Genomic DNA, 253,619 nt, shown 5'->3' with positions numbered 1-253,619 from the left:
TTAGATTACATACGGGCGACGTACGTTGAGAACGTGACACATGAAACAAAAACAGCAATGCAAAAATAAACATTATGTATTTAAAAAACTCAAAAAAAATTGTGAGTTATAATAAATGATTAAAAAACAAAGGTATAGATGTTAATAGTCACTGTATGTGTGAGGATGTCCGTGGAAAGTTTCAATCAGATTGGCCCACCTGTTGCAAACATACACACATATGCTGTGATGATTAAAGCCAGATAACAGTTTTAGACATTTGATTTGTCTAACCAAATGTCAAACTTTATTAACAGATGGCAAAACAAATGCTATTAGGATCAAACTTAATCTCTGAGCCGACACGGCATGAACAGGGTTCCCCTCTGATGCTTTTTGTGTCATCGTTACTTCCGCACAAAATTCTTGCCACTCAGTTTATTTTCACCGACCTAGAAGAGAAGTTAATGCTCTTTGAGGAGATCTGTCACAGCCCCTATTCACTTTGACTCTGGGTGGAGATGGGAGGAAGGGGTGAGAGAGTTCTTAGAGGCCTATAAGCTCCCTGATTTAACTACACACAGGGAATAATGAGCTACTACGCTGTTGTCTCAGCCCAACTGCAGACTTAAGTCCTCCCCCAACAAACCCTCATTCAGAAATGCGAGTGTTTTGCATTTACATATACATACAATTTAAAGGAATCCTTTAGGTCCTGGATTAGTCCACTCCCCCCTCGCTTTAAGGTTTCTATTGGTCTTTTCCGCATCAGTGATGCTGCATGATGAGCTTTCTCTGGAACCAACCAAGTTGCAAGAAGTCTTTCACCCCAGAGCTGAAGGTTGCTCAATAACTAAACATAATTCTTTTTTTCTTTTAAGTCGACCTGAAGTTACAGAGAAGGACAGATTACACTTGTGACATCATCAAATTGTGGCTCAACAAGTGCAAGCCTGTTAATGTCAGCGAAAACAACTCCTCCACATCTCCCCCTCCCATGTGAACGTCAGCAGTATTGCGCAGGAAATAATCCCGTTTTTTATGAATCAGTGTGACACTTCAGTCAAATTTCCTTCCTTCCTGTAAACGATTCCTGATATCCCTCGTACCACCGTCATCAGATGTATGGGGTGGACACATCTGTGTGAGTCAGAGCTCCACAGGAGACCAGAAGATGGATTGAAATGTATCAGCGACGAATAAATACACCCAACAGCTTGCCTTCATCCATCCCTCCCTCACTGCAACAGATGTTACAGCTTTCCCCTCGTGCAATGTGGTTCCACTTTTGTTTATTTGCGCTCCGATTCCCGTCCTTGTCTTGAGTGGATGCGGAAACACCACGCGAAACCGCGTGTTAGTTTGCGTCGGCGGAGCTTCTCGCTAAAAGAGATTACCCAAGTTCTGTCATGCACACGATGGGGTTGCGTGACCCACATTGTAAACCTGAAGGACGACCTCTGACCTTTTGAGATGCGATGAAATGGAGGGAAACCTCCCATTTCCCTCCACCAGAGTTGGAGGCTCTTCTGGGGTAGAGGAAGCATTGTTAATGAGCTCTAGAATTGATTTTTAATGAAACCACCACTTTGTTTGACGAGTAAAAGAGCAGAGCCAAAAGAGCATGTGAGAGCAGAAACAGGTGTTGACTGGAGAGCCAGTAAATTAAGAGGATGATTTTATATGTTTTGTGATTTATTTATATTTTTTTAATTTTTCCTTTTAAAAGGCTTAGCAAGGGGTCACATAATGGCTTATTTCTGTCCCACTTCAGCTGCTTTTTCTTCAAAAATTCTCTGTTTCTCTGGATTTTAGAATTATTAGAGACCCTAATATTAAAACACTTTCACATGGTTACGGAAAAATACTTTCAGGCTTCATCTACTTTGATATATAGCTCTTTGTAAACTTCTGACAGAGAAATATACATTTACCGCGTTCCAATGATGATTGTCCACACAGATGTTTTGGTTTTTTTGCTTGCTTTCCCATACACTGCTACATGCTCAGGCAAATGCTTAATTGTGACATAGCATTCGCGCAACTGGTGGTGACATATAAAGGGATTTTCCTTTTTCACAACAAAATGTGTGTGATGGAAAGGCACGCAGTTGCAAAGTAATCAGTCTTAACTTACTCTTTCCTTCTCCTTCCCTTTGCAGTAAATACTGTCATGATTACTATAGCTGATATTTTACAGTTTCCTTTCTCAACTTGTCAAGTTACTGTATCTTTTAAGGTGTTACACGATCACCTCTTTCCTGCCCGTCCCACGCACATATGTGCGTATATGAAAAACACCACACTGACCTTAGTATCCTTCTTTTGCTTGCCAAATAAGCAACATTAGGCCCTTGGTTAGCTGTTCTCCAACACACGCACGCAAGGAGATGCCGCTCTCATAACTCCCACGACATACTACTGTTCTTCCTCTATCCTTCCTCCTATCTATCCTGACCTTTTCCTCTCATTTCCTGGATATGCCATTTGCTGAGTAAGGGGCTGCTGTGTGACCTTTGTTAACATAGAGTGGGTGTGGGTGTTTGGGAATAGGAAGTGAACAAGAAGAGGAACCCCGGCAGTATCAAGGAAATGATGGCTGGCCGTACCTTGAACTTGAAATGTCATTTATCGGGACAGCGAGGAGTTTTGCGGTGTTGCTCCCAGTGGCAATGGCCTCAGGAACTTGGGGTCAGTTAGGATATGAGCAGGAAGGTTTTAGGTGTGTGCTAAAGAAGAGAAGAGGTCAGAGGGCGGTGTGCGCGAAGTACTGGGTGGGACATTTCCGATGTTCTCTTTAAAACAGACATCTGGCATCATCTTACCATAATCATTTTCTCTAACGCGCACACAAGGCATTAACAGCGGTTTCCATACCGCCGGATGAAGATACACCGTCATATCAGTAACAGCACATTGACACTCGCCGCACACACAGACCCGCCTGACGCCGCTCTCCTATCTGCTGTGTCCTCATAAGCAGGGTGTCTCGTGTCCTCTTCTATTTTTACCGTCAGGCGCTGAAAGCCTGTGGAAGCTCCTTGTCAATGGGCATCTCATTCTGCCGCCAACGGCGTGTCACCATTTATTAAGCCGTCATTACTCAGGGCCGCTCCGGCTGCCGGCGTGCCAGGGGGGTGTCGCAAATAGATCCGCAACGATAGGTCAGACTGTTGCTGCACTCCCTAAAGGGCAACCCATAAAGGCGTCACTCCAGGGGTGAGGATCGATGCAGGTAGCTGCGCCGCTATTAGTTTGCCTAATGCAGATAAATGGAAGGAAGGTGGCGGATCGGGGCAGAGGAGAGAGGCCGAGGTCGATGGAGACTGGCTGAGTGAGACGGGAGAGGGTACTTTCACGTGTCTGTCCACACATCTTTTTGTTGTGGGTAAACAGCTAAAAAGGCTGTTTGGACTAAAGGGGTGATGAGATACGAAGCCAGGGACACCACGATGGTGGAAGTGAATGCATAATGGAACAAGGATGCGCATCAAGATTCAGTTACACCCACTAAGACAGAAATAAGGACTGTAAATGTACAAAAAATAAATAACTTTATAATTTAAATCAACAGGTCAGTTCTCTGAGCATCATAAAAGGGGAGGGGTTTTAAGGAAAACTGCTTATCGCCATAGCTTTAATTAATTAAACTGTTAAAGTTGTGGTAATATTGGAGCTTGAAGAAGACCAATAACCCCGAGGTTTAAATATCAGACAGGTCAGAGGATCAAGATTATCATTAAGCCTGATTTTGTAAAACATTTTATGTTATGTTATTAAGATTTGAATTGTTCTTAATAGCCCACCTGACACGGCACACCATCTATCATAGTTCAACAGTTTTCCTCCATCTCCTCTTCTAGAAAACTTAACTAAGCCTCAACTAGGTTTTATTTAAACTCTTATATGCTGCTGCATTTCTTGACCTCTGTAGCTAACCTTTTGATGACAGAGCTATTTGCTTTACAAAAACCTTTTTCACCTGTGGAGCATGCGGTGTCATATTTGAGTTTATATTGCCACAAAGGTACAAGATGTGTTTTGAACTTTTTCTACCCAGTCTGTTTATGTTAAAACACTCCTCAGCGAGGGGTTTTTGGCTCCACCTTCAGAACCACTCGCTTAAAGAATACTTTAGTAAATAGAAGATGTTTGAAACTCCAAAAATGTAATACAAGTTGTAATAAACTGGAAATAACCTTCTTGAAAGAGGCAGATATCACAAACAAAACTTTTTGTTTGGAGGGGGGCAACTGATATCAAAGCTTATGCTAAAATCTTCCAGACAAACAGATACACAGATCAGATATGCTGTATGATACAGCAACAAAAGCCTCAAAACACAAACACACTGGTGGGAGCGCTGGCGTATAGGGGTGCCCTCATACTACAACACACTCACCGGCCCAGTTCTCAGGTTGTTTTCCTTTAGTGTCTTGAGGTGTGTGAGTTGACACATCAGCACTCCTGTTTATCAAAGCTTTTATCACCTCACCACTGCTATGTCACCCCTCAGAGGAAACAGGAGGTGCCCCCTCTTTCTTACACACACCAGCACCTCCAGGGGCCGGCGGGGGTTAAGAGGAGGGGGGTGTTGTTGACCTGCCTCGCTGATGTGAATGACTTTAGCAGAGACAGGATCCCTCTCAGACTATACAGGTTAACTACCAGCATGTGTTCCCTTTAACAATGAGGTTTCATCTGGATAAGTCGAAAACACACTGGAGCGCTACATTCTCCGTGTGCATGGAAACATTTATTTAAAATATTGCAATTCAAAATTCAAAGAAGTATATCAGACAGAAATCACATTTTAGGCCAAGCATGAATATAATATTGTTATTAAGGAATTGAGACTCACATGTCGGTACTTTTTCTAGCACCACCATCTTCATACTGAAAGTTTCAAATTAAAAAAAATGATAAAATAAATAAAAACCTAAAAAAAAAAAGTCAAAAGTTTCACCTTGAATAAAATAATGCAAGACTTTTTATCAGACTTTCTCCTTTTATGTATTTAATTCCACCCATATTATTGGTTAGGTTCTGCTTGTTCTTATTCTGCTTGTCCATTTCAGGGTTGCATAAGTGCTACCGTAGGCTAAGAAGCAGGATACAGCCTGGACAGGTCAAAGGGCTAACATTTACACCTGCGGCCAATTTAGAATCGCCAACCCCATCCATGGCTTTGGACTGTGGAGGAGGCTGGAGTACCCGGAGAAAATCCACACAGCCGTGGGGTGAAGAACATGCAAACTCCACCAAGACAGTCCCCAGTCGACCGGTGGATTTGAACCCAGGACCTCCTTGCTGCGAGGAAACAGTGCTAACCAAAAAAAGAACAGGAAAACGGTGTGTTTTGGGGATTTTTATTGGGCGTATAATCACACATCCTGACGGCACCCTGAAACAGCTGCAATAAAAGATATAAAATGTGTTAGAAGATCGCAAAAAATCATAAACATGTGTATGATGTCTGTCAGCCTAAAAAACAAACAAAATAAATCACACATTACGTAAACAATAATTTAATAAAAGGTGCCTTTTTTCACTGTTTCACTTAAAAATTGAGCCAATGATTAACTTTTTAAATTATTATTATAATTACAATTTCCAGATTTCAACCGAGAACATAAACACGTAGACAATAATGTATTTCATGTCTAAGACCTTTATGTAAAGTATTCTTTTAAAAAAAAATTTTTAATTAATAAGTAAATTAATGTATTCATTTAAAAAAATGTCGGCTCTGTCAGTTGTATTTATTTGGAGTTTTTAAATTAAAGTCAAGCTGTTTTGTGTGCAAGTATTTACTCTCCTTGTTAATCGTTACAACCTGAGATCAAGCTGTGAGTTACTGTACGTGGCCAGAGAGAAAGACTGGGTGAAAAACTGAAAGCGTATGAGTTTTAAAATAAGTCGTTAGAATAGCATTAGAGAGGAACTGATGACGAATGATAAAACAAAAGGAAAAAAACAGGAAATGGGGAGGGATGACTGGAAACTATAAAAACCTAACCATTCACAATAGTTCTATCCACTACACTGGCTTCATCATTTCTTTCAAGTCATAGCGCCCTCCTCTCTCTCTCTCTCCTCTCTCTCCCTGTCGCTCTCTTTCTCGCCGCTCTCCTTCCCCTCCCCTCCCCTCCCCTTCTGTGGATGGTGTAGCTCTCTCTCTCTTTCTCTCTCTCTCTCTCTCTCGCAGTCTGGTGGAGCTGCACACAAGGATTAGAGGGTTGCTGTGAGTGTCTGCTCAAAGAGAAGAAGGCAGAAAGAGATATCTATTTTTTTTTTTTAATCTCTAGGACAGGATAGCCTTACTGTTGTGGATAAGTGTTCTGATTTACCTTTGCACAGCATCTACCTCTCCTCTAAATCGCACCAAGCTGAAGCGCTGCTGCGCCTTCACCTGGGGGAGGACAGATCACCCCGGGGGACTATCTTGCCTGGACCTCCACACGGGGAGCCATGTGAGCAGCACCCCACCACCACTACCGACTTCACACTACAGAAGTCCCCCTCCACAGTCTGCACTCTGAGCTGGGGAGCGCAACCAGGATTTTTCACCCCTCTCCCTGGAATCTCTACTTTCAGGGCTTGAGTGTAGGGACTCTCCAAGCTTGGTGTACCCCAGTGGAAGGCACTCTTCTCAGGGCACTGGTCGGGCTGTGAGTGCCCCCCTGGTCTGGAGGCCAGCCAGCAGCACTCCAGCACCATGGAATACCTTCTTGGGATTGTAGTGCTGCTGTGTGGGGCGGTGCAGCCGGGAAGAGGAGTTAATCCAAAGCACAACGTACCCAGACTAAAGCTGTCATACAAGGGTAAGCCCATTCTCCATTCTCCCCTGGCTCCAGGTTATATAGGCTCACCGTAGTAGCTGGCGCTTTTAGCCAACACTAGCCTGTCCAGTTTATTTTTCTTGCCCATGGGTTCTCTTTTATGCTTTGCTTTTCATCTATTCTTCCTCATGTTGAGTATGGCTTTTTCCTCCTCTATTTCTGTGGATCTATTTCTGCCTCTGTGTCTGTCTCATTCACTCTTTCTCCCTCTTGGTCAGCATACATGATCTGACTCTCTCCTTAACCTACTGTCTTCCTCACTCCCATTAACTCACCCCTTCTTTCTGGCCGGTTCTGTCTGTCACTATCCCACTTACAAATAGTCAAATTGGTTCCATATGCTGCGAACGGCTCTTGCCTGAAGTTAAATGTATATATTGGCCCCTGTACCAATTTTCCCTTGTGCTGTCCCCTTGTGCTAGTACTGTACAGCCCTGTTAAGTGCTCTGCACGGGCAGTAGAGCCTCTGTTTTAATGGCTTCTGTCCCAAAAACTCCTGAAAAAAAGGAGGAGATCTGCTTTGGTTGTGACACAGAGCCCCTCTTTATGGGGCCAGGTAGATTTCTCTACTTCACATTACTGTATCCTGTACGGATCCAACAGTTGGAGTGTGTGTGTGTGTGTGTGTATTAAATCACCTTTTGCACTAGAGCATACATTAATGGTAAAAGAGACATTTATTAGTGTTCTCCTTTTTTTCATCTTCCTTTTTTTGTTTGTTTTACATCGTGCACGTGTAAGTTTTTGACGTATATAGCAAACATGTTATTCTCTCTCCTTGTGTGTTATTTTGAGGGGAGACTGCGGAGCGCCGGTTCTTCCTCTCCTCCTCCCTCTTTCTCTCTCTCTCTTTCTGTGTCTCGTCTCCTCTCTCACACCCTACACTAAATCAGGCTCTTTGTAATAGCAGACTTTTCATCGCAGCTAGAAATAACTGGCAACATTTTTGGCATTTTTTTTTTCTTTTGCTTTTTAATGTCAGTGAGGGAAGGCTATTGTGGTTCTTTGTCCTAAAACATGACCGAAAGTATATGCCTGGGAGTGTGGTCTCTCAATTCTTTATTTTCGTCCCGTTTCCCTCGTAAGACGTGCCCTCTGAAAATTTACGAACAGGCTGATTTGCCGTCGGGTTGCAGCCGAAAACACGAGCGTGCGGTTGAAAAGTACGCGACTGTCACCCAGAGCTTTTGCTCCTCACATGATTTCAGTCCAAGTTGAGGGAAAATCACATTTCGGGCTTGAGGAGGGTGAATATGATGTTTGTCACAAATTCATTCTCTATCTTTAGACAAAACCTTTACTATAACTTATGTTTAGAGGCCTGCCGTATGACATGCACGTTGTAATTTGGGAGTAGTATATTTTCATTTATCACCCTTTCAACTTCCAAATGTGTATGATTGTATGTGTTTTGAATCCAAAATAAAATCTGTGTGAAATAGTATTTAAAATTCTAAAAAAGAAAAATAAAGCCATCATCATACGGGAATTCAAAGGGTGATGACATGCATTTTCCACATGAGCTGAATAAATCTGGAAAGCATCATTCTTGAACTCACCTGCTGCAAGTCATGTATCCCCTGGGCTCCATCTCTTCAGTTCACACGAAGCCAAGCCTCTAGGCATGATGAGACGATGTCATCCCTTCTTTACCCAGCCATCTGTTTAAAGAATGTGAATATAGTTCCCTCCTGCCCCCTTTTTGTGATCCTCTTCACTGTTCAGTCTGACAAGTGAACATGTTTCTGACAACAGCACTAGACAAGAGATATGTCATCAACCATCAAAGTCTGTATTGACTGACTGTGTGAGTGATGGACGAGTGAGAGCAGGTCTGCTCGGGAAGCCTGTCACGCTAGACGTACTTTTATGGATTTCTTTCTTTTTTCTTTGTTGCGCTAAAAGTGCATCAAAGCTTTGTTGTTTATGTATGTGTGCGAATGTTCTTGCCACATCTTGGTGTGAGAACTCAACACCCTCTCTTGTGATTTCCTCCCCTTAGACTGTAAGTGGTGTCTCTGCATGCGAGTATGTGTGTGTGGCGCAAATGTGTCAGGTCTTGCGTGTCCCCATATAATTAGACACCTGGTTGTGTGCATGTGCATGTGCCCGCGCGCATATGCATGAGCTCACAGATAAGTTTCTTTTATTGTGCCGTTGCATCAGTGTTTCTATAATTATGCGTGATTGCATTCTGCTGTTGGCTTGCGCCGTTGTGCATGTCACAGCGCGAGCGGGCGTGGGGTGTAAAGGCATGAGAGCGTATCGTGCGCCGCTCTCTTTGTGTGTCACCGCTCGCCAGCATCTGCGCCTGTGTCTCGGGCCCACAGGTGTTTGATGGCTCTCTTGATGTCTGTCAGGAGACAATTCGCAGTTCACACCCACATTGTGACGGATGGAGGGAGGAAAGGGAGGACGCTGGTAGAAATGGTGGAGGAGATGAGATTCGCGTTTAATGAAGGAAGAGCTGGCAGGCGTACAGTTGATGACGCAAAAGGATGGGAGGCCGGGCTTCGAGTGAGGTGTCGCTCATCCCTTCTCCCCATGCAAATCCAGCTTCGTAATTAAGTCAAATAAACAGCAAGGAGGAAAGCTCCCGGGAAGGACACTCGGGCAAGCACCGAGCAAAAAGTCCAGCACGAGAGCCGAGAGTGAAGGAGAGACTCCCAGGCATAGGACGGCCACAAGAACTAGCAAGGTTTGTTATTTGTGGCAGTCATATAAACACAGAGCATGTGAGCAGGGGCCCATGAAATCATTCTCAAATGAGCACTGATGACACGCCTCCAGGGGCCGATAGTCACACAAGACGGAGCGATTTTCTTCTTCTGGAAAGGACGGGCGGAAGATTGCAGAGTGAGCAGTTTGTGACGGAGAGCGACTGAGAAATGGGAGACAGGTAGATAAAATGACCTCTCATGGGACGGCTGGCAGGGCAAGCACGGAGTAAATGATTTCCCTGTGGGGTCAGTTAGACGTTCAGCAAAAAAGGGATCGTGCTCTGCGGGGACGGGACGCTGATCAAAAGAGTTAATGATTTTCTAGTCTCCTTGAGACTGAAATAGCGCTTACTTACGTCGCCTTGAAGTAGTAACACAAGCAAGGAAGGCGTAAGGTGAAACTCAAGTCCAAGTTCAAATGATCTTGCTTAAATTTGTGGCACGTGTTGATACCATCTCATCACAGTTCTGCTTGCGTGAAGAAGAATTTAACGCTGTGTGTGTAATGTTTTAAAGCAAAAGGCCGACTTGTTACTCAAAGTGAGTCATTACCACCTTGAGTTTTTGAGCAACACATGTGGAAATCATCACTTTAGAGTGAACTGCGACTGCTCCACAGTCCTGTTGCACCACTGCAATACGTCATGCATGCGAATTACAAGGAGAAAACACGGGTACACTCCCATGGATCAATGCATACCTGCACACACATTCCTGAACAATCGATGTACAGCACTCTCCCTTACTGTGCCATCAGGAGGAAGACTGACCCCTAAAGGTCATCTGAGGTGCATGCAGCATGAGGGGCCTTTCTGTGAAACTCCCACCAAGACCCAGTGTGTCGGTCTTATAATGAAATGAAAAGCGAGACTTAAAAACTTTAAAATGTCCCATCAAACAACCTGATAAATACTTTCAGTGTGTTTGATTATGGAGCCTAGGTATGACCTCTCAGCGCCGTCGCAGACGCCCCACGCTGGCTCGATGGGTGGAGCTGATGAGGAGCCGGGGAATCTGGAGTTGGCTCACAACCCTTCAAAATAGACACTTGGTGTGGAACCGCACTCGACGCAGTCAGTCTGGACTCAGCCCCCATAATAAGCCTGTCTGTGCGTCCATGTGTGCTTGTGTGTGGGCGTGCCTGCTCGCCTGTGAAAATATGTGCCTGTTTGTATGTTTGCGGGTGTTTGCATGTGCGTTGGGTTCGTCACTGTGTGTTTTTTCTATTTATTCTTTGATATGTGAATGAGCATCTGGGTGTCTCGCTCTCAGCTTCTCTCTGCTGTATCTGTCCGTTCTTGCGGGCTGGGGCTGACAGAGCGGATGTAGATAATTATAAGGTGTTCGTACAACGCGGCAACTTTGGAGATGCCTGCCTTCGTCTCTCTCTTTCTCTCTTTTTCATCGTCCTTTTCTCCCTAACCCTCCTCCCTCTCCTGCGGCTCAGTCGCTTCAGTTGAGGAACCACAACACCGCAGACCTTAAGTACAATCTTCAAGCAAGCTCTGTGTGTGTGTTTATAATATTTTTTTTTATGTTCGTCTCCTTTTCCCGTCTCTTTGATTGCAGCTCACTTGATACATATCTTTTGGCTATCCTTCTTTTCAACTCTTTTTGGACACACACACACCCACACACACTGAACTGCCCTCATCTTTTCTCCCACACAGCCACATTCCAATAGTATAAACCAATGTTTTGCACTGGTTTGGTTTTCAACTATGCCCCTGTGTTACATCGGAATATATTACTTTTCCTTCCCCTGACTCACAAACCTGACCACAGAGTTTGGTGAGCTCCCACCACCCCGAGTCCACAAGTTTAAAGATGGCAGAATGAATTTGTGCATATGTGTGTATTTATGTGACACTCATTGCCCCACAGATACCCAGCTCCACTTGGGAAACAAAAACAAAAATCCATTCATCAAATCCATGAAAAAAAAGCAAATCTGTTTTCACTGAGCTTTTATACCGCACCAGCTGATCTCATGCTGTGGCATATAAGAATATAATGCAGGAGGAAGACAGTAGAACCCTTTGTGTAATTTGCAACTTCTATGAGCATCCGTTGCATGTGTCTTCTTCCCATCGCTTCCATTTTTAATCAGCTATTTTCTTTTTTAAATTGTCATAATAAAATAATCTGCATGTGCACTCAAATGTCACAATAGAAGGGAGCGTCAGCGCAGTTGGTGTTTGCCGGGAGATGAATATGTGTGCGCACTGCAATTGTGTATGTTCGCTGTGCATTTTTTGTGCCTGCGCGCGCATAAACACAGTACGGGCATGCACGCGGGAAAAATATCCCGTGTCTTTGCATCTGTGTTTGGGATGTAGGCTTAGGTTACAGCATGGTGCAGATTGCTGAACCGTGGGTATGAATGGGTCCCGCCACCTGCTAAGGCTTGTCAGTCAGATGGAGAAAGGGTGCACCGTTCAATCTGAGCAGAGTCGCGTTACAAATGAGGGGGACATCTCTGCAGAAAGACAGACCGAGGGACCGACAACAGACGAATAAAAGGGGAGCGGCTAACAAGAAAATGTTAAGAGAAAGTAGAGTGTGTAATGATTTTTTGCACAGGCTGATATTACTAAGCATTAGTGGCTATTTATAAAAATTATAGACACTGTTAACGATTTTAATCTGACTCTACCAATTTTAGTGTTATACTGTCAAAATCAGAGGTCAACTTGAAATAACAGCGCCTTAAAAATCACTTTAATTTAAGACTCAATTTAATGTGAGGTCATTTTTTCCCCGTTTCCTCAGACTTGCTGTTTTATTCCTGTCATAAATAACAGGAACAGCATAAGACATAATGAGGAGGGGTTGAAAACATATTGCTTCATTATGACAATATTAGTCTTGACAGTTTAAATTGCTGTCATTATCATTTTCCAGTGGAACTGCCTTTAACAAAGTGCACACAGCAATAATTCTTTTTTTTTGTTTTTGACATGAAACCTAATTTGTTTGCACAACACCCCCCCCCCCAAAAAAAAAAAATGCTGCACAGAGCTGAAATGTGCATCCTCGCCCGTGGATTTGTGTCGCATCAGTGTGTTTGCTGTCACGTTCAGATTCCTGGCCCTGCCTCATTAATTTGTAATAAAATGGCAGAGCTGACATTCAGCTACACTGTACAGCTGACAGGCTGCACTAACAGGCAGTGGCTCCAGACATGACCACCATAACCACAGCCTGGTTCCTCTCAAAGTCCATCCATCAAACTGTCAAACTGCCTGGTGATAGCACCAGTGGCTTTGCAAGAGGAGCGATTTTTTTTCTTTTTTTTCTTTGCGTCTACGCGTACGTGTGCTTGGATAGACACGACCATTTCTGCCAGTTTGTTCATACTCCGAGAAGTTTGGATGGCTGACTGCTTACGTACAAAAGTCAGTGTTTAGATTCCCTTGTGTGTCTGTGTTTTCCTTAAAAGTAATAAGAACCAGGGCAGGCCTCATTATACCGTGAACATTTAGTGGTGTGTGAGTGCGGTAGGCACGGCCAGGCCTCGAGCCGTCTGTGGTCGTAGCCCTGGTCTGTGGTCCAGCCGTCCAATGACAGGAGGAGACACACGCTAATGAAACGGTTCCATATTTGACCGCTTTTGTTGTACGCAAGCTTTTTACGGGTTTCTGCCTCTGTTTTGTCATTATCCTTGATTTGAAGGAGGTTTCTGTCTGTTGCTCTTTCTCTCAGTCTCTCTGTTTTTTCCTCCCGTCAGATTTTCTAGTATACCGTCCTCTTGTATGCTGTATTCCTCCTCGCTCTGTCTTTTTCTCTCTCCCTCTCTCTCTCGAGGGAAAACAGGCATGGCATACGGTGACAAGGAAGTCTAGCATTTGGGTTGAAAAAGATGAATGAGCTGTGTGGTGAAATTCAACACATACTTAAACTATTCATATAGATTCGGTGCGGTTTGGGTTGTGGTCACGTTTTCCTTATTAGGGCCTCTGATGCATATTCTGTTTTCACATGCACTGAGTCATATTCACAGGACAGAATATGGTATTAAAATGTCCCATAAGATACGGTACTTGACTATGAGTTATGGCTGTGAGTCACTTTTGGTTAAAAAAATAGAAAATTATTATTGAAACTGTGTAGAAATCAAAGGAAACTTGCTCATTCTTCCTGCAAAGCACCATCACTGTGGCTTCAAAAGCAAATTTGTGACATATTTAGAGTGGCTGTAGTAAATAGTCCATCAACACGGGCTTCATTCACACACAACCACACATACACACACACACGTGCTCCGTTCTTCTAGAGTAAAACACTCATGGGAGTTCCTCTTAATTGTAGAGTTCGGGGCACCGTGTGTAAGGAAGCACATTTCCTGTCAGAGCTGTCACTCAGCTGCACCTGAATGAGAAATCCAACAGTCCAGGTTGTGTTATACAGACAGTCGCCATGGAAACCAACCCACACCTGCTACTGTGCTTAGAAAGAGAGCGAAAAGGGAGGGAGGAACACCGAGAGGGGAGGTGAACTTTTAAGGCATGTGTGGATATCCTTGAGCTTAGGATAATGTTTGAGCACTTTGTTAAGCAAAGCTCTCTGCAAATTTCCATGCGGCGGCTGTCTCCTCTTTTTCTGCCTCACACCTGCGTTTTGTGGCCGAGGCCATCACGAGAGAGGCAAAATGTACACTGCACCACACACAGAGAGAAAGGAAAGCATTCAAGAGCTGAGATGCCAAACCAAACCGCTGGAGATATTATAGTACTGTTCGCCTTTGCTTCTGCAAAGCTAAGCTTGATAAACACGTGCCATTTTTTCCCCCCGCGTGCATGTGAATGGAGTAGGTCTTTCGTAATACTTAGATTTACACACTCGTTGAATCCACAGAAACGGCACCTATGAGGTCTAAATCACACACCGTGCAAGAAAAAAGAGGATATAAACAAGACGTGGTCGAATAAAACGAGCATTCACTTGGACGTATGAACAAGGGGGGAAAAAAGACTTTAAAAAAGAGCGACATTGTTTTAGTGGAATATTATCCATCTGTTGATTCCCAGTCAAGTGTTTTCCTCTGTCGGGCTTTTATGTTTCGTGTCACTCGCACAGCACACACATCCTCACATACACGCATTCAGATAAACATAATTTAATGCCTCGTCGCCTTTCTTTCATGTGGTTTCATTATTCTGCTATTGCGTGGCATGTAGGCGTCTAAAACGCCTGGCTGTTTGGAGAATGGGGGAGTGAAGAGTACTCCATAGACAATTGCACTTGAATTTTGAATGTAGCTTTTTTTCCCCTCTAGCTTTTTAAGACAAGAGCCAGGTTATTTTCCATAATGGAGTATGACGGTGAGCAAATGGTAATTTATTTGAATGAATTGCTTGTATTTGCCTGTTTCAAGCTGCGTCCTTGAATATTTGTTTGCAGTTATTGAATATGAAAACAAAGACGTATAACGGCTGTCGAGTAGCCTACACGTGTCATAATGTAGATCAGCATATATGGCCATTCACTCTTGTGTTAATGTCAAAGGGAAAAGAATACACTGATGGCACGGAATTTCCGGTGTGGTTGCATATTTGCATCTGCGTGTGTAGGTGTGCCTTTGGCATATTTGTCTGAAGCCGTCCGCATCGGCCGTTGTGCCTTTTGCAAAAGGAAACTGTGCGAGAGAAAGACAGCAGACAGAGGATGTGTGTAACAAGAGACAGTGAGGAACAGACACAGAGTTGTGTGTGTGCATGTGTGAAATGTATAAGCATGCACCAGTATGTGTTCAAACGTCTCCGTGTTCAATGGCTAGTGTAAGCAGACGAGGGGGCATGTGGCTTTGTATGAACACATACGTGAGCAAGAGTGTGTTTCTGTGTGTGTGTCTGTGTGTGTGTGTTGGGGGTCCGGGCAAGGGAAGAGCGCTGGAGGTGGAAGCTGCTGAGTGCGCTCACTGTTCCACGAGTTCGTGCTGCATAAGCACAAATTCTGATTGGATTACAACTTGGACTATGTGCATGTGTGTGTATATATATATGTATATACATGTGTGTGAGTGTGTGTGTGTTTGTGTTCAGAGAGAACTAATGTGGTGTATACATTTAGGTCAATATCTGCATGTAAGTTCAAGGGTGTGGCAGGCATTTTAAAAACTAGAGCGCCGTGAATTCATGTCAGACCTGCTTTTCTTTTGTGTGTTTTTCTGTGTGTGTGTGTGTGTGTGTGTGTGTGTGTGTGTGTGTGTGTGTGTGTGTGTGTGTGTGTGTTCGTTCTATATGCTTGTTCCCTTTTCCAAACGAGTGTGTCTGTGTTTAGGTTGGAGGTCCTTAGGTGCTTACGCCCCAGTTCCTCCGATTTTCCAAACCGCAGTAGATCCCGGCCCCAGATAAAGGCTCTCTGTGTGTTTTTGTGCGCACAGGCCACCTTGTCTTTGTCAGAGATTACCACGTGTTGAAATATGTGTGCGGTGATTTTTTTTTTTTGATTTTTTTGGCCCATTTGGAGGAAACTTTTCATGAAGGATCTCAGATACTGACAACTGGACCGCAATTCGAACTCAACTCATATTCACACGATGATGAAACTGAAATGTGTCCTGTGGTTTGTTATTTTGCTGTTTTTGAAATCGTCCAGTCTTCCTCTCTTCCTTTGTTTTTCATCTTCTATTTTTTTTTTTTCCATTTCATTCTCATTTTTTATGCCCAGCTTGGCTTTCTGCCACGTCCATCACTTTTTCCGTTACGCCATAGCGAAAACACGAGAAGACCTCTTCTGGCGTCCTGTCGGCTGGAAACAGCATTTCCTGACTTCCCTTCTCAAACTCATTTCCTGACCCTGCTATGTCATGTCTTATTGGTAAACTGAAAAAAGTGGGTCCCGACTGGTTAGCATATGATAACAAAATGTTTATGAAAATTGCTCTTAAGTTAAACCATGACTTCCTTGAGCACTGTGGATTTATTTTCCCGTGGCAGCCGAGTGTGTGCAAATGTGAATGCCAGCATGTCAGTGTGCAGGGAATGGCCCGCGTAGGAAAAGATACCTACACGCACTGAAACCCCCACACATGCGCTCAACCCATGTGTGGTACAGTACAAAATTTCACACAAATTCACTCCCACTCCCCTCCAGGTTCCTTAACCTCAAAGGTAGCCTCAAACAGAAATCCAACTGACACAGATGAGCTGCCAGCGTCTTTATTAGGTGATGACCGCTCCTTCTCACAGCCCTCATCCACCCGGCTAGCCCTCGATCCACAGAGCTGGTTGACACACCACTTCCTCCGTATCCCCTTTCCATCAATCCACTTTTTATGTGGACACAGATGTCTAAGATCTTACACATTGTGAGCGGGCACAGATGGCTCCTATAGCAGCCCGTCAATCAGAGCTTTGTCGGGAGAGCACGGAGATCACAATCCACTGGACTGTATACTCTTGTGCGTGTTTCCAGATAGATGGATAGATAGATAGTTATTGGAGCAGTATACAGTGAAAAGCGAAAATGATGGTTGACATATTGGATATTCATTTTTGTTGCCATGTAATGATGTTACAGAGTTTTATTCACAATGATAATTAAATATAATTTAATGGGTTTGGTCAACGTATTCTCTCCACAACAGAAATATGTAATAAATAAAAACATCACATGAATGGCCGTACTAAAGTGTTTTTATACACAGTAAAGGATTTTCTTTCATATTTAATTAGGACTGCAAACAACAATCTTTTGATACATATTTTCTTTCTTATTCTTGTGATAATTATTATATTATTATAATTTAGTTCACGTACTAAGCAGTTAATCTAATATCCATGTCAGGTCATGTCATGCTGTAGATTTTTTTTTTTTTTTTTTTATGAAATTCCCTTTTGACTTTGCATAATTGAAAAAATTGGTTTTCTTGGTTGTTTCGGGCAAGTAGGTTCACGAGCATAAACGATTAGATAATCCGGGGTGGGAGTGCTGTTCTTTGTTAATATAATACTGTTGCTCTTGTGATAGCTGACCCTGCAGAGTCTTTGCTGATTAAACTTTAACTGACTGGCTAGACTTCAGCCAATATGCCAGGTCTTTGGTTTTCATTCAGGTTGACCACATATTATAAGTTTATGCATGATAGCTTCGCACACATGTGCTGTAGTATACGTGCAGCCGCAAACTCGTTTATGTAACATAGTAACCCGTTTAAAGATACATGGACACCTCCGCACATACTTGCTTACACAAAGTGTCTCCCCTGGCCTTTACTCCATATGAATTATTCAGCCAATCACACGGCTGAGCAGTCTGAACCGCGTCCCTGATTGGGACATGCTGTGTTCACTTAAAATGTCTCACGCTATACTTGACTGACAAGTGTCCGTGCCAGTGTTTGTGTGGAAACACAATTAAGGAAACATGAAATCTCCTTAATATCCTATAACATTATCATAGATAGGGAAGAACTCTTTGTTTGTTCTTTTTTTTCCTGCCATTGAAACTTGGCTTTGATTAAAAAGCATTCACTGGTACCGATATGAATAATTGTGATTTCATGCAATATTTAATCCAAAAGATACTGTGTGTTGCAAATGCATTTTTTACACTAGTCTTTTGTGGTTACTCCAAACTTGGTGGAAGTGCGTTGGATAAATATAGACTTGTTTTTGTCATTTAAAAAAGCTTTTCTTCTGTCGTATAGCCTTTTATTCACCCTTTCTGTGCATCTAAGAATCACCGTGTTTTTCTTTTTTCCTTCCAGAGATGTTAGAGTCTAGTAACCTCATCACCTTCAATGGCTTGGCAAACAGCTCGAGCTACGACAGTTTCCTATTGGACGAGGAGCGAGGGAGACTGCTGGTTGGAGCTGAGGACCACATTTTCTCATTTGATCTCGTTAATATCAACAGGGACAACAAACAGGTAAAACTCTCGTTTCAGGTTTGTCTAAAAGTCGTCTCTCTCTTTCCATCTTTCCCTGCCTGCTGCTCCCTCTGGAGTCCATTACTCCATCACTTTCTCCCCTCCCCTCATCCCTCCCACTGTCTGTCTCGGTCCAGACGAGGCTGTCCATAATTCCATTACTCCACCTGGACTAGGTTAACAGTCTCTTTTATCTGATTCGGGCTTCTATCACAGACACACAAGACTGACACAGACTTGCCTGCAGGCTGCAGAGAGCTGAAAAAGGGAATGAAAGTGCTGAAAAATACATAGTCAATGCGGAAAGGGGAAAGTGCGTCTTTTAAATCTTTTGCCCTTGGCTCGGATGTATATTTTTTCCCCCCGCCTTTCCTTTTCGTTCTTTTGTTCTAATCTTCGCATCATTACGAGATAAAGGCCAAAAAAGCAGTGATTAAGCAAATCTAATGTAACTATCCTAAAAAATGTGCAATGCAGAATCCCATGAGGGGAACAGTCAGCTGATCTAGAGAGGAGATAAATCTAGGAATAGAGTGAGCAGTGCGTGTGTCTATTGTAAGCACATAACAGTGTGGATATGTGTACGTGCATACATTTGGACATGGAGATATGCATACATTTCCATTGTCTGCAGACATCTGTGTGGCCAGGAGCAAAAAGTTCAGCTCTGTCGCACCCATTTTTGCGGTATAATTAAGTATAATCTTTCCCGTACTTATTACAGCTCACACATGCATGCTCATACACTTCATATGCCCCATGTGTGTTTAATTCATGTGACACCAGAGGCCACAGATGGATGACAATGAGACCTATCTCTTCCAAAGCAAAGTAGCAAAACCCTGGTTTCTTTTCATATTTGAAGTGAAAAGTACAACCTTATGGCGAGGATTTCAAGCGTAGACACGCTGTAATTTAAACCAGAACCCCTGTTTAGACTGTATAAAATGCCTGTATTGACACAGCAAATGTCAGAGAGGGCAATAAAACGTATATTAGTCAATTTCAATAAAACATCAGATTTTTTTATTTTTTTCATTTTCATGTCTGTCAATGAAACTCTTCTTTACTTCCCTTTGCAGTCAATCTTGCGCTGTTCTACAATCCTTATATTTATTATATGTGCACATATGTTTCTGATGGAATTGCCAAAGATATGGAGCGAAATAAAGAACTGGGTAATCCAGGAAATATCTTTCTTAATCATGTCCTGGAATTACACGAGGCTTGCTTCTTTCCTCTGATTCACTCTATCGACTCACTGCCTTCCAGTTTAGTGTTTCATGAAATGACTTTTAAATGTTCCTCTCAACCTCCAGCATGATATGACTTTGCTTTTCTTCTTCTTTTTTTTTTTGTTCATTTGCACAGATTGCGTGGCCCGCCACCCCCTCTAAGAGGGATGAATGCAAGTGGGCAGGGAAAGACCTAGGGGTAAGTCCACATTTAGAACAGCGTCATGATTAGAGCTGTTCCGTGTAATGTTTGCTTTTTGTCACGGAAATGACATGTCTGCTCTGTCTTCAAATTTCCCTTTTTTGTTTTTTTTAACATCCTAATAACAATATAAGACAGAAATAATTTCAGGGACCAGCAGCCGTTAAAGAAACACTAGCACGAAGAGGTATTAAATTAGCTCAGATAAAAGTCGTGGTGCAGCACTCGTGTTCCATTTCACCTCTGGCACGCTGTACTCTCTATAGGCTGTCCCACAATGACACCTACATCTAAACACACTGTACAGCAGATGTTCAGTCACACGATAGTGTACACAGCGTGTCGGGGGCACAAGGACAATGAGCTTATTTGCTTCTGCGATGTACAGTTTAATTTTGGGAGCATGTTTATCTATGTGCCTCAGAGTGCGCGTTTGTGTGCATATTTATGTGGGAGTGTATTGTTTGAGTTCTCGTTATCTGACGCGATGTGTTAGCTCACATGTCGCAAGTTTGCTGAACGCACTCTATGCTGCTGACTTTGTAAGCACAATGGTGTTAGTGTGCTTTATTTGTATGTGTGTGTGTGTTTCTGTTTGGAAAGGCCCTGGCTGCATTGTATCTGATCCTAATTTCATAGCTGGATGAGTCTCGAGTGCGGTGCTGCTGGGTTTTTTAGGATTATCAGGAATTGCGCAGTCTTTTTAAATCATAGTGGTTCCGCTGGGATCTAACTCACTAGCGACTTTTTGGGTTTCGCACAACCACGTAGGCAATACTTCACCTTCACTCCCTCGTGCAGTGGAAAGAGTGTGCTCTGGCAGCACAACATCACACAAAATGCAATGATGAGGTATTTGCCTGCTGTGAAAATGTTTACCCTTGAAAATGAGGCGGTGAGAGCAGAGACAGAGTACAGCACGGAGAGGCCTTGATTAGGACATTACTAAAGCATTCAGAGCTCCCATAGTGATGCATTTCCCCAAACCACAGTTTACAGCGGCAGAACAAATGTAACAGCTGCCCCCTAAAAAATGCCTGATGGCTGTATCACTATCCGTGGTAGAATGGCTGTGTAACATGGTCCAAGTTGTTGCATTTGATTCACCGAACAAAGCGTTCAGAATGTGGATTTACGATTTCGTAGAAGTGCCTGATGTCATTTCGGATTTGCTGTCCAGCTATTGTAGACATTAATGGGAAAATAATACTCTCGAGTTATCCCACATTTCCAGTGCATTTTCTTTATTGAACTAGAGAACTCAGCATTATCTCAAAATTCATTCAAGTCATTTAAATGTTTACAAATCTGTCCACCTATTTTCCCCATGGGAGGTCAGCATTAACAACCAATCCAACGAGAGCCATTAATATCATCCGGTAATGACTCATTTATCCTCTGCGGGTGTTGCGGTTTTCACATAATGACATGGTTTGTGATCAGGGAAGTCATTTTTCTCCACAGAATAAGAAAGAGCCGCAATTTTGAGTGACCATAACGACCGTCTCTCAGTGTTTAGGTGTGACCTACCTACCACATAGCTAATGATTCTAGCTGAGACAGCCGTGTAAAATCCCAAACAGAGCTGACCCTGGAGGGGATTATAGAAGCTGATGAAATGTATATAACGAGGGCCGTGAGAATGATGTGGGGGGACATGCGCGCTCGCTGTTCAGCAGTACACAGAGGGAAAAACCATTAGACCCACAGACACACAAAAACTTGCAGGGTTAAGGTCAGTCACAGGGCTTCAAGTTAAGTTAATGATAACACACATAGTTAAAAGGTGTTTAAATACATGGAAAACCCCAGTCTGTTAGCATGTCACAGATTTTATATTAAGAGAACAGTTAGACTTAAAGGAGATAGAGTTATTTGCTTTCTTCCAAAAGTTAGACAAGAATATTGATATTACAGTCTGTAAGATAAATTTTAAGATGCTGTAACAGCAAACAGACAGGAAACAGGAAATTAACCAGTCTGCCCATTTCAACAGGTAACAAAATCTGCCTGCCAACACCTCTAACACTCACTGATTAACATCGATCTAGTTTGTTCAATCAATGAAATATAAGTGGAAAGGACTTAATGGAGTCTCCACCACAGACGGATAGATGCACAGTACTGCGCAAAAGTGTTGGTACACCCCTTGTTTTTTTTTATTTTTTATTGGAAAATGTAAATAGGTGCAGAGATTTACTGAAACATCTATAAATATACATTATATATACAGTATTATAGGGTAAAGCTGAGTTTTTACAATTCTAATGAGCTTGAAAATCAATATTTGATATGACCAAAGCTTAAACTCTCCTGAGCCTTGATTTAACTTGGTTGCACACACGGGCATGGATAACTGGAGATACAACAGCCCAGACATTCCCGTTATAGTTATTTGAAGTCCACTCGAAGTCCGCGGCCTGGGGCACATGCATAGTTAAGGCATTGAATTAATTCATCAACTATGCATGTGCCCCAAGGACGGCGAGACCACATGCTCACAAAACACAGGCAGGCAAGTGGAGTCCAGTGGACTTGTGGATACAAAAAGTTTTCATGTAATTTCTTGAAATAATCTTAAGGAAAAGTTCTCCAGACTTTCTCTTGAAAAGCATTCAAAGGCTGTCTTTATTTCCATCCTCTGTCAAGGTGACTCCTTCAATAATATTGAGGTTCAGGCTCCAGGGAGAAAAGCAAATGACTGATAGTGTTCCCTTGTGTGTTTTTCTATCAAGATATGCTTTGCATTGGCAGTGTGTTTGTAATCATTGTCATGCTGCAGGATCAAGCCGTTTCCAATCAAATGCTTTCCAGATGGTACTGAATTGTCTATCAAAATCTCATGGTATTATTAATAATTCCATCAATTTTGATAAGATCCGCAGCACCACTGGCTGAAATGCAGCTCCAAACCATGACAGAGCTTCCATCATGTTTTACAGATGGCCGTAGACACTCACTGTTGTTCCTCCCTCCTGACCTCCTCCTTGACGACTTGAGCCGAACATTTAAACTTCGCATTTATCGCTTAATAAACGCTGCTGCTTTTCTTTCCACTTCTTGAGAAGTATAGCATACCACAGTCTTTTCTCCATATTTGCCTTCCATAAGAATGGCTTCATGACAGCTACCCTTCCCCTCAAAGCATTCCTAATGATGTTTTGATGAACAGTAGATTGATCGACTGATGGGTCAGATGCATCATTCAGATCCTGTGTCAGGTCAGCTGGAGTTTTTCTCATTTCTCATTAAGCAAATGATTCCCAGATACTGCTGTAGGTAGTTTTTAGGCCTTAAACTTTTTTGATATCTTCAAATTATCCAAGAGCATATGAAGGGTGGCTCAAACCTTTTGCACAGTACTGTGGTCAGTATATGGTTTTGAACCTCATATTTTGAAGCTCATTAGCAGTTTGGCTAATGCCATGCTAGTTTGTTTGAAATTACCATATTTATCAGCTAACACTAGCAATCCCTGCTAATTAAGGCAATGTACCAGAAATACTAGAATTTAGCTCAGCAGAACTGGAGCCTCATCTTCTTGGATGGGCTGTACCTCACAGTAGGTCATATTATTGATAATTTCATGTTTCAGAAAAACTAACAGCATAGATATTCAGTACAGTTTGTTTTTCTACCTTATGCTGTAGCGTCTTTTTTCAGCTATCGTTACAACCATGAGAAAATCAATGAAGTAGCCTCCTGTAAAACCACAAACTCTATTTTTTTTTTACACTTTTTACAATACAAACAAATGCATGGACAAGCTCATTTTTTTAACCTTCAAACAGACCTCCAGCTAACAACCTTGCTAAGCTATTTAACTCTCGGGCACAAAGATATGTGAGTGGTATTCATGCCTTTAAAAACAAAAAGTCAGTGGTTTTCCCAAAATGTCAAACTTTCTCTTCGTGCAGGTTACTGCTGAGGAGAAACAGTTAGAGCTAAAACAACAGTTTTTACCTTTTAGAATAATTACAGAAAATTCTGCTTTTTTTTGAGGGGGGGAGGCGGCTTTGCAGTGAGTGATCCCAGAGTTTATTTTGAGCAGCACTGGAAAGTGTCAGCATCCATTTACGGCTCATCAAATCATCAAAGCGAAATGTCTGCGAGCTTGAAAAGACTGAACAGATACATGTGTTTTAGGGAGGGAAGAAGAAGGATAATTTGGCTGCCTGTGTGACGAGGGCTGTATTTGCAAATCCCTGAGCAAATGTGTACTTATTTGTTAGGTAGATATCCAGCATGTATTTATAATTAGGCAAACCCCAGCCTAATCTCTTAAACACATGTGGCCAAATCAGCTCCTCAAGGCTGCTAATAGGCCTCCTACATTAACCAATCCCGTTGATTAGCACTCTAATAAACAGTCTCACACCACTGGGACTTTCAACACGCACTGCAGCGCCAACCCAAATATCCTCAGTAAATTCAAACATATGGGTCGTTAAAGATCTGTGGTAGATTTGCCTGATTTTCCTTACAGGTGGGATTTCCTTAAAAGAGACTCAATTTCACACACCAACTGGAAAGTCCCTGTTTAAAATTAAATTCCAGCAAATCTTTGCTATATTATATTCTGCTTTCTATTAGTCTCTATTTTCAGTTTTTCTCTAATAAAAACGTCAAGTTTATTTTCACAAAGCATACCAGTTAATTTAAACTTTATGATATGAAGGTGGCAATTGGCAGAATGAGGTTACTGTTAACATATTGGATCTTTCATGAAGACCAAAGGTCACAAAGTTGCATGTGGCTGTATAATATCCTACCCTGGTAACATTACAGCATAAACAAAGATAGGTATCACATTAACAAAAATGTATTCAAAACAGTTTTCCAGCCTTATATCTCACGGTATCCTGTAAGCCACAGCCTTATAGCCAAAAACTTCACATTTCTGGCCAAAATTTAGGTCTGTTTTATGCTAGTTTTTATGATTGTTTAACTTTATTGTCATGTGAAATGTGGTGTAAAACTTTATGCATGCTGTACAAAACTCCACCAGCCTGTAACAAAATTTAACCTTATGCCTGCAGCATAACTGCAGCATATTATAACCTTAGGATATATAAAAGTTATAAATAATTCAGTCTTTTAAAGTAATAGTTTAGCCATGCAACAGTAACTATAAAGTTATGCACTTCACACATATTGACATATAAACATATTAATATGAAGACGAATTATTATAGTCAAGCGATCTTCATGCATGCTGTAAATATAATATTCATATAATAAAAATATATTCTCAGTAATTGCAAGTTAAAAAAGTATTTTTATTATATTTAGGATTTGTGAAAAATTGTTTGCTTGCCACACTCCAGTCTCCAAAATAAAGAAAGGTTCTTATTTTTTACTTTTTACGGTCATAAAAATGCTTAAATTTCTAGCAAACTGCTATTAGAAGAAATGCAAATTTTACGTCATAATTTGGTAAAAAGTATTTGCATTAATATATCAAAAAAAACAACTATTTACATTTGACAATTACCACTGAAACCTGTGTGAACTTCATCACTAGAACAAACTTTATATCACCAACACCAGCTTGTGTAAAATTGGATTATTCACTGGAAAATCATGTTTTTTTCCACAGATAAACACAGTTTTTTCATTTGAATATGCCTGATCCGTATTAAGTTATTATAATAGCGGAGGCTTTATGTTCCTGTGTCTCATTTCTTTTTTTAGAAGGAGTGTTCTAACTTCATCCGTGTCCTTCAACCATACAACCAGACCCATCTGTACATCTGTGGCACAGGAGCCTTCCACCCCATCTGCGCTTATCTGGAAATGGGCAAGAAGGCAGAGGTAATTCATTCGGGGCTTTTATTGTAACCAAATGTTTTGGGGTTTTAATCAGTTATATATATGCAAAGGGTCATTTAAATCTTAAACTGACCATTCATTAAGAAGGCATGAAATGTGACAACAGCGCTATAGTAAATTCATGTGAGAGAAAGTCTGAGTATTGTCTGAAGTACAGCCGTGTTCATTCTCTCTGACGATTATCTTCTCATCAGTGTTGTCTTTTGTGCGAAGCAGTGGAAAAAAGCGGTCACTACATGGTTCAATTACAGCTGTCGAATATTTAACAGCCTTCCATCCTGCATTAAAGTTTAATCAGTCATCTTGAGAAACTTCTACAGGTTAATCAATGTACTAGCATGGATCCTGCCGTCCAGCAGTAGGGAGGGGTAGACCATAGAGGCGTTCACTTCAGTTTAAAGTAGTGCTGACAGTCTGTAACTGATTGAATAAATTAAAAGCCACCAAAAACTCACTCGCTTTTCTTTAAAAGACTCAGAGGTCGTGTCTGTTTTTACTTAATTTTACTGCTTATATTCCCTTTTTTGGTGCATTTGGTAACCAAGGGCAGCAGTGTAATAAAACATTTCTTGTTTCTCCTGTGTGGAGGAAGTGTTTTTTTGCATCCCACTCCCCCAAAGTAGCGCGCTATAATGAGAATGTATGGTAACTTGAAACACGTGCTATAAATGTACCTTTAACCATGCTCGTTGTGGCTTTCACTGCCCTCATTTCGATCTTTGACCTTTTCCCACCGCAGGACAACATCTTCCGACTGGCCTCACAATTTGAGAACGGCCGCGGGAAAAGCCCCTACGACCCCAAAATGCTCTCAGCCTCACTTCTCCTTGGTAAGTTTGATGTGTGCTTTTATTACTTCCAGGGAGGACGCAGTCACTTCAGAGCTGGTCATGTGTTCCTAACTATCCTTTCTCGCTGGCAGATGGAGAGCTGTACTCGGGCACATCTGCTGACTTCATGGGAAGGGACTTTGCCATTTTCCGTACGCTGGGAGATCATCATCCAATCAGAACAGAGCAGCATGATTCAAGATGGCTGAATGGTAAAAAAAAAATAAAATAAAATCGTAGAAGATGAGCTAAGAGTGAATTCTTTTGTTTCTCATGTTCAATTCAGCAGTTGAATTTTTCATCATGGTGTATTCTGCTGAACACTTCTCAATTATATTTATTCCTAGTAGCAACAGTTAAGTATAAACCACTTGAGACTGCAAAAACTAGATAACATGACTCAAAATACTTTGCTATTAAGGTAAAATTAGACCATTGTGGTCTCTATAGACCTCAACCTTTCCCTAAAAGCTGCATGGAAATCCCTGTCATTGGCCATTATTTGGAAAAGTATACCATTGAGCTTTTCAGCAGACTTTGAGACATTAAATTCTCTCGCAAGCCTCAAGTCTCCAATCATTTCCATTCATGTGCAGACATCAGATATCAGAGCCCATTCACAAAGTCAGTGGATTTGCCTGTGCTAGCAAGATTAGCGCTGCAGTGAGGGTTATTGACTGCTCAGTCTGTCTGGCTATCTTTCGGCACCGCAGAGGACTTAGGGAGCCACAAAAGGTCAGTTTGAACCTTTCCCTCAAGCTGTGCCATCCCCCCCCCCCCCCCCCCCCCCCCCCTCTTTCCCACAGAACTAATCCGCTCTTAGCTGTTTTCCTCCTGTAGTGGAGTCGAATTCCTCCCAGTCCCCCTCAACCGCCCACGTCCCCCTCCCCAGGCACCATCAAAAATCACAAACACTGGTCTCGCCAGTGCTGATTACTGTGACATATTAATAAAGAGCAGTATAAACCGAGGAAGTCATTGTTATAGCGTTAATCCTCATCGATCTTTCACCTTGTTCAAACAAATACGCTGGGGATTGTATCCATTCAGCTCGGCAGAATCCAGCGTCTTCTGCACAATGAGGGGATTGTAATTGCATGGATTACCGGGGTGGAGATATTCTATTGAGGCTTTATCAACAAGGTTATATGGTACTCAAATGTATCAAGAGAGAAACCAGGGAATGAATCCCTAATAGCAGCTGATTCTAAAAGGATTTGGGGTTAAACTGTAGTTTGGTAGTCCAGATTCATTTACGCATTCCTTCACATTTTAATGACCTCTTGCTTATATGGATGGTTGGATTTCCTTTGAATAAAGCAGCTTTTTGTTTGGATTATAGGTAATCAGTGGTATGACTTCAGTGGTCAGCAGCTTGGTTTTGTTTTATCTGTGGTGTGCGCACACAAATTTATGGTGGTCTGCATATAAGGGCAAACATTCATGATGGAAGTATGAAGTGTGTGCAGGTTGGGGGTACACACAATTCACAGCAGAGGTCTCGCACCTGCGCAACCCTTATAAATCTGCCTCCCACTTTGGCCACATGCTCCTTTTTCACAGCTACTCTATATCTGAAACGCCCATGGAGGTGTAACATGGCACTGCTTGTTTCTCTCCGCTTAAACCCCCGAGCTTTTGGACGTAGGCTCACTGCGGCGACTTTTCCTCGATTCCTACGCCCCCTTTATGCCAAAAGATCCCAGCCCTAAGGCCTTGGCTCCTACGTTTAGCTTTGATTTCCTCTTGCGCTTAAAGTCGGGATAAATTTATTCAAGTGTTACCCGGGACAATCAGAGCCATGTGTGTTTGCGAGGATGTGGTCTAGAGACAGGGTTTATGTGGGATTTGGATTTGGAGCGCTCACTTGAGGTAAAGTCACATACTATAACACCATGGTGTAAAGTGACGGGCTGCTATTACCGAGCCGTGACTGGAGAATATCGTGGGGGGGGGATTGGTTACAGAGGTGTAAAATAGGGGTGAAATGATTGTCACCGGGGCAGAGGTTGGATTGTAAAATTGTATTTGTGTGTCTGCTGGGGTGAGTTTATGAGTGTGAACAAAGTTTATGTGCTTTATTTGTTTATTTTTCCTCTATTTTCTTTCTTGTAGATCCCAGATTCGTAGGCATACACCTGATCCCTGAGAGTGACAACCCCGAAGATGACAAGATCTTCCTGTTTTTCAAAGAGAACGCCATGGACGGGGAGCACACTGGGAAAGCTACTATTGCCAGAATAGGACAACTGTGTAAGGTAACATCACACACAACCCCACAAAACTGTTATAACAGTGTGATGTGGTGTCAATACGATTCTGTTACACAAAAAAGTAGCATACTTCTTATAATGTGCCTTAGTTATCAGTTTATAAGCCCTTAAAAAGCCAGTTATTAACATGTACGTGTCCTAATGAGAAAATCAAAGTAATAATGAACAGCCAGAGTCATAGTTGCTGAAAAAAAGTTAACGATCATATGCCCATAGTTAACCTTTACCTTCCTTATAAATGCCTTATATAGTATAAGTTAGAGGTGGGAATCTTCAGACACAACGCCCCACAATACGATATTATCACAAAACTTCACACATGATACAATATAGAAGGAGACTGCAGTCCTATTTTTATTACTGCAATATGTTTTATAATCAGAAACTTAATACTTCTGTAACATTTTTAATAAATGTGATATTTGCAAGGACCTTACTAACAAAAGTGCATACGGAGGTTTGAGCTGACAGCACTTCAAATGTTGTTGCAGAATGACATGGGAGGTCACAGGAGCCTGGTCAACAAATGGACCACTTTTCTCAAAGCGCGGCTAATATGCGCGGTTCCTGGCGTCAATGGCATTGACACACATTTCGACGAACTGCGTAAGTGCGTTTTTATTTTATTTATTTGTGTCTTTGTTCGATGTGACCTCACCTCAGAGCTTCACCTTCACACATTATTCTTCTCGCTGTTTAGAGGACGTGTTTCTCATGAGCTCCAAGGACCCAAAGAATCCAGTTATCTACGCCGTATTCACCACATCCAGGTACAGTCTTTTGCCCTTGACCTCCAAAGTGAGCATGCAAGGGTTTCAAATGTTCAAACTGCGTGACAGATGCTGGTAGTATCAGAATTGTTTTGTTGATGTGTTGCTAAGAGATCAGAAAGACTCGATTATTTCAACGGTCAGCCTTCCTGTATAGGTTTCATCCTCTGCATTTGAAAAACACGCGCCTCGTATTTCTTTTCAAGAAGCCTTTCTTTTCTCCTCCTTTATCCTGCCCCTTTATCTGTAATTTCCTAACCATTTTAAATGGCACGGCACGATGCAAGCGACCAAGTGCGCCTCTGTCAAATTCCCAGACGGCGCTCTCGTAATCCACTTACAGGTGTCTCACGGATGCTTTTCTCTCCGAGGGTAGCCCTCCCCTCGTCTCAGATTTGGAGATTGCTTTTATCCGATTCCCCAATTCCTCACTACCTGTCCTGTTTTTCACTGAAACCTTGGCAGGCTTGTAGGAAAATCAGATTATGGAGCAGGAGGGAGCGAGAGAAACATGATATTCACTTAACAGAAATCCACGGGGGGTTTTTGTTGTTGTTGTTTTTTTTCCTCCCACCCCCCTCGGCCACCGCCCCAGCTTCGAATGGGGTTTTCAGAAGCCGGGTGTGTCTCTACTGAAGCATGTGGAGAGGTGAAGGCATGGGGCAGGGCAGATAAGTGAGTTGAAATGGCACAGATGGTGGCACTTATCGTGATGATGAAGATGGTGTGTGTGTGTGTGTGTGTGTGTGTGTGTGTGTGTGTGTGTGTGTGTGTGTGTGTGTGTGTGTGTGTGTGTGTCCGGTACTGTTTCTGCACTGCTTCATCAATCACTGCTAATGATAAGACGAGCTGAATAGAGGAGCGGTGCAGGCTAACGCATGGTGACAGGCGCCTTGCTTTACCAGACCTGTTTGGCTTTTCACTGCTTTCAGGGATGTATTAAAACCCAGAGGTTGGTGGGCGCTGGTGGGCGTACACCCACGTATCCACGTCTGCCCACACACGCACGCACACACACGCGTACACTTTAAAATTCAATTATGGGGCATTGAGGAATTAGAGTGGTTTAATTGGTTTTCTAAGTGGCCGGTTTTCAGAGATGAATAGAGCAGAGATTCAGAGGGACCGGCTTTTAATATCACTGCTTAATGAGGCACAAAGAAGCTGCCACTGACAGATCAGTGTCTGATTGTGTACCTCTGTGTGTGTGTGTGTGTGTGTGTGTGTGTGTGTGTGTGTGTGTGTGTGCGTGTGCATTCTAGGGGTGAATTTGCATGCCTCTTTCTGTGTGTCTGTGTGTATCTGCACAAACACATTTTCACCCTTCTTCATAAGCACAGATATTGGAGCGTCTTTTTTTTGCCCCTGGAGTTAATTGAATTTCTCTGTAATTAACATTTTCAAATGCTAATCCATTCATCTTCCATGCTTTGTGGAGTACTGTCGGCTGTGTGTTTGCCAGCCACATCCCTAATTAGGCTGATACAACTTCCCATTGCAGTCAGCAAGACAAAGGACATCTCGAATCATTTTGAAGCATTCGGTTCCTGCAAGTGAAGGAGATTTGCTGTCCAAAAGAAAATCTGTAATTGTAAAATGTGACACCTGGAAAGTAAATGAATGATTATTTGGGGGGCATTTATCCTCATAAAGTAAATAATTCTAAATCTATAAAACTGTGAAATAGATGAATAGATATGACGGAAGGTTTATAGACTTCACGCTCTCCAAAGACTGCAAGCATCGTGCTTATTCTGTCATAATCTCCACAAGAATATTTAATAACTCTTGTGGAGTATGCATGTTGGAATATTCATGTGAAACTCCCCGATTCTCCCATTTAATGACTCACGACTCAAACTGCTGTCTTCTGGATGACCCGCGAAAGAGCTTAAATTGAAAAAATAAAATCCACATCACTTCCCTTTTTTTTTAGCATGATTGATCGACCTTGCCTGCTTTCCTTGTGAAAGCAAAATCCACCCATCTGGCTCAAACAAATGCTCACAAAATATTGGAGGGGATTTCAAATATGCTCTGAACCAGGTCTCCTGGTTTGTTGGTGGTGTGCCCAAATTCCTGTCTGTTCTCAAGAGGCTGGAAGCAATCAGAGAGACGTTCCAATCTGTCATTGCTGTACTCAAGTAATGACAACTTTGCTCCGCTCTGTCTTTGTGCGATGATGGGTCATTTTGTTGTCTTTCTTCAGTTTTTAACAAGCTCCTAATCCCTGTCTTGTGACCGATCATTTATGAATCCCCTTTGTTTGTCTCTGTCATCTCTTTTATTTCACCACCCTCTTGCTTCCTACCCCTCTTGATCCTTAAACTCACCCCTTCTGGATTTATTTCTTTTTCTCTCCTTCCACAGTAACATATTTAAAGGCTCAGCGGTGTGTATGTACAACATGGCAGACATCAGGAGGGTTTTCCTGGGTCCCTATGCCCACAGAGATGGACCCAACTACCAGTGGGTGCCCTTCCAAGGGAGGGTGCCCTACCCTCGCCCTGGAACTGTAAGGCAATTTAGCAAAAATGTTGTAAATTTTTAAGTAATAATGAGACATTATAAGACGATATTAGAAGAAACAAACATATCACGTCTTGATCTCAGTGCCCCAGCAAGACATTTGGAGGTTTCGATTCTACGAAGGACCTTCCGGATGATGTCATCACCTTCGCCAGGGGTCACCCTGCCATGTACAACCCGGTGCACCCAATAGGGGGACGACCCATAATGGTACGCACAGACGTGGACTACCAGTTTACCCAGCTGGTGGTGGACAAAGTGGAGGCAGAGGATGGGCAATATGATGTCATGTTCATTGGCACAGGTATGCAACAGATGACACTGCAATAAATATACTGCTTCTATATGTTTATTTCAGGGTGGTCCGCCATAGGTACTTTTGGCATATACTGCAAACAAAATCTGTTCAAATAAAATCCAGTGTATTGTTTTAAAATTAAAGACATTTTTAACCACAGATAGATTTTTACAGATATTTCCACTCAAAAACAGACACTGAAAATTACAATAATATTTTTCTTTTTTTTTAACTGACTTTTAATTAATTTTTCAATTTTATTTTTATTTACAGTGTACTGGCATCAGTATCTAATACTCTTAAAAAGCTTGATCTCACTAACAAATGTCTATGTTGAAATAGGGGGAGCTTGGGTGAAGATGGGTTTCAAAGCAGCTTGCAGAATCCAAATTTCACTTTTTGAGATTGCAACCCGAGTGTGTAAAAGGATATCATCATGAGCCATCACATGGCATTAGTATCAGTTGATGTACCAGTTGATTCCAATTAACTTCTTGGCCTGAACCACTGAGCTCAATTTGTTTTTAATTAAAATGGGATTAAAATAATCAGAAATTTGGGGAAAGACAACTAACGACTAACAGGACCGTTAGTCATAAATTATTAGGGATTTTTAATGGAATATCTGTCTAGGCACACAAAGACCCCTCCTGTGTTCCAGTGGTTCTTTGTGGTACTTAATTCCAGTTTATCAACTTTATAAAGCTGACTGATCGGTGGGAAACCCCTTTCTCAGTGATGTTAGCACATCTGAAAACTGTTGTACTGATTAAAGGAGCAAAATGTTTGGATAGTTGAGCATCTGGATTATTGTAATGGACAAAGAAAAGACATTTCTTTGAAACTCACAGAGTATCATTGTTCCAGGAAATAAGAATAGAGAGAGAAGTGGGAGGCCTCTTTGTGCACATCTGAGAAAGAGCACATCAGAATCTATAGTTTGACAAACAGATGCCTCGCAGTGCCTTTACCTGGCAGCTTCATTAAATGGCAACTGAAAAACACCAGTCTCAGTGTCAACAATGAAGAGAGTCCTGGATGCTGGCTTTTCTCTGCAGAGTTATAAAGAACAAGCTGTGTTTTAGACTGGGCAATAAAATAGAAAGATTAGGATGAGTAAAAGAACACGGACGTTGAACAGAGAAAGACTGGAAAAAAAACCAAACAGAAAGAAAAGTGACTGAACAAAGGAAAATATGCTGGAAAGCTTAATGCACTTGTCCGGCATGTCGAAGATTCCAGAGAATCTATTTTAATCATTTTTAATTTTTTGATCTATTTCCATGTTTCTTCTTGCACTTAACATGTATTTTGAAGAAGGCACACACACGTATTTCTAATCTATTACTTAAACCGTACATACATGCACCACGGATGTTAATCTATGACCAGCACAGGCCTGCATGTACACTAACTGTATGCTGTCTTTTGCATTTCAGATACAGGAACAGTGCTGAAGGTGGTTACGATCCCCAGAGAAAGCTGGCATGACCTCGAGGAAGTTGTATTGGAAGAGATGACTGTCTTTAGGGTATGACGTTTTGTAATTGCGTGCTAATAGCCTTCCTATAAAAACACATATTGTCCGTAGAAGTGGTGTTAAATGGGGTTTATTTGCTTTGTACAGGAGCCTACTCCCATCACTGCTATGGAGCTGTCCACCAAGCAGGTAAAAACTTGCTTTCTCACTTTGTAATTAATCCAAAAGCTGTTGACAAGGGTAAAGGTCCACGTGAAACAAAAAAGCGAGAAATTCTCGGTCTTTAAACATACACTGTTACCCATAAGCAAAGAATGTGCCCACTGAGAACTAAACCCACAAGCACCTTCTTTTTTGCAAGAACCCTTCCAACTGAGGCGCACAGGAACATTTAATTTTTACATCCTTGCTCTCTCTCTGACTCCCACAGCAACAGCTGTACCTTGGCTCAGCCCTGGGTGTATCACAGATGTCTTTACACCGTTGCGAAGTGTATGGGAAAGCTTGCGCTGAGTGCTGCCTGGCCAGAGACCCTTACTGCGCCTGGGACGGTGCTGAGTGCTCGAGATACTTTCCTACTGCCAAGAGGTAGGAGCCGGCAATCGCTAAACACCCTTCTTTAACCTTTATGTATCCTCGGAGGGTTTGCTGAGCATGCACGCTGCTTTTCAACAACATCCTGTATTAATGTCGTCACATGCAGTCACACCTGGGACTTATCAGTACACCTGCATTCTGCTGTTTTGGTTGGCTTTAAAACAATTGGTTTTAAATGTTATGCTCAAGGGCATCCTGATGTGCAGCCTCATTTCTCTAGCGTCAGACCTCCACTGGCTTATTAGTAAGTGTGGCGACTCCCAAAAAACAGACACAGATAGCCATTGTATGCCAAAACTTCTAAACATGGAAGTAATCTGAATATTACACCAGCACGAAATTGAGTCATTAAACACACATACGCACTAATTATGCGTTCCAAGAAAGTACAATCCAGCAACTTAGCCAGTAACAGTTGTTCTGAGTTGTGCTTCAATCATCCTACCAACCAAGACGCATTAAGAAATATGCACAAATATCCAAAGACAAGCAAACACACAATAAATTATAGCCACCAGGAGCTGCCTGACCACTTCACCCTTCAGCCAGGAGGAACATACACTCCCTCAAATTACCCTCTGTTGTACCCAGCAGGATTAAGCTGACCACTACACCACTACTACCCTCCCATACACACACATGGCGCGACACCCCCACGTTGTCTCATTCATCTAGAACTTCTCACACCAACAGAAGTAGGCCAGTGGGTATACTCCAGCTTGGCAAGATTACAGACGAGGTGGCACACCCCATGTTTAAAGTGGGGACAGGCTTCTCTCAGCTCTCCACTGCACTGCAAATATTTTCGCTACCAGAATGAGAACCAGACACCCAACCTTGCACGTGCTCAGATGGCCAAAAAAGACAGGAATGTTAGCCCAGGAAATGTACAGACGAGGGACACGTGTGAAAAAAGTGGGATGTAAGTGGTCATAATTTTGTGTGGAGAATTCACACAAACATGCTGAGCATTTTTTATCTTGTTTTTTTTGTTTGTTTGTTTGTTTGTTTAGTCTTTTTTTTAAACCTTCAGTGGTTCTACTTTTTATCCCTACCTTGGTTCTTTCTCTTCTTTCCAGCCCTTGCCTCATGTTTGGCTCGCACCCAATTTGAATTTTGCAGCCGCCATCAGCGTTTTTTGAACCATGACAACTAGGAACTAGGGAGCCATTCACAGCTAGTCAGTAAAGCCAGACTTTGAAAACGCCTTGCCATCGCATTAAAAAGCCAAATCACACAGTAGACTTTTTCATATGGAGAGGACAAAGACTGGGCCTGCTTTTACAAGGCGTTTCAAGGGCAAAACAATGCTGTATGTGTTTCATAATAACGGCTCGTCGGAAGGCAATGAAGCGCACTGTTTCACTGCTCAGCAGGTTTATGTTTCTTACATTCTGCTGTTTTGTTTTTTCATCCATGTGATTTAACAGTGGAGTTAAAGGTTGAGTTAGTGCCTGTTTTCTTGGGAATTGGGTAAACATTGCCCCCAAGTGGTGAGAATAAAAAAGTACATAAGAAATAACTTGTCATGTACAGCAATGATTCCCAACCAGGTTACCAGTGTTGGGTAAGTTACTTTAAAATAGTAACTTAGTTACATTACTAGTTACTTCTCTCAAAAGTAACTCAGTTACTTCAAGTTACTCGTTACTTTCAAAGTAACTAGTTACTAGGGAAAGTAACTTTGGTTTTACTCATAATTCTCTTGTTAATGTATTGCTTCCATAACTTTGCCAGTCTTCTAGCTTGCTTACTTGCCACAAGTGCACTGTGCCACCTACCAATAGAAAGGAAAGGATAATGTGCATATTTCCACTAGAGAAATCCCACGCCTGGACCGTCATTGACTGCTGCCATGATTCTAGCCTACGTCACAGTGTCATGTGCGCCTTTTACATCAACACAAAAACTGCAGTCGTGGTGCTTTGATTGTACTCAGAACTCGGAAATTCTGCCTTCTGAATAGGAAGATGTAGGTAACACCAGACTGCAGATGAGCTGCATACAGGGCTGGACTGGGACAGAAAATTGTCCCGGGCATTTTGACTAGAGACCGGCCCACCATTATAGGAAAAATCATAAAGCCTTTGAATGAAAATAAACACTGTTGTGACAGTGATGTACACTGTTTTGATGGTATATATGCATCAATCTATCAATCGTTTGTTGTAAGATTCAGATTATTATTTTTTAAAAGCTAGACATTTTAAATGAGAATAAGAAAGAAAAGTATTTCTTTGTGCCCCCCTCTCCCTGTTAATGCCCTACCTGGCCCCCTGGCAACACTTTGCTAGACCCGCCCCTGCACAGTTACCAGCTGTCAGCTACGTAGAAAAGGATCCTGGTGTTATTTGTCTCTCAGAAACAGTTCATAACTTCAACTCATTCATGTCACCTAAAAGGTAAACCTGTTTCTCCATCACCTGTTCAGCTCTGATGATTCAGTAAGGACATCTCCTGGTTTCATCTTCATGTTTCCCTCTCACCAGATAACCAAACCATATCATGACCAGCATCTTTTTTACAGCTGTGGCTCCAGCAAACATCAGCTGATACTAGAAATTAATATTAAATAAATTCTAACAACAGCTGATCAAGCAGGTGTCGCATTTATGTGACTGCGTTCATTCAGACTTGGCGCATGCTTAAAGTGATATATTAATGTTGCAGTGTTTGGTAAGATTTTATGGATGGGTTGTATGGAAGCCCCAAACGCAATTTCATTGTTCTTGACAATGACAATAAATAAATAAATACTAAATACTAAATACTAAAAGTGTTGCTGTTGTTTAGCGCGACATCCGCTGGTTTCCTCTTTCGGCGCAAAGTGAGCGATAAACAAACAAGAGAGCCGATCAGCTGATCACTGATCAGTTTTCATGATTGAAGTAGAAACGGGAGAGGGAGGGGGAGAATGAGAGAAGAAGAGGCAGCTGTGCAGCAAAGACACAGAATAAATCCAGCTTTGTGCCTTTTCCATTGTAGCTGAATTACGGGACAAACTGTTCCTTTTCACCTCAATAAGAAACGCGTAATATTTTCTCTGAATACCAGACGGGATGGTTGGCAACTCTAATAACTTATGAACAAAATAAAGTTCAACATCATTAACGTCATAGCACCATCCAGCTGTATAGAAACTCCGTCATGCTAGCTAGCACGCAGTACGGAAAAAGTCAGCACAACGAAAATAAACTACACCTAAACTCGGTTTATATCTGACCCAGAGAGACTGCAGGTCATAACTTCTTACCTGAAGTTCAGTTCACACTTGGACCGGCGGCCGCCTCGGGTCTCTTTTCCTTCTGCGTCCCTTTTCCTTCATCCACCTGCTGCCTCCACCACTTTCTAATGTTACTGAATCTGTGGAAGCTCCGCGATAGCCACTACATGAAGTAACGAGTAACGAGCCAATCTAAATCCCAGTAACGAGTAACGCGTTCCTGATTTTGGCATAATAACTAGTTACCGTGCTCGTTACCACAATAATAACGTAGTTACTGTAACGCGTTACTTAATAACGCGTTAGTCCCAACACTGCAGGTTACAAATATACCACTGGATACTTGCAAAGCTAATCTTAGATAAGTTAAGTAAAAGTATAATTTACTAAGTAGTAGCAGCCAAAAGAAATTCATAGAAGATATAAATAAAAAAGCAATGGAAACAAAGTGAATAAACGGTTAAGATCTCTCACTTACTGTAAAACAGTTGAACAGTTTTTACCTGATAGCATGGGTAATGATTTTCAATAAAATTTTATTTATATAGCCCCAAATAACAACAACAGTGGCCTCAATGTGCTTTATATTGTAAGGTAATAACCCTGCAATAAAGAAAACTGAGAAATTAAACAGAAATCTAATGACATGGGTCAACAAATGAAACAGTTGCAACACATTCAGTAACTAAAAAGATGTTTTTGTTGGGGGTTTTTTGCTAAATGTACAACTAACTATTAGCTAATGTTGTATGTTAAAGGCTAAATAGCATTTGGATAAAAAGTGATTTGTTGAATTTGTTAGCTAACAGTGTCGGCTAACTCTTAGCTAAACGTTATGGAGAAGCAGGTCAAATCTGTTCACTGTTTGTGTAATTATATAGCTATGAAATCAAGTATTAGCTTACAGCAATGGAATTGGAAGCTAATAGTTACATGTGGTTAAAAGAGTTAACTGACAGTAATTGAAACATTTTAGGATTGTCCAGATCCACTTTAATTAGTACAGTTAAACTCATTTATGTACAAAAAAGAGTTGGGTTCCACATAATTCCACAATCTTCCAGCAAATTCACCCCAAGGTCAGACCTCGCAAGGCTCAGATAAACTGTAAAAACTTTAAGGGCAACATCTCCAACCCTAACATTTAGCATGCCAACTGAGAGTAAAGATGATAACAGTACAATTGAAAAAGGACTCAAATATGTATGCCTTGTGTGGTGTGATCACCTGGAGAAAGTTTCTTCACTCTAAAAAGAACATGACAGCATAGCTTAGGTTTGCAAAATTGCATGTGAACAAACCACTAGACTTCTGGAATTGGCCATAATGCACAGTACCATGTTTGGAGAAAACCAAACACAGCATATCAGTGCAAACACCATAAACCAACAGCCAGCACGGTGGTGGGGTATTAATTTGGGTTTGCTATACAGCCCCAGGACTTAAGCAGCTTGCAGTCACTGAGTCCCCCATGAACTCCTCTGTGTACTAAGGTATGCTAACGTGCGGTCATCTGTCCGACAGCTGAAGCTTGGCCGAGACAAGATCACCCAACAGGTCAATGACTCCAAGCATAGCAACAAATCTGTAACAGAATGGGTGAAAAAGAAAAGAGAAAAGTGTTGCAGTGATTCAGTCTAAGTCCAGCCCTCAACCTGATTGAAATTGATCTCAAGAGAGCTGGACCTAAATGAATGCTAACAAATCTGAATGAACTGCAACAGTGCTGTAAATAAGAGTGGGCCAAAATTCCTCCACAATGATGTGACAGACTGATGAAGTCATACAGAAAACTAGTTATTGCTGCTAAAGGTAGTGCTGCAAGCTACTGAATCATGCAGTTTACTTAGTTTTCCACAGGTCCTCATAGCTGTCTGTTTCCACCACTTCCATTCAGTTTCACTGTCGTTTTTTCACAGGCGAACCAGACGGCAAGACATCAGAAATGGAGATCCTCTTTCCCAGTGTTCAGACCTTCAGCATCACGGTACCTTAATAATTTCATACAAGCACATACACACTGTCTCCTCCTCATGCCATTTGCGTCTCATTAGTCTGTCTGCATGTGCTTTGCATTGAGCAGATGACATGGATGGCTTAGGGGACAGCGTGGAGGACAGGAGTGTGTTTGGTGTGGAGAACAGCAGTATGTTTCTAGAGTGCAGCCCCAAGTCTCAAAGAGCGCTCATCTACTGGCAACTGCAGAAGCCCAACGACGAGCGCAAGCTTGAGGTGTGTATGCCTAAGATGACTTGCTAATATACTGCTAGATGATTATAAAATATATTACACATAGTTAGATTTCTTCAGACAAAATATCTCCATCCAGGGCTCCACCTTTCCTGCTCCATCATGTAGTGACTTATGACACTTCTAATCTTTAACCTCAGAGACCCAAAAGGGTGAAAACCACTGGGTGTGGGTGTTTAGATTAACTTTTGTACTGCGGCTGTATTTTTATAGCTGGCCTTTCTAGGCGTGGTATTTTAGGTACCAATAAGCAAAGAGAAATACGATACAAAAAAGTCCAGCTGTGTAATAGATCCACAAGTCAGAGGGTGTATTAAATGTGAAACACAGCCGTTAATAATTTTATATGGAAGGATATTACTGTTTCAGCAAAAAATAGTGTTCAGCTAAGAAATTAACCTAATAAGAATTTGCTGTGCCCACCCACACTTGCTGCATGATTTGCTGCTAAGTTTAAGCCAGCTTCTACTTTTTCTGGACAACATCACTCTGTGCTGACAGCCCAGGTGATTGATGTAGCTGCAGTTTTTCCAGTGTGAAGCAGCGTTAGCTTGAAAGGAACCTTTGGAGTTTGCTTCAATCTTTCTTACCAATACTCATGTATTCAGTGAGACCTGAAACAAGGCATTTCCTTTGAACCCTTGTTCATTGTTCTTCTTCTTTCCTGACCAAATTTGACATTATAATGTAAAACGTGTTTTCTTTTTCTGATGTGACTTTCCTCGGTTAAGTGATACCAGCTGTAGAGATATATCCCTTCCCCTGAATGTAAGGGGGGTAAATGGCAGTATCTCCTTCCAGAAATCCTGATCTGATTATTAGAAATTGGTTTGGGGGTGTAATTTAATAGAAGGAATATTGTATAGTTCTGTCACAAAACTTCTCACATCAAACTTTATGGATTTTTCTGAGTAACTGGGTCATGATTTCTGGAAAGAGTTTTTCTAATGGGTTATTTTTGGGTAGTTTTGAGCAGTGCAAGACAAGTGTGAATTAATTGAGTCAGACATCTCTGATATAGATTATCGAATATGTACGTTTAAAAACTCTGGTTCATTCTCATGTTCCATCTTTATTTTTTTCAGTATTTTCACCCATTGTGTTCTTTGTCTTCCTCTTTGTTTCATTTCAGATAAAGCTAGATGACCGAGTGCTGCGTACAGACCAAGGTCTGCTGATACGCAGCCTCACTCAGTTTGACACCGGGGTCTACCATTGCCAGGCTGTGGAACACGGCTTTATCCAGCCTCTTCTACGCCTCAACCTCCAGGTCATCCCCACCCAGAGATTGGGTGACATCCTGCCTGGAATTCCTGGCGCGGGAGGTGGCGCAGGTCACTCGGCCAAGCACAGGATGTGGTACCGAGATTTCCTGTCTCTCTTGGACCACCCAGAGCTAAACAGCGTGGAGGAGTTTTGTGACAGAGTGTGGAAGAAAGAGCGCAAACAGAAGAGGGTGAAGACACCTAACGGCAACAGTCAGGGCAAGCCTGACAGCGCAGGCGGGTCCAACTCTGCATTACAGCCTAGAGCTTTAGCCCCCACTGCTCAGAAACAGCAAGCCAGTCCACCTCTCAGTCGGCCATGGCATCAGGCTGGAGCTCTAACAGTAGAAGAGCCAACACTCAGTCAGAATACCCAAAAGGGTATATTGAGCAGTGAGGCACCTAAGAACAACCAGAAAACCCAAAATGGCCAGAAGGGGCAGGCCAGGCTAGCTGGTTCTCAGCTCGCAGGGGGATCTCGGGCGAGCAGCCAACATGCAACCAAGTGGAGACGGATGCAGGAAAATAAGAAGGGACGCAACAGGAGGACCCATGAGCTTCAAAGACCTCCACGCAGCGTTTGAAAAAAAAGAAAAGAAAAAAAAAGGACACATTATACCAGACCGACACACATGCAAGCACAAACCCACGCATCCACACAAAAACACACAAATACGTTCTATAGATGCAATGTGTGATTCAGTGACCTCTCCATAACAGCAGAAAAAGCAAAACATCTGAAACACTTTTTAGGTAGAAACATGAACTCCACACATGTAACGTCAGTGAAGCTCTCATTCAGACACAAAAGCACACAACCTGTGAAAAGGACAAAGATGAGAAGAGGACTGAAAAACTGGAATGCATACTGTAAATGTGTGAGGATATGCTGGTTGCCTGGGATACTGGCTGGCAGACACTTCAACCTCCTGTACATAAGCTACTAAAATAAGACCGGGACAAAAAAAATGTTTAGTGAGGTGTTTGTTGGTAAGCAAATGGACATAGCATGCTGGGAGGACAGCCGTGGAGACGTTGAAAGAAGCGGGAATTCAGTGCGAGCCGCTGGCCCGTTTGACCTGAGCATAGAACTGCTAAAAGAAAAGGATTCAAAACTCTTATTTTGAAGAACTGCTTGAGAGGAGAATAGAACCTCTCATGTCGTCTTTCAATTCAAGACGAGCAGCACGCTCACAGGAGGGCACAGAGGGGCTGCGGTTCGCCTCGACATGTGCACAGATGGCACCGGTGTTTTTCGCAGGACAGAAGCATTATTAGATGGAGAAATGAAAAAAACACTGCAAAGTCATGCAACTGTGCAAAAGTGCTTCATCATAACCCTCTCCAACTGAGGCTCGGAAAGCATCGTGCATGTTGTTGTTATGTTTTAATAATAAGCTAATTATTTTAAGAGGCTCTTTTTTTTTACACCCTTCCTAAAAAGCAAAAAGTTACTACTTTTTTTAAAATTTGCTTTCCTTTCGAAACCAGTGCTTCTACTTTTGGGGGGCAAAAATTGCAGGCGACATAGTAGTCTTCAGCGTGCGTAACCCCTTCTGCTCCCAAGGATTCTGTGTATAAGTTATTTTGTTGTTGCTTTTTCTGGGATTTATAGGGCACAAATCCCAGTTGTCCGCTATGCTAAAAGCCCAGTCTGAAACAAGACTGCCAGTTGTTTGTGTACATATATACGACAAACGTAACTCTCTGTGTATATACAGTACATATACAGTACAAGAACACCACTTGATTATTATTTATTTGCTCATTGTTTTGTGAAAGGGTTGCATTTATTTTTGATATTATGGTATTTTTGGCTCATCGGTATATTGGAGAAACAATGGCAACAGCAGCAAAAAAACAAAACAATTTTGATGGACCAAGTGGCCGGATGTCTGTGTGTCAAGAAGGAATCCCCCTTTTTGAGGGAGCTGAACATGAATTAGAAGCATGAGTGCAGGGGTTTGCGTGTTCATTAAACAAAACGTCTGACAGAGATTCCACCAACAATAAGCACAATTTTGTCTCTTTTTGCCTTTCATACCAGATCATCTCACTGTTTTCCTCTTCTTTTATTTTCTCCCGATCCCATCAACATTTTTCATCCAGTAGCTATTATGTGTAAGATAATTTCCCCAAACTGAAAAACATTAGCTGTGAATTTCTGTAAGAAATAGTGGAGAAAAATGTTAAATCTAGTCTGAGGAGAAGACACATTATACTGCATGTGAATGCTACCTACAGTAAGTGCATCTTTTTTATTGTCTTTTTACGTGTTTTGTGTGAGAGGTTAAAAAAAAAAAAGAAAGGGAAAAAAAAAATTCCTCAACGCAATGTGTGAATTAATTTTGCTAAACAGTGATATTAACAACTCATGATATCCTAGCCAAAGCTGTTTTAAGGTCCAAGCTCCTTAATCTTTGATTCAACAATGGTACCTCCTGTCTCCCCGCGCCCTCTGAGTTCATGACAAGAGTAATGTGTCAATGCAATAAATTAGGGCAAGATAGTGTTCCCTACCAACGCTCAAAAGTTTGTTGTGTCCCTAATCTGGTCTTTCCCTCAGAGTTAGAAATGTGAGAGAGCTGAAAGTTACCACTGCTGTAACACAGTTCTTTTTGGCATGCATTCAGTTGTCTAAATAAACATCTCTGTTACAAGAACAAGCGTCTTTGTTCTCATTCATGCCAAAAAAAACCTTTCGATCCACCCTCACCCTCCTACAATTAAAGGTCCCAAGGGCACCCTTCTGACCCTGGAATGTGTCTCTCAGGTTTCTGCTCATAACACCATGTAGATTCATTCTTTCATGTGTGTATACACCTGTTTTGTTGTTGTTGTTTGTTTGTTTGTTTTCAAGTTATGCTCTAAAATTGATATTCCTAATGTCTGTTGCGTTACACTCCGCCATTCCAGAGCTGGACTTTCCTGAGGAGAGGTGACTGGCCATGCCTTTCAAGACATCACAGTAGGCTGCCAACCAAAACAGCTCATTCAGGCACTTTATTACTGATATAAGGAAAAAAGCATGGCCTTTTCTCTGATTTTGAGAGCCTATAGAAGAAGTGACTCTTGCATAATGGAACCCTTTTTACAATTGAGACAGTTGTGTGTTAGTTTGAGAAAACACAGCTATGTCATTCTGATTAAATAATTACATTTTTGTAATTTTGGATTCTGACTGCATTTAAAGTCATGTTGGAAGTCTAGACCCACCAGCATTGGATTCATCTTCGGGGAACGTCCACACAGAAAATGAATTTCTGGAGAAGAGTCACTGTTTATTTATGCTCAACTTCATTAGGTAAACTGGCTGAACTAGGTGGTTCGCATTGCACCATCAGCCTGAACTTCTGCTACATGGCAGAAAGGATCCATGCTTTCACGTTGTTAATGCCAAATTCCGACCCTACCATCCAAATGTTGCAGCAGAAATAAAGAATCAGCAGACCATACAATATTTTTCCAATCTCCCGTTGCCCAATTTTGGCGAGCCTGTATGAATTGTAGCCTCAGCTTCCTGTTCTTAGCTGAAAAGAGTGGTGCCCAGTGTGTTTTCTGCTGCTGAAGCCCATCTTCTTCAAGGTCTGACATTCAGAAATTCTCTTCTGTATACCTTAGTAGTGGTTATTTGGGTTATTTGTTGCCTTCCTTTCAGTTGGGAGCAGTCTGGCCCTTCTCTGGATTCAGCAAGGCATTTTTTGCCCAGAGAGCTGCCTTTCAATGGATATTTTCTTTCTTTCTTTTTTCCCTCAACATTCTTTGTAAAGCCGAGAGATGATTGTGTGGAAAAAACATTCAGATCAGCAGTTGGTGAAATATTTTAATACTCTATTTGAACTTCAACAGGTAGTCTTCACCATACTGAAATGCATCGAGCTGCTGCCAGAAATTGGCATTAACATACAGTTGGACAGGTATCTCTAATGAAGTGGCCAGTAAGTGTATTTTAGACAGATGAAAGCTCTACTGGTGATGGTAAGGGAGCATAGCTAACATTTCCACAGCAGTGTATTAAACTCTGCTTATTAACTTCGCAGAAAACACTTTCCATCGGGACTATTTCTTGGAATAAAAGTTTAGCATAATAAGCTTCTGGTTTTAAAGAGTCATTACAGACATTCTGGCAAACCACAGTTGGAATATCCCTGGCACAGCACATAATGAGTTAGGTGAATTAGTTTGCAAGGTTCTGTGCATGTCGGCTCACTGGCACTGTTTACTGAGGCATCGATACCAAAATATTGTCCCTTGTGCGTGCCCGGCTATGACAAGTGTCCAAATGTCTGCCTGTTCTGGAAAGCTGGAATGTCTTGGTGTTACATTTTTAAAGTGCAATCTGCATAGTGCTTTAATAATGAATGCGCCTTTATTGTGTTGTGATGCTGCCAAAAATCTCAGGGGCAACTTGTGCAATAGAAACTGACTGCAAGGCTCGATGCCACTTGAGATAAGTGAGATTTTTATTTCTGGAATTTGACTGAACTAGCTCTTCACTGCTAGCAAACATCTACACCCACATTTGAAGCTTTCTGGGGAGTTAACTCGAGTTTTGATGACTTGCAAAACTGACCTTTTTACTTGCCAGAGTGGATGCATTGTTGATGTTTATTATAATATCAGCAATCTTCCTGTTCTATATCCTGAAACTGCAACGCTCGTCTTTCTTTAAAAATATTGTTAATTATGTGTTTTCTAGTGATCACGTGCCATCTATAGACAGCCTTAAACTCAGACCCAAATATGCTTCTCATGAAGATCCACCAGAGGTCGCTGCTGGCCCACCACCTTATACCCTTATAACGCTATAACAGATAGATAGATAGATAGATAGATAGATAGATAGATAGATAGATAGATAGATAGATAGATAGATAGAAATAGAAATAGCTTCCATTCAAATCCAGGTGCAATGACTTCAAAGGTAACATGTGGATGTGTAAGTGCATGCATGTTGTATGTCAGCTGAAGTGATTAGACTGGTGCAAACAGTTTCCCTGCCCCTCAAGTTTTATGCACATTGTGAATTTACTGCTCCTGTTACCATGACTACTGTCCTTGAATGTCCTGTGTGTCAGTCTGAGTTCTTAAGATACTCACTTTCAGCTGTAGAAACAGGATGTCTTGACCATTATGTTTGGTGATTTTATTCCTCTTTCCTTTGCTTCAAGGGGGCTTCTCACTGTCTGAAGGGCTTTCCTCTAAACGTCTCCTATCATATCCGTGCCTCAAAGCTACATTTCTATTTGAAACCATATTATTTCTTTAGGGGGTGGTACTGATAATCCACAGTTTTTTTAAACTGTGGATTATTAAACTGTGGACTGCTTACGAAAGTGTAAGAGCAACATAATGTGTGAAAAGTTTTTGAAATGTATTACTAAAAGTCTACACACAAATGTATTATAGTAGTATCTCAGACTGTGTTTTACAGTAGGTACTGGTAGAGTCAAAACATCCAGATTCAGATTTCTTCTAGCTAACTGTACTTTATTTAAATAAAGTACATGATATATGCTAGTGCATTTGCAATATATGTGTATTCACATCCAAAGCGCCTCACGACTTTTAGAAAGTAGGCTCTGCACTGCTCAGAAGCTCTGACTCATTCCTTCTTGCCCAGGAGCTAGCCCAAGGGATTGTGGGAAATAAAGTCTGTGGGCAAGGAGAGAGGAGGAGATTTAGGTCAATGGCAGGACATGATAGCGGCAAAATGCTGAGCTCACTGCTAGTCCCCTCTCTCTGCTACTTTAGTATATTTCAAAGATACAGAAGATACAGTGCAGCTTCCCCCCCCCAATTTATAATTTTTCATTCTCTTTGAACTCAGTTTTACCTCAAGGGGTGCTGCTCAACTCTTACTATACCCTGGATGTAGTCCTGCATGCTTCAGCCATTAAATACAACTGTCATTTACTTGTAAAAAGCTGCAGTGAGAAGAACTGGCACACATATGTGCAGTGGCGTGTCTAGAAAATTTTTGTTGGGGGGGCCAGGTAGGGGCACAGATTTGGAGAAGGGTGGCAGATTTAATTGGCAGATAATGTTTTAAAAAAAAAAATTCTACCAACCCTTAACCATAATTCAATAATCTTATAAACCTAATAACCAAATGCACTTTTAACTCTTATTAGAATGAGATTTTAACCACTACGGTGCAAAGTTTTTAGATACTGCGTTGATAAAGTACAAGAGATACAATCAGTGCTTTGTCAGTGTTTACTCAGCATTCAAGGACATCAATATTTGCATAGTATTTTTACTGACATATAGTGCACATATGTTTTGGGCAAAAACATTTTTGAATATTAAAATACGAACATTTGTAACAAACAATTGACAAATTAGCCAGTTCCAATGTAAAACTTTCTCTGCCTGTTAAAAAAAGAAGATAATCTTCTCACAAACTGGTGTTTGATTTTGAAACAGGAAAAAAGTGGAGAAACAACTGAAAAGACTAATATTTGAATAAAACCTGAAAGCAAGTAAATACTTTCTATGCTGCCTTATGGTAAACTTTGGTAATATTGATAAAGAACAGCACTGGCTGATGATGAAATACAGTCAGCTGGCATGGTGACACTGCCAGTATAACCTGCAGGGCTGGACTGGGACAGAAATTCGGGCATTTTGACTAGAGACCGGCCCACCAGGTAGTAAAGCCATAAAGACTTTGAATGAAAACAAACGCTGTGGTGACAGTGATGTACAGTCTTTTTGGTATATGTATGATTTCTATACATTTTACGTCAGATAAAAACTTTGGTTGTAAGATTTAGATAATTATTTAATAAAAGCTAGATATTTAAATTGAGAATAAGAAAGAAAAGTATGTCTTTGTGCCCCCTTTCCCTGTTAATGCCCTACCTGGCCCCCTGGCAAAACTTTGCTAGACCCGCCCCTGCACAGTTACCAGCTGTCAGCTACTTAGAAAAGGATCCTGGTGTTATTTGTCTCTCAGAAACAGTTCATAACTTCCCTTCAACTCATTCATGTCACCTAAAAGGTAAACCTGTTTCTCCATCACCTGTTCAGCTCTGATGATTCAGTAAGGACATCTCCTGGTTTCATGTTTCCCTCTCACCACATATACAAACAGACATCATGACCAGCAGCTTTACAGCTGTGGCTCCAGCAAACATCAGCTGATACTAGAAATTAATATTAAATACATTCTAACAACAGCTGATCAAGCTTAAACGTGCTGCTGTTGTTTAGCGCAACATCTGCTGGTTTCCTGTTTCTGGCGCAAAGTGGGCGATAAATAAACAAGAGAGAAAAGCTGATCAGCTGATCATTGATCAGTTTCATGATTGAAGTAGCAACAGGAGAGGCAGGAGAGGCAGGATGAGAGAAGAGGCAGCTGTGCAGCATAAAGACAGAATAAATCCAGCTTTGTGTCTTTTTCCATCCTAGCTGAAGTTCGGGACAAACTGCGTCTCTTCTCAGCTCAATACGAAACGTGTAATATTTTCTCTGAATGAGGGACCATTCCATTTTTTTAAGGAGCCGTTGGCAACTCTACTAACTAACCTTATGAATAAAATAAAGTTCACTATCAGTAACATCATAGCAACCGAACAGCTGTATAAAAACTCCGTCAAGCTGGCTAGAACGCAGTATGAGTTATTGCAACTGACAGTAAAAAGTCAGCACAACGAAAATAAACTCCACCTAAACTTAGTTTATATCTGACCCAGATAGACTGCAGGTCATAACTTCTTACCTGAAGTTCAGTTCACCTGACACTCGGACTGGTGGCTGCCTCGGGGCTCTCCTCCTGCCTCCCCTTCCCTCATCCACCTGCTGCCTCTGTGGAAGCCCCGCCATAGCCACCACCAAACAACGGAGTTATTTCTACACATCGACCTGCATCTGGCCAATCCACCACCTCTCATTGTTCATGCCGTTACAAAAAAAATAAAAAATAAGTCAAATAAGCCCGATGGCCAGTCCAGCTATGTTAACCTGCAACCAAATCTGCAGCTCCATACAGCAATGTTACGACTTAGATTACATCTTATAACTCATAACTCTTATGTTAGCTCCCCTCAGTAGCATACTGTCTGAAATATTCCACGGCTGCAATAATTCTTTAAGTGTTATTTTTTTCCTTGGTATTCTAATTTCACCGAAGTTTACTAAACTCAACAAACTTAATATTACTTACCGGGACATTTATTCTGTCCTCATTTTCTTTCACCGAAAAATTGTTTCCTGTAGTGCCGTCTTTCGTGCTTGGCTCTCCTACCTTTGCTAACGTGATGCACATAGCGCAGAAGCCGATGCTGCATTCACTTACACTCGGATATCTGAGCGTCACCGTGAAAACATAATCGGACATTTGATATTTGATTGAATTTTATTGTTTTGCCTTTGGGGTGGCACCTGGGGTGGCCAGTCTGGTTGGGGGGGTGGCCTGTGCCCCCCCAGGCCACCCCGCTGGACACGCCATTGCATATGTGGTCAAGCAGCATCTCAAAAAAGAAGGCAAATTTCAAAAATTGCAGTTCCTGCACCGACCACTTGGGGCCGTTTCAAAAAGCAACACATGCCATGTTAAAGTGTTTAGCTATGAAGCATGAATGAACATGTATACAGTCTGGTGCAAAAGACATTTTGTTTTCTACAGCTAATTTAATTCTTCAGTACGACTGTGTGGAGGTATTTATTTTATAACTTTCCGATGTAAATGTTATTAAGGCTTAAAATGAGCTTTTTGGGGGGCATCGCTGCTTTGACTGACGGGTAGCCATTAGCTCTGTCCTTTAGCTGTCCACTAGGCTAAAACTGAGCTCATTTGAGTATTGACTTTGAATTATGAACAACTAAACCATGTTGATAGTGTCAGTACTGTTTGGAACATTTCAAGGCAACTATCAGACAAATATTTTATTACTATGTTACACTGTCTGTGGGTGTATGATGCATTTTGCCACACTGAGCAAGAAGAGAGAAGAAGCGAGCAACATCAGGTGAAAGAAGAAATATGCTGGTCTCTGAGGTCATCTTCTGAGGTTTGGTTAAGGTTATCTGAGCTGCTATTGGTCTGTACACCCAAATATTTGTTCAAAGAATTTAACTCTCACATATTTTCTGCAAAAACAGGACATAATAATGTTACATTTTAGAAACATTTTAGGCTTATAGACATATTAATCATTTTGTAGCATTTCAACATTTTGTTCAATTAAGCAAATGCAGTTTTGTCAGCTTCTGGTTATGGCAGAGACATGGTGCGATGTGCCAAAGATCATCCAACAGATGTCTGTGTTTGTGTGTCCGTCTGTGTGAGAGCGATAGATAGATGTCGTTAGGCGTTAGGATGTTATGGCGAACTGTGGAAATGACAACAGAAGGTTCTCGTGCACGTTCATTAACTGTCCACTCCTGCACATGCTCGTGCATCAAAAAAATTTCTTAAAGCATAGACACACAGTCTATAATGTTCCTTAGCTGCAGTATACTTCATGCAACTGATGCATGTTGCAGTAATCTTCTTCTTCTTCTTTTTTTTTTTTGACCTGTCCCATTTGGCTCTTTTGCCATCAGAATTATTGTCTAAAGGCAAAGAAAGATGCCCAACGGATTTACTTTACCAAATCGACCAACCCAGCCTTGCCGTATTGGTCTATTTGATTCGCCTTTTATTGTTTATTTTATTTTAACCTGCTAAATACGGGACAGACTTGACTGGGGAAAAGAAAGGGGAGAAAGAAGGAGGGAAAGAAAAACAGCGGGGAAGAGGAATGGTGATAAAGGGCTAAAAAAACAAAAACCAACAAAATAAGCAGACAAAAAATACATGTTGCAGTAATCTTCAAGAGATCCCATAATTAGGAACCCTGCAGCTGAGTGGCAGCTGGAAACCATGGCAACTGGGGGAGGGATGTAATACAAAGCAGCTCTTCTTGATGATAGATGACATTTCCCATCAAGACTGAACCCTACTGTGTTCTCCAGGTGCAGCTTTCTTTTCTTGGCTACACACTGATTTAATTTACCGGATTTGGCACAGTGCTGAAAATTTTCTAAATCTTCCAAGATCTAGAAAGGTTTATGGAAAATAGATTTAAATGAATATATATTTCCCCACTGCTCAGTCTAATATGTATTTAAAGTATACTAATTGATCTGGCTCTATAATTCAAATTAAAATTAGGAGTTCTTTAATATAAAGTCCTATGATTCTGCTCTTAACAAATAGCGGTTTTATTCCATTAAAATTCTATTCTATTAGTTTAGTATTTTACGTACAGGTTGGATAAGATTCAGGAGTAATAATAATAATAATAATGAAGCATATCTATGGTCTGTACATAGGATGGTTGTAGATTTGGGGTATGAAAAGTGAAGTGAGTGAAATCTTTAAACCTGCATTCTTTCTAATGACCAGCAAGAGGCGACTCCTCTTCTCCTTGTATGGTCTGTGATAAATCATCCTTACTTTTCCTTTGATCTGTACCCTCGGTATACACTTGCCATGTCCAGTTTCAAAATGGCAATGTGGTTTGTGAAAACACTCAGCTCGATTTTTTAACAGTGATTTTTTTTTAATCTTTTACACACAGTCAGAAACCAGACCTTTCATGTTTTTACCGTCTAATATCATCAAATCCAAAACAGTGGATTTGAGCCCACATTTCCCATCATGCATCTCAAGAATCACTAGAATTATTGCTTTATAAAATCCACATCTTTCAAAATAGTTACATCTTTTTTGTACTGTTTCTGCCCATGGTGCTTGTTTTGTTAAGTATGTGGATTTTAGGGATTTCTTTATTTACTTATAACATGCAAATGAGTCACAATTATGTCTCTTAACCAGTGTTGGTCAAGTTACTTGAAAAAAGTAATCAGTAACTAATTACTGATTAACACCCCAAAAAAGTAATCCCGTTACTTTACTGATTACTTATTTTCAAAAGTTCATTGTCATGAGACATTCTCGCAAAAAACTCACGGTTTTAGTAACGCAGTAACGCAGCGTTCCTACAGGAAAGTAACGGTAATCTAATTACCGTTTTTGCGATAGTAATCCCTTACTTTACTCATTACTTTAAAAAGTAATCAGATTGCAGTAACGCGTTACTTGTAATGCGTTACCCATCTCTGCTCTTAACATACTCGACTTTAAAGATACCTTAATTTGGATTGAACTAAAAGCCATTCAGTCATGCATGACTTCCATATTCTTCTCAAACACCAAGTTAATTTGCCTATGAGGGTGCTGTTTGTTGGTCTCTCTTGTGGAATTATGATTTATTATTTTGATCCGTCCTCCTTATTGCGTTGGTACAGATATAAACTGATACGCACTCACCAGTTTGACCTCAGCCACGTACCACTCGCTGATTGCTTGTGATTGATGAGGTGATCAATGACCTATTCCTGACCATCGCTGGAGAGAATACTGAATCAGAGGAGATTGCAGAGTTACACTCAAGGATTGGGTAAATCTTCAAGGGCTGCCAAAGCTCTCTGGTCCAAGCAGCTTTACAAGCCAAGGAAAATACTACATGAAAAATACGGTAGCATGTAGAGAATGACCCCAAGTCCTGTGGAGTATTTTATGTAACCCCCTTCTTAGCTCCAAAATATGATGTGTTTGAATGGACATGCTCAGTTGAATTTGCCCTCACTATGACTCATCTGTGTTTAGTTTAGCTCAACACAAGGGACTTACTCCCCTGTGGCAAAATGACGATGCCACGATCTGTGACGCACTGCCCTGACAACAGGTGTGTGTTGTTAATGATTCATAAACCACGGGGGTGTGCATGACTTGATTGGCATTTAAAGCCACATTACTTTGACATTAACCCTTTCACCTCTCTTTCCAAAATGAGCACTCTACCTCCCCCTCTCCCCCAACAAAGGGCTACTCCCAGTCCTGTACCACTACTGATGAATCAGCTCATTAGATCCTGGAGTAGCATTATTTAAGATGTCAACTTCTGTCAATTCACTGCAATGAATAAAAGAGGAATGTGGAGTGAGAGTGGGAGAGGGGCACAACACAAATCCATTATAGCCGTGAGTCGTGCTTTAGGAGAGTGCTCTCAAACTGAATATTTACCCTGAGAAAATGAAATATGGAAGGAAATGTAAGATTGATATCTATTATCTGACTCACGGAGATATTTTTGATAAAGTAACAGCGATTAGAATTGCAAATACATAGTACATATTTTGATGCGCAGCAGCGCAGATGAGTTGCTGATGTAAAGAGTGACGTGATCATTTTCAAATTGAAGAATAGTTTGGGGCGGTGCTGTGGTGGCAATCTTGATCTAGATCCTGGATTTGGTTCCAGTCTGAGCCTTTTCTGTGTGCGGTTTATGTGGGTTGTTTCCAGGAATTCCAGCTTCCTCTCACAGTCCAAACATGTGCACGTGATTTGGTATTGAAAATGTATTTAAATTTATAAATCCAGCAACATGCAATGATTAGCTAAACTTTCAGATTCTTTGACTTTATGTGGGTCCTTTATTTTTTTCAATCTTTTCTATTTAAAAGCTGTTGGTAGTTGAATTTTGTTAGTTTGGGAGACTTTTGGCTGTTTCCCATATGATTCTAGTTGTCTCCTGTGCAAGGATAGCATGCTTCCATGTCATGGCACAGGAGAGAAGAACAATAAGGGAGGAATAAGGCTAAAGCAGCAAATGCACCAGGAATCACAACGAATAATTAAATAAACAAAACTTAAAAGTCCAATAAAACTCAACCCATGACCATGACAGCCATGACCAGCCTCATCATCTCCACGCTCCTCTTGTCCATGACTCTTAAATTCATCCCAGTGTACCATCTTGAAGGGTATCTCGAATCCTAAAATGCATGTGGCGAAAAGAAGAGCAATGAGATCGGACGCCTGCTGGAGGAGATGTGAGAAGGATGCACAGGTATATCCTTAACATTAGTCTTTTGGATCCGTGAAGTATAAAAGAGGTATGACACAGAAGAGGAATAAAATAAATAAATACATTTTTTAAAAAACATGGTGGAAACAGGACAAATAAATGTTCTTTTTCTATTCGTGAGTTATATTAGCTGTAAAGATAATCAGCTCTGCGTGAATTTCAAAGCCCTTCACTGTTTGTGGCTGTTTGTATGACTTTAATAGATTCTTGTCTCACTAGACCTCGTTGTGAGTTCAATTAAAAGTAAAGAAGTTGTCACGAACACTGTCATGCTCAGAGATCATAAAATATAGCAGCAGGCTTTGCGACTGTGCCATACGCCATAATTAATTGACATCACTTTAAAATGACAGCTCCGAAGCAGGGATGTCTCATTTGCTTAAATGCCTGTTGAGGCGACTCCCCCCTCCCCATATCTCTTCTATGACTTCTCAGGAAACAGAAAGAAATTCTAAGAAGCCTTTTTAAGGTAATAATCTATTTATTTACATTAAAATTAATGCTAAATCACAGGAGCTCACCGCTGTTTTAAAAACCCAGTTTTTAGGCAGTTTCCCCCCTGAAAGATCCTTGCGCTGTGTTTTCACTCGACTGCAGCTTCTGTGGAATGCGCTGCAGAAAGTTTCTCTTAATTAGCACGGCCTGCCGCCTCCATTGAGCAGACTTCGCAATGACTGGTATGCTCACAGGAATTCAAACTTCCGAGGAACACAACATCAGAGTGCTGTCACGCTGACTGATCACTGGGAACAAGTGCCTCTCACCAGCTGAGCCTAAAGAGGAAACTGTGGCTACTTGTGCTATAATTACCCGCTTTCCCTGCAGTTTTTCCATATCCAGACCCCGCTGTAACCACTTCACCTTTATTTAGCAAGAAGTGTACGCTGCTGTTACATCAGTCAGCTACTGGAAAATTGGCTTGGAGATTGGCTCCCAGACAATGACCTGCAAATCTTATTAACAGTTCTGTTACCAGTTAAAGTCTCCTTCCCACGCCCTTCACCCTAGCACCATAACAACCTCCGGGAAGCAAATCCGACACACATCGATTTTAGATTTTTTTTTTTCCTGCAATTTTTTTAAAACTGGAAGCCTGAAGTCTTTTGAGCTGACCACTGTGATACTGCAGCGAGTCTGTGATCCTTTTGTATATCGAGGAGAAGATGCAGATGAGGACAGGTGTTGTGAGACTCCATCTCCTCCTCCGTGCAGTTGAAGCAAAGAAAAAGTCTTATTTGGTTTTCATCATATTTCAAGCCACATTTCATACATGATTTCAGGCTTTTCAACAGTTCATCGCTCATATATACGTCGACATTCTCAGCTCTTTGTGTTTGTGCTGCTGTGTGTTTGTATGAAACAAAGGGATTTATATAACTTGTGTTGAGTCTCTGAATCTGACGCCTTTGTGTGTCTTCAGGGAGCGAGGAACACTATTCACAGAGAATTTAGCTCCAAGGAAACGGCCTCAGCAATACTCTGAGAAAGAAGAGCGTCCTATTTCTTAAATACCATAGAGTAATCCTATGTTTTCTGTAATGCTGCTATCATGTCATCCACTGCTACCCACTCCCCTTGTTTGTGTTAACTGGGTTCAACAGATGGTGGTGTCGAGGCCTCTCGGTGCAGTTTTGGAGGCCAAAGAAATGAGGGGAAAAATGAAGTCTGGCAAGAGATGAATAATTGATGATGGATCCTTTTTTTTCTTGCTTGTTTGTTTTGTTTTTGTTTGGGTGTTTTTTTTTCCCCCACTGGGCTAACTTGACCCTCAAGTTTGGCACCAAGCCACAGCAGAGATGTGCTCAGATGAAGTCTGTGTACAAGAAAACAGCTTACAGTGCAGAGCAGTGTCTGATTGGCCTATCTTTCAGAGGGAAAGCGGATTAGAGTGGCCGCTTATGTCTGCGCATGAGTGTGTCTTTGTCTGTTAGTGTGTGTGTGTTGGCAGCAGGTGTACTCAAGCACACCTACCACGCGCTCCCGCTCCTGTGCATAAGGTTAGTAAGATTGAGAAACGAAAGGAAGGGAAGGCGCCTCTGTGACTTTAAAAATATTTTTAGTCCATCGTGCCTCAGTGGTCAGGAAAAAATTGGCACTGAAGGCGGAATTAGGCTTGTGCCAGGACGCTAATAAGGTTAAGGAAAGCTCAGTCCTAATGTACCAGAAATTAAACGTCACTTGCAAGTACACCGTCACCTGGGAGCTGCTTCACCTCATCGCACACAGACTTTGGAGAGAGAAGGCGGCGCATATTTGTGCACGGTAACACAGGTATGTAGCTCTTGCTTGCTCTTCTTAGAATAAGGACAGCAATTTGGAGGAAGTTGGGAAATTTCTAGCAGGTTTTTTTTTTAATTTCAGACAAGAATATAAGAAAGGAAAAACAGGTGTTGCACTGTATTCACAAAGGAATAAATCTACAAGGCCGTGTTTGGGCGTATTTGGTTCATTTTCTGACAGTGTAAGCCTATTCTTGTGCTTTGGAAGTTGTAGTTTAAACTTGAGTTTTGCAGTGGTGTGCAAGAGCAAAATACATATATATGTACATATCGCATTTGTTAGCTTCTTTGCTTCATACCCCAGCTGACTATTCAAATTTAATGAACACAGCCCAGTGTGTGTTATCTGGTTACCAGACTCAAGTTACACTTATGAGGCTACACAGCACGAACAAACATACCTCTCGGAGTGTCCAGAAGAGCACCTGATTCAGTGTTGAAGAGTACCTAAAGTACTACTAAAGTTTAGTTTTATTGTACTTTTAAGCTACACTTTAAGGAACTTCTACTCTAATACAGAAGGAAGTATTGTACATTTCTAGTCCAGAAAGCTGTGGTTGCATTTTTGATTTAAGGTACTTCATAAAACATAAAAAAACAAAAACAAATATATGTCTCCTTAAAGGCTAAATCAATGCTTTAGTGTATGTTTGCCTCGTGAGTGTGAACATGTCCAGTGAAGTGGTGTATTGAAATTACTTTTCATGGTCCTGGGAGTGTTGGATTTCTACTTGTAATGCAGCGCTTTCAGATTGTTTTGTATTGATTCATTCTCTTAATTAACAAGATGATCTGAATACTCATTTCACTCCTCTGCAGTTTTGCTTTTTATAACAGAAGCATGCCTAAAGGGCCCTGGTAGCACTGTACTAATAAGTGTATGTGTACACTGTATGCAGGTGTGTATGTGTCTGTATAAATTGCTGGGTTTGCACATGCCTCAGAGAGTGCTTGTCCCTAGGCCTGTGTTTGATGTTGCGCCTGTACGCTGGTTTGTGTTTGTGTGTGTGACTGTCTGCCCGTCCGTCTGTCTGGGTGAATGCTTTTGCTTTGCATCACTGAATACTTCAGTCAGTGTGTTTATGTGACTATGTGGATGAGACATACACACACACACACACGCCAGAGACGGAGGCGCATGTATGGACTGCTTCCGCCTCACAGCGTAGAGACAATCAGGGCATGCTTCGGCAGTCAGTGGAAAGAAGGGGAGGAACCGAGCAATCGCTACACCACCATCATTTATCACCGAAGACAGACACCGAAACTCACCTCTGCCTACACGTACACATTCGTTTAGGTGAGGAGGAGGGTGAGGAGGAGGAGAGGAAGCAGGAAGAAAGCAGAAAGAGGGAGACAACTATAAAAATATCCACATCTGTGAAAGCCAAAGAGGTGAAGTTAGGGTGAAGAAAGCATGTTTTTGCAGAAAGAGGTACTAAAGGCTAAGAGAAAAAGCAAAGCATTACAGGAAACAGTGAAAGTGATGGAGTAAAGCGTGGATTTGAATGCTGTAGCCAAACCAATTATGGTTAACATTTTCCTACTCTAAAATATAAGAAACAAAGAATGTGACATTTGGCCTTTTTTCCCTTCTTCTGCAACTAAATGAGATGCCTAACACACATCTTCACTTAAATGTGAAGCTACAACCAGGAGACGGTTAGCTTGGGTGTCAATAAAAACTGGAAACTGGAGGGGGGGGGCAGGCTATTATAGCTCACCTGGTTGTGTGGGGGAGCCATCTTTACTATCTTGCCAAAAAATAATAGCTAAACACACACCCCAAAAATAACCTTACACACTCATTGTTTTAAGAATAAGAATAAGAATAACTTTATTTATCCCGAGGGAAATTCTTTTGTCACGTACATGCTCAAAGCAGCAGAAGAGACAGAGGAACAGATGAATAAGATATACAATATATACAATAAGAATAGTAGTATACAGTAATATACAGTAGGATAGTGCAAGACATAGTATCAAATAACTCTAACGAAGTAATATATATAACTATATCCTGGAGAATAAATAACTATCAGTGCAGGCGATTCTAGAAAGTGACATAGTATTGTGCAATAGAATAAAGGGAGTAGCAGCGTATTATGGGGGGATGAAACAAATATTCAATAAGGTACTGTTGGGTACTGTTGGTGCTGTTTCTTTAATCAGCACTGAAAAAACACATTGTACAAATCATGTGCTGGACTGTTTCTTGACCTATGTTTTGAGTAACTTTCTGGAATCCTTGCTGGTTTTTAACTCTGATGAAATAACTTTTTTTCTCCATAATTTGTGTACATGTTAATATAAAAAAAACGCTAATTAAAAACTCTAAATTTGAGAGGGTGGGGGGGCTGTTTGCCCCAAATTTTGGTCTTAGACACAAGAGTGATCATCTGATCTAAAATGTCATCTATACCAAACTTTAATTAAATAATCTCTCTGAATAGATTGTATGGCAGATTTTTATCAAATATTTTTATCTAATTATTTCTATTCCAACATATTTATAGCAAAAAATCAAAAGACTGTACTCTCGTGTGTAGGCTTATGGCTTTCAATGCCTAAAAACAAAGATATCTGAAGGACAAACAAATATCATCCCACTTGCAGGGGCTGTCATGACATGTAAACAGTGGTAAAATGATGATTTGTAGTGCCACATGCTCTTATTCCTATCAATTCTATTATTAATAGAACAGGAAGAAATAGACACAAGCACTAAAGCTCTGGTCTTTGTTGTTTCTACCGCACTGTCTAGTTACCCAGTTTTTCCCTTTACCAAGCTAGTCCAGGTACTAAGGGCTTTGAACTGGGTAAAGTGAGGACACATTTCCCCCCTCAGAGCTCCACATGCAAAACAGCAAATGAGCACTTGCTGTCATATCGTGACATATCTCCTTGATGTACAGCGGAGACGACATATTTTAATATCCTACTTGCCAAATCTTGTGGCCTGCTGTGCATGTTCTCAAGACAATAGAGCTAAATACACTGTAGGTTTAATTTGCAACATGTGGGCAGGTTTAATGTAATTCTGTTTACAGCTTTGGACTGTTGTGTGTGTGTTGCTGTGGTGGTGTTATGGTGTAAAGATGCAACATACTGCTGCCTCTGCGTTGTCTTTTCATTACCCTCCTTTTATATTACGCTCATTTGATCCTGTGCTGTGTTCTTCATGATAACAACAGCAATTAAATCTTCACAAGGAGAGAGGAGATAAAGAATTCATTGCAACTTATCTGGCTTCAGTCAGTGAAACCTGATTTTCCCAGCCAGCCTTCAAATGCACATTATCATATCTGACAATATAATGTATTTTGGATTTTTTTTAAAAAACTGAGAAAGAGAGGTGTACAGCTGCCAACTGAGAAGGCATATGAATTACTCTTCTTGTTAGGAGTCATCTGTGGACTACTGCAGATGTCCGTTACATACTTTGTGATTGTTTTCCTCCTTATATTAGATCTATATAATTTAACTATAACTGAATGGTTAGTCCAGGTGTGGGCATTATACAGCAACATCAACAAACACTTCCAAGGAGCTCCAAATGCGTTCAGCTGTCTGATCTGTTTTACCTGCTTTAACTTGTGAGAAGCTGAACATACGACTCAAAATGAAGGCATCAGTGAACCCGCCTGTTCCATACATTATGACGAATAGGTCTCCTTTAAATCCATATTTTCCCCCGCTGGTGTCTTCGGATCACCTGTCAGAGGAGGAACATGCGCGGTGGGCATCAGAGCTGAGAGGCTGGTGGAAAACCTGCGTGAAAACGTCAAGTATCACAAAGCGGAAGTCGAATTCCGCTTCACTATAAAGGCATCCAAATGTCATAATTGAAGATGAAACGTTTAAGGATCAATTGGTTTCTTTTTTTCTTTCATTTTCATTTACGAGCCTTAATAATCCGTTTTTAACCTTCACTAGTCCAAATACGTCGTTGTGTGCTCAGTGTACGTTTTAAATGCTCAGTAAAAAACGCTTTCCTTTCCTCTTCATTTTGATTTTATTTTGTAAGACTGTACCGGAAACCAGCTTTTGTGGCTGTGAGCGGTTGTAAAAACGGAGACCCCTTTTACGGAAAACTGTGGTTAACTGTGCTGTAGCTACAGCTGCAGAGATGCGAGGGACAGAAAAACGTCGAGAAAGGAAACAGAGGGCAACACCGAAGCTGAACGTAAAGTAACCGCCGTCACAAATCATCTGAGATGTTTCGAGAAACCGAGGAGCAGCATCTTCGCAGCGCTTTCTCCCGCTGGAGATAAAAAACCGAGAAGAGGATCGCGCATTGATCCGAGAACAGGGGGACGGGAGGGGCCGATCATGGGGAACGAAGCGAGCCTTGAAGGAGGCGAGGGGCCGCCGTCTGGGCTACCCGAGGGGCTGGCACCTGACGGGAAGGGGGGCTTTTACCGGGTCTCAGACGGGACACCGGTCAACCTGAGTGAACTCAGCGAGGAGCAGAGGCGGCAGCTCTCCGCGGCGATGTCAAGGGCGCAAGGCAGGCAGCCCGGAGGCGCGGCGGCTGGACGAAGGCAGGGAATTTAAACCGCATTTATGATGCACTTCAAATACCCACACTAACCAGGCCATTTTATACGACACGGAGAGAGGATGGGCACGAGTGGATGTGTTGTGGTTGTGTGAAGCATCGTTTGGGAATCTCTGAGATGCTCTAAAGGAGGCAGAGAGCCCGATCACGCCCATTAAAAAAAAAATAAATAAATCATGTCAACCGCTCCAGAAATGATTCCCTTCTTAGAGCTCGCTCTTATGGATAATCACCGAGATCTGATGATCTGCATGGCTGAGAGTGATGTCTCTGTTGGCAATTAAGTCGTACAGCCATTCGCGCTTCTAACGCAGACATGCAAGTCTCATTTTAACCCAGCAAACGATTTGAGTGTATGTGTGTGTGTTCCGTATTAAGAAATATACAGTATTGGTCACTGTTTATGTGTGGTATGTGCGTAAGAGACACACCTCCAGTATTTATGCGAAATTTTCGAAATGCCTGCTGGGTAAGAAAATCTGTCGTGCCCAGTGTGTTTTTCTCCGATCGAACGATGCCTTAACACCCAGCTAAAAACAAACCCGACACCGTCAGCCGTGAATGCGCGCCCCGGTGTCGCCACTTAAACGTTTCCCCCTGAATTTCACCGAATTGGATTTTAACCGATGGTGTCGTGGAGGAGGAGTGGGGGGGGGGATGCTTGGTTGTGAAACTGGGGTGTAGAAACCTGCCGACGAAAACAATATGTAGATTTGGGTTTTACGTCATGTTTATCACGGTGAAAGGTTTGTGAATAAGTGTGGGATAAAATGCCAAGATTTGCCTTACTAATTGGCTCCAGCGGGAGGGGGGGGGGTATTTATATCTGAGCAGAGGCTGAGAGTGGGGGGAGGGGGCACGTCAATATTAATATGACTATAAATAGAACAGAACAGGCGTTAATGTCATCACTCATATATGTCTTCGCAGCTGAACGTTTAACTAAGTCGGGTTTCATCCTCTGTTGTGGACACATCTGCCCTGGAATGAGGCTGATCGCTGTCCGTGGTCCTGAAATCCACGATCCAGCGGGCTGGCTCACAGCAAGCATTGCGCCGCCACTACTTTTCACTGTTTGCTCTGCTCTTAAAGTACCCCCACATAGCCTGTGCTCACTATAAAATAATCACATGTATTCATTACTGCATTAAACTTTATTGCCTGAGGATGTAATTTAATAATGGCCAAAGCCTCAGAGACTTTAAAACAGCAGAACCAATATATCTCGGCTGTATGTTGCATACACACACGGTGATACAATAACAAACAGTATCCAGTCGGTCCATTAGCACATTGATGCATTTCTCTAAATATCCTGCAGTCCTTTGGCTAGGCTTGTGCTTACTGCATGTTGCCTCTCAGTCTGAGCTAACAAACGCGTCTCAGCTTACCCCTGTGGAGCCAAGCGTCTCCCCTCTCTATCTCAACAATCTACACTCCCATGTCATTCAACGGTATTCACTTTCCTGTCAGCTTTACCCCAGGGCTACTCACTACACATTTTGTGCTCACTGATGTGTTGAATAGGCCTGAGAGCTACGGGCTTAGCTTGTGTTATTAGCAGAGGGATGCTACAGGTTTTGTTGTTGAAAGGATTAATAGCATAGCATGCAAACAGTCCAAGAAAAAAAGGAGATGATAAATGTTCCTATCCTCTGTAATTCACAATATTATTGGAAAAAGGAAGCTTTATTAAGCATTAATGTACGCGTAACTAAGACAAAAGGCTCAGGTAGATGTTAAAGCGTGTGATGCTGATGCGATTGGGTTTTTTTTAGCGTTTGTTCAGAAAATGTGTTGGAGTGTCAAAGTGAATATGAATGATTCAAGCAGAAACAATAACACAAATGAGTTGTTTTTCAGGGACATTGCACATTTATCTGAAGCTCTATAAATGTGTTAATTTCAGCCAAAAGAAAATTTTCAACTGTCGCCAGATGTTGGTTTGTTCTCTAAAAATACAAAGATTAATGGATGAAGGTGGAGTTGAAGTGGATTTTGGAACTATCCAGATATTAAAGTCTTCGTTTCCAGTTAGGTGTTATTATCTATCTGTCTAACAGATAAACCTATCTGTGTCTGTTTTCTTTCTTCCAGACCATCAGAATCTGACGCACAGCAGCGTTCCCAGCAGGTAGGAGCCTCCAGGGGCCCAACAGGTCTTAGCAAAAGCCGAACTGTTGACGCCTTCAACCAGGGTCCACTCGGAAAGCCCACACCAGGCCGCAGCCCTTCGTCTCTCAGCCTTTTTGAATCAAGATTCCGGCAGGAGCCAAAAGACCCTGAGACCAAGTCATCCGGCATGTTTGGCTCCAGTTTTCTCAGCGGGGCCAACCCCCTCAGCGCTGTATCTTCTATGACTTCGTCTGTCTCCTCCTCCATATCCTCCATGGGTGATACCGTCAACATTCCCAAATTTGGACTGTTTGGGGATGAAGAGGAGGAAGGCTTGCCTGCAGCTTCTGAGTCCAAGCAGGGAGGGAAGCCACAAGGGAAAGGCCCACAGCAAGGGCCAGGTCCGAAGGGACCACAGCAGGGAGGACCCCAGAAACAGAGTCAGGGCCCTCCTGGACAGGGAGCAAAGCCAGGACAAGGACCCCCTGGTCAAGGACCCAGACAAGTTCAGGGACCACCAGGCCAAGGGCCAAAAGCAGGCCAACGTCCTCCTGGCCAAGCACCACCAGGGCATCAGGCCCCCAGACCAGGTCAGGGACCACCGGGTCAAGGAACCAAACAGGGAGCCCCTCTCCAACAAAAAGGTGGTCTGCCACCACAGCAACAACAACAACAAGGACCTGGGAAACCTGGACCCAAACAGCAAGTGCCACAAGGGCCTGGTGCACATCCTGAAGCCCCAGGAAAGACTGCTGGGCCCCCTATTAAGCAGGGAACTGGAAAGCCTGCAGCTGGGATCTGCCCACTATGTAAAACCACCCAGCTGAACGTTGGATCTAAGGATCCACCTAATTACAATAACTGCACTGAGTGTAAGAACCAGGTCTGCAGCCTGTGTGGATTCAGCCCCCCAGACTCAGCGGTAAGACACGACTGTTCATTCTTTTCTTTTTTTTATTAATTTTTTTTCCTCGAACCCCTTTCTTGTCATGAAGACTTTAAAAGCGTTATCACACCTTGTATAACATCCCAAATGATTCATTTCATGTCAGCACCCACAGATCTGTGCTTTCCAGACATCTAAAGGTAAAAAAAACATGTATAATTCCTATGTTAGTATACTGGCATTTAACTAATATTACACAATCTAGTTTATGTTATGATGACAGTGTGTGGAAAAGGCCAAGTATCATTCGATTTTATGTCAGTGAAACATCAGTTTTTCTGGGGTTTTTATATATAATCTGCCAGTAGGAAGACTTCTTGGCTCTGCATTTAAATCACCATAAAATGACTAGTCAAACCGATTTGTAAACAATGGAAGTTAGCGTCCTCATCCTAAATAGACCAACAAAGAAAAAATGATTGCAGCATAAAAAAGAAGTCAAGATAACTAGCCAAGGTGCACATCTTTGCGCTGAAGCTGAATTCAGCGCTCGCCTGTTAACAGCATATCGCTGTTCCGTGAGCCTGGCAGAAGGAGCGCATTTAATAAGAGTTGCAGACGATTTGAGGAACAGAGGGACCATATGGACCCAGGGAATGTTGATCAAGGTGACTCATGTCATGGCCACAGGAAGATACTGTGCCAGCCGTGAGGACACTCAGTCACACATGGACTGTAAACGCTAGTAGGCCATGATTATAGCAGAGCAGAATGGCTGGTTCCGTCTGCTCGAGTTTCTTCTTGGGATCGGCTGATGTGCGTAATAACACTGGGGATAGTTCAGAAGGCACATTTTTAAAACAAGAGGCTTTGATTTTTGGGTGCATGTTTAGACAGACACTAGGCCTTTAAAATATCCCCAAATATGCAAAGGGGGAAGTCCACCAAGGGTGTATACAACTCTTAGAGCGTGCTTCTATCGCTGCAAGTGGCAGCTGATACAATAATATATCAGCACCTACGTTTATTACTCTTATCTGCAACAGACTCTACACAGCTTTGCCATTTATACTTGGGTTGTTCTTCGAAAGCCAGCGTATTTGCATATGTTGGACGGATTGATCTGTTTACATTTACGCAATAAATAGGCGACCATTACACACAAAAATACGCACACTGCTCTACGCTACAAATACAAATACACATTCTTCTAGATAGCGATCAGCCTGTCAGCACTGACCCTTTTGAACACTGTACTTTGCACACAGTGGAAACCAAGGAGATAGCCAAACACTGAACAAAGAGCTCTCTGCTGTAAACCCAGCTTTTTTAAGAACAGGTGTTGATAACTCCTGTATGGTGTAAACAAAGGCAACAAAAGACAGCCAGTTATCATCAACATATAGACCACCTGTAATAAAGCTACTATAACCTGGCATTGATGCATGAATAGTATTTGCTTTTTTTGACTGATTAGTATTTGTGTAAATGTTGTTGATGAAAAAACAGGAATTAGCATCATTTGAGATGCAAATTATTTGGTTGTGTCTTTTATTTGCGATTAAAGTTAGTTATTGGGCATATACTGTACTTACTCTTGTCACTGGTGCATCTAACTAATGCTTTGTTTGTATCTTTTCTTTCATGCACAGGGTAAAGAGTGGCTGTGTCTGAACTGTCAGATGCAGCGAGCCATGGGAGGAATGGATCCCCCTGGTGTGACGAAGCCCAAGCAAGGCTCCGCCCCACCCTCTCCTCAGAGACAGGCATCGGGAAAACCTGGAAAGCTCCTGATAAAACAGCAAAGCACCTCCGACCAAGGGTTAACACCACCAACCACACCAAGGCAGAAATCCCCAGGTCCTACCTCTCCAGGACCACTTTCACCAGGCTCCTCAGTCGCGGGATCCCCCAAAATCGACCCCAAGACAGGTCGCCCCATTATTCAGAAGTCCAGTCCTCAGCAGTCCCCAGCTAAACCCAAGCAGGAATCAAGCTTCTTTGGAGGGTTGGGAGGTATCAGTTTAGGGGGGCTCACAGATGCAGCTAAGCCACCAGCAGCTGCTTCACACGCTGCTGAGTCAGTCACGGGAAAACTGTTTAGTGGGTTTGGTGGGTTGATGGAGTCGTCGAAGCCTCAGGCCCAGGCTGCTCCAAAACAGGAGGAATCTGTTGCTGGGAAGTTGTTTGGAGGTTTTGGAGGCTTGACAGAGTCCACTAAACCTCCTGCAGCCACATCTCAAATGTTTAGCTTTGGATCATCCCTCTTGAGCTCAGCCACCAGTCTTGTCACGGGAGAGGAAGATAAAGCAAAGGGTTCACCTCCTGGGTCACCACCTGACTCCCCTGCAGACTCTGGTCCCGGTTCACCACCTGACTCCCCCCTCTCTGGCCCTGGCTCTCCCCCTGATTCAGACTCTGCTCCTGAAACACCGCCCCCTAAGACCAAGAAACCCCCCAGAACCATTTCTGTGGAGCGGGAAGAGAAAGCCCCGGAAACCAAACCCGTGCCCACTTCAGCTCCAGCGACGAAGGAAAACTGCCCTCTGTGTAATGTGGAGCTAAACGTTGGCTCGACAGACACGCCCAACTACAGCCTCTGCACCGAGTGCAAGAAGACAGTGTGCAATCTGTGTGGATTCAATCCTACTCCTCACTTAGGAGAGGTAAGAAACCCTTATCATTGTTGCTGTTTTCTTACGCCCCTACAGCTTCCTGCGCTCTCAGCACCGTGCACCTACTGCTAATTTATGCATTCTGGTGTATATAAATAGAACACAAACATCCTCTAGATGTTTCGTTGAAATAGGTCACAGTAGAAATACAATTAGGACTATTCAGTTGAACGTTTTCCCCACTAGCATCTCGCAAAAATACCCTTTATTTCTTCTTTTAAGTCTATTAGTTTGACTCAGATAGACAGTGTAATGGCATCTGCACATATTTGACTGCTGAATTAATGGATGTGGTCAATTATGCAGCGTTTAAAAAAATCTGTAAGCCTCATTACTGTCAATCTTTCTTTAGCTGAGAGCGCGGCCAGACACGTGAAGATAAATAGCTTTTTTGGAGGACTCATCATCAAAGAGCACTTGACTGAACACTGTGTGTCTGTATATGTGTGTATTTGGCTGTGTGCGCTTGTGTGGTCATGTGTAGCGAATGCACGCTTTCCTTTATATAGAGCAGTCTTTAATTGTGAAACTGGATACATGCGACTTGGTAAATCTGTAAATGCCAATGCTTATTTGTCTGCTTTTCTGCATGTGAAAGCATCTCCAACCAGTCACTTCCAGCCTGGTTATCTATCAAGGTGCAGGGACAGGTTTGCTGGTGTTTTCCATGTGTTGTTCCATGTGGAAGCAGCACTGTGAGACCGTGCTTTGAGTTCCACACAGCAGATGGTACTCTGTGGTGTTGAATCAGTATATAATGGGAACAGAGGCCAAAAAGTGCTTTTGGTTGAGCAGTTTCCCAGCATGCAGGCAAAGCATAGTCACATATGCTGCACCCACGTGAACATGTGAATTGTCCCAATTTTGTTTATAGCGTATCTGAGTCACATCTCACAATTAGATCAAACATCCATTGAGAACTAAAGTATAACATAACTAAAGCTAGTGGTCACTTGGGATGGCTAATATCCTCTTGACATGGTCATGCCACTCAGAGCGCAAACACGCGTTTGCCAGGCCGAAGCCGTATCCTGGTTTCACGTGATAACTGCTTTGTTAGGTCAAGGTTTGGTAATCTGCTGTGTATTTCTGGCTCTAAGCTGAGAATGAGCTTGTGAACGCTGCCAGTTCAGAGGCAGTTTGACATTATGAAAAATATCCTTATTCCCATTTTCCCATTCCGCTTTCATATATGTCTGTTAAAGAAAATGCTACAGCCAGCAATCCCAGGAGTCTCCTGGAGTTTGGCACACAAACAACCTTTAAACAGGGAGTTTCTGTGTTTACACTCAAGTTTTTGCACCCACCCCTCACTCCCATGTCTGGCAGTCCAGTGACGAGAGTCCACAAGCAGGTCACGGTCACATCTACACTCCCCTTTTATATATGACCACTATTAGTTTACAGTGGTGACAGGACTATTAAAGTTTTTGTACTGTTGTCGTCTTCTGAAGCTCGGATTTTTTTTAATTGCACATGCTTGCTGGGAGACTGAGGAGCTGAATCACTTAATTGAGGCCAAGCATGGAGGGGGAAATGTAATTACAAAGGCGAGATGGGCATTCAAGCCACTGATGCTCTAATTGGACATAGATTAGTCCTCTTAACATCCTCTTTTCTTGAAGCCTGACTCCGTTTTGTTTTTAGGACAGGCGTAGCTAGAAATTCTTACGGGAAGGGATGACTATTTCTTTCTCTTGCAGGGCTGAATAAGACACATACGTTGAATAAAAATGAAAGGTTCTGACTGAAGTTGTGACCAAGCTTTTGAAGGTTTGGCATAAAAGACACGCACACACACATACACACACACGGCACCTAGGTTGAGTCATCTGCCCCCTACGTAGTACGCCTCACTTGTGTGTCATTCGCTGCCATAATGTCGGCTGTCAGCGAGGGTTTAGTTGCTGACGTGAGTGGTGCAGAGTGTGTGGCGAGTGTGTGTACGTGTGTGTGGGAGGGGACAGTTTGTTTAATTTGTGAGAATGTCGAGCTATTGACATTTGGCTGAGTAGGCTCAGGTGAGCCTTCACACTTCAGGAGAGTTGCTTCTTTTAGTGTGTTTTTGTTCTCACGGTGTGCATGTGCAAGGATTAGAAATAAGGCATTTCAGGGTCTGTTTGCTAAAAATGTGTCATTTTGTTGAAATATTGAAGGGTGAGCGTCCATCTGACTGTAATGTGTCAGCATGTGTAGCCATAATCTCTGTGTCCTGAAAGGATTTAAAGGGCAACAGGAAGTCTGCCATTTCTGTTGAGGCGTGAGCCCCGACTCAGGTGTTTCTGCTTAATCCCATCAATATGAGTTGTGAAAATAGCCACCCTGGAAGGAAAGGCACTCACCTTAATGTGTTTTCTCTGTTGCTTGCTTTCTTTCAAACGCAGCTCCCTTCCTTGCATTTTTGTCCTATTTTCTCTGTCTTTTTTGTATTTCCCACTCTTTTGTATTCTTGGTCTTATCCTTATAAGACAAAGAACGACTTTCCTAATACCTGCATTTTTAAAGACAGTGTATTCTCTATGAGAACCCTCCCTGAACAGTGCTATCCCCCTGCTTTTACCAATGGGGCCCCCTTTGAAGTAGGGAAAGTAGACAAAATGGCGCCGGTGAGGTCGGCTGCCGTGCTGGATGCTCTGCCCTAACTTCTCCACTTTTTCGTCACTTTTTGCTATATCTGCGATAATCTTGCATGGGCATCATGCAAAACACACAAATCCGCTACAGTAGAGACACTTTGGTTTCTATTGGTCTGCAGTACACGAACATTTCACCATGTTTAACTCCGGACCCAACCTGGCCAAAGGAGATCCTGAGAGAGAACAAAGGACGCGACCCTAAGCGACGGCCTCGAGGTAAAAGAGCCGGCATCAGGAACAGGCTACGGGCTCGCGCACACCGCGCACCCATGCCCAGTATCCTGCTAGCCAATGTTCAATCCATCGAGAACAAGCTTGATGACCTCAGAGCCAGAATCAAGTTCCAGAGAGACATTCGGGACTGCAACCTCCTCTGCTTCACCGAGACTTGGCTGAACCCAGCGATACCAGACCACGCCGTGCAGCCGACGGGGTTCTTTTCGGTTTACCGCATGGATAGGACAATGGAGTCGGGGAAGAAAAGAGGTGGTGGAGTGTGTTTGATGGTGAACAACAGATGGTGCGACAGCACAAACATCTCCCCACTCACACGCTCTTGCTCGCCCAATCTGGAGCTTTTGATCGTTAAGTGTCGCCCTTTCTATCTCCCTCGGGAATTCACTGCGGTCATTGCCTGCACTGTTTACATTCCGCCTCACGCGGACTCGGACACTGCCTTATGTGAGCTACATGAGGCTCTCACACATCAACAAACACTTCACCGAGATGCCGCACTCATTGTTATGGGAGATTTTAACAGAGTGAATCTCAAACGGACATTTCACAACCTTCACCAGCACATCAACTGCCCCACCCGGGGCACGAGGACATTAGACCACTGCTACACCCCGTTCAAGAACTGTTACAAGGCTCAACCCCTGCCGGCATTTGGAAAATCGGACCATTCCGCCATCTTCCTCATACCTGCTTACAAACAAAGGCTAAAGCAGCAACCACCAATCAGGAGGGAGGTCGCTCGCTGGACGGACCAATCGGTGGCCGCGCTGCAGGACGCACTGGATGACGCAGACTGGGACATGTTTCGGCGCAGCTCTGATGACATCAACATGTTTACGGAAGCGGTTGTGGGATTTATCGGGAAACTAGCGGACGACACAGCAGAAAGAACTATCATCCGAACGTTTCCCAACCAGAAGCCGTGGGTGGATAAAAACATCCGCGACGCTCTGAGATCACGCACCGCTGCCTACAATGAAGGGCTTGTCTCCGGTAATATGGACCTATACAAGGCTGCGTCCTACAACGTGCGCAGCGCGGTCCGAAAGGCAAAGCGGAGCTACGGGGAAAAACTAGAGTCACAGCTACGACAGACTCTAGGAGCCTGTGGAAAGGACTGCGGACTATAACGGACTATAAACGACCAGCTTCTTCAATGATGAATGCCGATGCTTCACTGGCTGATGAGCTGAACACGTTTTATGCTCGCTTCGACGCCGCAGCAATTAAAACAACAAACGGCTGCGCGCGCTCGGAGTGCACCAGTGAAGAAAATGCATTCGTCATCACAGAGCATGCCGTGAGGAACACCTTCAGGAGGGTGAACACCAGGAAGGCAGCAGGACCAGATGCAATCCCTGGCCGGGTCCTTAGAGCCTGCGCTGATCAACTAGCACCGGTGTTCACGGAGATCTTCAACCTCTCCCTGGCCCAAGCTGTGGTTCCCACGTGCTTCAAACGGTCCATTATTGTCCCTGTTCCAAAGAAACAACAGCCCGCTTGCCACAATGACTACCGTCCAGTAGCACTGACTTCAATTGTGATGAAGTGTTTTGAAAGACTGATGAGAGATCACATCACTTCTTCACTTCCTCCCACCATCGACTCACTTCAGTTTGCTTACCGGACTAATCGTTCCACAGACGATGCCATATCTCACCTGCTCCACACATCCCTGAGTCACCTGGACACTGGCAGAGGGAATTATGTTAGGATGCTGTTCGTGGACTACAGTTCAGCATTCAACACAATAATTCCCTCTAAGCTTTTCACCAAGTTGACGGATCTAGGACTCAGCTCATCACTGTGTCAGTGGATCCTCAACTTCCTCACAGACAGACCCCAATCAGTGAGGGTAGGAAAACAAGTCTCCCCCTCCATCTCACTCAGCACTGGAGTGCCTCAGGGCTGTGTTTTAAGCCCCCTGCTGTACTCACTGTACACTTATGACTGTGTAGCCACATCCGACACCACCTCCATTGTCAAGTTTGCTGACGACACTGCTGTTGTGGGCCTGATCTCCGACAACATCGAGACGGCCTACCTGGAGGAGATTAGGAACCTGGAGACCTGGTGCCAGGAGAATAACCTCCTCCTAAACATCAGCAAGACTAAGGAGCTGATCGTGGACTTCACTACAAAGCAGGCGAGGAATTACAAACCCCTCATCATCAGTGGCACGCCAGTGGAGAGACTGGACAGTTTCCGATACCTGGGTGTCCACATCACTCAGGACCTGTCATGGTCCTGTCACATCAACACCCTGGTTAAGAAAGCCCGTCAGCGTCTCTTCTTCCTCAGAAGACTTAGAGACTTCCATCTGCCACTGAAGGTGCTCAAGAACTTCTACTCCTGCACCATCGAGAGCGTCCTGACGTCAAACATCTGCACCTGGTTTGGGAACAGCACCAAGCAGGACAGACGAGATCTGCAAAGGGTGGTGCGCTCGGCAGAACGCATCATTCAATCAGAGCTCCCTGACCTGCTGTCCATCTACACCAAGCGGTGCAAGTCCAAAGCTAGGAAGATTATGATGGACCTCTCCCATCCCAACAATGGACTCTTCTCACTGTTGAGGTCTGGGAAGCGCTTCCGCTCCCTTAAGGCCAAAACAGAGAGAATGAGGAGGAGCTTCTTCCCCCAGGCTATTCGGGCCCTGAACCAGGTGTAGGACTGGACTCTCCCAAACACGTCACTATAAGACTGGACTCTCACACACGTCACCACACGCACCACCACACATTTCCTATAATCCTATAATTCCTATAATTTATAATCCTTATCTTTATAATCTCTTCTGCTATTTGCACATTCTTTACTGTAAATTCCCAAGTTAATTTGTAAATTTTTGTAGTAAATTGTAAATATTGTAAAACTTTTCTTCTGTCATTTAATGGTCGGGCATTGTACAGCTACAAGCATTTCACCCCCATGTCATACTGTGTATGGTTGTGTGTGTGTGACAAATAAAATTTGAATTTGAATTTGAATTTGAAAGTGTGTAAATGTGTGTCTGCTGCTCAGCAGTGTTACTTTAGCTCAGGCTCCATGTCATATTGTCCTTATCAGTAATGAGTGTGCTTTTTGAAGGAGCCTTACGTAAAATGGGAAGTGCAAATCAGAGAGTCAGAGCTAAGAGTAGAGTTGTGAGTTACACTCTGTGTCACCTCCACCTCCATAAACCAGCGAGATTTCCACCTTTTTTATTTAAATTCTGCAGAAGGTAATCTGTGGTTTTGAAATCGAGCATATTAATGTAATGTTCATACTAGGGTTGGGCGATATGTAAAAAATTTTCCAACCGACACTCGTCAGTCCAATAATCGACGATGGGCGATATATTCGCGCATGGGCAGACATTTTGATGGGTGGAGCAATGTAATCATGCATGGACTGATTTGCGCCTTTACAACTCAGAAGTCCAAACATGGACAAACTAATTTCCACCCCCCCTAGAAAAAAAAAAATAGGACTGTCAGCGTTAACAGGTCATCATAGTTAACGCGATTAAAATTTTTAACACACTCAACCCATCTGGAGCGCAGAATAAACAAACTTTGGACAAAGTGCCCGAATAGCTCCATCATTATTAGCAAACTTACTCATGGGCAAATGAATAAATAAATCGCCTTTGTAAAAACGATCGCCGATGGGCTCAGCCTATCATCGATTGTCGATATATTTGTTCAATCGCCCAACCCTAATTCATACTCTTAATGCATTTGGACTATGTCAATACAAGCTCAAGTTCAAACCAGGAATCAGAATGGCGAAGAAAGGAGATTTAAGTGACTTCAAACATGGTGCTTTGAAGTCCAGTAGATCAGCTGAGTATTTCAGCTGATCTACTGGGATTTGATCAAACAACCGTCTGTAGGGTTTACAGAGAATGGTCCAAAAAGGAGAAAATATATAGTGAGCATAACGCCTCTGGGTGTAAATGCTTTGTTGATGTCAGAAGTCAGTGAAGAATGGCAGACTGGTTCAAGTTGATAGGAAGGCAACAGCGATTCGAATATTCACTCATTAGATCCAAAGTATGCAGAAGAGCATCTTTGAATGTGGAACACATCAAATGCTCCAGCAGCAGGAGACCACGCCATGTACCACTCCTATCGGCTAAAAACAGGAAACTAAGGGTTCAGTTCTCACGAGCTCATCAAAATTGGACAACAGAAGGAAAAATGTTGCCTGGACCGATGAGTCTCGATGTGTACTTCAACATTCAGATAGTAGAGCCAGAATTTGGTGTCAACAACATGAAAGCATGCTGCTTTATATCAACTGCTGTGGCTGGATCCTGGAGGTGTGATGGTGTGGGGTATATTTTATTTGCACACTTTGGATCCATTAACAGCAAATGAATATCATGTAAACACTACAGCCTGCCCGAGTATTGTTGTTGACAACGTCCATTCCTTTACGACCACAGAGAGGATCATCCGCTGGTGGATGCTTCCAGCAGGATAATGCACCATGTCACAAAATCACCTTAAGCTGGTTTCTTGATCTCAACTGGCCACAGTACACTCTACCAGCGAGCCTTGTTTAGATAAATTAAATATGAAAAGATGTATAAAAACATATAAACGAGAGTTATGAAGATGCATGGTGTTTCCTCTTTTTTTTGCTTTTTCCCCCCACTTGACATTGGCCAACATCTACAAGATTATGCTTTGCTATCCTGTATCAACTGCTCTCCCTAACTTAATTATTAAATACTTTCTGGCTGTTGGTTAATGTATCCTAGAAACTGAACTGCTTTATTCCAGTTTGCCATTTTTGTATTTAGTCACAACTACAAGATCTTAAAAAGTCGTCATCCTGGAAAATGAATAAGCAATGATCATAAAGTGTTGAGTACACCTATTTTTGTGGAATTGTGGAAAGAAATAGTTTAGGATTTTGGTAAGTAGGTCACCCTTGTCTGCTGTCAAACTGACATTCGGGTTAGGAGGCTAGCATCACTTTCTTCTCAAGATTTGTTTAGCCTCAAAGAGAGTAAGCAGAGCAAAATGCAAATGCTAGGCTAGTGGTTTCTTGGCGCAAAAGTAAACACTTCCTTATTTATGACATAAAGATGTCATGAATCTGCTCCTCTGGGTCAGACAGGAAAGGATCATTTCAGATTGTTTCGTTAACTTCACCTCTCTTAATATCTGCTTAAGTTAAGCCGTTAGTTTAGGCTTGTAAAGTTTCGGTTAAAACCAAAAAGCCACTTGAGCGCTAGGTCCCCGTGTTGGGCATCCTCATGTTTCTAAAACCTTAGCCTGCATTTATTGCAATGTGTTTCCCGTGTCCTCCTTCCTCATTGTTATTCTGCAATCGTGCCCACGCCTCCGCCCACAGTCTGAATCCTCTTGAGTCTGCACAGCCAGATAAAGGCTCGCTCCGTGGTCATACATACACTTATGCACATGCTTGAATATGCTTCTGTGTAGCGCTTGGTATCTCTGAACCCCCCCCGCTCCAAACTTCTGCCTTATTTAAGTCACACGTCATTGCAGAATCCAGATATTAGATGATTCTGTTGTTTACAGTACTTAGAAACTAACCACAGTTATATATCACAGTTATAAAGCTTTCAATCCGCTCCATACAGTCCAGTTGTTCTCACAGCTCTCCCATCAGTTGGTCAGGAGGCTGAAACATACAAAAATAGCCACAGCCACCAAAGAGAGCCACAAAGAGGAGAGGGAGAGAGAGAGAGAGGGGAGAACACAAGGAACTGCAGGGCAGCCCCCCCCCACCCCACCCCCTCCTCAACACTCCCTTTTGTAGCTCTTTGTGTTCCCTCTTTCATATTCACTCCTTTAACTGTGTATTTTCTTCTGCCGCACCAGGCAACCCACAGAGACCCGCACATGGCCACATTGGAAGGCTGTGAGGGTATTTTTAGACATTAAGGTGAATGTGTGTGTCTGTGTGTGTGTTTGCGGATGTGTTTTGGTTGATTTTGTTGGCACCTGAATAAGAATATATCTCACAAGTTAAACTGATTTTATTTATTTATTTTTACTGAGAAATGCATCTAGCAAGTTGCTGTCTCAGTTGCCATATTAACAGATCTTACACCTTGGTTAGGCTATGAATGGTAGATCCTTCCTTTTTATATAGAACCCTTCATGCTCTATTCTAGAAGAAATTCTAATGATCTCCTTTCGAATTTGCAGTTTTCAAAATTTATTTTAAATGCTTAGCAAGACTTAAATTTTCACCACCAAGCGAATACGTCAAGTGTGCCAGCAGTGGGGCCTCATCACACTGAGAGCAAAGGACAGGCAAGCAGAGACACATGAAGACACAGATTCTGGCACTTGCCCCTTGTTGTCAGCGCTGCAACACGTGCTTTTACTTCACCAGCAGGGAAGGGTCTAATTTGAATAAAGCAGAAAGTTGGTTTTGTGGATTTTGGACTATCTCAGTCTGACTATTAAATGACCTTAAGTGGGTGAGGGGAAACAGCTTAGCTTCACCTGTGAAAAAATCATTTTCATGCATTTTTTGGGAAAAAAAAAAAAAAGGCAAGAGGATTAACTTTTATCCCACGTTTAAAGTGGTCCCTTTCATCTTTATTGGAGAATATAGGTATTGGTAAAGGAAGAGCAGTTGGAGGGAGCTACCTTGACTGACAAGTTATAAGAAATAGACCAGAAACTTCACAAGCGTCTTTTTATGATTTTGTTTTTTAATTAAAATGTCAAATATTAAAACCACAGTCTTCTTTTTAAGCATGAAATGAAAGTAAGAGAGCACTGAGATGAAAAAACACGCAGACAGATAACATTTCATTGCAGAATGGAGGAGGACAGGCCCAAAGCAGAGGCGAGAGGAGACAAGAGATATGGTTGTGACAGAAAGAGGAATCCCATGGGGGGGTGGAGGAGGAAAGGGGTGTCACAAAGGATATGGGTGCCAGCCCATGCTGCCCTAAGCAGTGCAGACCATGACAACCTGACTGTTGCGGTTTGTTTTAGCACTCGTGACTCACGCCTGCGAGTCACATGAACAGCACCTGTGGGCAGAATTGACTGTCAGGCAGAAAATATGATAATGCAAGAATCCTAACATAATATAAGATTTTATTAATGTATAGGAAACAGCCAGCCCTAGTTATGCCAACATAAAAATGGTTGTGCACTATATTGTCGTGCTAATAGATTCTGGAGGTCAAATTGTGCCTCTTTCTTTTTGCATTGCCTGAAAAAAAAATCTGTCATATGCTGAGACATCGGTGTAATATGCAGGCATTTCTGGCTTTTGTCTTGAATTGTGTCTCTGTCGTGAGTAATGTTTGTTAGAATACACACTTTTCTTTTTGCAAGTTTGAAGGAAACATGTAATTGGAGTATAACCAATATTGCACTTGTGACTTAAAGGTGATTGTGTGGTTTGCTTTAAAAAAAGAGAGTTGAGTATGTGGGTTGTGGGTATGTGGGCTACCAAATAACTTATTTTGCTATTGATTGTTGTTTGTTGTCGTTTATTGCATTGGATGATTGAAGTCTGAAGAAACAAGACAAATTGCCAACTTAACAATTTATTCATTTAACAAACAGGGGCGTCAGTAGAATGTAGAAAAAACCTTACACAGCCCCAACAGCAAGGCACCTCATCCTCGTGGTGGTCACCAGCATGGTAACACACTGTTAGTCAAAAGCTCCAAGCTCAAGCTAATCCCATAAGTGTTAAGTGGCCTTGACCCTCTGATCAACTGCAAGAGGCAAAATCTGGACTCATTGCTGGACATAAAGTTTCTCTACATATTCAGGTTCCACTAGAGTTTGGCTGTCTGCAGTCTATCCCAGATTGTCTGGGTAGAGAACAGTCGGCTATAACATCCTCCAAACCTGTACTGTAGAAGACTGCCTATGGTTCTTGACTGCCGACAGGGTGAGGGAACTGTCTTCTTGTGTTGTCGTCTTCTTGGGACGTCCACTTCACGGCCTGTCTCTGACATCCTGATTATATGGGATTTGGGCTTTAATTTGGAGATGGTAGCAGGGCTCACTCCAAATAATGCTGCAACTTGGGTTTGCAGAACACCAGCTTGCAGTTGCCCCATGGCACAGGTCCTATTCAGATCAGTCAAACATGGCATTCTTGGAGCAGACACCAAGTGACCTCTGTAGAAGTGTCCATGCTCACAGGTACTGCTAACCAGGAACCTGGGGTACCAGAAGCTCAAAACAACAGTCAATGGCAGAATAAGCTGTTTGGCATAGGCAGAGAATATTTGGCAAGTTTTCATGGGTGTTACCCACATACTCAATCTTTGCTGCTTTGGGATGTGATGGAATAGGAAATTGGCTTCATGAATGTAAAGCCACAAATCTACCCGTGTGATGCTGTCATGTCAATATGGACCAAAATATCTGACAATCCAACAGTCAGCTATAGCGACTATATCAATGTTTTGAACTATAAAATCAAAATAATGACCTTGAAGAAACCAAAAACTCTTTATATAGCCGAGGGGATGTGCAGAGTAAAAACTTCTCTATAAAGATTCTTTCTTTGTTTTGAAATGTAATTCATAACTGCTGAAAGGAGCGAAACACTTGATTTAAAATTTGAACAAAGCCCTGTCACTTTTTTGATTTCGATAAGAAGCTGACTCATGCAGACAGTTTATGAGATAAACTAGATAAACAAACACAGATGCACACAGAATATGCACTGAAACTTCTCCCTGTCCTTAATCCCTAGGCTAGAAGTGTATATATATTGTGTCAAACCCACTTTAAAAACAGACTTTTTACACATCAACAAACACTTTGTCCTTCTCTCTTCCTTCTTCTTTCTTCATTCACCTTCCACAGTGGAATGAAATATTCTGACAGTATCGTCATGACAGAATTGAAACACTGAGGCTCTTTTCTGTCAACTGTCAGGTTTGATTTGAGTAAAAGATTTGTATTTATAATGGGATAATTGACCTGTTAAACCTTCATTTATCCAGGGAATATTCCTCAGTAGGCTTATACTTTGTCCTGCAACATTCTGCTTCACTAACATTTTGCTAAATGCATTCCCAGAGGATGGTAGCAGGATGGGACTTATTCAAATTCCCCACTCAGGTTTTGCTTCTTATTTTGTCATTAAAGGCTACAATCTCCTCGTCTCGAGCCCAGTTCTCAAACCTTAAGGCGATTACCACTCATGTAACGTTTACTTTCATGATTCATTTGAGAATTACATAAACATTTGTGCATGTAAGTGTGAATACAACACATTGAGACCACGATGTTAACATCCTTAACGCGGAGACATCGATTAGAACAAAGATCTTTTTTGGCTCGCAAAGGAGCTGATGCTGTGATATGCTGCTTGCGGTCTAGTGAATTGTAATTAAGTTGGCCACTGAGCATGCTCATCAATGGGAAAAGGGCAGAGACTTCCAGATTTTAATTTGAGCTAGAGCTTTATGACAGAAACATGCACGAGCGGTGCTGCAAAAAGAGCATTAGCCTCTTGCCTTTTAACCTTATCATTCATATAGTGGATTATATTGTGTTTTCGCTAATTATCTGGTCATATACATCCAGATATCACCATTGCCAAGACATGTCATTCATTTGTGGGCTTAAATGTAAAATAACATTAATATTAAAATATTAAATGAATAGACCCATAAATGTCCTTTTATTCCCCTTTCTTGCCAGTACTTGACTGGAATAGGTAACCCCAGCAGGTGGGTATTGGCTTAAGCATAAAGAATAGAAAGGGTGTGAAACAGCTAATCTGGCTCTTTCTGAAGGTGGCAAATTTAACTTGCTAGCACCCAGAAACATCATCATGAGTAGGGATGGGTATCGTTTAGGTTTTATCCGATACCGGTGCCAAATCGGTACTTTTGAAACGGTGCCGGTGCTCAAACGGTGCTTAAAGAATGGAGAACACAAAATTGGTCCAAAAACCTCTCATGTTCAGCTGGTTTTTGTAAAAAGATAACAATGTTAGCCTTTTCTGCAGCTATGGGGCATATATGGTATCACTCTTGGCTGGAAGCAGTGCTTAAACAATGGAAAAAACACAAACTTTATCCAAAAACCTCTCATGTTTAGCCGTTTCCCTCTTTTTCTTTGGTCATTTTAGCCTTTTTGGCCAGGGTGAAGGGAGTATCTGCCATCAAACAAGAAGACAGCCGCATGTAGCTATGATGATGTTTGCTAGTTCACCTTACATGCATTAATGTAATAACGTGGTTAGCCTACTCAACGTAAATTCCACACGAACAACATTAAGCTACTCACACAGAGAAGATCGGCTGCTGCTGCCATCATCATCCGTCATCATTTCTGCTACACTGGCAGGGCTAGGGGCCAGGACTCTCCTCTTCGTGTTTTTGGGGATGTTGCTAACTCCGGGTCTGATAACAGGCACCACACCCGCAGTAGATGCGCTCGGTGTGAGGTCTCGCAGCAAGCTATCAAATACAGCGCATTTCTTGGCTTTTAAAAAAAACGCTATGCGTCGCCAGGTGTTTGATCGGATTCGAGGTGTTACCTCCTTTGACAGTATCACAGTATCAGCTTAAAGCACTTGTTGCAGGCTGCTGAGTTTGCATATTTTGCTGTGAAATACAGCCAGACTTTTGACCGCTTCGCCTTGGGCATTTTTAATCTGTAGCTCTGCTCTAAAAGAACGTACGTACCTGGACCCGCCTACTATCCTCGGAAACGTAAAATGATTGGCTAGAAGTGTATCACAGCTCAGGAAAAAAAAAGCACCGAAATAAAGCATCGAAATGTGCGCTGCTTTTCGGTCTGGTTACTACCGTTTATGTCAGAACGGACACCAGTACCCATCCCTAATCATGAGCACCTTTTAATTCGCATGCTTAAGGAAAAATTACAGTGGTGGAAACAACTCCGATGCATCTTATTTTTTAGAGAAATAGAGGGTGTTTTAGCGCATTTTACTTTTTAAAATCAGCTAACCAAGATGATGAGAGCAATGAGAGTAACCAGGATGAAAATGATCATCTACTTGACATAAAGACATGAGGCAAGTTAACTGCAATATGGAACTATCTCTACAGTCTGCATATGATAAAGGAAAACCTAATTAATGAAAAGACACTACAAAAAAAAAGCTGATGAAGAGGCGTTAACCTGGAAGAATGGCAGGAACTTTTGCCAATGTATGTACAAATGACGTCAAAAGCATTCACAATCTCTAGTGTAACATTTTAAAGTCATTCTGGGCAGTCACAAACTGCAGCTTGTCCTGTCCTCTTGGCAGTTGATTTGCAGATATACAGGGTGATAACGTTAAGCTTGTTGGCAGTAGCTGATGTTGAGTCATTTCCAATGGTCATTAAGCTCCTTCCCTTTACTGTTCAGCTTGTCCTTCAGTGTGCTCTATTATGTTCATTTTCTCCTTCTGCCTATAGCCTTGACTGTTATTCTCCCTACTTATCATCTTCCCCTCATTCTTTCATCCTGTCTTGCATCTAACCCAACATTATCAGTCTTTTTTCCACTGCCTCCCTTTCATCTGTTTTATCCATCTGTCCCATCTTCCTCTAAATCATCTGTTTAAAACGACGCTTCTGAAGTTCAGAGGAAAAGTCATAGAAAGAAATCTCATCAAAATACACGAAAAGTATATGTATGTGTGGATATGTCCAAGAATGTGTAAAGTGCAGGCAGTGGTAAGAGGAAGCGACTTCACCAAGTCTGTGGGCCAAGCGCTGTCTAAATTTAGATGAGCCAAACCCTCATAGGATCCTTCGTGTTAATCAAAGAGCTGCGCCGACCTTCACAACACTCCTACTCCCAGTTGGAGACAATAACCTAACATGGGTATGGTCAGCCTCGTCCCAGCATCTGATTCCTGTCTGCGGTTTTCAGTTTGTCTTCTTTCTCCGTCCTTGGAGGAAGCCTGACGGAGATGGAAAATTTCTGAGTCTGTCATGATTCATTCATGTTTGAGCTCGTGCTTGTTTGAGAGCTTCATGTAGGAAGAGAGAGGGAGTTTGTATTTATTTTCCAAGGTTTTTTATGCTTTTTATCTGAGTATATGCATTTCAACAACATTGCCACAAATTCATCTTTGTGGGTGTTAGTGTTTGTCAGCTCTTTGGTGCCCACGTGATATCAGAAAATCCTTGACGGTGATGTGCGTGAGTGACTCCCTAGGTTACATGAATCATCCATGATGCGATTTGCAGAAGCCATCACAGCTATCTTACAGAGGCATGTCATATTTATTTGAAAGCTGATGTAGAAAAGATCATTATGTAAAAAATTCAGATTTTTTGGTTTTGTTTTTGTGGATAGATAAAGTACTGTGCAAAACTCTTCAGCCATCTTTCCTTTCTCTATATTTAGTAAGGAAAATAGAAAGTAGGTCCAGCAGTCTATTGAAACATGACAACACACATGGAAGTAAAGGATAAAAGGCAGTTATAATGAAATAATGAAAGTCAATATTTGGTATGACCACCTTTATTTTTGTCTGTGAAGGTTCTCAGTCATCCAGGTCATCGTAGTCAAAGGAGCTTGCAAAGAAAAGCGTCTGGACTTCTTTAAGTTACTTGAAGACGTTTCACCTCTCATCTGAGAAGCTTCTTCAGTTCTAAGGTCAAATGGTGGAGAGTCCCAGATATGAACCTAGTGGGAGTATCCCCCCACAGAGGGACAAAAGGACCCCCTGATGATCCTCTAATCGCCTGAGCCAAGGTGTGAAACTGGGTGTGGGTCCCAATCAGCCAGAGTTTCGGGTGAGTTCATTGTGAAACCTGGCCCCACCTTATCATGCGAATTCCTGAGATCAGATGGCCCAGGATGTGAGTGGGCGTTAAGGCGTCTGGGAAGGGATCTCAAAACTGGATTATAGATGGCAGAGAGTTGGTGTCGTAAACCACCACCTCTGTTCAAAGATGGTCGCTCACAGTGGACATAGATGGCTTCTTTCACTCCTCTTTCAAACCATCTGTCCTCTCTGTCCAAAATGTGAACATTGGCATCCTCGAAAGAGTGTCCTTTATCCTTAAGATGCAGATGGACTGCTGAGTCTTGTCCTGTGGAGGTGGCTCTTCTGTGTTGTGCCATGCGCTTGTGAAGTGGCTGTTTGGTCTCTCCAATGTAGAGGTCTGAGCATTCCTCGCTGCACTGTACAGCATACACCACATTGTTAAGTCTGTGTTTTGGCGTTTTGTCTTTCGGGTGAACCAGTTTTTGTCTGAGCGTGTTGCTGGGTCTGAAATACACTGGGATGTCGTGCTTGGAGAAAACTCTCCTGAGTTTTTCTGATACACCGGCTACATAAGGGATGACAATGTTGTTGCGCCTGTCTTTCTTATCCTCCCTCGCTGGTGTCTGATCTTCTTTTCTGTGCCTCTTTGCTGACTTTAAGAACGCCCATTTAGGATAGCCGCACGTTTTGAGTGCTTCCTTTACATGTGTGTGTTCCTTCTTTTTTCCTTCAGGCTTAGAGGGAACATGTTCTGCCCGGTGGTGTAGGGTCCTAATTACTCCAAGTTTGTGTTCCAGAGGGTGATGGGAGTCGAACAGGAGGTACTGGTCCGTGTGTGTGGGCTTCCGGTAAACTTCGATGTTGAGTTTGCCATTCTCTTCAATGTGCACAGCGCAGTCCAGGAAAGGCAAACAGTTGTCCTTTGTGTCTTCCCTGGTGAACTTGATGTTTTTATCCACAGAGTTAATGTGCGCAGTGAAGGATTCCACTTCTTGTGTCTTGATTTTGACCCAGGTGTCGTCTACATATCTGTACCAGTGGCTGGTTACTCTTCCTTTGAAAGAGCCAAGAGCCTTCCTTTCCACTTCCTCCATGTAAAGGTTGGCTACAATAGGTGACACGGGGGAGCCCATGGCACAGCCATGTTTTTGTCTGTAGAAGCCTTCGTTGTACTTGAAATATGTAGTGGTGAGGCAGAGGTCTAACAAGAAGACAGCTCCTTGGAGGACAGGACCAACTTCACACCCGATCAGATTTGCAAACTGTTAGACCTCTATTTGTCCACCTTTATTTTTCCACACTTTTACCTGAACTCTCTTAGGTAAGATTCCTTTCGATTTCAAGTAGGTTTCAGGAATAGTTCTCCAGGCTCCTTGAAAGACATTTAAAGCTCTTCCTTGGATGTTGGCTGGTTTTTGTGTTGTTCTCTGTGAAAATAATTCCACACGGTTCAATAATTTTGAGGTCCGGGCCCGAGGAGGCCAATCCATGACTGACAGTGTTCCATTGTAGGCTTTTCTATCCTGGTATGCTTTTACTTCATTGGCAGTGTTTGGCATCATTGTCATACTGCTGCCAATCAGACCCTTTCCAGATGATCTTATATGGTGAATCAAATTGTCATGGCATGATCCCCAACAACCTCAAACCATGACATGACCATGGACCTCCACCATTTTTTCCAAATTGCTATAGGGTTTCACTGTTGTACCTCTGTCCTGGCCTTCTCCATACATGTTGATGGCACTTTGAATCAAAATGTTCAAATTTGGATTAATCACTCAGTAAAACCTTTTGCCTCTTGTTTTGTGACAGGCTGCAAGTAAAAGAATGCCTAAAGATAGATTTTGAAATTGATTCTTCGCCAACTTGCTTGCAGACGGAATACTGTTTTTTTTCCTTGAGTGAGGTACCTTTTTATGCTTGAATGACTCAGCAGTCAGCATTAAGTGGTTTGGCAAACAAGGGAATAAAAAAGAAAAAAAATCAAGAAAAAAAGGTCAGGTACAAGACTGGACTGACAATGGGTGAAAAAACACCCAGTATCCAAAGAAAAGCACTGCAAGACCTTCACTATTTCTCAAGACCACTTTAAAAAAAATTCTAATAAAATAAGAAATCAGCGGTAGCTCAGTAGTTTTGCACTGTAAACGGAGACCCCGAACTTTCTTCTTGGTTCTCGTGACATCACAAATTCCTGATGTAGTTTGAACTTCCCTAGTGTGTTCAACTCATTGGATTTGTGCTGATGTAGAAATAGTACAGGTAATATTCCCACTGAATTCCCAACAAGTAAGAAGTTCTCACCTGTTCTGCGTCATGCACACTCTAATCTGAAATAAGAAAGCAGCTAATGCCAACTACTTCCTGCTGTGAAACAGATTCTGGCCCTTTGTGATTTAGTCAGAGAATGGAAGCTGTCGATTGATGTTCATCATTTTTCATGTACATGGATATACAGTTGTCATACAGTCTGAGGCCAGTTTGTCCATTACACACAAGTCTAAATGCACTAGTACACAAAGACTGCTTTCGTGACTAATTCAGGTTTCACCATGAGATGAGATGGCTTGATTACGTGGTGAGTCTCAGAGAGTAGTGTAAGATTCTTGCTAATTTAGATGCTGTTTCATCACCCTGTAAATAGAATTTGTGATGACTTTGCTGAGACCCGTGAGAAATCTTTCCTGATGGTAGAAATAGATGATGACTGTGAATGAAGTATTACAGTCTGACTTCTAGTTTTCTTTTGCTAAATAAGTTTGAGAATACTCTGTCCCTTGTTACTTACCAGAGCCCAAGTTGCTCATTTTGTCAGGCATATGCTAAGCCAAAACTCAGATACCGAAGTTACTTATTCACTACATATTTTCTGGGGCCAAAGGACATCCGGGATGTGTGTTAAGGTTCTGACATCTGCAGTGACAAAGTTGCCTTGTCTAGTTTTGTATAAAGCTAGAGGTACAATTTATTGACTGCTTTTCAGAGGGATAACTGTAAGATCGGAACTGCATTTGAGATTGCCAGTGAGTTGTATTGTAGATAAAATTAGCACATTTAATTCAATGGGGCAGTGATTCAAGGCTTAAAAGGCTTGGTTTGGTTTATCTCACTAGCTATAAGAGACACAATGATTACAGTAAGTGTATTAAAAGGAGCAGTAATAGCTGTAGGTGTTCCAGCTCTGATGTCTTGATAACGTTGGTGATGACTGGCTGTGAAGTGGCTGAGGCTGACCGACAGTCTGAGTTGATTTCCTGCATTTCCTATCGGCGGCCATCACTCCAGCTATCAGAGCCTGCCCTCTCTGGTTTAACTGATGCAGCCCTCAAGCCGGAGGAGCTCCTGTCTCAAGTTGTTTGAGCAGGGACCCACAGAAGAGGTCAAATGGATAATACTTGGACATACACACATGCAGTAATATCATTTTTGAGTTGCTATTTCATATATACTAAAATATTGTTCCTTCGTGAGTTACAATACCCAACTGTCATTTCGGGTAAAGTGTACAGTACGGTACAAGAGTAAGGTTTATTTTATAGGCAAGGTCTAAAACATGGCATATCATGTCTTATTTAATCTGACTGTGCTGCTGCAACATTCCCTCTGTCATCTTCTCTCCTCCCCTCCCATCTCCTTGTTTCTTTCTCTCTGTCTGCGCTTGGACAGAGGTGGCTTGTCTGCTGCATGGCTTAGCATACAGCCTGTGATCTTTTATGAATTTAGCATAAACCCTGCTGCTAAGCCAGGCGAAGACATTCACAAGAGAGGTTCACAGAAGAATATCAGTGCACTTGGCAAAATGTGAAATGAGGTGTTTTGTGGTTTGTTTGTTTGTTTTTTGCTTTTCCAGACTACTTGTTCTGGTCTTGTGTCCCTACATTAAATAGTTCCTTGCTCCCCAAGTGTCCTCTGTTTACATGAGTGCCCAGGACAACCCAGCCATAATAGGATTGGCATTCCAGCAGAGCTTTATTGGAGCTCAGAGACAACACATTAGAAGTTAGAGTTATGTCAGCACGTGTCGTCTTCCAGAATTACATCCCATGCAATTTTAAGCAGGAAGTTATTGCGAAAATATTGCAAAAAAATATTCTTTACAGTTTTTTGTGTATCACAATCATATTAGAGATGTAATGAAGGTAAATGACATATTTAAGAAGCTGAGGATCTTTGGAAAACGTGCTAGCTAAGTAGGAAGGGGGGGTGAGGAGGGAGCTTTTTTGCAATAGGACAGTGGAGAGAAGACAGGAAAGCTGGGGGAAAGATATGTAGTAAATAGGGCTGGGCGATATATCGAGTTTTTTAAAAATATCGATATATTTTCATACGAGATATAAGATGTGACAATATCCTTTATATCGATATAGTCTATGTTACGTTATAATTATACTTGTGGAGCCGCAGGTTTGCCTCTCTTTCGTCCACTTTTGTCTCTACGCAACGTTACTCGGCCTCGCCTCTCCTTCACTGAACACAACTCCCCCTCCCCCATAGCTTCACCTGCAGGCAATGACAAGATGAAAGAGGAAAATCTCTGTTAGCGAGTTACCGTGCGTGGGGCTGGACGGCGTCAACGTGTTAGCGAGCTAACCGCGCTAACGACATGCAGCCCGGAGGGGCTGCACGGCCTAAAATCCTTTCATTTTCTCAAAAATCGCGCCTTATGTATGAATTCTGGTTGTGCTCACTGACCGCGAACCGATTTTATGTGGTACACAGCGCTCAGCAATCTGTCAAAAAATTTTTTAGTATGACTTTGCTAAGCTACGGAGCTGCACTGCTTGATGGATTGTCGGAGGATTACGGCTACCGGGGAGGAGCCTCGCGGAGTGATACGTACTGTGTGTGTATAAGGACCACAAATGGCACCTGTTCAGAGACGTGGTGCAGCTGTGAAATCTGTCTCTTTGTTATTATGCTCAGCGTCTATTAGTTTACATTTTGACTGCACAATTGTGAGCTTTTTGTTATGCACAAAAACAACATTGTTTTCTTTTATTTATGGACCATGATTATTTAACCCTTGTATGGTGTTCGGGTCTGTGAGACCCGTGTTCAGTTTTTTTCAAAAGAAAAATTAAACAATTAATTATTTTTTCACGTGTAAATGTGTTGTGTCTTTCCACTCACTCCACTTGATTATAACTGATTTATTTATAACATTTTATATAAAAGAAAAACGAGAAGCACATTAATTCATAAATGTGATCTAACAAAGGTAAAGGGAAAAAATTAACCATGTTTGCTGTTCATATGTCTTGTAATTGGGATGAAGTAAACATCTGTTGAGTAATTTAACATAAAATTGTTTGATAGTGTTAATTTGGAAAGCCAAAACTCTAGCGGGTCCACCAGACCCATGAACACTGGCTGAGTAACAAAAATACGAACACCACACAAGGGTTAATAAATGCTGATAATTTATTTTTGAGTAATTTCTTCATGTACATCTACGCTGTATGTAAATAAAAGTGCCCGTGTGACATCTGGGACACAGTGTGACTAGGAACTCTCTTTTTGTTCTTAACTTATGGCTTTAAAAAAAAAATCGAGATATATATCTTATATCGCCATCCAGCTAAAAAATATCGAGATATGAATTTTGGGTCATATCGCCCAGCCCCAGTAGTAAATAGTAACAGGGTGGATTCAAACTTGGACCTCCATGTTAGGTAACTGGTAAACTAAACCAGTACCCCTGAAATTGCTAATGTTTGAAGTGTTTAATTAACATTTTGCTGATGACAACAGATGCAAAAATTCTGCTGATACAGATGCACTGTTTATGTTCATATATACTTGTACACATACACAGCAAAACCTATAATAATGCAGTCTCTGTGCTTAGTTTGCCTCATAAATGTCTGCATTGGCCACCCAACCCTTTCTGACATGCCTTGGTAAACCCCTGGTCCCATTACTATGCATTATGCATGGACCTGTCTCTTAAGTCCCACAAAAGTAAAAGCTCCCCTTGAAAATAGAAGTTATACTGTCACAGGGTAACTTGTCACAGTGACATTTTAAATGTGCAGAAACATTTTGTTTCACAGTGTTAGAATTATAATGATAAAAAGAGCATCTTTTGGGCAGAGTCTCACCAACCTGCAAAACAGTTTCTAAATTGTAGAACAATTAATAATAAGGATACTGTTCCTCAAAATTGTAAAGACTTTGAATAGCTTACAGTATACAAATCTATGTGGGCAAGGAACAAGGCACAACATTAAAAACAAGCCTGACTCTGTCATGGAAATCCCTGCATGGGCTCAGGAACACATCCAGAAATCTCCGTCTGAGAACGTGGTTCACTGTGTCATCCGCAACTGTAGGTTAAAGCTCTGTCATGCAAAAAAGAAGCCATATGTGAGCATGATCCAGAAACACTGCTGTCTTCTCTGTGCCAGAACTCATTTAAAATGAACTGATGTAAAATGGAAAAATATTCTGTGGTCAGGTCAGATTAATCGAATTTTAAAAGTCTCTTTGGACGCTGTGTTCTCTAAGAGGACTAAAGAGGACAGATCAGTTCTCAAGCTTGCATCTGATGCCAGCCATCAATGCTGAAAGGTATATATATTGGTTTTAGAGCCGCATATTGTCTCTTCCCTCACAAGAAGAGGGGATGCTACACAGTTGGACTTTGGGTTGTAAAAACATTCAGGCAAAATTACTAACAGTGTTTTTTTAATGTTTGTCTTACAGAAAGAATGGCTTTGCCTCACCTGTCAAACTCAAAGAGCGATGTCAGGCCAGCTGGGAGATGTTTCACCATCATCCATGGCTTCCCCGAAGAAGCAGCCTCCTGGTCCTGTTCCCTCCTCCACACCTCCCCCTGCTGCTGTAGATAGCAAACCTGTAGTAGAACCAGCAGAGCCAACCCCACCAGCTTCTGAGACCAAGGTAGTGCCCACAACCCCCTCTGAATCAACACCTGATAGTGCACTAATTTCACCTAATCATAGTATTCCTCCTCCTGAAAACAGTTCACAATCAAAAGAACAAAACCAAACACTAGCAAATGAGAATATTATTCTTTCTGAGAAAGACGTTCCTGTAGTAGAACCAGCAAACCTAACCCCACAAGCTTCTGAAACCAAAGTAGTGACCACAACCCCTACTGACTCCATGCCTGAGAGTGCACTGATTTCGCCTAATCATAGTATTCCTTCTCCTGAGAATGGTTTACACTCAAAAGAACAAAATCAAACACTAGCAGATGAGCATACTATTCACCCTGAGAAAGAGGTTCCAGTAGTAGAACCAGCAAACCTAACCCCACCAACTTCTGAGACCAAATTAGCACCCCCTGAGGCTGAGCTTGATAGTGCGGTAATTTCACCTAATCATAGCACTCCTCCTCCTGAGAACAGTTCGCATGACCCACCACAGACAACAGAACAACAAGAAGAAGATGAGAATGCCATCTACCCTGAGAAAGAAGTTCCTGTTTCAGAGAGTTTAGCTGATAGTACCCATGTAGCCCCACCAGCTGAGGAACAGCAAAACAGCTCTGAGAGAATAGCAGAGGATCCCCCTCAGCCAGGGAAAGAGCCATTTGATTCTGATCAACAAACTGTCAGTGAACTCCCAGCAGCTGAGCAACAACAGAGTAGCTCTGAGAAAGAATCAGAGGACCATCCTCATCCCTGTACAGAGATAGCTAATGATGAGCAACAAGCACAGAGTGCAACTGTCAGTGAAATCCCAGCAGTTGTGCAACATCAGAGTAGTTCTGAGAAACCCACAGAGGACCTTTCTCTCCCTGTGGAAGGTGAGACACAAAATCCATTGAGTAATGCAGGTTTAGAAAAGACAACAGACCCTGCTGGGGCAGAAACTGAGCCAAATCCCGAGATTACGCAAAGTGAGGCTGCCGCTCCCCTGGCAGATAGTAAGAAAGTGGAACCCAGTCAAGAAAAGCATCCAGAAGTGACAACAAATGCAGCTGAGCCAAAGCCTGCTTTGATCCCTGAAGCAGTTAGACAGGAAACAGCTCCTGCTCAACCTGATACTACGGCTGCAAGTGTGAAAGAGGAGAAAACAACAGAGGTTTTAGCCGAGAAACCCCTGATAGGTGAACCACAAGTTACTCCAGCAGATCACACTCCACCTGACAGTGGAACAACACCTAATGTCAAGAGTGATGTTAGTGCAGAAGTAGAACCGAAAAACTCTGCGTCCCCTGTTGAACAAGTTGATGTCCCTGAACCTGATAAAGCTGATGAAGAATTAAAACAAAAACAGGCAGCAAGTGCAGAACCTGAAATTTCTTCTGCAGTATCAGAAAACCATCCTGTCTCAGCTTCAGAGGGAAAAGGTCAGGCAAACGAAGTGAAAAATGAACAGTCAGAAAAAGATCAGGAGCCCACATTACTTGATCTGGCAAATAAATCCTCTCCTGTTGCTCAGTTTGAAGGAGAAACGAAAGCTGTGGAGAAATCAAATGAGGAGAACATCGCTGAAAATAAAGTTTCTCAGGAACTTAATAATGAGGTAGACACAACAGCGCAGAAAGCACCTGAGGGAGCTGATGAGGGAACAGTTGAGATTAAAACAAATGCATGTGTACCGATAACTACTGAGGTAAAACCTGATGACGAGGAAGCTGCTGAAGAAAAAGAAAATGAGGAGAATACAGTTCATAATGAAACTAACCAGAAACCTCTGGAACAGAATGTTACTAATACAGAAAATTCGTCTCCTCTTCTCGACAAGAAGGAATCTGCAACGGGATTAGAGCCGGCTGCAACTGTTCCAGAGGAAATGCCAAAAGAAGAAATAGATATACAGAACAAGATAAAAGCAGGAACAAAGAATGAGCCAGCTGAGGAGAGCATTATTGAAACAGCATGCTGTTTGTCAGAGAAGTCACAGGAGAAAGGAAAGACTGTGGTCGAAGAAGAGTGCACACCCGAAGCCACGGTGTTAAAATCAGATAATAAATCTGACAATGCAACGGTTATCTCTGTTCCACCACCCCCTGACTTCGAAGAGCCACAAATGGTCAATGAGGTGCCAGTGCAAAGTGTAGACAGCGCGTTATCCTCAGCTGTTACCAGTAAGACAAATGTCAGCGATCAAGCCAGTGAGGGGAACCTTTTCCAAGATGAGTCAGAGATGGGCTCACAAAAGACAAAGAGTATTGCTGAAAATCAACACGAAGCAGAGGAAGATACATCAGCTGTGACAGGCGGCGATGAGCAATTGTCAATCAAAGAGAAGAACGAAGCAGAATGTGACAAAAAAGACGATGAGTCACAACCTGTTGCTGGCAACATGCAGACAACTATTTCAGTATCAGAGGCAAACGCAGTGTGCGACAAAGAAGGCACTGCAGAGTTTGATGTAGGCGAGGATGCAATATCAAAGAAGGATGAAGTATCAGAGACAGCTTTTGAAAATGGAGGTGTGCCTCTATCAGTATCTTCAGCTCCTGTCACAGAACCTGAAATCCCAGTTTCTGTAGTAAGTGAGCAGGACAGCAACCCGAAGGAGGAAAACACTAACGTGGAGGAGGAAAAGGAGCCCCTTGAAAAACTCAATGATGAAGCCGAACTTTCTGAGGTGACCATAGTATTTAGCAGATGTAGAGGTAGATTAGAAAAAATGATCTTTCAGAACTGCTTGACCATTGCAAAAACAAAAAAACTTAAATAACTTAAATACAAAACAAGAATTTACAGTTGGAGGAAATGAAAAATTGTTCATTCCAGATGGGTTTTACTAGAGGTTGAATGAAGTATTGGTAGAACAATATATCCTACTGCTTCACCTTGCAATAAAATTATTGATAATCTTGGACCAACTATTAATATTTCTTTAAAAACATGCTGCTACACTAAATAGATTCCTCCTCAGCTAATTTGATGTATCAGAGTTGCTTTTAATGACTTCTTGTTGTGCCAAATGAATGACAGATAGTGAAAGCAATATTACTCACATGTTAAAATAGAAGAAGCACAAATGAGGGAAATACAGTAGTAGACACTTCCAAAGAGCTAGTTAAATGAGCTGACATGTTATTACACACACATTGAAACACAATGAGTCATTACATTACAATACCATGATTATCTACTTCAAGTACACAAAGATATTAATTATAATAAAAATGCTCACTTAATTTTGTGCCAAATTAAACAATGTGTGTCTAAATTGTTAAATATACAGTTTAATGTTTGGATTACTCATTAAGCATATGACATTCCTGAAAAGTGGAATAGTAAGAGCTGGATAATAGTTCAAGGTTTTGCTCTCATATGGTCATTGTCGAAAATACCCCACACTAGTCATTCCTATTAACTCCTGAAATATATTTTAAATCTTCATTTTTCATTCCTGTCATTCCTAAATTCATATGAACTTGCATGTTGTGCTTATTTAAAACAACTGTCTTCGTAATTGTCAGAAATTAAGCATATATACTGAAAAAGTTTGTTTTTTTTATTCATCAGGTGAAAACAGTGGAGACCTTGAAAGAGCCTGGAATTAAAGAAGCAGCTGTCAAGGAAGGCAGCCCAACCAGCCCATCAGACCTAGCAAAGCTAGAAAGCACTGTCCTGCCCATCCTTGAGGCCCAGGCAACCACACAAGAAGAGGAGAAAAAAACAGACACTCTAAAGGCCAGGCGTAAATTAGAAGTGCTTCCTCTCTCACCTGACTCTCCTAGCTCAGAAGAGGACAGAGTGGTTTCTGATAAGAACGGCAATGGTACCACAAAGAAAAAGCTCCTTGTGCCCATGGATGTCAAGGCAGATTCCCTGGACGATAGCAGTGAAAGCTTTGGAAAAGAAAGCCCTATGTCAGGAGATGATGAAGAATTTATCCGAAAACAGATAATGGAAATGAGTGAGAATGAAGATGCTTCACAATCTGATGAGGAAAACCTAGTTCGGCGAAAGATCAGAGAGGACGAGAAGAAACAAAAGGAACAAAAGAAAACAGAAACTGTAGAGAAGGGCACGACAGGGAAAGTCAGACGGCTTACCAAGAAAAGCACCATAAGCCCAGATGATGAAGATAAGGAATTTGGTACTTTAGTGGATAAACCTGATATAAACAAAGATATGGAAGCAGAAACAAAAGAAGGGAAGCAACAAAGTGGTACTGCAGTTCGCAAATTCCAAACTATGGAGCTGAATACAACTAGCAGCCCTGTGTCTATACCCAATGATGATGGAGAGCCTGAAATGGAAAGCCTGACAGATTCTCCAGATGATCGGTCTAGAGGTGAGGGGTCTTCCAGTCTACATGCGTCCAGCTTCACTCCTGGAACTTCCCCAACATCCCTCTCATCACTGGATGAAGACAGTGATAGCAGTAGTCCGAGCCATATCCGCAGTGGTGAAGGTAAACAGCACAGGAAAGCCAAACACAGACAACCTGGTCAAATGCTGCCAACTATCGAAGACTCTTCTGAGGAAGAAGAGTTACGGGAAGAGGAGGAGCTGCTCAGGGAGCAAGAAAAACAGAAGGGCTCAGGGAAAAAATCCAAAAAAGATAAAGATGAGATTCGAGCCCAGAGGAGGCGAGAGCATCAAAAGACACCGCCAAGCAACCTTTCCCCTATTGAAGATGCCTCACCAACTGAAGAGCAGAGGCAGGAAGCTGAAATGGAGGAGATTAGACGATCATCTTGCTCAGACTTTTCACCCAGTATTGAATCAGATCCTGAAGGATTGGAAATCCATGCTGCAAAGATTGCGGCAGTCCAGAAAACCTATCAGCTGCCCATGTCTGTATCTCTTCACTCCCCAACAGATGATCAAAATATTGATAAACCACAGAAAAAACCTCTCAGATCTGCTGATGAAGCCTATGAGGAGATAATGCTGAGGGCCAAGTCTCCAACAGCTGACAAAGGTGAAATTCAGCCAGAAAAAGAGTCCCTATATGGAGGCATGCTCATCGAAGATTATGCATATGCATCTCTTATTGACAATTCGACAGCTGATCTCGAGGACACAGAGAAGATTACTGTTCCCACTCAGCCCAAAAAGCTGCGATCGCCAGATGAAGTTTATGAAGACATGATAAAGAAAAGAAAGGAATTCATGCAGCTGGAGCAGGAATACCAAAATATGCAGGCAAAAAAGGAAAGCACTAACCCAGAAATTGTGCTACAACCTGCTGATATTACTGTTTCCAAAAGCAGTACAATAACATTAGACATGGATGGGAAGCCATTGTTGGATGCTGAAACTGCCTATGAAGAGCTAATGAAAAGAGTCCTGACTCCTGGAACAAGTCCAACTCAGCATGAGCCAAAAGTAGAAGCCACTGCATCTAGAAAGGCACTCCACCCTATTCCAGACTTAAAAGTAACGCAGTGCTCTTCAGGAGAGTTATCTTCTGATGATGAAATTATACCTAAAAAGGAAGTGGAGAAAAATCCTGTATCAGATGTCTCATCAGCAATGGAAACTGAGCCTGTGAAAGAAACGTTTCCATCACCCACATCAGATCAGCAACCTGAAACCACAATCAAAGCAACCCAAGGTGATATTGTGGACTTGACTAGTGCATCTACAAAAACATCAGCTCCTGTGATTGCCAGTGTATCACCCTTGCCTACAGTCCCCCAGTATACACCTGGTATACCAAGTGTAGTATCAACTGCCCCACCTGTGCCCCCGAAGCCAACTGTCCTGCGTAGGGCTAATTCTCAGGAAAAAACAGAAGAACCTGTTGCACCGCCGCTCCCTCCTCCTACTCCTCCAAAACCTACTGTGTTTCCCAGGAAAGCTCCAGTTCCACTTCCACCTCAGGCTTCAGCAGCTCCAGTAAGGCAAGAGACAGTGACTATGACTACAGCTCAAGCATCACCTACAAGACAAGTAGTTACTCCAACATACAAACCTCATGTTCCCCCTCCTGTACCCCCAAAGCCATCCATCCCCGTTGGAATTGGGGATAGCCACAAACCAGGACATGGTGTTAAACCACCAATTGCACCAAAGCCTGGCTCACAGCCTTCATCACCTGCCCATGCCCCACATCCACAAAGACCCTCTGTACTTCCCACAGGTCCTAGTGACATAGCCCTTAATCTAAGCCCCACTTCTGAAAGCAAAATGTTTCAACCATCACCAAAGTCTCCTTCTTCTCCAAGATATGCCAGCAATCTTCGTGACACATATGTGGTCATCACTCTGCCATCTCAGCCTAGCTCTCCTGTAGATAGTGTTACCACTCATGCTCCCTCTAGCCCTGGTCCAGCATCTCCTTCATGGCAAGCTCAGCCTGAGACATACCACCATCAGCAGCCTCAACCTCAACCATATTCACAGCAGCAGCAGCAGCAACAAACACCTCCTCAAACAACCAGGGTGCCTCTGGCATATACACGAGTCACAGAATCCATTGAAAGTCAAGAAATTTGTGGGCCTGAAAAACATGTATCTAGCTCTTGTCATATAATTGAGGCTATATCAGCCTCAGCACAGCCACCTGTGGTGATGCCCAACCTCATCTCTCAAGTGGTTACCACAGAAGTCCAAAGGACCACTGTCTCTGTTGTTCATGAAAGGACACCACCACCAGTGCCAGCTCCAAGGGCAAATGGTCTCCCAATATCAATGCAGAAGCCTATGCCCCAGTTGCCAGCACAGAATGGACAGGCTATTCAACCTTCTGAGGTGGTAGATCTTAGGACTATGAAAGTGGATCCAGAATCAACCACACGTGGTGTGGATCTGTCTGCTGGTCCAGACTCAAGACATCAGTCCCTTACGACTGATGTCAGTCGTCACAGCAGTGCAGTGCAGTCCCCTGTGGTCAACCTCAGTGCTGAATCATCTACAGTTTCTATAGTAACTGATAGCATTACCATCGTGACCTGTGCTGCCACAATCCAGCGACGCGACAACTTGGACACCTCTTTGACCTCTTCAGTACCCCTTCAGCTAACAAAAAACAAATCATTTGAACCCGTTTCTCAAATTATTTATCGACCAATTGCTGAGATCCCTATTAATCTCTCAGTTGGATCTAGTACGAGTGGAGGAACACTCCAGGCCACCCCTGTAACAATTGCACCCGCTTCTGTTGCAAGTTGTATTGCTAATGGATTAACTAATGGCACAACCACAGTGTCAGGAGCTGTTGACCTTAGCACAAATAAACCATTCAACACTGTGGTTTCAGTGGATACTGCGTCTACCGAAGTGGTTACAGCTGTAATCACAGACGATGGCAAACCAGTGGATCTGACTGCAGGGAAAAGAGCTGTATGTTGTGATGTTGTGTACAAGCTTCCATTTGCAGGAAGTTGTGCAACTCACCAACCTACCACACCCTTGCCTGAAGATCGCTTTGGATATCGTGACGACCACTATCAGTATGACAGGTCGCCTTATGGCATGAGAGGGTTTGGTGGAATTAAACCTTCTATGTCAGATACTAACCTAGCAGAGGCTGGTCTCTTCATTTACAAGAGTAAAAACAGCTATAATTTCAGTGGCACAACTGAAGGTGCAGTAGATCTTACCTCAGCAAAGATTTCTGATGCAGGTCAGTGCAGTGACATTGCAGACCTGTCACTTAAATGTCACTTTGAACTGCTTCCACTTATTCATGGCTAATGTGGAAATAATGGCTACTTTTTGTTTTTATTTTGTTTTGCATGGACATTTTTTCTTTTTTTTTTAATCATTTTTTTTGTTTTACCATGTACCTGCATGCTGTTACTTTGTTGAACCTCATTGGAGTTTTTTTTGGTCTTCCACCTTTTTTCATTATTTGAACAAGGCATGGCTTGCTGCAACAATTAATAATTCTGTAATACTGGGACTGAAATGATATCTTTGACTTTTGACAGGTGAAGCTGTTGACTACTCCAAGAAAGGAACTTACGCTGGAATGACAATTCCTCCCTATTCTCAAGATAGAGTCACAAGTGCTGTTGGCACACTCTTTGGTACAAGCAGTGTTTTGAGATCATCAAATGGAGTGGTTTATTCCTCTGTTGCAGCCCCAGTCCCATCTACATATGCCATTACCACCCAGCCAGGGTCCATATTTAGTACAGCATACAACACCTTGTCAGGTATGCATACCAGCGACACCATGCCTTCTCTTTCCAACCTCCAGAACCTACCACTTACTCGATCCCACAGTTTTCTATCCACCATCTCTACTACTGCAGCAGAAGAACAAGCAGATGCTCCACTCAATCTAGAGATATCTAGAGGAGGCACTACTGCTGGTGATTCTGCAACTACTGCAGCAACTTCTTTATCTCTTGACACCTATACTGATGCATCTCTGGAGGCTATAGCTGCTTCACTGGAAGCGCTTTCTTCACCCATGGTTCCTGGAGACAGCCAGTATCAGGCAGAGCGCGAGAGACTAGAAATGGAAAAACTCAAGCAACAGCGCCTGGCTGAGGAATTAGAATGGGAACGGCAGGAAATTCAGCGGTTCCGAGAACACGAACAACTCATGGTGCAAAAGGAACTGGAGGAGCTGCAGGCCATGAAACAGCAGATACTTGCCCAGCAAGAAGAGGAAAGACAGGCTCACCTTATAATGCAGAAAGAAACTTACGCTCAGCAGCAGCAGCAGCTTGAGCAGATTCAGAGACTCCAAGAGCAGCTCCGTCTGCAACTGGAAGAGCAAAAGCTTCGTCAGATGTACCCAGGTGGGGACATACAAGAGGCAGTTGTCTTAGGACCTGATGGCACTGTACTGGCCCGAAAGATCACAGATAGTGGGTGCCAGACAGATGAAGAGGATGAAGCAGTCAGCAAAGCTTACACAGCAGGTAGAAAAAAGAGAACTGCTAAAAAGAGCGTTGACAGTTGTGTGCAGACTGATGATGAGGATCAAGATGAATGGGAGGCTCAGAACAGAAGCAGACAAAGCCGTCCACGTACTGCCAGAGGTGATAGGGGTGGGCAGTCTGAGATGTCTCTTCAAGCCCACACTGAGATTTCTATACAAACTGATACAGATGGGAACATTAGAATGGATACCAGAATGGAGCTTTCAGATTCTGAAAGGACCTCACCAAAGAAACGACCTACCCCCTTAGAAATAGGGCAGTCTGCTAACCTCAAAGCTGATTCTTCTACTCTTCAGGCCCCTCCTAAATCCCCCAAAGTGCTCTATTCCCCTGTATCCCCTTGTATCTCACCAAGCAAATCCCTTGAGTTTGTGTCTTATGATAAATCCCTTGGTGATACAAGCCCACAAAACCTAAGAGGAAGTCCTGATCCATCAAAAGCCTCTCCAGCAAGTCCCAGAGGACAGAAATCCATGCAGAGATCTATGTCTGATCCTAAGCCCATGAGTCCAACAGGAGAAGAAAGAGCAACATCTGGAACCCAGTATGGTGAAGGCTATACTGTAAGTACTACCATCGTAATTGACATAAATCCAGGAAGCAAAACCACAAGCCAAAAATATGAATTTATTTTAACTTTCAGATGGTGTGATCTGTGTTTAAACTTTTCTTTTGGTTGATTAAGTTTGACATTTCTGGAGAGTTATCTTCAGCTTAATCCCATTTCTAGGTAAAATATCATGGAGTATTGTAGTCAGTTTTCTGCCTGGGCAATTCACCACTGAGAATCTCATACATACATAAACAGTTGGAAATAAGCTGAGGTTGCAGGAAACACTAAGCTGTCAGAGATCCATCAAGGGTTTGTGAATAAATTATTTCTTGTGCAACAGTAGTGTGGAATATTTATGGGCAGAAATACATATGTTACTGTTACCTAGAAAAAAGATAATCAACAATTTGTCTTTCAATCACTCTACTACAATACATCCTTATAGAGGAAGACTATCAAACAACTTAAATTTATACAGTTTGCTCTGTTTTAATTACTCATAAAATGCAGCAGTTATCACTAATTAATTTATCTGAGTAACATATTGTTTATGAAGCTGAAGGCTCCTTAAACAATTATTTTGGGAACTAAACTACTTTTACAACACTTTTTTTCCTACAGGGCATAGGCTCAGGTGGTACACCAACAGGGACTCAAAAGAAGGTGAAGAGGACTCTCCCAAATCCTCCATCAGAGGATGAGTCAACAACCACTGGACAGACAGCATATAGCACTGGCTCAGCCCGTCGAAGAATGTGCCGTAATTCCAACATGGCACGCGCCAAGATCCTACAAGACATTGATCGAGAGCTAGATCTGGTGGAGCGCGAGTCTTCCAAGCTCCGCAAAAGACAAGCAGAATTAGATGAGGAGGAGAAAGAGATAGATGCAAAGCTAAGATACTTGGAGATGGGCATTAATCGTAGAAAGGACGCACTGCTTAAAGAAAGAGAGAAGAGGGAAAGGGCCTACTTGCAGAGTGTTGCAGAGGACAGAGACTACATGTCAGACAGTGAGGTTAGCAACATCCGAGAGACTAGAGGAGGTGGTGAGGATGAGGAGATTGAAAGTCATGGTCTTGAACGTCCCAGGACAGCTCCTCAGTCAGAATTGGATGACTTTGTCCCACCGCAAACCAAGCACGAGTATGGAAAATACTCTCAGTACCAATACGCTCAAAGTCAATTTCAGCAGTCTCTCTACCAGACACCTCAGTCCTACCAGTCTCATTCAATCTACTCCTCTGTCCCTTCGCTCACTACCTCCCAGCAGCAGAGTTACCACCAAATGCTTTTGTTGCAGCAGAAAGCTGCGAGACAAGCAGCCCTACTCTCAGAGCTCGATGCAACGAAATATGATGTCATTAGCCGTCAGCCTGATCCCACTTCATCAGCTTACCTTGGTGTTAAGTATGACAAATATGGGAATCATCTTGATCTCAGAGCCTTAGAAGTGGGAAGTATAGCAGGTAGCCCAATGTCAGCTGTCTCTGATTCCTACTACACAGATGTAGATCACCACACACCTCGGAGTTACATGCTGCTGGAAGATGCTGCAGAACTAGCTAAAGGCTCCACAGGTCTGTCCTCATCTTATAGTCTGGCTGAGAGGGAGCTGGCAAAGGCAGAGAAACTGCTTCGTAGGAGTGCTGCTGATCTGGGGTCTACTGACTATTTGGGATCCACGTCCAGACTTCATACCTTTGGAAAGACCCCTGACGAAGAGGATACCATGGAGGAACCCTATGAACTGAAACTTTTAAAGCAGCAGCTTAAGCAAGAGTTTAGGAGAAGTACAGGTGGGACTGAAAACTTAGAACAATTGACAGGTCTCTCACAGCACTACTATACACCAAGCTCTAGCATCTCTGGTTACTCTCAGAGACACTATCCAAAGTCAGAAAAGTATAGCATCAGTCGACTTACTCTTGAGAAGCAGGCAGCTAAACAACTCCCAGCATCTATGTTGTACCAAAAACATAAGACACCACTACTAGATCCTAAAATCTCCTCCAAGTATTCCTCTATTACAGACAGTAGAGGTTTAGAGACTGACTATACTAGCTATTTGGGGTCCACCAGTGCATCCCCAAGATCCAGCCGTCTCTTGCAAGATGAGATTACCTTTGGTCTTCGGAAGAATATTGCAGAGCAGCAAAAGTATTTAGGATCCACCCTGGGTGCTAACTTGGCTGGGTCACTTAACTTGAGTCAGAGCTTGGGTTTGGATTCTGCCTATCCTAGTGGTAGTCGTTCAAGACCATCCTCCAGGCCCACATCTTGCTATGGCCTGGACTTGTCTATCAAAAGAGACCCATCAAGCTCTTCACTCAGGCTGAAAGGAGATGGTGAAGCATCTGGAGACGGCCCAAATTATCAAACCCCATCTGGTCGCACCAAACCTACTAGCCTTCCCATTGTCCAAAGTGGGCGCGGCAGAATACCCATAGTGGCCCAGAATTCAGAAGAAGAGAGTCCACTGAGCCCTGTTGGGCAGCCTATGGGTATGGCCCGTGCATCAGCGGGACCTCTGCCTCCCATCTCAGCCGATTCAAGGGACCAATTTGGTTCTTGCCTTTCATTGCAAGACTCCCAGCAGCAGCAACATATCAGGGAAGAGCCAACAAGGGGTAGGAGTTATGTGCTGCTGGATGATCTTCAGGGCACCATGTCAGATAGCGAAGGTAAAAAACAGACTTGTTACACTGCCACTTCATTCCTAATTAGCGTTTCATCATTAACACTTTTTGGTTATGGTTTGTCTTGCATGAATTTATTACTAAAGTGGGTAAAATATAGCTTGTGTTTCTTCATTCAGACTCAGCATGTCTTTTGAGGTGTTTTTGTTTTTCCTTTGCATTCTGTTGAATGTGTCTTCTTATTCCTTTCTAGTGCAAGTACATTTAATATTGAGTTCCTTTGTGCATGCAAATCATTTGTAAACTTTTCTGTTTCCTATAGACTTGAATGTATCTTTATGTATACACTGTTTTCTATTTTCTGTTCTATTCTCATCCCAATTATTGTGTAACATCTTCCTATATGAGTTCACTGCACTGTACAGTCTGACATCCTGTTTCAGATACATGAAAGGCGTCCCCCAAGAAATACAACTTTAAAACTCAACATGATGTCACACGTAGCTGTTGAAATGCTTGAAGTATTTTAAATCCTTCTAATTAAGCATTTAGACGACAGTAGTATATTGATCCTTTAAAATAGATCACATAGAGAAAATGTTTTCACTGTAAATGATGCAATGAAAAAAGTGCCTTTGCCACTCAAAAAGTTAGAGTTCTGTCAGTTTCAGTCAATTTCTCTTAAGCATAATAGTGTCCTGTCTGCATTTTCATAGACAGTAATATACAAATATATATTTTTGGATTATTGATGTGCAATGTGAATACAGGATATTTACTTAGTTATTCCATGATTGCATTTAACTTTCTACTAGTACCCAGTAAGACTAAACTATAGGAAGATTTAAAATGTTTTTTTTGTTTTGTTTTGTTTCATTTTGTTTGAAATGCATGATATTTCTTTGCAATACTTCTGTGTTAATAAATATAAAACTTTTACATGCATGTCTTGTCTTAAATATCTGCTTTTGTGCACTGTGATACATGAGTGATTTTATGCTGCATGAAATGCATGCATGCCTCCTTCATGTAAGAAGATCACCGAAAGTCTGATCATTTGATTAACTTCTGTTAAGCAAACATAGTTCATTATTTTTGCTGCAGCTTCTATAGCTGAAAGCAAATGAGCTGTCATACATATGAGGACAGTGTTTTTTTCCAAAACAGTGGTTCAAAAGCACTATTACAACAGGAAAGGGGAAAAAACATTATTGTTGCCAGCACTTGCTGTCGTGATAGCAGTGGTTCGCAATAAATCATGTGTTTCAAAAACGACTTCTATAAAGCAGCTCTAGAACTTCTAAACTTTAAGCTGAGGACAATGTATTACTAAAACAGGATGCAAAATGGGCTGTCATTAAGTGCAAACTACATTCATAGTAACATTTCCTATCTTTTTGTTTCATATGCTTAAAGATGCCATGTCTGAGTTGTCTTGAATGCAGTTTAATTATTTACCTATTGATTCATATGGATCCCAATATTTTATTCATACTTTATAATACATTAAACCCGTTTGCCTTGATTGCAGCCCTAAGTGATTCCCTGATGGCTTTGAACAGAGACGATGCAACCAATGGTAGAGTATTAGTTCAGTTCTCTACGCTAATATATTAACTTGCACCACAAATAAAATGCATATCAACAAAATGGTGTCTAAATGTTGGGGAGGTTTAAGACATTTCAAATTTGGTAATACAAACAATACTTATATTGGAAATTTAAAACAAATTTAAATGATTTTACATTTTTTACAGTTTTCATAAGATTCATCACACACTTGTTGGGGAGGAGACTCATTCACCTTCCTAACAACTGGAGAAAAATTATAGAAATATACCCAACATTTACATCTATCGACAAGTATGGCAAGATAGATTTAGTTTATGCTACTGTGTTGTACTAATAGTGCTTTAATCGTTCTCAATCTGCCTTATTTTCTGTGCATACATATGGAATTGTTTTGGTTTTTGGCATCATTTTCCTACTTTGCAAAAAGTGTAACAGATTAAACTTCTGTTTGGCTCATATTTTTTCCTCATATTTTTTGCAACCTAACAACTAATATGTAGACGTTTTTTCAATGGCATGTAATCACCTTTAAATGACCTGATAACCATCCTCTGTAAGTGGATGGAAAAGTCCAGATTCTCAGATTGGTTTTGAAGCTGTGCTTGTTTTTATCCCTGAAGCCTACCACCTTAGACGGGAAGAGACAGATTGGTTTGACAAACCGAGAGATGGGTGGTCGGAGAACGGACAGGAGAAGAGACAGGTGAAAGAGGAAAAAACACATACACTGTAGTAAAGTTCTCAAAGTGTCATCTATGAAACACCAAGCTGCATGCATTCACATGGAATCATCTTGATATATATAAATATATATATAAATATGTTGCATGAATGGTGTATGGTTTTTGTATAGTAGCACAAGGCACTTAACGTCTTACCATTGTGTATGGGCCATAGGGAAAAGGTCCATACTACCCCTTCCCTCACCTCAGGGTCAAACTGCAGAGGGATCCTAAAGACCGCAGTGTCTCAGGTAAAGTAACACAGTTTACAGGAGCATCATGTTAATGGTAGAGTGACTGACTATACAGTCAGAAAGGCATGTATGTTCATGTGTTATTGACTGTTGTACAGTCAGTTAGGACTGCATCAAATATAATTAGGAATAAGAATGTTATAAAATAAACGAAATAAAAATATTTACAAAGGATAGACAACAAAATATGCATAACAAAATATAGACATTAATCTAGATCTTTTTGGGTTTACAGAGCATGACTAGTTAGCTTAATGCATATTACTTAATATTCAAGCCAAATCTCAGCAAACTAGCAGGTCACTTTGCTAGCCTATATGTTGCATCACACAACTCTTCCAGGCTCAAAGCAGCCCAGCATTTCATTTCCTGGCTTCCTTTTCGATTTGGCTCTCCTCCATGCTCATCAGTCATTGCCATGCTCAAAATGGCGTATCCCTCACACTCAGGATTATCTTATGCAATTAACAAGCAGCCCAGAAAGGAAGCGTTTTGTTTACTAGCGCCCAGTGCTGAACTGAGTCATTTTGCTGCAATGTTTTTGTTCTGGCTTCAATAACCATAAAAAATGGTTTCATGGTTCAAAATTAGTAAGGTTTCTGTTTTTGCGTAATTGAAAGCCTCTTTATGTAGGCTGAGAAAATCAATACAAGGGTAGTGGTTTAATCTAGTTAACAGTGTACTGTGTGTAGACAGTGTGCTGCCTACATATGACCTAAACTGCTGCTGGACACAGAAAATCTGCAAACAAAATGATGCACACATTTCTTTAAGACTGTGATTTAAATTAACATATCAATTTAAGCTATTAAGCTTTACCTGGAGTTTAGCTGGGTTTTCTCATCAGTTTTGGATTAAGCATCTAGTAATTTAAGTTTCAGAGACTGCATCAAAGTGTATATATTTCAGTCAAAAGTTTACAGCTAGCCAAAACCAGCAAGTATGCTATAATGAGCTTTAGCTTTAGCTATGGCTAGTTCTGGCTAGCTCCCTAGCTCCCACGATATCTAAACCCATAACTTTTAGCTACATTTTACCTGCTTATCTCTGAAAAATTATTGTATTTTTAGTAAATAACTTACATGTTTAATTTGATACAAAATATCAAATTACAGGCTTAATTCTATTTTGACCATAGATAGTATAAAAGATGGCCACAGCTACGTCACCTCTTGGTTTGTGAAGTCTCCTTAGGAGCCTCAAGATGAGGATTTTCACCATGTTGGTCTCAAAACTTAGAGGTTTTGAGAAAGGGGCACGTCTGGCTGTGAAACTGCATGCTCATTGGGCGTTGACTCGTGAATCACAAGTAGTTAGCCAATGAGCTTATTTCTAATAATCCTCAGTTCTGGACCATGGTATGACAAGGGTTTAGAAAATGGACCTAATGCTTTATTAAATATGGTCTAAAACAGCGATCCCCAACTTTTTTGCACCACGGACCGGTTTGTGCCCGACAATATTTTCATGGACCGGCCTTTAAGGTGTCGCGGATAAATACAACAAAATAAAACTAGTACCGGTACCGAAAAAAGAAGATTTATTCATAACACACGTGACAAGACCCAGGAAAACCGAGTTAACGAAAAAAAAAACCGATAACAAAATAACACTAAAAACTGATAAAAACCCTGAAAATCATACATTTCACACCCGAGTCTCACTCTCACGGCCCGGTACCAAATGACTCACGTACCGGTCCGTGGCCCGGGGGTTGGGGACCGCTGGTCTAAAACAAGTGACTGAGACTCAAAACTGACTCAAACTCAAAAGCACTTTTCCCTTTTTTGAAACCATAGGCATTGCCCCCTTGTGGCCATTAAAAAGAATTCAGGTCATGTCTTTTATACAGTCTTTATTTTGTCTGACTCTGTAGTCAGTGTATTTGGCTTTCTACATAATAGTCACACTTTTATGTTATTTGACGAGGTTTTTTTTGTGTACAGTCATACAAAAGAAATCATATATTGAATTATAAATGTTGTAGACTGTGGGCTACTTCTACCATAAACACTCACCAGTCTTTCTTTTGGGGCATTAACAGGAAATGGTCTGGGTATTCGAGTGGTCGGAGGAAAAGAGGTCCCTGGTAGTAATGGAGACATTGGAGCATATGTTGCCAAAGTGTTACCTGGTGGAGCGGCAGAACAAACAGGAAAGATTCTTGAAGGTAAGCTCTTTCATCTAATTAAATCTCTTATTGTGAAAATTAAGTAGAGTAAATGGAGTGTAACTACAATGTGACTGATAACTCACTAGTCTTCTGCCATACAGTTAAGGGGTGCCATAAGGTATTGTGCGATACAAAATTAAGATACAAAATGTTTCAGTCTTCTCATATAAAATTCAACAAGCATGCCAAACAAACCTTTTCTTCACGCGTGTAATTTGGGTGCATTTACATCTTTGGTCGTTCGCAGCTGACAGACTGAAAGAATCGAACATGTAGTTGGAGTGAGAGAAACAGGGAGATTACAAAAATAGGTCTTCATTTGAATTTAGTTTTATCACCTGCAGGCGACGGGCCATGACTCACATTTGGTCATGAGAGATGAGAACCAAAAACAAGAAGCTTATGGGTGTTGAGTGTTTAAACCAGCAGTTATATTTGTATCATTTTATTATCATTTTTCACCTTTTGACTAATTGGAATGGAGATAGAACCTAATGGCTGTGTCATGATAGCAGAGTTATTTTCTTAACAAATCTATTGTATTATTTGATGACTGTTCTAAAATACCAATCATTATATTATAGTTCTTAACCCACAGATATGGCCTTTTTTTAAACAATAAATTGCTTGTTTTGTGTGTAACAGGAACACATTATATTGATTTTTACATAGGGGAGTATGAGATCAGTGAACTCCTAGTCATACTCACATGAAGGGTGTCACACAATCAGTAAAGCTAGAGGTTGGACAGTTTAGACGTGTATAATCCATCTGCCTGTACTCTGAGGATGTGTTTATGTGCACTTGAGCATGACCACTTGCTGCTCTTGTTTACCTCTCCTCCTGTTTCCTTTTTATTGTAGTACATGGCTGCTTTACTTTGCTTTAACGCTCTCCACTTTTTTGTAAGCACGCTATAAAGGGTTCCAGAGAGAACAGTGCCATGAAAAGATAGAAATATGATACTGAAAGTTGTTCTTTAAGTCAAAGGCCAGAGGATTCAACAACATCCTACAGAGCAATTGTGTCATGCATTTTATTCTAACACAGAGAAAAAACTAAAACTGTTAGCGGCTGCTGTAGTCCAAGAGTCAAGGTACATCTGTGGTGCCATTAGCCAGACACCTCAACCATAATAACACCCGTAACCCTGTCATCAACACCGAGCAGAATGGCTGCAAATTACTTCGGTTCTGCCAGTGGGAACACGATGCCTCACTCTGTCTGGTGCGAATATGGAGAAACGTTGTCAGATTCAACAGGGGTAGAGGCTCTGTGTCTCAGAAGGAGTGTGTGTGTATGAATGGGTGCTTGTTTGATCGCTGGAATTCAGCCTCCAAAAGCTACTATATACAGTTCAAGGGTGTTGATGAATAATACCAGAGTGGGAATACAGTGTACTCTAGCTTTCCTGTCACATATGCACGCAGCTCGAGAGTACCGTCGAAAACAGAGGACCTTCCTGATGAGCTGTTTCAATCCGTGTAAGTCCTGCCAGCGTGCAGGGTGTGTTTTGGAGCATGCGGTGGGTTTGCTGTGCTGAGTGGAATATCACTGCGCTATTTTATATATAGAAATGATCAGCCTGTCCTGGGAAACATCTGTCACTGCTAAAGCAGGTTGGAGAAAAGTGTATTTGATTGTAAATGATATATTTTTAAGATTAAAGAGACCCTTTTACTCTGCTTGCTCTTAACTAATAACTAATGACTAAAATGAATGGACTGATTTTTTTAATCATTTGATTGTTTTATGAGATAGGTTTTGATTCCTTTTTTTATTTAGAGGGATGTGTCTGTACAGCACTGGATGTGGGAAAATACAGGATCAATATTGATTGCTCTTCTGGGTGTGCAAAACGTATATAGGAATGCAGGTCCTGGAGTGGAATGGTGTTCTTTTGACGGGGAAAACCTATGAAGAGGTACAAGGGCTCGTTGGACAGCCGTGTAATGAGGCAGAAGTGTGTGTCAGACTGTGAGTATAACCTGTGTCACTTGCAATCTTTCTCTTGTGCACTCTGTTCAACCCGCCATAATGTCATTCTTGTCTTTTCTTTTCTTTATATTTAAGATGGATCATTTTAACCTCTTCATGACTTTAATGTCTAATATTTAAAAGCTAGTCTTAATCACTAGCTTTGCTGTCCTGTTTTTTAATTAACTATTGTCACATCATTTTTTTCTCCATTTCTGTGATGTTTTTGTGGCTTTTCTGGTACCTTTTTTTTGTCTTTTTTCCTTGTCATTTAATTCCTTTAGTTTCACTTTTCAGAAATGTATGAAATGTAATTTTTCCAACAGGGATCTCAACATGTTGGCAGAGTCTGAGGGTTCCCAGCACCTAGATTTCCAGGAGCACAGCAAAGGTAAGTTGTTACCTAATTATTTTTATTATAATTTCAACTGGAACTGATTCCACTGATTCCTCCTCACTCCTGTTCCTCTGTCCTCAATTTTTCCCTATTAACTTTTGTCTCTTGTTATTTTCAGATGCTCTTCTCATATTCTTCTTCTTTTTATCTTCAGCTCTCTTTTTTCTCTCAAGTTGAGCCATGTTTTTTTTTTCTGTGGCCTAGTTCCTCAGTCTGTTACACAGAACAGTTCTGGAAACATGCGATTGTTTTCACAGAGCTGTCTCTATTGTGGCACTTTAATATTCACTTTTCTTTTCCATTGAATTTGACTTGGAAGTGAATTGGGTTAAGAGCCATAGTGATGATTCATTTGGTCCCTAGACAGATCATTGTCAAGATCCTTTGGTTTGTTATGTGCAGCGATGATGATCTGTACTCATAGTTAACTCATGTTAACTTTCTAGGTGACAGACCTCCCAGATCTCCAGGTGTTGATCCCAAACAGCTAGCGGCCGAGCTGCAGAAAGTGTCACAGCAGCAGGCTCCACTGTCCACCTCCTCCTCCAGCCTGCCTGCCACCACTTCAGCAACCTCCAGCCCCGGTCAGCCAGGATCCCCCTCAGTCAGCAAGAAACGTCACAGCAGCAAGGCGAGTTTAGAGGCACGCTATCAATCACATTCTTTACGTTTTAGGCAGCCAAGCAAACATGTCAACCCCAGCCACAATCCACAGATACCGTAGAACATGCTATTCACACAGGCTTTTTTAGCTTACCCACAGTTGCTGCAAAGCTGCAAGCTGCTTTGCAACCAACCTTCGCCCCAGCTCCTCCTTTTCTCCTTTGCTGTTTCTGACTCTGTGTCACAACCTTTGATATTGATGCTTGCTCTACTCATGTAAATCCATGGAGATGGAAGTACATGGTCTTCTTTTGACTATAGCAGTCCTGGCTGCACTGTAAGCACCATTAAGATTGCAATATTGAGTTTCTGGGAAAGTTTATTTTGAAGCTATGCCTCTGTCTGCAGAGAGTTTCTGAAGAGCTCTTCTAAACTTTGTTTTAACGTTTGCTAGTAGTTGTCTTTGATTTCATAAGAGATATATCTACCTCTAACTCAATATGAATTTAAGATGTGTATAATATAATTATTTATTAGTTAAAATTAGGTAACAGTATATGTCTTTTTTAAAGGATGTCAATTATCTGAAGGGATCCCTGAAACAGATGCACAGATTCTATGATTTGGAGACTTCACAGTTTAGCCTAAAGTGCAGCATAAAGTACTGTACACCACCTTATAATCAGCTACCAGTACACACAAAAGTTCCACCTACACTTTTGTCTGTTTCACCATGTTGTTTTCATCTTTTACAGATTGCAGAGGGAACAAAGAGCCAACCCCACCCTGTATCTGGAGAGATACAGGTTTGTGACACAAAACTATTACTGTAAATCTGTAATCTGTGTAGATTTAATTCTAAGAGTATAGAATCTGAGTAGATGGATGTTATTTTTGCTAAAATTAGATAGATGCAAGACTAAAATGCAGCCGAATCTATTGTAATTCAGTTGTGTTTCTTTTTGCAGCTTCAAATCCACTATGACAAGCAGCTTGGCAACTTGATAGTTCACGTCCTGCAGGCCAGAAACCTTGCCCCGCGGGATAACAATGGCTACTCCGATCCATTCGTTAAAGTGTATCTCCTGCCAGGGAGAGGGTGAGTTAGTAGTGTTTAGACTGAAAGCACATGTTAAGGATTTCAGAGCTAGAACAAGTAATTAAGTATACAGATTTTCAGAAGCAGTAGCAGCATTCTAGCTAAGATCTTTTTTCCCATCTAGGCTACACAGACAGCCAGTCTGTTAAGCAGTAACTTAGTTTCCATTCATTTTAAAATCGATGTACAATTGATTTTGGCTTATCATGACATCATTCAATGTGCAACACATGGATGTTTCTGATATGAACTCCATGTGCTACTATGCATAAGGTCGTCTTTTATTTTGACATAGTATAAGTCCAAAACTCAGCAGCCCATTTCTTTTGCTCCCGAATGGCATAAACATTATGTAAATATAATGAGGCACTTGAGTTGCCCCTGTTGATGTGTGTTCCACTGTAGGTGTGAGTGCAGTCAAAATCAATAGCTCTCATATTTACTTGCAATACAATCCAGACTCCTGCTTAAGTCTACTGCTCCCTTTCCCGCTGTGATTGCACTGTAATGCAATTGACTCTCCCACCTTCTCTTCGGCATGAGATGAGGTCCCTCGAGAGAGTGTTTTTTGTTTTTTTCCAGGGATCATTTCAGATAAAAGTAATAATATACTGTATAGCTGTGGGGTTTTTAGCTGCCACTCTCACACGCCTTCGGGTTGACTCATGCACCGATGCCACTGTGAGTTATGAACGGGTTTGGGGCTATGCTAAAGAAACTGAGAGAATGGCAGCCACAAGCCCTACGGCCACTTTAAAGTGGTTATGGAAACATGCACACTTAAAGGCATGTGTGCACATACTCGTGTATACCCTGTGTGTGTATACATGGAATCTCACAGCTATCAATGCCAGCTGCAATCCATAGAGAGGCTTTTCAGTTGCATCGCAGGTCTTCTGGCAACTACGTGGGACAGCGTCTCAATACTGAGAAGCCAGAAAAAAAACAGTGGGTTTTATTTTGTTTTACGTAAAACAAATGTTGAGCCTTCAGCTCTTGCAGCAGAAACTTTAAGAAATAAATCAGACTGCGCGATCTGGCTCATGAGTGACAGATCTCCACTCCGGTTGCCACAAGATCTGTCACGTGACCTGGGAGTCCTCTCAGCACACATACATGCAGTCATGTACACACTATAGCAAAATTTCTATCCACCACTGCAGCAGACCGCAGCTTCCTGTTCATGCCCCTTTCTAAAAGGCACACTTGACAAATCACACGCTAAACCTAAGCTAAGTGTAGACTCAATCTCCCCTCACAGTCCACAGACACTTTTTGACCCGCCCCCCACCCTCCCTCTGACTATTGTTTCTGTATGTTGTTCTCTATATTTAATGCATGCTGGACCCCCTCAGTCAGGTCATGGTTGTCCAGAATGCCAGGTATGTGACTTGCCCACTTTGGCACTTTGGTTCTGTTTTGGTTGATAATTAGTTGTCACTTTGGTTAAGGCAAAAAAAGAGCAAGGTTAATTTCTCTCTGGAAGTTTATTGATAAAAGTCACTTAGTTCAGTCCTACTAACTCCCTTCAACCTGAATATATTTCCCTTAGTATCCATTATTTCATGATACTCTCTTTGGATGCCCCAGATATTATTATTTTACCATCTGTTTTCCTTACTACATATAAACTAGTAGTCCCCTGTGTTGTTTTCAGAGTTAACTGTTGTCTTTTTCTGGTAGATGGTCTGTTTTTCCTTTCTAACCATCGTAATTTGAAACCCTAACATCGGCCCCAATACCCTAGATTTTGACCCTGTTTTGTTATTAAAATCCCTCAGTAATATCCTACATTGTGCCCTGACATCATAATGTACCCTCAGTGCCCTGCATCCACATCCAGTGTACACTATTATTTTGCCCTACGGCCAATTCATACCATTGTTGTCCAGTATAGAGTAGATTGTCCCTGTCTTTTCCAACCTAACTCTTCCAAACTTACTCATATGCTACAGTCTGAACTCAAACCCTACACACTGCAAAAATATCCATGTCAACAAGTCATTTATTGATGCCCAGCATAACTTTTTCATGTGAAATATCTTAACTCAGAATAGGTAAAAAAAAAACATTTGGTATACGGTCATTACATTTGTTTTTGTCATTGGGACTATTGGTGCTTTTCTTCTTACTGGAGACCTGAAACATTTGTTCTTTCAATGCATAAAAATTCTGTGAAACTAAATGACTTGATGGGCATTGAAATGGACTTTTTTGCAGCACACCCTGACATCATACCCTGCTATCCATGCACATAGGCCCATACATTGTTACCATCCAAACAATGTGCATCACATTCATTCTTTTCCCTCTACTGTGACATTGTGCCCTACTCCAGTATCTTCTGCTCCCTGCAATGCGTAGGTTCACTGACACGCATGTTATTTGCATACATGTCGTTGACCAAGTGTGTGTTGCTGTGATGTGTTCCCCCCAGTGCTGAAAACAAGAGGAAGACCAAACACGCAGGCAAGACTATCAACCCTGAGTGGAACCAAACTGTCATCTATAAGAACATCCACCTGGAACAGGTACTGTGTGGTCAGAGACACTTGATTACACTAAAACAGTTTGAGCCTAGTTTGAGCCACTGAGCTGGGCCTCACTGTACTGTGGTGTTGGTGCTTTTTGGAGAATTATTAATTTAATTATCTGACAAATACAGTAATATGACTCACTTTGTGTAATTGGGATTAATCATACCAACAATGTTTCCAAAACTTTTGTCTCCCAGCTTTGATTCTGTGTCTTTGCAGTGCACATATACAGTATCTGTACCATTTTTTTTAACTGTATGCAACCTGCTAACCAAGCTTGCTAACATTAGCTGATAACTTTGCTCTTTACTCTCACATCCAGATATAATTAGAAAGAAAATACAATCAACATATATTGCTTCCTTACATGCTGCTCTTTATACTCTAAATGGTTGGGTGGCGGTGCCTCTTTTATATACAGTCTATTATTCACGCATGGTATTGATATTACTGTCTTAATGCTAATATTTTGCTTTGTTTAAATGTTTTAGGGTTTTTTCTAAGCAAACACAATTGCATCAGCATGATAACATCATAAGCTGGAGGTGTCTTCATCATGAGCTTGTTAGCATGCCCTGCCAAAGTACAGAGTAACAAAACCACTAGTATAGCTATAGACTCAAGCAACATGTGAACCGACACTATGAGCTCAGACACTCAAAAATGTTATTGTTATCTTACGCTGTTTTTTTTTAATGGCATTTTTCTATAACTCTGTAATAGTTCATATATGAATGGACAAATAAGAAAGCCCTCAACTGATTAATTTCCAGATTGAAAATAACAAAAAACTGCAGCACAATATATTGCTTTTTTTTTTACTGCTTCTGTGCCAACCTGTCATCGTTGCCACTGGTTTTCAGCGGAGCAGATGGATGTATCGCTGAGATTTATTATATCTGTTTAGATCCCATTTTAGATTCAGTGAGCCTGTATCAATCACAGCAAAACTGCCAACTTCTGTCGCCGTTTCTATTCGTTTTTCGGCTGCTTGAAGGCGTGAAACTGCTTTAACTTTAGCTTTAAACTTGAAACTTTTTTATGAACTCTTCAACTGTGTGTACATTTTAGCTTAAGAAGAAGACTTTGGAGGTGAGCGTGTGGGACTATGACAAGGGCTCCTCTAATGATTTCTTGGGGGAGGTAAGCTCCTTTGATATTATATTTTATACATATATGAATCCATAAAGGTTTTCTATAACTTCTATTTGCTTGTAGGTGCTTATTGATCTGTCCAACACTGCCCAGCTGGACAACATCCCGCGGTGGCTCCCTCTCAAGGAGCAGAGCGAGGGGGACCACCACAGACGCTCGCACTCAGGCCAGGGTCGTCACAGTTCTTCTAAACCCTCCTCACAGCACTCCTCCCCTAAAACCACTGGTTCCTCGCATGATAATCAGGATTCCCCAAAATCATCTGTCATCAAGAGTCGAAGCCATGGGATCTTTCCAGATCCGGCCAAGGGTAGGACACGATGTATTCCCCTCACCTCGAATTAATCACCATCTTCCCCTAACAACACTCTGCTGCTTCTCTGCTGTTTCCTCGTCTCTGTAGTCTGTTCTTCTTTATCCCTTTCTTTCTCTTTTTTGCTTTCTTCCTGTCACTGCTCTCTCTATTTCTACCTCTACCTCTGTCCATTTTCTCTTTACAGTCTTGTCTCCTTTATTACCGCCACCTTCCTCTAGTCATTTTTGCACCCATTCTAGCTTTTGCTTCATGCTTTTTGCTTTCTCGTGGTCTGTTTTCTTGGTTGCCATGATGTCACCCTGCTTAGAGGCCTTGCCTTAGCTTCCCTCTATCTTTCTCCTAACACAGAGGGCAACATGGCCGTGGAAGGCTTTGAATGCTAGTTAAAAAATAACCTCAAAGTAACATCAAATTTAATGAGCACGATAGACTATAAGACACACTGGCTAGATTCAGTATCTCACTAGCCAGCAACTCAGCTCGTTGTGAGTGGTGCGCAACAGGTGACAACCACTAAGAAAAGCAAAAGGTAGCCTTTTTTTTGGTAATTTGGTGAATCTGGTTGTTTTAGACACACAGGTGCCCTCTATCGAGAAATCTCACAGTAGCCCTGGCACATCGAAGCCTTCCCCGTCCGAGGGCCAGAGCCAAAGCCACAGCCACGGACACAGCCAACACTCTCGCTCACACGGCGCTTCACGCTCCAGCAAAAGCGCAGCACGACAGCACCATCAGGAAAGCCTCAATGGAAGCAGAGGAGGCGCTGCCGTAGCAACGGGCGATGCCCAACAGCAGTCACAGCAGCAGCCGCCACAACGCCTCCAACCAAGTAAACCAAGACGCAAATAAAGCCTACGCAGCATGGCCTCCTCGCACTCATCTGTTCTACCTTTTGTTGAGTTTTTTTTTTTTCCCGTTCCTTTATTTCCTTTTCCTTACTTAGTTTCCCCTCACTCCTCACACTCTCTGGTTCTCTTCAGCATTGTATCCACAGTGTGTCAACCTTTCATGGCTTCTCTTCTGTATGTATTCACAAGTGTCAGCAGCCAGCACCTCACCTGTAAGGTAGCACACTGTCTTTGACCCTTACTTATTTTGACCTCCTTCCAAATACGCATAATGCTAGCTAATAAGTATCCAGTTCTAACTATTTAAAATCCTATTAGTGTTAAAAAATATGTAATAAAGAGGCTTAAATGTACTTTAATGGAGTTAAACTTAAATATTAGCTTTCGTTTTGACTGACATTAGCTTTTAATTTTAAGATGACAGTGTAAACAGTAGTAAATAAATGAAACAGAAAAAAGCAGATTTGCACAAGATGTTCAAACGAGCTTGGCGATAATGTCAGAGCAGCTCGCTCTAATGATGAAAGATTACTGATAAAACAGTTTCGTAACAGAGGACAGTTCATCAGGAAAATAATTCTTCAGAATTCAGAAAATGACTTTTGCTGCCTGCTAGAACTTAAATCATTTCATTTAACTGATCCGACTTTAAAACCGAAGACAGTTGCAGTCCCCTCCCTTATATCATTTACCTATTTGGATTTTTACTTTGATTTTATTATTATTATTATTTATTTTTATTTTTTGAGTTCTGTATAATTTCCTTTTTTGTTAACAAACAACGACCAGCTTTTCTGAAGCTCCTCCACCGAGATGGCTGTGCATGCAGTCCGCTACACCCACCCTCCCAACCCTTTTTTTTCTGTTTAAACAACTACCGGACCCACGATGCACCTCAGTAGATGCTGCACGCCCCACCCAATAGTGATGTGGGAGGGGCACTGCACACTGTGGCTGCATGTGATTGACAGTCAAGCTGGTTGCCATGATGAAGATAAACCGCTCTCTGAATCTCCATCTCGCTCCTCCCTCCTTCTAATTTGAATTCCAACACCATGACCTTTGTTTCCCGGCGTTGACCCCTTGACATCGTGCCTGTGAAACTAAACTCATCCAGGCCAAAGAGGCCGCCTCTCACTGAGGCACCAGAGACACAGCGTAGTGGGCGTGCTCACCATTCAGAGAGCCCAGTCTGACTGGCTGCCTGCCCTGCCATCGATTGTGTCGGCCAAAGGGAGCAGAGCAGACGGCAGACACCTGACCCTCAGGAAAGCCGTGTCAGAAGAGAGGCCGCAGAGCACCGGAGGTGAGAGTTTGCCCAAGAGTCTCCTCTCTGTCGTGTGACTGAAGCACAGATGGAGCAAGGAGAGAAAGAGAGAGTGAGAGAAAGAGAGGATGCAGTACTACTAACGCACACCTGCAGAAAGAAAGAGGGGAATATTCATAAAAGAGACAGGAAGATAGAGAGAAAGTTGCACTCAGCCACATCACCACAGATTCATGCACACACGGCACACACTTTTCTTGAAGGCCACCGACACAGTTCACTAATACCAGGAAGTCAATATCCAAAACTGTGAGATGAGTCATTGAATGTTAACACTTTGCCACTGCCACATCTGCTGCATCATTAAACTGTTATTAGTGAGCTTTTTCGCAATCCGGCATTGATGCCGTGTCGAGTGGCTTGAAAGAAAAACGTGTCGGCATGGATCCTCTCGTGCACCGCATCCACGCATCTTACTTCATTCATACTCTTATCACACTGCCTGATCAGCAGTTTGAGAGCAAAAAAGCTAAAACATTGAAAATCATCTAAAATATCCTGCATTAAACAGTTAAAAAGATTATAAAGAGACAGTCGTAAACATTCTTTAAAGTCCCGAAAATATGAAACTGAAGCACACTGAGGCAGTTTCACTTAAACTTGAGGAATCGGAACGCGATTCTTATTTCATGTAGACGACTAACGATGTCAGTGGAGTCTTCGTGTCTCTTGTTTAGTCTGCATAAACATATACATGTGATATCGCTCTGGTTCTATGTGTGCGTTTTAAGTTTTAAATTTTAAATGTGACTTTTTACTGTCTTGTCTTTGCCGAGAGAAAGATGTCTGTCCATGTGCTTTCAGTGTTTGTGTGCTATTCATTGCGATCCAGTCCTGTGTGCTTTAAAGTAGCTTTCTCTTTGACTTTAGCAAAAACTTTTCAAGTTTTATAGCAGATTTCCACTGCTGCAAATAAGTAATGCTACCTGGCCCATGTTTTTTTTTTCTTTTTTTAATTATTGGAACCAACCGAGGAGGGGAAGGGGCAATTTTTCTTTCTTTGTCTTTGTCGTGATGGGTGTGGTGATATCTATGCACAGCTCGGTCAACCTACAAATCAGGAGATGCCCCGGTCACAGCAGCCTCGTTAGATAGTGGCTTGAGCGGCAGCGCCTACAGCCTACTGGACAAGGAAGCAGAGGCAAACGAGGTGGACAGTGCTATCTTCCAAGTGCCCCGATTGTGAGTCAATTTATTTATCCCACAAAGAGCGGCATTTTAGCATTTTAAACATGTTAATTTGCTTAACTATTCCTCGCTGTACTAAAGATATACTGTACTACATTGTAATATGCTATGCACTTAAATAATTTATATATTTTTTTCTCTTCCTCAGTGGAAAGATCCCAAATGGCACAGATGTGATAAAATCATCACTGGGACACAGTGACACTGAAGGTTGGGCATGTATCTGTTATACAGTAAATGTTTTTTGTGTGTGTTTTTGGTGTATTCATTACAACATTCATGACAGGATTATCTAAGAGTGCAATTAGCAAATGGCTCCTAAAGTTTGCATGACCAACATTTAAACTAGTCCCTTGATGTTATGTGCCATAAAGGGGTTGGACATGGTAGGCAGCTACTGACAGGTAGCATTTAAATAAGACTCACCTGGTATTAAATGGGCTCAAACGGTATCAAGAAAAGTGCCCTATGCCATTTCACCACATCAGCCTGAACCATTGATATAAGCACACACTACATCGATACGTTTATCTTGATTCTGACCCTGCGGTCTAAATGTTGCGCCAGATATCAAGACACACCAGTCAAATTAGGCAATATTTTTCCAATCTTTTGTCCAATTGTGTGCAAATTGTAGCCTCAGCTTCCGGTTCTTAGCAGGCAGCTGAGTGGCAGTCGGTGTGGTCTTCTGATGCTGTAACCCATCTCCTTCAAGGTTGGATGTTTTGTGCTTTCACACAAACGTCCAACCTTGGAGAAGATGCTCTTCTGCATACCTTGGTTGTCACAAGTCGTTGTTTGAGTTATTGGTGCCCTAACTATCACCTTAAAGCAGTCTGGTTATTGTCCTCTGAACTCTGGAATCAACAAGCTTTTTTTCCCAAAGAATTGCTGCTCACTGGATATTTTTGTCCTTTTCTGGCCATTTTCTATAAATCCTAGAGATGTTTGTGTTTGAAAATCCCAGTAGATCTAAACTACTCAGACCAGACTGTCTGGCACCAACAACGCCACATTCAGAGACACATAAATCCCCTTTCTTCTCCATTCTTGATGCTCAGTTTCAACTTCAGTGGGTTGCCCTTTACCATGTTTGCCATGTGGCTAAATGCACTGAGTTGATGCCATGTGATTGGCTAATTAGATATTTATATGAGCGAGCAGCTGAACAGGTGTACCTAACAAAGTTGCTGGGGAGTGTATATATTTTATAACTGCTCACAATAGTTACTCATCCAATTTTAAGTCAGCTCTATTGGTCTATTATATGATTTCTTACTCCTTCTTATGTTGTAATTTGGCTTACGACATACCACACTGTAATTATGACACTGTAATTTTAAATGGACTTATTTTATCTTTTTATCGTTTCACCATCTGCGCTCTGTCTTTTTGTGTCACTGGATTTCTCACTTTTCATCACTTCAGAAGACATTACATCCACTGATTTAACCAAATCCCTGCCTGTATATGACTATATAGTCAACCTTAAACCCCAGACTTCATCCTAAATTGTAAAGATTTATGTTATTGTCCTGAGAAAGGAGCTGCTTCCCCACAATGTAACTGTGTAAACAGATTTATGTCCCCACAACATGGGTAATAAAAGTGCACTTACACACAGCCTACATTTGCCAGGGACTTGTTGACCCAGCTTTCACAACTGCCACTTCCATTCAGTTGCCAAGGCAACTAGAGGCCAGGCAAGGCTCATCATAACTTCTCCTTGTCCTTGTTAAATCAATAAATGTGATTGCTCGCAGACCATGTCAGATATTAGTCATCGCATTCACACACTTTGTGCTCTGTAGAGTACGTCCACTTTGAAAGATGCCACATTTAAAATAATTGTAATAATCGAGCTTATACCCATCCTTATTTTCTTAAATTAGCTCTAAAGCCCTTCCTATTTTCAGTAGCTTTTAACTTGAGGTCTAATAGTTTGCTGAAGTTCACTGTAAATACATCCTATTGCTCTTTTATTTGACTTTTTTCTTTTTTACCCATTTAGAAGGTGCCTGGAAAGCACCTCTGTTGTTTTAAAATGTGCCATATAAATAAGGTTAACTTGACTAGTGCATATTTAGCTTCATGTGTGTATGCATTTAGGTAAGACTCAGGTAATGGGAGAGATAAAGATCGCTTTGAAGAAGGAAATGAAGACGGAAGGTGAACACCTGGTCCTTGAGATTCTTCAGTGTCGTAACATCACCTACAAGTTCAAGACTCCAGATCACCTGCCTGGTAACTGAAAATACCTGATCTATGCACATGACCGAACCAATGCCAAGCTAAAGTACACCAACTGAGTAAGCTGTTGTGACATATCACTTATTGTCATCCATTCTGTCAAGAATCGTGTTTTAGGAAGAGGAAGGTGAAAGAGAGGAAAAGTATATTTACAGAGAGTTTCCATGATACGCATAATTTATATCGCATTTAACAGCTGGGAAGCCCACACAAATATGCGTTCTGGCATCTAGCTTCCCTTCAAATGTTTGCCAGTTTTATAGCAGTAGAACAACTGGTGTTGCAATAAAGTGTTTCCCAGCTCACGTAGAGCATTTAACCCTTAAGTAATGTAAGGCTAAAAAAGAGACTGTAAAGGCTCACTAATGACACATAAGCCTGGGCAAATAAGATGTGGGATGTGCCATTTATGAGTTATATTTGACAGAAACTGTGTAGTTCGAGTAGTAGCATACATTACAGTATGTAACTCCCTTTAATTGAAAATTAATTAAAGTGTTAAAAAAATACAAATAGCTTCATTAGAGTACAATCGTATGCTATTTAGCCTTTAAAGATTGCTCTGTGCATTATTATTTAGAAACATTGGATAAATGCGTTGGGAGTTATATAGCACAATTACATGAATCTTTCTGCTGATATAATGCAGATTGTTGCCCACACTGCCTCTGCTTGTAGTATTTACTTCCTTAATACCCAAGCTGCCGGCCACTTGCTTGATTTGCATTTGCTACCAGATGGGACCTGCACAAAAGGCTTTATTTCAGCTGAGAATACACTGTCACTCTGCAGTACAGAATCTTGCTCGGTGTTTCATAATGGTAACACTTTATAGTTATGACAGTTATATAAACTATTTATATGTTATATAAAAGTATCGTTTTCAGTGCAGCTGTGTTCGCTATAGACACCCAGTGTCAGGATTCGAAGAATTGGGAGTCACACTCAAAAAGGCAGATTGAAGCAACAAAAGCCATCTTATTGCACTGATACAGAGAACACAAAGTCCAAAACAAACCATCGGGAATCCAAAGTAATCACAGAAATATGCAAGTGAACCACACTGTGAAAGAGAGCAGATGCTGAGGCAAAAATAAAGGGAAGGCATGGCTATTAGTACACAAAGGGGTAATCAGGGAAGTGGACACAGGAGGGTAACGAGAAAGCAGGGAAGTGAAACTAAAAGCAGGTTGCAAGAAACAACTGGAAATTATTTAAAAGATATCTGCTTAAATCCTGAAATATGATACAGAAGGAAAGGATCAAGCCTTTATTTACAAGCTTGAAACTGAAAAAAAAAGGCACATTTTTATTGCACTAATAAAAAGTTATTAAAGATATATGTTCTTAATCCCTAATCCTAAGTGGAAAAATAGGACGGAACTAAATAAACCTTTTAAAAAATACCTAAAACAAATGATTATAGGAAGACATTTTCCTGCAGATGTCAGAAGTCACACTCAGAGAAATCGCATACTTTGTTTTGTTTTGCTTTGTTTCTGTCCACAGATCTTTATGTGAAGCTCTACGTGGTGAATATCGCCACCCAGAAAAGGATCATCAAGAAGAAGACCAGGGTTTGTCGCCACGACCGTGAGCCGTCCTTTAATGAGACCTTCCGCTTCTGCATGAACCCCACCGGACACGCGCTACAGGTAATCCACACAAAGTGTATGTTCACAGTCACATGCCACGTTAGCATCCCATTAAGCACGCACAAAACTGCTGCTTTTTGTTCTTTCCAGCTATTCCTGGTGTCCAACGGTGGCAAATTTGTGAAGAAGACCTTAATAGGCGAGGCCTACGTGTGGCTGGATAAAGTTGATTTACGCAAGCGAGTGGTGAGCTGGCACAAGCTGCTTGCCAGCACTGCCCAGATCCACTCATAGGAGGGGACTCAATCTAAAAGAAATAAGCTTAAGCGGAAAACAGGTTTCTGACATCTGGGTTCCACATCTGGAACGCTGATTCAGTCTTCTGGAAGGTCTGGGCACGGGAAGAGGGGGGATTTTTTTCTTCAACCTTTGTTTCAGGGCTCGCATAGCTTGCTATTTGGAAAAATGCTTTCAGCAAATGATGATATCTGCTCTGATTATGTGAAAAACTTTGAGGAAACCATTATGTGTTTACAGGGAATAAACACATGTTTACAGGACATACAGTGTACAGCAGTGTAGCCAGGACTTAGAAGAAGAACACAGGTGCTGAGTTCAGAGGTCAAGTGCAGAATCAACCAGGTATTACACACTTTATCTCACATACACACACACATGCTCACGACATTGCACACAGTCATTCACACAGAACTTCAAATCTAATAGATACAGGGAATGGACACACTTATAGATTCGAATTGATTTATTTTGACGTGTTATCCATTAAATGTTCTTTAAATGCTCACCCTCACTTTATTATTGTATTGATTTACAAAGCGTTTTGGGAATGAAATAGTAAAGACTCTGCTATAGAGACCTCTTATTTATTTTTGTATTATGATATTAGCGTAGAGTTCTATGATTTGTCTTCTCCTCAATTATTTAAGTACTTTAACAATCTATTCTGGGAAGGAAGTATATTTTATAATACACTACCTAGCATTCCAGTTCAATACAAAAAAAAATATTGCAAGCATGTTTTTGACTTTATTAACAAAAACTACTTGTTCCCTACCCTTTTAATCTGATTTTTCCCTGATGTTATCCAATGATGACTATTGTTTGATATAGCATCAATATTAATCTATATCAAATTGGACATTACATGTTGTGCGCATGAGTCTATCTATTTGGTATGGAGTGCCACATGTTCAACAAAAAAACAAACAAAAAAAAAACACCTCCAAGGTTCACTTTGTATATAGTGAAGTGTCATAGCTGGACATTATTCTACATATATAGATATAGATATATAGATATATATAGATATCTTTATCACAGACAATCAAGTCTTGATGATTGTGGCATAGAGGTTTTATTTATTCATGATGCTGCCCCTTAGAATGTGAGACGTTTACTATATGAGAGTTAAGCATTTCCTCTTTTTCCTTGTAAGATTGGAGCACATTAGAAGTCTTGCATCAGTCTTGCTTTCGTTCGTAAGGGCAGTCAACTCGACGACACTCGCTTTTGTAGTATTTTGCACTTTTTCTGCTTAGAATGTAAAACTAACATCATCATCCTGCTAAATTATTATTTTTTCACTGGGAAAGTGAGAAACTATAGACCAGGAACTACCCAGAGTTACGATCCTAAGACGCGATGCTGTAACAGTAGCATGATGATGTTTCGTCCCACCTCCACGCGCACTTCATTAAACGCCTATTATGCCCATTATTTCATGAGACAGGTCCTGTACAGGTGTCAAAAGACTGGAAGGCTGGTTCATTTAACATTTTCAGTGAAATATCCGAGTGATTTCTATGCAACATCTACTATATAGCGTAAATAACTGCACCCTGACTTGCCAGAAATATGACACTTGGTTTGAGAGGAAGCATTTCTGTTTATTTTGCACTGCTATGTTTTCATGTCCTCCACGAAATGGTTACTGCTTTAATATGATTTGTTGTTTTCTGTTTGGTTTTTTTATTTACCGTGTGATTTTTTTGTATTGCTATATGAATCTTTATTTATTGCCTGTGAGACAATTTCATATGTTGTATTATATTTGTTTACAGTACATATCAGATGTACAGAGAAATTAGGTTTTTATACACTATGTAGTGCTTGTTTACAATATTTAGAGGGGCCTGAAACTCAGAGAACCAACTTTTTTGCCCTTGTGCACGAACACACGCTCACATTAAAAACGCCAATTCCACGTAGCTATAAATCAAAGGAAGAAAATCGAACATTCCTAGTCATGATTCCTATCTTTGTTTTGCCCTCCCCCTTCGATTTGTTTCATTTTCCAGTAAGTGTATGAATTACCAAAAAAAAGCAACTAAAGAAAACCTTGTAATCAGTGGACTTCACACCTCAAACGTAAGGTGCAACATGCATTTTTGGTTGCTTTTCTTAACTTTCTATCCATGTGCTCGTGTGTGTGTGTGTGTAGCATCTTCACACCAAGTCCATGCATGTCATTAGCTCTAATGCAGTATCCCTTCCTTTACATGTTATCTGTCTAAATTATCTAAAATTTCTCATAACACACAATGAATTATACAAACACACACACACACACACACACCCAGATGCCATCTCTATCTTCAACCTTGTAAATAAATAGTTTTTTTATACTGGGGTTTGGGGAAGCAATAGGTCTTTTAGCAGTCAAAACTAAACAAAAAACAAACAAAAAAAAGTCGCGTGATCTTAGAAGTAACAGGGAGTTGTTTCTCCTTGGATCGCTGTACAGTGGATAGGCCGAGGGAAGAGCTTCTGTCTGTTTTTAGGGACCCAGATTTACCCGACCCTTTACACCAAACACTAAAAGTTTACCAGAGTCTAACACAGAAGTCTATCTTCACAACTCAAGTAGTTGCAGGAGAATTTAAATGTGCTCACACTGGATGTTGCATGTTTTGTTGGTGGTTCATACTATTTTTGTGTCCGGATATTATTAAAGAAAAAACAAGAATGGTGTAGAGAGAGATATAGAACAAATGTTATAGAGGGGGAAGTTATGAAGAAAACTTATAATTGATGATGTATGCTGAGTGTACAAAGAGTATGCTTGTAAAACCTGTCTGGTTTTTCACTTGTAAGTAAACAGAAAAAAAAAGAAATCTAATGTCATGGTTTTGTGATTGTATACAGGAGGTATTGATAAATTATGCAAAATGTGCTGTAAAAATGGCTGTTGCCCCATGTCTAAATATTAAATATCATATAAATGAAGCATCATTAGCGTGCATTGAGTTTACTGCATATTCCACTGTTAGATAGCACGATTTTATTTTGAACGTAGAAAGTGCAATTTCTGGGAAACTGCAGTGTTTTTATATATATATGTCTGTGTATATATTTCCGGGGGGGGGAGAGGTTGCATACATGGCTTGCATATGAGGAAGTAACAGAATACAGCCACAAGATGGTGCCATCTGCTATCGTTTTGGCCAGTTGGAGCCCCGTGGTGACGTCCAAGCAAGCCTACGCGAGCCTGCAGTGCTCACACATGTGTCTTCACTTATTACTGATTAGTCTTTTCGTGACTGTGTGGGAGTGTGCAGATGGGGCTTGCTGACAGATCCTTCTGTAGCATCATTTGGTCCGGCTTCATTGTGAGACAAATCAGCACCAGGTGTGTGTATATGTGTGCTCAAGGCTATTTGTTGGTCCTTGATCCCTTTGTATGCATAATGCTAAAATGTGCTATAATAGGATATCTGACATTTGCTCAGATGTGTCTATAATGCTATGTTACTTTCATATATAAAATATAATAATATGGTATACGGTGTTGCACTATGGTAACATATGGTATAATGTGGCATGTAGCAGCACCATATAGCGTGCCCTGTTTGATCCTCCTTGTTAACTCTAATGGTGTCACTACATCAAGTAAGATTAACATAATGTTGTATTCAGTAAGACCATAAGAGCAAAGGAGAAGATGGAATTCCCCCTGTTGGCCGTCAGAAACAAATGCAATTTTAAGATGTAGAATCCTCGCCCATTTTTTATATACATTTATTGCATTTTTTTAATGCATTTTTTCAGGGAGTAGTGCGAGTCTGTGTGTGTCTGTGTGTTTACCGACAGGGGGATGGATCACCTGTGTCAGCACCTGCTGAATGTTGACTCTGCAGCTGAAAAAAAACACCTGCTTCTGCCAGCTGAGTATGCCACAAAATAATTGTGTGTTGGAAAAATAGAAGACCACCTACAGTTATAATACCTACAACAAAAGAAGGATTTTATCTATTATTTTATAGGAATGAGCGATCTATACAAATGCACAGTAATGAAAAGGTTTAAAAGCTGTAATGAGAGCTGCTACGATTCATGATTTGACGGTGACACTGTCAAAACTACAGGAGGCTGAGCTGGAGGTGATGGAGTTGAAAATACTAAGGTTTTTGTTGTGAGTGACCAGGAGGGGACATGGTTAGATGCAAGTATATCAGAGAGGCATTTCAGGGTGAGTGGTTTGAAGGCAAAGTTAAGGAGGAAAGGGTTGAGATGGTTTGGACAGGTGCAGAGAACGGATAGTAGATATACTGGACAAATGGTTGAAGTTGAAGGTGCCAGGTAGATAGCCAGGAGACAGACAACCCACTGTGGTGACCCCTAAAGGGAGCAGCTGAAAGACAAAGAATATGCAAATGCACAGTAACTATATGGTTAACAGAAAACAAAAATCCTTTCCTCTGTCTACACAAGTACTATTTAATGCTTGGCTTATTGGTGTACAGTGATAGAGAATTGATCAGGCATTTGGTGTTGATGAAACCAAGCCAAAGTTACTGCTGTGAAGCACCTTAATGTTAATTTGTGCCCTAAAAAAGAATTAATTATATATATAAAAAAGCAGATGATGCTAATCAGGTACATAAAGCAAAAAGATGACTAATGTGGGGAACCTTGATCATCGCTGGTGATCTGGTACAATTGTAATCTTTCTGAGAACACCTGTTGCAAACACTACACCAGATATCGCTGAATGGGGCAAAGTGAGCACTAATGAGCCTCAAATTGATCTTTTGGAGAAAAAACTTTAAGTATAGCAGGATACTAAGCTCTTAGCTACTGCATGCTAGAACAAAAGCGTACCCAGTAAGCTTGACAGTTGGCTAATGTTCACATGAAGTATTGTCCGCTATTTAAACTTTGCATATTTGTAGAAGAAGTTCACCTTCAGCCAGAGGTTTCTCCAATTTTACCTTTATGTGCTAAGCTAAGCTAGCCAACTGCTAGCTGTAGCTTAGCTTAAATTTACACAATAATACATTTAGAAAGAAGCCTGGTTCTGTCAAATAATATCCCACAAGTTAAGTTAAGAAGCTTCATAAAGCAAAAATATGCTTTATGTCTACAATTTGTATAGTCTGTAATGCTGCAGCTCTCTGTATAAGTTCTTTCCAGAAGTGTTCATGAGAGAAAGATAGAGGACCTTAGATTATATGGTTTGATTAAGTTATGATGTGCTTCTGGCTAAAATTTTCCACAACTTGATCAAATTATGCCAGGCTCTCTCTGCCAGGTTCTTCTCTGGTGTGTACTTTATTCCCTTTATGTCTCCCCTGTTTGTTTCATGTTCCCTGTGATCTCTTTCATATTCCCCCTCTTCATACCGCTTCTCAGTGAGTCCCCCTTTGTTTTCCCCCCTCTCTGATTCTGATAGATCCCTTACATCCTTCGCTTCTAAAGATGTGTTTGTTCCCCTCTTTTGTCTTCAAAGATGTGGCCTGAATCAGATGGTGGCTTGGAAACATTGTGCTGTTGTCCTGCATCTGTGATTCACAGAGCGGTAACTTTGATGAAAACAGAGATCTGACGAGGCGGGATCAGGCAATGTCGTTGGATGCATCAGCTTATGCAAGGTTAGACAGAGGTTACACATCCATCAAATATGCCTTGATCTCCAAAGAGGTGCTGCAAACTTTCACTTGAGATATCACTTGGAAGCACTGCTTCTTTAAGACTTTTGCTGATGGGATAAACTACCCTTGTAACACAGTGGAGGATAAGGGTGCCTAAATTGGAATACTCAAGTAAAATACAGGTATCTACCTTTAATTTTTGCATTGATTGAGTAAATGATCTTAGTTACCACTGCAGAATAGTGTAAAAGAAAGCATCTGGATTGTGATTGAATTTCCATAACCTTGTTCCTAAATTTGTTCTCTTGCTCTGAAATTCACATCTGGTAAAGTCCAGATGTCCAGATGATACACAGACACGGATGTGCTGTCTCTAACCAGTGACTGATGGTAGTGTTTTGATAAGAGGAGACGCCAGCATTTGGACACATGAATGTGAATTGAGAAAGGGATCTTTGCTGGCAAGTGTCAGAAGATGATGTTGTAGATCATGAGCTTTAGCTGCAGCGGTTGTATATGATGCAGAAAACATATGTTAACATAACTATTAGGATAAGACATTAATCAGAGTCACCTGTTACATATGTGACAGTTTACTGCTCTACATGCATGTGGTCACACGAGTCTTGTCAACAAAAATTCTTTTGAGAATTTGAGTAGGAAAATGTAATTTTTTAGAAAGGATTCAAGATTTTGTGAGTTAAAAAAGAGAACAGGACAGCTAAGACCCTTCATATCTCATCACCTCAGATCCCCCCTGAAGACAGCTTCCCATCACTGGATGCCCAGTTTCACCCTAAGGCCATCCTTTGCTGGGCCATGACTTCTCTTACTGACAGAATAGTTTTCACTAATAGTAATGTGATCAGTCAGTGCACAGAGGGGACCGAGGCTGCCCCTGTCCCAAACGAGACATCATATCACACACACTCTCCGTCACTTCTCTTTCACTGAGTCAACAAGGTGTAACCACTCCAGCCATCACCCGAGACAAGACTGTGGTGCAAGAAAACCAGTGTTGTTTTTTATGGGGTGACCTACAAACGCTGTGTCTCGCAAAGAAGAGGATATTCAAGGAATTTGCAAACACAATCTTTAAGATTATATAAATATCAATAAGTTTGAATCAATCATAAATAAATGATGTGACGTCTCAGGAGAAAATCAGACACTTGCATATACTGTATGCTAACAACAAATAGCATCGCTGTAGAGCAGGGGTAGGCAACTCCAGGCCTCGAGTGCCGGTGTCCTGCAGGTTTTAATCGCACCCTGGGTTAACACACCTGAATCAAATGATTAAGGAGACTTGAAGGAGGAGCTTGGCCATTTGTTATTGTTTTGGGAGATTTCATGCTGCTGTACAGTAACTTCTCATAGACTAGTGCATATCAGACCTAAATAGCAGAGGCACCAGTTGCTATAAATATACAAATATAGAGCAAGACTGGAGGAACAGAATGAAAACACAAAAGGGAATTACCTAATTAATCCAAGGAACACAGAACCCAAACTCAAAGATAATCAAAAATGTTCGAATGAATTTCAAACATAAAAAACCCAAAAGCTTGGGTATAAAATCCAATGATCGTGGCAAGCAGCCATGCAACAGCTAGCTCATCTGAAGCTAAGCCTGCGCTGTGTGCACTGACCCTCATGTACGTAGCCAGCATAGCTGTTGGTGTTTTGGTTCCCTAGGAGTGACATTGTGCAAAATATTATCACTCTTTCCTCACAGCAAGAACCCATGGCCTTTCTGTGTGTTTCTGTGCGAAGTTTGCATGTTCTCCTCATGTTTCTGTGGTATTCCATGGGGGGAAACCCACACATCCAAGGACTTTCAAGGCTAGAATAATTCTCTTGTCACTGTTTTTGACCAATGACCTATTGTACAGCTGGAGTTATTCCCCTGGCACAGCACAAAGGCTTCACATTTTCCTACTGCTTATTATATGTTTAATGGAAACAAAGGATATTGGTCCCGTTCTATTTTATCATTCTATTTGTCATTTCAGAATTTGAACTCTTTTTTGAGTTTGGTTAAGTGGTAGAGCTAATGTTTAAAAGTCCTGTGATTGGACATTGTAAGAAGTCTGTATTCTATTTTTTAAAGGCAGATTGTCGGACTTATTCATATGAGATACTGTGTGAGTAGGAAAATCTTTCAGCTATGATAAACACAGTGCAGTGTGATGAACAGAATCAAGAGGGTTCAGTGTGGAGGGTGAAGCATATGCAGTGTGTGGGAGTTTTTAGTGCATATTAGAAATAACAGTACTTAAGAATAATGGGTGTATTAGTGGGAGGTATTTAAGTAACAATAGGCCATGCAGGTGTAGTAGGCCTCTTTGTCCTCCTCAACCAAGAAAACCTGATTCGACTGAAAGATATCTATATATTTGTTTATACTCGTGGTATATTTACTGCACAACAAATCTTATTTGTTGTGGCTAATGGAGTACGATTTTCTCCATCAGGATAAGTTGTAAATGCAATAGTGCCCCAGACTGTGCTGCATAAAACCATGAATGGAAACTAACTAAGAACATGTAAATTCTGCAGAGGTCCAATTTGCTTTCTGTTATGAATGCAGGTAACAGTAAACAAGAAAAGGCAAAAGAAGCAAGACAAGTATGAGCGTTTCAGGAAACTTCTTGTAAGTGCCTGGAAGAAATTGAATGAAATAGGTCAATTTGTGTGTGCTGACTGTAGGTTGAGAGACCGAAGTGACAAATCTTGCCAAGAAAGCAAATAAGCGCATTTTCAAAAGGAAAAAAAAAAAAGACTGTCGAAGTAAGCTTAGATAAAAATCATCAACACATCTCTTAATGTTCTGTCTAGATGAACAGATTCAACCTTTTGGCATCAACACCATCAACAACCACCAACTCGAGTTGATGGTTGAACCATCTAACACGGAGTCTGATGTAAAACGGGGTCAACAGAGCATTCATTTGTTAAGGAACTGAACTTTTTTTTAAATGTTAATAAGGAGATTTTATGTCATTTTTATTGTTCGTTTTATTGAAAGTCTTTTAATATTTCATCTTGGTCTGCTGGTTTAGTGTTTTATCTATCGAACATAAAAACTCCCTCAGCAACATTAACATCTGCTCCAAAATCAGGGTCAGTCAGAGAGATTGTTATTCACTCTGAAAAATCAGGTTATAAAGAAGGAAAACAAAAACATTATTAACCGTCCTTTCAATGTTTTGTCATCTGAATTCAGGACTGTGTGGGTAAGCTGCAAACAAATTGCCCTTTTGTGGATTAATAAAATGACCTGAATCTGAATCAAAAGACTTCATTTCTTTCCTTGTACTCCATCATTTTCCTCTCTAGAAGCTGGAACTGACAGTGAAGACTACATCCTTGTTAGCTCATGCTGAGATAAAACACATGGCCCTTAATCTTTCCCAGAAAGATGGTGTGTGGGGAGAGATGTGATTAAAGTTGGAAATCATTTATCGCCACAGTACCACAGACGAGTTATTAAATGAACTGCGTTTGGCATCCTGTGGGGGCAGGCAGAGTGGGTGCATGAATGCAGAGTTTTGCTCTTTGGGGAAGATTCAGCAGTATGTATCAATTTGTTTGTCTTGCAGAATACTGAAAAATGTGACAGGATCTGACAGTGACATTTAAACTTTTGAGATGAAAGCCAGATGCGACAGATGCCTCATGATATTTTATCATGTTGCGTGGCTCCGAATGTTCTCCATATGCTTACAACCTGCATTTTTCGGTGACATCAGCATCATGAAAAAGTACCGGCAAAAAAAGTCATTGGCGATGATCAGAAATGCAGGAAGTAGGGAAAAGAACACACAGTGTTTGACTTGAAGTGGTTATTTGATGTGAAAAATAGCCATAGGTACATTTTTGTTATTTGAATATGATGCAAAGCATTTTGCCCTGCAAATGTGTTTTAATGAGCTTATACATTTAGTAATTAAACCTTATTGCTTAATAGATCTTCCTCCTTTGTGCTGTTATATTGAGAAATTGTGTATAAGAGCTGGTTGATTACACTAAAAATGATGTGGTTATATCTAGGGCTTACAGTGGGATGTTGCCGATGGGGAAACCTCAAGTTCCGGTGGAAATGTGCAAGGTGGGGAAAATAATTACTTAGAAATAAGTCACATAATAATAAGTCACTGTGATCAGCTGACCTGTGCTGCTACACAGAGATCCATTGCTCTTTGTAGGTTTACCCAACTGATTTAAACATCATATAAGCTGATGTTATGCAAGCTTAAATGGCTGATTTCCAATCCCTACACACTATTAAGTATGAAAGGCACAACCCAGTGAGTGAATCTAATCAGCGTCATTACCCTAAATATAAGTTTATGTCTGGTACTTTAGTTGTAACCTGGTAACAGTACCATAGATGTAACTAGTCCTCAATCAAACATCCCTGTAAACTTTGACAGAATAATTCAAACCAACCGGTGTTGCCTGCACTAAACTACTTGGTGCAGGGGTGGGCAACTACAGGCCTCGAGGGCCGGTGTCCTGGAGATCACCCTGGGTTAGCACACCTGAATCAAATGATTAATTCATTACCAGGCCTCTGGAGAACTTCAAGACATGTTGAGGAGGTCATTTAGCCATTTAAATCAGCTGTGTTGGATCAAGAATACGTCTAAAACCTGCAGGACACCGGCCCTCGAGGCCTGGAGTTCCCCCACACCCCTGGCTTTGTGTTTTAATGGAATCGTTGAGCAACAAAATTACTATGCTTCGATTTGTTTTTGCAAGAGCTTTTACAAAAACACAATTAGGCTAAACATTGTGTATAGATCTAAAACTCCAAAATGAACAAGGATATTAAATATAAGATTTAAAATTTAAATCTAATTTGCTGACCTTTGAAAATAATCTCTGATCTTCCCTACTAGTGAAATACACCAGCTGTACATTTAGCTCACAGGCATGTTTTGTGACAGACTTCACAGAAACAGTTTGTGTGTTTTGGTGAAATTTGTTGAGCTGTTTGAAAAGTTGCATTTGGAATCATGTAGCATTAAAAAAAACAAAAAACATGTTACTCTGTTTATGATAGCTCCTCTTCTGTAACTAGTGAGACGCTGAAGTATTGCAACCACAACTTTACATCTGCAGCATGAACACATCACAGGGATGGGAGGGAAAGAGGATGCGCTGAAGATGTTAAACGGTAGTAGCATGTGGGGGCTGGAAGGAGTGCCAGGCCAATAATAAAAATAAAAAAAAAAACCAAAAAAACAAATGTAAAAATAATATACATTAACCTCATTAACTAAAGTTGCCAGTGTGCCATCCTGAATCAATCAGGCCTAGTTTAATTCCTGGTTTTATGCTTCTGACAGGAAACTAAACTCACATTTTGAATGATGATCTGAATAAAATTGACGACACACACTTGTGAATTACAACCTCAATTCCAAAACAGCTGTGTTTGTATTTAGTGCATCATGAAACAAAAATTATGACAAGAAGACTGCCATCAAATTTAAAATTAACCAATAGTCTTTAAAAGTGATACATTTTCTATGTTTAAATATTTAACTTGTTTTCTATCTTTTATTGTGGATAAAATAGGAGTTTATAAGATTTACAAATCATTATGTTTTTTCTTTACACACTTTTTTTGGAATTGGGATTGTAAATTTGATTGTCTCTGCAGCTTCATTTCTACAAAGACATGTTAGGCGTGTCCTCAGTGGATGAGAAAAAACAACCTTGTGGCTTAGTTGACGACAAATGCATTGCTAGGCGACGGCCGGGGGGGGCTATTCCCTGGACAGGTGGGTGGGGTCGCGAGCTGATGACAGAGGCCACACCTGCTGCCCGCCAGACGCATATACACATTTCTAATTCACTCAGAAACAGACACACACCTGTCTCACTGTTACACACACACACTTGCGCTGATTTTTACCTCCTGCTCTTTTCTGGAAACATGACCTGAAGCAAATTGTACTTTAGTGGCCAACAGGTTAAAGCAAAAGTGCAGTGAATCGCATGACTGAAATCAACACAACCTTTACACAGGGTACAATCTTAAATGCCAAATGAAGAACATTTTTTCTATCTGTGTTCATAGTATTGTCTTTTTAACCTATTTAATTTTGTCCTACAATTTCCCATCTGCTGAATATGCTCGCTTAAGTGTGCTGCCATCAGGGTGCATTAGGATTGGCTTTGAAATGGCATTTAAAAAAAACAAAATAAGTATATTGCTCCAAAATACTGAAGCCTTAATTTAAGGAAATAGTCAAGCAGCTGGGTTTTTGTTAGCTTGCTTTGTTAAACCTAAATGGCTGATGGCAGCTATCAAGTCTCCCAGAAAACACCGGCTTTCTAAATCTACCATTAGAACAGAAACAGTAGTGTTGTAACCAGGTGACCTATTGCAAACAGCTGCATATTTCACACAAGAAGACTTGCATGACTTGCATGGTGCCCTGCAAAGAACTGAACCACTGGGGTAAACGTGACAAAGTTACCCGACTAACCTCAGATCCTGCTTTGCAGTGCAGGCCTCAGCAGATTAGCATTCGTGTCATATTGATGGCCATATTATTCATTCTCTTTGCAGCTTTCTTATTCTCTATGGGGGAAAAAATATCTGCTTTGCCTGTGCACTAACTTTTGGGGCAGGGCAGGTAGTGCACATAAATTATCAAGACTTTGTGTATGAACATGGAGCAATGGAAAAAAAAAGGAGAAAAGCTATAGTCAAAGCAAAACAATGAGCCAAAATATATAGAGGAAGTTTAGTTTGTCACTTAGGTGTCTCCCTTTACATTACACAGAGTCATTTGATCCAGTGTTAGCTTAAAAATACTGATTATAGCATGAAACAACATTGAGTCAGAGATTTTATGAAAATTGGATGTATTTAGTCATACTGAATTTGCTGTTTTTGAGAGGCTTTTGTAAGCCAAAACTAATCTCTGTGAAAAACCCATATAATCCTATTTAAGAGAGTGTTGCATTTGCTGGCCTGTTTCAAAAACACGAGCAGCATGAGGGATTGTTATGGTTTTTTATGGGAACACATTGTACATTTTTTTTCCACTTAGAAATATCTTCAGAATTAATTTAAAAGTCGACCTGTGGACGTTCTTAACGGATAATTACCACATATAGTTCATCTCTGTGGGTTTTTTTTTTTTTAAATAGTGTATAGTATGTTAGCCCTTAAACCTTTAAACCAGCGTTCCTCTCTCCATATGGTCAACACTCTTTCCAAACCGGCCCCTCCTCTTCGCCATTGCTCGGTAAATACACTTCAATCCCCCACCTCAGAGCCATGCCAGGCAAGAGGTCCCAAAGGAACAGCTTTTATATGAGCTATAGTGAAACCTGAGAGGGGGGGCATAGACAGCTATTTGCACAGCATATCTATTTGTGGGATTCACGTAGCAGGTGGGCAACACTTTGCCTTGTTTGTCTATTGTGACCCACACAGCTCATCTGCATGCAGACATCCATGCACACAAAAACAAGCAGACAAAAATTCAAGCCAAAAAAAGAAAAGAATTATCTTTGGGGGGTTGTAATAATGGAGGAGCTTGAAGCAAATTAGTGAAAGATTAGTTTTGCATCTGACAAGGGGCTTTCAAGACAAACCCGTTAGAAAATACAGTATATGCTTCTGGTATTTACCTTGCTGATTGTCCCAGCAAAGGGAAATGTCACTCCATATTAAGTTTGCCACAGCCCTTGGAGCCAGTGGAATTTATTATCACATTTCTGCATAAAAAAGAGGCACTGCGCTATTGAAAATTAAATGAAGGTTCATCATGATACACATAATAAAACGGAGAGCTTTTATTGGACGGGAAGAGTGTATTATTTTATTTATTTTTTGAGATGCTTGACTGAATCTGACATGGACTACAACTGGGTTGTGGGCCTGAAATGCTTTAAGCAACGCATGTGACCAGACAAGAGCAAAGTTGCCCTGGAAGTCACCTGACTTTGTTGTTTACAAGAATGCACATGAAAAAACATTCAAAAGTCAGCTCTGTGAGGAAGAAGATCATTGTAGGAAGGATAATATAGACGCACAGTCAGTGGAATGTGTGACTTATGATGATGATCAGCTCGAGGTCATATCGGGCTTTAAGGTTATCAGAGGAAAACTTAAATCTAAAGACACGGGCTGCAGTGTTGTTAGAATCTCCCATGTTTGATAAGGCCAGTGTGCCGTAAATAACTGTTGCTGGGTGACGTGAAGGGCGCCCGGAAACCCATTTGCGCCTCAGCAACACAAACATAAGAGACCACACACACTGCAAAAAAACATGGGAAAAAAGTGCCATTAAGGGTTGTGTATTCTGATTTTTTAAAGTTACCTAAAATCTTAAATTAGGTCACGTGTACATGTCTACGCATAGATTGACTTTTCCCATTTGTGTAAAGATTTCTAAAAGACTTTCGAAATAAACTGCGAGGTTTTTTTTTCCGAGCCATGCAAAACTTGGGTGAAATCATCACAATCACTCAAACACACTTCCACCCCTCGTGTTCATCCCCGCGAACCAACGATGTTTTTTGCAGTGTGCGGAGTGGCACCGCTCTGCCGGCCGAGCTTGAGCTCTACTGTAAATGCGCCCTCCCCTTTTCTCCTGTTTTTTTTATTTTTTTTATTTATTTTATAAATCTTTTGGACACACGCTTGAGATTTGCTCTAACAGCCTATTCCAGTTTGAAACACTCACTTAAGAGTGTCTCTCTCTCACACACACAGATACACACGCTACACCCCCCTCCCAAAAAAGAACACACTCCTTCAACTCCATCGGTGGGGAGAACATAGCTATCGGATGAGATTTGTTTCCAAACGCGCACCGATGGCGGTGTGAGGCGTTTGGTTTGAGAAATACGAGTGGCGCTTTGGATTTGTGGGCAATTCTTCTTCTTTTTTTTCTCCATTTTTTTTTGTTCATCTGCTGAATCCTGCTTTAGGGAAATTAACAAAGATATGGATTACTCACTTTGTCTATTCCTACTCTTGGCGACCGTTTCGTCTGAGTCGAGCGGGCAATTCCCAACATCGCAGATGTGAGTACTGTACAGCTGAAAACAGCCTGTTGGCTTTTTAAAGTAATACGGTGTTGTATCATAGAAATTTTTATGTGGCTCTTTTTTCTGAACCTGTGTCATTATATGGCATGTTCGGAGATATACGGTAGATGCAAAGCAGCCTGGTAATCACTTAAAGAGAAACGTGGTGCTAAATATGCTTCTAAAGCTTACATTAAGTTTGTGAACGCGCACTTTGTGGGAAATTCTCTCGGAAGCAGAACAGTCCTCCTTCTTGCCAACTGATGATGAGGATTGTACACGGGCTTTGTCCGTTACTTTAACTTTGTGAAATATGATATTAAAAGCTGCTTCCCATTTATTGCCAGCCTGCAGCAGTGTGACATATGGCGGACTGTCACATGAATCATCCCAAGAAGGGAGACTAAGGTCTGAACTTTCTCTTAACCATGTCCACAGATAGTTCTGACATTTGGCTATATGTGTAGATTGCTGTAATGAATCACATTTGTTTACAATGCATGAAGTTTGAACTGTAAATAGGAAAGCATATAGAAAGCATACTCCTCAGTTTGCCTTTTTTGACAGCAGTTGGTTATTGACGGGTAAAATGACAGTTAATCCATTATTTATCCAGAATATTGATATTTTCGTCTTCTGCTGATAATATTGATGAATAATGGTAAATGTATTCATCATGACGGTTACTTGATTAGTAGATAATACAAATGATGATTGGTTTTCCAAATAAAATATTAGTTCCCTATTTTGCTGGACACATTTCAATATCACCTTGCATTGACTAGGCAATTGGTGATAAAGTTGTCTCAAACCTTCCTTAAAAGTTTAGTTTCTTGTGATTTCCAGCATGCAGACCAGTACTTCAGCTCAGTGTGGAAAACTCTGTTTGCCCTGCAAGATGTTAACTCGGTTTACAAACCCATGCCATCAAGTAGAGATATCGCTTGCACAGTCAAGCTATCTCTGGCTCTGTCTAAATTTGACCTTCCATATTTGCACTGCAGCATTAATAGATGTAACAGATGATCTGTCCGCAGCCCAAATTAAGCAAAAGTGTAGGAGTGCAAGCCTGTTCGGCTGACATGCTGAACCTCACACTTAATCAACAGGTTTAAGATATTCCAGATGGTTCTAAAGGAGCCAGGACTACAGGTTTTGGTTTTAAATGCAGCCCAAGTTCAGTCCTAGAGAGATGATGAGCTATGATGGCACTTAGCCTAATGGCTCAATATGGTGATGTCAGACTCGCAGAGTGGCCAGCCTACTCCCTATATTTCACGGGCACTAAGTGGATTGATCTGTGGGTTGTGTACATGATGTTCATGTTGGTGTGGACGTTCACTCGCGGGTGCATGTTCACTCTTTTATTTTGCAAATATGAGTATTTATTTCAGAAGAAAGCACGCCAGAGTCAAACTATAAACCCACAGTTGTAATGCGCCTTCTTAAAAACATATTCTTTATTCCTTTATTCCTTGCTTCCTTCACTCCTTCCTTCTCCTCCCTATCTCATGGACTCGAAGTGTGACTGTATCTCTAGGCTCCATCTCTAACCTCACATGCCAGCATCTGTCTGTTCTCAGATCTTCATGTCCCCTCTCCTCCTCTCAGCCCCCCCTCCACGCCTTCTCACTCTGTTTCTCATCGCTCTGTTTCCGTCTCGTTCTTCCTCTGGCCGTCTTCTCCCTATGTGTCTCTTTAGCTCTCCCCTCTCGGCTTGTTTTGTTGCCAAAAGGCAGATGATTAACATCATCAAATCTGAAATGCAAAGTCTGATGTCATAGACTGTGCCCCAGAGATCTCTGCACCATTCAAACACACTGTTAGATCAGGAACGATAAAAAGACATGATGGAGATAAAGAGAAAAGGAGACAAGATGAAAATCCAGACTACTTGGCCTTATTGATTACAAACATATATAATATATGGACATTTTGCTACATAAATCCTGCCAACGTGCAGCTGACTGTTACCACACTTGCAGCCAAATACACAGAAAATGTCCAAATGTTTTGCTGCTATGTGCCATTTCATTGTGCTAACGTTCCCTTCTGATCTAAAGCTTGATCATATGCTTGTTCCTGGCTTCTACCCTGGTCACTGACACATATAGCTTGTTTTATCTTCATCCTACTAATTTCCACACTTTCTGTCACCCTCTGCTCTGTTTCTACCACTCTCACTTGCTTTTTTTTTTTTTTAAAGCTAACTAGATTTCATGCTCAACCAGCTAAAGCGCCATGCGTCTTGTGTTTGTGGCCTCATCTCTGGCAATTAGTTGGCATAATGTGAGGAAATGCTTGATATCAAAAGAAAGCAGCAAGATATAAATCATGTACATATATATAAGTATATAAAACCACACTTAAAGTGAAAGCAAGCTTCACATTGAGCCCTCTGTGAACTTAAAGGACTAGTTCAACATTTATTACCAGTTCATATTGAAAACAAATTGTAAAGATACAATTTTTGTTTTTAGGTTCGGGGATTTGTAGGGTTTTTTTTCAAGCCAGCATAGGAGCATCAAAGTTCCTAGGAACAAACATATCTTTGTCTTTGCTGGCACAAAAAGTGCCTTGGTATCTGTCTAATTCACAATAAAGCAATGAAATCTTATAGAACTCACCTAGTGATACTGCTTATTATGGTCATTGCTTTTCTTTCAGTGGCAGACAGATGCCAACAAAGGCGCTTCTGTAGCCACTAGAGGCGTCACTTCCAGTGATTTAAGCCAACGAACCACACCTTTCAACCGTTTCAACTGAGCATTTTTAACATAACTGTGTGTTTTGTTTAATTTTATTTCGTTTTTAGGACAGACATTTGAGCATTTCTTCTTTAGTCTGTTCCTTAGCACTAATTAGCTGAAATCTGTCTCTCTCTCTCTTACACCCATACTGTTTGTAAATGCAGCCAAACCAGTGAGTGGCGTCCCAATGGCTATGTCCATCTTGTGTATACAGTCTGGCACTAACAGCCTGCACAAAAAAAAAGAAAAAGGAAAATCTGTGCTCAGATTTTGATGATTTGTGTATTATTTATTACTGTGTACTGCATTAGCAAGTGTCTGTGCATTGGACACATGCTGTTTGTTTATGGTTGCACCATGCCGGCCTAGTTTTATGATGTTAGCTGATAACTTTGTACTCAACCCTCCTGTTCAAATCTGGTTTATTTAAGACAACAATAGCCGAAATGCTAAAATCAAAGTTGAAGAAAAGGACTTTAATAATAACGCCTACATCCATAAAGGTACAATGTATTTGCAGTGTAAGCTGGGGAAATTTTGCTGGTTTTTACACTTAATTACTTGGAAATTAAACACTCAATTATTATTAATTTCATCTTCTGTGTAAATTTTTAGTTCATCGATTAGCTGAGTGGTAAGGGAGACGATGCCTTCTAACATGAGCAGATGTGGGATGTATATATAAGATTTAATAGGATCTGAAATATTAGTCAGTTCTTTAAAAGTGCTTTTAGTTTGAATTTGTTAGGCTATGATTATCCTTTACTAGTTTTCTTCATAAGTTCCCCCCCCCCCCCCCCCCCCCCCCTTTATTAATCAGGCATAGTTTCCTTGAGGTTTGACTCGACACTCAATCATCCCAGTAGGCTGGCACCAACAGTGGCCTGTAATGATGGCTCAGTTTCTAGAAGACGCCAGACGTGTGCACCTTAGTTCACTGCCAGACTTCCTCTAGATCCCAGGTGCTTGGTGTCACTGCTGCTGAACAGCTCAGTCATAAAATGGAATAGGTTGCAGGAGCAAAAACAAAGTCTAATATGCTGATAAAGACAATAATCATGGCTTTAATCTGCTCTAATAATACAATTAGTTGAGTTTTTGCCTTGCAGCAAAGAAAACGTGTTAATACTTTTACATGCAAATTTCCATTACATCATCACTGAGCTGAAGAGCAGGCTCAAAAAACTTGTAACCCTGGAGAATCATGCTAGCCATAGCCCCTGTGTCCAAAACATTATTACTTTATGATTTTTATTTTTATAAATTCTGCTTTATTTTAGTCAAAAGGCTGTGGGCTTTGTTTGCTGATTGAGTCACAGAGCCGTAGAGCCTTTCTTCTTTCGTGCTTTGGCAAAGACTGGGCGATTAAGAATGTCTCATCTAATGAAAAAACAAAACAAAGACAAATGCATTCATTAAATTAGATTTCCCTTCAAATTTCATTCCAGTGTCAAATCTAACTTGGATTATGACACTGATAATACGGGAGAGATTTGAAAAGGATGAATTGAATGTAATGAGCAGCAGATGGAAATAATCTGCTCGGGGCCGTCTAGGGTTTCCTTGGCTGTGACTTCGTCTTGGCTGTAAGGGAGTTAGTGCCAGCAGGTATATTTCAGGAGGCACGCTCAGAATCAGGCAGCTGACGGGGTAATATCTGTTACACATAAACATGCAACAGTGCAAAATCTTTGACCGCGAATAACGTTTGCTATTTACTCACTTTATTTTCCTTGACTCTTTCACATTTCTTTTGCTTTTTTTTTTTTTTTTTTTTATACACCTCACCCTTTAATTTCTCACTCATTTGTGTTTTTTCTTCTCATCTACTCACTCATTTTCCTTTGCCCCAGTCTGAGCTCTGACTATATTTATCCAGGACCTCTGTCTTTGGGGACGGGGGTGTTAAGTGTCCTGACACAGCTGTATAGGTAAAGATAGAGAGGCGTAGAGTGGCAGGGGGCTTCCCATAAATCGCCCTCCCCTCAGCAGAAGTTTTGAGCGTTCTTCTGCGTGAGTTTTCCTTAAGGTCTGACTTGGATTTGTAAGGAAAAAGACACACATACATACACATATGGTACATTAACACTTCCAACTTACGTGAAGAAGAAATGTGGGGAGGAAAAAAAGCTCACATGAAAAATCCCAAGAATTTTCCATTGCACCGTTGCCTGGGAAACCCTGGGAATAGTTAACAGCTGTTGGGATAGCAGCCCTCTTTGGTACAGGAAGCACATCTGTATGTTGAAACAGAAAGCAAGGGCACTACAGTTCAAGGCAGAAATTTAGGATATTTCAGGGAAGCTATCAAAAGTTAGTCAAGTAATATAGCGGCAAAGATACAGAAGAGCAGTGTGAAAGCGGCAGATGTTTGAAGAGAGAGGCTGTTTGTGACTGAAAGTTGAACATCATACCCTGTGGCTTCTCTTGTCTGTTCTGTCTGTATTTGCATGAGCCAGAAATGTGTCATCAAGCTTGATACACGGCACAAGAAAGCAACATGATCATGAACAACATAATCATTTAATTAAACAATTTGACAGAAAGAAAAAGTATCACTGCCTTATGAAGAATTTTAATTTGTGAGAGTTCATTAAGTGTTTCCTATAAATATTTAGAGCTGTGGTTAACGACTCAGTAAGTTATTATAATAACGCACTAGTAGCACTAGTAGCTTTAAGTGGATAAAACACACTGTAAGCCCATCTGATGTGTTATATTTTGAGCGAGGCCCATGATGGCTTGTGATGGTGCCTCTCGAGCCCCTTAATGGAGCTGCATTGAGACATAAGAGCAGCGGTCCTCAGACACCAACACTGGCACTGTGTGTAGCTGTCAGGGGAGACTAGTATTCAGTGTAGCACTAACACTAGTCTGCTTGTGTAGGCGTTTAGAATGACGTTAATTGGACATTGTGGCTAGAGGGGGCTTTCAAATCTCTATTTATACACATCGTCCATCCAAGATAGTCTGTATGTGTAGTGAGGCTGAAGGGTAGGGTCTGATGTATGGATGGCTGGGTAGGGAGTTTGCTCAGAAAGTGTGAAGGTGACAGAGATGTGGAGGTTTAGTCATCTGAGCAGAGTTCAAAATGACATGTCGCACGGGGAAAGACAGCTGGAGGGGTGAGGATGAGTAAGAGGAAGAGTAAATGCACTGAAATAGTTCAAAAGAATAAAAACTTTTGTTATAGCTTTGTTTTCAAAGACTAAAGGATGAAAGATTGTACATAATGTCATGAAATTAGATTTCCACTACATGCTTACTGTGGCCAAAAATGTACAATAATAAAAGAAACCATTGTGATATTGATACAAGAGATGTGAATCAATTTCTACCAGCCCTGTTCATCTTTACGTTAAGTGCTGTGTCTTATGGATCAAGAGGCTTATCAAGGTGACAATGTGAGTCAAGGTGGTATATTGTGACGGTGGCTTTGACTCGGACGTGCAGTGAGAGTATGTCCGAGTTGACAGTGATTCAAACTGGTTGTACATTCAGAATGTGGATATAGTGTTGTGCTCTTGGTAAATTCACCAAAGAAGTCTTTTTTTAAAAAAATTTAGACACAAGTATGTCTGATGGCAAACCTTTTAAAAAGTGCACACAGGAAGCGTAATCTTAATTGAGTTACTGCTGTTTTTCTTTACACAGTGCTGGTATCTCACCAGTAGGTGAAATTTCTCTGCAGCAAGTACAGACACTTTCAGGTGTCACAACAATTCTGCTTTCTCTGATTTAATGTGTTGAGACACCTGCAGGGAGAGGTTATACAATGGAAGCTGTTAAATACACGGCGTTTGACATGGATGGTGGGGAGGAGGTCGACTATTGGCTAAGAGGACAGAGAGTCAGTCCCAGCTCGTCGTGCTTCAGAGTGTGAGGTCAAACGTGGGCAAGGGTAGGGAAAAAAGTCTGACCCCAGTTCCCCTGTGGCAGTCTCATGCTGTCAGAGACAAACAGAGCAGTGCTCAGATAACCAAATGGCCCAGTCGGAATTTGTTACCTTGTATTTCTTGTAAATAGATGAGTGAAGGGAGGAAGGTTGTTTTTTGTAGCACAGTCGATTTATGGATGAGAAAAAAGAATTAAAACAACTAAATGTAGAAATAAGAACACTTCAATACACCACAATAATGGCTTTTTAGACAGGTAGCCCTAAGTTAGATAAGCGGTTAAGCAAATGAATGGATATTGCTCTTAACTACCTATTTATTCCTTCTTCCACAAGACTCAGTTATTTCTCTGCAAGAAAATAAAGTGGCATCAACAGTGGCGGTCCTAGTCTGTTTGGTGCCCTGGGCGAACACTGTTCAAAAGATTCAGTAAGCTACATCAGTGTGTACTGTTTACTATCATAGCCAAGTGGCTAACAAACATAAACAGAAGTTTTTGCTATCCCTACTAATTAATGTTATCTTGTTGTATCTCTGTTGTGGTCAGTGCTATCCTCTATGCCAGGGGTCGGCAACCCTAGGCACGCGTGCCAGCTGTGGCACGCGAAGGGTTAACTGATGGCACGACGATAGCTGGACTGGCTATCGGGCATATCGGGCATTTGCCCGGTGGGCCGATGGTGATTTTTCGTCTTTATGGGCCGATGATTTTTTTATTTTTTTTTGTAACGGTACAAAAAATGAAAGGTGGTGGATTGGCCAGGTGCTGGCCGGTGTGTAAAAATAACTCAGTTGTTTGGTGGTGGCTATGGCGTAGCTTCCACAGATTCAGTCACATTAGCAAGTGGTGGAGGCCAGCAGGCGGATGAGAGAAAGGGGAGGCAAGAGGAGAGACCCGAGGCAACCGCCGGTCCGAGTGTCAGGTGAACTGAACTTCAGGTAAGAAGTTATAACCTGCAGCCTATCTGGGTCAGATATAAACCAAGTTTAGGTGTAGTTTATTTTCGTTGTGCTGACTTTTTACAGTCAGTTACAATAACTCGTACTGCGTGCTAGCTAGCATGACGGAGTTTCTATACAGCTGGGTGGGTGCTATGATGTTACTGATAGTGAACTTTATTTTATCCATAAGGTTAGTTAGTAGAGTTGCCAACCGTCCCGTAAAAAAACGGAATCGTCCCGCATTCAGAGAAAATATTACGCGTTTCGTATTGAGCTGAAAAGGAACGCAGTTTGTCCCAGACTTCAGCTAGAATGGAAAAAGACAGAAAGCTGGAGTTATTCTGTCTTTACGCTGCACAGCTGCCTCTTCTTCTCTCATTCTCTCACCCTCCCTCTCCTGTTGCTACTGAAACCAGGAGATGTCCTTACTGAATCATCAGAGCTGAACACGTGCTGGAGAAACAGGTTTACCTTTTAGGTGACATGAATTAGTTGAAGGGAAGTTATGAACTGTTCCTGAGAGACAACTTACACCAGGAACCTTTTCTACGTAGCTGACAGCTGGTAACTGTGCAAGGGCGGGTCTAGCAAAGTTTTGCCAGGGGGGCCAGGTAGGGCATTAACAGGGAAAGGGGGGCACAAAGAAATACTTTCTTATTCTCATTTAAAATGTCTGGCTGTTATTAAATAATTATATGAAGCTTAGAACCAAAGTTTTTATCTGATGTAAAATGTATAGAAATCATACATATACCAACAAGACCGTGTACATCACTGTCACAACAGCGTTAGTTTTCATTCAAAGGCTTTATGGCTTTAATACCTGGTGGGCCGGTCTTTAGTTGTTAAGAGATTTTCTACATTATACAGTATAACCAAATCTCTATAATACAATATAATCAAGTGAGCCTTATATTCTAACCAAGTATGCCTTATATTTTGTGTGTTCATATATTTTCACATAACCAAGCCTATTGTTGAAGAATTACCTAATCAAGTTTATTGTTAAAGAGAACATAATGCATTCCTTACTTAAGTGTCTGAAATGTTTGAGATGTTTTGACAGCATGATATAATGATGCATTCTTTCCTATAATGTCTGTGATGTCAGATAAAGCATGATATACTTCTGTATTTTTAATTTCAGTGTGTGAAAGATCAGATAAGCTGATTTCATGTTTAACCTCTTCCCTGACTGTTAAAAAGAGGAAGTACTATGTAACCCATTTTTGCCTTATAAATAAAGCAGCGAGCCTGTGCTCGGGGTGTGTGTCTTCTCAGAGGCATTCACCCGTGCGCACGTTTTCTAATTACACTCTGAGTCGGTCTGCAGTTGTCTCATTTCTCTTACTTGTGTTTTAAACAATGTCTACCCCTGACATTAGTCAAAATGTCCGGGACGAGTTTTTTGTCCCAGTCCAGCCCTGGGCACAACCTGCAGTGAATTAATCTGAGAAGGTACATTAAAAAATAAATGGCGGTGCACATCGCAAATAGCTCGCATTGGCACATTAGTTGTGCCGCGTCTTAATGACGGTATCTTAGCTAACAACCCCAACTATCAGATTCAACTTGTAATTGGCTAAAAATAACTTAGCCTACCGGTGAGAGGGATGTTGTTAGCTTTCCACATTTCGACACTTCAAATGCTTCAGGAGCTGTCCGCTCAGCATCAGCATCAGCACCACGGAAATACACGGATACATCCATAGACTCGAGACAGAATTCACAATGCATTTTTGGGATTTTCAGGTGTATGTATGAGCAGCTAGATTTGTCTTGCATTAAATGGCTGAGTTAATGCCAGTTAATGCAACATCGAAGCAGCTGGAATCCATAGCTGTGCGTGTTCATGGAGCTTGCATTTTCACCTGCTGGACATCACTACCTGACAAGTTTAACTGTCTTCAGAACATTGCAGAAGCCCTATTGACAGTATTTGGCTCTACATACTGTAAACTGACCCACAAGGCCAGTAATGTTGTGGGGATGGAGCTGGACTCTGTATATATTAGTGCTGTTTCTTAAATGTGTAAAATCTGTAACATAATTTATTGTTTGGAGTGTAGTCTGTTACTGTTACTATTTTTCAGATTCTTCTTGGAGCAACTGTAACCCACATAATTTCCTTAGGGATTATAAAGTATTCTGATTCTGATTGTTTCAGGATACATGACCTGTCATTATCCAATGACACATCTGCTTACCTGCATCTTTTGCTCGTTTAGCCTCCTCTTCTTTTCTCTTTTTTCTAAACTGAGCACCTGATGGCTTTGAACATTTCTTGTCCATCTTCCATTGGTTTTAATTTTGCACTCCAGTATGAACACCTATCCCCCAACCCGTGGATCACCACGACATAACCTAATAGATCTACACCTTGGTTCACAGATTCACTTTGTCTTGGATTTATTTCTGGGATTTTGCACAACCCAGGATTCAAATCATGAATACATAATGGGCTTGGATTGACAACATTATGAATGAAATGTGCTCTATTTGGAAGCACCTGGCCCCCCTGCCCTTTCGACAGGTTGTGTGAGACTTTAAATCATTAAACTGTAAATTATACATTGTTATTGATCCGATCCCTTTACCCCTAGTCCTAAAGTGTATATTTATATTCTTACTCTTCTTATATTTATTGTTTGTTTACTTGCACTGCTGTAACTGGAGCCTCGTTGTCTCGCCACCGAGGGCTCTCGCACTCACTTTTCACGTATAGAATTTCGAAAAATCTTCGATGCAAATTATAAGCCTGTATCATAATGTCTGGTGTTTTCCTGTTTGTTGGTTTGTTTTTATTTTGTTTTATTTTGCGGGTAGATTATTAGATGCCACTCCAGCCAGTCAAAGAATCCCCCGCCCTTACTCCCAGCAAATGTGCGATAGAAAACCAATCGGTGCCTATGACATCTCCAAAATGTGCTGGCATGATGTTGGGAGAGTATGAGTACGAGCAACTTTTTTGCCGATGCCCGTGATGCCGCCCCCACCACGATGCCACCCTGGGCAACCGCCCATGTCGCCCATATCAAAAAACGCTACTGGGTATCAACAGCGGAAATACATTCAAGAATTGGTCAAACAGCGGCAGCTTTCACCTCCCTCCGATGGTACATCTGGAAGAAAACAAACGTCACCCTTACCACCAAAATTCGCCTGTACCGCACACCGGTATTGCCCATTCTTCCCTATGGGTCGGAGATCCTCAATCATGACCTCAACAAGCTTGAGGTCTTCCAAATGCGCTGCGATCCCTCTGTGATCATCAGCAGCGTGATACGTAGTCAATGTCACCAGCAGGCCCAGTGGAAGAGCTGATTAGGAAGCGATGACTGCAATGGTTTGGCCACATCTGCCGCATGAGAAATCATCGCCTTTTGATGCAGCAGCAACCCGCCCACTGGAGAATCAAGCGTGACGCGCCCAAGCAGACTTGGATCAAGCAAATTGAAGACAACCTTAGACAAGGACGTCTAACCCTCGAGCAAGCAAAGGTGAAGGCAGGAGACCACAAGGCCTGGAAGTGCATCGTTGACCAAGATGGAAACCCTACGGCACCCACAGCGACGTATTGGCTTTGTGAACAACCTCCCTTGCCAGCCACCAGCTAGGGACAAAAGAAGAAGAAGAAAGATTTCTCTGCCAACAGGTGGAGGTATCTGAGCTAACGGGAGAAGTTTTCCTGCAGTTTAGGCAACAAAACTATTTGGTAAGGATTGGGGCAAAGATCGTGCATTGGTTAAAATATACTGATTGTGCCTACTATGCCTGGTGTATTATTGGTTAGTTATGTCACCCGCCTGTTAGTATATTTTATTTGTATTTTGTGCTTTATATTTGTATTTATTATTGCTCTTAACTCATTCTGTGAAGCACTTTGGCATACCTGTGGTTTTTTAAATGTGCTATATAAATAAAATTGTATTGTATTGTATTGTATTGATTACCGTCGTTTTCGAGTGCCTATAACATATTTAAATATTTTGATTAATTTGATTGACAGTCACAGTTTTGTCAAGAGTCAGTCCTTAGGTTTGAGAATCTGGAATAATGTCTTTGGATCATTATCTATCTATTGATATACAGTATATCAGTTTACACTGATATGTGATCTTCCAGTCAAAACATTTAGAAAAGCCACAGCCTCAAAAAAACACAAACAAAGAAACCAACGCCCCCCAAAAAACTATAACAAATGTATGCTCTCTCCTGCAAAAGTGTCCTTTTTGGGGACCATTTCTCAGGCTGTCACTTTGAGCTCATCTTCTGTGACAGCTGTAATTCTTGGACATCTTATGGGTTTTTTTCTCTAGTTAATTTCACAGAAACTTGGAAGACACTATCATCTTACTTTGAGCATCATTAATTTATTTTTTCTGTGACATCCAAAAGTGTTACACAAGGCATTAAAATTAAGCTGTGCTAAAGAAATGAATAACTGAAAAAGAACTTGAAAGATTTCTGTAAATATACCTTGTGGTTCTTTTGGTGCTCAAATTATCTGATTATTATGTAATTGTCTTTGACCAGGAAGCCCCACACAGTTAAAACATGAAGCAACATCCCACAAATCCTGCCATTCAAAGCTAAGTAAACACCTGAAGTGTTGCTCAGAAGTTCAGTTTAGCATAACAATATAATTCAATATTCAAGTTCACCTATAAAACCAGTCCCAGTGGAATCAACTTCCTGTAACCTACACCTTGTCTCTCCATGCACGACTGCCCACCAGCATTGCCCCATCATTTCAAAGTTATCTCATGCAATGTCAAGTCAGCTCTTCCGCAACTGTAATTACCCTCACGTAAGTGCTTGATAGAGCACAAAAAATAAATACTGTCAAGGCTTTACTTAAACAGAGCTCTTCAGAGCTAGGCAGGGGGCTAGGCTAAAACGCTCTGCATGACTCGCTAAGAGGAAAATATAGAGGAGAGGCTGAAGCATCAATAACGTCCTACCATAGAGGATAATGAGGCCGAGAGACATTTACAAAGCCTGCAATTATGGTGTTATTGACCTCAATAAAGGAGAAGATATCATCACTTGTCTCCTTTGTACTTTGTTGTGATACATGTAGGAGGAGGAAAACCAGCTGGGGGAGGGGCAGAGGAAGGAAAGTTCTAGCACTCCGAGTTCATTTAAACTTGGTAAGGAAGCAATAGGTAGGTTATGTGATGGAAATGTAAGCTTTCACTATATGAAGTCCTAATTTGCAAAATTAGACACAACAAACAGACAGACAGCAGTGTCACTGCTGGAGGGAGAAAGACAAAATAAAGTGAATTAAGAGGAAAGACCCAAGCAGAAATAGTATACTAAGCCATTAGTGGTAGCTTTACACCAGAGGGATAAAGCCCATGTAAGAAAGGAGGGAAAGGCACGAAGAAAAAGACAGGAAGAGGGGCAGAAAGTGACTGTTTGTCTTCTCCAATGCTCTGTCAAGCTTGCTGCTTATTAGATGCACTATCCCCCAATGGCTCAATTACATCCATTCTGGCATCCTCAAACATCCCTATCCTTTTTGTGCATGTTCTCAGCTTCCAGTAATAGTATCAGGCTTGTTCTTCTCTAAGAACAGATTAGAAGCCCAAATTACTACTATTAGAGGAGGATTTTAGCTTTCAAACTGTCACCCACTCTTGGAAACCATAACTCAACTTGATGGGACTTAAGGAGGGAGGGGGTTTGCTTTTGGATGCTTTTTCCGTGACAGTTTTGATGGAATTAAGAGATCAGATGTGGATCTGCAGACTGGCTTCAGAGTATAAAAACATGAGGATGTTTACAAGGCAAGAGGGCGCTGGAGTGGAAATTCTGAGATTGGATATTGAGCCCTGGATTCTTGTGCGCTGCTTGCACACGAGCATGCTGGGCCTCTGAGGTGGTATGAGGCTGATTTTTCAGTGATTCAGTAAGGATGACGTCCAACAATGCTTAATCAATATTCTAGATTTTCACTCGGCTCTGGGTGTCAGATTTGTTTGCTTTTTTTCTCTGTGAGTAAAACAGAAGGAAAGAAAACAAAAAGTCTAGCAATAAGGCTTGGAAATGATTTGGGCGTACTTGAAAACCCCTACTGCTGAATGACAATGTAAGGTCATGTTTGAAAACAAAGAAACGGATGTGCTTTTTCCTAGATTTACTTCATGCTGCATGAAATTGGACTATTAATACAATAGATTTCAAGTGAGATGAGAAGACTTGGCTGCCATCGAACTGCTAGTGCCTGCTAACCAGTGAGATGTGAAAAAAAAAGTGTTTAATGACAAACTCTTCAAACGCTTTGACAGCAAAAAACATAAGAATACAGTCTGTGGGGTATTTATTTAAAAATCCCTTGCTGCTTCCTCATAAAGATGTAGAAATACATTTGGTATAAAAGTACAGATAGGAGAAAAATACTGGGAGGAAGTCCTTCTACTGAACTCCATCTGGGAACCGTCTTTTAATGCTGGATTACAAACTCCACACCCGTTGAAAAATTCTGTGTGCTTTTCATGTAAACTCTGAATGATGGGGCTTCACTATTTGAAAAGTAGAAACAAAGTCGTATTCAAGGACAGTTTGAGACATTTATCTAAAAAATGTGTTCATGTTGTTAAAGCATATTGAAAATACCACTTCCTGTCTAGGGGGCAGGAGTTAGCCCCAGTCAGTCCGCTTATATCCGATCTTTACTTATGTTGATTTCCAGTTACCCTTGGCCCAGTAACCATCTTTCTAAGTAAACTACCTTTGAAGACAACAGTCTCCTCAATATCTCTCCCCGGGGTAATTTATTTGCCATTGTAGGATCTTTCAGAATGGTCCTTATCTAAGTATTTCAGAAACTCCTCACCTACAGCGATTTCTGTCCACACAACCGTCTCTGTGGTTTATAGAGAATGGTCTGAAAAAGAGAAAATATCCAGTGCCTGGCAGTTCTCTGGGTTAAAAATGCCTTGTTGATGCCAGAGGTCAGACGAGAGTGGCTAGACTGCTTATAGCTAATAGGAAGACAACAGGAACCTAATTAAATATATAGCAGTAGAAAACACACCAGTTTCCACTCCTGTCTGCTAAGAACAGGAAACTGAGGCAGCACGTGACATGGGTTCAATGAAATATGGCAATGAAAGACTGGAAAAACACTGCCGAGTCTTTGATTTCTGTGGCCTCCTTCAGATGGCAGTCAGAATTCAATCTAGGCAACAGGAAAGCATGGATCCATCTTTCATTCTATCAACAGGTCAGGCTGCTAATCATGTAATGGTGTAGGGGATATTTTCTTGGCACACTTTGGGCCCTACCCGTGCATGTCCATCCCTTTATGACCACAGTCTACCAATCTTCTGATAGCTGCTTCCAGAAGGGTAACGTGCCGTGTCACAAATCATCTCAAACTACTTTCCAGAACATAACGATCAGTTCACTTTACTCAAATGGCCTTCACAGTCACCAGATTTCAATCCAACAAAGCACCTTTGGGATGTGGTGGAACAAGAGATTCGCATTACATGTATGTGCAGTTAAATCAACAGTGAATGTGTGAAGCTTTTATGTGAAGCTTTTATTTTTCTACGGAGAAAAATCTTGGAGCAATGTTTCCAGCACCTTGTTGAATCTACACTTAAATTTATGCCATGAAGAAGTAATGCAGTCACTGCTAGAGTCTGTGCATTTGATTTGGAATTATGGATTTGCTAAGAAGTTGAAAGTCAAAAGTCTAAAAAAACAACTTCTGTTTCCAGGATTACTAAAGACGTTTTAATTATAAAAGGTTGACTTTTGCATTTCCTCCTCCAACTTTTTCTTGGCATGTCTCACTGCCCGCATTCACTTCTTAACGGAATGATGGCCAAAAGCCTGACATTAAAATCCAAGTTCCAGAGTGAAATTATCATTAAAATGTCAATTTTAGTTGACAGTTGCACTTTTAATTAATTAGTACTTATTTCATGACAAGTGGCTTTAACGGAGGATTACAGACATAAGTCTTAAACCTCAGAAATAAAAACTTTTAATGGTTGTAAAGCCTGTAGTTAATAAAAGCTTTAGATATGTTTATGGTCTCGACATGACGTATGTATATAAATACCCCAGATGTGAATTTTGAAGCTATTATTCCTAAGACGATTTGCTAATCATACCTTATTTTCTGCAGTAAAAATAAAAACACCTGTAAAAAGAAATCCCATTAAAATTTTGTCAATGGAAGCTGAACAATGCTAACTTACTGAAGAACAATAATCCTTGCTGCATTATATTTACTATTTTTTAGCATAGAATCACATTTATCTTCTCTTAATGTATGAACCCCACTACACTTGTGTATGAAACCTCATTATCGGTTATAAAAGGGTATGAAACCTCAAGCTGATTGCTGCACAGCACCTAACAGCTTGAGGTTGTGGTTTTGAAGTGTACAAATGGGAGAGAGAAGAGCACAAATTTCCTCAGCAGTCACACATAGCTAAGCCAGAGGGGATAAAGTGGTCAGAAGTAAGGCAGCTGTGCTTTCATGCTGAGTCGTGTTCTCTATTCTGGGATTGTGTCCACTTCCCAGCATTCAACCCTTGAATATGACAGTCTACTCTTAACTGGCTCAGCGAGGCTACTTGGCCTTCATTAAGCTTGTTATGGTGAGTCAGGATGTTGAAAATGATGTTTTTTCACCTCCCTTTTCCTTTCTTTTATTTTCTTTTATTTTTTTTACCTTTTTTTAAAAAAACAACTTTATTGTAGTTTAAAAAAAAATTTTTTTAATCAATTTCACTAGTAAGGGTTTTGTCATCCTTTGGTCCATCACTCAAAATGCGCAGGCATAAATGTGTCAATTTCATCAATTTCATTACATTAAAAGCTTCTTGAAATGGTCTATGCTTTTCCTGCTGACCTTTGACCCTGGCAACTCCCATCTAACCTCTGTACAACCCACTTTTCTCTGGTTTCAAATGAACCTGGACACACACACAAGGACGTACGCACGCATAGACACACGTATACATGACAAATGGCCTAAGAGAGGCAATCATTAGAGCAATGGAGGCTAAAAGAAAAGGGGGGATGGGCTACTTTCCCCTGTGGCTGTGAGGCTACCACTTTCCTCATGGTCACAGGGGTCAAGCACGAATTAAGACACATCATTTTCGTCAAGGGAGCAGCTCATTTAGTAGTGAGGAAGTGTCATGCTTTGTGACATACACACTATAGTTTCTGCTGCGCTATCCTTCTGTTGTAGCAATATTGACATCGCTGGCTAGCACCTCATTTAATTTCACACCGTTTAACTCATTGGCACACTTATGCATACAGCTGAGGATGTGGAAAAAACGTGATGAAATTTTAATGTCATCCTTTCAGAGTTGGAGCGGGAGCCCTCAGATGACCTGTTTGTCTAAACTCCAACCAAGTGTGTCCCCAACTGTCTAAATTCAGTGAACCTGGGATGATCTGTACCGTATGTGCACTGAGTCACATTTCACTATCATAAACAAGATGCGTGGGTGAGATGGTTCGAGAGCTTCTCATTTCGTGTCTAATAGTGATGGGTCGTTCGCGAACGAAATGGCTCTTAGAGCCGGCTCTTTGACGTGAACGACGCGAGCCGACTCCTTATCGCGAGCCGTCACGTGGGTTTTTTTTTTTTTTTCTCTCAGCCTCTCTCTCGCACTTTTTTTCCGCTTCACTCTGCACGCGAGCCTTGTGCTTTACGCTGGGCAGAGGGGGGAGGGGCGGTAGTTACACTCAGTAGCACAGGAACAGAGCCAGAGAGAGAGAAAGAGAGGCAGGGACAACAACATTAGAAAGGTATAGTAATCATCCACAACTATTTTCGGTTGCAGATGATAAAGGATTGAGAAAGTTTATTCATGCAGGTCCATATGACAGAGAATATGCATGTTCTTTTAGTTTTCATATTATAATTTATATTTATTTGTGTTGTGGTTTGCAGTGTTTTGTGTTCTTTTCACTTTAAATTTGTGAAAGGAAAAAGCTGAAAATTTAAATAGTTAAAATTTGAAATGTGAATAGTTGATTTTTGTATTATATGATTTATTTATTACATTTTATGTGGAGTGAATAAATAAAAGTATATTTACGGTGGCCCCTACAGACAAAGCACATACAAACTTCAAATCACGTACGAACTCTGAAGCATGTACAAACTCCAAAACACGTAAAAACTCCAAAACACGTAAAAACACGTACAAACTCCAAAACACGTAAAAACTCCAAAAACACGTAAAAACACGTACAAACTCCGAAGCACGTAAAAACTCAGAAGCATATAAAAACTCAGAAGCACATAAAAACTCAAAACACGTACAAAAGACAACAGAAGTGCTCCAGGATGCTGGACGCAGTGTTGAGCCTTTGTTATCTTGTGGCTACACAAGCCAGCAAGTACCAACGACCGGATTTGGTGTGTGGTAATAACAGGTAAATGAACTTTTTTTTAAATTATTTGAATATATATATGAGTGCCTGTGTATAAATATACAAACAATACACACATGCTTTCAATTGTGTAATTTAAGTGATCTAGTAGCTCTGCTTTGGAAGTTCAGTTCATGCTAGAAATGTGTTTTGGAGTTTGTACGTGTTTTGTCTCTAGGGGCCACCGCATATATTTATATATAAACATATATAAATAAAACCACTTGTTTTTACGTTAGTAATTCCTTTTGTGCATAATTTTATATTATTGTTAATAATAAATTAATTAAAGCAACAAAACAACCTGAAGAGCCGGTTCGGAGCCGAAAGAGCCGGCTCTTTTTAGTGAGCCGAACCGAAAGAGCCGGATCTCTAAAAAGAGCCGGAAATCCCATCACTAGTGTCTAACGAGTATAAAACTGTTCCAGGCTCAAAGTGTGAGCATGTTTAAAGTCCAGGGAAGTCAGTATAAGCTGACATGAAGCCAACTTTTATCTAGTAAACTTTTACTGTCAGTTTGCCTGTTGAAGTCCGTTTGTCCAGCTGCTGCCCCCTCAGCTCATTTGTGCTGCTGAGAGACAGCTGGTTCTGACGCTGAACAGAGGTCGGAGTCATCGTGAGGGCAAGCATCACTGTCAGTGCTTCACTAGTCCCCTCTTTTTTTTCTTTCTTTACTTCTTGTCTTTATCTGCCTTTGTGATTACTTGTGATCAATCATCTAATCAGTAACCCTCCTGTTAATTTTTGTTTTCTTCCACTGGAATCCAGTTTTCTTCTGCTCCAGTTTAGGTTTTCTATCATAGTTTCTCCTTTTTCTTTTCTCTCTTCACTGGGAAGGAACATTGACTTCATTACCTCCTCATCTATTCTGTCCTTTGTCATCTTGCCTCTGAGCCGTAAATCAATCTTAGCATCATGTCAAAGTTGCATCTAAAGGACAGAGGAGCGAGGACGATTGGTGGAAAAGCTATAATTGAGGAAGCGTAGGTGTATCATAGAAGTGTTTTTTTAACCTGTGACACAAGAAAAAAGTTTTTTTTTTAATTAACTGTTTCGTCAGACTTTCTTTTCCATTTAAGGTACTTTTCCTTCTTCTTCTTTTTCCTTCTTCTTCTTCTAGGGTTACCATAGAAGAAGCGGGTTATCTGCCTCCATCTCAGTCTATCACTAGCGTCCTCTTCTGTCACACCAAATCTTTGCATGTCCTCCTTCACTATATCAATCAATCTCCTCTGAGGTTTTCCTGTTTTTGTTCTGCCATGCAGCTTTACTTTAACATCCTTTGTTCCTGTGGCTACAATGTAGCTTGCCGTCACCAGTGTGTGAATGTGTGTGTGAATGGGTGGATGACTGAACGTGTAAAGCGCTTTGAGGTCCTTAGGGACCAAGTAAAGCACTATACAAATGCAGGCCATTTACCATTTTTTTCCAATATATCCATTACCCCTCTTCTGCATATTAAAGACATGTGTTTCACACAAACTTCACTGTACTCTACTGTGGCTTTAAGTCCGGTGAAGCAGGCTAAATGTCATATACCCAAGAGCAATGTGGGGTTCTGCATTTCCCATAACTCACAAACTTGTCTGGCGACATTGCTAAAACAGATCAGTAGTACTCAAACTACTCAGACTAGAAATTGGGCAGAAAAAAAGGGCTTCAATAACTGCCTGTCATAAAATAACTGCCCAGTGAGACAAGTTTAAGAGCCAAAAGTCTTGCAGTCCCAGCAGGTCTCACACTTGGCTCAGTTGCATGTGGTTCCTCCTTCTCGTGGCCTTGCAGGCAACAGGCTGCGTGGCATTGCACAGCTCACTGACCCTTTTTAGATGGTTTCTCCCTTTTTGTTTTCACAACCGTTTTCACCATTTCTTTTATTATAGCAATGGGATCAGGAAAAAAATCTGATAAGAGGAGAATGTTTGTTTATGGATGTAACTAATCAGAACACTATTTTTACTTTTAGCAGTTACTCTGGTGATTTTTAAATAAAAATCAGACTGCTTACAAAAAAGGCAGAATGAGACATTAGCAGTTCGTTTTATTACATGATGCTACAATCTATCATAAAAAGGGTCTAAGGAGCAGCAGACACAAAAGGGAAATGGTCACTTTAATTCCCAGCTACCCAGCTACTGTAGTTAGATCATTTCTCAGGACCATATTTTATTGTTTATTGCCCTTACACAAAAAAGCTCTAAACTCACCCTGCAACTTTCAATGCTTCACACTTAGATTTAATTCAAATATACTGTTCACTAAAAAAAGTGATAATTTTTCCAAAGGATAAATAATTATGAGTGAAATCATGCTTTGAAGATGACATTTTGTGTAGCTGTTCAAGACTAAGTTTAACTCTTGTTGAAAAAAATGGACCAATAAGTCTACTTTATAGAGCACAGCTACAGTACACACATCCACACATCCACACATGCTCACGGTTTCCCCATTAGTCACCTGTTGCTATGCCCCACCCCTTCTTCCTTATGGACAGCTGGGCTCACAAACTCTGCTTAATGTGCTCAGTGAACCTTGCTTTGACCGAAGCATTGAGTCCATGCAGTCATAAATCCTACAAGTAAAATCTAAATCATCTTGAAGGCTGCTTCCAGGTGATTATAGCATATTGTCTTATTTTTAAATTAATTCATTAGGATGTGTGAACATGTACATGTACAATGACAATAAAGGACTATTCTATTCTATTCTAGTCATGTGTGCTGACCCTCTATCATTGAGCCGTGGCTCAAGAGTTGGGAGTTCGCCTTGTAATCGGAAGGTTGCCGGTTCGAGCCCCGGCTCGGACAGTCTCGGTCGTTGTGTCCTTGGGCAAGACACTTCACCCGTTGCCTACTGGTGGTGGTCAGAGGGCCCGGTGGCGCCAGTGTCCGGCAGCCTCGCCTCTGTCAGTGCGCCCCAGGGCGGCTGTGGCTACAATGTAGCTTGCCATCACCAGTGTGTGAATGGGTGGATGACTGGATATGTAAAGCGCTTTGGGGTCCTTAGGGACTAGTAAAGCGCTATATAAATACAGGCCATTTACCATTTTACCATTATCTGCTATCAGCGACTAGCAGCTGTTGCTCTAATGGAAACCAAGAAACCAGTAACTTTAAAATGGTGATAGCTATCTTGGAGGGCATTCATTTTCCTTCCAACTGTTTAGACATACTGAATTCATGGACAAAGAAGGCATCACTTAAAGTAGATCTCATAGCATATTACTGACTGTACTGATGTGTTAAAATGCAACAAGGCTGATAAATAAGTAAATAATAAAATGAATAATTTATTTTCGACTTGAACAACGAAATCTCAGATGTGTTCTGATGTGTTTTGAAGTTACATAAATCTAAAGCCTAATAAATGCTCATCTGTCTCTGTCTTGCTCTTTTATGTCTTTCTTCTCTTTCTGTCCTTTTTCACATCAGAAGAATACATTAACCAGCATCTCACCCCTGAGGATGTGATACTCTCATGCTGCCAACTTTGAATAGGTCTTGCCTTAATGCACAGCTCTTGTGGAGTAGAGTAATGCATTATCTTGTCTAACACTTATTATATCACGCTTCCCCTCCAGTGGATCTATATAGATAATCTAGCATAGGTATTGATATAGTAAACAATAAAGGCCAGCTTAGGTCATATGATTGCAATGGCTGCATTCAAAATGAATAAAAATTTTTTAGACTTTCTATTAGCCAAGGAATGATCAGCTACTTTCTTTTTCTGTTCACAGGATAAAGGAATGGGTGGACCAAATGCAAAAAGATTTGATCGCTTTAACAGACACAGCCACTGGCATGCAGGACCTAATAGAGGTAAGACTGCCTGTCATGCATATACGCCAAGTAAGATTTCAAATGTGAACTGAAATATGAGTGAGTTCTCCTTATTTGTGGATAAAGGGGTGCAACGCTCTTGGTTGATGTTTTTGATCAGAGCAAAGATTTAAGAGCATCCACACAGCCAACACAAAGAGTCCTACTAATTCTCTGCCTGCTTTTTTTGATGGGTGATGGAGGCGACACATACGTTTGTGAATGCAGTGACTCAAGAACAAAGCGACAAATACATTTTCAAATTCATACAATACTTGTATCTACTAAACATCTCAGATGAGTTCAAATCTCAGTGATCTCAACCTCAAAGTCAAGGTCAAATTTTCTGAAAATCTTGTGCCATAGCTACTATGTTCATCCCACAATATAGATTGAATGGGGGTTAACCCAGACTAATAAATATCTAACAAAACTGAAGTTTTTCATGTCTCACACATAGGTATCATATACCTATCATACACCCCAAATACCAGTACTGACACTGTGCTTAATAAATCGTTATTGTTTTTACAGTTTGCACCAACTGTGCACAAACGATTTCTATAAATAAATTTATATCTATTCAAATCCATATTTACAGGACGAGAACAAAATATTATGTGTAATTTCTGTCACTTAATACTCTTAGTCTCATTAGCTCTCTCTGCACGACCTCAGGTGTCACAACACATCACCAGTCTTCATATAGTAGTCTCTCATTAGACATAACGCTGCATCTGCATCATTTCATTTCACCAGCACACTGTACACACTCACATGAGATTAACTTCACTTCTCTACTGTGATAGCTACAGCTCCTACACACACGCAGACACTTAAACACTCAAAAACACAAACATATGAGAAGGAGAAGAAGCTTTTTAGATCCACATTGATTGATATAATGCATGTGCTACTTTGGATCCATTTGAGAATAAAAGCATTCAGCCTTAAAACATGGCAAAAATCATTACAAAACCTATTTTCATTTGATGTTCTGGGATGGCGTATCACTCCAAACAAGAATTAAATGTATTTGGAAGTCTTATGGGCAGCTGAATGAGATTAATGTGCAAAACAGGGGGAGTTGAAAAGGGGTGTTACAATGCTGCCTGAACAGTTATGCTGACTCATGTAAATTACAACCTCAAATGCTGGTATCAGCTTATGCACACGAGTGCGGAAATTTCATTTTCAGCTTTCAAAACACCCCAAAGCTATAGTAATCACTAGCATTAATATGTTCAATTCAAATGTATTTATACATACACAAATTCCAAATATAAAACAATGTATTAGTACAATCCGAATCAAACATTTAATAGTATCATTTTTAATACCAGTCTTTCACTGAGTGCCTACATGAACATGCCTCAGCTCTGTGTTTTGAATGTTGGACAGTGAAATCTCTTTAGGCTTCTAAATAATTGGCTGTTTGGCATTTGTGCTTTTTTATTACTCTTGCTGGGACATATTCCATAGCAGAGTAAATGGTACAGTTACATAAGGCTTTTTTCTTTTCTAAATCACTGTGCTTTGGTCAGTGAGGCTGATGAAATATAGAAGATGGGCAATAATGCAGAGTAACGTTCTTAATTTTAGTTACACTACATCTGTCTGTGAATAGAAAATAGACAGATGTTACGTTGTTTCTGACCCAGAATTTTTATTGTGACTGTCTTAGATATATCATAAACACAGAAAGCACTTCAGAGTGGAGTCCAACAATGCGCAGGAGCTGGTGGCAACGGCTGCTGGGAACATAGAGAGACTGCTGGCTAACCGCTCCGAAGCCCTAAAGGTAAGTTTAATCTTATGATCTTTTGGCAATTTATAGGAAATCAGTTAAGTGGAAGAGAAGGTTTTCCCTTGCGTCTTTTGTCATGGTGACATAATTCTTAAGATGGAATCATAAAATGCAAAATGTACACTGTTTGCAAAATTAGGTACAGCTTGACTTCTTGCACAGCGGCCCAGGAAAACACACAGAAACAGTCTGTTTATCTTCATTTCTCTTTGGGACAGCCTCTGGAACAACATCACAGCTGATCTATTATAATCAAACATCCTCCACCCACAATACTTGATTCAGAGTTAGCAGTCTGTGTTGGTACACGGTCACGAATGACCCTGTTTAGTTTCAACTTTGAGAAAAGCTTTGTCTTTCTGACTTCTGATGCCTGTTCTGCCCTCATACCTAACCTATACTGGCTGGTTTTATGGCTCATTTGTCTGAGCCCAACAGACAGAAGTGTTCCTGAACCGTGTTCACCTCACGCAGGTTATTGAAAGGCTGCGAGGACAATTCAGAGGCCTTGGAAGAGGAAAAAAAAAGAAGCACAAAAGCATTTTTCAGTCCATGACAGTAATTAGTTTGACTTTTTAATAAAACTCATCTATTTAAACTGTTATACATCTTAGACCTAACTGTTGCTAGGGTTCGTTTGCCAGTTATTGAAGTGGACCTTTTCATTGTATTTTTGTCTTGTGAAGCATTTAAAATTCACTTATCTCATATATAATGTTTGACTGTGTCAATTCTGCAGCATGTTAAAGTGTTTTTACAAGTTGCTATATTAGTGGAGTGATCTCAGATGCATCTATACAATTTATATCCACATACTAACCAGACTAGTAAGAAATAGTTGAAAACTTTACTTTCTTGTCTAAATATGGTCAATTGTGGCTCAGGAAAAACACAACAAAACAAACAAACAAAAAAACATAGACAGTATAAAAGATGAACATAGCTGCCATGACCTTACCCAATGTTCTTGGACTCTATTCCCAAGCATGACAGAAGTTATGCTGGACCTTTGAGAGTTACGTTACATGGATGGAAGGGTGGCGTGCTACATTATCGGCTAGTACTTGCTATCTTAGTTAGCATGCTACATTCCTAAACAAAACAGTTCCAATACAAATACACATACATTATCTACTTTGTAGGAGACTAGTAAAATACTAGAATGTCTAAGGAGTTTGGAAAGAAGGCAACTGGACTTCTTTAAGTTTCTTGGAGATGTTTTACTCTCGTTCGAGAAGTAAAACCAAATGGTGTTTAAACCCTAGTCTGGATTATCCCTTAGGAGCCAAGGTGTAAAAATGGTTTCAGGTGAAACCATTGTGAGACCTTGCCTGGCCTTATCATGTGATCTATTAAGGTCACCTGACACACGATGTGAGTTGGGGTTGAGGCATCTGGGAAGGGATCTCAAAACTGCACTGGCAGCACAGCTTTCCAAACTTTCCAAGCTTCTTAGACTATCATGACCTGGATGACTAAATACTAGAATATCATTGAATAAAAGTGAAGCACAAACGTCTCGGATGGCCTTTACCAGACAACAAACTATATTGTTAGTAAGATAATCCATTAAAAACGCTCTAAAAGGCTCCAAGAGCACTCACAGTAACTTGAAGTTCAGTTTAATGATTCAGGATAGTGGAAGTAAGGCCTGATCGGCCTCACTATATCTGGTCTCCTGCCAGTCAGAGCCGGCACGCCCTAACTGAGATGAGTTATTAGAATGTGAAACTCGCTCTAAAGTTAAGTACTTCAATGCAGGAGTCTGTTGGGATTGACTCAAGTGGCACCTAGAGGAACTGCAACTTCTGTCACTTCTATAACGTCTTTTTTTTTTTCCAACTCTCGAATTTTGGGGGCAAAAAAGATGATAACAGCCATAATGCTTTCTAATATGGTTCTGATTGCTCCTCTACCACTGCTGTGATACTCTCTGGAAGTCTGTGGTTTTGAAATGCTTCATAAGCAGCTCAATGCTCAATAGATATGCATTAATGATTCCTCTATCATCTGCATTTGTCCTGGATCAAAATTTGTATAGCCTTTGCTGTGCTTTGTATTTTGTACTGTATAAAAAAATGATAACGCTCACTTAACCGAGGTCTTGACCAGTATTATTATTTTCTCTTGGACACACTTGTTTTTTTTTATTTTCAAAGGACAGCATGTGAAATTGATCCAACCTTTCCCTGTACCTTTAAATTACATTTAACAGTATCTCACCAACTAAATTAGGACCTTGGGATGCTACCAGCCTCGATCAATTTGACTCAAAGGGCCCGGAATATCCAATTAAGGCTGACAGCTTGTTGCCATAGCTACAATCTAATTGATTAACCCATCATATCTGCCAGGCATTTTGTTTTTCTTACATCTTCATAATTGTCAAGGGATTAGGGACAATTAGCTTTCGGTGTTGTTGCTTCACACCTGGGGAGACTAAATACGACTTATCTGTGAGTTGATGACAGTGGAATATAAATGTTGCACTACAGACTGTGTTCTAACATTTCATCAGCACCATCTGCTGTGTGTTTCACCTGTGGAAGTTAGTGCCAGTTGTTTAGTCTTTGCTGGAAGCAAAAAATGAAAGAGAGATGATATAAGTGTAAAAAAAACAAACACCATATGCTCCTGTTTTAATGTCAGTGCATTAGCATTGAAGAATATAGGTTGTGGTGGTGACGTATTTTGTGTAATGAAGTTGAACGGAGTCAACTTTATGGCAGTCAATTTATCTAAAGAACCATAAATTGTTACAGGGACTACTTAGCTAAATAATGAATGGAAATCGAAGTCAAGCATCTGTAATGTTTTGACCTGGCCTATGCTAATATAATAGCTCTCTATGAGGTAAAAAGCACTCCTCTCTGACTTTACACTCCTTTACTATCCTCTGTCGTTTTTCCCATATCATCATCCCTCATATCTTTTTGTTTTTATCTTTAAGTCCTCACTTTTTCTCTGTCTTTGTTCTGTTGAAAGGCTGATTGCGCACATCATAACTGAACATGTGAAGGAGCAGAGCTTTTTTTGTCTGGGAGAAAGGAAAGAACTGAATTGTCTGATCTTTGAGAAACACAGATGATAAGGAAGTGGTAGGAAGTCCATGAGTGCTCTATATGCTACACTTCCTTTGAGGCCCTAAACAAGAGACTAGAAGCCTAATGGATCTTGGCATCTCAGCAACAGGCAGCACTCTTTCTTTGTTCACACAGCACAGTTTGAACCTTCAAAGCTATTAAACTGACACACAGCCCTGCTATAAACAACCACGCACATGCAGGAATAAACGAGGAAACACACACAGATATGTAAAAGTAGGGTTTCAACTCCACGTGAGTCATTCTGATTTAATTTCAGGTATTTTGTGATCAGATTCAGGTATTCAGACCCTTTAAGATCAAAACGGTGCAGTAAGAATATTTCCACTTCTTAGAGTAATTCACATGATTTTTAAATTTGAAAGCTGAGACAGTATTAAACTGTAAATTTTTAAAACCAACCAAAATCATGTATATTGTAAAGTTTAGGCAATGCTGCGCCTGAACTAAGCAGTGGCATTTCTCTTTACACTGACCAAACTGCTCTCCTGGGCGGTGCTTTGCAAATGTCCAATTACTTTTGTATACGTGTCCCTCAGTTTATATGTGACTGATATCAATTGTCAGTGAACACAGTCAATCTTGCTCCAATCTTTTTCTTTTATTGTACAGACTATATACATTTGCCTTTTTTAAACATCACTTTTTGCTCATCTGTTTCAACCGTTCCAAGTTAATGTTTCCAAAGTGCTGATGATCTGACTGGGGACATGGTTTTGTCTCTTTACAGCTCATGGGTGATCAAAGAATTTGCCTCTTTTATGTCATGCCACAGTATTTTGTATTCAGTATGTGTCGTTCTTAAAAGGATGTAAAGTGAAACTGAAATTCCCAGCAGGAAAGAAACCACCACGGTACTGACAGAGAAATCCTGAAAAGTTGTCATCGACAGCAACTGTACGGTAGCTAGATTTTTTTTTTTTTGGTTATTTTTGAGGAAGGTATTGATATGTTTAGCTCTGTGTGTGTGTGTGTGTGTGTGTGTGTGTGTGTGTGTGTGTGTGTGCGCGCGCGTGTATGGCCGAGATGAGAGGGTTTTCTTCCTGATCTCTATATGACTCAGATTCTTTAGGCAGCTGCTGTTGTGGCTTAGCTTCACTGCTTCACACACAGGCTAAGCTCCACTTGTGACCATCTGCATGCTCTCACATGCATAAGTGCATCGCCATCCTTACCTTTTCTTATCCAAAATCAGCTTTCTCTTGACCTTTTCCTCTTTCTTACTCTCTGCTGTGATCACACATTTTATCTTTCATGCCAGCCCTGTTCTTTCTTCCGCCTCAAACCCTGCTAAATTCTTTTGCCATCACTTCATCCTGATTCTGTGTCACTTTTCATTCCCAATTTCCCATTTTAGCCTTGCCCTCTGCTCCTGTGTTAGCCCTATCTGTCCTTTTATATATCTTCCTGTTGAATATAGAAGTATGTGGTATCCTTCCGCATTACAGTGTGTTAAAAAGAACTAGCAAAAATAGTTTCCCTGTTGAATTTATGTTAAATTACAAAACTATAACTACCTGAAACTAAACATTTTTCTAGTTGAGTAACATTATTTGATTTGGTAATCTGCATTTGCCATGTTTTCTCTTCTGATTAACTGGCATATAAGTAGAAGGTATCCAATCATCTGGTTGTGTCAGTCATGTGAGCCAGTGTTTTAGCAGAAGTTGAGGTTTTACATTGTGGATGTTCACATTAATTTCTTCCAGGGTGATGCTGCAAGTGTCCATCAGCTGCTAAAACAAGTACCTCATCCATGTTAAGAAGGTCTGTTAAGGAAGAAAGTGGCAGAGCCTCACCAATATAGGATTTTTAACTTCATTTTTTTCCCCCTTAATGCACAAAACATGTTATCTGTGCTTATTTATGTTATCTTTCTTTGATTATATGTTGCATTTTAAAATGAGTCTAGTTTTATTTCAAAACAATTCATAGATTATTTATTTACGCTTTGCCAGACTCGGGTCACCCCAGCTGGTTTTTAGTGTTTTTGGTGTTTTTTTTTCTCTTATTCTTATTAGTCTCTTGTTTACATTTGAACTTTTCATATGTTGGCTGTTTAAAAATGCAAATATTGGCAGATAGATCTGCCTGCTGATGACGTATCGAGTGAGCTCTGGATAGTGAAGTGGTCTCAAACCACAATGGCCAGGTTTTATTTCAGCTAAAGATGTTGCTCCAAGGGAAATTAATAAGCTTGATGTTGGTTAGGTGGTCAATATCAACTTGCTTCAATGAGATAAAGTCAATACACTTAGAGATAAATGTACAGTTGGCTTCACAGCCTCTGAGGATTCTGTAACCAATATGCACCAGCTAAATGCAAAGAAACTTTTATGGTATTTGGTAATGCAAACATACTCTAACAAGTTATTTTTCTCCGTAGGCAAGGTTATAACTCACAGGTGGACAACTGATCTTCCTAAGGAGCCACATGAGAAACTGAGACTGTTGTAATAATCTGCTCAATATTAATTTAGTCTCTTTATAAGCTTATTGGTCTGACCCTCCACAACAATCCCAGTTACTCATGTGGCCCCTTGGAAAAATGAGTTGCCCACTGCTGTGGTAAAATAACAGCCTACTTTTTAATAGCACAAGTCTTTACTGTAGCATCTATTACCCAACACTGTAACAGTCTGTAATCATCTTCATGAGTAGCTTTACATCTTTATGTTTGAACAAGAAGTGTTTTGAAATACGACATTTGCCCTATGTTAAATAAGACCGCGTATTTCCACCTTTTCTGAGAAGAAGAGCGTCATTGCAGTCATAGACTGTATCTAAAGAATGGATGTAGCCACTGAGACATCACATTTTGGATGTGAAGCATTTGCCATCTTTTTTTTTTCTTTTTCTTTTAATTGACCGTGACGAACAAGGGGTGGACCTGACCTTACACACCATCTCAGACACAGTGATGAATAGTCTGTCACAAAGCAGGCCCATCTTACTTTATAAATCATAAATCATACATGCGTTTATGTCTGTTTTACTCCCAATAGGACCGTAATGACAAAATAAACATCATGCTACATTAAGTAAATTGTTAAGTGAGACTATAATCTCATCAAGAGTAAAAGTTTCAAACTCTCCATAGGATTTACTTTTCAGAGTATGTCATGTTTTATAAGAAGTCTATAGTTGAAACATGAATGTGGAGAATTGAAATGGTTGGGTGGGTGTAAAGCAAACTAAGACCCGAGACTAAGGTAATTTCCCTACTGAACATCTATCATGCACATGGTTTATTATGAATTTATCTACACATCGCACACTTTTTGTGCATGCACACCTTTGTTCATTACTTCTTTTTTTACCTACCTTGACAGCAGATAGCCTCCCTCTGATATTCAGGCCACCTATGACTCTGTTTTCATCAATTATTGAAGCTTTCCTCTTAACCAGTACTCTTTGATGGAGCCAGTGGTTAACTTCTCCCAGTGGAATAGATCATTTCACTCCCCACAGTGACACCAGCAGAATTTTCTCGATATTTCTCATTAAAAGAAGGAATTTTACAAGTGGCTGCAAACCAGAATGGCAGAGTTACTGAAGCTGAACTATTAGCAATTAGCGAAATATGCTGAAAAGCCGTTTTTAAAGCTTATCCTAATGAGAAAAAAGCTCAGATGATAGCTTTTGCTATTGTCACTGTTTTTCCATTAAAATGTGTTCAGGAAGCAGGTGTTAGTATCAGAATATTTATTTATCTATTTTGTTTGAAACTTTGAGGAATGCTGGAAACATAGTTGAAACTTGCCATCTAAACACAATATTAAGACTAAATGCTTAATACATTGTTTTATTTGAATATTTTTCATACTGTGTGCAATGTGACATCTGGACATGCAGATGTTTTTGTGATCGTGAATAACTAACTGATGTATTCTGTTTTATTACACAGTAGAAACCATGGATAAATATTTTTTCCTATATGAATTCACTGCCAAAAAAAAAAATCCCTTTGTCAAAGATGACCCATGACCCAACACTGATGATAACCACGGACAAATTAATTTATTTTACATTTAAAAACTTTAGCTGCACTTAAGATTACACAACTTCAAAAGCAGAGATAAAAAGCAAGAAGTATTAGAGTAGCTGCCATTATTAGCTTTAACTGATGGATGGTCTCAAGATGACCTAAGACTTAACAGGGATGACTGACTTGTTGGGATAAGTGGAAGGTTATTCTCTGTGAGTGCCCTCGAGGAACTCCTCTTGTTGCTTTGTGCCCACCTTGAGGGATGCTTGTTGACAAAAACACCTGCTTATGGTGATATGGCAGCCTGCCATCTCCCACAGACAGACTGCTGAGAGAGAGCAAACTGGCTTGCAGAAAAGTTGTTGTGAAGGAATAAGAGAATGAAAAAAAGACTGAGGAACTTGCTCAGGGATGGTCTTTGTTGGTCTGCAAATATTTCTCAAGGAAAGTAAAGGGAAAAGACAAAAAAAAATCGTTTCACCATCCAAAAGAGAAAGTGCAAAAGGCTGTGCAAAGGTACAGCGCAGACAGGCCTGGGCTATTTGAATATTGATTGGTGAGGGTTATTTCAGGCCTGGGATTGCATTAGCTCTTTGGCAGCAGATTCATAAGGCGTTGGCTTCCCACCAAAGTCTGAGCCACAATTGGTGGCCATTTTGGAAACAAAAACAACAGTTGTTCTCCAACCCTGGTTTAAATCACTCTCAGAGTGGTTCTCCATCGATAAGAAACCCCATTTCCTTAATTGTGAGTGGGCTGTTGGCATTACCTTCAGTCAGGCAGGTTTGAGTTGACTTTTAATTGTAGAGGAGAAAGACGGCTCACGCTTTAGTGGGGAGATAATGAACAAAATGTTTCTAGTCTCTCGTGTTGCCCTCGCATGGGAGCTTTTGCTCTCCACTGTGCCTGGACCATGGATGCGGCAGGTAACCATGACACCCTGGTTGCTAAGCAACATGGGCATCATAAACAGATTCCTCACTCCCTAAGTGAATCACTTCTCTCTTGCTTTCTTTTTGTTACCCCGGTTAACATTCCACACTGTTCAAACAAAATGAGAAAACTGCCATTCAAGTACCCTCATCTCTCCTAATCTGCCACATGCATGCATTAAACACAAAATTGGCTGTCTAGGAGCATTCATGTTCTTTTTTTTTTTTTTTTTTTAAATGACATCATGTTCATTAAATTGTCCAAGAAGGATGAGAGCATGAGTGCAAGCACTTAAACAGAGCTCTTTTAAGTGTTGCGTTATGTAGCGGTGCGTAATTACAGAGGAGTCACTGATCTCTAGTGTGTGCAAGTGCGTTATTAAACCTCCACTGGATGACATGCTGTGAGTCATTAAACTTTGCTGTTAGAGTCCCAATCATAGGGTAGGCGCACACACACACACACACACACACACACACACACACACACACACGACAGTCATTGCACTCCTCATTCACACGTTTCTTTTTAAATGATGTTGTCCAATAAAATAAGAACAGTTTTGCTTGTACAGTTTCACATGAGTGTTTATCCATTTGTGCTCAAGTACTGAGTTACATTCATTTCTGAGAAGAAAGGATACATCGCATAATGACTGATTTTCTAACAGCTGTCTTTCACTTGAGTGCTGGTGAAAGCCCAAAATTGCTGAATAAACACAAATTTTCTGAATGTCGCATGCTGTTGATGTATTATTGGCGGGTTAATTATGCTAATTTAATCTTACACAAGTGTGGGCCTTTTTGAGTAATAAGCTTATTGCAGTAGGATCTTAAAGGTTTTGATTCATATAGTGAATGGGTTGGGGAACCCCAAGCCTCGAGAGCCGGTTTCCTGCAGGTTTTAGATGTGTCCTTGATCCAACACAGCTTATTCAAATGGCTAAATTACCTCCTCCACATGTCTTGAATTTCTAAGGAGGTCTGGTTAGGAACTAATCATTCAATTAAGGTGTGTTGACCCAGGGTGTTATCTAAAATCTGCAGGACACCGGCCCTCGAGGCCTGGAGTTTGACACCTCTGTGTTAGAATATTGCCTCTTGTGAGAAGCAAGGCAAGAAAGGCAAAAATAAACAATCAAACATGGCATTGGACAGTACTCAGAGAACACACATGAAAATAAAGTTATGGGAAATCTCAGATTTTTTCAAATCTTATGCTAATAGATGTAGAGAACCTCAAGAATTCCCACTACTATCATGGGGACCTATGTCGATTTATTTGAATGTTTTTGGTGTTTTCTACGTAACAGTTTTGCATATTTTTGAACCATATTTATACAAGCAAACACTTTATATACATAAAACGTAACTTACATAAACAAAACTTAAAAATAATATTTTTTGGCATTTTCAGAAATAAAATAAAAATAGATTGACTAACTTGAATAATTTTTGAGTGTGTTTTTCACACCTTAGGTGCACTAAAACTGAGATGTGGATTCAGAATCTCTTCTGAATATGAAAATGTATATTGTCATCATGCTATGATATAAAAAACTCTTTGTAAGCCCTTTTTAAACTGTGAATTTGTGTGAACTGAGAAAATATTTTAAATCAAAATATTTAAAAAAAAAATCATCACACTTCAAAACAGTCTTCTAGAAATTGTACAATTGAAACGAACAAAGTGGCGTTATATTTGGCTGATATCGTACAGGCGATAACTGCAAATATTGGTGTCAAATTACAGCATTTCGCAAAGGCATTAGACCACCTCTCAGGAAAAACAAGAAATTATTTTAGAAAGGAACTTTTAAATTAAACACTACTGAATCCACTGACTTGATTTCGTGTTTTTATAGCCGCTTCACTGCCTCGGGGGTCAGGCAGCTCACAGTTGATATGAAATCAGACACCATATAAACATAGCTGAAGAAAATGTAAAGATCTTGTAAACTATGTTGAGCAAATCATTCAAAAGGATAATAATTCAACGCAATTTTCATGTGTTTTCACTGTCAATTTAATGACTCTATAAAAGAGGTTTCTTGCCCAAATAGTTAACAAATCCAATAATGGGACGCACTTCATCACATCATAGGTGAATTGTCTTCAGTTTGTCTGCTAATTCTGTTCTGGATCATAAGTTGCTTGTTTGGTTGTAACAAAGTAATCCTCCAAAAAATCATCACATGTCAATTAGCTTCTAGAAATATATGATTAATTATCTGCAGTCATTACAGCATTTCATTTAATCACTGAATGGTTATGAATGGAAAATGCAAGACAATTCCCAACTGTAGTTCCTATACTTGCAGTTAATCTCAGGACACTGTGCCCTTAGTCACTGAGTAATGCTATGTATGCCCAAGGACTCTAAAACATATAAAGTGAACAACAACATACACACATATGCAAAGAGTATCCAAAACAGATAGTTTGGCTCCAGAACTTTTGCAAAACATATTGCAGTTTAATAGATTTCATTTGATGTTACAGCGTCAGTATGGAATTCACACAGTAGGGATTTTAAGAGGCTTTAAATGACATGATGCAATATTGTGCAAACATAATCCTGTCTTTCTTAATGAGCATTAATATTTGAAATATTGACTCAATGAGATAAAGAGTGCACGTGTGTGTGTGTGCGTGTGTGTGTGTGTGTGTGTGTGTGTGTGTGTGTGTGAGAAAGAGAGAGAGATTTTGGCCACTAGTGACTCATTATTCACCACTTCCTGGACTGTGTGTGCTTGTGTGTGTATTTGTGTGTCTAGCTGCTTTTGTCAGCCCAGCTGTCGCAGTGCTCCGGCTTTGTGTTTGTCATCTCTGTTTTCCTACATGAAACTTATCAGATATACAGTATATGTATACAGAGGGGAGTGCACATTTGATTTCTTGTTCATTATAACTCTATCTCCCTCTGTCTGTCACATTTAGTCCCATTCAGATATAGGCAACAATAGCAGTGCCTCAGAAAAAGACCGTTTTCATTGTTTTTGTTGTTGTTGTTTTTTAAAAATTGCTTTATATTGGTCAAATTGTGCTTTTTAATTGAATCAGCAACAGTAGCTATCACAGTGTGTGAGTGTTTCGGTCAAAAACACTGCCTCTGCTCCGTCACGCTTCAGGAAAGAGCTAAAGTAAGCACCATTCAACTAGTTCTTGTTGTGATCCGTAAATAGTTATATGTAAAGCCAAATCGCTGACGATCAAAATGGTAACCTTTCTTTCAAAACATACAGCGAATCAGTGAGTGGCTGTAGGTGTGTCCATGTGCAGAACCGTCACATCAACTTTCCAGCTGGGTACAGCTGTAATTGGGAGTTGTTTGCAGCCAGCTGGCACACAGATAGCATGGTCGGCTGGAAGAGTTTGCTGCAGGAGAGATGAGCTGTCAAACCACAGCACAGCAGTGGATCAGCACCAGTCTCTAACAAGTCACTTCATGCTAAGTTAGTATGTTGGTGAGAGTGATGTCTTCTCTAAAAGACCAGAGTTGTGTAGATAGGGTTAATTTGTCAACTTGCATGCACTCACTGTACAGTTGTTTTCCTTCTGGTGCCTGTGTGTGTGTGTGTGTGTGTGTGTGTGTGTGTGTGTGTGTGTGTGTGTGTGTGTGTGTGTGCGCGCGCAATGTGTGCAAATGTATGTCCTCTCTCACCACTTTTTTCTCACCACTCTCCTCCTGGCTCCCTACAGGCTGAGCAGGATAGATCTGACTAAAGTGCTGCCAGTCACAACAGCAGATGCTCATGTTTCCTCTGCTCTCCCGTGCCTCCCTACACATCAGTGAGATGGCAGGTGTGTGTGCTGTCCTGGCAGTACTAGATGCTCTAATCAGGCTGCCAGGAGCGTGTGTCAGTAAAGCAAGCATGTTTACACAGTACATCTCTGTGTGGTGCTTACAAAATCACAGGAGTTTCAGAGCACAATATTTAATCCAGTGTTCTTAGATCACAGACAAAGGATAAAAAAGAGAGAGCATGTGTGAGGGACTCAGTGATTATAAGAGTTTACATACATTAACTGTAATTTTATCATTTTTCTTCGGCTTTAAACTCTTTCCATTGCTTTCTATACTCCACCCTTACTACGACATATAAAGACTCATCTCCATCAGGCAAATCATCCTTGCATTAAAACATAATGTGAGGTGTTATTGATCAGTAGAGAGCTTCTTCCACATTTATCCTCCAACAGTGTGCTAAAGATAGCAACCCTGACTAAAACAAATAGAAAATATACACTATAAATCTACAGAGTTCTTGTTTGGAGTTAGTTGTTGTTGTTTTTGGGCAAAGTTACACATTATTTGTCATTCTTTTGAGGCCAGCTCAGTTTATACATGCCATAATGTTTATAGCTCACATAGTTCATGGGTTTTTATTGCTCTGGGTCCTCAGAAATGACATTTTTGTAGCATAACACATTCAGTTTGCCTCATCGTCGAGTGACATCAGAAGGAGATTAAAGGAATTACAGAAGACATGACTCATTTTCTCCGAGCAGAAGAAAAACACGTGCAAGCGTACACAGGCTGTGTCCAAGTATTCAGTGGATTTATGAAAGATCTGTTCTGAAGTGGTCACTTGAAGCTGGTTAAACATTTTTTTCTTTCTTATTTGCTAAATGTCAGCGATGTAGCGCCAATTTGAATTTAGCATTTTGGCACATATATCAGTAAAACTCATATTCAGTAGCATGTCTGTCCTAATGAATTCACCTGTATTTGACTGTCCCACAAAAGTGGATGGTCCCTAACTTGAAGTAACTTGGTTCTAAGGCATGAAACTACATTTTCATTATCTTCTCACTAACGCAACAATGTTCTCATTAGTCTTGCTAAAAGAAATTTGCTCATATTGTATATTTCTATGCCAGCTTGTTAGCAAATCCTTATTTCAACATCTTCTCATTATGTATTGTAAGATAACTGGTGTTGCATTTTTCTTTTATGTACTGTTTGACATGTGTTTATGTTGCACTTTGAGCAGTAAATTCTAAAAAACCTTTAACTGCTTAAAGGAGTAGAAAGGCACTGCGAGGCTGTGGATTCAACATAAAAGAGAAGCTACAAGGTGGAAGAAACTGCTGGGCACTTTTGACCCCTTCACCTCCCGATCTGCTGCTGAGATCCTTATAAATGCCTTTTCCTGTGCCATGTGTTTGTGTGTGTGTACAGCTGCTTGAAATTCAACCTGGCACCTTTAACTACTGGGTGAAAGGAGTCAAAGGTAGGTCAGCAGGTCTCGCCTGCAGGGAAATACCAAGTAAAATGATAGTAAATACAAATGCCTGTGAGAAGGTATCTCTCTGTAATCCATAGCTTTTAATTAAAAAACAAAGAAATATTTCAGTGGAAGGAATAAGATCAGTATGCATACCCTTTTTATTTTGTTGGAGCATCTTTTGATTGTGATATAGCAGTCAGTCTTTTTGGGTAGGAATTAGCATGCCGCATCTTAACTTGGCAAAAATTTGGCCACTCTTCTTTGCAGTATTGCTCCAAATCTGTCAGAGTGTGAGGGCTTCTCCTGTGCACAGCCCTATTCAGCTCATTTCACAGATTTTCAGTGGGATTCAGGTCTGGGCTCTGGCTGGGCCATTCCAAAACTTTAATCTTCTTCTGGTGAGGCCAGATTTGGATGTTGATTCAGATATACAGTGGGGCAAAAAAGTATTTAGTCAGCCACCGATTGTGCAAGTTCCCCCACTTAAAATGATGACAGAGGTCAGTAATTTGCACCAGAGGTACACTTCAACTGTGAGAGACAGAATGTGAAAAAAAAATCCATGAATCCACATGGTAGGATTTGTAAAGAATTGATTCGTAAATTAGGGTGGAAAATAAGTATTTGGTCACCTCAAACAAGGAAAATCTCTGGCTCTCACAGACCTGTAACGTCTTCTGTAAGAAGCTTTTCTGTCTCCCACTCGTTACCTGTATGAATGGCACCTGTTTGAACTCATCATCTGTATAAAAGACACCTGTCCACAGCCTCAAACAGTCAGACTCCAAACTCCGCCATGGCCAAGACCAAAGAGCTTTTGAAGGACACCAGGAAAAGTATTGTAGACCTGCACCAGACTGGGAAGAGTGAATCTACAATAGGCAAGCAGCTTGGTGTGAAAAAATCAAATGTGGTAGCAATCATCAGAAAATGGAAGACATACAAGACCACTGATAATCTCCCTCGATCTGGGGCTCCACGCAAGATCTCATCCCGTGGGGTCAAAATGATCATGAGAACGGTGAGCAAAGATCCCAGAACCACACGGGGGGACCTGGTGAATGACCTGCAGAGAGCTGGGACCAAAGTAACAAAGGTCACCATCAGTAACACACTACAACGGCAGGGAATCAAATCCCGCAGTGCCAGACGTGTTCCGCTGCTGAAGCCAGTGCATGTCCAGGCCCGTCTGAAGTTTGCCAGAGAGCACATGGATGATACAGCAGAGGATTGGGAGAATGTCATGTGGTCAGATGAAACCAAAGTAGAACTTTTTGGTATAAACTCAACTCGTCGTGTTTGGAGGAAGAAGAATACTGAGTTGCATCCCAAGAACACCATACCTACTGTGAAGCATGGGGGTGGAAACATCATGCTATGGGGCTGTTTTTCTGCCAAGGGGACAGGACGACTGATCCGTGTTAAGGACAGAATGAATGGGGCCATGTATCGTGAGATTTTGAGCCAAAACCTCCTTCCATCAGTGAGAACTTTGAAGATGAAACGAGGCTGGGTCTTCCAATATGACAATGATCCACAACACACCGCCCGGGCAACAAAGGAGTGGCTCCGTAAGAAGCATTTGAAAGTCCTGGAGTGGCCTAGCCAGTCTCCAGACCTCAACCCCATAGAAAATCTGTGGCGGGAGTTGAAAGTCCGTGTTGCTCGGCGACAGCTCCAAAACATCACTGCTCTCGAGAAGATCTGCATGGAGGAATGGGCCAAAATACCAGCTACTGTGTGTGCAAACCTGGTAAAGACCTATAGTAAACGTTTGACCTCTGTTATTGCCAACAAAGGTTATGTTACAAAGTATTGAGTTGTATTTTTGTTATTGACCAAATACTTATTTTCCACCCTGATTTACAAATAAATTCTTTACAAATCCTACCATGTGGATTCATGGATTTTTTTTTCACATTCTGTCTCTCACAGTTGAAGTGTACCTCTGGTGCAAATTACTGACCTCTGTCATCATTTTAGGTGGGGGAACTTGCACAATCGGTGGCTGACTAAATACTTTTTTGCCCCACTGTATGCTGTGTGTCATTGTTCTACTGAAAGATAAAATTCATCATAATCGCCTGCTTTCTAGCAGATGCCTGAAGGTTTTGTATAAAAACCGAGTGGTATTTGGAACTGTTTATAATTCCATCTACTTTGATTAAAGCCTCAGCTCTAACTTGTGATCGTGCATGACGTCATGCATGTAGTTGTCTGGCTTCCTGACCAGTATTGTTGGTTTCAGTTCAGTTTTGGAGAAATGTTCATACTTGGAAATGTAGTAATTCTTCAATTGTTGATGACTGTCTCATACCTTTCAGGAATAAGATCCCTTTAATGATTTTGTAAGCTCTTTGCATGCCATAGTTATGCTGTGACATGCAAATCCATAAATGTGAGGAAATATTTGCGTGATTGGTTAATTTTGTATGCTGTCATATCCCCACTTATGAGCGTGTGCAAACTTACTGTATGCAACCACATTATTGTTGTGTTGTTACGTGGACATCTGTGTATGGTTAAGTTGAGCAGCTGCATTCTGTATGTGTTTAAGTACTGAACACTATGTTTTCTTAGTAACGTGTGAGCAGGTATGCTGGAATGAGTTTCATTCACCTGCTGCGACTGATATCTAGACTTACATGATGTGAATGTGATGAAAATGCTTTGCAAATTGCTTTTGTGCGGACAACAGAAATGCACACAAAGCCCTTGTCTTCTTATCATGTTTCATTCTTTCGATAATGCTTGGAGCTAAAATGGGAGTGCTTCCACAGTAAATGGCCATCTGTGGGTTTGTGACCACAGAAACGACACACAAACTGATTTGTCTTTGCACCATTAGTGACCTGACTGGAAACTGACAGGATATTCCCATTAAGTCCATGCAGCCTGGTTGCCACTGGCAACTAGAAACAAAATCTACAAAGGCACTGTGTGTTTGTGCATGTGCAAATAAAAAGACCAGAATGACCCCACTGCCAAGACTCATATACCTCAAAAAAAAAAAAGGGGGGGGGATTGTGTGCATGTGGAGAGTCATAAACATAAAACTTGTCTAACAGAGCAATGACAGAGCAGGTGGCTACCAGGAACGTTGTATACATATTTTCCCTATAAGTAGCCCACATGCCGTGTATTAAAGCTATACCGAAGCCTTTTTTCCCCCCTACCATAACTGCACAGACATAGCGGTAGCGCGTTTTCACCTTTGCTCCCGCCATCTCTTAAAGCTGCTGCTAAATTTCCCCCTAATGAGACACAACCAGAGCGTGGTTTGCGATGCTTTCAGCTTCCAGAAAGCATAATGGGGTACGGAGCACAAGCATAACTAGTAATGTGAAGTCAAATATGTGAGCAGCTGCTACTCTTTCTGCTTGTTTTATCTAATTTCTTTCTTTCTTTCTTTCTTTTTATGGACATTGATATTTTAAATCAGCAGAGGCTTTTTTTTTTCTAGCTTTCCAGTAACGTGCAATATTTGGTGCATGTTCATGCTTCTTACTTGTGTTTTGATATGAAGTTCTGTCTACCACCAGGAAAATGTGGGGCCAATTGTTCAACGATAACAGAACAAGTGCTTTTGTTTTACTTGGTAACTAATGGCAACTCTCCCAAATAGCTAAAATGATGTGTTGCGACTTTAAAGTTTGTCTCATTATCTGTGATTTCCGTTAGACTTTTGTCCCTTGCATAAAAAGATCAGCTCTGTGTAATATATCTTATTGTATGGCAACAAGAATATTAGCTATCTGGTGTTATATTCAGTAATTTTGTTTAAGTGATTCCAAATCGTGCCTAAATCGTGTTTGAAGCTTGATTTTTCATCACAAACACTGTGACTAATATCCCATCCTGGGATTCACAGTCAGACTTTGTGCTGCCTCGCTGATTCTTGCGACTGTCGTGTTTAATCTTACTGCAAAATTATATTATGGAATGAGAAGAGGAGTGGGTTGATACAGTGAATTAATTTACTCCTTTGCCCCCATCAGATTACGTGCCTATTTTGTGTGTGTGTGTGTGTGTGTGTGTGTGGGTGTGACACGAAACTCATAGCGACATACACAAAAGCAGAAAGAGCTGGATTTCATATTTCCCAAGGGCAGTTAATAATACAGTGAATTTCTGGACCATGTACAGATTAAAAACTGGGACCATTATAAACCCATTAACCTAGTCATTATGATCAGATCTCGGGAGAAGATGGAAGGTGGGTGTCTAATTTTAGCACAACTCGGTGTCAATGGTTCTAATTCATACCTGAAGGTATTCGAGGGAAATGTGGTATTTTCCCTTGAAATACACTCTGGCTAAGAATCATATGAAATCTGCTGCATTTAATTTTTATGATCACCATTTCTCTAGCTGACTTAGTTGTAGTTTTTTCGTTGCTGCCTTAGAGTCAAAAGAATTCAGAGGTTTTTATAATATTAAAATGGTCTTACATAATGTGTTTTTCTCTTCTACTCTCTTTCTGTCTGTCTTCTTTTAGAGGCTGGCAACAGAAGCAGAAAAGCTTCAGATGCAACACGTGTGGCAGGACGACAGCGACGTGAGTGAGCAGCCAGGGCATGATCTATCTAATATGTTCATTAACAAGGCTGTCTACATACAGATCAAGTGGTTCGATGAGCTCCATATGTAGGGGAGGTGCAGGGACATGTGATTCATAATCCTTATCATAATAATTGGAAGGAAAATCTAATTCCAATCACAATAGGGCTATAATGACTATATTGATTGAATTTTATCATTTTACATAACAGGCGGAAACTACCAAGGTAGTTATGATGAATAGGTGCACACTCACACGCACACAGCGATTGCTCTCCAGTAATCTTAGTATTACTTACAGCATATAATAAGAAGAGTGTTTACTCATTGAATTGCTTTGCCTGAAAGCAAGCCCAGTGTTTTAGATCTAACTTTTTCATAATAAACGGAAATGATAAATTTTATCTCCTCCAGCCGATTTACACATAAAAAATGACCTTCTTTGTACGTTTTATAGTGGGGGAGATTTGGAGGAAAAATCAGCTTAAACATTATTCAACATTATATTTAAAGATTATTCAATGCCGTGCATACTTTCTTGTGCTTTGAAAATAGACAGCGAGATATGGATCTCTGGGTTTTGATTTATTTATTATATTACTCACTGAGTTCGATATCCTTTTCGCCCTTTATGTTTGGCTAGCAAATGTAATTATTCTGGAGATAATGTGACAGGGATTCTTGAACAAATTAACCAAAGAAATATAAAATATAAAAGCTAAGAGTCATGCAGAGTTTATTGCATCTAAATGTATTCACTGTACAAACATCATGCATTGCAATTGTTATGCGGTAAACAAAAGGTGATAGTTTCATACACCTCAGCCCAATTCAACTGAAACAGCTTATCCCTATGTGAACCTGTGGCTCTTTAGTGTACGTGTCTGTGTTTAGGATTCTTTAGCATTAACAAGAGGTTAATATAATACTCTGTCCAGATTCTGTGTATATCATTCATGTCTTCCCTTTGGACTCAGTAAGACTATTATTTGTAATATTACTATAAAGTATAACTTAGGATGTGTGTTTTCATATTGTATAATCAGTCAGTTGTCTGTCAATTCTATGATTTGTGCCTTTCAGGACATAATAAAAATGATCTTGTCTATACCAAGTCCAGTAACATAACAAAAACACATAATACACCATGCTGTTATCTATTTAACAAAAACGAAGCCAAAATGCAGAGGAAGCCTGTGGAAACACCAAATACACAATAGATGCTAAGAGCTACTTTAGCAGTTTTAGCATTAGCAGCTAAAGTTGCTAAAGCTATAAATTAATCGTTTTTTGTATGACTTTGTGTGGAGGAGTTTTGGTCTACTCTTCATCACAAGTTTGCTTCAGTTCATTGAGGTTTGTGGGCATAGATGTATTCACAACTCTGTTAAGGTCCCAACATTTTAAAATGAGATGAGGTCTGTGCTTTGACTGGGCTATTGCAACACCTTGATTCTTTTGTTTTTCAGCCATTCTTTTGCTTGGGATCATTGTCCTGCCGAGCTTTAAGCCACTGGACAGATTGCCATTTGACTCTGAAATAGTTTGGTATGCTGAGGAGTTCATGGTTGACTTAGTGACTGCCCAAATCATCACCCGTGCTTGGCAGTCGGTATGAGCTGTTTGTGCTGATGAGCTTTGGTTCTCACCAAACAAGGTGCTGTGCATTATAAGCAAATGTCTTCATGGCTTCTTCTTGGCATTTTGTTACAATAACACACCTAAATGTTCCAGACCAGGTGTATTCTTTTTACACACTGCTTCTGCATTTCGTCTTTTTTACTTAATTTTTGTTAAATAAATGATGACATGGTGCGATATGTCCTGATGCGCAAAGAATTGACAGAGAGTGTACTTTTACCATGACTGTTGCCACCATACTAAGACATGAAAAATATCATCTTAATGTGATAATAGTACATTTATTGAAATAGCAAGTGGAGCATTGTGAGTGGTGTATGTTTGTGTGTGTATGTGCCTGTGTCTTCTCTGTCTGTCACCTTTGATAACTGGGTCAGTAATGCTGGACACCTCTTCCTGCTGACACTTGAAAGCCAGTGCCAGCTGCAGTAAGAACAGCACATTTGCATGTGTCAGTGCATCATAATCATTTTTAATCCTTTTGCTGTTGTTTGTGTTTGCATTTGGTATTCACTTATCGCATTGATATACTTCATGTAAGAGTAGGATTAAAGTCCCAAATGTTATGCTGCTTAAAATGTAAATATAATGCTTTACGACCTACCTGAGAAAACAAAGGTCGCCTTTTATGACGGTTGACAGAAAGTAGTGATGGAAAGCACCATAACTGGTGGGAACAGATGATGTTCAAGTTTTTTCTAAGTGGATAGCACATTAAATGAGTCATTTGGTGTTTAAAAATGTAAAAATGAACTGCAGGTGTACCTGTGTGAAATGAGATGCAATACATTAATAAGCATATGCATATTCAGATAAGATAGATCATACACACAACATACACGTTTGTTATGTATGTATTCACTTTTTGGTTCTTACGCTCCCTTCATCTCCTTTGCCTGTCTCACACATTAAGTGTTCTTGCACACAGTTTTCTCCTTTGGGAGGTATGATGGTGTGACCTTAATGTGCAAATTGTCTGCACTAACGTCACCTGACACAAAACATCATGAGACAGTCTGCTGTTATTAACTTGTGTGTATGGGTGTGTTGTGGCACACATTGCATATATAGTTGATCTCATAAGTTTTCTGGTATATTGGAGCAGTCAAAGCAGAAAAATGGAGAGCAGATGTTTGTGTTTGGCACAGTTTGCCCTGCTAAATCACTTGTGTGTGAGATAATTACAAACTCTTTAAGCTAACACAGCAGTGTTAGTGGCAGGAGCAGTTGCTGTCCTGTTGGCGTGCCACTTCAGAGGTGGTATGCAGGTGGTTGGAATCAGTGAACCATCTCTGTGGCTCCGGGGCATTCTTACGTCAACAGCTAGGCTAGCTTGTTATCACTCTGCTAGCCCATGTACCGACAGCAAGCCCAGCAGTGTAAGAGCAAAACAACACCACTTACTTCACTGCTGCTCAGTATCAGACGCAAACTCACTTGGATTGCAGGGAAAAGTAGCAGGTGCAATGTTAAACTGAGAGATTCAGATGCCCTGTTATGGTTTTTGAGACTAGCTTTAGCATTTTTTTTTTAAAGTTTTGTTCATCTGCTTTCTGTTTCTTTTCTTTTCTTTTTTCTTTTGAGGTTGAACATGATTTATTGAGATACAGAATTTTATTAAGCTATTTGGTGATTAGCCTCCAGTGACCCATCGTTGCAGAATGGAATCCCAGTGGTAACAGGAATTAGGATAGGAACCTTAATTTTTTAATTGAAATCTTTCGCTCTTCGTGCTACGTGTAGAATTAGGACATTCATGCTCTCCTGATGATAAACCTTTTCTGTTTTGGTCACTGAAATACACACTTTCTGCTGCTGTCAGTGACAGGTCAACTTGTTAGCTGCTTGTACACTTAGTTTTACACTGCACTGACATATACCAGTGTGTACTCCAGGTAGTGCACAATGTGGCAAGACTGGGAGCAATAAGGAAACACCACACCCTTTTAAGCATGGCCATCTGTGAGGGTAATCTTGGTAAAACACCTTTAAGATTTGGACCAGCATTAGATGCTTTGTTTGTGTAAGAGTTTGTGTATTTCTTGTCATGCGTTATTGATATTTTCCTGTTTTGGTGTTTTTGCAGGTCGAGAAAATCAATTACTACAATGCCAAAGACGGCGTAAGTACAACTTGAGCAATTTGATGTGATGCCAATTCTCCAGTAAAATCCTACAAGCCATCCACATCAAGCAGCATTGTTGCATTGTTACAATGGGGAAAAACTGATTTGAGTTTTCATTGTAGCCTTTAAGAACTGTAACACTTTAAAATTTATGCAAATAAATCTCTGTTAGTACAAATTTGTGCATGCCACAAAAGCTGTTTTGTGCTTGTACTAATATTTGACTTGTGTTTATGAGACAGGGTTTTTTTTTTATGGATTAGGGCCAGTTCATGTTTAGTGCATCACGCATTTAATGCCTCTCCTGGCCTTGGACATCATTTGTCTGCTTTGATAAACAGATTTCGACATCTAATTCCTCTCCACAGCCCCAGTGGGAAACAACCACACACCCACTGCACACTAATGTCACTCTCTGTTTGACTCTCCCCTTTCTATCTACTTCTATCTAGATACTGGCATTTATCTATCACTGCATAACATTTAGCATACATTATCCATTACATGAAGATACTACACGTACTATGCAGTAATTTTACAGTGTACACACATAAAGCCAAAAATGTTTTCCATGCGATTTTAAAATATCAAATTCTGCTATTCTTCTTTATTTTCATGTGTAGCTTAGTGGGATAGAAAGCGAGTCAGATACAGAAGGGAAGAAAGATGGAAAGGAGAAGAAGAGGATCCCATACATTCCCGAGGATTTCAGTTTTGACCCAGACTTCAAACGAGACGTCTCCTACAACACAACTGCCGTCCACATCCCAACGGATATATATGAAGGGTGTAAGTTAAAAAAAACACACACGCTTTCTCTCTCTCTCTTTACCTTTCGTCACAATATGTACTATTTACAGTACTCAGGATGTGACCTCAGCCTTCCAGTGCTGTCTGCACTGTGTAGACAGTTCCACGTTAAGGCTAAACCATTCCAGTCTATATATAACCCAAATGCCATCCTCCCAGTGGTCAGCAGTCTGTAGCTCCCACTTTACCCTAGTCACCAGCTGCTCCTTTCCCTCATGTCCACGATGGCCCCACTGACCTCTCATAGAAGGTCTGTATATTGGCCTTTGGCAGGATGCTTTGTATTTGCCTGAAGCTGTTCACAGCTATTTGACCATGTTTATCAGTAATCTTTTAGTATCTTTGTCCAAGGGTCTTTATTTACTCTAATGTTCACACCATAGAATTATTAAGTGTGCCTATGCAAAAGCACACTTCTTATCATTCGTCGGATTAAAGGCCCTTTCCCATAGGACGCGGCATGCGCTGCCTAGAGCGAAGGCCCCAAATTTTGTGTTGCGCTGGCCGTTGCACTCTGCTTGTACGTCATTTTATTGTGGCCGTTCTACATGACGAATCATGGCACTATTTTTGCAAAATTTGCAAAACACTTGAATTCTTTCTTCAAAAGTGCACCAGAGGATTACCCAGGCCAATTTGAAGCCCCCAGCACAGAGTCGGAAAACAGAATGGTCGGGTCATTGATCATACTAAATTTAGCTTGCTGTAATTAAATGTAACAAGTTTAGCTATAAACTTTTTCAGAGCTATATAACTGACGTTTGATCTACTAGGACCTTACAGTGTCAAATACAAAATGGGCATCTACCGTGTGAGTATAATGACTGGACACTGGTTCACACAAATATATAGCTATAAGCATGCCTGTACGTACATGTGCATAGAAATACTTGCATTAAATGTCCTTGCTGGTAGATATGCATGCATATAGATTATATGCGATATAGAAACTATATACTATATTAGGACATTTAGAATTAAGAGGGCAGACAACATAAAGGGAAGCTTGTAATTTGAGAAACTAACAGTGAATTAAAGGTCATAATTGCCTCACCATAATAATCTGAATGAACTCTACTATTTCAGTTCAAGCTTTAGAAAAGCTTTTCATAGTCACACTTCATCACTGACTGCAGCTTAACATATCACGTTACAGTAATGTGTCACAACTTCATTACAAACTACATTAAACTACACATGATAGTAACATTTATCAGAACATTTAACTAACTTTTTCTAATCCAGGCGTTGGTGCAGAAACATTCATTATCAATTCCAGTGATGATCTTCTCTGTGGGCCCGTGGCTAAATTCGGTGGACTTAGTCACATGACTTTAATGCCCTTATACAGCGAGTCAGTCAACATATTGGACTATAAATGTGCACAGTGACGGGCCTCTGACTGTGCAGACATTTTTGTCATAGCCAAATGGGCAAATGCACTCAGTTATTTTTACAAGCCGCAGTTATGACGATGAAAGGACAGAGAAGGGTAGGGGGCCTGCGTGGTAGGAGGGGATTGTTCTTAGTGTGATTCGTTCAACTGTTTTTTGCTTCATTACAGTATTCATGGGCGTCTGTCCTTCTGTCTATTTCTAGCGGGACCATAAAACCCTAAATTACTTTCATGTTAATGTTAGTGTGACTTGAAAGCTACTCTGCTAACTCTGCTTATTGTATTACATAATCAATGGCCCTTAAACCTGTTGAATTGTGGGCTGGTTCTCAATTGAGATAGAACTGACTCCACACTGTTGTTGTTACTAACACCAGCAAAGAACTGGTGAGGAAAAGTACAAATCTGTGAATGTTAATTTTCGTTTCTAAATTAAAAACCTGACCTAATAGACTGCGTTACCGATTGCATTTAAGGTAATATTTTCAGCGATTTTCAGTAAAATACAGCTAAAAAAAATAACTTTTACCATTATAGGAGCAGGAGATGGAGGGTGGGGTCTGGGCAGAGTCCCTGTTAGCGCAGTAATAAAGCTGTGCTAGTGCTGTTGCTTTCTATCTCCAAGGACAGGCTGCCACATTGCTGCCTCTCCTTCTGGGTAGTACTGTCAGCGTTGCTATGGCAATATCTGTGTGTCTTTGGGTGTGCGTGTGTGTGTAGGAGGAGACACACACACTTAGCCACGCCCCGATGTTCTATCTCGTTGTATGGAGGAAGGATTGGTAACTTGATTAGGGGACTTTGTCTAGACAAGGCTGGCGTCCTTGTGGCTATACTGATGCTAAAGGAGCGATGCATCATCCGACCCTTTAATTGCAGTAGACTTTCTCCACAACCGCTACATCTTCCCATCACTTCCTCTTTTTCTTTTTCCTTTCTCTTTACTTTATGCTTTAGTTCCTTTTTCATGCCTTTGTGTGTACCTTCTTAGCTCTGTTTTTTTCTGTCTTCCTCAGTACTTTGCTCTCATTCCCTTCACCCCACCCTCTATCACTCTATCCTCTCTTCCCCATCCCTCGCTCTATTATATTAGGCATATTAATAGTGTGCTGTGAGGAGACAAATGCGCTACCGTCTTTCTCCTCTGCATTAGTCTTACTGATTGGTATCCATTCCACCCACTGCTCCAATGTGGGTGGTCAGACTGGGATTCATTATCATGTTTACGTGTGTGTGTGTGTGTGCATGCTTACCAGAAAAGGCTAGGTTTGTATGTGTGTGTGTGTGTGTGTGTGTGTGTGTGTGTGTGTGTGTGTCGTAAGGAGAAAGAGAGGAAGAAACACTTTGGGTGTGAGGGCTGTGTGCATATGTGTGTGTGTCACATCATATGCACCTACTCTACTGTATATGGATCATGTGTATGCATGTCTCCTCTCTCATTAAGCAGACTGGCATGAATGCGATGAGAAGAGATGAGAAGAGAGCATTGCGGCCTTGGCAGGAGATCCGAGGCTCGTCTGATGCCCGTTTGCATCAAACACTGTGTGGCACCTGTCAGCCCCAGACACACAAACTCTCTGACATGCTGGGATACTGTGACACCGTGTTTGCGTGTGTGTGTGTTATAGTTACAGCCCCTTTGGCAAAGCTCACAGCACATGAACTGATTTTCTTTTCTTTTTGGACTCTTGTGCCACTTGATGCACGTCCTAATTTATTTACGATGCTGGCAGCCAAACTTTGAGGTATCTTCATTTTCATCTCTGTCTATCTCTGTGTGCGTATCCTTCCATCATCTTTCTTCCCATCTCACAGTCATTACATTAGTGCAGCTTTAAATTGTGTCCTTGCGACAAGTTGGATGCCTTCCTGTGATTTTTTTTTTTTAATCAGCTGATAGGAGCATACCTTTTGGATTCTCCCCCAAATGAGTAGCCAAACTGAGAAAGTTTCTTTCTTTTAATCCCATTTCACCTTTTCTTGAAAACTCCTAAGAAAACAAGGAGACAGACATTGGTGTGTGGGGGTTTCTTTCTTCACAATCTCAAAATGTTTTTCCTGCAGATTCCATCTTTCTTGTATCTGTGGTCCCAGGTAGGGCTGCCACGATTAGTCGACTAGTCACGATTATGTCGACTATTAAAATCGTCGACGACTAATTTAATAGTCGACGCATCGTTTGAAGCTTTGTAAGATCACAAAGGACGCAGGAATGAGTAGTAGGATTTAAGAGTGTAATAACGGACTGAAACAGAAGATGGCAGCACTGCATGTACAAGGATGCCAGCTGCCGTTAAACCCCGAAGAAGAAGAAGCTGTGTCCCAGAATTCATAGCGCAGCCCAGCGCAGTTGTCAACAATGGCGGCAGCTAGTTAGTTTTAACTTTACTCTTATTATTCTTTCTGGGTCACAAAATAAACGTTTAACATATTTTCAGGCGAGAATGTAGCTGTGTAAACCTCAAATATCTGCTCAGTTTATCAAGACACCACATATTTTCAAAAGCGCTCCGACGTTTTCGGAGACGTATGTTACCCACTAGCTCGTTAGCTAGGCGGGGGCTAGGTCACTAGCGCCGTGAGAACACCGGACTCCCGGCAAATCGTTTTCAAACCCACCGCCGTCTTTTGCTAGTCAGGTTAAACATATATATAAGTCACTTAGATAACTTAAAAATGTTATTGTTTGGCTTTCTTTAGTATTTTATTTGTTCCTGAGTAAATCGGTTTGGCTGAGATTAAAGTTATAGTTTTTGCACAGCTAAAACTGTCAAGCAGACAGCTGATTATCAGAAGTGTGAGACGCTGGAGAATATACTCCGGTGTCCTGTTATATTTTAGAAAGCAAGGAGTTTATTAAACTTCACCGAAACAATCTGCAAATTTCATTAAAAATTAATAAACTACCATCTTGTCTTTATTTTTAGTTAGCACAAACACTTCAAGCTGTAAGCTAATGATAGTTATATAAGACCAGATGCTGCTGGTGCAATAAGCTGTACGCTGTACGTCCAATGGATGATGATCTGATTAGTCGACTAATCGCAAAAATAATCGGTGACTAGTCGACTATCAAAATAATCGTTTGTGGCAGCCCTAGTCCCAGGCCAGGTTATGCTTATACATAAATGTAATGTGTACAGAGAGTAATTTTACTTAGTATTTACTCAAGTGTGTTATCCATCTGGTCCACAAACCACCATCTTTTTCAAAACTCATCCACTGGATTCGAAGTGAGACTTATGCACAGTCATTTTCTTTTTTTGTCTCTTTCTTTGATCACGTCATCTGATTGCAATGGCAAGGACAAGATGGAGATAGTCTGGCCAGTTCTTTGATTCAAGCATCACAGCTAAATAGATTAGAATGGAGTAGGTTTATCAACACAATCAGCAGGATCTTTACAAATCATATGGAGTGGCTGTGGCGTCGCAGCTCAGAGATGGTACACAAGAGCAGCAAATAACCAGTAAAACCAGTTGTTAAAGTAGGGTTACTTACTGCTAAAGTAAAGCACTGTGACAAAACAGGATAACAAAAATCAGTGGAAACAGTCATGTGACAAACGTGTGCAGTCCGGTTACAAAGTATGCACAACCTGATTGAAATGCTGTGGTGGGACCTAAAGATAGTTGTGCATAAATTAATGTCTGCAAATGTCAGTGTTTAAAAAGAGTGGGACAAAATTCCTCAACATCAATGTGAGAGATGGATGGAAGCCATACAGAAAATGATTGCTTGAAAGTTATTGGTGCTTGAAGGGGTTCTACAAGCTATTAAATCATGGGGTGTTCTTAATTTTTCACAGGGCTGAAAGAGCCTTGTGAAAGCTTTCTTCTTTACATGCCAAACCAAGAGAATGAAACCAGCTTACTACATAAATTACAAAAAAACCCGCCAGTAAACCAAAACAGTTAAACTTCCTGCCCAAATCAGACCACAGAGGAACACCTCTATTTCTAGTTTGGTTTAACAACTAAGTGTGAGCCTGTGTGTAGTGTGGCCGGTAAGGCTACATGGAACTAAATCAGAGATAATGGCAGAGTGGAAAACAAATCAGATTATGGTTTACAAACATTTCTCTTAGTAGTAGAGAGCTCTTAATGACAAGAAGCATAGGAGGAGAAAACTGCTCACATTAGTCTGATGGAGCACGACATGCATGCTCCATTTAATTGAGGCAGCAACAGGGTGGAGCCACTGATTAGCAGGATTGGTCATTGGAGAGGTACAATCAGTGAAGTCAGAAAAGTCAGGGCCAGTGTGTGCTTCTTTAATATTAACTGTACATTGTTCAGTTGTTCTGTGTAGTTTCTTCTTCAATATTGTTATATTATCAAGAAAAATACATCCTGGGTTTTGTACCCAGAGTTTTCTGTTTTGAATAGAGTTTTGTGTTTGATGTTTCCTATTTAACTTTGTAGTTTTCAGTCTAAGTATTACCTTTGCTTTGGTTAGGTTGTGTTTTCATTTTGATTGGTATTCATAGTTTTCTTTGTTAGTTATCCACAAGTTTTTCCTATCCTCCTAGGTTCCCCTTGCCTCGTCTGTGTTTCTGTTATGTTTTCCGTGTTTGTCCAGTTTCATCCTTGGTCTGTGTACTCTGGTTCATGTGTTTTAGTCTCAGTGTCAGTTTCTTGTTTTATTTTGACAACCGCTTGTCTTGTGTGCTGTGCTCAGTTTTGCTTCCCCTTAGAGATGGCACGATACCACTTTTTTATGTCCGATACCGATATCATAAATTTGGATATCTGCCGATACCGATATGAATCCGATATAGTGTTTTTTAATCAACAAAACTGTTTTTTAAAATATCTTGCTGCATTTTGCAAGTCTGCAAGTTCATACTCAAGTTTAAAACAACAACTACACTAAAGCTATTCTGTTATACCTGTATACAAAAAAAAATATTTCATAGTTCAGCAATACTGATCAATCTAATAAACTTAAACCTACACCATCCTCACTATTCTGGTATTTTAAAGAGTACTTAGCGTAAATATTAAGCAACCTAACTAATAGGGTTCCAACTCCCAGCAACAACAAAAATAAATAAATAAAAAATAGGGAACCACCCCTCACGCTCCACCTCATGATGCTTAATCGACGTAATCAACCTTAATTTGATGAAGTGTGAAAAAAATGCACAGAAATCAATTATTTTTCAAGAAATATTAAATAGATTCAGCATCTTTCTTCAACAAAATTGCAGACTGCACAGATGGTACCTTCCCAAAGGAAAAAGTACTATAGCTTACTAGGGTATATATATTAGACTTAATAGTCACTATATACAGTAATTGACTTCTATTCATTTTACATCAAATTAAAACTTTGGGTGTCAGATAATTGTTTATTAAAAGCTCGACATTTTAAATGAGAATAAGAAAGAAAAGTATGTCTTTGTGCCCCCTTTTCCCTGTTCATGCCCTATCTGCCCCCCTGGCTAAACTTTGCTAGATCCGCCCCTGCACAGTTACGTCAGCTACATAGAAAAAGATCCTCGAGTAGAAAGTAATATTAAATAAATTCTAACAACAGCTTATCAAGCTTAAACGTGCTGCTGTTGTTCAGCCGCTGGTTTCCTCTTTCTGGTGCAAAGTGGGGCAAAAACAAACAAGACAGACGGACTCGCGACAGAAAAGCCGATCAGCTGATCATTAAGCAGTTTCACGATTGAAGTAGCAGCCGGAGAGCGAGAGGCAGTCGTTTGTTAAGCTTAACGCAGGAATGCTTTACAAACATTCAGAGATGGACTTACACACTTGCTTTACTTCTCTCGGGGATAACTTTGTCGGAGATGAAATGCCAGGTTGCTAGCGAAGCTCCACATGCTATCCAGACCACCGACAGGTCCCGCATGCCACAGCCGCTCTATCACGTGATGCATACTGCTCCGACGTGCTAACGTTCTGAGGTGAGTTACAGCCTGTTGCAAGTTTTGTGAGGTGCTTTCGTGATATTTAATGGATCGGATTACATTTTTTATTTTTCTCCGATATCCGATCCAGTAATTTAGGTCAGTATCGGACCGATACCGATACGTAATATCAGATCGGTCCATCTCTACTTCCCCTCTTGCTCGTTAATTGAATCTCTTCACTTGCACCTGTCCCCCAGCTCATGTGTGCATTTAAGTCCTCTATCGCCCTCTGTTCCCTGTCATGTCGTTCTCTTATCCCCTCTAGCTGGGTGAGCCGTCTGTTTGGAGTCTGTCTGCCTTCTGTTTAAGTAATCTTGAGTAGCTGCATTTGTTTATCTGATGACCTGTAAACTCAGCAGTGAAGCTGCTTTCTAGCTTAGTCCTGCTCCCGAGTCCTGCATTTCGGGTCCGATCCTGCTTTGCCTCGCACAGCGATGATGCCAATGATGTGTGAATTGCTGCAAAAGGGATGCGTTTGTGCTTATGTCACAATCAGTTGTGAGTGGCAGGGACTGGAGGGCCCCCTTCTGATATGATGATTGCAGGTTCTCACCACATCAGTCCCCAATGTGTAATTACTTTGAAACACATAGGCAGTTTGAGCCACCAGCTAGCTGATGACAGGGGAACACTGCAGGGCATCGCTTGGCATTGCACCTTGTCGCTTTCTCTGTTCGTCCTGAAGCCAACACCCTCACTCATCAGTCTATGCCAGAATCCTGCTTGATGTGTTATTGGAGGCATCTACCCACCACAAAGTGAATACTTTCAATTATCTTTTCCATAATCAGTTCCCATAACTTCTCTGGACCAAGAATCATTAATTTTTTTTTATCTCCCACTCTCTCACACTTTTTATCTCCCATGTTTGAATTTGAATCGTGTGATTTATGAGGCTGCCATGGTTGTTGTCAAAGCATCCTTTCTGAATTAATTATTATCTGATCGGTCAGTAATTAATTATCTACAACAAGGACTGGTAGTTTTTTCCAGTGTAGCAAAAGTCTGGTGGCATACAAATAAGTCCCATACCAATTTCTGAGCTCAGAGCGCTTTTATTATGCATTTTATAAAGTTTTCACTGGATCAAATTGTATATAATCAAGAGAGCTAAACAGGAGAGAGGAGTTTATATCATAATACAGTTCTTGTGAATGGCAGTGGATGCAAACACACCACAGGATAGCAAATCTCAGTATCTCCACCTGACTAATAGAGCTTTCCAGAGTTTGCATTTTTGCTTTGATGCTTCTCATTTCTTCCTCTGACCCTTTTGACCTCAAGCCTTCTATTGACACGTCAGCACTGAGATGGATCTGTTTACTGTAATTTGTTCCAGTCTATAGCTGAGATTAAAGGACACAGCCCTGCAATACTACAGTGTTGTTGCTAAGGGCTTGTCAGTGGTGCCTAATCTGCCCATGTGGGTTGTGTGAGCTCAATTGTTTGCGATATGTGTGTCTGCATCCATATTCCTAGAGGAGACTATAATGAGTTTGTCAATTGTATAAGATGCAGCTAGGGAAAAAAACATGCGTAGTGAGCGAGGAGCTGCTCTCTTTGTGAGGGATTCATTTTGTCATTATGTATTGACATTCGCACAGATCATGTATCCTGTGGCAGTGAATTGAATGAAATAATAAAGATGCTCTTTCCCTGTTATTCCAGTGTACAGTATGAGCAGCGTGAGGGCATAACAGTGCGTCTTATCCTGAGACTTCTTGTTAGTCGTAGTGGAGAAACCAGCAGGAGTAATCCATTAAGGGCCACTTATCACTGGGACACACACATTACACTATAGTACCAAAGTACCCCAAACTCCCTCTTTGTGGTACAAAGAATTACAGGGCTGAGTAAAACAGGCTTTTGTGAGGAAGGCAAGGAGTTCTAGATTTTTTTATACATATAGAAATATATGTAATTGGAAAGTGGCTCATAGACTGCCAGCAACTGCAGGCAGGTTGAAGAGAGTCAAATAGAGCACCTTATATAAGATTTGCTATAAGATCCTCCGAGTTCGTCTTTGCCTGCTTCAACTGACATTATTATGTGTCTTTATGTGAGTTTGTGTATGTCCTGATTTGACTCCATAAAAGCTGAAAATGCTCATTTAGTTTAGAATTAAGTTTCAGAGTTACAGGTACATCACTCTAACCTTTCTTACATTTTAGCAGACAGCCTAACTGTTAACACGACTGCCTCAGCAAAGCCTTTATCTCCTGGCTGCCCCCTTTTTTATGTTGATGTTTTTTTCCTCTTTTAATTCAGTTGCTCTTAGAACAATCTCACTTTGTTGGAGGCATCTGCATAGGCCACACAAGTATGAGTCATTTCAACAAGTAGCCTACGCTTCCAGGAAGACTGTGATTTCTTTGTATCTAAAAACATTGTCTGGGATTTAAGCCAGCGTGAGCTTCTGTAGACCAACAGGTAAACAAAACAATGCATGTCCAGTCAGTGAGTACCTGGAAGATTTTTTCTTATTCCAGAAATACCAAATTGAATCATACTTTCCTTTTTTTACCTTCATGTCTCTCCTGTCTTTGTTTACCTCTTTTTTTGCTCCCCCGCTATAGAAAATGTTTTTAGAGCAAAAAACTAAAATATAAATCTCACTGAAGAAGCCAGACATCACTTTGAACATCAGTGAGGAAGCTTCCTCTTTGCCGTCAGTGTCAGTAGACTAATACTGCCAAATCCAAGTGTGTGTGTATATCTGACTTTCAAGTGAGGTTTTTTTTCCAGAATTGCTTTTTTTTGAGAGTAAATACTTTCTGAAACATCTTGACATTTTGTGCTTGTGTGATTTTTATGATTTTATACTTTTGCACAAGTATGACTCATTTCATCTTTATTTCTATGTGTTTGTCCATGTGTGTGTGTTTTTCAGCTACCATCATTCTGAATGAGTTAAACTGGACAGAAGCCTTGGAGGATGTTTTCCGGAAGAACAAAGAGGAAGATCCCTCTCTCCTCTGGCAAGTGTTTGGCTCTGCCACAGGACTGGCTCGTTACTTCCCAGGTAAGCAGCCCAGCTTGCAATGGGGCTTAGACCTGCAACTATGTGACTATTTGGTGGTGAGTCAAAGGAACACAAAATTTCCACTAAAGGGAAATCATCTTACAGTCAAATGCATGCAAATCTGGCACAACTCAGGATGGGAAATAGGCAAAGTAGTCATTAAATAATTGTTGTAAAACATATGCACTTGCAAGTGTTTCTTCTCTTTTTTTATACTTTACATAGGAAATTCCTGGTTCCTGTAAAAATAAATAGTGGCATTTTAAATGTCAAATTAACAGTTGCAAACAATAGTTGCAAAAAATGTATAAAAGTACAACTACTAGGACTCATGGGTTACAATTAATGCCCCTTCCTGCAAATAAAGGAACACAAAGACTGTTTAGTTTTGACAGAGCCTGCTGTAACAGATCAGTGTGCTATCTCAACAAAGATCTTACAGGACGAATTATGCATTTGCATAAGTTGACAGACTAGAAAAGACCGTGGTTTTAATCAGTAGGAAACAGGACAAATTATCCACTAATGGCAGACTGGACTGATGCTTTTCTCAGTTGAAGTAGACATGATGCTAAGATCACACCACAAACACAACCTGCAATACTGAAAAAAGTGATAAAAAAAACTCAAGGGTAACAGCTTTTGAAATCTCTACAACTTGCTAAAATGTTTGTTCATGCCTCCACTGTAAGAAAAACAACAAAAAGGTATTAATAGAAAAACAACATGAAGGAAACCACTGCTAACCAAACAGAAATATTGCAATATATCTCAATTTTTCAAATTACATGTAGTTTAGTCATAATTGTGACTTCAATTAATAGCAGTCCATATTCTCAATTCAGAAATTCTGGTAATGTTAATAAGTTCACAGTTTTTGTAAAAGCACAGATTGATTTTGAATCATTCAAATCCTCTTTTGTAGTCTAAGGAAGAGTTTATCATTAGGGAATCCATAGCAAAAGACAGAGTCACACAAGGACCAAGCACCAGGAGCATAAAACATACCAATATTATAAGACTTTGCTGTTTTATCACAGTAAGACTCCTCTGGCAATGTCACAGTGACAAGACTTGAGGAAGTCTTACATTTTCGATTGTGTACAATACTAAAAAGAAGATGCACTGTAAAGACAAAAGTAATGGGCAACACCTTTTGATTGTTGAATTCAGGAGTTTTCACCCTAACCCTTTACATTCACTCATCAACATTATTAAATTTTCCAGGTACATCCATGACCACAGGTGTATTCTCTGCTTTCTCAGTAAATGCATTTTCAAATCTACTCTGGCATTAGCATCAGCCCAAAAATTGTGCACCACAAGCTTAATGGCATGAGTGTCCATAGGCGTCAGGTCCTGCAGGTGTAATGTGACTCAGTGCTTTTGTCCATATAGTGTATATATGTTTTAGTACTCAGTTTTACAGGTTTAGCTAAAGCGGTTTTGAAGTTTTTAAGAGTGACAGACAAGTTGTCTGCTAAAGGCTCTGAAGACATGTGTTTTAAAGTGTGCCCCTTGAGGCAAAGTTTAAAATGGAATGTAATTTTATAGGTAAGAAAGTCCTATTAAGCGAAAATGTCAGTTATCGGTGTAAATGTACTTTTTTAAGGTCTAAATCTAAATAACCATGTTTTTTCCTTTTGTCAAAATTTCAGCATCCCCATGGATGGACCTAAGCAAATCCCAGAATAAGATCGACCTCTACGATGTGCGCAGACGACCATGGTAGGTGCATCTACTCAGTGTGGTGAGGTTTTTGTGCCTTACTGTCATCGAGCTTCCATATTTATCTGGTGTTTTTGAGCAGTTGTCATGTGAAACATTTATTATAATAACTGTATTTGCATGTTTCATTACACGGTTTGTCATAAGAGCATCTGCATGCACGCATAGTTTAAAACAATCACATTCACATCTGTTGCCAAAAGCAAAACTAATTTAAACAAACACATCAGAGGACTATGATGATTAAGCCACTGCAGATCAAAGGGTAGCAATACAAAAGCTTAATTAGTTGCCTGAAAATTATTAAAATCTGGCTGGAAGCCACCAGTACACTTTTAAACATGTTATTAAATTTCATTAGCTTCAGACAGCCTGTTAGCATCTGAGCACTCTAACAAAGACAACCAACTGTTTGCTTATTAAAGAAATGAGAGCAGACATGTAATTAACTATTACAAAGTTCAGATTGATTTGAAATGCAAAGCAATTGATGTAAGTTAGTAAGTTTTTGCTTTCTTGCTCACAAAAGGTGAATGTGAGAAGATTTCAAATGTACAGCCTCAAAACTAATATGTGCCTCTGTCTTTGTGCTTTGCATTTTAAAAATAGCCTTTCTGCATTACAGTTACTGACTGTTCCTTTGTGCATGTGTGTTTTTCCACTTCTTTGTGCACATATATATCTGTATGTGCTTAGTAGCCACAACCTATGTATGTGTGTCTGCTATTACTCACCAGGTACATCCAGGGGGCGGCCTCACCCAAGGACATGCTGATCCTGGTGGATGCGTGAGTGACGACCTTATGATTCATCCATTACAGTCAGCTTTTATTTTCTTTGGTGTGCCAGAAGGCCCTGATGCTAACCCTCTGACTGGCCTCATCCCGCTGGGCGCTGCTGCGATGTACTCGCATGTGACAATGACAAAGAAAGAGCAGCCAGTGAACTGAGCAACCTCGATGTTCACAGTCCAGTTATTTTCTCCTGAGATTTATGCTTTAAAGTTTCCATATTACAGAACTACATAGGATTTTCCAGGAACACACATGTTATGTTTTTGATTTCCCAATTCAAGGTAATCCTCTATTGCGTAACTTTAAAAAATATATATATTATTGTTATTGTTTTTTTTCTGCATTATCGATTCTCCATTTTCATTACCTTAAAACAAATGCGTAGCACTATCAAGATCGTGTAATTGTGTAACTGCTTCTGATGCCAAAGTGATATTATCCACTCAGGTGAATGTTCATTATTAGAGACGGTCATAATCCTGCTCTAGGGCTAAATAACTGCAAAATATGATGAATGAAGAACTGAACTAAATTTGTACACTTGCAACTCTTAACACAGCTCTGGTAATTGGCACATATAAGATTAATGAGGCTCATTAAAAGCTGTCATCACTATGCTTTATTGAAAACCACATTAAATGAACGCCACCTTGATTTTTCCAGTTCTGTCCTCCTTTAGTCTGTTGCTTAGAAGAAGCAGTTTTATTATTTGCTTATACATTATAGGCTCCATTTTTGTTTTGGGAAGAGATGTTGGACATTGCTGACACAGATATTTTGTTATTCATTTTATCCTAATGTTCACAGCAATTAAAAACGTAAACAAAGTGTAAGTTATTTAAGTTCTGTTGACTTACAGAGTGCGAAAATTATTTATTGTGATATGACTCAAGGATTTCAAATGCACTTTATTTAATGTCACACAAACATAAAGTCACATTGTTTGACATCTCTGCTTAGTGCTGACAGGTGGTAGTAAAGTTAAAAAAATGTTATCAGGTTTGTCATCAAAGATATTCATATTTGTGAAACCTTGCGACTTCTCAGCTGCCTGGTGCACGTAAGATTATTGTGAAAGGAATAGAGGTTCATTAAAAGAGTCTTTCAAGGCAAGGCAAGTTTATTTATATATCACAATTCAGCAACAAGGTGATTCAAAGTGCTTTACAAAGACATTAAAAAACAAAAACAATAAAAAGCATGATTTAAAATTGATTTTAAAAAAAGTAGATAAAATCAGAACAGTAGATAAAATCAGTAGTTAAAATATAAGTTTTGAAATTTAAGCTTAAAAGTGTGGATTTGGTGCTTTATTCAAATGCAGCTGAGAATAGGTGAGTCTTCAACCTGGATTTAAATAAACTGAGTGTTTCAGCTGATCTGAGGCTTTCTGGGAGTTTGTTCCAGATATAAGGAGCATAAAAACTGAATGCAGCTTCTCCGTGTCTGGTTCTGACTCTGGGAACTGATTGATAAAAGACCGGATCCAGATGACCTGAGGGATCTGGAAGGTTCATACTGGGTCAGGAGGTCATTGATGTATTTTGGTCCTAAACCATTCAGAGCTTTATAGGCCAGCATCAGAACTTTAAAGTCTATCCTCTGACGGACAGGCAGCCAGTGTAAAGACCTCAGAGCTGGACTGATGTGGTCCACTTTTTTGGTCTTAGTGAGGACTCGAGCAGCAGAGTTCTGAATGAGCTGTAGTTGTCTGACTGATTTTTTTAGGTAGACCTGTAAAGATGCTGTTACAGTAATCAAGCCTACTAAAGATGAATGCATGGACTAGTTTTTCCAGGTCCTGTTGAGACATCAGATCTTTTATCCTTGAAATATTCTTGAGGTGATAGTAAGCTGACTTTGTTATTGTCTTAATGTGTTTTTCTAAGTTTAGGTCTGCATCCATCACTACACCCAGATTTCTCGCCTGGTTTGTGGTTTTTAGATGTATAGATTGAAGTTCTCTAGTGACCTGTAATCGTTTTTCTTTGGCATCAAAGACTATTACCTCAGTTTTGTTTTTGTTTAGCTGGAGAAAATTGTGGCACAACCAGTCATTAATTTCCTCAATGCATTTACCAAGAGCCTGTACAGGGCCTCGGTCTCCTGGTGACATTGTGATATATATTTGTGTGTCATCTGCATAGCTGTGATAGTTTATTTTGTTGTTCTTTATAATCTGTGCCAGTGGGAGCATGTAAATGTTAAACAGAAGGGGTCCCAAGATGGAACCTTGGGGAACTCCACATGTGATACTTGTCTGCTCAGATGTGAAGTTACCTATTGATACAAAGTATTTCCTGTTTTCTAAGTATGTTTTGAACCAGTTTAGTACAGTTCCTGAAAGACCTGCCCAGTTCTCCCGTCGTTTGAGTAATATGTTGTGGTCAACTGTATCAAATGCTGCACTGAGATCCAGCAAAACTAAGACTGACATTTTTCCACTGTCTGGAAACATGAAGTTATGTTAAAAGAACATTTTACTGCCCCTTTTACAAAATAGAAGATGAATTTCTAATACTTGATTATTCTGATAGATATCGTAACTAAGACAAAGTTTGTTTCCGTTTTTGATCTTCAGGAGCGGCAGCGTGTCGGGGCTCACGCTCAAACTCATCAAAATATCTGTCAGCAAGATGCTGGAGACCCTCTCGGATGATGACTTTGTGAACGTGGTTTCTGTGAGTACTCACACAGCTAATGCTTTGATCTCATCATCTGTCTGTTCAGAATGAATGAATGAATGAATTTCCAGGCAAGCGCAGTGATGAATCTGAATGCGGACTTCTTGTTAATGCGGTGGCTTGGCTGTTTAAGCAGCCTTGGCCTGGATCGAGTCATTGGTCTAAACATGGCAGCGGCCTTTCTAGTAATTTCATGGACGACACATGGATAGATCTTCATTGTGGCTGCATTCGTGCGTGGATGCATGCATGCTTGTAAGCTCATTTATCTGACACATACGGTGTGTGTATGTGTGTATATTTATTTAGTATTTTATATGTGACAACACAAAACACAGCTTGGGCGAGCCGCAAAAGGCCACAGGATAAGTTTGATGAATCAAAGTATGCTTTTTTTTCTTTTCTTTTTTATTTCACTTTGAATCAGAGGCATGTAGTGGAAATTGCCCGACTGCCCAATTGAAATACGGTAGGACTCTCAGGCATCAAAGCTTTACTGCCATGGGGATAGGGGAAATATTCATCCATCATCATTTAGAGCTCCATCGCCTGGTCAGTTAAAGCTTTTCTTCCTCCTACAGATATTACTTGTGGAAAGAAAAATAACACAGTTGAAAAGGGTTATACTAATAATGTCCCCCAGCTGAAAGAATTTGAGTAGTCCCAAAGAGATATTGGAGACAATTATATTAGCTGTGATAAGGGCTTAAATGCAAACACCCTAACTTCATTTGGACCCTTTGTGGCAGGGCTACTTAAAGGCAACCCTCAAACGCAGTTTTTGTCTGTCCCTTGGTGTATGTAGTGAGCTAATATCTTTTGTGATGTAGAGGAATGCGCTCTAGAGACATCTCTCTGTAGATCTTTTTGTGTGAAGGAGAAAATATCCAAAATCAAATCCAAAGAAAGTAACTAGAAAATTGCAAAAGATTGTTTCAGCCAGAAAGCATTTGAGCCATGTTTTTCTCAAGCATCGGTCTTTCACACAAACAGTGGAACTCTATTAGTCTGTTGTTGTATAAATGGCATAAATCCAGATGCAGAATTATAAAGTTAGTATATAAGTTGTGAAGTGTCAGACTGTGTCTCAGTATCTGAGCCTGGCTTATTGTAACTCCGACTGTAACAGTTTGTTATTCAGATAGAAGTGATTACTGTAGGTGTCAAAGGTGGGACCTACCTGTGCTGTTTATGATGATGATTCATTAAAGATAACAGAGCTTGACCAGAGAATTTCTTTATTTAACTCTGAGTGATCGATAACCCATTTCTATGCCTGTGTGGGGACAGCTAAAACACAGCTTGTGTTTAGCTTTGGCAAGATTTTGTCCTGATAGGGCCCAGATAGCTTTCAGCTGGACTAAGCAAACCAGAGACTGGATGTAATGTAAGCTTCTTCCTTACAAGTCCATGCATTAAGAGGTACGCAGGTACTTAGTTTCACATCACATACTTAAGTTTGAATGTGTTCTATGTTCAGCGTGGACATAAATCACCTGGGTTTATAAGAGTAGCATTTATACTACAGATTGGTTGCCTGGGATCAAGCATCTCTGCTGCAGTCGAATGAATTGCTCCACTTGCTTAGGCACAGAAGTCTTCTGGTCCTGTCTAAAATCTCCTTTATCCGCATTGTTATCTTTGCCTTTCCTTCACATTCTTCTAACAGTAGGAAATACCCATTATGTTTCAGTTTTCTTTCCATATTAAACATTAATTACATTTTCTTCCACTTCCCCTAATAAACCAGCGGTTTCAGCTGAACATTTGGTTTGGGGCTGTCATATCAGCTAAGTAGAAAGGCCCTTGAAGTTAATGAAATAAGGCTCAAGTGTAATAGGTATATTGATCAAATCCAGCGAAGTTTGTAAACTGTAGACTGCATTTTGAAGCTTAAAAATTTGATATGTGCAAGTCTAATCGATTTTTCAAGTTGGCTTTCCCAGAATGTTGCCATGGCGACCAAGGGTGTTGCCTCACATCACACACCTTTCTGACCAAATTCTATATGGCTGACAGCTAGTTGCCATCTAACCATTTATAATGGAACATGTATGCCTTATACTTGGACTCTCTTATTTCATATAGTTCATAATTTTCTAGTAGATTAACGGAAAGCTTTCTTGAAAGGAGAAAGTATTTTTTTTAAATAACTGGAAGGAAAGTGGAACCAAACCAGCAAACCAAAGGCTTCTCAGTTATTTTAGAGTTGAAAATTCCTGTTAATTCAATAAGTAACAATCTTAAAATGCATCCATCCATCTGTTTGGTATGCTGTATGTGCTTTATCTGTCAGTCACTAGTTTAACATTATCTTTATTCTGTATGTATTTAATTTGTTGTTTCTACTTAATGCCATGTAAAAAGGAGATTTTGCAAAGGAGTCTTGTGACAAACTAGATATACCCTTACTGCTTCCTTAGGCTTTAAGAGGTTAAGTAGCAGCCATGAGCCACTAATCAAATGCTCTTGAATAATTGATCTGCAAGTGTAACCACCTCAATAAAAGCAGATCTTTCAGCAGTTTGTCTTTTGGACAGATAAGAATTAAGTGGAGCTGTTTGGCTATAATGTATGGCAAAAAACAAACAAGCATGGTGATGGAGGGCTGATGATTTGGGATTCGTTTGCAGCCACAGGACTTGGACATCTTAATGTCTAGGACTCAACCATGACCTCCCTTGTATACCAAAGTATTCAAAGCTGGATCATGCAACAGGATAATAATTCTTTCCACAGCAGCACAAAAAAATTATGAATCAAGTCAATATGAGTGAAGCCGTTCCAATGCCCCAATCAAAGCCCAGACCTCAACCTGACTGAAGTGCTGTGGTGGGGCCTTAGGAGAGCTGTACATAACCTAATGCCATCAAACCTCTGTCAACTGAAACAAGATTGTAAAAAAGTTGAAATTTTCTTATGTTCAATTACAAGTTTATTTCTTTATTTTCAAGGTATCAAGGCTGGTGGCTTTTTATTGCTGTTTCTATGATATTTTCAGGTCTTTATTATTAGTTAGATGAAGGAAGTTTGTACATGTGCATGTGTGTAGGCATGTGTCTTTGAGGATGAATGTCTTGGCAGCATATGCCCTGAAACTTCTGCCAACATGTTGAATATTTGGAAACAGATACTGCAAGCTGCAAGCCTCGAGTGTTCTAAAAGCATAACAGAATTTGTCATTTGCCTGGTTTTTGTTCCGTTTTGTCTCAGATTGAAATGTTTCTACGTAAATAGAATTATTATTTCCATTATTTCCATGTTGTTCAAGCCTGTTTTCTGCTAGAGAGAGAGTGGTGAGAAAAAGTGTTTGCCCCCTTGCTGATTTCCAGTTTTTTTTGTATGTTTGTCAATCTTAAATGTTTCAGATCATCAGACAAATTTAAATATTAGACAAAGATAGCATAAGTAAACACAAAGTGCCGTTTCTTAATTTATTATTAAGGGTGAAGAAAATCCAAACTTACATGGCCCTGTGTGAAAAAGTGATTGCCCCCTAAACCTAATAACTGGTTGGACAACCCTTAGCAGCAACAACTGCAATCAAGCATTCGCAATGACTAGCGATGAGTCTTTTGGAGCACTGTGAAGGAATTTTGTCCCACTCATCATTGCCACATTAGTAGACAGCAGTAGTTTTGGTACACAGCAGAATTCATGGTTCCAATGACGACAGCAGGTCTTCCAGGTCCTGAGGCAAAACGACCCCAAACCATCACACTACCACAACCATATTTTACTGTTGTTATGAAGTTCCTTTTCTGAAATGCTGTGTTACTTTTATGCCAGATATAACGGGACTCAGACCTTCCTAAAAGTTTAACTTTTGTCTCGTTAGTCCACAGAATATTTTTCCAGATGTCTTGGGAATCTTTAAGATGTTTTTTGGCAAATGTGAGACGATCCTATGCTCTTTTGGCCAGCAGTGGTTTTCACTATTTTTGGCCAGTCTCTTTCTTATTGTTGGATTATGAACTCTGACCTTAACTGAGACATGTGAAACCTGCAGCTCGTTAATGTTGTCCTGAGTTGTTTTGTGACCTCCTGGATGAGTCATCGATGTGCTTTTGGAGTAATTTTGGTAGGCCGACCAATCCTGGGAAGGTTCACCACTGTTCCAAGTTGTCTCCATTTGTGTATAATGGCTCTCAGCGTGGTTTACTGCCTTAGAATCTGCCATAGACATTTGTAACCCTTTGCAACCCTTTCCAGACTGACAGATATCAGTGACTTTGTTTCTCAGGCGTTTCTTTAGATCGTTGCGGGATTTGTTGCTTTTTGAGCCTGCTTAACTTTTTCAGACGGGTTCTATTTAAGTGATTTCTTGATTGTTTAGTGAAACTGAACTCAGCTTTCCAAAAAAATGTGGTTAATCACAGTTAATTCATGATTTAACAAGAGGGCCAATTACTTTTTCACAGAGGACAAGGCAGGTTTGGAGAACCTTTTTTCCTAATCAATGAAATCATCATTTAAAAAGCTGCATTTTATATTATATTACTCGGGTTATCTTTGTCTAATATTAAAATTTGTTTGATGATCTGAAACATATGCAAAACACTAGGTGATCAGGAAGGGGACAAACACTTTTTCATACTATTCTACTTATAGATTTACATAAAAGTGCTGAAATGACAGAAAAAGCAGAATTTATTTTGCACCTCTTTCGTATTTGCGCAAGTTTCAGTGTTTGTTTTTGTGCCAGTGTTGAACTTGATCATGATTGGAGGGGTGCACTCGAGTCCAAAACAGATGTTTGGCATTAATGAGCCATGTACCAAAGTCCGTGCTCTGTGTATGTGTGATTATATGTGTGCATGTGCACGTGGCGGGTAGGTGTGTGCATTAATTGACTGAGTTCCATCTGTTCCTCCACATTAACTATTCACCAATATTAACATGAAGATACTTCACGTGTGAATCTGTGTAAATGTAATTTAACCTTTTAATGTGATTTCTGCTTCAAGCAAATAATTCCTTCATAATAAAGCTTTTGTTGTTGTTTTGTTTTTACCTCCTTATGCCACTCGTTTCATGCCCTTACCTGCTCTCCTTCCAATTCTTCTTTTCCTATAGCTCCCTTCGGTCAGTCCAGATTTGATTAAAACTGATTTCATTTCACACAAGTGACATATGTCAGTAATTACTGTATATTGTTTCAAATGGAATCGCTTTAATCTTTTTATCCTGAATGTTGAAGCGTCTTTACATGGTTCTGCAATGAAGGGGGGGGAGCCACATATTTAATAGAAAATATGTGTAAGTGTCTTCCCTGCACTTCCCGTCATCCCTCCTTACCTTTTCCCTCCAGTTCCAAAATGTCGCCAAGAATGTGTCGTGCTTTGGGAACCTTGTGCAGGCTAATGTAAGGAACAAGAAGATACTGAAAAACGCTGTGGAGAACATCACTGCGAATCTCAGCACCAATTACACAGCTGGCTTTGAGACGGCCTTTGAACAGCTTAAACAGGTAACGTGTGTCTAGGGCAGGGGTAGGCAACTCCAGGCCTCGAGTGCCGGTGTCCTGCAGGTTTTAGATATCACCTTGGGTTAACACACCTGAATCAAATGATTAGTTCATTACCAGGGCTCTGGAGAACTTCAAGACATGTTCAGGAGGTCATTTAGCCATTTGAATCAGTTTAAACCTGCAGGACAGTGGCACTCAAGGCCTGGAGTTGGACACCCCTGGTTTAGGGTTATACTTGGTTGATGCATTGAGCTTTTTGCGTTAAATTGCATTATACACTATTGTTCCTTAAACAGTGCTCAATAATAATTGTAAGAATAATGACAGCAAACACTGTAGGACACACTAACAACTCAATCCCAGTGGGCTTCTCCTGAATACTGGGTATGTGTCGACCTCCTCTGGTTGTTTCAGATATTGCAGGTTTGATTTTATTAGTATCAGAGCTGCCGTTTAATTCCTCTTCATCTTTTTTAACAGTAGCAGCAAGTTGAATTCTTTTTTCATCGTCTTCTTTTGGCTGTTTTTATTTATCCTTGGTTAAATAGTGGTTCGTTTTATTTCCATCTCCTTGTTTCCGTTAGATGAATTACTCAAGGGCCAACTGTAACAAGATTATTATGCTTTTCACTGATGGCGGAGAGGATAGAGCAGAGAAGATCTTTCAACTTGAAAACCCACAAAAAAACGTAAGCCTGTAAAAAGTCTTTTACAATGTTCAGAGTGAAATACCAGAATGAGCCTTTTAGAATATTTGATTTGATTGCTTCGTCTTTTCCTCGTAGGTGCGTGTCTTTACATTTTCAGTAGGTAAACACAACTACGACAAGGCGCCGATACAGTCGATGGCCTGCAACAATAAAGGTACATTACAGGGTCCGTTGGAGGTTTAGAGAGCTTGTGACACGTTTGTTTCATTCACCTGAATTTTCCTCTGTAGTATAAAATGTATTCTATAGGTACCATTGTAACACCTTTGTAAATAACATATTTTTATTGTAACAACTAGGTTTTAAATGCATACTCTCACTGCCCCCTTTATTAGCTACACCTGTTTAACACAAATATCTAATCAGCAAATCACATGGCAGGAAAATCAACATACTTGACATACCTATCTACCAATCGCTACATTCATAATCTGATGAATGAGCTGGAGAACAACTCTGGGTTATTTTCTTGCCCAAGGATATTTGGTATGCAGCATGGAGCAGCCAGGAATTTAACTACCAACCTTCTGATCAGCCTGGTATGTGAGTGACTGAAGGTTCCATGATGATGATCGCAGGAAGAAGGCAGGCAGAGGGACACAAGTGTGCATACAAATACAGAGCAGAAGAAACTTCTCACCTATGGCAGCCATCTCTGCAGTTTACAGACAACGATCTGAAAAAGAGAAAATATTCAGAGAGCAGCAGTTCTGTGGTTTAAAAACACAGAACTGATGTGATAGTTCACAAAATATGACAATAGAAGACTTGAAAAACGCTGCCGAGTTTTATCAGTCTCAGTTTCTGCTGCTATTCAAATGATAGAGTCAGAATTTAAGTAACATATAAGCATGGATCCACCTTAACTTGTATCAGCTGCTAATGGTGTGGGGGATCATTTCTTGGCACACTTTGTGCCCCTTAGTATCAGCTGATCATGGTTTAAATGTCATAACTTACCTGCATATTGATGTTGATCATATCAATTACTAGTAACCAGTGTACCCATCTTCTGATGGGCGCTTCCAGCAGCTCATATAATCTCAAACTGGTTTCTTGAACACGACATTGAGCTCAGATGGCCTCCGGAATCACCACAGATCATTCAAATAAAAGGACTTTTGGGACTGGGAAGGTGGAATGGATGAGTCACATCATGGTTTTGCAGCTGACAAATCTGCAGCATCTGTGCGATGCTATCATGTCAGTCTGCCTTAAAACATTTTCCAGTTCCTTCTTCAACCCATGCCACAAACATTTAAGGCAGTTATGAAGGAAAAGTCCAACCCAGTACTAGTCAGTGAGGCTAATTGTAGGTAATTGCGACCAGGTGGAGACTAGATGATAAAGTGGTAAATTTTAGCGTTTACACAGCATCTGGAGTGAGGATGATTATTAACATGTTTTTTTGCTGTTCAATATCAATACGTTTTTCTTTTCTTGGGGGGGGGGTGTTCGTTTTTTGTTTATAAAATTTAAAAAATATTTTTCTTCCTTAGGTTATTACTATGAGATCCCATCTATAGGTGCCATTCGGCTAAATACTCAGGTAAATACACATTCAGTCACGTCTTTCATGTCAAAGTCCCACCTCACTTACTTAACCACTTGTGTGCTGTGCCCTCTTGTGGTAGAATGCCTCGTGTGCAGGTTCAAAAGTAATATTCTTCCCTTCATCCTCTTGGCAGGAGTACCTGGATGTTCTGGGCAGGCCTATGGTTAAAGCTAAACAAAAGGCCAAGCAGGTTCAGTGGACTAACGTCTACCTGGATGCTTTGGTATGTTAAGTGTTGTAACCAAAATGCATTGCATTACATTGAAAGAGTGTGGAAGCAGAGACTCTGTGCTTGTGTAGAGCTCTGGAATTAGAAGAAATCTGTTTTATGTCTTCTGAAGAATTTCAGATAAGTACGTTTTATTTAGTTATACTAAACATGGTGGTGTCATCCTGCTCAGCCGAACTCTGCTGAAGTAGTGTTTGCGAAACATTATTTGCTAAAAAAGAAAATATAATAAAATAAAGAAGATCATGGTCGTTAAGTCATTAAGATTTACTTCCCAGTTGAAATTCAGATAAGAATACTGATAAAGTCAGCCAACTGGTTTGGATACTGTCAGTGTTTGGAACAGTATTGACCTCATGTCAGCGCTGGAAATATCTGTCTTTTATTACTGGAGACATCCTGGATTTTATCTGACATCTAGTCATTAAAGCAGTATAAAAAAAGGGATCATATAAAATGCATACAAAATTGACATACAAGTTACAAAATTGCACAAAAACAGAAAATGACGTGCAGTAAGGCATTGATATCATATGCTAAGACTGCGTTAGACACCACTAAGCATTAATCTTCTGAGAGCATCTGTTTCTGTCTCTCATATTGTGTCTGATTTTTGTGTAGGTGTAAATACAATTCCAAATTACCTTAATCTAAAATCAAATAAGCTGGGTTTCATTTGAACACCTGACACAACAGTCAATGTGGTTGTAAAGGTATGCCCCCAGACATACAGCAAACATCAGTGAGATTGGTGAGACATGCCGTTTAGCATGATTAAAGTCTACCTTGACCTACTCCTTTAATCAAAAGGGGTCACCACAGTGGGTACCTCCACATGTTTGATTTGAGAGATTTTATTTTTTATGCCGACTGCTTTTCCTGTTTACTTCTTTGGCTTATGTGTTAACCACTAGCACCAATAAATTTCCTGTATGTAAAGCATATCATGGTGTGAACCTGAGATTAGAATTATGAGATTGCTTTTGTTTACACCTGGGAGCGACTTGTGTTTAAACTGTGCCTGTTTAACCTTGCAGGAGCTTGGCCTGGTGATCACTGGAACGCTGCCTGTCTTCAACAAAACCGGCATAGGCTCAAAGGTATCCAGAACCACTGTTGGACTCCTATGTTACCATTTTTTAAAAATCACTTAAATCATTCTCGCCTGCTTTTGTTTTGTGCCTTAACTTATTCATTCTGTGTTCTTTTACATCCTTCTTTGTTGCATTTGACTCACAAAATAAATGTACTGTATGCCCGACACTTTGACCCCATGAGAGGATTTAAGTCTGTGGTTTTTGGATACTCCATAAAGTTTACCAGACCAAAAAGTAAACATACAATTACAGTCTCATCCTTTACTTTTATCCTCTGCTCTCTTGTGGCTCTAACTTACATCCTCTGTTGATGCGGTGGTCCCCCGAAGCTCGCCACAAGAAGAGAATCTAGCATGTCGTAAAACAGAAATCAAAATGAGATCAAAACTGCAGATCAGAGTGAGAAATGATCCGGTAGCTAAGTGCTTCAAGATGAGGTCACATGTCTACCTCGAAGGACTCGGGCTTACCTCCACTGTGACTGAAAACAAGCCTGGAAATGCCTTGTCAGTGACTCATTGCAACACGTGACACTATTGGGAATTAAACTGTCCAGATTTCTGTTGCACCCCATTTCCTTGAAATTGTTCAGAATGCACAAAGGGACTTGACTCATCCAAAAAGAGCAGCAGGATATAAAGTAGGAGTTCTTGCAGTGATTTTTTTTAACTGTTCTTTCTTATGGCTTTCTCTTAGAAACCTCAAAACCAGCTTATCTTGGGGGTTATGGCGATAGATGTGTCCCTGGATGATATCAGGAGACTGACTCCTCAGTACACTGTAAGGGCAACACAAATAAAGACACACAGATCCTGTGTATTAATAGGGTAGATATTACATTTGATTATTAGTTGCAGTCCTCTTTCACACAGACATTTGCTCCTCTGTTCTTTTTTTCTTCTAGTTTGGTCCAAATGGCTACTACTTTGCCATCGATCCAAATGGATACGTGTTGCTTCATCCTAATCTGAACCCACAGGTAGGCAGAACTTGTGAAAAATTGATTTGTTTCTCCAAAGATTTGCTTCTTACGTTAAAAACCATTAGATGGTCATAACGCCAGTCAAACAGTCATGAAAAATGGCATTCCTGATTATCAACAGGCTTATTGTTATGGTTTTGCAGCCTGTGGGATCACTTATGTTGAGTTTTAGCAATCATGTTGCAGGATGAACCTTTGCAGAAAGGTTGTGTTTCTGTGTATCAGATGTGAGATGTTTCTTTTTTTTTTTTCTTTGCTTACCAGTCTGCTATAGTCATTTCTGTTGCCAATGGGATGTTTTCTTGGATTTCTACACTGACTGTGTTATTTGGCTGACTTTAGTTGTTTATTATACACAAGTCAGCCATATGGCTCCAGGATGGTGTTTGTTGAAGCGAGGCAACACGGGCGGCATTGAGATATGCATTTTCTTGTAAATGTTGTATGCACAAATTGATTACAGATGATTACAGCAAATTATTTCATAATAAGACTGCAAAATATCAAAATAGTTTCTTGGAAATACATCAGTAAGAGATGATTACTAGTCTCTCCTTTTTTCTTTTTTTCTTTTTTTCCCCCTGCCAACATTTTTGGTACGCAACACTAATTGCTCGCATTTCTGCGCAGACCGCCAAGTTTCATGAACCTGTAACACTGGATTTCCTAGATGCAGAGATCGAGGATGACATCAAAGTGCAGGTTTGAAAAACACATTTCTCTGACTCCTATAATTGCAGGAGGTCACATCAAAATCAGATAAACTGTAATACAAGGTTGCCAAATATATGGCCTGGATCCAAAAAGACTCCAATCTGGCCCCCTGGACATCTATCAAATGAGTCCTAATAAGTGACGTGTCACTATAGTATCATTTATTTGTAATGTTTGGTCAACAGATAAGAAAGCAAATGATTCAAGGTGAAACAGGAAGTGCGACTATATCTACACTGCTGAAATCAACAGATAAGGTAATTTTATTTGATGATGCGTGATCATGATAATTTGGTCATTTTGTCAGCTTATACACATATATATATATATATATAGTCATAATATTCTTGCCTAAAGCGTTACATCGATCGAGGTCAGAGGATGTACACCTTTGCGCCGGTGAAGGGGACTGACTACAGGTACGCAAAATATTTTGAATATGATTTCGGCGACGGTAGATTTGGTGCATGCAGATGGTAGGCTTTTTAAACCTCGTGCATGTTTTGCATTCGTACTTTACATAGTCATAATTCTGTTTTGTGCTCATTAAAAATGATCTGTGGTAAGGGCAATATCCAGACACAATTTGGAATAAACTTTTGGAAAACCAGAGTGGCTAGTGTCTGCGCAGCTTACTGCATGTGAACTGGTAAATTATGCTTCCTGCTAAAAATACTTTGCAAGCCTTGCTGAAAGATTTGTGGTGGAAGACTGAGGATTTTTTTCCAAAGCAAAATGTCATGTTTTTATCATTTGTCCTCTCGCAGCCTGGCCCTAGTCCTGCCCGAGTACAGCATGCATTACATCCGTGCAACAATTGGCGACACAATCACCCAGGCTAAATGTAAGTGCCACACTAAATCAGTTCAGTCTCTTTTGCTATTCAAGGTTTTCCACTCATTTATATATACAGACAGTAAATACATGGCAGTGGGTGGAAAATGACTGTTAATATTCTCCAGTGACATCAATGCTCTCCATGTAAGGGCTAAAAAACACTTGTGTGTCTTGTTATAGTTCCTATTCATCACTTATAGCACACCCCATATTTGCTCACACAGAGATAATATATATACAGATAATTCATTTACATGCTCTCTCCTTTCCTGCACTTGTCACTTGTGTATCTATTGCAAAACCCATGTTCAGTTGTGGTGGTGTTCAAAGTTTTTGTCACCAGACAAGCGGGACGAGAGGCTCCAGTGTCCCGTTTGGCACATATAGTACTCATCACTTCATTTAAAGCCAAATACCTCAGCGTGTGTGAGCCTGCCCGTGTGTGTTACCAAGAGGGTATTTATACATTTGTGCTCAGTCGTGAGATGATATACACCAGATCAGAGCGTCCATATGTGTGGCATTGTCGTCATGTCCCTTTTAAGATCTGTCTGTTCCCACTAGTAAAAGATGTCATTGACTTATAGTGTTACTCAAAGGACATTTTTATTGTGTGTCTATATTCATTGCAGCTTGGTTGGAGCCATGCCTGGTTAGAGTCTGCATTCAGTGGACATTTGTGGATCTTGTAAATGCAATATTACTTTGATTTTGCATATATTACATAAACCTTACAGTCATACTGGTCAAAGCACATTTTAAGACTTCTAGGCCACCACAGCACACTTCTTATTTCAGGAAAGACACAAAGCCTGCTGGATTCTGGCAGTCTGTTATATTTCATCACCTTTCAATAATCATACATGTGGACAGTTTGAAAATGTCTCTTGGAAGGGCTTTTTGTAACATCTGAGATTTTGGTATTGGCTGAAAGTTTTAAAGTTATAACAGTTGATTTCTTTTTCATTACAGTGATTAGTTTTTGATTGCAGAGTAACCTTGCACACACTAGCAACATTAAATAGTTCAGAATAGAACAAATTTAGCTTGATTCTAACAAATTAAATTAATGCAGAGTTGCTTTTGTGCTGAAGTGTGATGCTGTTAGTGTGAAAATTCAGTTTGAAATTAGTGTGCACACACACTTAAAAATGTGTTGTTGTTTTTTTTCTTAAAAAGTTTTTTTTTAATGTGTTTATCCATGAAAGAAGAACCTGCCCATGATCAGTTTAATGATCAAGTCAGTGTGTGAAGGTTAATCCCTACAAGCCTCAGGATCTATAAAAGAGAATGGTCATATTAAAAATGGTCACAGGTGCACTGTAACTCTGAGCATTGAAGCCCCACCCACCTGCTGTTTAAACCTTCTGTTTTTTAAGCAGCAGCCAATCAGATTAAGTTACAGAGAAGGAAAGGGAATAGATTAACTGAGGAACTCCACCAAGTCTAAATGTGAGGTAAAAGGACCATAAATAAGAATTCTTTCAGTTGTAATTCATGCAAAGCTTCTTCAATAGAGTCAACTAATAGAAATATGGTAATGACAATAAGAGCTCCACTTTAAATGTAAATGTAAAAACCATTTTGTTCCTCAAGACAAATCAAATGAAGCTTTTATAAGATGACTGAATGAACAGATTTTTGCCACATATCATAACGTTTGTTAAACTGCCCCTTTGTGCTTTCCACAAACTGATTACTTAAACTGTTGGGCACTTTCGTAGAACAATATTCTTATTCAATTTCCCTTTGAATAAAATATTGTGTAAACCCTGTTGGCTTACTTCCTTTCCGGCTCTCTTTTCCCAATTCCCTCTTTCCTCTCCTCATCTTTTCACTGTCCTCCCTTCTTACGTTCTCCTGCCTTCTTCAACTCTTGACCATTCCTGGTGTGTTGGACCCCTGCAGCGTTTTTGGGCAAGTATTCTCCTCCTGTTTTTTGCCTCATAGCCCCTGTATTCTTTGTATTCTCTTATCACCGGCAGACTTTGGATGTAACGTCTTTTCCTTTGGTTCACTCTGTCTGATGCGGCGGACTCACAAAGACGGAAGCATTTTGTTCTAATGATCTGTTTTCCTTCGTATGCTGGTTTCTGATTAATAATGACAGTTCTGTGACACTGAATCAAGCTGCTATTTGCTCTGAGAAGCAGTGCTTCGCATGCAATGTGGACCCACAGTGCGGCGCAGACAGTGTGTGCGGGTCTGTGTGTGCAAGTGTGTATTTAACCCCCCACCTGTTCCAATGGCCCTCAGATGTGGTTTTGGCACTAACCTACTGTAGCAGGAAGAACAGAGGACAGGATGTTTGCATTATTTAAAGGTGAAACCATAAAGGAGAAAGCTGTGAGTCTGTACCCCGAACATGAGTTAGTGTGAGTCTTTGTTTTCCTCACTTTTCTCCTTTTTGACTCACTTTGATTTTTACAACCTTGTTAAATAACTCCTAATGAAAGACAGGATACTTCTGAACACACTAAGCCTCGCCTCTTCTGTCTGCCCTTCTGTGTGCTTTGTCATCAGTTTTGTCTTGTTTGCAGGCATCGAATCCAAAAGTCTCAGCAGAACATCGTTAATCTCTGAAACTGAAGCCTGGCTTGTCTGCTTTATTCCTTTTCAGAGAGTCAGAGCACTGTAAATGTCAGTTTAAAAACACAGTTCAAGTCCAAACCATAATCTCCCAATTCCCTCATCTATTTATCACGCATTTGTTAAGTCGGTGCAGATTTTTATTTCTTGTTTGTGTATGAGAGATCGATTTATGCTGAAATCCAGAGTTACTATGAATGAATTTAGCATTTTAAAGAAGCTCACAAAACAAGCCAAGGGTTTTTATTACATTTTTTATTTAAAAGCCCAAAAAGTAAATTAATTCCTCATTTCCCAAATCTCTCTGCTATCCATCATTACTGGATACTTTGTGGGATTAGTAAGCAGTGACTGAATATAAAAGAAAAACCACATCGCCAGAAGAATGCTAATCCTAACGCTAAAAACACATATCAAACCTAACTTTAGAAACCGCATTTTAAGCCTCTCTTTGTGTTGTCCATCAGCGCTGTCTCCATTTGCATCCAAAGGGCTAAAAACCTTTAGTTCGAAATGCAATATTTCTATTCAGGACTCGTTCTGTGAATAAAATATTGTCACCTTTGACCCCTGTGGTTTTACCCTGTCTTTTCTTTCCCCTTTCTTTTCCCTCTCGTCTTTACCTCCCTGGGGGATGATTCGCTTGTTCATTCACTTTGTCTCTGCTGGGATTTTTTCCACTCCAGGGAAAAATGGCAAGTATTTTTTCCTTTACTTTCATCTCTCTCCTTCTGGTTCCGAGTCTTAGCGGTCTTTTATACGGCACATCTGGCCAAGTCTGTTCTGGTGTATTTTTATTTTTGCCTTTATACCTGATTTTCACCTGTTTGTGCAAAATTTGAATCTTTGCGGTCTGTAAACACAACTTTTGCCTCAGTTAGTCTAGCTGTACGAGTTATCGCAGCCCCTTATCATTACCAGAACACCAAATGGTGTGTTTGTGTCGATGCTGCTGGTGTCCTGACAGATGCAAAAAGTATGTTCCTTGGAAACTGAGCTGTGACTCAACATAGACGATAATCAGATAAGTTTCTCAATTGTGACGCTTCGCAGCAATTTCTCGTATTTAAAGAAAGTCTAAATGTGTTTCAGCATGCAGTGTTTTGAAGGGACATATTTCAACACAAATTACAACATTTACCTTAAACCTAACCAAGGAGTTTTTAGTTACAAACTTAAAATAAATTAAAATACCAAATGTAAACAAAGTCAGGGGAATAAGGAAAATGGAAAGCTACCAAAGAGAAAACAGACTGCGGATGATCAAACTTGTGACTGTCTTCATTGACATACCCACAACCTTCTCATTGTGGGGACTTTTTTTAAGAGACCTGTTATCTCTCATTGCCAAGACATACAGGGTTTTAGATCGTTTAATACATTTAAAACAAGATAACCTGATAAATAAATACATTCATTCAGAGGTGGACTTGCTGGTGTGCTTTGGGTCATTGCTGTGTTGCATGACTCAAGTGTGCCTGAGTTTCATGGGAAAAAATGCCTCCTTCATGATTTTCTGGTAGAGAGCAGAATTCATCATTCCATTACTGCAACCTGTGCAGGTCGTGAACAGCAAAGCACTCCTAGAACCCCTTGAAATGCTGTGTTAGTTTTGCTGCACGTAATCTCTTCATTTCAAATAATATTTTATCAAAACTCGTGAGGATCATCAAGATGCTTTTTTTTTAAATTTTGGTAAATTTAGTCAATCACAGTTAATTCATGTTTAATAAGAGGGGCAATTCCTTTTTCACATATAGCCAGGTAGATTTGGATAGCTTTTACCCCTTCGTAATGGAAGTCATCATTTAAAAACTGCATTTTGTAATTTCTCTGGTTATTTATTTTAGTCTAAAATTTGTATTATGACCTGAAACATGTAAACGTGAAAAATATTCAAAACATATGAAATAAGGAAGAAGGTTATAATAATTTTTTCACCTTTTTGAGGTATCAGTCTCGCTCAGATGGAACATTTCATCTCAATCTCAATATAGTGACTCTTATTAACTTGTCTATTCTGAACCTAATTTTGAACCTTTATTGGGGAAAACTCATATTACTTTATACTTATCGCAGTTTCTGAAAGCCTCATGGCTGACAAGTTTGATGAATATGGCTACACACTGATTGCACCGAGGTAAGAAGGCACAGACAACTTTTTATAAAGTTACTTCTAACATAACTTTTACTCAGTATGACTGGAGAATTGTTCCATTGCCAACAGAGATTACTGCAAGGACTTAAAGCCTGACGCCAACAACACAGAGTTCCTCAAGAGGTTTAACGATTACATTGACAGGAAGACTCCAAACAACCCCATGTGTAAGTATCAAAAAATGAAGAAATATTTACCACAATTTTTGTCCATTTTGCATGTTCTTGGTGCCTATGGTTATGATGTGAGCACTGTTTGTTATAGTAGGTGTACATGAAAAAATAATTTTATTTTTTTACTGGAAGAGTGCCAACCCAAACATACTCCCAGAAGTCTCTCTTTCCAGTGAAGTACAGGTCTGGCTGGATGGTTTGGTGTGCCTGACTAGGCAAAGCTTTGTAATGTTGAACCCCTCTGTTCGTGTTACCCATTTGATGCTAACTCTAAAAGTCTGACCATCACACGCCTGACTGCACATGTGTGAGGCACGTCGGCTTAGATGTGACACACACACACACACAGTATTCGATAGCAATATGCCTTCCACACCCCACCTATAGCCGCTCGACCTCATCCAATTACTCTGTGTTTGTGAGAAAGAGCAGGACACGTCAAGCCGAGAGCGTGAGCGGAGCAATAAAACACAAATCAGGGACCAGTGGACCTTTTCCCTAACATCTGACCAATGCATTAACATCCTTGCCATTTCTTACATGCGCTCATTGATATGGATCACTCTTTTTTTTGGGGGGGGGGGCTGAGTAAACCAAAAGGTCCCCTGATATTTATAAAAGCTCCTATATTGTGTTCCTTGGTATAATTTGATGGTGTGCATTTAATAACTTACTTCAAACATCTCAACAGGATCAATCCAATAAAACTTTTCACCCAATTGAAATATTACTTTCACCATTATTAGCTGCCAGTTTAATGGAGTCCATAGAGAGCAGAGAAGGAGAGAGAGAGGAGGCCCATGTGGACTGTTGGGGGTTTGAGCATCGTTACACGCTTTACTTGGTTAAGCCACTGCAGTGGCGAAGAAGTTGAAGTACATTAGGAATTCCTGGGCTGCCTCCAATAAAGAATCTCTAATGAAAAACACTGCACAGAGAGGGAAGGTGGAGTAGGAGGGAAATAAAGTGTTACACCAGCTGTTTTCTCTGATGTGTGTGTGGTGTGTCATAAAGGTTGGAGGAGGTGGAGGGGGTGCACCGACGAGCCTCGATGTTAATGGACTGAAGAGGGTCGCCTGTGGGTTCAAAGAGGCGGGCATAGCAACAAAAAAAGAAATGGACGAGCAGCTTGTATCATATGTTACCTTTGTCATGTGGTTTTTCACAGAAGACCGCAAAATGGTTTTTTTTGGTAACACCTGTGCTACCCTACCACCTACCCCAGAGAAGGAGGCGTGTGCATGAAAATGCGTGTTTCATTCCTACAGTGCTTTAATACTTTTTATCTGTTTCTGATTTTAAGACGCTCTTTTCTTCAAAGAGTAATATTTGTTCTGAAAATTTTCATTTGTGACATTGCTTCAGCTTTATTTTTTATTATATTTATTTTTTATTTTTTTTAATCTTGTTCCCTTCTCTCAGTTAGTGATTTGGTTCTGGATACATAAAATGTGATGCAAATGTTAAAATATTTCCAAGCATGTTTTTGTTTCTGACAGTATTTCTGTTTTTCTCACAGCAGAGTTTGTGGTTACTCTCTATTAATGCTCCACAGTTTTCTTTTGTTTTTATTCCACATAATTTTCTAAAGTGCAACATCAGCTTATTGAGATGAGACAAGACTGATGCCTAACAGAAGTCTACCGACTCACTCGCATATTATTCCAAAGGTAAAATACTGAGGCTCAAAATTCTGTTTTGCTGTTTAGGCAATGTGGATTTGGTGAACCGATTGCTCCTCGATGCTGGCATCACCTCCGATCTAATCAAGATATGGAAAGAAAACGATCCGATGTAAGTGAAGCACCGGTATTTGGTAAAGAATGACCAGGTGGAAAAAATTGAACACAGGTGGTTCAAGTATTTCAGTTAATGTCAAAGATAAAGCACATTCCAGTTTTTGTAACGGTATGCTTTACAGCTTTATTTTACTCTGCTTGTCAGAAACGGTGTCATGTCCAGATATGTTGCGACTGAAGGAGGGATCACACGAGTCTACCCCACAAGGTATTTCTTAGATGATCAAGGGCAGGGTTGATTTAGGATCATGGGAAGAAACATGTAGTATGTTTAGGATTATCTGATAAAGTATTATGATGTGGTCTGCTTATAGAGCACCAACTTACCAATGTAGTGCTTGATTTTTAGTGGTTATGGCATAAAGTCAGATTTGTTATGTATGTTTGGATATAAATGTATATCCATTTACTGCTGTATGTCAGTGGGTGATGGTGGTATAAGCTGAGGAAAGTGGCCCATTGGACCTTATACTTTGGTCCCTAGGTGCTTGACCCAGCTTCTCCTGGGGATTGCCAAGGCTTTCCCAGGCCAGATTGGATATTTAGTTCCTCCAGCAAGTTCTGGGGTTTCCCTGGGGATCCTACCAGCAAAACATATCTAGAATACCTCTACATAGAAGCATTCCAGCCATCTTAACTGGTCCTTTTCTGTGAGAAAGTCCAGCTACAGTATTCTGCCCCTCCTCTAGCTACCTAAACTTCTAGAGTGATCCCACAGAAAAGTCAATATCCAGTTAGTTCATACACCTTGAGTAAAGGTCGAGCAATAGCTTGACAAATAAATTTAGAACTTTGTCTCCATCCCTATATCGCTCCTATCAACGATAGTGGAGTCAAAAAAGTGGCATCTTACTATATAAGTCACATGACTAGAACTCAACATCCCGTCTGTTGTTTAGGATACGATGGAGATCATGAAACTGTAAAGAGCTTTTAGAAAATCCCAATAATCAAACGGATGGTGACAGTAGGAAGAAAAAAAACTCTTCTTCGGTTGGGGATGAGGGGAAACAGAACAGAGAGAGAGAGGACAAAAGGTATACTAGAGAGAGAGAGAGAGAGTCCAATCTATTTTTTTCTCAAGGATTGTTGCTGAAAAATTGTTTGCTTTCATTTAGCACCCTTCAGAGTGATGAGTGATTTATGGGTTGCTTCCCATTCTGGTAAAACCTGTATTTTACTGAATCATTTCAGGTTCAGTTTTAAGGAAGTTTTATTCTTACTTACAGGATAGGGTAGCACGATCTGATATCCTCGTGTTGGTGTTGTTCCCAGATCATCATACTAAATGTTGTTCCAGGATCAACATTGCAAGTGACCAATCAGAATGTTGTGACGTCATACTTTTGCGACTTCGGGAAAAACCGGCGTAAAACCAAAAACTGTACTTAAGCTGCGAGAAACCGCCTCTGTCCGCCGATCAACGGACCCTGACCCTAACCCTAACCGTAACCCTTTAATAAACAGTAAGCAGAATTGATATTGTCCTTGCAACATTGGAATTGCATAAATGCACGAATGGCTTGGCGCGCAAAAGAATAACGTCACAACAATGTGATTGGTCACTTGCAATGTTGAACCTGGAACAACATTTTCATGATGGTCTGGGAACATCACCAACACGAGGATATCAGATCATCCGGATAGGGTAAGTCATTGGCAACTCTGGTCTGTGGGGTACCGCAAGGCTCTGTCCTTGGACCACTTCTGATTTCTTTATGCATATTACCCCTGGGACAGGTTATCTGTAGGCACAGTGTTTTCACTGCTATGCAGATGACACAAAGCTTTACATCTCTTTAACACTAAAGGCAGTCATCAAGTTAATTAACTAATTTTATATCCAATATATTGAATGCTAGATGGCACAGAACTTCCTGCAGCTAAACATGGATAAGACAGAAATAATCGCTATCATCTCTTCTTAGCAAATGTTTAAAATTTGTTTTTAATTTACCTGTTTTTTTTTTTTTATTTTCTTCTCACTTTTTAATCTTCTCCTGCTACCAGCATTCCCCTAATACTGTTTCATCTTTATCTCTTCTCTAAATATTTTATTGCTATTTGTTTCCTATCTTGTTTTTGATTTTTGAAAGGTGCTCTATAAATACATTTTATTATTACTGTTATTAAATGTGAGCGTGATAAACAAAGAACTGCAGTTAGAATTAGATCTATAGATATTAGAGTCAAAAATGTGGTCGTGGTAGTATTAGATTGGTAATATTTGAATGCACTCGTCTTTATTTTTACAGTAATGGCCTGGACTGGACTGGACAAGCGGAGACGTATGATTTAAGCTTCTACAAGCGAAGTTTGGACAACGATCTGTACATCTTCACTCCAACTGTATTCGAAAATATTTGTGAGTAACAGCTACTCGGTTGTGTCATCACCTAAGAGTTATTCTCTCCCAAAGACAACTTTGGCTAAAATACCCAGAAAGCCTCTTTGAAGATCCAGCTCGTCCGTTACTACTCCACGTCACTGTGTAACATATTTGTGCAATGCCGTACAACCTGCAAAGTAAGCTAAAGAATGACTGGCTACAACGCAGTCACCAGGGTGTTCAACACAGTTCAGTGTTCACAAACATATCAGTGTCAAGCTATAAAGAGGCAGACACTGTCTGAGCTCTAAATAATTAGCTGTTAAATCTCTCTATCGGGGGCTTGTGGGAAATAAACCCACAACAAGGCTTGAGCTTTTACCTCAGTTCTCACCTTTGTCTTGACTTTCACCTTCACAGAACTAAATGGTTACAATGTATTGTGATCAGATCTGGTTCTCTTGTGCTCAGATTGTGATTCTAACTTAGAGTCACACTCAGTAACTAACTTATTTTTTCTGAAGTCAAAAGCGCTTCAGTAGTATACAGTGTTTTTATACAGTAAACCATACAGTTGTATGAATGAGTCACTAAAGGAGCATCAAATGGACAGTTTAAAAGAAAGTTGAGTGTAGTGGGTGAGGGGACAGCAGTAACAATTTTGTGAATTGTCTGTGAAGGTTCTCTGTCATCTAGGTCATGATAGTCCAAGGAGCTTGGAAAGAAAAGCGTCTGGACTTCTTTAAGTTGCTTGAAGACATTTCACGTCTCGTCTGAGAAAGTACAACATAGAAGAGCCACCTCGACGGGACAAGACTCGGCAGTCCATCTCCATCTAAAGGACAAAGGTCACTCTTTCGAGGAAACCAATGTTGACATTATGGACAGAGAAGACAGATTGTTTGAAAGAGGAGTGAACAAAGCCATCTATGTCCACTGTGAACGGCCCTCTTTGAACAGAGGCGGTGGTTTACGACAACAACTGTCTGCCATCTATAATCCAGTTCTGAGATCCCTTTCCAGACGCTTTAACTCCCACTCACATCCCGGGCCTTTTGACTTCAGGAAATCACATGATGGGGTGGGGCAAGGTCTCACAATCAGTTCACCCGAAAGCTTGGCTGATTATGACCCACACCCGTTTTCACACCTTAGCTCGTGTGATTAGGTAGAGGATCATTAGGGGGTCCATGTCCCTCTTGTGGGGACACTCCCACAGGGCTTAAATCTGGGACTCTCCACCATTTGATCATAGAAATGAAGAAGCTTCTCGGATGAGAAGTGAAACGTCTTCAAGCAACTTAAAGAAGTCCAGACGCTTTTCTTTCCAAGCTCCTTTGACAGTTTTGTGAATTGTTAATTTGTTTAGTTTGCTAACTTTTAACGATAAAGCCAGTAAATTGTTAGTAGCCATAAAATGAAAATGTGCACATACCATTTTCAATGCAGCGTTTCCTTGGTTTTTCTTGTAGCTCAATATGAGGGTTCAGTTCTAGTGAGTAAAGCAGTAAACCTCAAGATTGACGATACCACACTCAAACCAGCTGGTAAGAACACACGTGCACAAATACAAATCACAACCCAATGAGTGTTTACATATTTAAGGCCCATTTCTCATGCTCCATCTTTTATTAAACCGCCTACACATAAACACACTTACGCTTAAAGCGATGCATCTTATTTATAGATCCACACCCTATAATGTGAACTTCTTTTCCTCCAACAACACTTGCTGCTTCTAATTTAATAGCCACTACGTTTGTCTATTTCTTCTTCCCTCTGCCATAGATACACAAACACACATACACAAACCACACATCAAGTTGTCTAGTTGTCTGTGATCTTTAGCCAAGTTCCATTTTCTGAGTTCAGAGTGGAAAGTTGACACAGAGGTCCGGTATGATCTAGGATGTCTGGCTTTTGTGTTTTAACCCAGTGGTCGGTGTACATTTGGACATAGATATGTGGAGAGAGATCTTCTCCAACACCTCACAGAGAAAAAGTGTGAGTAGATCCTATCTTGATGACATATTCAGCATGTGCGCAATTAGATACATTTTGTCGTTCCTATCAGTTTTCATCATTTTGCCCCTTTATGTTTTCAAGTGCAAGGATGAGCTGTGTGGCTGTACGATAGGCGATAAGGTAAGAGGTTCGGGTATGTAGAAAATGTTTTGCTGTTAGTTTTGGATGAAAATCAGCGCTGGTTTAATTATCTGTTTAATTCCAGAATTTAAACTGTTATATTCTGGATGATGGAGGCTTCTTGGTGATGACCAATCAGATTGACCATTTTAATGAGGTGGGCCTCTGGATTTTGTCCTTTTTTTTTTTTCTTTTTTTTTTCCATTCACACAGCAGTTGAAAATATAGTGATTCTGAGTGCCTGATTTAATGTGACCAGAACTCTGCAGTCCTGCGAAAGCTTAACACCCCATCATTTAGTAGTTTATAGAACCACCTTTGGGAGCATGAACTTGATGTAATCATTTTCTGTATAACTTTATCAGTGTCTCACATCATTGCAGAGGAATTTTAGCTCACTCTTCTTCCTAACATTGTTTAGTTCATTAAGGTTTGCTTGCATTTGTTTGTGCACTACTTTCTTAAGGTCACGCAACAGAATTTCAATTAGGTCGTTTGGAGAATTTGCACTTTGACTGGGCCATGGCAACATTGTGATTCTTTTCTTTGTTAGTCATTCGTTTGTAGATTTGCTACTATGCTTGGGGTATTTGTCCTGTTGAATGACCAAGTGTCAGCCGAGGTTTAGCTGTTGGACAGATGGCCTCATATTTGACTCTCATATTAAGGTGAATTTGCTCGGACATCCGCTGCTCAGATGATTGTGGAATTATGTTAAAAGCCATTTGAATTCTCCTCATCTGGAAACTGCCACAACTTTGTATCTAATTAGCAGTACCTGGCTACTACCTACCTTGGGAACAGTAAGGGTGTGTTTAGTTTTTCACAGGACATAGAACCCTATAAAAACATAACTTTTCACATGAGTGTATAGATAATGTAACAACTGATCAAATTCTGTTCATGAAATGAAATTGGAGGTTCAAGGTAAGCTGGATTTAAGTTGAAATATTTTGTGTCAAAACAATATTTCTTTCATTTTTCTTTACCTTGAAAGAAATTCTTTTTTTACTGCCAGAGGACTTACATGCTCAAAGTTGAATTGAATTCAACAACCAGTCATTTTACACACAGACTGACCTTTTCCTGGACTCACCTAATGCAGTTTGTCTTTAACTTGCCAGCTTTCTAATACAAAGCCCATAAAATGTTTGAATATCACAACAAATCTTTTGTGAATCTTCAGTAAGCCTAAATTAGCTTTTTTATTACTAAAAAAAAACATAACAAGGGAGCCTAATAAAGTTTTCCCATGGCTTCCTATTATTAGCTAATTCAAAAAGCCCAAATACAGAAAATAAATGTTATTGTCCTATTCTAAAGGCTGACACTGGGCCTCTGTTGTCATCTGAGTAAATGTTTTCATGCCACCTCAACTCCTTCCCTAATCAGAGTTGGGTGTATGGTGGATAAATCAGTAGCCTCAGCAGTACTAAAAACCCAGTGACCTTGTTTATAAAAGGCAGTGTGCCCTCAATCATATTTCTCTCTCTGTGAGCTTCCCCTTTTCTCTCCCTCTTACTATGTCCTTCTCTCCCCAGCTTATTCCTTTGCTCTCTCCAAAACGCCCTCCGGGAGTCTGCAAGCTAGCAGTGCCGGGACTGTTAATTCATTATTTGCGTTATTGCACGTGGAAAGAAAAGAAGGCTCACTTTACCTTTATAGATTAAAAGATTTATATACTCTGCGAATGTTAAGATAAAGAGGAATGAATATATGGAGGACAGCTTGTTAACAGTGACCTGAGCGATTGACTGCATTCATAAAGTACAAACACACAGAGCACTACTTACTGTACACACACCCTCCTGGAAACACTGTTACTTAAACACTTCCATGCACACAGTCATGTGATACCTCTGATATACTGAGGCAAACTACTTCCCCCAAGTAAAAATTTATGGCTGCCCGATGGACTGTGTTAATCAGATTATACCGAAGTCAGTCATCCTGGTTTGAGAGTGATTTGCTGTCTGTTTGTCTTTAAATTCTCTGAACTTTTTTTGCACATGTCTACAGTTTCACGACTTTTTGTTGCACGTGTTTTACTTTGTGTGGGGTTTTTTTTTTTTTCAGCAAATTTACAATCACTGACCACTTTATTAGGTACACCTGTTTAACTGCTCAATCAGCCTATCGCATGGCACTAACTTAACACATTTAGGTATGTAGACATGGTCATGATGGCCAGGTTCAAAGCAAACATCAGGCTTCTGTCAGCTGAGAACAAGAGGCTACAGTGAGGCTACAATTAACATAGACTCACTAAAATTGGACAGAAGAAGACATTGCCTATTCAGATGAGTCTTGATTTCTCCTGCAACCATTTGGATAGCAGTTCAGAATTTGGCATGAACAACACGAAAGCATGCTGCCTTGTAGGCGGCGGCTGGTAGTGTAATAGTGTGGGCACATATCACGCCCCCCCCTTAAGTATTACGTATGTCAATGCCATAGCCTACCTTGGCATTGTTGCTGGCCATAATTACATGATGGCTTGATAACATTATCTTTTGATTGCTGGTTCCAACAGGATAACGCACCATGTCACACAGCTCGGATCTTTCATAATGGTTTCTTTAGTGGACTCAAATGTCTTCCACATTCACCAGATACTGTAACTGTCGTCAGTGGTGAAATGGAGGATTGGCATCATGGATGTGTAGCCGACAAATCTGCAGCAATTACAGTGGGGCAAAAAAGTATTTAGTCAGCCACCGATTGTGCAAGTTCCCCCACTTAAAATGATGACAGAGGTCAGTAATTTGCACCAGAGGTACACTTCAACTGTGAGAGACAGAATGTGAAAAAAAAATCCATGAATCCACATGGTAGGATTTGTAAAGAATTTATTGGTAAATCAGGGTGGAAAATAAGTATTTGGTCAATAACAAAAATACAACTCAATACTTTGTAACATAACCTTTGTTGGCAATAACAGAGGTCAAACGTTTACTATAGGTCTTTACCAGGTTTGCACACACAGTAGCTGGTATTTTGGCCCATTCCTCCATGCAGATCTTCTCGAGAGCAGTGATGTTTTGGGGCTGTCGCCGAGCAACACGGACTTTCAACTCCCGCCACAGATTTTCTATGGGGTTGAGGTCTGGAGACTGGCTAGGCCACTCCAGGACTTTCAAATGCTTCTTACGGAGCCACTCCTTTGTTGCCCGGGCGGTGTGTTTTGGATCATTGTCATGTTGGAAGACCTAGCCTCGTTTCATCTTCAAAGTTCTCACTGATGGAAGGAGGTTTTGGCTCAAAATCTCACGATACATGGCCCCATTCATTCTGTCCTTAACACGGATCAGTCGTCCTGTCCCCTTGGCAGAAAAACAGCCCCATAGCATGATGTTTCCACCCCCATGCTTCACAGTACGTATGGTGTTCTTGGGATGCAACTCAGTATTCTTCTTCCTCCAAACACGACGAGTTGAGTTTATACCAAAAAGTTCTACTTTGGTTTCATCTGACCACATGACATTCTCCCAATCCTCTGCTGTATCATCCATGTGCTCTCTGGCAAACTTCAGACGGGCCTGGACATGCACTGGCTTCAGCAGCGGAACACGTCTGGCACTGCGGGATTTGATTCCCTGCCGTTGTAGTGTGTTACTGATGGTGACCTTTGTTACTTTGGTCCCAGCTCTCTGCAGGTCATTCACCAGGTCCCCCCGTGTGGTTCTGGGATCTTTGCTCACCGTTCTCATGATCATTTTGACCCCACGGGATGAGATCTTGCGTGGAGCCCCAGATCGAGGGAGATTATCAGTGGTCTTGTATGTCTTCCATTTTCTGATGATTGCTCCCACAGTTGATTTTTTCACACCAAGCTACTTGCCTATTGTAGATTCACTCTTCCCAGTCTGGTGCAGGTCTACAATACTTTTCCTGGTGTCCTTCGAAAGCTCTTTGGTCTTGGCCATGGCGGAGTTTGGAGTCTGACTGTTTGAGGCTGTGGACAGGTGTCTTTTATACAGATGATGAGTTCAAACAGGTGCCATTCATACAGGTAACGAGTGGGGGACAGAAAAGCTTCTTACAGAAGACGTTACAGGTCTGTGAGAGCCAGAGATTTTCCTTGTTTGAGGTGACCAAATACTTATTTTCCACCCTGATTTACGAATAAATTCTTTACAAATCCTACCATGTGGATCCATGGATTTTTTTTTTTTCACATTCTGTCTCTCACAGTTGAAGTGTACCTCTGGTGCAAATTACTGACCTCTGTCATCATTTTAAGTGGGGGAACTTGCACAATCGGTGGCTGACTAAATACTTTTTTGCCCCACTGTATATATTTCTGTCATGTCGGTATGGACAAACATATCTGAGGAACAGTTCCCACACATCTTTGTATCTCTTCTACAAAAAAATAGGTGGTTTTGCAGGCAAAGAGTGTCCAGTTCAGTACTAGCAACGTGTACCTAATAAATAGTTAGGCAAAAGTATAATGATAAATTCAAATTATCAAGAAGCTTAGGCTCTCTGTAAATGAACAATCCCAACTACAATATCAATTTTAAAAGTTTAGTAGTTTTGGCTGTGTTCAACCATTTATCTGCGGGCTGTAGGTAGTTTGTGGACCTTGAGGCATGTTTACTACTCATGTATTAGTCATGTAAATTATATGATTTCTTTGTGCAAGTTCTTATTTATTTATTTTTTAATTATAATTTTTATTCTGTGCCCTGAATACCTGATCCCTGCTGCAAAACTAGATTGGGAAATTCTTCGGTGAGATCGACCCTTGTATTATGAGAAGCTTGATCAACTCGTCTCTGTACACCAATAAGAGTACGTATAACTACCAGTCGCTCTGTGATCCCAAGAAAGAGGACAAAACATCTGCCGGGTTGCGATCCGTCTACGTGGTAAGTTACATAAGCCAGAGACTATAAACACACGCAAAACCTATCACACAAACTGAGCCACGCATTACTGCACACCTACACGTTCTGATATCCATACGCAAATTAATTTCCCTGCATGAACAGAAGGATAGACGCAAGTAAATATGATGCAATTTGTACTCATACCTGCTTGATGACATGTATGCACACATACACATATACACACGTCACTCTAAAGGGAGCCATACATCTGGATAGTGCAGACAGTAGGGAAAGCAGAGGGAATGGTGAAAGCATGGCTAAAGTGGATGTTTCAGAGTAAAAGATTGCTTGGCTAACACATCAAGCAATGTACAAGCTGGCACTTTTTTTTGTCACTTACAAAAAGTGCAACTTCCAGTGGAATGATGTAAATTATCTGCCGATTTTACAGTAACACTGATGCTTTCCCTTGATGTTAAAATGTTTCCTTCATAGGAAGAGGCAATAAGCCGAAACTTAATAGAGGTATTTGTATTTGTAAAAATTTCAAATCATTTACTATACAAACAAAACTGTCATTTCCCAGCTGTTACCACATATTCGTACATGGTCTAGTGACCAAGGTGAGATGAAAGACGCAGATATCTTCTGATCAAAGACTCTGTCAGCAGCCAGTGTAACACGGTTAGTAAAGCCTCCTTGATGACTGAGGACACCGTCAACTAAAAGGAAAGAGTACAGCACTGATTCACCGAAACAAGGCCCTCGCATGCTAACTATAATCAAAGCAACATGTTGGGGCTTTTATTTAAACTGTGTGCTACTTTGTTTTCTCACTGGTTCTTTGTTTACATAGTTATCCTCACATCTGTTGACGAGGACTGTGCTCTAATTTCCTCACAAAGGAGGAAAATAAAACCTCTGGCTGGAACTTTCGGTCTTTGTGCTGTGCAAAACTAGACAGCTACTGTAAACACAAACAGGATATTCAGACAGGCTCAACCAGCTTAAAATGAATGCTAAACTATTCATTGTAGGTTTTATTTGGTGCTCATCTAATATTCTTTTCTCATTTTCTCCCTTTAAGCCCACAATAGCAGATATATTAAATTTGGGATGGTGGGCAACTGCTGCTGCCTGGTGAGTTCTTTTTGTTATTTGTTTGATTTTTAATTTTTTTTTTAAATAATATGGTCTGAAATGGTGTCATTCCATTATTAGCTGAAATATTCTCTATAGAAGCAGGAATTTTAAGTCCTTAACCTCAAAATACATGGAAAGCAGGATTTGTTCCTCCACATGGACGTATAGCATCTGTTTAATAGCTGATTTTTTTTTTTCCCTAGACAGTCTACATTCCAGGAAATCATCTCTTGATTTATGTGCTGTGTCACTGTCTTGATGTCATTACAACATGTTTAATAAAAATTTATTTTAAGGCCACTCAAAATGTACCCATATTCACGCCCTTAAAGCAAATATTAGGACTTTTCAACTACAGTATGCAAATTGCTTGAGCTAAACCTCATTTCTTTGTGTCAAGGAGCGAGACTACTTTTTAAAGTACTCTCTAGCTTTAGATGTCCAGGCTTTGCGAAAGTCTCTCAACCTTGTTCTTTGGACATTGGCTGCTTTTTCGCTACATTTTCAGTCCAATTTCTCAACCATTTTCAGATGAGTGTTTTGTTGGTTGTTTTTTAAGCCACTTAGCACCTATGAATCATCCAAGCTTAAAAGGGCTCTTAACTCAAGAAAAAGAAATCTGCATGACTGGAAAACAATCTATGGAAGAGTCGCTGTCAAGAAGCCGATCTTAGGGAAGAGAAAGAAATATATTGTGGCAGTGGCAACTGGTCTTATGGATCAAAATTTGACATTTCTGGTTAAAATCAGCAATATATGTGGTTAAAAATATATGGAGGAGGTTGCCAATCAGACCTGATTGCAGTGGCTTCATTCTTTAGCATAACAATGATCCCAAACACACTGGATAATGGATTGGATTTATATAGCACTTTTCAAGGCAACCAAAGCACTTTACAATGCCACTATTCATTCACTCTCGCATTCACACACTGGAGGCACACAGATACGCTTCCCAACCCCCTGAGCCACAGTCGCCCCGATAAAAGCATAATGTAAAGAAATGTATAGAAAAGCAAACAATGGAACGCTATTAGTCATAGATTGGCCTCCCCAGAGCCTGAACCTTAGTATTATTGAGGTAGTTTGGGATCATCTTAACAGAGAATGAAACAAAAGGCATCCAAAGAAGAGCTTCGCATGTCTACCAAGAAGCTTAAAGAACTAATCTTTAAGACTATTTAAAGAAATTACAAGACAGTTGTCCTAAAGTCTCGACTATAATGTCTGCTTTCCATAAGCCTGCTTCGGTCCACGTGTGTCCGAGTGATTTTTATCATCAGAGCTTGCCTAAAGGTGATCATACCAAGTAATAACTTTCAAGCTGGTTTGAATGATACGAACACTATTTTTGACTTACATTTCCACCTACGTTTTCACATTTCAAGAAGTCAGTGTTCCTATTTCCCATTTTCCTAGCAAAATATAAAAAAAGAGTGACGGCTCAAGACGTTTGCACAGTAATGAAAATATGAAAATTGGATAGAATTTAGTTAGTTTAGCAGTTTGGTTTTAGCTTGCATGAGTACTTAAATAGATTTTTGTTTTAATGTATATAAAATCTAATGAATTTAACTATTTGTTTGTGTCTGGGATTGCTTTTTTGCTCTTAGGTCAGTAATGCAACAGCTAGTGGTCAGCATCACATTACCTAACTTCGGGGAAGCAGGTTGGTTCCTATTAATTTCACATGAGAACAAGGGGGTTGAATTGTTTCTAAGAAATGTCTGCAGATCTGTACAGCCTGGATTGCCTCCTTATGGAGAATTAATTATGATGGATGTTCTTTTTATTTTGAAGTCAGTGTCATTTTTACAAATAGTTACAACCTCATCCTTAGAGGAACTTAGCAGGCTTAGGTTTGTATGTATTAGGAAAAACAGAATACCAGGCCTCCCTCTCTCTTTGTTAAAGACACTTCTTTTCATATGACTTTGGCAAAATAGAAGTTTTAGTTTATTAAAGCTTTGGAATTAGTTTTATGCTGTCATCCCCATGAAAATGCGAGAACTGGTGTTAATGCCCAGAAATGTTCCTTTTTTTTTCTCTAAATTTAAATATTACTATTTACATGGCTGGTTTCTCCTGGGAGGAGGGCAATAAACTTTATCTCTTAAGCTGCTTTAATTGTCACATATGAACAAAGGATAAATGTACTATTTGTACAGCACTCCCTTCATGTTGAACCTACAGAGAATGATTGTCTGTGTTAGGTTTTCTTTAAAGCTCAGTGTCATAGCAAAATGTAGACACAAACAAAATCAAATGGAATGGTAAAAGAAACTGTAGCTTAATCAGCTTTACAGAGGATAGCAAAATTCCCTTTAAATACTCAGAAAAAAATGCTCCAATGATTCCTCTATCTTTTCCTGTAGCATATGAAACGCTGGAAAAATCCTTATGAAGGGAAAGGAGATGATGCTGTCGATTCAAAACGACACAAATGCCCACTGTTAACGAAAATATCAACAGATTGACAGAAGTGTCAATTGAGGAATGTGCCAGAACTTGTGCTCATAAGCAGATATCCTTGGAAACTTTCAAAAGCTCACAGGCAAACTATGAATGTTACACTACTTAAAATTTACAATCTACTCGTTATGACGTTGTTTCGTTGTGTGAAGCGCTTTGGGTTCACACAAGTGCTCTCTAAATAAAAATAATTCAAAACACAACTAAATGAATGCTAATGTTTGGCGTAGGTATAATAGGTGAAAATATATCAGAGCTGTTGTTTTAATTGTGTGTTAACCAAAAATATACCTGAATGTGCTTCTACAGCTACTGATGATGCACCGGATGTGGAGAAGGAGGTCTGCATCAAGGAGGAATATCAATACTACTTTGAGAATGACAGCCTGTCTTTTAGAGGCGTAATCGACACAGAGAAGTGCTCAAGGTAAACCGTAAAAACCCGTCCCAGCTACACAATAGGCACTTGCTGTGTAGACGCTGACAGAGAATAATATCTGTAAAATACCTGATGTGGGCCTAAAACCTTTCAAAACATTTGCATGCCATAAAAGTGAAGTCAAGTCACTTGGCATTTTCATGTGTGATTTGTGCATGTGCACGGGCATGTGTGGTGTTTTAAGGTCCCTCTTGCCGGCTAATGGAGTGCCTGCCTGCGTGCCGCGTGGAATTCCTGCACTTTAGCTGCACACACGTTTCTTTTTAACGACCACTATAAAAATAAAATAAAATAAAAAAGCGGAGCAAATCATTTGAGCACCAGCTCAGTAAAGTTCTCGGAGGACAGCGGCATGGTAAGGCAGGTTTGTGTGTCCTTATGAGCATAGTTGACAAACTTGACTGAGTGATCCACTGTGTGTGCAGACCAATAGCTGACTACTTTTGTGGAAAAGAGATGACAATTACTGCATCTTCACTTCACTGCTTTCTGGTTAAACATTCAACTTCCTTGTATCTCTTGTGAGCATGTTTGAATGAAATCATATCTTTCCTGGACTCAAGCCCACGTGTCAACAACTGCTTTTGTGTCTCTTGTGTGTCTTCCCTTCTCCAGGCTCTATCACGCCGAAAGGCTGCCCAAGACGAACCTCGTCTTCATCGTTGCAGAAACAGAACATGGCTGTGAATGTCAGGAAAAGATATTAAAGCAGGAAGAACAGGAGTGTATCCTTTTACTAAACACCAGCTATAATCTGGTAGACAGTGTGTACACTTGACTCAGGGAACAGATGTTCATAAAGTTTGTGCTTTGGAGAACATAGGCGCTGATTATGACTGATATTTTTCACCACTCGCCATTTAAAGAGGACTTGTGGTAAACAACTGAATGTTCATTCTCCAAGCTTCTGTAAAAGGGTTGTTTTCCATTATCGACAGCGGTTACCGTGGAGTATTTCCCTCATTTGTGTCCTTTAGAATCCCACACCCACAAAAATGATCATCTCCGCCATAATTGACATTTACAAATTGGCCCAGAATGAGAGACTTGTAATGCTTTGGTTTCTAAGTCTGTATGGCAGATGGTTTTGTGGGATAAGTCTGAATAGCTTACAAACAAATCAATGATGTTCTCGCAAATACACAGAGCTGTGATCAATTAGAGGTAAAGCCTCTTGGAAAACACCATTGTAGAACATGATGGCTGCGTTATTGCAGTATTAAGCAACGTATTCCAACTAGTGTCTTTGTTTAGTAATCAAGATGTATGATTTAACACTATTCCAGCTGTACGTAAAAACTGTGTCTTCTGAACAAAGCACTATTTGTTGCTGCTATTACTAATGCAGAATCAATCAGAAGTTGTCATGTTCCTGACTTCAGTAATCCAGCACAAGGGCCTGATCCTTGTCAATTGGCTTCCGAGCCGCGGTACAGGAAGGGACCTGCAGCTTGTTTTGATAACAATAGTCATGTAAGTGCCTTTAATCAGACTTGGATGATGTTTTCCCCTTTTTTAAAAAAATTGGTTGTTCTGTGCTAGTTTATCATCTCCAGTCTGCAAAGACCTTTTGTCTGGCTTTCCGGTGAATGGGAGACAAATATTTTCTCTCTGTTTATCTTCTAAGGAAGATATCTGGATTCTTTGTTGGGTTCTCTCTGGGGTACTCTGGCTTTCTTCCTTAGCCTCAGACATGCACTTAGTGGGGTTAGATTAATTGGTGATTAAAATTGCCCATAGGTATGACTGTGGCTTTGAATGATTGTCTGCCTCTCTATGTTAGCCCTACGACAGACTGGCAACCTGTCCAGGGTGTAATCCGGTTCTCGCCCTATCATAACTGGGATAGGCTCCAGATCCCCGTGACCCTGATAAAGATGAGCAGAAGAGAATAGATAAATGGATGGACTGATAACAGCAGACTTTTTCAGAGAAGATCTGCAACACTCAATGACCTTTAACTAGATATACAACCAACAAGCCTTTACTGAGTGTAGTTATATTGGAAAGAAAGACCATTGCAAAGCTTTTTGTACCATGCACTCTCCAGGCACTTTAATAGGTACACCTGTTCCTCTGCTCAATAATGCAAAAGCGAAGCAGCAACTCAATGCATTGAGTCACATAGACATGATAAAGATGACCTGCCGAAGTTCAAACTGAGCATCAGAAAGGACAAGAAACTTGAGTTTGTCTTTGAATGTGTCTTTGAACGTGACAGTTGTTCATTCTAGTATTTTCAGAGTATTTCGGAACTCCACAAACTAGGTTTGCAGAAAATGGTCCAAAAACAGTCTAAAATACCCAGTGATTAACAGTTGTTTAGATCAAGATGCTTGTTGATGCATGAGGTGAGAAGAGATTGACCAGACTGCTTTGAGCTGATTTTAAGACAACGGTAACTCGTTACAACCATGGTATGCAGAAGAGCATCCTAACACATTGAACCTTGAAGCACTTGGGCTACAGCTGCAGAAGACTGCAATCATGTCAGCTAATAACAGGAAACTGAGGCTGCAATTTACATTGCCTCACCAAAATTGGACAATAACAGATAAGAAAAATGTTGCATGGTCTGATGTGTCGCGATTCCTCCTGTGACATTCAGATGGCTGGCTCAGAATTCAGTATAAACAACGCTGAGGCACTGAGCCTGCCTTGTTCAACCTTTAAGAAAATGTTGCGTTGTTTATTCACTTTATGACTACAGTGTACCCATCCTCTGATTATTGATAACGCACCATGATACAAGGTTCAAATCACCTCAGACTGGTTTCGGGAACATGACAATGAGTTCATTGTACTCAAATGGCCTCTACAGTCACCAGATCTCAATTCAATGAACTCCTTTGGAATGAGGTGGAACAGGACATTGGCATTGTGGATATGCAGGAAATGTGCGATACTATCATGTCTATATCCTCCAAAATCTGTGAGAAATTTCTCCAGCACTCTATTGAATCTTTGGCATGAAGAAATAAGAAATAGCCATGAAGGCAAAAAGGGTTCCAAGCTGGTACTACATTAGTAAGGTGTACCTAATAAAGTGTCCAGGGAGTGTAATTTTAAGTTTTCACGATTCAAGCCTGTTTTCAAAATGCCTTTTTTACTGTGCGAAAAGCATTTTAGCGTTTTTTATTATTAGAGTAAGAAGTACCAACATAATAGAGGCCAATTAAGGAGAGACCAGAGTCATTTTGGTCAAAGCTCAAGTCACTTCCTCAAAGTCCTTAAGACTCTCTCCCAGTATGGGAACAATGTATCAGTGCTGAACCCATGGCACCTTTCCATAACTAATATCTTTACATCGTGCATGCCACTTCTCTTTTGGATTCTTTTGTCTTTTGTGAAATCCCTCAAAAGCTGTATGTGCGTAGGTTTCCCATGCAAAGATAAACAGTCAGTTGTTTCTTGATTTATGAATAACTAAGCTAAACAAACATTTTTATGAGCAGCACAGAATCTTTGCGTGTGAAACCCCTGTGCTTGAGTGCTTTGTTTGTTTTCACTCTATAGTCTTTTTCCAGCGTCAAAGTTTTAAAAATGAACTCTTCTGCCTGCACTGTTGCTCACTTACACACGCATATGCAAACACCCACCCATCCACCCACACACTAACTTTCTCTCACACTTGTCTCTGAAGGGAATGCATCTGCCTTGTACTACTGTTTGTGTATGTAACCTAATTATTTCTTCCTTTTCTGCTCATATTTCCTTTCTAACCTGCTAACTATATGGACCCTTTGCTGCATGATTCTCTTTCTCTGTTTTCTCTGTTTCCCGCCTTATGATTGGCTGTTGATGGTTAGGATGAGGTCATGTGCCGAAGGAGCGCAGGCTCCCCATTGGCTTCTTCTCTGCTCATGTTACTGCTGCCACTGTTCATGTGCTGTCTCGGGTCAGTCCCATAACGCTCACTCGTTAACACTTTGTCATTATTTTCGAATGCTCGATCTTGTTCGTAACTCTTGCTTCTTTTTCCCTTGGTGTTTCAAGTCTTGTCTCCTCCCCCATTTTCATGTCCCTGCTTTGTTCCACTATTTTATCTTTTTCCATTGCTTTTCCACACATTTTCTCACCTGCTTCTCCTTCTTATTTTATATCACCATCTGACTTCACCTTCCCAACTTACATCCCTGTCCTTAACTGACTTTGAACTTCAAGCCATTCTCTTTGTATTATTTCCCATCAATCATTATCTGTCTTCAAATGTCTACTGGTTACTGATGTATCCGGATGCTAGCAAAAACAGACCGCTCACCTATCATCTACATCTAGATTTTATTTTCTTTTGCCAAAAAATATCAGGGGAATTCATTTATCCAAAGTTTTCCAGTCAAGTATGAAAAAAAACATCCTGATATCGTTTCATATTTTATGACCACATGTTTGATACCTGCATAGCTCATTTAGGGCGCTTTCTATGTTTCATTGTCCTTTGTTAATTCTGTTGTACAGTTGTAAAAAACCTGCAACTGTCAAGCTTTAGAGGACAGGATTTAGTCTGCAAAAGGAAATGTCACCAGCCACAGTGCTGTGCAAATGTCATGAGCCACCCCTCATTTATATTTTGCAAGGACAAGGGAAATGGGTACAGTGATTTATTGAAACAGGTGCAAACATAAATGGAAATGGAGTATGGCAATTCTTGAAAGTCGTTATTGCCGCCGTTATTCTTAGCCTGAACCCTCTGAGGCAGCTTCTTGGAATTTCTTGAAGTAGTCTTCAGAAACACTTCTCCAGACTTCTTGAGGAACATTCAAATATCTTCTTTGGATCGTGCCTGCCTTTTGTTCAAGAAGTCAAGATGATCCTACCCTGCAGAGCTCCGGACTCTGGGGAGGTCAGTTCCTGACTGATAGTGTTCCATTGCGGGTTTTTCTAGTCAGGTATGCTTTTACTGTACTGCCGATGAGTTCAGGATCATTGTCCCGCAGACAAATGAAGCTGTTCCCAATGAGGCACTTTATATATGACGTTGTATGTAAGCATTTATGATTCCATCAGTTTTGATACGATTCCTAAGACTACTGGCTAAAGTGCAACTCTAAACCATGACAGACCAACTCCACCGTGTTTTACGCATGTCTGTCAACACTCACTGTTATACCCTCTCCTGACCTCTGAATGTATTGACGACACTTTGAGCAACAAATGGATTCGGCACTCCTTAAGACCTTTTTCAGTCCAGTTCTTGTGTACTTTACCATACCTTACCTGGATCAATTGAATGTTCACATTTTTTCTATTTCTTAAGAAGATAACTTTAAGATATTTTTTTAGTTAGTAGCTCTTTGGGAACCAACTTGTTGGGTACAGCATGCCGTAACAAACAGCCTAAAGATACAATTTCAAAGTGGTTCTTTGCTAAGTGGTGTTTTGTGTAGACACAATGCTGCCTCATCCCTTGTGTTGGGTCCCTTTTTGCAGCTTGAATAACTCATAGGTCTGTGTTTGAAAAATCAGCCAATGTCCAAAGAAAGATTTTGAAAGACCTTCAGAAAAGCTCATTAACTATTGCTTGAGACCACTTACAAAAATTACAGGAAAGCCTAGCTGCTCTCAGCAAAAGATAAATTAAAATAGGGCTGGCTCAAAACCTTTTCATAGTACTGAAAAAAGAAGTGACATCATCAGATTCAACCTGTTAGATAATGAAGCTCACATTCATTTTTAAAATGAACACGCCAGTGTTGTAAAAAAAAAATGCTAAGAAAAATAGAAAAACAGATGTAGATATGCTCAGCTGTTTGTTTAGCTTATGTATTTCTTTTCTTTATTCCCAAACACAACATTAGGAAGTAAAGCTCAGTTACTACTACTGTACTGGTCACACAGCAGTGATTTTTCAAAGCAACTGCACTCAAGGCAGTCTTTAGGTCCTTTTCAAGGGAAGCCATAAATATGTAAAAAGACATTCTGATAAACCTATCTTAGAGTTTTATATAACTAAAGGCACAAGCAGCAGGGTAGTGAAATAATATTTTTAAGAGAAATACAGTGTTTATTTTTCTTCATCTGGTTGACTCAGCATATAACTGTCTATAAACATCATTTCTCCTTTTAAGCTTAAGTTACAGAATTCCTATTGGTGTATATATATCAGATTCAGTGCACTCAGAAAAATAAAGTATTATAAGAGTATGTACTTGTAATATATGTAAATGTTTTAGTGACTTTTTTTCTGTTACAAAAAGAGCAAAAGCAATGGAAAAGTTGTTGGTGGACTGCTTTTATATATATATATATATATATATATATATACGTACGTACGTATAGAGATAAATGTATTCTCTGTAACAAATACTAACTTTAGTTTCTTTTTTCCCTGCTTGCCACTAGGAAGATAACGCTGACTGTGGCGGAGTGTCCGGCCTGACTCCGTCGCTGTGGCTAGTGCTGTCCCTTCAACTGCTACTGGTCTGGGTTGTGACTGACACCAGACACCATGCCATCCCATCATGACCTCCGAATAACATAATCCAACCCTGTATCTCCACCCCTTCGTATCTCCAACATGGCAACCAGCATGCAGCGCTGCCACCAAAATGATGAGCGCCCGATGAAAAGCGCTTTAAACAGACAAAAAAAACGTGAGCCCCGGGTTCTGCCAGTTTCTTTTGTATTATCAGCGGTTTCTCTTAAGGATTTCACCAGGGCACAAGTGACGAAAGAAATGCATATCAGAATATAATGATATGAAAGCTAGGAAAGACCTCAACCTATCTGTCCGTCATCCTTAAGTGGTGCCCGCCAGCTGAGATTAGAGGAATCCAAAGATTCGTTTTGATTGGCGAGTTTTTGTCTGACTTGGTTTCTTACAAAGAGACTCAACTGCCTTATAGTATCAGAGGGATTTGAATCACAATGGGTGGACTTGCTGTTTATTGAATATGCTGGGCAGTTATATTCACCACTGCCAGAAACAGCGCAGCCCTTTGCAAGAGTATATTTTGAATCGATTTGCAGTGGTTAGTTATTAGGTATTTATTGTTTTTTTGGTTAAGGAATTGGCCAAGATCAGAGCAAGAGATGCCAAATCATCACATCATCACGAGCTCTTGCCCTTCGTTTGCCTCATCTGGGTTGCTCGTAATAATATTGTCTCAGTCTGATTTTTAGGTAACATTACCCAGAGCATTTACACAGTGTCTCTGAGGACATTGTCTTCACTTCACTATGCTGTTCTTTAATGTAGATGCTGTTTTTTGCAGTGTGAAAGTCATGTTCATTGTTATGTTTTTGCACAAAAGCGGAACCTCCTACTGCCACAGAGTGCTTGTTTTTGAGTGTACAGATTTTGACATTGTAGCTGATCATATGGATTTTCTGCCTTGGTTTTGGATTGCCCCGGTAAAAACTTTGCTGCCATAGCACGCATAAACCAGTCAGGACAAGCTTGGCTGGTGTCCTGTACCTACTCAGTGGACAAAATCTCTAGTGCCATGTGGACTCTGTGACTCATACAAACCCCTTTTTAGACTGTGGCTGCTGAATGGGAAATGGTAATAATAGTATTTAATTATTTAAAGGTTATTTGACCGAAAAGTCAGGATATCATTCTGCTTTTTTTTTTATTATAGCCACAATTTTTTAAAAAAAGAGTTACAGGAAATTTGTATTCAACATTTATGTCAAAATTTGGTCAAAATGAAGGGAAAAGGGGTATATTTGTATTCACTGCTGTCACTTTTTAAATTAAATGACTACTGTCGGCACTGCAATTCAAAGTGCAGCTGCTGTTTCTCTTCACGGTTTGATCTCCTTGCTGAAGAGCTGAACAGCCTTTATATCTGTGTAGTGGTGAAGTTGCCTCTGTCATATTTATTATACTGTGATATCAGCTACTATACAAGAGCTTCATACTATCACTCTGGCTGATATATCAGTTTCTCAACAAAAAAAGTTCATCCTTTTTCATTTTGTGTGCCTTCTTCTCATATTTATTACATATATTAAAAATACCTACATAATCCATGTGATGTGCTGATACTACTGTACATGGTTTTATTAAATTTTTGTGATTGTAATTGCCAAAGAGAGAACAGTAAAGTACATTTCTTTATGAAGGGAAAAAAGCGCTAATCAGTCGAACCACTGCTTTAAAGCAAATATATCTGCTGTAAAAACAATAACAAATTTCACAGGGCCAAACTGGATTCCTATCAAAGCCAAATATCAATGTCAACGAATGAAAAACACTTCATGAATTTTGGGAGGAAAATATTTTGAATATGCAGTATGTGGAAAACCACTTGCTGCAATTATACAGCTCATTTGCCTACTTATACACAGACTTCAAACTTGGATGTGATTGTTTGAAACAAGTTTTAAATCTTTAAGATAAAACTGCCATTTTTACATAAACAAGCTGACTTGACCGTTTGTTTTGTCGATGATTAATATTTATGACTTTAACAGGAACCAATCACATCATTTTAAATAAAATAGGACGTGTGTGACGCCTTTCATTTAGAAGTTGGTCATATCCCAGGGTTGAGACTTTTTTTTTCTTTTTGTTCCTTGTTTAGTAACATGAGATAGTTCGGGATGTGTACTCTGTGGTTAAATGTGAAAAATGCTTTCATGCTGAGCATTCACACCAAATGTTAGATTTGAACATTAAAACAAATCAACAATTATTTGTTTATGGCACTCGAAATGTTAACAGTGTAGGAAATTGTGGACGCTAGGAAGCGAGACCGAGGAGTGCGTCTTTTTGTGTATACTACATAAACACTGGCGGATGTTTCCAGAGAACTACTTAATTCTGTGGGGAAGTTGAAAACCACACAATTTAATCTACACGTATCACATTACCACTAACATTCACCCTCTTCAGAATCCTTTTGTTGGCTAAACAATTACATCACAATGACTTATGTCAGTTTTTTGTGTGACGCATTTCTGCAAGTCCCGTCAAGACATACTAGCTCTTCTGGCTTCTTTTGTGGCAAAGCTCCACCGGCACCACCACCAAAACCATCATTGTCAGGAAGTTTCGCAAAGGAACTTTTTATTTCCAATGTTTTCCTCTATCTTTAACTATAATCTTCCAAAAAAAATGTGGTGAAAATAACAATGGCATTTATGCTCTGCATTTATTAACCCTTACGAATATCAAGTGCCATATCCAGTAGGTCTTGTATTCTCTTGTGGAGAAGCCTATTACTATAACATTTATGCAATGTTACCAAGGCAAGATACATTTCAAATTGTTTCAGTGTGCTGCATGATATTCCTGCTTTACTATGTAATGATAGAAAGCATAATATACTGAGTGTCCGGCATTAGTTCGTGATATGTTAAGGTATGACCAGCTAATACTGCCGTCTCTTGAGGGGACAGCATTTGGCTCTGCTGAGGAACAAAAGAGAACCAGATAGGTAAACATGATGTTTGAAATCACTATTCAGTCTTTCTGATCGATTCAGACCATGTTGTTTACAATTATTTAAGGAGCATGCCAGTAATTTAGCTCATTTACTACAATTCATGAGTACTTTATCCAATTGCCAGTAGTTTTCCAAACCATGTTGCAATGTTTGGTATTTCAACTATCAGGTGAACGCAAACTGATGGCACTCAGAGGATTAAGCCTTCCGGCTTTGTTGGTCTTTTGACTTTAAGAGCTCACGTAAATATTTTACCAATAAATATCCACAGTGATTAGATTGAACTGGACTCTGAAGCATCATGGGCATAGTCTTTACTGAGTTCACTTCCTTTTGCACCATTCATTAATGGGCTTTAGCCACTGGATGGGTAGACATGGACATTGGTGTGCTTGTCCCCTAAAATGCCTTTTGACTTTTCTTTTGGCAAACCCTTTCAAACCCTGTCTCAGTTTGTTATTTGGAGGCATGGCGCTTTATGTGATAATTTGTCACTGACAAACTATCCACTAAGGCCTCACCTCATCTTTACTGGAGTCAGCCTGGGACCATCAAACATCTTTGCAGTGTTGGGCCCTATAGAGGCATTTTTATTGCAACTGCCTGACAAATAATGCAGTTAATTGTGCTAGCAGCTGTCTGTGCTCCAGTCAGTGAGTGAAATTCACTCTATTGTATTTGTATATTTATTGCATGTATGCATGATACTTCTGCACTGTCCGTGCATGCACCTATGGTTAGCCATTTACGTCCTTGTCCAAATATGGTAATATTTGGCTTAAAAAAAACTATTTTTATTTATTTATTTCTGATGGACATGATGTGTCCCTCTGTCACTGATTTGAAGCAGGACCTTATAAACCAATGGGTCATATAGTGTTGGCTAATCAGTCATTTATATACCGTATATGGCTATACTTTGTTTTTATTAGTAATTTGGAAATGTTACAGTTATAACACAGGAAATCACAAAGGAACATGGTAAACACAATACCTGCCAACATTAGCATGATACAATGGTGACTGTGAGCATGCTGCATATTAGTGTTAGCAGTTAGCTTAAGATATCGCTCTACAATATATTATCTTAAAGCAGCTAGTATTGCTGTAGTTATTTGTCTTGTCTTACCCCTACATTACAGACAGCAGTTAGTTTCCATGCGTTTGTATGAATATAAAATAGAAGAAACTTGATACTTACTTAATGTAATGATCTTTAATGAATGTAAACCAATGTCCATGCAAGTGTTAACAAAACTGCAAAACAGTTGGTAGTGTAGTAACTCTAGTATTAAATGTTCTGAAGTATACATGAAATGTAGTTATTTAGCTAAAAATGCTGGCATGGTGATTCAGTCGCTTTGCTCAAAGAAGTAATTTGATCTGATGAAACGCTTAAACAGAATCCCTTTAGAGATGCATGGAAAACAATGGAGAAAGAACATAACCTCCACAGCCATCCAGATGTTTCATTCTACTCTTAAGTGCTAAAATCAGATGCTGTCACCTCAGGAATAATGTACTCTAGATGTGATATGAAGTGTTTTTGATTCTGTTGGTGCTCTTGGTGTGGATCGTGTGGGTTGGCCTTTTTATTTCTGGAACCTTTTGTGTGTATGCGTGTCTATTACCTTCCTGCCAGTCTGGCAGATGATTGATGGGCCTGTCGGTCAGTCTTTCTCTGCCTTTGTTTTTTACGGCAGGCCACCAAGTACTTCGACAGTCTCAGCTTCAGATGGGTCTAAGTGGGCCTCTCTGTCAGTCTCCCTTGATTGTGGTTTAGTATGTTACACTTGATTTTCCAGAGTGAGTCATGTTAAAACAAAAAATGTACAATAGAAAAAAAGAACAATGTTTATAATCCTGGGAAAGAAAAAAGTTTTTGTTCATGTGCAAATAAGGTATATACAGAATAAAACTTTATCATTACTAGATATTCCATTGCGTTAAGACTTCTGGCTGATGACCTTTTCTTATAGAATGACTGTTTTTTTTTCCACAGTGGATCAGATTTCTGTTAGTAACTTCTGTCACTTTGCCAACACACATTTCCCATCCAAATGTGTGTGAGAATGTGAAGGAAGCACCCCGAGTCTGCTCTCCCAGTGTCTAGCCAACATCAGAAACTTGCATCCAGCCAAAATCAACATTGTCCAAGAAAAGAAACGAAAGATTCTTAGGTCCATCCACATCTCTCCTCGCTGAACACTGAATTTGACTCTGCTACACATCCATTAACAAAGGCCCATAATGGTCATAAATTTAGCGATTCCTGATTTCCCTGTTGCACGCTGATCAAATGGTAAGTGAGTTTCTCATTAAGATGGTCCGATTTACACTTAAAACCTGAAACCAGCTGTGCACACAGTTTCAGAGCTACTATTCCTCACTGCCCCCCAAAGGCAAACTACAGGCTCATTTTACGCTTTATTATGGACGTTAAAACTAACCGTACTCCTGCACGGTGTGCTGCTGAAACATAAAGAATAAAGGGATGCTTTGGGGCATTTTTAATGAGACCAATTACAATGACTTTCTTCTTTATAATGCCCTATATTGTTGGTAGCACGGCTGGTGAATGACTATAAAGAGACTAATATGATTAAATTCTTGATTATGGTGTCAATCAAAAGTGACATTTTAGACAAGTATAATTTGTACGTCTCTGCAGCAAATAAGAGGCGTACAAATTTAAAATAGAATTTATTATCATATTAAGACAGAGAAATTGCTAGCTCATAAGTTTATATTTTATAACTGATGCATATTTTTCATCTCTGTTTTTAGTGCTTTCCCTTTCCTTAATGTACAAAAGATTTAGTATCATGCCTGAAAGCTGTATTTTCCAGTGACAGCACAGTGTCTATGTTGGACTCCATTGTTTTCCCCCTCCAAACTCTTCCTCTCCGAAAGTATTATTCCTTGTCTGTCACGGATGACTTGCGATGTCAACAGCACACGGTGGATTTCCTGCCAAGGGTTCTGGATTTCGCGTCTGGCAACAAGATGACCCTGTTGGTTTACACTAAGAGGTCACTCCTGTTGTGCTTTTGATTGTTATCCTAAGTCCCCGGGCTTGCGTCCCTCTGTCACTGATTGATATCTGGGCTGAAGTCCCAAAAGTAAAAGGCTTCTAATGTAAATATGAAGAGTTTATTATGTCGGTAATTAAATTTGTAAGTATTAACAGTCCTCTCATTACAAGATATTTATTTTCCTAAAATGGGCTTTCCAAAGATTATAGAGACGGAATCGTATTTGTGCACCAAAGTGTACCTTTTAAGTGCTTTTTCTCCTTCATTTACATGCATGTCCACTCTTCAAACCCCTACTGTCCCTCTTCTCATCTAATGCTTACCCTCGCATTCCTCACCGCACCAGATGAAGAAGATATAGTTTCATGGAAGTACTCTTTAAAGCACTGCCAGTTTTATATTACCAAAGAATACATTCTCCACATGGATGACGCTTTGTGCCCATGGACAAATACGCTGTCCACCACTGAGAAAGTCTTTTTGTTGTTGTTTGTTTGCTTTGTGCACAGATGTTTCAAACAATCCAACAGGCACACACTTATTGGGAAGGAAGAACAGCTCTGTGGGTTGGGGTTGGAAGAAACTGCATTTTGAGCTTCATCTGGCAACAAAGAACAAGAATAAGACCACCAAGAAATTGTTGAGGTTTTGTTTTATTTCCACGTCTCCTGCTTTTTAGCTCCTTTGTGTCATTTTAAAGGTTGTTACTTTGACTCGGGGGCTCAAGAGAGACATCTGTAACCACCCCAGTCCCAAATGAACTTCCTACCCTTTCATTTAAATTTCAAACACCTCATAAAGGCATTTGTTTGGCAAGAGCTCAAAACCCAATCACAACTGCTGCCATAAATATCTTGTGATACTTACAAGGCACCAGAGGATCTCATTTGGGAGAAGCTGAAATTGATATGTTTAGCATATCTTGTTCTTTCCTACAGAATTTGTGGGTTTTTTTTTTAACCGCCGCATTTTTTATTCATAAAGGCTATACCCTGAGGGTCAGCAGTCAACTGCATGCAACTGCCTACGTTCTTGTGCTTTCTTTTTCTTTTTAAAGATATTAGATTACGATGAACGAGATTAGAGTAAAAGTATGGCTTTCTTTCATGGTGTTTAAGTAGTTCTCATGGCTCACGGTTTAAATATACGGACAAAAAGATGGCTTTTATTAAATAACAAATCATTGTAAATACTGACATGATCTGGTTTTAATTAACAGTTCTGATTTCTCATCACAGTCATTACTATATGGATTCTAGAAAAATCCTTTCCCTTTAAGCTTCCGAAGGTCCCGTTTGTGTTGGTAACAGATTTTTTCTAAATGTTTTAGCTGAAATTTGTTAGATTTCGTGTGTAATGTTTGCTTTGAAATCCAGGTGTGGCCTAACAGCAGCCAACTTTACATGATCTATGGTCCAGCACAAAATGGTGGTCTGTGGTTCACGCCAAGTCGAGCTGCGTTTTCCAGATGACTGCACAAGTTCTCTCTATGACTGTCCTTCGCGAGAATGTGTTGCGTAAGAATTACAGTAGGTAGGGAGGTGACTTGAAATCTGGAATACAGACGATATTACGCCATAAATGGTCATTTCTCATCATTTCTATGGAATCAAAAATGTTTTGCACAATTGACTTCGGGTGTGATTTCTAGAAGCTGATGAAGCTGTAAGCACACTGGAGAACATCATAAAAGTTGAAACAACTATGAATAGTTTTAATTTTTCAGTTTTAACTATTTATTCATGCACTTACGTGCCCCTGTGGCCTGAATGCATGAAAATAAGGAGTCCTGTTTCTACTCTCAGGCATTTGTCACCTGTGTCACTAATTCTGTTTATAAATGTGTGTGAATGTGTGTGTGAATGGGTGGATGACAGGTTGTGTAAAGCGCTTTGGGGTCCTTAGGGACTAGAAAAGCGCTATACAAATACAGGCCATTTACCATTTACCATATAACTTTAATGAACAGAAGTCCTTGGTGTAGCAAAAGGGTGGAAGCTTTCTGGTTCAGTGGTTTCTTGCAAATATGTGGTTCTTCTTGCTTCGCTGAGCATTGACTTTCAGCTCATGCCAAGGCAGTTTGCAGCTGAGGATGAAACAGGAGATGAAAATTAGCACCTTGAAATCTCAGACGGATGACATTTAAATGTTATTTGCGGAGGAGCCGCTGCTGCAAGTGGATGGGTTCAAGTTTCTTGCGTTTTTGTGGCGGAGGAGAGTGGAGCAGAAGATTGACAGGTGGATTGGTTCACCGTTTGCAGTAAATGTGAACGCTGCTGAATAACTTGAGAATCGAACCCGATAAGGTCACAAATATAAGCAGTGTAAATGAGCTTTCTTCTGAAGGGTGTTGGGGCTCAGACTTTGAATTAGGATCGAGATTGGTGATTGATGATTTGAGATTAGAGACTAGAGTTGCTCCCCCATGTTGAAAGTAGACCGCTGAGGTGGTTTGGGCTTCTGTCTATGATGCTTCCTGGGTGCCTCCTAGGTGAAGTGTTTTAAGGCCTTGGGGTGGACCTGAGGCCTCCCGGAGGGATCATATCTTTCAGCACACGTGCAAACATCTCAATATCCCTCTTGAAGACCTGGAGGACGTGGCTGACATGTACCAGGTTGGTTGAAGATCTAAAGCAGCCAAATGAGCAAAGAAATTATCAGAATAAATAAAAATCTTTTTTTTTTTTTTTTAACAAACAACCTATAAGAACACAAATAAACCAAAATAAACAGATAATCAAAAATAAACAAACGGGTGTACCATCTAGTGTGTATATACACACACACACACATACACATACACATCCATATACTTAGACATACATACACATACCTACATACATATTTATTCGCCTATACCCTCATACATACTGACATATACATATATACACATAACAATTCAGAAATGTGGCATACATAATTACAGAGATTCAAACAAAATCGGGTCTCCTTGACAAAATGTAATGTTTCCATTTAACCCAAATATCACTAAATATGTCATATTGGAGTCTATTAATGAAGGTAATTCTTTCCATTTTAAACATCCCATAAACAATCTCATACCAGTCATTTAGTGATGGAATTTTTGCACTAAGCCATTTCTTGGTAATAGTCTTACGGGCAGCCAGACTCAGAATACCATACAACAGCTTGGACGTTTTATCTACATTCATTGAGTATAAATATCCAAACAAAAGTTCATCCCAATTAAAGGGAAGTTGCATACTAAAAATGGTCTGTAACTCAGAATGAATCGATACCCAAAAAGTGTTGATCAATGGGCAGGACCAAAACAAGTGGAAGTGTTTTATTCCTTGGGCCCCACAGTTTCTCCAGCAGCTAGTGATTAGAATAATGTTTACTTTGTGCAGGAGTATTAAAAAACCCACAGAGACTCTTCCTACCAAAACATCTCCATATATTAGAACTAGAAATTCTCCACTGAAAAGCACACTGCTGATACCAAATGTCATTTGAAATTGCTGTATTTGTTTCCCTTTCCCATTTTTTTTTTTAATGTAGGTAGTATTCCGCTTCTTAACCTCTTGTATACCCTTATACAGTCTAGAAATCACCTTGAGGCCGGGATCTGCCTGGTAAGCCTTGACAAATATATTCAAAACAGGTAGAGAGAAAAGATCTGTTCTCTTAGGTATAAAGTTATGTAGGTGATGCCTAATTTGAAGAAACCTAAAAAAATCCATTTTGCTTAACTGGTATTGATCTTTTACTGATTGGAAGTCCATAAGAATTCCCTTATCGTAAAACATATAATATGCCATTAAGCCTTGTCCTGCCCATTTTTTATATCTTACATCTAACTTATTGGGTAAAAAATCAAAATCAAAAGCGCACCATCTTAAAATCCTGGCCTCTTCATTCCAATCATTCTTATTAAGAAATTGTAACCAAAGTTTTAAAGGCAAGTTAGTCCATTGGTTTCCTTGATTAATTTGTTTTTTAATGAGTGTCACATCCCCTAAGCTTGCCTGAATTGGAAAACCTCTTAAGGCCACTGTTTCTGTTTCTATTTCTTTCCATCTCGCTTGGTAGTCTACATTACACCAACACACTAATATCCTCAATTGAGCTGAAATATAATAATCTTTCAAACATGGGAACCCCAACCCCCCTTTGTCTTTAGCCAACTGGATAGTTTGGTACTTAATCCGTGGTTTTTTCCCCTGCCATATGAACCTAGAGATTATTTTGTCCCATTCCTGAAATTGTTTATCAGTTATTTCAACTGGGAGTGTTTGGAACAAATAAAGCATCCTGGACAAGATATTCATTTTATCTGTATCAATACGTGATTCAAAATTTTAAAATGCTAATAAGTTCCATCTTTTAGTATCCTCATTTATTTTATAACACAAAGGATTAAAATTTGCATTATATATCTTAGAGAGATCTTTAGTAATATTTACTCCAAGATACTTCATCTGCTCCGACTCCCAGTTCAAATTGACTTTAGACTTAATTTCCTGATTTGGCTTATAATTAAAAGTTAATATGTGAGTCTTCGATATATTTAGTTTATAACCTGATAGTGAGCTAAAGGTCTCCAGAAGTGATAACAGCTTGGGGAAAGTAATGTTTGGATTTGTCAAGTAAATCAAAATATCATCAGCAAACAAGGAAATCTTATGCTCTCGACCCATGATCTTGACTCCAGTAATATTATTGCTTTGTATAACACTTTGACTCAGGGCCTCTATGAAAAGAGCAAAGAGTGAGGGACTTAAAGGGCAACCCTGACGTGTCCCTCTCTGTAAATTAAAAACATTAGAAAGCACCCCGTTAACTTTAATTCTTGCCCTTGGTGATTTATATAGTGCTTGAATAATCCTGATAAACGATTGATGAAATCCAAACTTGCCCATGACTTTATATAGAAATTCCCAATTAACCCGATCGAAGGCCTTTTCAGCATCTAAGCTCATAAGGACCATCTGAATTTTATTTTTTCCAACATAATCAATAACATGTAATGTTCGGCGAACATTATCTTGCGTTTGTCTCTGCTTAATAAAACCAGTCTGATCCAAGCTAATTATCTGAACAAAAATATTTTCAATTCTTTTGGCAAGGATGTATGTGAATATCTTATAGTCCTGGTTAAGAACACTAATAGGGCGGTAATTTTCACAATCAAGCCTGTCCTTTCCTTCTTTAGCTATTAAGGAAATAGAAGCCTCATTCCAAGATGGGGGAATTACTCCCATCTTTAAAATATAATTGAATGATGTTCTCATCAAAGGAATCAGTACCTCTTTCATTTCTTTATACCAGTCTGATGGGAATCCATCCGGGCCTGGGAATTTATTAGGTTTTAATTTTGAAATAGCTTTTTTAATTTCAATTTCAGATATGTCCTTGATTAAGATTATATTCTGGTTTTCATTCAGCTTTGGTAAGCAAAGTGAGTCCAAGAAAGATATCATACCTTTAACATCCAGATTGTGTGTATAGTTCTTTGTAAAATTTTAGAAAAGCTAACGGAATGTCTTCCAATTTATACACAATGTTATTTGTTTGAGGATCCTTTATTTCATGTATTATATTTTCTGATTGTTGTTTTTTTAATTTATAGGCCAGTAATTTTGCAGATTTGCCTCCTACCTCATAGTATCTTTGTTGTAAAAAAAAAAGCCATATTTTTTTGTATTTCACTTGAAAAAATTTCATCAATTTCATTTTTCTTCTTTTGTATTTCTAATTTCAAATTTATATTTGTGCTTATTTTATGGGCATCTTCAAGATATTGTAGTTGCGCCTGGAGTTTTCTTAAATGCTCATTTCTCTTCTTTTTAAAGTTAGTACTGTAGCCTATAAGTTTTCCTCGTATAACCGCTTTTAGGGCATCCCATAAAATACTCGGAGAGACTTCTTCATTGTCATTTTCCGCTACATAATCTATTATATCTTGGCTAATTTGCTCTTTCAACGGACATAGAGTACTTGTATTTAATCTCCAAGATGTAACTCTTCTTTCGTGTCCAAGCACTACTTACAGATACAGTGGGGCATGATCCGATAAATCCATCACTCCTATCCTGCAATTGACCACACTGTTAAAGTCTTTTTGACACATAAAGAAATAATCCAATCTAGAATAAAATGAATGTGGGTGAGAAAAAAAGGTATAGTCCTTCTTGATGAGGTTTAATTCTCTCCATACATCTATAAGCCCTAAATACTTTAAAATTAATTTAATATTTTTGGTTATTTTATTTAATCCCGGGGCGTGTGGGTTTGATGAGTCCATAGACGGATTGAGTCGAACATTCCAATCTCCTCCCAAAATTAGAGTACCTTGTGCCTCTACAACAATCATTTCAAAAACCTGTTTAAAATTTTTTAACTCTGATCCTGGGGGAGCATTTATAAGAGTAGTCAGTGTACCCTCCAGATACCCCTTAACTAACACAAACCTCCCCTCCTTATCACCGATTTCTTGAATGCATTCAAAATTTAACCTACTCGAAATTAAAATTACCACACCCCTTTTTGAACTCTGAGGACAGGAAGAAGAATACTGGTTCAATTTCCATTTCTTTAGTTTTTCATGCTCAAACTTCGGTAGGTGAGATTCCTGTAGAAAGGCAACTTCTATTCCTTCTCTTTTTATTTTTGACATAATTTTACTTCTTTTAATATGACTCCCCAAACCATTTACATTAAATGACACTACTTTATTTACCTTACAAGGCATTGTTATACGACCTTATATGATTTTAATCTCTGCACATAGCCAAAAATCGAAAAGTACATCCCGAGTCAGAATAAATAAAATAAAAATCAATAAAATAATAATAATAATCACCCTCTCTTTAGCATTAAGCATTAACTGAGGGGTTTCTAGTTAAATCAACCAACCAAATCTTATCCTGGTGGAGAAAAGAATATATACTTTTGGCAGTACACATAAATCCTATAGACTCCCATTCAAAAAATAAAACAATTAAAATTTAAATTACAGTCATTACAGATATCAGAAGCCACAGTTATAGGCTTAACATTACTTTCAGCAATCATACAAACCAGATACATAGTCATTCAAAGCTTGAACCAAATGAGGTTCCTAAATAAAAACAGAGGTTTACATAATTGGCTTGGCAATGTTCTAGCCTTACCCCGGCATATCCAAAACAGCTTAAATTCCAAATATCCTCCACCTGCTTCGTTGTCTCTGCACTGCCTCGGATCCACGTTGGGAGTTCTGTTACTTTGTGACTCATCTGCTGGTTATTAAAGTACTCACTTTGTTGTAAATGCTGTCTGGTAACATTGGCTTTTCATGTTCCTTTCATGTGTTTTTTTGGCCACAGAGAAAGTGAGGCTAAAGCAGAGGCCCCAGCTGTATCAGGAAACCAGAAACATAACGAGTACAGATGTGGGATGCTCTTCCTCAGCGGGCTATACAGTGACCAATACCAGAGGTCTGATGTGGTTTTTGAATCACCAGCAACACCCACAGTTTTGTATCAGCTGTCTTTGACTGGAAATATGAGTGGTGTTTATCTCAGGGGAGAAAAGAGCAGGAGAGGAGAGAAAACAGAAGAGCACTTACAAAGATTTGCGCACAGCTTGGAGGTGAAAAAGAAACAAGCTGTCAAAACGTTGCCTTTAAATGATGGTGCCAGGGATAAGACAAATAAATGTTCAGCTGCTCTTGAAGACGGAAAATACATTGCACATTCCCGGCCATCGAGAGTCGTAAAAAATATTTCTTTATGTATTACAGATTTTGCAGATAGAAACCTGTGTGGGTTAGCCTGTTCTGGTCAAAATCATTAGGATAGAAAGTTTTATAAATTGTTACTATCATTCACAAAGACAAATAAAATAAAATAAAATAAAATATACAGCTGTCAGATGGTTACATACATTTATAATGGGCATGAATATCACAGTTTTAATCATTTCTTTGAAGTGTTTTCTAAGATGGAATGATTGTACAAGCGTATATGTGTGTAACACCTCAACCAGGTGTTTTTGCTATCCCTCAGCAAGCTTCTGGCATAATTCTTCTATGCATAATTGTTTGGTTTCCTGGTGTAGCTTTTAAACATAGTCCAAAAATTTCAATAGGGGCATTGGGAGAGCAAAAAACTTGACGTTAGCCTGCTTTATCCATTCCAAAACCAGGTTTTGTGCTTTTGATATAATTCCTGTTTCAAGCATTTAGCTGTTTATTTGAGGTAAAGTTGAAGAATCTGGAGGTAGTCGTCCTTCTTCATTATTCCAGTATCATTAGCAGCAGAACAGCTCCAGAGCATAATGTTACTACCACCGTGCCTAATGGCTGCTATCCGGTTGTTAAGTCTGACGTCACTAGCCGTGTCTGGGCCTAAACTCCGCTGCAGGTCCATATATCAAACGATCACTATGGCACTACTGAGAGTTGAAAAACTGTCTAAAGTCTTTCGTCTTTAATAAAATGATCAGCGTTCTGCTCTACCAGGTGTAACAATTGAGTTTAACATCCAGGCATCCATGAAAACGGAATTTATGACATTTAACGGAGTTAGAAGTTAGCAGGAAGTTAGCTCGCTAGCTTCTATCTAAATACAATATAGCATGTCCTGACTGCGGGGTTTTGGAAACAAATTAAAACGTACAGCTCTGTTATCACTTCCAACATAAATGAAGACAGAAAACTAAACAGCAGTGACGTTTGTAGGGTTACTGAAGTTTGGCTAGCTGGTATATAATGATGTGCTACGTGACCGCTAGCGACACAGGTATGTTAGCATAATATAAACAAGCTAACTTTTTTCCCACTCGATAAAAGTTAACGTGAGTTTTCTCGGTGGTCAGGAACAAATGCAATCGCATGGCTGGATGCTGTAAAAGGACCAAACTTCAGCCAGGAGAACAACTGAGATAATCCATCCACAATACGAGGTTAGTCATTCATATACTGCTGCATGGGCTGGGCTGTAGTTACATCCTAAGGTTTTAAAAACTGAGCTTAAATAAATGATTAGCAGTAATAAAAGCCGAGGGAGGTCAACAGTGATCACTGACTGTTTTAGGAGCTTTTTGAGATTAAATAGAAGAAAATACATAACATTAAACACGTTAACAACACAAAAGCCATATTAAACGCAGACTACTTTAGGCCCGGAAGTAGGATCCGTCACGTCATCACTTAACGACCGGATAGTGTTCTTGGGTTTGACCTTTACTCCTCCAAACATACCTCTTGTCATTGTGGCCAAATAGCTTGATCTCTGTCAGGTCTCCAGCAACCATTTGGCTTGTCCATGTGTAACTTTAATTTCAGTCAACCTTAAAGGAATCCATTTTAAAACAATGGCTACTTTTTAGGTTGGATGGTGATGTAAATCTCACTTTACTGTGGACAGTGAGGTAAGTGTCAAAGCAGTTTTCTGGATAGACAGACTGACACCAAACAGAGAAAGACAGAGAACTTAAATACACAGGGAAAGTGAAACTAAATACAGTGAACATGGAGACACCTGACTCTGACTGTGGCTACATTCACACTGCAGGAGAAAGCGCATCAAATCCAACTTTTTTGACCCTATGCGACCCATATCCGATCATGGTATGACAGTTTGAAAAGCACAAATCCAATATTTTCAAATCTGACCTAGGTCACTTTCGTATGTGGTACTGAATCCAATAAATATCTGATGTTTTAGAAAGCGACTGCTGTTTGAATGGTCATGTCGCATTAAATCCGTCTTTTACATCATTGACACAAGACGGACGCCAATTATCAGCGCCGGAGAAGACAAACCTCTGCACAGAGGTAGCAGCCACTGCTCCAAACAAAGCCATTGTTAAAGCACGGGCTCTCTTTTTTCTCAGTGTCCTTCTTTCTCTAATTAATTTGTCAAAATTCTGTCGATTACGACTATGCAGAAATTGATAGACTGCTGCAACAACACCTACTAGCTCTGTGGCCGTCATTTTTACTTCCATAAACAGAGAGCGTTGTGTGTGATGTCGTCTTTTGCACATGCGGGTTGCTTTGAAGGCCATGAACCGTTCACTCTAGAGCGGGTTTGGTGTCACATTTTATTTGTAGTGTGAACAACCAGACAAAAAAAAAATCGGATTCGATCAAAAAAATCGGAATTAAGCATTAAGACCTGCAGTGTGAACGTAGCTTAAGATGTGGATTTAAAATGGTGGACTGACGAGGAGCGTGAACATTGTAGAAACATACAGAGGGGGAAAGGAACTGGAGATATGAACATAACTAAGAGAGGAACACAGGGTGAAAACACAAGGGGAACTAAATCAAAAAGCAACTAACATGGCAAACTAGACAGAAGAGAAAGAGCTTTAAATAACTACATGACTTGAGCATAAACAATGAATGTCAAAATACAAGAAACTCAAAACACTGGGTCACACAACACAGGACCGTGACAGTTTCCAGTTCATGGCAGGCTTGATTCTTGGTGGTTCCTGGGTTGTTCCTAAACATCCTAACTAATTTTCTCTCATATAAAGGTGATAGTGTGAGCCTTCTACTAGACCACAGCAAAAGTGCTGACACAGCCAAACAACTTGTACTTATTTACAGTTGTTTGAAATGATCTTTGAATCTGCAATTAGTTGTTTAGAAATGGCTCCAAAAGGCCTCCCCAACTCATGCAAATCTACAATTCTCCTTCTTGGCTTATCACTGAGTTCTTTGGACTTTCCCATTGTTCTGAGTATCGATCAATCCAACGAGTCTAGTCAAATAAATCTTTTTTTTAATCCTGTCAAAGAGAAAATACCAGTCGTACTTAATCATGATCACTAACAAGTAGTTAATATGGTTAAAATACATTGTAGAAAGTGAATGTATGCATATTTCTGAACCTCTGAAGTCATTAAAGATACAGGGAGTGCAGAATTATTAGGCAAATGAGTATTTTGTCCACATCATCCTCTTCATGCATGTTGTCTTACTCCAAGCTGTATAGGCTCGAAAGCCTACTACCAATTAAGCATATTAGGTGATGTGCATCTCTGTAATGAGAAGGGGTGTGGTCTAATGACATCAACACCCTATATCAGGTGTGCATAATTATTAGGCAACGTCCTTTCCTTTGGCAAAATGGGTCAAAAGAAGGACTTGACAGGCTCAGAAAAGTCAAAAATAGTGAGATATCTTGCAGAGGGATGCAGCAGTCTCAACATTGCAAAGCTTCTGAAGCGTGATCATCGAACAATCAAGCGTTTCATTCAAAATAGTCAACAGGGTCGCAAGAAGCGTGTGGAAAAACCAAGGTGCAAAATAACTGCCCATGAACTGAGAAAAGTCAAGCGTGCAGCTGCCAAGATGCCACTTGCCACCAGTTTGGCCATATTTCAGAGCTGCAACATCACTGGAGTGCCCAAAAGCACAAGGTGTGCAATACTCAGAGACATGGCCAAGGTAAGAAAGGCTGAAAGACGACCACCACTGAACAAGACACACAAGCTGAAACATCAAGACTGGGCCAAGAAATATCTCAAGACTGATTTTTCTAAGGTTTTATGGACTGATGAAATGAGAGTGAGTCTTGATGGGCCAGATGGATGGGCCCGTGGCTGGATTGGTAAAGGGCAGAGAGCTCCAGTCCGACTCCGACGCCAGCAAGGTGGAGGTGGAGTACTGGTTTGGGCTGGTATCATCAAAGATGAGCTTGTGGGGCCCTTTTCGGGTTGAGGATGGAGTCAAGCTCAACTCCCAGTCCTACTGCCAGTTTCTGGAAGACACTTCTTCAAGCAGTGGTACAGGAAGAAGTCT

The 253,619-nt window shown here is 40.5% G+C and overlaps 3 protein-coding genes across 4 annotated transcripts; all 3 read left to right on the top strand.

Moving 5' to 3' along the window:
• Nucleotides 1-6,193: 6,193 nt before the first annotated feature.
• Nucleotides 6,194-43,820, top strand: sema3aa (sema domain, immunoglobulin domain (Ig), short basic domain, secreted, (semaphorin) 3Aa). Its single transcript, XM_085376823.1, has 17 exons — nucleotides 6,194-6,803; nucleotides 18,255-18,415; nucleotides 19,787-19,849; nucleotides 25,547-25,666; nucleotides 26,424-26,514; nucleotides 26,607-26,726; nucleotides 28,630-28,772; nucleotides 29,279-29,393; nucleotides 29,488-29,557; nucleotides 31,928-32,072; nucleotides 32,171-32,390; nucleotides 33,824-33,915; nucleotides 34,012-34,053; nucleotides 34,295-34,452; nucleotides 39,604-39,671; nucleotides 39,768-39,916; nucleotides 41,067-43,820. Exons 1-17 carry the CDS (start codon nucleotides 6,698-6,700, stop codon nucleotides 41,781-41,783), a joined length of 2,580 nt encoding a protein of 859 aa, XP_085232949.1. The 5' UTR covers nucleotides 6,194-6,697; the 3' UTR covers nucleotides 41,784-43,820.
• Nucleotides 43,821-60,733: 16,913 nt separating this feature from the next.
• On the top strand, nucleotides 60,734-121,504 carry pcloa (piccolo presynaptic cytomatrix protein a). 2 transcript variants are annotated; one of them, XM_085376821.1, is made up of 28 exons: nucleotides 60,734-60,945; nucleotides 63,060-63,999; nucleotides 65,616-66,629; nucleotides 88,925-91,786; nucleotides 92,677-96,733; nucleotides 97,041-98,569; nucleotides 99,181-101,242; nucleotides 102,729-102,776; nucleotides 103,390-103,472; nucleotides 103,667-103,742; nucleotides 104,042-104,044; nucleotides 105,790-105,915; nucleotides 107,787-107,895; nucleotides 108,222-108,286; nucleotides 108,739-108,923; nucleotides 109,651-109,701; nucleotides 109,864-109,994; nucleotides 111,350-111,376; nucleotides 112,432-112,525; nucleotides 113,603-113,674; nucleotides 113,750-113,996; nucleotides 114,574-114,831; nucleotides 115,968-116,156; nucleotides 117,218-117,359; nucleotides 117,514-117,575; nucleotides 119,475-119,609; nucleotides 121,125-121,270; nucleotides 121,361-121,504. In XM_085376821.1, exons 1-28 carry the CDS (start codon nucleotides 60,734-60,736, stop codon nucleotides 121,502-121,504), a joined length of 15,069 nt encoding a protein of 5,022 aa, XP_085232947.1. The 2 variants fall into 2 exon arrangements, with proteins under 2 accessions (XP_085232947.1, XP_085232948.1); XM_085376822.1 differs by lacking the exons at nucleotides 104,042-104,044; nucleotides 114,574-114,831 and having other exon boundaries at nucleotides 88,925-89,122.
• Nucleotides 121,505-135,825: 14,321 nt separating this feature from the next.
• On the top strand, nucleotides 135,826-241,408 carry cacna2d1a (calcium channel, voltage-dependent, alpha 2/delta subunit 1a). Its single transcript, XM_085376892.1, has 38 exons — nucleotides 135,826-136,164; nucleotides 157,920-158,001; nucleotides 159,686-159,802; nucleotides 177,565-177,624; nucleotides 181,354-181,389; nucleotides 182,016-182,181; nucleotides 192,412-192,543; nucleotides 194,202-194,271; nucleotides 195,009-195,059; nucleotides 197,647-197,746; nucleotides 203,061-203,219; nucleotides 203,804-203,908; nucleotides 204,005-204,083; nucleotides 205,429-205,478; nucleotides 205,618-205,707; nucleotides 206,751-206,813; nucleotides 207,507-207,590; nucleotides 207,715-207,789; nucleotides 208,423-208,494; nucleotides 208,692-208,763; nucleotides 208,864-208,925; nucleotides 209,274-209,350; nucleotides 214,012-214,072; nucleotides 214,160-214,257; nucleotides 215,973-216,057; nucleotides 216,208-216,270; nucleotides 218,318-218,427; nucleotides 219,864-219,938; nucleotides 220,328-220,395; nucleotides 220,498-220,536; nucleotides 220,622-220,693; nucleotides 225,258-225,410; nucleotides 226,459-226,511; nucleotides 228,128-228,183; nucleotides 229,296-229,413; nucleotides 230,041-230,150; nucleotides 230,816-230,898; nucleotides 235,768-241,408. Exons 1-38 carry the CDS (start codon nucleotides 136,085-136,087, stop codon nucleotides 235,888-235,890), a joined length of 3,249 nt encoding a protein of 1,082 aa, XP_085233018.1. The 5' UTR covers nucleotides 135,826-136,084; the 3' UTR covers nucleotides 235,891-241,408.
• The last annotated feature ends 12,211 nt before the right edge of the window (nucleotides 241,409-253,619 follow it).

Source organism: Diplotaxodon limnothrissa, linkage group LG17, assembly GCF_057381915.1.
Source record: "Diplotaxodon limnothrissa isolate DT_005_m linkage group LG17, D_limnothrissa_male_GT1.1, whole genome shotgun sequence".
NCBI classification, from domain to species: Eukaryota; Metazoa; Chordata; class Actinopteri; order Cichliformes; family Cichlidae; genus Diplotaxodon; species Diplotaxodon limnothrissa.
Note: the sequence above shows the minus strand (reverse complement) of the source record. Positions and strands in the feature narration are given on the sequence as shown.

Coding starts and splice junctions, on each gene's coding strand:
- sema3aa (XM_085376823.1), top strand. CDS start 6,698: ATGGAATACCTTCTTGGGATTGTAGTGCTGCTGTGTGGGGCGGTGCAG. Junction 18,416..19,786: donor TCAACAGGGACAACAAACAG/GTAAAACTCTCG, acceptor TCATTTGCACAG/ATTGCGTGGCCCGCCACCCC. Junction 39,917..41,066: donor ACGACGAGCGCAAGCTTGAG/GTGTGTATGCCT, acceptor GTTTCATTTCAG/ATAAAGCTAGATGACCGAGT.
- pcloa (XM_085376821.1), top strand. CDS start 60,734: ATGGGGAACGAAGCGAGCCTTGAAGGAGGCGAGGGGCCGCCGTCTGGG. Junction 60,946..63,059: donor GGCGCGGCGGCTGGACGAAG/GCAGGGAATTTA, acceptor TCTTTCTTCCAG/ACCATCAGAATCTGACGCAC. Junction 109,995..111,349: donor TATCTCCTGCCAGGGAGAGG/GTGAGTTAGTAG, acceptor GGACCCCCTCAG/TCAGGTCATGGTTGTCCAGA.
- cacna2d1a (XM_085376892.1), top strand. CDS start 136,085: ATGGATTACTCACTTTGTCTATTCCTACTCTTGGCGACCGTTTCGTCT. Junction 207,591..207,714: donor GACTGACTCCTCAGTACACT/GTAAGGGCAACA, acceptor TTTTTCTTCTAG/TTTGGTCCAAATGGCTACTA. Junction 230,899..235,767: donor GTTTTGATAACAATAGTCAT/GTAAGTGCCTTT, acceptor GCTTGCCACTAG/GAAGATAACGCTGACTGTGG.